Source organism: Aphis gossypii, chromosome 1 (assembly GCF_020184175.1).
Source record: "Aphis gossypii isolate Hap1 chromosome 1, ASM2018417v2, whole genome shotgun sequence".
Lineage (NCBI taxonomy): Eukaryota > Metazoa > Arthropoda > Insecta > Hemiptera > Aphididae > Aphis > Aphis gossypii.
In genome coordinates, this window is record NC_065530.1 from 15,533,399 (window position 1) to 15,763,203 (window position 229,805).

Sequence of the window (229,805 nt, forward strand, 5' to 3'; positions counted from 1 at the left end):
TGTCGTCCTTTAATTATGTTTAAATGTAACTTATTAATGTTTACTGTTTAGCATTAATAATATTATATGTTATATATATATATGCAAAAGAACAGAAATATTTGTGTAGAAAAAATTCAAACAAAATATGACAATATTGGTTTATGTATTGCTTGTGTCCATAATGTAACTATAATACTTGAAGAAAACCAAAAATTTAAAATAATAAAGCAGATTAAGTGTATAATATTTTACTAAAAAAATATAACTTATTAAAAAAAAAACTCAAATCAGTTATGCGATAGTATAATAATAAAATTGCCAATAGGTATTATAATTATTGAATGTCGGACATGGAGTATAGGTACTCGTATATATTATATTTTATGAAAATTTGATTTTTTTTATAAGAAGAACTTTTTTTTTTAAAAAAAGAACCTGTTGTTTTTATGTTTATACACAGTATTACTTTTGTCTGACACTCTGACAATACTACTCATTAAAGCTGAATGTATTTTGAATTTTGTTGTAATTTTGTAACTATCTGTGACATATAAATATAATAGATCCGAATAACCGTTGTTTCTGGCTGTTTGTCCACATATTATTTTTAAATATAACAATTTTGTGAATGCATGGGATTTTAATTTATGAAAATATTCATTATGATACGAAAAACAAAACAATAGATTATTAAATATATTTTGTAATAAAAAGTATTATCACTACCCAAACTATAATTAAAATAATAGTGTCAATGTTTTTTTTTTTTTTTTACTTTTTAAGTATGTGCCTAATATTCGCCAAACCAAGAACTGTTTATAATTACTAATTAAGATATTTTACGGCTATAGTCTACCAACCAATAAATTTGTTTTCAAGGATTCTTATTTCTTGCGATTAAATAACTATTTTATTATAATAAAATTCGATGAAGCGTGTTATTGTCGTGTTATGTTTTGGTAATATAATATCTTGTATTTTATACACTATTACCAAACACAAGAAAAAATGACTTATATTCATTTCATCGTTAACTTCACAAGTGGACTTGCTGCTAATTAGAAATTAACTTACTTAGTAAGTTTAATATTATGTTAAATTATACACTATTCGTAGATTATATAGTATTGAGCATAGTGGCGATGTTTGTCGTTGCTATTAATTTGAAATTTTTTGCACGTCCAATTTCGTTCAATCGTTCTCATTACTTTCACTATGCCCAAATAAATAGCGTTTGATCTGTCGAATTTGATTTCAAAATGTCAAGAAATATTTTTATCTAAGAACTTATTAATTGGTACCCAAGACGTTTTTGGTGTGCCTTCGAGCTTCGTGGGGAATCATTTGTCACATTTATAGTTTTCTCTTTTTATAAACAACATTTCGTTGGTTATTACTTATTAGTTAATAAATTATAGTATGTAGGTAGGTTCTATATAGGTACTTATAGAATGTATTTTTAAAGCGATTCCCAAACTCATTATAATTGGTGTAGCTATAAATTCATCTAATTTAATAATATTTTAAAGTGAATACGATAAATGGTTTCAATCGTTTTTTCTGTATAATATATGTGGCAATATCCCATTTTAATATTACATGAGTGATATACAAACTTGATCAATTTCTTTTTAATAATTGTACACTCTATACTTGTATTAAAAGTATATATATATTTTTTTGATATCTTAGCGTTATTATGTTATTCTATGTATTCAAACAGTATGTCAGTAAAACATAATATATGTATGTCTAGTTGAAATGAAGATTTTAATGTTTGTGATAAGTATAATATATAAATGCAGTTTTAATTTACTTCCGTCGAGTACCGTTCTTATTTGAAATGCATTTAATGAACGGGCAGACTGCCAGTATTAAATTATAGCTCGCTTTGAGTAGAAATCTAATCTAATCTAATCTAAATTTAGATAATTAAATACTCAAAAGTAAATGTACATCAATCGACCAATTTTTCATCTTACTTACATAATATGGTGTTAATATTTTGTTAGATGCGTTTATATCTAAATATGTATACACGCTAAGTCATACTTCACAAATAGTGTTTTTGTTTGACTAAAACTTTTGAATTTCAAATGATTAACTGAAGTCAATACGTACTACTGATGTCTATTATATAAAATTAAAATTTAATTTAATAATACTAATAGTTTTTAAGAGAAATTTTTCAATAATGATCAATATTTTTTTTCAACAGTCGCTTTACATTTGATTTTGTTTTAATATTTTATCAAAAATTACTGATGACTGATGAGACATTATAAAATAATTTCTCAAAAGTACAATCTGTGTATTACTTGTATTCCATATTATAAGGTGAAAATGTTCTTCTTGAAACTAATTCAGATTTTTTTATATACCTACCGCGACAATATTTTTACAACCCAAAACGGCCAAAACTCAGAGTTATTGTAAAACACTAAAACCGATGAGATGTTATACAGCCTTGCCCGTAGCAACATCCATGACGGTATCTATATAATTGTGTTATTAGAGTATTATGTGCTGTGTATAATTATTTACGTTTAATTTTATTCGAATATATTAGACAGATAGATAGAATCTCTTTTTTCGTGCTATGAAAGTTTTGCACAGACTGCTACAACATGACGAGTGGGTAGTTAATATTTCATTATGTCATACATGCTAAATGATTGGATAATTTCTAATTAACGTAGCGGTAAAACTATATAATAATACAATTCAGTGTGATTATATTAATTATAAACGAGTATTTCGTGTGGAATACGTATATAACTGCACTTGGTGTGTAGTATAATAATGTCATATATTATACTCGATACTCGTGTTTGTAAATTGGAGGCGACGTGTGATTCGACATGAGGTAGGCGTCTATCGGTATATATTACAGACGATAGTATAACGAGGAAAACGTCCGGAAATCGTCTACATATGTGAAATCTGTTTTTATCCATTTTTTTTAAATAACACACCTGCAGCTGTGTGTACTTAATGTACGATAATAATACACATTATCATTGTAGTATCAATAAGCCTATGCGTGTTGAGCAGTATTGCAGCACAGTGGCCATCAATGCATCTATACGCATAATGTTCGGCAATAATATTAAAATTTAAAATACTTATGTCTTATATAGTATGTATAGTAGTTAAACGCTTAGTGGCTAGTGGCTACCGATTAAACGACGAAACGAGTGACGGAAGCGGAGTCGTGTTCATCGTTGTAGTATAATAATCATTCATCACGTGGAGCAGCGCAGCATCAGGTCAAAAGTCAATAAGCACAGGTATACAAAGACAAATAGAAACAAAAAAATAAATAAATAAAAAAGAGCAGGTGATTCTGTTATTTAGAACCCCAACCTCTTTCAGTCAATGACACGGTGGCTCATATTATGGGTAGGAGAAAGTAGTGGTAATGGCGGTGTTGTCGGTGGAGAGGTGGTGGACATACAGAGCGTTTGTGGTGTAGTGAGTAATGATAATAGAAAAAAATATTAAAACATTGGTCGAAAACCAGTGGTAGTGGGGGGATGATAACACCGCAGGTAAAGTGTGTCCGGCGGCGACCGTTCATTCCGTTGTGCGGTCGCGTTACGAGTGTTGTCTGTTGTGCGCGTTCAGTGAGTTCCTTTTCTATACACACATCCCGAACCCCATGGACATGTGCGACTCGGATGACTGCTTAAACTGTGGTGAGTACCTACCTTATTTTTAAATAAATATAATAGTATTTTTTTTGGTTCACACGGTACAAGTGTATTATACACCTGTAGTAGAAATATATTGTATACTAAGAGTATACGGATCGCCGATTTTGGGGGTGTTATAATCAAATTTTTCCCGGAAATTGTTTTTCCTTTTGTATGTGTGTAATAATATAGATTCCACCGAATCAAAAATATTACCTATACTCCAGTTTTTAAGCAGGTTTTAAAAGCGTAACTTACCGTAGATTTATAAAATTTTATATGCGATCGTCTTACGTAGACCGTACTTTATTACTTTAACATTGGGTTACTGTCTGTCGTATAATACTTGTTGGAAATTCGAATTTAACTCTCACAAAAATTAGTATTAAATAATAACAAACGAGCCCCTCTTTACTGCATACCACCCTGGATTTATTTATGTCTGAACTCACTAATCACGATGACTACGGGGCGTTCAAATCTCTACAGGGGGTTAGTGTTTTTGTAATAATTGTTCAATGTTGTAGGACCGTTGTCAGTAAAAATAATAAATAGTGTTTTTAATAATAATTTCTCGGCCTTCGTCATCGTGTACTGTAAGTCGCATGTCTCAATGTTAAATATGCGTAGTATATATAATAACAATATAACGATCTTCTTACGGTACACACATTCAGGAAGTCGTTTCGCCTGAAAGTCACAAGTGGAGGCCGGTTCTATAAACATTATATGAACGTATTTTATTACATTATAATATTATAGTAAAGTCATCGACGTTCTACTGAATCTATACCTAGTATGCAACGAAAACATAATATAAATACTCCAAATATTTATTCTAACAATCGCAAATGAAAGGTATGTTGTTACTTTGTTAGTCTAAAATATTACAAACATTTAATTTGTTCTGAAGATTACATTTTATATTTCCCTAACTAATAAGTCAGCTCATCGAAATCGAAATTTATCGCCCAAATTGTATGTGTTTATATAATTTACGAGTATACGATATTTCAATATTATTACTACTTCCTTCATAATGGATATGAGTCTTTTTGCGGTAATTTATTATTTTATAGCATTTTTAAAGGACGATTCGCTTGGGATTACAACCTATTGTTAGAGCTCTACAGTGTTCCAATTGAAAACAAGATTTTATAATATAATAGCAAACATCTTTCTTTATTCGTTTCACATTGGTCATAAATTTCAATGTAAAATTGCATACGCTACATAGAATAAATTGCACCTGTTCTGCGTTAGTTTGCTTTGTAATAAACCTAAAAATATATATAGAATTAAAATATATCGATTTTGTATTGGTCTACATTTATATGTAAAAATATAAAATATGAATCTAGAAATTATTAATTTTTTTTCCGTAAATACAGTAGACAGCCTATATTTTAAGTCTAAATTAATATTATTGAATAATTAAAATTTAAAAAGCAAAACACCGTTTGTTTTAAGTTTATAACAGTTAGGTAACGAAAAAATAAAAATAAAAATATCTACATTGAAACGAAGTATCATTCACGAGTAACATCACGTTTTAAGTATATTAATATTGTAACAAGAAACGAGTAAAACAATATACATTTCAAATATTAATCAATATATCAATTACGTATTTGATTGATATAAAGGTAGGTGTAAATGATGTATGAAGTTATGTCTAGAGTATCTAATTCTTACATAAAAGTGAGAAAAAGTTTCAATTTCTAAAGGAATTCTTATATGATGAGCACCATACTCATGAAACAAATATTAGAAATTTGTATAGAATATACACCAAATTTTCTAAACAGTGTAATTAGATCCATATCAAATTAGAAAACAAAATCACAATATTAGTTTTTAAATAATGGCGTATATTATGTTTCATTCATCCGAAGGCTGTAGTTATTTTTCAATAAGTAATAACGGTATTGGAGGTACTATATTAGTAGGTAAAATAATTTATGAGACGTTCACAAAAATTAACATATATTACACGTCATATCATTAATATATTACTGTCGATTTCCGGTTTTTACGAGTATATAATATAGGACTATAGTAGGTACATAATTAAGTATGAGTGGTTTTAGAGTGACCTAAAACGAACACAATTCTGCATTCTGCAGCACAATCGAATCGTATGTCACGGCGATATATTTCGGAGTCGCACATCACTCGTGCTCGAAACGCAGTTTTTTCCATAGGTTCATACACCGGTACCTATAATATTCTATTATTACAGTATGAGGAGTTTTTTTGTTATACAAACAATTCAATAATTAATTATTATTAGACAGTACGTATAATAATACAACATCGTGCGAACTCTCTCGTAAATTTTTATACAGATTATAGTTATGTATAATATATATAATACGAAAACCCGTCTATTTAAATTTTGCGTTGAATCGTTTTCGATACGATGACCCTTATTGCTGTGCTATGGTAGAATCGTTACTCCCCAGCTACTCATCCACGGCAAGTGCAATGCAGTATTTCAATACGCGTCGAACAGTATTCTATACTAAATGAATATCTAATTAATGAGTTTCTCTGGCATATAGACGAAACGACGAAACCAGGTTTGACGACCTTCATTATGCAGCTCGCGCAACACTCACAGCAAGATGCCTCATCGGCTCATAAATTCCTATATATATATATGGGTATATATATTATTACATTATTTCGACGTGCATAAGGTTGAGATGATACGGTTGTGTATCTATTGTGGGTACAGCATCACAGTCTCGAGGCGCATGTGGTGACTCGATTTCTGGCGAAATTCCTAGCGCATAAGTCGTATACGACTTATGGACCACTATCGTTTTTACGCAACGCTCTATAACGACATTTAAGTGTTTTATGGTATACAGAAAGGTGGGTAAAGGTTAACCGCTGCAGCAGCCATTTATAACGTCAGATCACTCAACAGTGTCCATTATCACGTGATATAGTATATTAGCCAATATTATGCGATTTTTGGCGCGCGATTTATCACATACATACTTAGGTATATCGAAATACGCACAAATTCCGCCGTCCGTTGCTACAGACAACGTATTTATGTATTATATCGTTGTGATAGTATCATTTAGAGAGGTGTATAACGCTATATTGAGCAACTTGTGATTTGTGGTTTTACTATTTTTGCACTCGAGATCCCGTCGTCATCAGCTAATTGGCCAATTCTCACGATTTAAATATTTGACTATTATTAATTATTATAATAAACAATTAATAATTTTGTATTTTTGTGTGCGCTGCAGTAAAAAACGTCTTATACCAACAGAAGTTGTCGTCGTCTCTGTCTCCGTTGTATATCGAATAATAATAATAATTATTATAATTAATTATTATTGTTATTACATTTTGGTCGCGAGTCGCTTTTTCGGTCAGGTTCCGCGCTTAGTTAGTTTCATTTAGCAACTCTTAACTATATAATATACGATACATATCTATCTGCGTGCTTTACGTACTTATAAATCACAGTTCGTCACGCGCCGAAAACGATTACGAGTGCACCTACTCTATAACACGCTGTGACCGTATCAGAGCGTTAATATATACGTATATAATATCATTTACTATTATATATTTTTAAGTTATACAAGAATCCAACATATGCGGTGGCGATGTATTTCGCTTGCCAAAACGCGATTTCGCTGAGATTAGTAGAACAAAACAATGTTTACGTAATCACAATACACAATTGACTATTTCAAGTTCTTTCTATATTTTCCTAAAGATCGAACGAAAGGAACATCCACACGTGGTAACGAAAACGATGCACATTTGATTTATTACCTACGGAGCTGACTAAGGTTCTTTGTCAGACGAATGAAAACGACTATTTAAACCCAAAACAACCGTCATCATATTTTTAGGTTAGTGAAAAAAATACGCATTATACCGACTAAACTCGAGCATTGGGTTTTCAATAAAAGGTTTATCGTCAGCTACATATTCGTTTTGTACAGATAAAATCTCATTGTTATATAATATATTTTACATAAATATTAAGTTGATGATCCTCAAATTTTGAAATCGTGTCCTATTTATTATAATTCAATTTAAATAATGTTGAAATATTAATTTATTAATTACAATTATATTTATAAGTTAATATCGTTAATTCTCTTATCTCGTTATCTCTTAAATATAATATCATAAAACCCATAATCGTCAATCACAGTATCTACCAAACAAATGTTTTACAAGTCGAAACAAATTTAAATATTAAAAAACTAAACAAAAACTCATCGAAAGTTTTAATTTTACAATTTTTTATGTTAAACATAGAAAAATAAAATACACCAGATGGTTACCTACTTCTGATAGAACAATATCGGAAGTGAAAACATATTATTTCATATTATCTGTACATACCTAACTACCTATTATTAACTGCACAGTAAACGTGCCATATTCGATATATCCAATGAAAAATGTAATGGAACAGCGTCATATTTTATTAATTGTTTGTGGTTAACTTGTTTTTATATTACCTATTATAATAATTGACGTTTTATATACTACAACAACAACGGATCACACATTGTTTTGATTGTTTCTTTTATTTTTATAATGGATCGCCAACTGTCCCAAACTTTCACGATTACATTTATACTTTTCGGTCCTGGACAACAATACAATTAAATGCGTATTGCAGACATATCTAATGATACATAGTCCAATAATCAGCAATAAATTATGTATACGGACGAGGTATGAAATATACGGAAGATATAATCATATATTATTATGTATTTTAAACGGGAAAACTGCAACTGTTAATACTAAGATAGCATATTATATTAGAATATATATATATGACAATTTAATATGTACGCGTGCACTTTACGTAGCTATTACTCAGTTCAAGAGAGGATGCACTCGCTGTATTAACTTACTATTAAAGACGTCACCGGACCGTATCACCATAACGGTCAAATTATTTCCTATTATTGTTTTTTATTTTTATTTTTTATTTACCTTTGGGTCATACGACTATGCGATGAGGATGTTTATAAGAGGTCTTTCTAATAATAATTCAATCCTATAGAAAAACCACATTATTATATCTGGTAATTTTCTGGTTTAAAATTCTTGAAATTTTTTACTCAATAAGACGAATTGAACAAGGTAAACCGCGTAATAATGTCTAATCTGGCCTTAAAACCACAACTAGGATTTCTCATATGGACCAATATAAGCCATTGGGCTTATTAATATATTTTTCTAATTGCGAATTTGATCTACTTTCAATAAAACTTTTGCTTTTCTAAATCATGGCACTATAGCATGATAAACTTAACGAAAATAACGACGAAACATATTATTATTGATGTATATTAGTCGCAATATTATTATAGTTACCTACCTAATAATATAATTATAGATAAATATTAAAAAATATAATTAATAGTTTTAATAGTATTAGTATAATAGTCATTCATAAGACTTTTGCTTGAAGTATTATTCTTTAGAAAAGCCACGATTAAAATTTTATAAAAATTATGATGACTAAAAAACACTTAATTTAATTAATTAATTAATTAATTTTTACATAATATATGAAATTAAGTGTATTTAAGAATTACTTATTATATTTAAATTAAAGCTTTTTAAAAATGTATATACAACATAATTTTGCATTAAAACATTATCTCTTTAAGTGTATACATCTCTTATATAAAATAATTTATAATTATAAGTGTATCTAATTAACATAATATGGCAATGGTGATGCGAATAGCAATAACCTATTAGTCATAACTCATAAAGTACGTAATATATTCGCCATAATACCGTATTCTAAATAATATATTACAACAATTTCATTTCAATTATTTCGAAATTGTTACTGGAGCAACATTCGATGCTCGTGATTTTTAATCCTATATATTCCTATGTACAGTTGCGCATTAATTTACAAATACAAGTATCAGATGACGATATTGGAAATAGCCATAAAACACGCAATATTGTTATTATAAATTATAAATTAATAATATTATTTTACTATGGCATACTGTAGTTGAAAACGTTAAGGTAGAATAACTTTCGATCTATTTCTAAACGCATGTTTTTACTTGTTGTTAGTCATACGCCCTTTTTTAACAATTTGCGATAATATTTTCAAATTTTAAAAACATTTTGGAGTAGGAAATTATACAATAAATTATTTGTATAACACTATATTACGTTCTGTGTAAGGCGTAAAACGAATTTAGAATGTTTATCACGGAAATCGTCAAGTGGCTATAATTTTTTCTAGATGCTATAATAGGTACTCTCTTGGACGTACCCAATTTTACCACAAGATATATAAATACTTAGACCACATTTGGTACGTTTATACATTTAACATTTATACCACTCACTTTTCATACATTACATAGCCACATAGGTATAGCTATATGATTATTATGTACGCAATAGCGTAAAATTATGCATGTGTGTAAAACACTATATCTACCTGTTTGTTGTGTATATACTACAATTGGCAATGTAAAGTCTGATTTGTGGTTAAAAATCGAAATACTCCATATAGTTTCTAAGCACCAAAACCTCAAGTATTGTTGTTGAAAAATTGTTAGCTGGTGACTAAAAATTATGTAAAACGCGCTTGCTTTCGATCCTCAAAATGCGTTGTACACAGTCGAACGGATTCAATATCGTAGGTCATCTGAAACTTTCTGTTTTGTTTTGAAAGTCATTATACCTATAAATATATACAGAAACAACTGCGGGTCACCGCGGGTGCATCGGAGTACGGCACGTATATGTAAATACAAATGAAAAATGGGGTGCACGGTGCATATAAGGACTTCCTGATGTCCTACAAAATAATAATATATTATAATAAAATAATATACATGAACGCGCTCGTGTGTTAAAAAAAAATCATTGTATTGAATGACACCCTTATGATACCGCGTTATCAGTAATCTCCGCTGACATTGAAAAAAAAATGAATAATAAAAAACGAAACACAACTATATATGTAGACCCGGAATTAGGGTACCTATAGCTCAATGATTCAATATATACTTTATATAGTCGACCTGTAACAATGGCTCTGAATATACTGTATGCGCCTATATACTTCAACTATAACTACGACGAACTTATTATAATATCATATACAGTAAATACAACGTATCTACTACTACAATACAAATTATTAGCGAGTGTCAACACTTCAGCAGATTCGGAAGTTTATGAGAAAAGAATACCAAAAAACACAGTGTAATTTCCGTCGATTGCTGCGCAGTACATAAATATATTGTATATAATAGTAATATTATGTATTCGGGATTTCAATGGGACGCAAAACTCGTGTTATGTTATATTATTTTTCTCCGTGGACAGGGTGCGTGCCCGTTGTCACGACCTTATAATGAGTAATAGAAATAATATACTCACGCGCGCTCAGGTTTCACGACGAAAAACTTGTGACGGAAACGCAAACACAACCGAGAATTTCACATGGCCGTTTTCGGCGATCGCAATTATTATTATTATTGTGATTATTGTTACGATTGAATACCAAACCAATCGTCATCGTTGCACGTGTCCGGTTGTTTATACAGTAGACACAATTATAATATATCATAATATATTTAATAATAATGTATAATATAATATAGGTACGTACGTACAAAGCACACTGTCGTCGTCTTAGATATTATGTGTATAGCTAGGGATCTTTTATGTGCCGAGGACCTAATATAATATATATTTCGAAAACGAATCTGCACACGACGTCGAATCGTGATGGGCAAACAGTGCGATGGGCGGCGAAAATAGTGAAATTGTTTTGTATTTTTTTTTTTTACGACTCGACACAATACGCGAGCGGAGGCGATTCCTCATCCGCAAAGAAAATGGTTTATTATAATATTATAAATTATAATAATATTATGTACGTCCCGATGGCAATACGAATCGGTCGAGAGTTTAAAACATTACGTACATTTATAATACGTGTGTGTGTATGTGCGTATTTAACTCTGTTCGTAATATATAACTAATAATAATACACCGACAACAGAACAATATAGCATTTATCGGGTGAAATGTGTGAGCGTGTATGTAGCTCAAGGAAAATATTTATAATAATACATACGCGAAACGCCCAATTCGTTATCCGGCCGAATCATTAGTATTTAGAACCGATGCAGAAAAAAAACACGGGGTATTATCGGCGTACGTTTTTCTCTTCTCTTTCTATTTCCGGTACCGTCACCGCTATCAACGCGGTTGTCCTTTGACCGCGAATATTATTATTATTATTTAATTTCGACGTTTTAATCGAACGATCGTGCGCCGAAAAAAGCGTTCATTTTATACGGTTGCGACGTGCTCCTGCTGCATTATAGGTAATAATACAATAATATATAAGTATATAACATAACGTACAATGACATTCATAACAAGCACGGTGGTTGTTTCGACCAGACAATCACTAAAAAAAAAAAAAAAACAATATAATAATATGATACTATAATCAACCAGGGATGAATATTTAGGTATGTGGTGGCCCGTGGGCGGTATGCATAGTGGGTGCCCCTTGTACATATAAACAAAAAACTATATTTTTCTACTTATTAAAATATCATAAAAATGAGAGGAACCATGGTGATTCTTCCCCTAAATCCGGCCCTGATATCAACAATAATCGCAAACGTACAAGATTAAAACGACGTTTATCATCAAATGCATAAAGGTAGTCGCATTGTAAAACAAGAAAAGTGTCTTGTTTAAATGTGATGTGATTTTCGTCACATTTTCAATTTTTTCCGTAGGCGACAGTCACAATGTTGTGATCGGAGCCCACTCGCGTTGTGTCCATCAGGAAAGATATAAAAAAGTTAAATCCTTAATTTAAAATACCATTTGTGTACGTATAGATGATTGGATAAGACAATATAAATATAATGCATAACGTCATGATTTTATGATTATCCGCACCACGCACAGATGCGTTCAAATCCCGTTCCGAAGTCTTCCAGTAAAATTAGACTACACAGTACATCAGTCGACTACAATATAATATTATATGATTATACTCGTACTGTCGTACAATGTTCAACAAGTCAATAACATATTATGTTATTATGTTATTATTTATTTCGGCAAACAGAAACGGTATAATCTGCAATATTTTCCGCCGTTCTGATTAAAAATAAAGATAAAACCGAGTAATAATAACAGTAATCAATTTGGCAGTGCATTAACTATACACTCTGATCTGATCGCGGTAACGCCGGTAACTATATAATATATCAAATGGTACCCATACGCGTATATTCTGCGGATGCTGCGGTCGTCTAGCGCGCGCCCCGAGATTTCTCACGTTTTCGTCGATCTCGCGATCGTGCGCCGGTCGATCTACAAATGGGTATCTCCGCATACTATTATTATAATATGTACCCTATACCCACCCATATAACTATCCGTATAATGTGTACGAGTAACGCACACCTGTACGTTGCGCGCACGGCCAATACTCGATCACCGATCGACGACACGATATCCGGTGTGCCACTGTACATATACCTACTTAAGGCGGCGACGACGGCGGCGACACAATCACACGATTCTCCGTTGTGCGGATAGTTTCACTTGGACGGATCACGCGAGCCCGTTACGCGTTGTATATTATATATGTATTATTCCATCTGTGGGTAACGTACATTAGAAATGCCAAAAAAATATTCATTTTCACTATATATATATATATGTACAACAACTGTACACTGCAAAGAGGGGAAAATCCATAAAGATCATCACGAACTGCATTGTGCACTATACCTATATAGTTGCTTGTGTTATGCGGTACGGCGCGTGAATGGGCATCATGCTGCAGTCTGTACACAACATACTGATGAAGTCTGAACTGTTACGTATTATACTACCTATTATTGTACGAACGAAAATTATTGTTTTCCAAAAAACAAACAGAATATTTCAATTATTTTTCTCAGCCTCCGGCGCCGGCGAATGCTTATAGGTATTATTCATTGACATGCTTATTATTATAGATATTATAATATTTGAGCTGAATAACTTGACTCCGTCCGCGTGCAGTTTTGAACTTAAATGCAAAATTATTTACATAATACTACGGTTTTTATAACTATTCAACAACTATGTGAAAAAAAATCGTAAAAAAGTTCAATACTGTTGTTAGAAATTGTATACATAGAAATGGCCTAGTCATATTTATACGCATACATAATTTATATATATATATGTATTATATATAAGGATAATGATATCGCATTATGGTTTGCTTCGTATAGTAGCGATACGCCGCCGTGGACGTTTGAGTTGTGTGCACATAAAACGGTCGTGGCGATGGTCACACCCTTTTCTCTCGTTATTAAAGAACTCGAGTTTTTTCCTCGACAGAATCGCCAGCGGAATATTATTACACGCGCGCATAACAGTCGTATAGGTACCTACATATCTGTGTACGCTGTTTATGTATTGTATATCGTATTATAAGTACCTCCACGTATTAACTGCATATTGCGATTTACGAGTAATTGCACGATTTTTATTGTTTGACCCTATTATCTACCGCACCGGTGTATAATAGGTTTGTTATAAGATTATATTATAGTCGGGGGTACGGCCGATATATTTGCGCTATGGACCGCCGGTGCAGCTATTATTGGCGAAACGTAATTCGATATAAGATTATAATTGTTCGCAGATAGCCGTTCCTTCAAATTATATATACATTAAACGTATACGAGAAACACGATAGGTTAAGTATAATTATTAAGTTTAAAATAATATAAAATATCAACATACATTATATATTATTATATATGTACTCAGTTGTTTATCGTACGCCCACTCGAATGTTACCAATATTTATAATCAATCTTTCCCACGTAACGAGGATGTCGTTTCAGACACATCATTTAGGTATAAAATTAAAAATTAAATTTTGATAAATTTGAAAAATTCACCAGTTAGATATCTCCGAGTGTTTGGTTTTTAGCTGATGAATTAAGATTTTTATAACGTGATATATGGCTCACATATTTTTAAATAACATTTTTTTATATTGTGATCTAGTAACTATAGTAGTAGAAGAAATAAATAGATCTATAATTATGTTGTTTTTTAATTAGAATAACAGTCTTATAAAATAAACTGTATTTACACTTATTGAATTTACAGATCAGTATTTTAATCAAATGTTATAGATTCTGACTACAATTACATTTAATTATTAATATTAAATAGAAATTAATGTAATAGTAATATATTATATTCTTAACAAATTATTCACCAAAACGCGTTACTCTGTGTTTAAATTTGTTTAAAATACAACTTGTTAAAACCTAACCGATCAAGTTTAGTGTGTCGCTCCAGGACTTACTAATCAAAGTAATATGTCTGTAATGATAGGGATCGTATTATTCACATCACTTAAAATATTATAATATTATATTCACTAGGTAGGTACCGTAGATTGAGATGTAAAAATATATAATCTTCGATTATCTAAGATGTAATATATTAATAATACATAATATGTGACTGTGCCTGGTAACTTACAATAGAAACATAATTATTCAGGAGGTTGACTTTTTATTTAAATTTTGTTTTTTAGAATCTTGAATTATACTTAAAGACCATATTTATAAATAACAGTAAAATATCTGGTCAGAGAGATGCAGGTTAAAGAGAGTTTGTATCGCCCACTTCTTAAATGATATAATTAAATTTAATTTGAGCATACATTATGGAAAATCACCCTGTATATCCTATACACGCAACTATGCAATAAAATATAATATATTAACATATTACCTGCTGACGTCAGAACTTAACAATTAACACCCGACACCATTTAATTTTCGCTGAACCTTCATGTTTCATTTTTCCCACTAAACCTATGAAATACAATAATTCGTGGATTATTAATTGTACGGTCCATTGAACATAATATATAATAGACCGTCATATCGCTAAAAAGCAAAGGTAGACAATTCAATATAAACTGTTTGTCAAATATATATATATATATTTTTTTTTTATTGATTTAATATTTATACGCGTAATTTTTACTGACAAATCCTAGAATGTCGCGTATACAAGCGGTAGTGTGTTCTATTAAATGTTTTCAAAATATTTTTCTCTATATAGGTACCTAATACTAACACACAAGTACACAATCGTATAAAATATTCTATTTAATAGGTTGAGAGGCCAGTCGATCTATGAGTTTTATTTTATAAATTACTTAGCTGGAGTATAAAAGCACTCTTTTTTGCATAATTAGGAAATTCGCAATATCCATGAAATATGTAGGTATTTATAATTATGTATAAATTACGTATAATTACGAACTATTTAATGTATAGGTAGTTATAGATATACCAAAATACTGAAAATAACATATTTGTTAGGCACTTGTAAGAAGCATTTGTTTCTTGTTATTATTGTCATTTTTTTTTTAACCTAACCGAATTAAAAACGAAATCAATCATCATAGTTACAGATTACACTCGTATACGTACTATTAGGTACGTTCCTAGAAATCTATGAAAAAACCAGTACTGAAATTAAAATTGAACCATCGTGTGCGTTCATAAACCTAATATATGTAATTATATAATGCCAAACGCCCAAAAATTTCTAATGTAAGTTAATTAAGTTAAAATAAATGCGACGAATATTATTGATTCACAAGTACATTTTATTTGGATCTATTTAACTACATCAATACGTATATAGGTAACATTTTTTTTTTTTAAACTTTCTTTACCTCTATAATATTTACATTGCTCCCTACAATCAAAATATCGCAATATTTTTTGCCACATTAATTACAATAATTATACTTAGTTTACAAATATAAAATAACAGTAAAACCAGAAATAACGAAACGCTAATAAAAACAAATATAATAATAACAAAAAAAAATAAAAATAGTATTACATAGAAGAAGAAAATATTAAAATAATGATTTATATATTATGTTGTCTGAAAGTATTTTTTAAATGAGAAACTTAACTAACAACGTAGGTACCTAAAGGACAATCACTTGAGATTAGGTCGAAATACACTTTAATAAAACTAATTGTTTATACTAGTATTTTTAAACCAAATGAGTTAACTTTTACTATCGTATGAACATTTCCACGGTTGTCAGAACAATAAAAATATTTTTATTTTATTTGCAATTTAGTTTATCTATTAAATGTTTTTTTTTTTTTTATAACATACTTTCATAAAGGAAATGCACGTGTATTACAAATATTGTTATTCATACCTTTTTTTCATTATTAAATAATTTTATACTAAAAAAATATAAATTGGAAAAAAATGATTTAACAAATTTATGTACATTGTACAGTGTACACATTGAAAAGGGGTTATTTTTTTTTTTAATTTTAATAAAATTTGTATTATTTAAATATGCACCTTATAATAAATATTACTTAATTACTTTTATTTGCATTATATAAACATAAAATATATGGCAAGGACTTCAGTTAAGCTTATAAGAGACTCGCATTATAGACTCCGAAACGTTATGATTCGAAGCGGTTTCGATGAAGGCCATGGAAAAAGAAATGATTAAAAAAAAGTAATAATAACACTAAATATTTCAAACTCACGAAATGGACCTTGGGACGGTTCTCTCTGTATAGTTACTTTCGTAATTTGTAATAATGACGTGTTTTATTTTGATAAATTTTTTCGAGCATACCAATAGCATACTAATTACTGTCGGTATCGTATCTATGAATACATCGCACGGGGCTATTACCAAATAATTTTCAGATATATTATTATTATATTAATTCATTAGGAGCAATGATTGTGCCGGATCGTCTCGGAGATAATTCGCGTAATGTGATTCCGGTACGTGTATGGCACACGGAAAACCGACAATGTTCCTTGTTATGTATTATAATAACGCCACTGACGTAATTCGTGTACCTGTTGAGTAATTGACGCACCGAGTCCATCTGTATTATGCATGTACCTAACTATTTACGATCTACCTATCTCGTTACTACATTATCGGGTACAAGTAAGAGGGTTCGAAATGGGTGAAAATATGGTAATTCGTAATTATTGTCATGGAACTGGTGGAAATCGCAAAATCTAAACAAATCTTAAAATTAAATTAGTACCGAGGACACGCCATGACTATTTCACGACATCGTTTATAAAATCGTTTTTTTTGTGTGTCGTAATAATTCTAATTTAAGAGCATAAAAAAAAAGAAAGAAAAAACTACAAAAAACTACAAAAAACGAAGAAAATACTAAGTAGCTCATTATAAATATAATATAAACTATAAATGTATACAATATATCGTTAAACGTGTTAAAAGCGTGTGTATTTGTTTATTTTATCGTTTCGCTATGGACATAATTCTTTAAAATTTAAGCCGTTAGATTGACGTAAAATGATAGTCTAGAGCCACGGTCGTATTTTACAATTTACATTATATATACATATAGATGTATAGATAGTAGATATGCGTAGGTATATGATGATTGTACCTAACCACGTAATAGTCAAACTCTTTTTTCATGGTCTACGTTAAACAAATAAAACAATGGTTAATTGCTTATATTTTTTCAGTATCCGGTTGCAATAGTTAAAATCACGTTATCAAAACATTTTTTTGTATAATATGTATATGAATTGACGAGTTTAAAACGTTCGAATGATTCAACACAGCAGAAAACCGCAATAATATTGCTTCGATTTTTAGCGTACGACAACGTTTAAAGTTCATGCGCAATTGCGACGTTTTAGAAAACTACTTTTTAAATCCATCTCAACAGTCAACACGCGATATCTTATTATTCTTGCCCTTTGGAAAATGTTATTATTAGGATTTCGTCACGGTCGCCGCGGTTCGTTGACATTCTTAAACGAGTTTTCTGTTTTTACCAAATCTAGATATAAAGTCAATAATTTTGGTCATACGTTTAGTAATCGAGTTTGATTGGTTTGATTCGTCGTTTGTTCGACGATTCATTGAAATCGGTAGTAAAGCTGTACTCAGCACACTCGCCGAGATCGATCGTGCTAGGTATATGTTTAAAAACAATTTTTATAAAAAATTTTATCACAGTACAATTTTTGAGCTTATCGAATATTAATTTAATTGCACAAACTATAAAGACGACGACCGTGATGATACCCAACACCAATGTTCAAACTCCTTGGCCTGTTTTATTATCTATTTTCTTCTTATGGCCACATACTAGTATTTATCCAAAGAATACGCCTTACATCTTGTAAATTACTATCACTAAATAGTAATTAATGATATAGTATATACACGTACCTATTAGGTATATTAAGTAAATATCGCGTACATATTATTCCTTTTACGTGCATCATATGATTTCAAAATATAATTTGTACTTAGTTTTCGAGGTGTTATTTTAATATGTATTCATAATATATATATATACTTACGATGATGGAGTGCGACATTATGGTTTCTCAAACTTCTCTCGACTTTTAAGGCCACAGATATGATGTTATCATAATACTATAGATTTATGTATAATATTATAATATGAGTATATTATTATGATTATACAGTCTCATCGCGCGTGTATGTTTATGTAGACGAGCCATTTCGTCGGCACCACAGTACACCCATATGTCTATAATAGTATAATAAGTCTTCATATAGTTATGTACGGCTTCTTGTTATAATATAATATTATCCGAATAAATATTCGGCGAATAAAATAGAGCTCGTTTCGAAAGTTCTTCACACGCGTTCATTACAGATGTTCTTGTTCTAAACGTTCGTTTTTGGCGTTTGTTATTATATTATTATTATTATTATAAGACCGTCATCAGTCATCGTAGCTGCGGGCCCATCATGGGAAGACGTCGGATCGAAGTGAAAAGTCTCGTGGACGGTCGCTTCGGACGGAAATTTTCACTTTTTTAAACGCGCGCTCGCGCGCACATTATAACAGTCATGAGATCCTCGGCTCAAAACAATGGACGTCATGCGATTCGCTTAATTATACTTGAATGTGTACATAGTACATGCGTAGTTTACAATATATCATACTATACATACAAGTAATACTTACATGCATACTTCAATTCAGTAGATGTATATTATATTGATGTACCTATCATTTGCATGTATGTATGCATGTATAGTACATAATATACAATATACACGTGCACATATGCGAAGTACACACTGAAAGGTAAAAATAAAAAAAGTTCTTTCATTTTTTAAGACCATATTTTCATAATTCGTATTATACCATGCCTATATTATAAGAACGATGGCGTGTCGGGTATAATATGACAGCGATCACGTGCAATCTCGATTTCCTTGATCTTGAACGCCGCATCCTACGGCCAATTCAGCTCTCGTCTGACCTATAGAACACTAAACAATACTAACTGTCTTCTACGCCCACATAAAATTTTGATAAATTATAATTATAATAATTATTTTTATCGTAAAATTCGACTGTAATGTGTGTCGAAAATCGGTCTGTCTTGGTAATTGCATTTAAACGTGTGAACGCCTCTCACGTCCCTTTTCCCTTGAACTTATATAGTCATACGGAAGTTAAGCTGATTTCATATTTTTACACTATTTTGGGTTACTATTAAAATATTTTCCAGTGTCAAATTTGTTTACAAATACTATTAATAATAATTGTACAGTTTTTAATATTGCGAATACTTATGGCATATTTATATCGATTATAGTGGTTCTCCCATAGACAGCATGGCGTACTATATATATACATCCATGTGCCATTCATTGACACAATAACTTCAAAGAACAAGTTTTATGGTATTTACTAAATTTGGCATAGATATATCGAACAAGTCAATATAAAAGTCTAATTGAATGATATATTCTCAATCGAGTAGTTAAACAAGTATTTACATCATTCATGCGTAATATAGACCACACATCTCGGGGAGATTGATAAATGTTTATTGTTTACTATTTATTTGTGTATAATCAATCAAAATATCAATAAATAATAAATATACTAATATAAGTACCTAATAACCAAAAAATTATTGTAAAAAATTACTCGAATATAATAATTAATGGCGTACTCGATATGATTTTATAGAATTCAAGGTGGGCTTATATTCTATAGAGTACCGTTTATTGGTCAAATATGTTGTACGTAAAAACGGTATAATAAGTTTACTAAATTTTATGAATGTTAACGTACCTCTTCGTATAATTTTCCACATACCATATGCATGATTATAAATACGTTTACTCTGTGTCAAATATTTTTCTTGGGTCCTTCATATAGACAACCATGTCAGTGTATGCCAGTTATTCGCTATATTATTATGATTTAAGATACCTCCTACACTACTTATTTGTTTAACAAAAAGTAATTTTTGTCAAAATATTGGCAAAGAGCATTTAAAATTTCTTTCCACTAAACACTACAAATATTTCAAAACTTAAAAATACAATACACGTTTATATTTTTTGTGTTTTAATAAAACAATGCATCTAAAATTAAGTTGATGCTTAGGTACGTAGGTATATTGTACATATAATAATATAATATTAGGTATATACTTATGTATAATTCCCCTGTTATATCAATATATCGACCTTGAGCAATCAATTATAGAAATGTTTTACGCTTTACTATTTTAAAGGATTGGCCTCAAGTATAAATCTTTTGTTGTAATAATTTGATTTTTTTAAGTGTTGTACGATTACGAAGTTGTGTTACTATAGGTAGTTATACACTTATAGATAAAACAATTTGTATACTTAAATGTGAGTATTTTATGGATATTATATTAATGTACGATGATTAAGTCGTCACGAATCACGACATCGATATACGCGTTTACAGAGAATTTGCAGAATATAATATTCAGTGATTAATTATTCTCGTTTAAATAAAAATTTTCCAAGCTGCTATATAACACGATATTATTATATACCGATATGTTCGCAGATACTTGTATATAGATAACATGCCAAAAAAAAAAATGTCAGGGATAAATGTCGATCGTGACGAAACCCCGCGGTTGCGTAAAACTGCGCACTGTCGAATAATATATTATAATGTATATAAAACCAACTCGGTTCGCAGCACGATTTTGTTTTTGCACGTATAGACAAGACGTCTTATAGACGTTACAATTGCGAGAACCTATAATGTAGGTTCTATACGTGTTGCATTTGTACATGACAAATAATTTAGTTTATCATTTTATTTAAAAATATAATCTCTAATAACATATATACGCGCGGGCAACCGTGTTTATTAGAATGTACCTTGTCGCTTTTTAAAAAGTAAATATTAGCTATAATTTTATATGGCATGATATCCGCTGTACGCGTAGGTGTACTCAATACAACTCTCGGAACTATCATCGTCGTGTACGCGTTAACGTGTGGAAGCAACGTGTCATTATATATATTATAATAATATCATATCGCATGTACGGATGTAAGCCTTCCGAGTTTTTACTTTCCACTGACCATTCCCGGACTAGGTATATCATTATAATGTAGGTATGTTATATTAAGTTCCGATAGGTATACGTACAACTGCGGCTGCAATGTTGTGTTTTTTGCCAAACGATCTGTTTACAGTATTTTGAACGCCTGCGATCCCGCGGCTATACGCGCCGACGCGACGTCTATATTGATAAAAATATATAACCATACATATACTTCACATAATATTATGGTAAATAACTTTATGACAGTGTTTAATATTTATTTTGACGGTAAGTCATTATATCGTAAGAAACTGACAAGTCTCTAGAGCTATGTACCTACATTTACGTAAATGGGTAGGTACCAATAGGACGTACGTAGGAGTTCGCTGTGCATAATATTTAAAAAAAAATACACGCGTCTCGTGTCTAACTGCTAAAGCTGTTGTATTTGCGTTCCATTCGTCCGTTGTATTTGTGTATTACCTACCTATTATTTATAATACATCGATCTATCGACCTATTAGGTACAGGAATGAAGTCATCATTTGTTAATATTTATGCAAATAGGTACATCGATTTGATTATATTTTTCTACTTTTTCCTTACAGAAACACGTTTGATGATATCAAGAGATTTAAAATACATTTGACGTCGTTGGTTTTGTCCTTTATGATTTATTTTCCACGGTTTTATTTTCCAAGTATCTTACGTGGGAAGCGTGTAAATCATTTCAAAGTTACTTCGTTGCACTCGAATGTAATACGGTAATATCATGTTAACTTTCAACTAAATCGTTTGACCGGAAATTTCTTCACTCATTTAGACATAAACAATACTGTTTATTATTTTTTAAATTATAAATGTTTAAATTTAAATAACTAAGCCATAAGATGCTGTAAATTAATTTACTTTTCTATTTTAAATTTGTATAGATATAGTACCTAATTATTAGTTACCTGTGCTTATGTTTATCTAATTGTAAATTATATAAAAAATAATAACAAATAATTGAAATAACTTATAAGATTAGATAGGTGTTAATGCCCGGTTTTTATATTTCACATATAAACAGAATTTAATTAAATATAATTTAAACATATTTTCAAGTTCTATGCAGACAGTGATGATACTATTTAATACAATTTTACAACAAGCAGCATCCCGTGTAATGTTATTAGACTTATCGTTAACTTCTCAGCTCTTCCATGTGGCATTATGGCGTGATAATGCACACTGTAATTGTTATAATACAAGTGTTTGACGAGGTGTATATAGAATACGCTATAATGTTAAAATAATGGATATTAGATAATTTTTGTTCACTCTCTAATAATAGTAGTTATGTTTTCATTGCCATATGGTTAGAAAATACATTATAATTTCATATAATATGATTCACTTCAAACGATATTAGTCGATTGTGCTTGTCCCAGCATGGCATACTTAATACTTATAGTGGTTTATTTGTACATCATCGCACTTTCTACCGAAAATTGAATATACAATTTTTTTCTACTGTCGGCTGATAATAGTGACCTGAGCTGAAAATCGTTCGGACTTGACCCAATCCACTCTCACTCGATCCTGCTGTCATTCTTTGATTTTCCAGAGGTCAATTTGTAAAATTTGTAATAACGATCACCACGTGCAATCGCCACACCTCGCTGAAACAACGTAACGTGACTTCTGAGTGTTCATAATTTAAATACGAACGAAAATGATCTCGATATATTTTATACGTTATATTATAACAATGTAGGTTATTATACTGCAGTATACGTCTTCATACTGCAGAGTAAATGTCGTATGTAGTGTGATATATTACCTATACGTTTTTTGAATGTGGTAATAATTAAAAAACATATATTCATTCGTGATTGTCAATTAAATAGTATTTATTTACTTGTATGTACCTATACACAATATTCCTTTTGTGGGCGCACGTTAGTTTGAACTCGACATATATTCTGCCGTTTGGTAGATTTAAGGTTTTAACAGAAAATCGTAGTTTTCGTCAAAATAACAAAGAATGGCATGTTAGATTTTCTATTTAAAACCCTAAAATGACCCTTCCCCCAAGTAGGCTCGTATTTTCACCCCAAAACGGGCAGATGTTTATGTCTAGCGGGGTAAAAGTGGGTGGGTTTGTTCGTTGAAGGTTAGTCTTATATTAGTATTTATTTTAAGCGCAGTTATTCTCGATACTCCGTCAGTTACAAATCTTTAACGTCTCTATTTTAAAGTGATCACAAAATACATTAATTTTTTTAATTTATTCGACAAACTGAAAGTGTGTTTATTTAAAAAAATATTATTTTCTTATTTCGTTTGATTATTTTAAGACCATGTGTAATTTATCAACTTATACATTTTCAGTATGCTTTGTTTTATTTTAAATTATTTTGGTATTATTAAATCTACGTATTTATAAGTATTTAATTCACTCATAGATTCAATTTATAATGGTAAGTTATATAATATACATTCATTTTAAATATCACATACTATTTATTTTCCTATACCATTTTTTCCTTATGGACCCCTCTTGGCTCGCCTGATATTCAACTTCTTCTAAATTTTAGTTCTTTTTCCGAGATCACCTACATTATTTTCTTAATTTAATCATCTGGAATTTATATTCAACCTATTTTACAAATTCAAAACTATATTTTTACTGTTAATTGGTTTTAAAAGGTTTTAATTATAAAAGCAATAATTTAAAAAATAAAAAAAATTATAAAAATCAGCTTACATATTTTGTTCAGTTACATCAGTTTAAACTCATTATTAATAATATACAAGTATAAGAATAAGGTTTATAGACGTAATTTTATCATTTTATCATAGGTATATTCAATTAATACATAGTAGATTAAATTGTAAATATTATGAATCCTATTTAGAATTTGATCATTTAACCTCATTTTCATTTATCATATGATTCTAACTTTAAAGTAATATATATTTAACGGAGTTTAAAACAAATTATTCATAGTTTAAGATAAATACGTGAAATTTTAGCTTACATAAAGGTATGTTAGAATTAGTGGCCAACAATTTAAAAACTCTCACCAACTGTAAAGAATCGTGTATAAATGTATGTATAATAATGTTACTTTTTAAATGTACATTGTATAACAAAATGATAAGCTAGTTCCATGTAAAATACGAAAATATTATGCAATTTTCCTTTTGTTGTATTAGGTACACACATACATTGGAATTTAAACAAGTTTATTGTTTTGGAAATTTGAATAATACATATAATTTAAATTGTCTTGGTGAGTCAATCGTCAGAATTATAAATTGCACTACCATTTATATATTATAATACATGTCAATACATTACCTCAAGTAGAATATAATCAAAAAACACAACAATAACAAACGTTTTGTCATTAATTTTGTTCGACTAAAGTAATTGTTTCGAATAATGCAATATTATATTTTTATTTCTTTTCATAAACCTGTCTTATAAATCATAATTTATATCCTTGGTAGGTATTATTTATATGGTTGTAATTAAATATTATACTCGAAGACCGAAGTACGTTTTTTTCACAGAATAATATTTAAGTATTTATTGAGTGTAATATTGTACATTTATAATTCAGTAAAATTAATGTATTTTATCCTATAAGTAATTCTTATCCTCGGGAAAATATAGAACTCGATCATTTTAATCACACATTTAACCTTAAATTGAATTATAAATATTCATAAAATGCGTTACGCTCTTCACTCTGCATACTTTCAAATTGTCCATAGAATAAAAATTCGACCACGTTATATATTATATTATATTATATTATAATTTTACTCGTAATACGATCGTGTGTTAATATTATATAACACAATTAACTGTAATTAAATTATCGCGGTTATGTTGTATACGCCACACAAATATAAAAAACATTGTAAATTCATAATAATATAATATAATAGTTGGGTACTTTATATTATATATGTGTGTATGCGCTTGACTACAATTATTTGATTGTTTCAAGCGCGCGTTTCGTGTTTCTCGCGTTAGTCGTCGTGTGTGATAAACAAAAAAAATTATGTTACTTAAACGTGTCACATAATATTTTAGACCAGCACACGACGCGTTTTAAAACAAAATTTTCATCTCTTACAATCTTATGTGTATACAAACACACACACACACTTATTATATAAGTTATCGCACGCTATCTCAATACATTATACATTTATACTTATACTTGATAGTTGATACATGTATAATGCATATAATAATAATAATAATAATAAAAATATATAATATGATCGTCGTCGCCTCGCACTTTCGCGTTGTACGTATTATACGATCTCACGGAGATACTGTCGACGACTCCTCGTACCTACACATAATGCGTGCTTTAAACTATACATATATTATAGCAAGTTACTCTTTACCTATATCATGTTATTATTATTACTAGATATATTACTATATTGATATCGTGAAGTGCACTAGAGACCGCGTGTACGTGTGCAATGTATACCTATATCGGTACACCTGCAGCTGTATAAACTGTAAAAGAATCAGCTAGTAAATATATAATATACCTATATATATAAATACAATATACATATTATAAATTATAACTACACTATATTATATACAACGTCGCGTGTGTCATGCGTAGGTATTAAACCTAATAATATTACATTAAACAAGACGATGGTCGATGACCCCGCCCAGGGTGCGCTCACTTATTGCAGGGTACCCCACCGCGCGATACGCAACTCAAGACATATTATTATACTTATCAAACGCACGGAAATTAATCAATTCATCATCATTTGCATATTACTGTAAATGCAATGTGCATACACAGTATATAGACACCTGTTATAATCGATGTTACGTCTGCAGTAATGTAGACGTCGTTGCATAGGCACATTACTGCGTTAATGTGGTAATTGATTAATTGAGCGAGATTTAGTGTAACACCAGTGATCACTATTTTACAATAATTTTCATCGATATTTTTTAATTTATTAACTGAATATACTCGGGTATGTAATTAAATTATTTTATTACGTGTTATAAGAAATTTTCTTTATGCACAGTGCACACACACACACACACACATAGCTATAAGGGATGATCTGCAGGTTGTTCCACTGTACCATACGTAATATTTTTGTTTAAATCCTCAAGGCTCAGGCGAAATACCGATTGGGGTGAGGTGAGGAGGAGTTATGTTCCTGCATCTATACGTCGGCGATAACGCACACAAAAAAAACCCCGAGGTTCATTACCTATATATAAATATATATATATATATATATGTATTACATTAACAAAGTGGTTTTGCTAATAAATAAACTATTTGCGGGCGAAAAAAAAAACCAATAAAAGACGACTCTTGAATAACGATTTGAAAAACATAACGAATCGCATCGTCTGTCAGCTCCATATGATATATATTATTATTATAATCCTTGTTCGCGTGTAATGGTACCCGGGCCCATTATTATTATTGTTATTAGCGTTGTTGTTATTATGTGTGTGCGGTGTGTGCCGAGACGAGACGCGATTGCCGCAGCCGCCGCCACCGATACGAGATAGGTTTTTACACCACGCCGGGCGAGGCCAACGCGTTTGTGTCGGCGGACCGTGAATGCCACCGCCAGTTGAAAAACCACATCCATAAACAGATAGCGAACAGCGCCGCCGCCAGTAACCGTATCCCTGTCTGGGGCACAACTCTGTTGCAGTCGTCGTCACTTACATCGCGCACCGTATACCTAATATTAATATTAAATCATGAACAATATTTTACTATAATCCACGCCATTATTTATTATTTTATTAAAAGCAAAAATGTTTATGAGTTATAACCGACTGCGACGATATATCTCTAGCGGGTACCTACGCACGAGGGGTGAAGATTTTTCCTATGACGACAAAACGATAATATTATTATAATATAAGTCGAGCTGTTCATGTTGCGCGGGTGCTCGTTGTAGTATACACGGTTCATTTATAGTGGCTTAGGCACACTGCAAGGTGATTCTTTTTCAAAGGTTAAACCTATCATTTTATCGAAAACAAAAATAAATAATAAACGTTTTTGGAAATAATTTTTATACACACAATCTGAAAAGACGTTACAAAGCAGCAGTTTTAAAAAAATTACATTTTTATTGTCAGTTTTTTTTTTCAATTTTTTTTACTTTTTTGAACGATGGCGTACGTTTTCGATTTTATACTCCAATAATATGCATAATAATGTAGTATTCTGGAAATTTCAATGTATAGGCACGCTATTTAAGAAAATAAAATTTCAAACCAATATCTATACTATTATATCCTAATAATTGATTTAAGTCATTTGATATATTATGTTCGAATGAGCTGAGAACAGTATAACATTAAAATGTGGACCAGACACATTATTTCGCGGTCTGCCGATGCCATCACACACAACTAATATAATCCACCCAAGTTGCTCGCGCCACTCCACTCCGATCGTCTAAACTTTAGACGCTTATAAGTCATGACCGATTGACTATAACCGTTCGAAATTTCACTTCGTATACCTTATTGTTTTACGCACGCTGTATACATATAGCACATCGAGCGTAGCCGTAGCGAACCGCCAATACAGCTCGCGTATTATTTGTTGTGCGCATTATTTACTGGCGTCTTTGATCGGCAGCGGACAATGGCGGCGGGTTTGTTTTCGTACGCGACCTTGTCGGCGGCGGCAACAGCGTTTCCGCCGACAGGCACGTCCGAAATATACGCACACGGCGTTTACCGTTTCCCCATAAAGGGTTATGCACGCCGCGGCCGCCGTCGTCGTCGTTGTCCAGTCATGACCGTTGTACGTAATATCGCGACGACGACGACGACGATGGTTGTGGTTGTCTGTTGACAAGTCTCTGAACAAAAACGGTAAACACTATATAATAATAATATATATATTTTTATATTGTATCGCAGAGTGCAGACTGCGAGTGAGGGACTGCACGGCGAGTATATAGGTCCGAGTATACAGATTATTATTATTTTAGGTACCTACCTATAATCACCCTTCTACAACCCCACTAAAATGCGAATTTCGAGACATGTTTTGTGTTATGTATGCATAATATCGTAGATATACATTACTATCATACGAAAAATAAAATAATAAACTAGAGTAGAAATGCTCATTTATTTGACATGGTTCGAGTGTACAACGTCTATACTACTATACATACATTATGATTCACCGCTGTAAACGTCGTCAAGTGCCTCAATGGATTGGTATACGAATATTATTTTATATTACTGCAGCACTATACAGCTAGGCTTGATCGGCGGATTATAAAAATAGTAAACATGTCACGTGTATTCCATACGTATAAAATACGTCCATTGTCCGGCCTTAACGGGAGTTTCGAATTGTAAATGTTATGACAGATTTTGCAGTTTTCTAAAATGTACCTATTTATTTTATACGTTTATTTAATTTTTACATTTTATCCACAATGCGTTGTAATTTGTAAATACTTGTTAAACATATGATGTTTTATATTAATTAGTATATATAGATATAACAAAATAAAAAGATGAAAATGTTTTGTTCGCATAATTCTTTGTTGTCGATTTTGCAAAGTTAAATATTAAAAACTAAAAAGTCGTCTCGGAACATATTATTTCTTAAAAAACTCTTCATATATAGGTGTTATCCAACCTATTTTTATATATAATATATATATTTAATGATGATTACCAATAATAAATGTGAGTTTGTTTAAAATTAAAGTTAAACATAATTATTTCAATATCCTATAGGTACCTACGTTATTCTTTGTTAAAGCTGTTATCGGAGTATATAGCGCGTATAGAAAAATAAAACGTAATATTTTGAGATTTATGTCGCCGGTATACCTTATTACAGACAATATTTCAGTCGTAAAATTAATAATATGCAGAAAATGTATAGTGCCGATGACCCTTAATCCGAAACGTCATTTAAAGTCTAGTTTTCTTAGAAAGCTTAACGCTGCATTGGATGACATGACACTCCAATTTCTGAGTATCTATTTAAAAACGATAGCACAGACATAATTATATTTTTATCGGAACGGATCAGGTCGTGGTGTCGGGCGAACCGCGAACCACGCGTCCTGGCCGAGAGCTGCGCGTTGATGAAAGTGCCTTCGGATCTCGCGTTACGACTATACACGACGACGAGTGTGTAGTTCAAATCGGACACGTACTTACAGTACAATGTATGTATGTATGTATGTATATACGCGTATTGTGCTGACGCCGTGCTATAAACGGCACGAGATCAGTCTAATCGGACCGTCGCGTCGTGTACGATTAAACGCGCGCTCGACGAACATAAAATTGAAAAAAAAAAACCCGTTGCGGATTTTCGATTGAATAGTTAAGGATTTTTGTGTGGTGAAACACGATTCTTCGGGTGGACAGTGCAGGACGGATGTCGAATTCGATGCCGTTTACGATTCGGCGATGATAAACAAAAACAAAAATAATGTAATATTATATTATATACCTATATGTACTTAACTTGTACAATATTTTATTACATAAAGAAATAGGCTTTGCATTGTTATCGTTTGCGTGCCGCACAGCTCGGACAGTAAAGGTACATATTATTTTATATTGTGTGTAAATTCGTTCGGCGGCCTCCGCGTATATAATAATAGTCAATATATTATATATGTAACGAGATTCAAGTTCAGCTATATTATGTACAAATAATTTGTGATTGTTATGTAAACATGATTTATTACACAGCCACGCTCTAAATCTAATTTTATTTTAATTGAACGAACTAATCAATTTTAATCGACAATTGTCTCGAAACTCGGTGTAAGGATTTTTCCAATTAAATCCGCGCACGCGGTTGGACTCGAGTCATGCTTTGTATCGTAATGCTGAGCTCTAATTTTCTTATCACTTTCGTGTCGATATAAAACTCTTCTCGGGGCTTAGTATTATCTATTATTTTATTATTTTTCATTCAACTTATCATATTATGAGTTTATGTACATAGGCAAACTTTAAACATTGAACACAGACGACCTCTGCTGTTAAGTAGTGTTTACGATCTCAACTCTATTGTTTTTTTTTTATTTGCGTCTATATAGACACATTATATAATTTAATATATAAAATCCGTCAACCACCTAACCTAACTAGCTATAATGTATCAATGTCATACGAAATCACTACTAGATAAAGAAAATACTTTTTTCTTTTTCTATTAATTACCTATATAGCTACATACTATCACAAGAACAATATTTTAAATTCGACGTAATACCTATATTATGCGTCTGTTATAATTATATATATATTGTACTTTGATTTTGATTTTTGACATTATACTAATGCCGTTTTTCAAAAGTCTGTCGCGAATATTAATATACTTTCATCCGCCTGCTGTAATTACACTGTATAAACGATTGCGATCGGTCCGTGGATCTTTCGATCCGTCCGATACGAAATCGATCACACACGCAGAGAGAGAAAGATTTGAAAATGGAGTTTCGCGACAGTCGTGTGACATATATGTTTTCCGTCTGTCCAGGGTCGACGCAGCTGTTTATAAGCATAATATAAATTAAAAGTATACATAGGTACTATATAATAATATATGGTCCGCTCGTTTCGTAAGAGCATTTTTCACGATATACGTATAGCGTTAATCTGTAGCGTAATCTGGCTTCACGAATCGTATTTTAATGTGTGTGTGTGTGTGTGTGTGTGTGTATATATGTATTCACTGTGACTATGTATTAAAGCATGTTTATACTTATATGTGTTGATATACTATAATATCGTACCGATCACGGTCGTTCGATCAGAACAGAAAACAATACATAATAATAAAGTCTTATCGCAGTATATTCAAGGTCGACGTTTGCATATAGGTACGCAAATATAATACCATTTAGCTGCTGTACATAACATAATATTATATAGGTATTATTATTGCAATGACGACTGATGACATTGCGCGGTTGCTGCGTCGGCCGTACACATTCAAAGAGGAAATAGGATATCTCTGAGGGTTTCGTATACACGATACATATGACGGGGAGGGGGTCGCGTTTCTTCCTGCGCGCGTGTCCTGACCGTGTCGGGCACACACGACACTGCAGAGGTTTTATGTACATGGCACGCGTTCACCCCCGACAGCTGTGGTTTTTTCCGAAAACTTATACTGCATAACGCGCGCGCAGGGGTATTGTGTATAGGTACTATAGTCATTCACTGGAAATCGTGGTTTTATTTCAAGCTGCAGTTTCGGCACGAGGGATGGTTATCAAAATACAAGACATAGGTATTGGTATATGTATTGTGTTATTGTACAAATATAATGCTGTTATACCGACTATCGTGCGAGGGAATTATATTTTATCGTATATATAACACTCATCACGTGTGTTATGCTCGTTTAAGTTCGAAATTAAAAAAAAAAAGATATTTTAATAGTTATAACGTACATTTACAGTATAAAAATAGTGTAATATTTTTGTATATACGAATAAAAGGTATACGATATTATATAGATGTATTTTGATCGTATATACATTATTGTACCTATACACGTGTTTTGTCAAGAAATGCACAAATCAACACGCAACGTAAATAACAATATATACATGCATTATCGAAAATAAAATTACTTTTACTTAAAGTCCATTAGTCTACTGCATTAACACGGCCCCGAAAACCTTCGACGAAATATGATTTCGATAATTCAAATCGGTAAACAAACGAAACTATAATATGATTATCTGACACGTTAACCGCAACGTTAATAAGTACCTATCCGTCACGTTTTCTTTTAAAAATAAAAGTTCACCTTTTTGTATTTGAAAACAAAATATAATATGAATAATAATAATTTATTTTCGTAGTATAGTATACAGTATTGTTCATTAATTTATATTAATATATATGTAATTAAATAATTACAATGGGCTTGATAACCCATTTACGTTATTTGCGTTGTTGATGAAATATTAGATACCTATTTCAATTATTATGAAAAATATTTGTATGATCCATTTTAACTTTTACTGATAAGTTTTGAATATTAAAAGAATTTTAAAAAAACACCGTATGATAATATTATGCGAAAATGAATAAAAAATATATCATATTATAATATTATTATTATGATTTCTTCCAGATTGAATAATTGTAGTGGGTTAGAAACTAATATAATATTATGAAACATTAACATATCTTATTGTGTTTTATATAATATGTTAAGCTTTATTACCTAAAATCAAGTTCTCGATTTTTTTCATACTCATCGTTGCCTGTATAACAATCGTTAATGTTTAAAATCCTTATTTATCATCCTATATAAGTGAAAAATCCATTGAAATGCAGAATACCTACCTACCTATAATATGTGAATTGTGAATGTTACGAAACAGATTTTTGTTTCCAGTTGAAACATTGGAAAAAGACAAAATGACGTTAAGTACACATTATGAGACGCGGTCCTGATGAATAGCACATATATATATGACCTAAATTCATCCAAGCAGATGGTTTAAAGTTTTATAAACGAACACCGCCGATCACCTCCATATATATCATAATAAAAAGTATGCTATGATATTTGAACAGCTGTGCTAAACATATGTATTATACATACGCTCCCCCGTTCAATAGTTTTCTATAAAATAATATATGATGAGCAACAATACATGGATAGGGTTTTTTAGCATGTGTTCGAGCCACTCTGTGTTTTCAAATAAAACCAACGTCTAACCGAGAGTAAATAATTATACTTAAATACTTTTATAAATGCATACTGATGATTGCAGTAATAGGTACATGTGATCAGTGTCGGCCTGGCCCAGGCGGCTAGGAGGCGATCGCCTCCGAGGCCCTTACCCGTATTTTTCAAGAAATTAATGAAATTATTTACCAAAATGTACCTACTATATATAGCCCAGTGGTATGCGAAAAAATTGATTGACAATGCTGCTCACTCATCAAATTTATTAAGAGGATTACTAATATAAAATGTACTATACAAAAATCTAGTTTTGTTCAATTATACAGTTTTTAATTTTTTATACATATTACATTTTGTGGTTACATATTGTATTAATATAGATGTTTTTAATCTTAACATTCAATTTTTTTTTTATTAAAATAAAAGCTGTTAATAAAAACTATTTTTTTGAGAGGCCCTTTGAATAATTTGTCTCCTGGGCCCTTTAGATCCCAGGCCGACACTGCATGTGATGTTATGTTTCTTAATAATAATTATTTCCTAGTGAGAGGTTATTAAAAATTATAAAATACAGTGATTTGCAGAGATTGCCACTTATGATTGTTCGAGTCTATGCATTTGTCTAATAAATTAAATCATCATAAGATATACGATTAATCAATAATATTAAAACGTTTGAAATAGCTCTATTATTAAATAAAAATTATAAATTCTTATTAATATACCTAACTTTAATCATAATTTATTCCGAATATATATATAAATTAAATTCGTCATGCATATTACACATACTTTTAATGTTATCTGTTATATAATGAATTAATACGTGTTTTTTTTTTTGGTATATCGTCCCTGTATGGATTATACTACGTCCATTGCTAAATTTGTAAAGTTATTCATTATCATTACATTTGATGATTTTTTTTTCTACTTAACAGTAGGTATATACCTGCTACAGATACCATAATATGGCTATAGGTATATTATTATATTTTGCAAAAACCTAAAAATTGACTATGAATACAAATACAATAATAATATACTGCAGAATAAAATAACTACGCGTTATAATATGTATAGGTACTTTAGTACTTAGGTATGTGATACATCTGACTTTCCAAGTTGTATTAATACAATCACAGTCGTGAGTGACCATACATGTACGATTCATACAATATGTTATAATGGTTAATGGTGGGCAGGGGTTGGACACATGTATAATAATATGATGTCGCATGATGCAAATCCTGATGCAGGTAAAATATGTGCACGGAACAACTTATAAATTCAATGTTTATGGTCCACGAATCGAAAACAAATCTACCTATATAGAATTGTTATTCCATTGCCTGTATATAGAAATTGTTTGTACAATTTTTATTTTTTATATACACGCGTTTCCAAGTGAAATTTGTGTCACAACGCGTACCGTGTACATCATGGATACATGTACGTTCCGCAAAAATAATTACAAGGTATAGCTAAATAAATAAATAATAATAATGATAAAATAAGCCATAATAGATTTATAGTTATGAAAAAAAAAATACGAAACCTATATAATTTAACCTACCATTTCAGTAGTCTATATAGCACGAGTTGCTCATAAAAAAAAAACGATATACCTACGACACGAGTAGACGTCATATAAATTATAATATTTAATTTAAATTTTGTATTTCATGAAATTTGACGTTCATTTTAGTCGTTTTCGTAACCGTGGTATATTATTTTATTATTTTTCATGTCGTAACCGTAAGGAAACTCGTGTTGCGTTCTCATGAGCAAGCAAATGTTACACTTCTGCACAGAATTGTACTGTATCTATATTACTTACTAAACGTGAATAATGCTGATAGTGTGAATCCAACAGAATCGGCTATCATCGCATTCGTCGTATCCAGTTTCACGTGTCGTTCTCGCATCATATAGTGGAGTAACAGAAACTCGCCGACTTGTGAAAGTCAAACACTACTCTTATATTATAGTTTGTTTTCTTTAAATATATATATAACAATAATAATAATAATAACGTAACGCGTCGCGCTAATTGAGTTAATATAGGATTATTATTATTTTAATCATATTTTATATTGGATATTGATACATATTTATAACATAATATACATACCTATATTTTATATATGTATACATAAAACGCACGTCGCACATGCATCTCAAACCTACGTGGTACGTGCGTTGTTATCACGGCGGTATTTAAAAAGAAAAAACACGATCGATACGAGCGCATAAGTATGTGTGTGTACAATGTAATATATATTTGTGCGAAATGTGAAAGTTATATGTACCTATATATATATATAGATATATAGCCAGCCATATAGGTATTAGGTATATGTATATGCCAGTGCGTGAGTTTTTTATTTTGATATTTCGCATCAATGGGGGAAACGAGGGTATATATTATATATACTGCAGGACGACGAAAGAACGCAAGTAAAACCAGTTTGTTTATAAAACTTGTCTCTAGGCAAAATGTTATATTGGCTACCTAAATATATATATTATATTAATATAGCATATATGTGTTTAATATGTGTGTAAAAATACATGCATACACGGGCTATACGCATGTAATATATATAATAGTATAATACATTTTATGCACTATGCGATACGCCAAATTTATTCGTAAACCTTTTGCGGCTATAGCTGTTAAAATTATAATATTATGCGCAGAGACTTTAACGACCGCGTAAACCGCTGTGCTTTAAACTATACTCGTACATAGCTAATAATAATAATGAATATAATATATGTAACATGGGCGTTATTGTTGACAGATCGGTGTTATCGGTGTAATTGGTGAACGATGAGCGCTCGCAGCAATAGCAGGATCAAAAGTCCCGTGGGATGCAGATGCCATTACATACTGAAACGATGTATGGCCATCCATCTTCAGAAACAGTCGCTTGTTCGGTACGTCCCGCAACAAGCGGAAACTTCTCCGTACTGGATGTACGACAACGGGTACCTAATATTCCAGGCGAGTACACTTAATTATAAAAAAATATATATACCATATCACACATAATAATATATAATATTAAAATTTATCGCACATTATTGATTCAATTTTATTAACAGTATTCGGAAATTTAACTTTAATCTATTTAGGTATATAATGTGAGCAATAATTTAAATATTATACTATAATTTTCTTAGATGCATTTTTGTTTTCAATTTCTTACAACTATATTTTACAGTACCTATAGTAAATTATCGTGTGACCGATTCAGTTGTGCCTACTAAGTTTTATAGGTTATCGCTATCATTATACACAACACATAAACTGACATCAGCTCGCATTCAAGCGCTTCTCATTTGAATATTATATTATTATAATAATTATTTTACACTCTTCTTTTTTTGGGTTTTTATTATCATTGTTATTGCGTTTTTAAATCCGTAGATACTATAATAGTGCTTAAAAGTATAAGTACAACCAATTAAAAATGTTTACCATCTTTCTATAGCAGTATATTAAGTATAGAAAGATTATAAAACACAATATGTTTTTGGTCAAACGAATACCGCATAGTATAAATACAAAATATTGTTCTCAATAGATTGCATCTATATATTTTATAGCTCACAGGCATTGATATTGGTCGTTATATATACGGTCAAGCTCCATTATACATAATTTAATATAACTTAATTTACATCTTATAGGCGACGTATAAATATATATTTATCAATAATTTTTAATCTGAATTTTATCTTCAAATTATTCGCCTATCCAAGAAGAAAATTAAAATGAAATAAGTACATGCGGTACATGTATGTTCAAGTATTGACTACTATATTATAGATTCTACATGTTCTACAGTTATAATGAGATTCATTTAACGGACGCGCGCAATCAATATCTATAGAGTACCTATAATAATGCCTACTCATTTATTATTTATTATATTATTTACATTGTTCTATTCTATTCTTTTCGTAATGACTAACAATCATTAAAATACAACTACTGTCTAATTGTGCATGCTATTTTCTATAATACTACACATGTCATGACGGAATTCTTAAATAGTTAAATAGATTATTATTATAAATTATAACGTATATTGTCTACTGTGCGTATCTATTGTATGTGTATAATATAAAAGTAGCTTCCTTGTTATTTTATTCTATCTATAAATTATATATTTATAGGTACACAAATGTGTAAGGATTATAATATTATCGGTGGTATATACGAGAATCCGAGATTCAAATTAATTTTACGAGAAATGTTTCATTTTAGAGCTTTTTGGAGTCGAATCTAAAATGTGTCTGGAATCGAAGTCTCGTAGAAGCGATGCAAGTGGTCAAATACGAGGGATACGTCTCGCCGGGAGTGTTGTTGCTCACCGGTGATCCATGTTCTATGGAGGTAATAAGAGGCGCCTGGTGTCGTAATGTGCTCAGGCCACCGAACAGTTACGTTATCACTAAAATTGGTAAGACTATTCGTACCAATAATTATATATTATATTATTATATTAGCATTACGTCTGCACACTTGTATACTTATATACCTAATGTAAATATATAGGTATGTGGTTATACGTATAATATGAAATTGTATGTACCTAAACTTACGAATTATTGCATACATAAAACGATAATATGTAATTTATTATAAATATTATTACATATTATACTTGGTATGTTTGTTTTTTTCAGGCGACGTTGAAGATTGCGTGGTGGAAGACTTAAACCAAGGACAATTTACGCCGTTATCCGAAGCCTTATGCCTAGTCATACTGGAGCTGACTAGTGCAAACCAAAATGCCACAATTGACACTGTGCGTTCAGCCCTAAAAATATTTTTCTCTAACATACAACCGCCGTCCGAACACATTATCTACGATACGATGGTCAATCTCATGTCTGATAATAAGGTATAATATATTTAAAAACACCGCGTAACACGATTATAACCTGATTAGATTTAATATGACCGTATTAAATTTGATGCCTATAATCAGTATAATCTATATACTGAAAACTTTTCATTTTCATTTTTTTAGTCACAACATTCAATGTTTATACTATTAATTTTTTACACGTTTATCGTGTAATTTATATACTTTATAATAAACATTATTATCAAAGATACATTTTATTTATATGTGACTTTATAAAAAAATAGATTTTAATTATACCGCAGTTTTAATGAGATAAAAGTAAAAAACAGTTTTATTTCGTCAGTAATGTGATTTATGATGAAGAGTATATAAAATTAAAACAAATAAGTACCTATATAATATTATATAATATACAATTTGCAAATCGATAGGAAATTATATTTTTAACTTCATGCATTATCGGCCTTGAATGAAATAAATAGTATCTGATATTGCTTCATGGGATATAATATTATATACTTAACATATTATCCTCGGCTATAAGAAAATTCTCTCATAAACCGGTTTCATCTGAATTATTGTTCGGGTAACGCAGTGTAATATAATGGAATTTTATACAGATATACCAGACCTCCAGGGGTTACTTTGTTGTGACGCCGGAGGTGCAGCGACTTGTCGGTTCAGCGACCGCTAGCCCTGCACACAGCTTGCGGTTGGGAGGAAGTAGCCGGTACAGTCCAAGCAAAAAAGGGTTCTTGATGTCTACAGAAGAAGCGTACATGAAGGTGCACGGTGACATAGAGACCTTAAGAGACGGTGACCAAACTCACCAAAATATACAGACCAATTTGGCAGACATCATATCTGGCGGTGAGTTTAAACATCATCTGATTTTAAAAGGCTAAATTACGAGATTATAAACATCTAATTCCCTGATGTATATACTATATTATATCAATCACTGCAAAATTGCATATTAAGGTATACAATACATTTAGATATTTAGGTATATTTTTAAGATGTGCATAAGTATTAAGTATAGACAGAAAATGTTAGTGTACTGGAACGTCTTAAAGTAATATATATACATTTTTTTAATCCTGATATCTACTCGATCAACAGAATACAATAGTCTTTCATATATAGAATGGAAATTTATGATCGGATTAAACTTTTTTTAATAATATTTCAAAAAGTGCGATAGCTGATAGGCAACTATAATCCAGTGGATCGTAAACGTACTGCGAGTATACAACTATGTATTATTAGTAATGCTGGGTGTTGTCTTGTGCTAACAAAATGGTGAATTTTGGATGCCAAACGTATCAACAACATTCATCAAGTACCCTTAATACGTGATAAAAAGATCGAAAAAACGTGCCGTTACTCACACACACATAAACCATGTATTATTATTCCGACACACGGAGCACCGCCGACATTGGGACGTTTTTGTTGCTAAACAGGTGAAAGGACTAGATTTTATTTAAAACTATACAATATGTATAATACTGGTACGTTTATAATATGTGACACACGAATTACCGTTGTAGAAACATATTTTTCTCACTATCATTAATCTGCAATCAAGCTTAACCCATATAATAATATAATTATATAGTGTCATTTGTTTGTTTCAATGTATACATATTTTTTTTAAAAGCCAGCGCAGCGGCTGACAAACATGAATACATAGGCGAAGTGGCAGGACAAAGCATAGGGACCAAACCATTCGACGTTAAATCCTTACGAGAGTATCGATCCATTCGATCCTCTGCTTTGAACTATATTACCTACTTTTTAGTGTATTCAAAGTGTACAAGTTACAAACTTAAATCTGAATCCCTGTATCTATACATAAACGTAGTATAGTTATATTATACCTATTTATTTGGATCAAACACTGGTGTTTTTTGTTTTATATCTTTATTTTTCCAGAGCATCTACAACAAAAATACTGTATGTTATTTTATATTTTATATAGTTAATTTAATACAAGAACTAAAATTGGAGATACATAATCCCTCAATGCACTGTTTATCTCGAGTTTCAAGCAGCGCATATACACCGTATATTTGAACTCCCGCCATTCACATCTATAGTAGTCTTTACCCAATACATCGTAATATAAGTAATTCTTTTAAAGACAATGTTATGTTATTTTATAAAACATTAAAAAAGTATAATTTTCAGGTATTCGACTAAATTTTAAACTATACCGTTTTTAAAACGTTAATACTTTTCGAAACAATGTGTGCTCGCCTTTAAAATAATAACCTATATATTTTATACAAACCATATTGTGAGTCTATATATAACGCTTGTACCTATACTTAAAGAAATGTCTGCAATATTTTACAGCTTATATACAAATTATTAGTATATTATGTACAACATAATATTATAATATAATATTGTAAATGCTAGTTACGTACTTATGTATACAAACCATAAGACGTTTGATCGTTTGCGCAGGTAATTCGGACGATAAAACGTTGTCACCCAGGCGGGATGCGTCCGGCGAGAGGCTGGGCAGACGTAACTCGCTCAGGACCAACTCGGCGTCCCGTCGCTTTCAGGCCACGCTACAGCGGAGCGGTTCGATGAGACAGATATCGAATAAAAACAAAACAGACGAATGCTACGGTGGCGTGTCCGCGGAGCCTAGTAAGTATGCCTGCACTATAGCTGCAGATGATTCTATATACTAGTATAATAATAATACGTATATAACATCGTCTACTAATTTTATGGTAATTATATAGTGAGAAATACCTATATATTATATAGTATGGGCGCATTTAAAAATAATAACAATAATAATAATACCTAATTATACGGCGCAGTGAGTATATAATATAATATTCGTTGGTGTGTTATTTGCAGAAAAGTCACCGGGTATTTTTTCGAGACTGTTTGGCAGCCGCAGATCGAGTTCCAAATCCCGAAAATCGAACAACTACTGTTGTGCCACTCAGTTCCCTCCGGACGAGTGGTTCAACAAGAGTGTACAACCACAACATTCGATCTCCACTCAAACGGAGAAGGTATCTATACTATAAAATTATATACGGTAGTAATGTACTAATGAAATATTTATTATAAGCCGATTGTTTTAAAAACGTCATTTGATCAACCCGAATAATTTAATAAATACTGAAAAACTAAAATAAACATCACACCGATGTCGTATTTTTATCGTTGAGAGTATGTTATAAATAAACATACGTTGTATGTTAAGTTAAGTAAAATAGTAGACATTTTTAATTTTTATTCAAAAGGACAGCAAAAAATAATTCCTCGTGTTTGTCACTATAATATAATATAATAACTATTATAATATGTACTTGAAAACTATCCTCGACTGGTTTTGATAAAAATTTCAGGAATTGTTCTCAGAAATATCAGGAATATTTAAAGAATAGTTTGAACCACGTTTGAAAATTATCAAGTGTTATATCCAAATCCACCACAAATGGATCTGTCAAATAAGTTTATTAAACGAGGTACAATATAGGAAGTTCATCGTTGCCGATTTTCCGGTAACTGAGGTACACTAAAACGTAGTTACGCTGAGCGTCAAATTGTATGCACATTAATTTTTCCAGAGACAAAGTTGAGTTATATTAAAAAGTATAGGTACATTCGTATTAATGCGTGTACATGTAGTACAACGTTATTATTAATCGCAATTTGGACTCTTATAAATTTTAATGAATATTATAATTTATAAATTAATATAATAATAATGATTTGCTCTTTTTATAGTATTATGGTCACATGATTTCATAATATCTACAATTTGTTTCATTTAGAATTTTAATATTACGTAGAAGGCGATGTTGAAACATGTTAAAGCTGTTGTACAACAGTCGGCTCTTTTCCAGCCACTGATGACTGATCATTTGTTTTTGAAAATTTGAAACGTCATATATTATAGCTAGTAAATATGAAATGTGTTATTTAACAAAATTCAATTTATTATTCAATATTAATTGTATGATATACCTACTTATATACTTAATAAATAATAGTATCTGTATAATATCATAAATAATTCAGTATACGCCTGCGACACTGTAAAGATAAACGAGTCAAAATCTATGTTTTTTTATGCGTATTTGATAAATATTTAACTTTATAATATGAATCTAAGCCTCCGACTAGCCTCAATAACATCATAATTATATTAATTACCTACATCACGGTAGTAACCGTTACAAAACGTACATTAAGATTTCAGTTAGTTCATGCCGAGTATCACACGCAATTATTCCATTTTTATACTTATAAGTAGGTAGGTATTTTACCAGTATTTGTTTGTGTTTGGTTCAATGACATGTCAATGGCACCCTATAATACATGAAGACATGAAATAACAACCAAACAATATTTTTATAGTGTACGAGTAGGTAGGTACGTAAAAATAATTCGTTTTTCGTTTGTTGTCGTAAATACCCATTAGTCATCCATCCAAGATTTAAAAACCTTTGACGGTATTCGTATATAAGACCACTGAGACCAACCTCCATTCATTACTTGTTACTTATCGGCATTTTGAAATTCTCAGATCCAGTAATTCCAGTTTTATGTGCTTATAACACGTCCTATTATATGTTATATAAAATATTCTAATACTTTATTTTACGTCCTCCTCGGTAAACCCAACTAAAACTAAGTATAATAATTTATTTTTTATTTATGATTATATTGCTTTATGTTATAGGGTAAAATATATTCTAAACAACTTACAAAAAATCCATAACTGTTGGGAAATAAGTCGTCGTTAAAATAATCGTTACGATCTCGAAACGACTTTTTCTATATTATGCATATTACTACGTATTTACGTAATTATATCAAATATTAATCCATAAAGGTTTTAAATAACATTGAAATATATATATATACCAAGCTATCTACTCATGAATGAATAATAATAATAATATAATTATCTTTAATAAGGCGTTCAATAATGAGTATACAATTATGATTAATTGTATGGCAGGGTTGGACGATTTTGATATCTCATTGAATTGTTGAATCATTCACTGCTTAAAATACGAGTCACGATTTATTGACATTAGACTTCTACTATCTATACCTACTAATCCCGTTTTAGCGACTTTCATCACCGAAATCTCCAGTAGTTTTCCGTGAAAGTGTTTAATCATTTCTATTAGATAGTAATTATTGTCATCGGGCGCAATGAACATTTTCGTATTTATTTTTATTTGATAGTAAAATTCAAAAGTTACATTATAACGCTGATCCGGTAAATATCAGAGTAGTGTAAGCAATTATTATAGTATAGGTACACTGTAATACTGTATACTATAATACAGGGCCAAAAGATATTTTCGATGTAAATGTTATTGTTATAATTTTTAATTGTAGTAATTGTAACTGCAATTTATTTAGAATTTAACATCTACAATCTATATATTGCGTTAGTGTATCACTAAGTATATAAATGTATACCTATATAAAATTGTTCTGTTAGCAATTAATAAGAAAATAGTCTTTAAATTTAATTATATTTTGAATGGCGCATAAAAAAAACAGAATAATACAAATAGTATTCCCGTTATTATTTACGATTAAAATATCATCGTAGAATAGATAAGTTAGGCAGTGGCATTAGGTTTTGTTGTCAGAACTAAGAATTGTCAGAGGGAGAGGCCGTGTTCTTGGATGTAATAATATTTTTTTTTATGGCATGCAAGTCATTCCTCATTTAAAATTTTACCTGCTATACAGTGACATATAGTACGTCATAAATATATGTATATGTGTACTAATATGTATATATTATAGTGAGTAGGTAGTGACGTTGGAACAAATGTACAATGGTGCATGCCTATATCAACACAACGGAATATTACAACATAATATAATAATTAATGTATCAAAATTTATGGAAGCCGAATACTGTCTTAAGCATGCATACAGGGTGTTTTGCTAGAATTAATTCATTTAAAATTCTTATGTCACTGACGTAGTGACGTGTAAGAAAATATATGATTTTGACGATATATGTATATTATTAAATCATAATACATCTTTTCCAAACTTTTAGCTCATGGCACTCTTTTTAAACTAATAAGATTTTCTCAGGGAGCTCTTCCCCGAGTCTTAACATAGCTAATTATAAGAAATAATAACTATAAAATAAATAAAAACCAGAAAACATTTGTAATGGATAGTTTAAAAATATTTATTTAATTCTAATTATACATAATTTACACAGTTTTCTTTAGTTATTAAAATTTAGATATACATTTATTTGTACATATTAAATTCATCCGATTTTCAAATAGGTACCTATATTTTTAAACCGTAAAAAATTCTTCGCAGAGCGGCGTCTCTATAAAAATACCGCGAAATCCTGACACACTCTATGAAAACCGCTACCATATATAATATATATTAATGGAATAATCTATCTCGCATATTTTAATAAACTTAAATAAGACAAAAATATCGTAAAATAGATACTACTTTTCTTAAACTTTGTTTTTTCTAACTACGTTAATAGTTTTTGAAACAATGTGGGACTATTATACGTTAACAGTGTTATGATGGTACCGTATTACAGTAAATTATAAGAGTGAGAAGGCTAGTAAATATAGCTATATGTATAATAAGATCGCGAAGACCGCCGCACGGTATCTTTATTTGGACATTTTTAATATACTGCAATAAATATTATAACATTAACACGTTAAAAATGTGTAAAATTTTGTTCACAGGACGAGGATCTGCAGTCGAAACAACAGTGGCCGGTCCCGAGGTTGACGAGGAGCGCGACGTTGCCGAGGAAATCACGAACCGTCCCGGCGGGTCCGTCGTCGGTGGCCTGCAGCAGCACAGCTGACGGTTGCGGCGGTTGCCATTCGAACAAGACGCCGGCCGCCGCCAAGAAGGCATACCCGTCCAGCGGTTCGTCCGGATACAACTCGCTGCCCCGCATGAACGGCGGCCGGAAGTCGTCGAGCAGCGTGAAAAACTCGCCGTCGTCGGAACTATCGTACAAGATCGCCGCGGGCGCGGCCAAAGCGGAAGACGCGAAGCCGGACACGCCGACCGGACGCGGCAGCAACTTCGATTCGAGTTACAGCTGCGACGAGATATCCGTCAACGACTCGTCCATCACGCTCACGGTGCCCGCGACGCCTTCCTCCAAGCCCAAGACGGCCGCGGACTTGCGCCGGGAATACTTCCGGGGCCTGAGCAAGTACGGTCAGGCGGCCACCAGCGGAAGCTGCGGCACGGGCGGCGGCGGCGTCCGCGGTAAAGACCATCATCACCAGCAGCAGCAGCAGCAACAGCAACAGCAACTCAAGTACTTCAACCACAGTGCCAACGGCGGGCGCGATAAACAGGCGATCGCCGCGAGTCTGCACAAGTATCTGGACAACGCTTGTAAAATCAAATAACGCCACCGCGCCATAGCGTCATTTTTTTCTTTTCCTTTTATAACAACAACATCGAACAGTATATACGTATAATATTTTCCGTTATTATAACATAAAATAACATATAATATTTAGCAGGCATATACCACGTCTTCTCGGACGTACGCGTAATTGCATCGTATATGTATATAATATAATAAACCTTACGTCCTTACCTATCTACTTATTCTACTTATTACATATTATATTATACAGCAAACGACTTTTAATACCAACACGACGTTTGGCGTATATTAACGACGATCATACGATGATAATAATATATAATTTATACAACCTAACGGTTAGGGTTCAAACCCATTCCGACGCCATATCTCTGTCCCGGAAAATGTTGACGAGGAAACTGCGACTCGATTTATTATAATTATCTTTTTTAGTCATAATATAATAAGGTTTTAATATTGTTGTTGAAATACAATTTAATTATCGGATGCAATTTTTTTTGTATTATTATTATGTCGAAAGTCATTATTAGTGTTGACGTGACGCTATATAAAGAATAGATGAAGGCGAGAAAAACGTTTCTCGTTATTTTAGAAAAAACGTTTTATTCATTTTTAATTACATATAGGTATTTAAAATGAACGATGGATCATTTCAAATCGACGACAATGAGATAAAATTATAATATTGTTACTAATATCAGTAAAATCAATAAATAATAACCACAAAAAGTTATTTTTTTTTTGAAATCGAAGGAATCCATTAATTATTAATTAATGGTAATCCGTCTTGTTGCAGTTTTTTTTTTGTCTCCACTTGATTTCCACCAAATTTTGTCATTAATAAATTTGTCGCAAGCAGATGGATTCAAATCGTGCTTATTAATCGTTTTTTCGATGGAAAAAAAACAGGTCCGAATTTACAATAAAATTTTTTATGCCCTCCTATTACATCAGGACCGAGTACCTATACATTTTCCTGTGATTTACTCACGTGTGTGCGAGTACTTATATTATATAAATATAAAAATATTTTACATTGTACGTATATACCTGCCTATATTTATAATACAACCCGCTGCGTCCAAATCATATAATACCTATTATGATATATTATGAGCTTTTGATATTGTTAAAGGAATGCCATATAACATTTTTTATTTATAATTATTATTATATACAAACTAATCAAACAGTACTTTATATTATTCTATTTTTTATTATATACGATTATAATATTATGTTATTACTTATATAGTACACTTTTAATTTTTCAATATTTAAATGTATACTTCGTCCATATTTTCTTTTTATACCAATGTGATGTTTATACACACAGCTGGTAATATAATATACTCAATGCGACATTCTGTATATAACTGTATTCGATATACCAATATCATTATAATATTATTGTTTACGACTTGTATAATAGTTGAATGTGACAAAGAAGAGTATACTTTGTAAACTTTCCGGGCTTATATAATATATTGGTAATATTATATTTATTTTATACCTAGATATAATATCACTTGTTATAAGATATATAATAATTATTATTTATATTATACTTAACTGAATAAAATACATAATATTATTATATTTATCTATCATATTATATAATTATAACTACATATAATAACTGCAGATATGGAAAAGAATAAAAAATCTATAAAAAAAGATGATAGCTGATAGGTACCGATATTAATTAATACATATACATACGGCTGAGCGGATGAATTAACGCATCCGAAATAGTGTATCTACATTGTAGATTCTACAATAGTTGTTTTACCTTACCAGAAAATTAAATTATTTGTTTTATGACTTAAAATAAGTAAACATTCTGAAAATACTCTACTAATGGTAGTTCTATGGACTGAAAAAAATGTACCAAGGGCTGAATATGTAAGACACTAAGACCTAGTTCAACTTTCATCAACATAATTAAAAGGGTATCTTCTGTACTAATAATGGTACGATTTGTTTGTGGTAATAATGACAAAAGAAAATTAAATATTTTGAAAGTTACACCTGTTATGTCTTTCAATGCATTTTCAGATTGTATAGAATTACATCCACGAAAAGATAGGCAAGACAAACAAGAACTTGTGTTTGAAGAATCTACTCCACAAAATTTTTATGCACTTTTTGGTTTAGTAAAATTTGAATTTATATTAACTGAAGCTTGAGTACCAACATTATTATTACCTTCATAAACACAATAAAAAATAAAACTTTCCTTAGACACCTCAAAAGCTACTTGAGTACTAATATTAATAGTTGTTATATTGTTTAATTCTAATTCTGTAGAAGGTATTATTTCATTATTTATTTGTTGGAATTCTGTGGATTGATTTTGACGGTTGATGGAACGCTCATATATAGCAATATTTTGTAGTACATTGGTAGTTTTTTTTATTGTATACTTTTAGAAATATTGAAGGTATGTATGACGAGCTTTTGGGATCAAGTGACCTATTATTTAAGTAGTAAAATTATTTATAGTTTTGATTTAAATTAGGTAATAAAATATAAGATAAAGAAATAAAAAATACAAAAGAATTGCTATTTTTTCTATATCTCACCTATTGGAATTATTTATATGTTTAATAAATAATAAAACTTAATTATGACCTTTTGTTATTAATAAAATGGGCACTACAAACGACACTATGAACACTAGGACGCCAAGATTTTCTATTTTCTCTAAAAAATATATATATTAAGTACCTAGGTAATCATAATAATAATATGGGTGCTATTTAATTTGAGCATTTTTTTTTTTTATAATAGAGGGATTACATAAAACAGGATCTTACATGATTCTATTAATTGCTTTTATCCACTTTTCTTTTGCCTCCTTCTCATAATCACGGTTTGGAGATCGATAAAATGATAAAATATAATATTAGTAGTATTCTTATATGAATTATTACTATTAACTACACAGCAACAATTTTTTTTCGATTTTATAGTACTCATTATAATTTATAATAATATTTAATACAGACTATACTACTACAGTATTTGACACTACTACTTACTAGTAGTTAGTATTAGTAATGATTACAAAAAACTAATAGCAATATTATTCTGCATTCATTATCTTTAATAAAACATATATATAAAACTTTTAAAACTATATGAAAACTATATATAGTCAGTGTTAAAACATGCGTTGCCTCTGCACTAATATAATTGTTGTCTCCCTAGAGCGCTTGTGGTACCACCACACGCAGTCTATAACATACATTATAAGATCAAAACATTCACCACCTCTCTCAGAATCTAAAAATGTTGAGAAGTGACATTTTTTCAAATTTATATTTTAATAACAATTATGTTGGTTCATTTTATTTTGGAGTTCAAACATCTACCTTCTACAATTAATATTAAGTTATAATACTTGTATATCATTTAACATTTTTAATGTGATTAACAGTTAATTAGTATTATTCAAGAAACTCTTGTTTACAAATTAAAAGTGTAATAGGTAAACAACAACAGATAAAATCAATTAAAAATTGTATAAACTTGAAATTTAATACAAATGTTAAAAATGTAGTTAAAATAGAAGTTAGTTATGTTTTGATGATACTTTGATCAGGATGCTTCAATTGGTTTTTAATTTTTTTGGAAAACAATGTCAAGTCTTTAGCTCTGAAAATTAATTATAATGATTAAATCAAGGTGATTAAATATTATGTACTCATGTTATTTACAATTGGGCGTTTTGTTTTTTTTGGAATCCTTTTCTATGTTTCTTAACAGGGGCAATTCGTGTATCACTATTATTTGTTTTTTCAACAGGCCAATTTAGTACTTTTTGATTACTCATTTCAATATCACCACAATCATCACTGTCACTGTCATCATCGTTATTAGACTTTTTCTTCCTCTTTTTCAATTTTTTTTGTGTCACTCCAAGCTCTATTAATAAAAAAAAGTTATAGTTAATAAATTAAATAACTTAAATAACTTAAATATATTAAAATATAAATAATTCAAGTTTTGAACTCGAAATAACAAACTTTTTATCAGGAATGCGTGTTTTAAACACCGTTTTGCATCTTTTTTCAGTTTTAGAGATTCACCGCCACCACAAGATTTGACACTCTTCATCACAGAACAGACGCTCATCTTGTCGTCATCTTTTTTAATTTTCATTAGCTCTTCAGCCAATGACAAATAATTTGTTTGTTCACTTCCATTGCCATCGTTCGTCGTCCCTTCAGCGGCTTTGGCTAATTTTTTCTTGTACCTACGTACTTTTCCCATCTTAAATTTCGTGACAACAATATTTAAATCACGAAAGAACGTTGAGAATCGAGTGTAATGCAAAAACACCGGAAGTCTCGATTCCGTTTGGTGTTCACAACAAGGTTTTAAATTTCAAATTAAAATATTAAAACAGATTACAGAAGTAGAAATGTCAAAATATTATGTGTACTTTAGTTTTATCGGATGGTACTATTATCTCAACGACTCAACAGAAGATTAGCACAGTCGGTATATTTATGATAAGCACGTGTTTTCAACTGATAAACGTTGGTCGTGATAATTTCACGCGCCAACATTTAAGCATACAAGACTGAAGATACAAACCACTCAAAAATGTTGTGGATTTAAGCTTACATAGTATAATATTATAGTAAATTTTTATACGTATAGAATAACTGTATGATATTTAATACAAGCACGGTTGTAGATAGATGTGTACGATACTGTTGTATCTCAAGTAATTCATCATACAGGTTCTATGTTTTCATCTACAGCCGTGAAGCTACTTTAGTGATTATTTGCTTGATCGGCATCATTTTGTTCAGTCATCTTGGTTCGATATTAATTGTTACCTGTTGGACAATGTCCAATTGACATGTAAATATGTTTACAACAATTAGTGAATAGTTACATCTTAATAATATTATGCATACCTACATTATGCACATTAATAATATATTGTGTTAAATTATCTTATAAAAATAAACAATTTTTATTGATTATAATTTATGTTCCAATTTAATTTACTAACACATTTTCAGCTACCATGACTATTTGTTCAACACCTCTTTAGATTTTCTAAAAATTGAAAAATATGATATATAAGTCACTCTTTTAGTTAATTTTACATTATATTACATATAAAATAGGTACTCAATGTCTAAAAAAGTTTCACTTACTTAGATATTTTGTAGGTATATAAGTACTTATATTACGTATGGCTTATAAACTGAAATTTTAATGTAATGTAGGTACATTTTTTTAAAAAGATCACAGTAAAATAGTAAATTTAAAATTACTTGAGGATTTAAATCTTAAGCATGGATAATTCATTTTTCTATATAATGTATACGTATTATCAGTGGCGGATCCAAGAGAGGAGTAATAGGGTAAATACCCCCCTTCCTTGGAACTTTTTATATTAAAATTTAATTATTTCTGGGGTAACTCATCTGTAAAATGAGTGTGATTTTTTTAAGAACAAAAATGTTGTCATTGATACCAGTTTATAAGAATTAACTAAAAATGGTGATATTAAAAAGCATGAATAGTATCTAATGGGTACATTTTAATTACCCTCTTCATGAATTTCTGATTCCTCTCCTGACTATTATACTATAATACAATTATGATAATTTACAACAAATTTTTATCTGACTCAACTTTTATTATTGTACAATGAAACTTTCATATTATAACAAACTTTAATTTAACAACTTTTTTTGTTCAACAAATTATTTTTGAGAACCATGACCTTCATTGTTAATTATATATAAACAATTCATTAAATGAAAGTTTCATAATATTTAAAAAATAATGTGATAATGCAATAAACCTTGGAATATTATATTATTCATAAGTTCATAGTTCATAAAATATTTTATCACTATTCAGTGTACTTTAGAATCTCAGCTTTTACTGCAACATATTGTTTCAATCTACTACCAATAAAATTTGATAAATTAAATTACACGTTAAACTTAATTTCTTACAAGACACATACAAATTTCAAATAACCAAGATATAATATTATCATAGATATTATAGAGTTAAGTCAATCTGGGAGTCAATCATATTATTTTAAAATAATTATAAAATTAAATAATTTATTATTCATAAAAATTTATAACAATGTACCACAAATCAATTTTTAGGTGTAATTTTTACCAACAGTTCTCCTTTTCTGACACTGTCACCTTCTTTACGTAAAATCTTTTCTATTTTTCCTTCAATTTGAGCTTTAACTACATACTGAAATAATGTTTATATTAAATTAAAAATTACGTATAAATATATCTTATTTAAATCATATTTTACTTACTTCCATTTTCATAGCTGTTAAAACCACTATTGGATCACCAATACAAACATTATCACCAAGATTTACATTTACTCTTTCCACAGTAGCTTGGGTAGGAGCTAAAATAATTTCATTGCTTTCTGTATCATGTTCGTTACTATCAATAGTTTTTTCATCAAAAGGTAAAATAACAGTAAATTCATTTCCACCATCCTATACATAAATATGTATATATAACTTCAAAATCTATTTTATTAATTTAAAATAAGTGTTGACAACAATACCTTATTAAATAAATGTACCGAGTTTTCTATAAATGCAATATTGGATCTATACAATGTACCATCTACTATACATGTTAAATGGAATTTATTGGATGATGATGTATCTAAACTACCCCTAACATTTGATTCAATTTCAGTATCTTTATTTTTGAAACATATATTAAATCTACTGTCACTAGATCCTACTCCGCAGTACTCAATTCTAACATCATACAGTTCTGAAATCAAATACAAATAAAATAACTGTAATACCTAATTATACAATTGTAACTTTAATTTGTAATTATTTTACCTCCACAAAGATTATGTTTGAGTTTAATTTTTTGTACATAATTATGATTTACCCGGAAGCCAGTTTGAGTAGCAAAAGGTGAATATGGATCATTGGTATTAATATTTGTACTAATAGTTTTATTTTCATTATATAATATTAAAGCAATAACTGCCTAAAACAATAAAATAAAATTAGCTTTTTATAAAAAATAATACAATTAATTAAGTTATAGTTAAAATATAAATAATATTTACCTGAGGAATTAATTCAGGATTAGGTAGATTTTTTGATAGAAGAACATTTTTATGTTGTTCTATAAATCCTGTGTGAACATTACCTTTTAATAGTTCATGATGTGCACACAGAGACATTAAAAACTGAACATTTGTCGACAAACCTGCAATCTACAACCATTACTTATCATTATACTTAAATATTTGGTAATGTAGAAAATTCAAAATAATAATTCTTACATTAAATGCTGATAAGTTGTTTTTTAGCTTAGCAAATGCATCTGATCTTGTTTCACTCCATACTACTAATTTTGCAATCATAGGATCATAATGCACAGATACATCATCTCCTTGTCTTACTCCGGTTTCTACACGTACATCATCAGACACAGTAGGATAGTCTAAATACTGTAAATTTCCAGCAGCAGGTAAGAAATTATTATAAGGGTCTTCAGCATAAATGCGTGCTTGAACTGAGTGTCCTCGAAATTTGATTTCATTCTGTTTTAAAGGCAATTGTTCTCCTTCAGCTACCTGCAATACCACTGTTTATTTTTTTTTATGTTCATATTCAAGACTAAATTTATTTAAAGTACTTTAATTTGCCATTCTACTAAATCCACTCCTGTGATCATCTCAGTAATAGGATGTTCTACTTGTAATCTAGTGTTCATTTCCATAAAATAAAACTTATTGGTTGCATTGTCAAATATGAATTCCACAGTACCAGCACCTTCATATCCAACAGCTTTTGCCGCACGGACTGCAGTTTCTCCAAGATGTTGTCTTAGACTCTCACTTAATCCAGGCTATAAATTATTATGTCAATTAAAATTTGATAACTAATCAATGTCTAAATTACTTGAAGAATCTTACGGCAGGTGCTTCTTCCATGACTTTTTGGTGTCGTCTTTGTATACTACAATCTCGTTCAAACAAATAGACACAATTTTTATGCTGGTCAGCAAACACCTGTACTTCAACGTGTCTAGGCTGTTGAATGTATTTTTCAATCAAGACCGAATCATCACCAAATGAACTTAATGATTCTCTTTTTGCTGACATTAGATTTTCAAAAAATTCAGATTCTTTGGAAACAATTTTCATGCCCTAAGAATATTCAAATCATAATATATAAATTTTATTTCACAATAACAATAATAAATATGAAATTTTAAAATATAATCTTACTTTACCCCCTCCACCTTTAATGGCTTTGATCATAACAGGGTAACCAATTTTATTGGCTTGGTGTTGAAGGAAATCTGAATTTTGATCTTTACCATGGTATCCTTCAACTACTGGCACACCAGCTTCAGACATTATTTCTTTTGACTTACTACCATTATTTAAAATATTTATTTTCAGATGATAATAGTATTTAAATTCTAATGAACATTTACCTTTTGATTCCCATACTTTCAATAGCATTAGGCGGAGGACCAATGAATATTATGTTATTAGTTTGGCAATATTGAGCAAATGAAGTGTTTTCTGATAGGAAACCATAGCCGGGATGTATGGCTTGACTATTGGTTTTAATTGCAGCGTTAACAATACGGTCTTTAAGCAAGTAACTGTGTGCGCTTTGAGCTGGACCAACATGTACTGCTTGATCAGCCTTTAAAACACATTTATAAGTAAGTTAATATATACCTAATAATTTTATTATTAAATAAAAGTATAAGACAGTAATTTTTATACCATAGCCACATGCATTGAATCTTTGTCAACATCGCTGTAAACAGCAACAGTTTCAATTTGTAAGCGACGTGCTGTTCTAATAATACGACAAGCTATTTCTCCTCGATTGGCTATTAAAAGTTTGGTGATCCGTTTTGTTGGGCCATTGTGAATATTTCTCACACTGTAATAATACACAAATATTATTAAACTTTTGCAAATACAATTATCTGTTAATATAAATTTATATAAATTATATAGTATACTCAACCTTAAATGCATCTTTATAGATTATATAAAAAAAAAAAAAAAAATTTAAATACGTTTAATTAATAAATGCCTGTACCTTTTGTATAGTATACATAATGATTGGTAAAATGGTAAATATTAATTTATCACTTTTTTCAGAGTTAACTACCTAGGTATAATATATTCCATTACTTATATGAATATAAATATAAAAACCTATATAATAGTAATTCTAATAAAACAATTAACATTTAACATGTTTACAATATGTAATAAATAATTGACTAGGTAATAGGTTTCAGGTAGGTATTAATTATAATATACTGTATTACTACAGCATAGGATAGATAAAACGAGTTTGTTAGGACTCGCCAACATACAGAGAACAGGAGATTCGTACTTATCTTATCTTCACAGGCCATATAAAGATGAACTCGTAATAACTAATAAATAAACATTTTATACTTTGTGTAGGTTCTTGAGAAATTGTGATATGGTATAAATTATTTGTGATTTGTATAGTTACATATATTTTTTATTTCTTATAACAAATATAACGTATATAGGTTACCTATGTCTGAGGTTAAAATAGTCTTAGCGGTTGTTAACCTTTCGTGACGTAATGTGAATAGAAATTAACGATGTTCAAACAACAGAATATTAGAACAACAATAATATACACAATTTAGATCATAAATTGATAGATCCAATTATTATTATAATACCTTCTTAGACTCTTGGTAAAAAACATTATTATAAATTACACATTATATCAGGGGCGCAAATTCAATGAAAAATCTGGGGGCGATGAAGCATTGAAGCCCGTCTATTTTTTTCATGATATTATTAATTTATGGTTATGGAATGTGGATACCTGTTTCCATTAAAATCGAAATTAACATGAAATAATTTTGGGGTTCTAAGCACATGGCACATCCAAGTCCTTCCCCTGAATTGCATCTATGTATATCACGGACTAAAATAGTAAAATATACCTTAGTATATAATATATATGCATATTATGCGTTATTATTTATTGTCTGAGTGAATATAAAGGTAGGTATAAATAAATATAAGTTACAGTTATATAATTAAATTTTTTTTTTTAGTATCAAAACGTCCTTAATAATCGAACTCTTTTAATAGCAATTACCATTAAAATATAAAAACTATACAAGTAATACAACCTATTATTTTTTTTAATGTTATTTAATAGGTGTTTATTATTATATGAATCTACAAAATCTCATGGAACGGTTAAATGGTGACGATCATCATTTTTTACCAACACCGTTTGGAGTTTTGTACTGTTTTTATTTTGTTGGAATTGTCGGCGATGACAGTGTTTTGTTTTTAATTCTCAACAGAAGCTAAAAAGGTGAGCGATCGGCCAACGGGCAATTTTAAAACGACCAAACGACGGGTTCGGCGTATTCGGTTGGCGGACAAATCGACGGGGATTAGGTTTACTGTCGTGTCGTTTTGGTTACCAGAGTTACCAATGCCGCAAATGTATAATATTTTGTTTACTATTTAGTATCTACCGTCGAGTGTGGCCTGTGTGAAGTGTCGTGAAATGTGAATCGTGATATTAACTATTATGCTCAGTTAGTGTTACTCGTGTTAGTTTAAAGTTTTAGTCATTTCTTACTGCGGAGTGAGTGTGAATGTCACTAAATCGCACTTGTCGCAACTCGCAGTCCCTCAATCATTGATCTCTTGTTCTCTACGTTATTCCGGCATTATACCTTTTGAGATCGACAATCAAGTTTAAATTTGGTCATACTCGTTATCTTGTAATTCAAGTTTTTAACGTATCTCATATCCAATTTGTATAAATTTGTATTCTCAATTCTAATGCCGACAGTTAGTTCAACGTAGAACTACAACCGAAACAAAAAAGTGTATTATAACAACGTAAGTATTTGTTTGGGAATATCCAACCAACATTTGGTAATATTATTATTTCAGTACTGTAACGTTTCTTATTGTTTATATTGTTGTTTGCTAAAGGTTTTCGTTATTGACTATCTAAAAATAACCTAATCATAGTGAGTTATATACCAATTGGTTATAATATTACGATGAATTAATTTTCTTATGGAATCACCACTTCAAAATCAAAAACGTGAATGTAAAAATATAAACGGCAAGCTGGCTCAGCTTAAAATAGCTAAAAGACATACTAACAAATATTTAAAACAGCTAAGATATACGTGTTTAGTGATAAATTATAGGCATAGCCTTTCAAATAATTAGGTAATAATATTTCTATTCGTATATTGTTTTTGAATTTATAAAATTCTTATTACAGTAGGTACCTATCTTGAAATTTTTTATATATTTTTTTATTGGATTTTGTCCTCTTATGTACTGCTATCTACTTTCATTTCTGTGTTAGTCTATTCTTGTTTGAACCCTTCTATGAGTTTCCAAAATGTTGGATGACATAATCCAAGTGATTAAAACCATAATTCCAACCTTGTAATATGCAAAAATCTATTAAATATACATTTAACATACACTGTCACTGTTGAGTATTGTGGTAGTATCTAATCCACTTATATTATTATGTTTAGTCCTGAATATTGGATAACCCAGCTATAAAACTGATAGTGATTATCTGTATCCTTATAACTTATAAGTAGAGCACGGATTTTTATGTACTTAAAAGTATTGAAATATGCCATATAATATGCAGTAAAAATCATGAAAATATGCAAAAAAAATGCAGTCAAGTCATGAAAATATGTAAAAAATATGCAAGAATTTTTTTTTTATTTAAAATGTACAATAAAACTTATGATAATTAATTACTTAAATACTTAATAAAAAAAAATTTAAGGAATTTTCTGAATTTAATTTATTTTTAAAATTTAATTTATTATTAAAATGCATAATCATATGCATTTCAAGTTTTTCTTCTCTTGAAGCTGTGTCGTTTATCGGTTAACATGTTTTTAAAGACTGAGAACGAACGTTCGACGTCAACCGAAGTTATTGGGGCATATTTGAAGCAACTTAGTATTGGCATATTTACAATTTATGGACAACAACAAGCGACAAAACTCAGTTTACTGGTATGTCAATAACTAATACAGCAAGAGCAATTAAGTTTACGTCGTAATCGATTATTTATCTTATAACTAAATATGTATATAAATTATTATTTAGTGACTATGAAATTTAATTTTAATTTTTCTACTTGACAAAATATTATTTCATACATTTTTTTTTAATTTTTTTAAATTTTCGCTTCCATATGCTATACATTTTGAATTTTGCCAAAATATGCAATAATCCTTAAATATGCAGAAATATGCAAAAAACAATTTCACCAATGGCTTCAAATTATGATGATTTGTGGAGATAACTGACAAAAATCCAAAAATATTAAAAGGAAAAAAAATATGCAATTGCATAGAAATCCGCGCTCTACTTATAAGTAATACCTAATATTACTACAGATAAATAATAAGCATAATAATTTAAAAATAATATACTTCAGCTATTTTGAACATTCACTGTTGTCTTTTAGCTATTTTGACATTCACTTTTTTGTATTAGAGGTCAAGATTTAATATTAATATTTAGTTGTGCGCTAGGTATTTATAAATTTATAAATATTGATATGTGTTAAATAAATTTAAATCTTTTGATCATCTTTTATAGGTAGGTATTATAAGTCTAATGGTTTGTATTTTTCAATAGTATTGAACAATGTGTACTTAAAAACTTAAAGGTAAAATTATTAATATTAAGTTGCTTTTAGGAGCAGAGGACTTCACAGTGGTGTGTTTGAAGAAAATTCAAGATTAACATGCAAATGTTACAAAATTCTCAGTTTAAATGAAGAAATTAAAATAATTATTTAAAGAGGTATTTTAACAAGTTATTTATATTGTTTATTATTACATCTTTACATTCCACAAAATTGCTCTCCATTTTTAATTAACAATTACATCTTTTTTATCGAATACCTAAGTTTATTAGCTTTGTCCAACTCTTAAAACACTAAGCTTGGATTAGTAAGAATGCAACATGATTAGGGTTGCTAACTTTTATAATTTCAAAAACTAAACACCTACTGAAAACCTTTTTATTTTTAGTCATTATAAGCTATTAGTATAATTTTTAATGTTTCACAAATCATCAGTTTAATATGAATTAATCATGATAGGTAATAAATAAATATAATAGATAACTCATAAATGTTTAATTTTATATTTCTGATCTTTTATAATTTTTATTACTCCGATTGTTTATTGAGATATGTATAGTAGGTATATACTTGTACACCTATATTATCCAAAAAGTTAATACCTAATTGTTGCTAGGAAAACCCTGGACATTTAATAATTTGTGGTGTTCCGTTGAAAGGTATAATTGTAAACTGGACAGTAACCAGAAAATCTAAATTGTCCTGGTGAAACCTGGAGGGTTGGCAACCCTAAACATAATAATATGTATATTGTATTGTAAATATCAAATAGCCATAGTTAATAATTATAGGCCATAATATAAAAAAAGTGAAAAAATAAAAGAGCAAAGTTTACATTTTTATAAAATCCAAAAAAAAAACAAATAAATATTATTATAAATATAAACGTATAAAAAAAAAATACTAAAGAATCATAATAGGTATTACATTATTGTAGGGTTAAGTATAAGCTATACTTTTAAATAATTATTAGGCATTGTAAGATAAGTTTAGGTTATGTGTTTTTTCTAAACAATATTTGTATTATATGAATACCTATATATATTTTTATATTTGATTGTTTTTTTGTACTAGCAATGAACTGTTCCTATTTAATGTTTTCTAAATGTCGCTGATCTTTTAACACATCAATAAATATCCATAATGTAAGATGATGAATAGTTAACATTACATTCTAAATTTTATAGAATTAATATTAAAATTTAATGAAATATTTTAAAAAACTAACCAAGTAATGAACTGAAACCTCCTTGTTAACCCTCTATTGCATTGTTAGTCTTTTTAGACTAATTGAATTTTTTGGTAATTTACAACTTTTTTTCGACCTATTGTGCTTCAGGTGTCTAAAGTAGTCAATAAGTGGTTGTTAAATTTTTTTCATTATTTGTATAGTATTTTAAATCTATTTATTCTTCAAACAAATCTATCGCATGATTTTCTGGTACATATTATTATGCTACTTAATAAAAGTCGTATCTGTAATGAAAATGTGAATTTGATATCTATTTTTGGATTAAATATTTAATTTATTGTATTTTAGACCAAATGCATTGGAAAAAATGGAATTAGCATCATTTTTGTTTTAAATTTGAAAATACTTCATTAATTGAATTACTAACATTACTTGATGCCATTTCGAAATCTATTATAATTAATTTTAGTGATAAAGTTGATTTAACTTTGATTAAGGAGTTCTACATATTATGTTTTTTTGTGATAAAGCATAAACAATAGGTATCAACAAATTACTTGTCAGTACGTGTATTGTGTAAATTTGAATGAAAAGTATCGGAGAACACTTAAATGTATCATCAAAAAACCAATTATTACATTTTCCCGTCAATTCTAGATTTTATGTTATAAAACATATTAAAATATGATCATCTGTTGAACTGCTATTGTACTAAATGAATTGCCTTCTATTTTTAGTTAAAGTATACTTTTCCGTTATTTCTCCTAAACATTCTATATTTTACATTATTCTCTATGTATATAGAAAATATGTATGTATAATTGTATAAGTATTTTATTATAAACAAATTTTGATATCCATGAACTCCGTATACTAGATACGAGCTTATAGCTCAGTTGGTATACATATTGGCTATTATGAATGTAATTTATTGTAACTATGTGACTGTAATTGATTAGGCTGAATAAATAAATAAATAAATATTATTTTTTGCTATTATTTAGTTTCAATATTTTTCGATTCCCAATTTTTTTTCGCTTTTTTAACCAGTTACTATAATTAATTTTTGTAGTAATTAAATATTTCAAATGTTTAATTCTATTTTTTTATTTTTCAGATAAATTATTTATTAAAACCACTCTTGAGTCTTACCATGCCTCCAACACCTTTAGAAGGCAATCAGCCCAATATGAGTAATGGGTTACCTCCAGATGGATCTCTTTCTTTATCTGTTCTAATTGACTTTATTGTACAACGTACTTATCATGAGCTTACTGTGCTTGCTGAATTATTACCTCGTAAACCAGATATGGAGCGTAAAATTGAAATCTATAAATTTTCTAATCGAACACGACAGCTATTTGTACGGTTATTAGCCCTAGTAAAATGGGCGAATAGTGCTTCAAAAGTAGATAAGTCAACTCAAATAATGGGATTTCTTGATAAGCAGTCGTTGTTGTTTATAGACACTGCTGATATGTTATCTCGAGTTGCTCGTGAAACTGTTGTTTCTGCTCGATTGCCCAATTTTCATATACCATCAGCAGTTGAAGTCTTAACCACGGGTACTTTTTCACGTTTACCGGCTTGTATTCGTGAACGTATTGTTCCTCCCGATAAAATCACACCAGCGGAAAAACGTGAAACATTGCTCCAACTTAATAGAGTTATTCAGCACCGAATGGTTTGTAGTAATTTGATTAATGAAATGAGCTGCAAGAAAGTAGCCAATGGCCGTGTGACATTTCGAGTGGAAAACGAGTTTCAAGTATCTTTAACATTGATGGGAGATAATCCAAATATACCATGGAGATTATTAGACATTGAGATACTGGTTGAAGACAAAGAGACTGGAGAAGGAAAACCTTTAGTACATCCACGTCAAGTTCAATATATTCACCAAGTTGTTCAAGCAAGATTATTGGAATGTTGTAGTACAGGAGGTGAACCATTGACTCAAGTGTATATGGTATTACATTATTTTTGTCAATCTTTGCAACTAGAAGTTCTGTTTTCACAAACCAGAGCTTTATATAAAGATAGACTTGAAGGGCATATACATATAACTGAGTATACAGCGGGCAAGTGTCTAGTTGTTTCTTATTGGAGAGAACTTTCACGTAGTGTATCTGAACAATTTGGATATTCGTTAACAATCTATGTAGATGATAAAGAGCCTAACAAGCCATTAGGTATTTTACATTCGCCTTCTCTTGGTACAAAAGATGCAGAGATAACAGAAAAATCAATTGGTACAGATTCGTTATCGATGGAAAGACTATTAGTGCATACGATTCATGTACGTACAAAAATTCGTCTCTCTGAACTTAAAGTTGAATTAGAAAATTTGTTAAAAGATGTAGAATGTACTTTGCAAGGTTCTCCATCAATTTTATCAGTCGCAATACTTAATCCTTGTTTACGTGCTGAACAGTTATTAATAACAGTTGACACACATACGGGTATGCTTCAATGCCATGTTCCTGAATTTAGTCCTCCAAGTATGGTTGCATTACAACAAGCACTTAATAATGAGCATAGTAAAGTACCTTTACTTATAAGTGATTTAAGATTTTGGATTACTCAACGTCGGTGTGAAACAACTTTGCAACATCTTCCTGGAACAGCTTATGAAAGATTACCATTATTGCATCATGCGGATCACCCTATGTCAAAAATAAGTCGCCATCGAATGTATATAAAGCTTCATAAAATTTCAAATATGATATTGATTATTGAGTTTGCTGAAAATGAAAAATCTCCTTGTAGAATTGAGTATAAATTTTATCTAGCTAATGTGAAAAAATCATCAATTGAAGATAATCCTAATGATGAATCTATTGAAGTAGACATACCAAAAATGTACTTAAAAGTTATGACACTGTTGACAATTGAAAAATTTGTAGCTACACATGGTCCATTTACAGCTGTTATTGAAGAAGACCAAGAAAAGATGGATCCAAATAGTCGTAAAAGAGTAATAGTACGTCCAGATAAACCAAGGAAATTACTTAAACATCCTGCTTATTTTATACCAGAACTCGCCCATATTGTAGCCTTATGCGACGAAAGACTACCATTTACTGTACTAGCTCAAGAGTTGACAAAATGTGGCATCAGTAATCAAGGTGTTCAAGTTGAAGCAAATGCTACAACTTTTGTTTTAAAAATTTTATCATTACCACCTCCATCTGGTATTGAAGCAACAAATCCTAAATGGATGTCATTATGCAAGCGAGTTTTGTCTATATCTATACGTGTATATGGTAAAGGCACAACTCGATGTTGGACAACTGAATATGTATTTTATGGAAGTCCGTTACCTAGTAGGCATAGTAGAGAACAAGGAGCTAGACGACCAGTTTACATTAATTATGATGTCAGTGTTGCCGAAAACATGTCAAAAACAGTTGAAACCATTTTGAATGACTGGGCTCAGATTGTTCATTTATACTTTTTAGTGGAAGACTTGTCACCTTACTTACAATCTGAAAAGAATAATTTGGCATCAATGATTAGTATAAAAAGTTATAATTATTTAAAACTCGTTATAGGATATGGTACTCATAGACGGTCAACAGCTACTATTCAATGGAATTCAATAAACAGTAAATTTAACATAGTTTTTGGCTCACTTAATAGCAGCATTAATCCTCATAACTTAATTAAAGAACAATTTGAAGGTTATTTAAACAACAATAAAAAGCTATCATTGCTTATACATGAAATGCTTGATACACTAAATCCCCTTACTGCTATTTGTAAGTTACCGTCAATACCACAACTTTGTGTTTTACAAGTCAGACCACAAGTACCAGTGATTACATTTGGAGTAGTCGCTAATTCTACAAATTTACTTAAAGTTATTTATGAAGGACAATATTGCTTGGAAATTACATTACGTTGGGGAAATTTAGTCAGCATTAGAGATGGTGCTTATAGTAGATATGATAGAACATCTGTCATTTCTGAGTATACACCAACACCTGGATTAAAAGCATTTTTATCCAAATATGTAGACGAGACAAATGTATTTAGACGACGATCTCAATCTGAAGATGACAACCCTCCTTCACCTATCACTATGGATAATGTAGAAGGTAACTTTTTAAGTTCTTCGCATAGAGGTCCTCAGTCACCTGCACAAGGTTTACGATTTCATTCTACTGGTAATACAACACCAGGAAGTAATCCGCACACACCAGCAAGTCCACATCCTGCAGTCGGAGTAGCTAGTATGTCTCAAAATACACAACAGCAGTTTAATAATAGCCCAGTGACGTCCTTTAACTTAGCATCTCCACCATCAGCTATTAACCCTTCCCCTTCAATGTTACCACATCCTTCACCAGGTTCAAGTTTATTAGCTAGTTCTCCTTCCAATCCACTACATGTACCTAGCCCAGCAGGAATGTTACCAAACTCGTCACCAGGTCCAGGTTCAGGATTTGGATTGAGTTCTAGTACACATCCACCGGAAGTAAGTCCATTTCAATCTCAAAGCATGACCTCACCTGCTGCATCTAATTGGCCTGGTTCTCCTGGTTTACCTCGGTTATCTCCAGCCAGAGCTCAGGGACAATCACCTGCAGGACATTCTTTACAAAGTCCTGATCATAAGAGTGGATATGGTCATACTTCTAGAGTGCTTCCTCAGAAGTCTTGGGCTGGAGCAGTTCCTACTATTATTACTCATGAAGCATTGAACGCATTATGCACACCAACTGCACATCCACAAGGGCTTCCTGCTCCCAAACAGTGCCCTCTGGAGAGATTTTTAGGTTGTGTTTATATGAGAAGAAATCTACAAAGATTTGTTCAAACTGAAGAAAATCTAATTGCTTTGAGTTCCTCTGAGCCTGGTGTTGTAAATTTTAAAGTTGAAACATTGCAATGTCGAGCTTTTATTAATATGCAACATTTCCAGTCATTACATTTAAAAATATCATGTAATCCAGAACAAAAAGATCCATGGAATGTTGAAGAATTAAATATTTTAGAAAAATTTTTTGAAACTAAAGTAGCAATACCACCATGTAAGCCAAATACATTACTTGGGTTCACTAGAATGTTGAATTGCCCATATACAGTACTTAAGGACTTTATTCAAATAATCAAATTAGAAATGATTCCTGGTCTTATTCAACAACAACAAATGAAATGGACAGTTCAATGGTGTCTAAGAATACCACCATCAGCAACTCCAATAGTACCAGTTGGTAAAGAAGCCCTTTTGATTTGTAGAAATAAAATTTTATTTTTCTTACAAATCACTAGAATTGGAATAGCATACAACAGCAATGAAGTTCCTTCATTAGTCTTGCCCCTGGTTTATGATACTGCTACTAATCTTACACAACTGGCTGAAAAGAGAGATGCTGGTCCAGCATCAGCCATATCTGCTGCTAGTCTTCATATGAAGAGGTTTGCTGAATTCGCTCTTAATCATAGTGAATGTTCTATTTTCCCAGCCATTCGAGATTTAATGACAAATTTTGTACTACCATCTGAACCTCAACCTCAAATGTCACCTGCGTCCATGAACATGCACCCACAAATGACTCCTGGAGGTCCAGTCCCTTCACCGTTAATGGGACAACACATGATGAATCAAAATCCTAATATGGTTGGTCCAAATCCTAATATGGGAGGTCCAAATCCTAATATGGTTGGTCCAAATCCTAATATGGTAGTACAAAATCCAAATATGGTTGGGCCAAATCCTAATATGGTTGGACAAAACCCTAATATGGTTGGACAAAACCCTAATATGGTTGGACAAAATCCAAATATGGTTGGACAAAATCCAAATATGGTCGGACAAAATCCAAATATGGTTGGACCTGGATGTAATAACTATGGTAATGTACCAATGTCAGCTATGGGACCACAACATGGTATGATGCCAAATCATCAGTGACATAAAGCTTATTATTTGACGTAGTTTAACTTATTTATAAAAAAAAGTTAAATTATGTTACTTTGTAAAAGTATTATAACATTATTGGCAATTAGTTATTATATGTACCTACTATAAAGTTCTGTAACAAAGATTTAATGTTTTTTAATTGTTCCCAAGCAAATTTTGAAATTTTTTTTAAGATAATTATAGATGTATTGAAATTTATTCAAATGGTAGAAATAAATGTAACTATTGTACAGCTATTTGAACACTACAAAATATTTATTATGTGTTTATATATCTATTTGTAAGTATTAGGAAATGATTATTATATTTTTTAACTTAATCTTCAATACTCATAATAATTATTATGAGAAATGGTTCCAAAACCAATACTATAGAATTCATTTTAATCTTTTTTTTTTTTTTTTTTGTTAAATTATGGCGAGGAAATTTGGCATCTATCTTTAATTTTTAAAGTTAAATACTTTGAACTATTAATATATTGTGGTAGTATTTTACTTATAATAATTTATAAACATTTTGTAATTTAAATTAAGTCATGAGAAAACAATTTTTATTTATAATAATAATTACTGGGTTATTTAAAAAATATATGATTTATCAATATTTATAAGTACTTGTTTTTGTTTTTATTTAATTTAACTATTGATTGTTATTAGCATTTTAAATTGTTATAAAGAAATGATGTTTTTTTTTTTTTTAATTGTAGAATTGAAATTGTTTTATCTGAAACAGTGAAATTTTGGAGTATTAATAAATAAATTGTAATAGGTAGTAAAATGTAACAATTTACACTTAGACATAAGTTACCTTTATCAATTTATTTGTCATTATTATTTATGTATAGTTAAAGACAGAATGTCAAGAAAGACGAGAACGATTAGTAGGTAGTTAATAATTTAAACTGTACCAAATGTTTTTTTTGTATTAAATTAAAAACGGAACTTTAAGAGTGATTTTAGTTTATGATTAAGATACAATATTCTATATTCCTGAAAAAAATCTCTGATAACTGTAGTATAAATAATGTTTTTATTAACTATTATGAAATAAGTAAAATAAATATATATATAATTAAACAATATATGGTTGTAGGGCACTTAGTACGGCTACCCAGAAAAACTTGGATACTGTGGATAGTTATTAGTTTGTATTATTTCAGGTAGAAAAATGGATACATATCACTATATCAGTATATCACATAATCTGTTATACAAAACAGGTAGTTAAAAGACATAAATAATAATAATAATATTTATGATAATAATTTGTGCTATATAAATGAATTATAAGTCATAATATATAAATTAAAAAATTAAAAGTAAGGCAAATTATTTTTGTGTGTTTGTTATTATTTTATTTTCGTGGTGTGTACATGCTTCGTGAATTGTTTTTTGTGTATTTTAGTTTTTTTTTTTACATTTTTGTTGGATGACTAGCATATTTATCCAATTGCAAAGATCGCAAAACACTCCAGAAATTTTAATTAGCCGACCCATCTAATTTATTGAATGAACTGTTCCATCCAGGACCGCATTTAAGATTTTGGCGCCCGGTACAATTGTACCCGTTATACCCCCCTAAATGCGGCCCTGGTTCCATCCTTCGCTAAAATTATTTGTCCTATGTGAATTATTAATCGTTTGGTGTTTGACATTCCAAAGTTGAAGAGAGAATCTAGTCAATCTAGGTACCTATACTATTCTTTCCATTAATATTAATATTAATACATTATTTTTAATTACATTTTTAATATTAAATACATTAATATTGAATCAAAATAAGATATTATATTTCCTGGGTTATTACGGTATAAAGTTCCACGATCACTTTTTTATCAATTTATTTTCACCGAACTAAGTGATTTCGATTCCGCGGTACTTATGCAACTCAAATAATAGATAGTACAAAATATAGTGTCCGTTTACCTGAATAATATATATATTGTATATTGGTATATTATTAGCGAGGTAGGATACCTTATATTTGCCTAATCGTCAGGTAAATTCAGAAGGTAACTAGATGAAATCACCTTATATATATATATATATATATATTATATTAAAATCGGCAAAGCCCCCACTACCCCCAGAACTTTCCTCTGGAATTACTTCAGGGGAAGATGAAATTACCTACTCACGATTAATCACTATTGTATTAACATTTAACGCTCAATTAAAATTGTATTCACACGAAAGTTTGCAGCATACCACTGAGTTTATATAATTTTTTGAAAATTATCTACTATCAATACCTATTAAATATCAATGAATTGAATAACATCAATAAATGAATGTATCTTTGTCACAATTTATACTGTTTAATATAAAAATATATTGTGTATATAAATAGTAATCTTATAGGTGTAACTGGTGTTACCAAAAACCTAACCTATTATGATAAGAATTAATCAAAAAAAAAAAAAAGAAAATGGATAAATTTTTTTTAAAGATATTGCAGGTTGTATTGTATAGCGTCGCGGGACGTCAAGATTATCGTGCGATTCGGTGTACCGTACACTTGTTGTATCGGTGGACGGTGAAGGTTAAAATTATCGCGTGCAAGCAGTATTTAGGTACTGATCTACTGATGTTGTAGATCGACCTTCAAGTACCTATAGATAATATAAGTATACAGTATACTCATATAATTTTTTTTTTGTTAAACCCTTTCCCAGCCACATTCGTCATTTTGCACTCCAATGCGTTTATAATATAATGTTATGATGTCATGATGATAATATTATGACGTATACTATTACTGTAATACTGTTTAGGTGTTTTATTTGATGTAGTTACCTATCTATTAATGCGTTTTGCAACCAGTGACGGATAGTCGTGTCATGGGGACATGGCGATTTTCCCCGTGGGCACCGAGTGTTGAGTGACGACGGTGTTCATACATATTTTGGTACACACATTCGAACAATAACGGCGGGTCCGCTGTGAATTCCCATATTTTTAATTGTTTATGTAAATTCCAGCACGGGTATAATTTTATATACATAGGTACGCAAATTGCGACCCGGGATATATTTTATATAATATATGCAAATTGTGGCATAAATATTTTTTATTCATAGGTGGGTACGTAAATTAAGTCAGGAATATTTTTATTTTCACAAAATAAATATTTTCCTTCCCATATTTCAGACTTAGGACTGCCAATATAATATTGCAGTATGGTACGGTCAGAAATATTTGTTTTGCTGTTTAATGTTTATGTTGTACAATATGATGTGCCTACCTAATTATTTAATATATTTTATATTTTAATTGCAATTTGTTCATTTTTTTTTGTGTATAATTTATGAATCTTATTGTACCTACTTTTTTTTTCTAACTTTTCAAACTAATATACCTATCTAATATCTAATATGTACCACTTTGCATGTTTTTTTTCTGGGACATGATTTAAGTATATTATATTTAGAAAATATCCAGATCGCAATTTATTATGATAGTGTTTGTTATCTACCTACTGAAGTTTTTTTGAGTTTTTTAACATTCGCGACTGTTGCTCAATTTGATCACTAGTTAGCGTGGTCACATACGGTTTTTTTTCTATTAAATATTAATCTATTATAGGTATAGGGTAGATACTTTTATAATTTTATTATTATCTTTATCGATATCATCATTATTTATAGAATCATTCTCATAATTTTGTATACCTACTGTTATTAAATAAATCGTTTTATTTTTTTTATAAATAGGTAATAGTTTAAAACTCTGCTACCTCTTCAAGTGTACGTAATTATCTAATAATAAAAATGTTTAGCTAAATAAAAACATTATTTATTTCATAAAATACATATAGATACCTAATTATGTTCTAAATTCAAATAGTGTTTTAAAATAGAAATATAACTTAAAAAGTGCTATAATATAGTTACGTATCAGAAATTTTCTAACTTTGAAACATATTATTAAACTAATTTATGTCATTTATAATAAGTTGTAAACTATTTTTGTACGAGTAGGTACCTACCTATGTAACAAACGATCAAAGCTGCTTTTTATAAAACAAAAATTACTCGAAACTATGAAAATAGTTTTCACAAGAATAATATTTTACGATTATGATTTTGAGAGTTTTCGTCTTTTCAAGGACAATAAACTTTTTGTTTTTAGTTCGTTATGATTTTGTATAATTATTAATTGTTTCATGTATTTAGCTACACATTATAAAAGTTCATAATTTATTGTAGTATGATTCGATCATTACATTTTGATGTATCTACCTTTATAGATTAGTAATAAATTAGACCTATATTCAATAGTACCTAATCATTAATGTTATGTCATGTGTATTGATAAAATAATAATATAGGTGATAGTGTGGTACCCGCTACTATTACAATATAGGTCCATTTAATCCAAAAATGTTAAATTTTTAAATAATTAAAACCGTAATTTTAAAATAATTTATTATTATACTATTACTTAATTTTTGAAAAGTATTTTTAATGTTTACCTATTGATTATTATAATAATATTCGAGTTGTTTTATCTTTTGTATTTTCATAATTTAATGAATTATTCCTCGATATTTGGTTAATGGTTATACAAATTTGAAATATTAATTATTATATTTTATTGTTATATAGGTATATGTATAGGTATCTAACACAAAGAATCAATAAATAAGTATACAATACAACAGGAAAAAGTTCACATATATTGTTTTGCCAATAATATTTGCTATGGAATATAAATTAGTAATAGTTAAATGTGCGCATCTGTAGATATTTACATATTAATAATATAATGCGACACCTACGCATGAATATTAAAATGTAAAAAAATAATTATGTTCCTTTTCAAAAAAAAATTGTTATTAACAATTTTATATGATAAGACAGTGAATAAATAAATATTAATAAGGGTTTTAGTGTTAAGTCCAAGTATCAAAATAATTATCTAAATAAAGATACAAAATGTAATTTTTATCTAAATCAATATAAACAAAATATAGTTCTTAATTTCTTATCTAGAAAATAAAAAGGGTAAATTTTATTGTTTACATACCGATAACAATTTAAATTTAATATACAGGTACTAATATTAATATACCTACCTATATACAAGTTAGGAGAATCCGTCTATAGTAAAAAAATGATAAATCCAACCGATTTTTCGCTTCAAACGGAATTTAAGATAATAAAAAAAAAACAATAAAATATAATATACATACCTAATAATAAGTTTTGTATGGAAATAGTCATTATACGCACCATCGTGCAAAATAGATTGTGGAGTGTGTTTTTGTTTAGTTTCTACCTATTTGATAAAATGAAATCGATTATTAGATTTTGAAAGAATAGAGAGGAAACTTTATTGAGTTTACAATGATATGTACCTACTTTTTATTTTTATTTTACACAATCCTTATTAAGTTTAGATTTTTTAGAAAAGTAAAAGCGTTCAAAAACTTTCATGCTAAACTATTTATGATACATTTTATAAATACCTTAGTATTAAACATAATCAAATAATTTATCGACCGACAACCACTACCACAAGTCCACGAACAATAAACATTATATTAAAGCAAATGAATAGGTAATTTACTCAGGCGTGTAATATTTGTACGAGTAATGTACCTATACCTATGTATAACCACATCAATGTTGTACATATTTATAATAAATATACAATAAGTAGGTAATATGTATTAATAAGCAGCAATAACTTATAAAGTAAGAAGTATGTTTACTATGTTATATGGTAATCTGTGTATTCGTGTATAGGTATGTTGGCATATCAACTACTATTGATTACACATACATGTAAATCTATAATCACAATTATTATAATCCATTTACCCATTGCGTAGCCAGAATTTTGTTTTAATGTTGTTTTTTTTTAAAGAAAGCTCATTGTCTTACAATTATCACAGTTGTCATACTCGTTTTATTTATTCCGTACATGTGTAAGACGGAGTACGAAATATGTCGAAATCGCGAAAATTTTTAATTCTAATTATTGTGAATTTAAACCTTCCAGGGATCCACTAAAACACAAATAAAATAATTTCATCAAAATCGGTCCAACCGTTAAGGAGGAGTTCAGTGACATTGACATACACTCACAAACTGAAAATTATTCAAAGATTAGTAGATTTTGTTTCTCTAATATATTTTTTCATTTTAAATAATTCAGTAATAGTCAATAATAAATTATAAATTTTTAATAATGTAATAATAATAATTACATATTTTTATTATTTTATAGTTATTTTCTATATTATAGTTTTAGAAATTGGCAACTGTTTTTCCATAGTTATAACGCATAATTTTTGTTTTTATAGAGTATCTATATTGCAATCAAAGTTTTTTTTTTAATCTAAATTTTTGGATTGTTGGGGTATTGTTAATATCTACTATTGATTTTAAAACAAACATCTATTGAATTTATATTTGATAAACATTTCTAAAAATTTAAAAATATTAAGATGCAATTCATACATTTTTTTATTGAAACGAGCATGTAAAAATTCATAGTTATTGGTGATTTTCGTTAAATTTTTATTATAAATATAAAAATTTTAAAAATAAAAATTTATTTAATTGATTATTATTGTCATATACGATCACTTTACAACGTATGTAAATTTGGTTTAAATGTGCAGTCGGAAAAGTACCTTTTTATTTTGATACAGATGGTGTTTACTACAAAATTAATTAACTTTTTTTAGCCACAAATGCATAATGTTCGAACAGTGAGTTTTTTTTAATTTTCCTGGAATCTCGGAGATGGCTGGTCTTTACACTACCCCAATTTCGAGGTACAGTTATCGCCCTGTCTGTGTATTACCTATATATAGAGTTCAATGTCCCTGGAATGTTTGTAATATATTATTATACAAATCGTTTTAAAATATTACGCTTTGCATCAAATTGTACAAATAATAATACCACTATAATCATTATATTGTTTCGTTAAAACTTAAAATAAAAATACATTAAATGTATACATTTTAATATTTAAGGATTGTATACGTATATATTATAATTGTAGCATGTGCATTATCACTCGCGTACTGAAGATTAAAAAATGTTTAATTATGTAATTCTAAATAGGCATGAAGCATAAACCTCGCGGAAAATAATAAAAAAGCATACGATTTTCATACAAAATAATACGAGTGCTACGATAAGAAAAATAATTGGACTAAAAGGTATTCCCTTTTTCAAAAAAAGAGTAGTAAAAATTCAAAGTATAAAGATAATAGTATATAGATTTTAAAATAATACATACAATAGTAATGTATTTTGTTGAACATTAGGTATGTATTATAATATTACTATCAACAGTATCAACTTCAATTATTTAGTTTCACATGTTACCTAACTGAAAACTCGTTATTACGTAAATACAACTTTTGTTCTATGTACACACGACGCACTGTTATATACATAAATAAAAGTTGGTAAAATATTTCAAATTATTACGAGAGAAAATTAATCACGCAGAAAAATAAAATTCATTAATGTATATCTATGTATACAATTAAACATAAAATATCAGTCCAAAAATGTAGGTATTATTCTTATAACATTTTTGTTTTAATATCTACCTATATGTATGTATTGCACATAAATAAAGCTAGAGCAACTATAAGGCCTACAAGAGGAAGACCAAAAAAAAATGACGCATGAATGGCATACACAATAGTAGTACTTAAAGAAATTAAAAATAAGATATACATAATGGGAGGAGACTGATAGTAGTGGCTATACTTTTACAGAGTTTTGATAAGTCATACGATGAAGGTGATATATCTTAAAAATAGTTGTATATTAATAAAACTATAATGGTGTGTCATAACTCATAATTTTACAATATTGAGATCTAATTAATATTATATATTTTTTTTTTATACTGCTCAATACATTTTATCATTCGTTGAACATTTTTTTAGGAAATGTGTTCTTAAAGTATATTAGACTCATTTACCTATATAATTTAATAAATGATATAGACTGAAATAGTTATGCCCACTATAGAAATAAAAATATTTAATGCACAATTTACTATGTCTATTCTTTATGCTACTTTTTCCTTTGGGAAAAATTTACAATCGTTCATTCATATAGTATTACAATGGCGTGACTAGGGTGTGATTAGGTTAGGTTAGGTTAGATTGGGCTATTGGTTTTATAGCCTAAACGAAATCCTTATTAGGTTTGAATAGTTAAGTATATTGTGCTATATTATTCTGCATAATAAAATGTAAATGTTATTTTTAGTCATTGAAAAAAGTTTTTTTTCAAAGGTAAAGTTACTGTTGTCGCTAGCCGCAAGTTTAAAGGGGTGAAGACATTAACTGACAAAGCATATTTTATGTTTTTACCCAAAAAAAAAAAACTCAAGATAAAACTTAAATATGTCATCATCTCGTTTTTAAGCAAGAAATAATATTATGTATAATGTATATAGTATTATGTACCTATTATTATCATTAAAATACTATAGGTTAGGTATTATTATTAAAATAAAATATAATTTGAATTCATAGTAGAATTGACCATTTTATTAGAAAAAAAACTATGGTAAATTATCAATTTTGAAGGTATAATTGGAAATACTACTTTTTGTGATTTTTTTAGTCAAGCATTAAACTTTTTAACGATGACGGAAGAGTAGTTACAATTTTTAAGAGAGGATGATGCGGCAAAAGTCTAAATACGAACGGAAGGTAAAATACCATCACAATATCCCTGGTACATTTTTTATAATAATATCTTGTATTTTTGTTTGTTGTAGTCCATACATTTACACAAGTTACTATTTTACAATAATAAGTGTCGTTTTCTACGTGATGCTTATTACTTTGATTACTATGCCAATTTTTCGGTACACACATATACATGCATTACGTTGAGGTTTAAAAGTTAAGACTAAAATATTTAATTTGATATTCAAGAAAAACCATAATTTTATCATGATACAAATGTTTAGGTACATAAAAATATTACTTAGCTTTGACATCGGAGTTCGTGTTTCAACTAGTTAACTACGATAAAATGAAATAGAAATAGAAATAGAATCGCTTATCATAAGTTTTAATTTAATTGCAGTAGGTACATAATATTATACTAATTCCCTTAGGCGTTTATGGGAAAATGTTTATATAATGTTACAATGTTTACATGTTTACAATAAAACGATTTTATTCTCTTTTACCCTTTCTGAGACCTGAGTATGACAGCACTCTACAGCTACGTATCATAATTGGATATTCTCAAACAAAACAACGAAGGCGTTATTACTTAATAAGTTTTACTTTTTTAGTTTTGAAATTTTGACGCATTTCGAATTGTGGCACAGAAGATATGTTTATCGTGACGCTTAACAGTAAACAATGTTATATAATGAATGTGTAAAAAACTAATTCTTTATTACTTTGATAGGTACGTACTTTGAGAATAAAAATAACAACGATGTATTTTTAAGAGGATCTCAGAGGCTAGCGCATTATATTTGGTATTATTTCTTTGATCCACCCGCAACATGATAAATTTGCGTTCAGTTGAACGACTATTGTGTTGCTTTAACTTAAAACTATTTACGAAGAGTACATATAAATCTGAGAAATATTCAAATGGTACCGTAATTTTCAATGAAATAATTGTTTGGAGAATAATTAATTTAAAAAAATATGATAATTAAAAAGAATTATAGTTTAATAACGTATACTATTTTTACGGAATAATATGATTTTGAATGTTGTTTTTTAATATAATTTACGTCTTGGGAAAGCATAAAACCATAACATAATGTTTCACTAGCTTAATGATCCATTCATCTATTAAACAATAATATGGTATATAACCGCTTAATGTTTAGATTAAAGACATCTTATACTCTTATATTATTATAGCAACAAAGTCTTAATAGTTTACATATATATATTATTTTAATTTGTATTCAATGTGAAAATTGTTTTGTAAAAGATAATGAAGAAAAATATTCATTAAAATACGACTGTAGACTTCATTCGAAGAATTATGTGTTTACACATACACACACACACACACACGCACACATACAGAAACAAATACCTGTATATATTATATATTGATTTTATTTTTAAATTAAAAAAGACCTTCGTCAAGAATAAAGTGTCCGTTTTAATTTACGTAAAAAGCGGCAGTCCGTCTAATAAAAAGTAATAATAACAATAAAAAAAAAAAAACTAAAGGGTTGGAAATTTCTTGGTTCTATTTTTCGTTATAAACTATGTCTATTGTATATAAGACGACGATTTGATTATCACAAGAAAGATTTTCGCATCTCTGCTAGTTAATTTTTAGTGGACACCATATAATATTATATTTATATGATTCAAATAATACCTAATTGTATTAATATTTAATGTATAAGTGCGTCTATACTGATATATCATATGGCGTCAAAACGACGACGAAGATTTAATTAAATTAAATTGTAAATGATTAATTTAATGTATCTTTACAAGTATATGCATAAACCATATATATATATTTTAGGACGTGATGCGATTTGCTTTTTTGCTATTTCCTTAATTGTTTCACGCACGTTGCTTCAAACTACGAATCAAGAGTCTCCAAACTTTCTACTTCCAAACAGTAGAGTATGACGTATTTTATGTTCATCGTCATAATATAAACGTAATCAAAACATGTAAGAATATGCAAATTAGGCAAGGAATGATATATCGTGTAAACGGAAAGGTAGGTACACTTAAATTTTAAATTTAATAAAAAAGTTTTTAACTCGTACAGTTTGAACACTGAAGTATTTATATTGCTAAGTCACTACAGAAGTAAAATCCGAGTTTCATTTTATTTTTTGATAGAATAACTTGCATGCAGGTTTTTAATTTTTTTTCAAACGAAATATACAACAATAATATGCAACTTTAACGCAGAACATATGTGTAGAAATAGATGTCTGGTTTTTATCATCATGACATTAAATGTCTGTAAAAACTAAAAACGTCAATAAAAAAAAATTTTGCGCAACTTTGCCGGTTTAATTATATAACAATTATATTATTAATATATTATACAACTGTCGTTGTGCGCAGAGCGTCGTAGCGTCTAACATGCGGGGGTGATATTTTGACAAAATTTGCATAATATTATTATAATATACATAATATAATACCCACGTACCACGCACTAGCGCGTGAACTCGTAGTGAAGGATTTCCGTTCTATTTTTATACACGCCAACAACATCAGCATCATCTTAATAGGTATACGCACCCGCGGTATACACACAACACAGGCGTATTATATATATGATATTTAGTCGTGTTTTCAGACGTGTCGATATACATTTTGGCGATCGACCGAAGTGATTATGATATTATTATCGTAGAATTATAGTGTATTATTGTATGTGTTTATAAAAATATTAATAAAACTATTATACACGCATTGGCCGTGAGATTATATAAATATTATAATAATATTATATAAAATAATATTAAGCCGTCCTGCGTTCTTAGACGTATAACGAGATATTACATAAATTAAATGACAGTATTACTCACGTCCCTTAGCCTGCTGCCAGCTTGTTGTGCCGCACACTTCGGTAGTACGAGTAGATGCTATACGCAGTGACTATATAATATAAATTAATATATATACCTATACCTATACTTGCTCGCCACTGTGCGTAATATATTGGTGGCACCACCACTTTAAGGATCTCAAATTCCTAACACGAAATAACACGGCGGCGACCGTGATGAATACGATTAATCAATAATCGTCTCAAATTATTTTCGCAACAGCGGTTCGGTTATAATATTTCTGAAGTAGGTACGTAATGATATTAGTATGTACAATATTATGATACTTATTATACTTGTCGACGTCGTATCTGATTTAATATCTATAGTAATAAATAATATAGCAGAATCAATCAGTAGGTACCTACTCATGTCGTTTAATCGAAAAGTTGCAGCGCTGTACGCAGACTGCAGGTAAAATAATTATGAATTAACGGAATTTGGTCCGAGTACAATATAATATTATTTAAAACGTAAATTTCTTTGGTTCTAAGTTTTATTCGGAAGTAGGTATTATTCACGATGTCATCTCATCTGCACCACTGTATTCCGAACCGGAATTTAAAAACTTTTATACTATGTAATCGTATAACTTTATTATTATTTATTTATAAATAATAGAATAGGTTGATCGTTTAATTCATTTATTATATTATACCTATCTATTATTTACATAGCTAGTTACTATTAAACATGTAGAGGGCAATTTTTTTTTAACCGCCGACCATCATTATTTCGAAACTTATTACTGTTTTTTTACCCATCAAATGATTATACATTGCATTTTCAAATTCATATTTTAAAGTAAAATTATACTCTGAGAGTCTCGATGTTTAAAAATAGAATAATCAAATAATAAGTCAATTATCTCTACGTGTTTTAATAATTATTGACGGGTGTACCATTGTCCATTTGCATACAAAATGTATAATTTTTACTTTGATCATCATTGCAACACTTATTTAACCGTTAATTAATAATTTGTTTCACCATTTAATACATCTGATCGTCGATACATCCGAACACTATGCCTTTTATCAAGGTTATAATTAGATATCGTAGCATAGATATCTAACTAATTATTGTTTTTAAATTCGATTTTCATACTACTTGTATATTTTTGTAAAGTAATTAACTTAATGTTAATAATAACACGTGAGACATAGTTGACGTAATAGACACTTCAGATATAGTTGTTATATATATAAATATATATAAAAGAACAGGCCTTTTATAGTTTTATGTACCCATTTTGTGACGACGCTATTTAACTTTTTTCCTGTTTATTTTCACAGAATTGTTCCAAATACCTTCTTTTTTCAAAGGGTTGAAAGCGGTTAGAAGAAATCATTAAAAAAGAAATGAAATAAAAGTAAATTAAAAAAAAAAAAAAAAAAATGAATAAAATAAGTCAGGTTGTTATATCAACTATATAAAAACCACGAGATGACACGTTATTGTATCTTATCTACCACAGTAAAAAAAAATGATATAATTTTAAAACGTTTGGGTTAGAAATTATACACTTACGTACCTACATCTCACTGCTAGCATCATCATAAGAATGTCTCATGGGTAACGCCAATAGCTTAATAGTTATAATATAACCTGACTAACTCACTGACTGATAAACGTAGAGACTGAACAATGATAGACCGAGCTTTGAAATTTATACAGTATATTTGCAGGTACCACAAATTTAGTGAGAAATAAGAAAACATTTTACAAATTTCGCATTTTAAAGTGATGCTTGCACAAGTTTTTTGAGATTCAAAATGGTTAAGAAAATGTACATTTTGAACACCGTTAAACCGAATATTAAATAACAAATTAAACAAAGTTTGAATCATATTATAGAATTGTCATTTTTAATGAGCAACGAAGTGCACGGGGTCAGCTAACATAATTTAAATGACATTTTTTAAAAAATCTTGTTGTCTTATTACATTAGATTATAGAGAAATAAAAGTTCTTCAAACCTCACTGCAAATTTACAGGGAAAATAGCTGTATAGTGAATAGTAATGCAACTCGTATGGTATGAATATGACATTCGCGGACTTCTGAAGGGATGAATCTCTAATTCGATCTCTATAATATTATAATATTGTTATTATTATCGTCATCGACAAAAGTTACAACTGAATACGAAATTTTGTTTACTTAATCCGATGCTGCAGCATAAGCTTCGTGCCCTTATTCGAACGGGGATTCGCGTCATATAGGTCCGGCTTGACAAACTTTGCACGCGTCGCAATGTTATTTCTTTTGTTTTTGTTTTTTTTTTTTTTACAAGTTATAATATATCATCATAAACTTTTTGTAGCTACCTTTAAAACATATAAATGCACATTTGCATATTTAAAGGTATTCATCACCTTCGTATGTACACATTATATTTACATGATATATTGAATTGATATACGTGATACGCAGAATACGTTGAAACATATAATTATTGTTGCTACATTAACGCATACTATAATAATATCATTTACTTTACGTTCAATGGCTTTTCGAGTAGATACTATGTAATTTTCTTGGTTATGAGAACAATAAAAGTGTATGACATGTATGCATAATCTATAAATATATTTGAATTTGAATTCGGATCGTGTTGTAAATGGGCAATTTTCAATCACCAAAGTAATATTCACACAACAGCGGAATACACGGGGAAGTTCGATAAGTAATAGCGATATATTATACTATAATATAGCCTTATTGTGTTCATAAATACGCCCGTTTTGGCGTGATCATATATTATATTTGTGTAAAACTGTGAGTGCAACTTCGCTGTACACTGAGAATAGTATTTCCATACCAAATATTTTCTATCGTTTTCAGATACTAAGATAATAGTACAATATTGGTTTTTTTGTAGATGTGATCAAAGCAAGCGATGCCTATATGTGGCCATTATTATTTGGTCCATATATTTTTTTAAATGTTTGACTTTTAGCTGTCGAAATTAAAGTGCAATCATTTGATTGTTTTGATTTATTTATTTATAAATATTTCTGATATTGGTATTTGATAACATTTATTTATAATTTTACAATGCAATTTTTAATTCATATTTTGGAACACAAGCAACTTTCTGTAAGACAATGTCATAATAAATTGTTTTTGTATTTGTTATTTGAATTATAACCAATATTGATAAAAAATTTTATTAAACGTACTGATTTTATTTCAATGAAGAAAAACAATATGGGAATACGTGATAATTTAATGTAAATAATAAATATTGTTGTAATAATTGAGTTTGAGGTTGTTTACATTAATACAAAGATAGGATATTAAGTTTTTAATGGAAAAAGCGATACAACAAATATTTTTTGGTTTAAATATTTTAAATGCGTAGATAAAAATATCACTGACGATCATGGTGGAAAAGGGAACAATAACCGAAACATTTTTATTTCAAATTATATTGTATTATTTCTAACAATTATGTAAATCGATTAGGTTTTTGGTATTTTGTAATTTTAAACTTAACATATTTTGTAGTAGGTTTAACTTATAAATTTAACTGATCATAACTTCCATTAGATTAGTTTTTCTTTAGAACATAATTTAGACAATAGACGTCGTCTTACAGTTTAATTTCTTTACGTTATAAACGATTATTTTATTTTCCGCTTCAAAGGGTTTTTCGTAATGAATCATCGTAGTCTTTATTGTATTGATGACTTAATCATTTTTATTGTTAAAAGACGTTCACACTTATTTTATCCACTGATCTGTAAATACTATTTTCCATTAATTAGTTCAACGCAAACATACAATACTAAATATTATTTATTTTAAAGGTACCAATAACACGTTCCTATATAGTAAAGATATTATATCCTCGACTTTCTTATTGTACGCTATTTATTATTGTTGGATGTCAATCCTTTACACACAAAGATGGGAATTAAATTTTCTTCGGACAGATATATAGGGAAAAACGCCATTAAAAATGAATTCCTCTATAGTGCAATAGTCTATTAATATATTGGCAATAAATATTTGTATGACAAATTATTTAGAAAATTGCCAATTCAACTTACAATAAAGGCGTAGAAGTATTATAATATTATACTGTTTATTAATATATTATACGGAAAATCAGTTGTGAGATGAAACAAACACCTTTTGGACTGTTCATAGTATTCAACCTCTCCACTACAAATACCTGTCCGGTTATGTATATAGTACATAAATATTATAGTTTTCACTGTATTGTAAGTGTATATTTGCCATTTACTGTCAGGCTATAAATGTAAATTTGTATTGTTAGATATTCAAAAAAACGCGGTTTGCATACAGAATACGACTATTAGATAATTATAATATATTATAAGATACGATTTGTCATCTCACAAACTTGGTTTGTGACACAGTATATTATAATACAGATGTATATTACCTACTCGTCTATAAATATAGTAATTGCATACCTACTAATTGTGTGAATGATTAAATTTAATAAGTGACAACACGTCATATAGGTATAATATTGTATGAGTAGTGAAGGTATTTACCAGCTATTACATAGAGAGCTTATTAAATTTTTATTTTTCATTTAACGAACTAACATCGTTTAAGGTTACACATCGGATATTATTTTTTCAGTATATATATGTATATATAACCTATACCAGTGCCGAAGATAGTTTTATGTACTATAAATATGTCTTAACTGCACCTGGACAGCCGCTCTCTCGTATTCTGTCATTACGCTGCAACTTGATTACGCACAATCTACAGTAAATTCTTCTTATGTCAAACGTCGCAATCACGAATCTTGAACTACATTGAAATTCTCTTGAAACTATTATTAAAACTCGATATAAAGTTAATCGTTTTTCGTTATCTTGAGTACACAAATAACATTTTTATTACGTTATTATGACCTGAAAATTGTGCAATACGTTCAGTATAATGATGGTGTACACGTTCATACTATACAGTAAAATTAAAAAATAATAAGCGCAAAGTAAATGTCTTTACAGTTTAAAACAAAGTTCGTTTGGTACTTTAAGTTGAATAAAGAATATGAAATCGGTAAAGAATTCAAGAATTCAATACTTCACTGAATACATTTAGACAGAAAAATAGAATGTTGATGTTTGATAATGAAAGTATAAAAAAAGTGATGATGGCTTCTACTTTGGACATTGATTAATGGATTATTTAGTGCCAAAATAAACACATAGCAGTACATAGAAAGATTTTACTTGAAAAAACAAAGGAATATGCTCAACAAGTAGGACACACTAATTTTAAAACTAGTAATGGTTCGCTCACAAATTGTAAGAGAGGATATAATATTCTAACAATTTATAGAGAAAGCACTTCTTTAGTAAGCCACAATAGTTGTTCAAATTAGTTAAAAAATATTTTTTGAAATTTTAGTATTCTTTTTACTTAATTGTATTTTTAACGAACGTCAATAAAATGAGCTTATTGTTGTTTAAATAGAAAATACGGTAAAAAGTGCATTAGTATTATGTTAGAAACAAATAAGTAGGTAAATGAAAAACTAAAATAACTTGTCATTAGGAAAGTAATGATACCCTAATATTCTAAAGGAATTAAATCTTTAATATTTGACCATTGGTCAAATAAAACGTTTAGATTATTTCAACATTACTTTAGTGAGTGACTCTAAATGTTGATAGAAAAATGAAACTAGAAATTCAAGTTTTTACAAAAATATAGTATTAATTATTTATTAAAATTTGTTGAAAATGCACAAATATTGTGTCTTTTTGTTGTTTATGTGCAAATCAGGTTCGATCCATTGTACGCAGTGTTGTAAAGTTGTAAATAATTTTGCTTTATTTTCAAAATGAAAAAAGAGATACGTATTTGTCGATAATTGTATGTTTAGATAGTTAACGAGTAGAATGGTAAATATTTAAAAAAAATTATTCAAAACACTTTTCGGCTTAATTGATCCATTAATATTAATATAATAAATTATTGTTCATGTGAAACCTATCAAACTAGGTTAAGGTGAAAAAGTATGAATAAAAATCTTCCACAAATATTACAGTTTTGTATAGTACGCGGAAACAGTAAAAATAATTCATTTTACCTAAAAAAATTGCATATATAAAATATTATGATGATTGTATACTGTTTATAAGGGTAAACAAAAATATTTTTTCAAAATGTACTTGTTTACTTGAATTTAAATTATTCAAACATAAAAACAAAAAAATATATTATTTTACATATTTTACATAGCCTAACACATCTATTGAATGTTAAGAACTCATATTGATAATAATTTTAATTTTAATTAGATTAATATTAAACCGTCATAATGATAAATTACAACATACTCGTCTATTTGACAAATGCAATAACTCTTTCCCTATTTTTATTTTTATTTTTTTTTATGATTTATAGAGAACTGTGATATTATAATTTTCATATGTTATATATTAGATATATATATATATATTTTTACAACTATAAATAAAAAAATAAAAATTGTTATTCAAATTTTTTTTTTACAATCCAAGATAGCTATTCCAAGAAATAATTTTTTATCATTAATAGGTAATCAACAAAATAATACATTTTATCATAATTTAACATGACCATGTGATATACGCCCGATGCCCGATACACAACAAATTATTGTCATAACGTGGTTATTGATTACTGATTATTATTTTTATGTATATTATATATTATTTATTATTAATAAAAAAATATTTGTAATTTAATAACAGTTTATCAATAATGTAAAAAATATTCAGTTTTAATGATTGCATCATTTTTTTTCAACTTATAGGTGGACCAAAAAGCTTGATATTTGTTTGAAACTTTTTATTTTTTATCTTTAAAAAATATAACATTAAAATATGGAATGTTTTTGTCAAATAACAAATAATGCATTATCGAAATTCCGATTATTATATTTTATTTGAATAATTATAATTTTATAGAGGTTTTTCTGATTTTAAAACTATTGCGTTTGATAGTTTAAATGAATAGTGTTTAGAATATTTACTGATTTTTTTAAATAATATGTTAATCATACAAATTAGTACAATAATTAATAATAATATACTTATACAGTTAAAAATATGATATAAATATATACTCGTTTACTCGTATTATATATAAAGGAAAAAGAGAGATAAAGGAAATCGAAATAGAAAGATAATGATTTATTATTAGCCATTCAAAACATTTTTAATTTTATAGATATATTATACCTATATGTATTATAGAACAGGAGAATGCTTTTCAGAGTTATTTTTCCGTTATATCCGTTACGATTGTTACTGTAAATTGTGATGACTATGAAACGGCTGCCAATAATTGATACCTACTATTGTTGATTTTTTAAAGTGTACAAAGAATATCTACTCAAGACCAATAATTGTAAATCCTGAACGTAATATTTAATATTTTATTTTATTTATCGTTTTATTTGTATAATTTATTAAAGTAATGAACTCAGAATCTGTCTTGCAGCTTATAGAAATCGCTATTTAAAACAGTATATTATTATAATAAATAATTATTACTATCAATAAACGTTAATGTTAGATAATATATTCAGTTCAGTTATTAAGTTATAATATAATATGTACAATTTCTTAATTAAATAGTAACAATACGGGTCAAATATCAAATTCTTTGTATAAGTATAAATGTATAATTATTATTTTTTAAATTAATATTCTAAAAATAAAATATAGTATTAATATGACACGGCGTCTTGAATAGGCTATTTAGCTACATTGCAGTCTATTTTTTACATATTTCATTATGAATTCGTATTTTATGTCCACAAAAACTTTAATATTATAAAACAATATTTAGTAAATATAATATTTAACTATTGATTATAATAACTTGGCTCCGGTTACAAATTATCATACATATATATATATATATATATATTTATTTTTATTCCTTATAATGATACTTTGAAAGCTAAAAAAACAGTTAGGTATTAACCAAATACCGATCTTGTTTATATAGTTATAAACTTATAAACCTCTGCCAAGTCCACATCATTATGTAGAATGTAGATGATATAACATAATAACTATTAATATTTGTCAAATAATACAACCACTTATATAATATTTTATTTGTTTTTGCGTCGGTCTTTGTTCAATTGTTTTAAACAGATGAAGTTTTTCTTATAATTACTATAAAAATTATACAGTGTATAGTTTTTTTTTTTACAAAATAAATATTATAATTTGTTGCCCTCTAAGAATGCTTCCTTTTACATCAGTTAAAAATAACCCGTATAATGATTTATTCTCTCAAAGCCTAGAATTGGAATTTATGAATATTTTTGTGCATAGCTTTCGTTAAACACGGCAGGGTTAGTCGTTGGGAACTTATCTCGATTTATTCATATTATGTAGTACGTATTTTAGTGGTGTATGTCGAGTTTTACGAGTAGTATTGCTATTCTGCTGTAAAAAATGTTACGTATTATAATTATAATTTTATATTACAAACTATTTTTTAAAATGTAAATGTTCGATAAAAGTATATCTAACATTAATAGATTTAATAAATAATTAATAAATCTATATATATTGCAATTTTGAAAAAAATATTTCCAGTATGTGTCGTGAGATTATATTTTTTCAGCAGTTTTCCATAGTTTTTTATTCCTGTATCTTAGATTTTTTCAATTTGTATAAATACAATTCATATTCTTGATATTTTAAAATAAAATAAAGTAAGTATGAAAATTATAATTTTAAATAAGTAAGCAAAAATGTATTTTATTAATATTTTAATATCTTATATTATAAATAAATTATCTTCTTTATTGGTATTTGCTGTTATTATAAGTAAGTTTTATTTTTATCTAGGTTAAATATTTATTTAAAATGTTGAATAGAATGAACGCCTATTTTATAACAAGTGCATTTTTATTTGTGTTGTATTAACAAATTTCTTTAGGTAAATATTTTCACTTGGCGTCCTTTATGTTTCATTTTATATTTGAAAAGTTAATATTTTTCTAAAAAGGGTCATGGCTTAATATTAGATTAAGTAGTTAATTTATTTTAATAATGTTATTTAAATAAGGTTACTAGTGAAGTAGTTGATATAATATTAATTGCTTAGAACAATAATAAGAGTGTAAAACATTGTTCTTTCGCACTAGATATTAAGCTTTTTAAACGCATAAGTTATACTAAATTATGAATTGTCAACTGTATGGCACTTTATTTTCAAAAGTATAGCGTTTTCTAAATTTAAAATTAAATACACTGTTTATTAAATAATATTAATATTTGTTGAAATGAATAATGATTTAATAAATAATGAACAAAAATGTAGTTAATTAAGTTGGTAATATTATTATTTGAATGATAATATAATGTTCAGGATGTCAAGGGTATTGTCAGTATTGTTAGTTTCCTTTGATATAATCAATATTAATAAAACTGCTCTGCTGTATATTAAATATAGTGTGTATTTATCGTCATTAATATATTATTTCAACAGATGTGTTAAGTTATTGAGTTCAATGATAAATCATTTTATAAAAAATGTAAAAAATGTGTATAATATATGATAATATCATAGTCAGCTTTAAAATTTTTATTTGTCAAAAAAAAAAAAAAAATAATAAAATAATAATATTATTATACATATAAAACGAAAAGAAAAAACTAAAAAACTAAAATAGACAATTTAAAATGTCTATAGATTACTCAAAAAGAGTCAAAACACATTTTGAAAGTTTTACGGTTATTAGAAAATGCACTAATATAAACATTTGATATACATTTTCATAGTATAGATTTTAATGGGAAAATAATTTCAATCTATTGAGCATATCAAGTATACTAAAAACATAACATTCTCTTAAGCTCACTTTATGCTGTTTAGTTTAAGAACATTGGATTAAATTGGTTTTCAGTTTAAAGTTCGGGACTCTGACGTCGGCCGCGCGATGACTTCATAGTTATTCGTTGATTATCGTTATTTGGTCAAAGTTGGTGTTATATAAGAGGTGAGGATAAAACACAGATAACAAATGCAAATTCGAATGTACAATTTATGGATATTAGATTTTATTTGAACGAAACACTAATATGAATTAATATTGATTGCATTACGTAACTCGAAATAGTCGTTGGTCGTTATTACTGACTATAATATTATTTGTAGAATATATCATCAAAAAATTCAGTACGCCTACAGCATGATCAGCTGTCCCATGTTTCATTTCTACCGTAATCTCGTAAGGCGTGTGGCAGTCGACCGATTTACGGTGTTGGTGTCTCCAATGGATAAGAACGAGCGTTAGTGGTACAAATCAGTGTTTGTACTTTGTACTTACGACTTACGACTGCTGAGGCCGCGTAAATTCATTCAGCAGTAAAACTTTAATTAAATGGCAATGTATATAAAATCAATATAAATTCTTTTAAACTTTGAGTTCCATAAATCAGAGATAAAAGCGCTGGATACGCACCAGTGATCGATCGTATTTAGTCAGTACAGAGTCTACCATTATAATAGAGCACTATAGTAGCACTAATGTCAATAATTAAGCGGAATAAATAGCATAATAATAAATTATAGTAAATATTTTCAATCTAATATCTAAACCTGCTGCAGTTATTTTTATAAACCTCAATAGTTTTAAATATTTTCTCAGTATTTATACATATCAGATTCAAGACTAGAAATTGTAAAGCTGTATTAGTGGGGAATTCAAACGTATTCAAGTGATCAGAAAGATACGGTTTGAATCTAAACCTTAAATTAAATATCAAAGACCAAAGGATTTCGATAAACACGATGAAATGACATAAATTTTCGTTCATCAGTAAAAGTCCAAATGGTATACATTCTGCCCAACAATTCAATTCGTTTCATAAAATATGGATATTGTCATTTACTAATAATTATTATAAAATTGAAAAAAGAAAATGTCATGTCATCCACAAACAATAGGCTGAATTGTATATACGTCACAAAACTGAATGAATATTATCAATAACAAAGAAAACAATAGTCAAGACAAATTACCATATTGTGAATTTTACACTAGTGATAACTTCAATAATAAATTATTTAATACTAAAACTCATTGGGGTCTATAGATTAAATAAAATAAAATATTTTAAAATATTGTATCAGCTATTAAGTTTTCTTAAAATTCATTGATTTTCCTATTACCTTGGTAATGAATACTTTCAGATTATATCTATTTAATAATAACAATTTGACGTGGAAAAAAAACTTAATTTTTATACCAATATAAATTGTCTTAATATTACATTGTTGGAGAATTAAAATTTCATTGTAGCCAAAAAAAAAAAAATGTTAGCTTTCATAAAATACAGATTACGATGATATAATTATGAAACATTTTTATAACAGTTATTATTTATTATATACTCGTATTATATTATGTACTTAAAATAATAAAATAGTTTTGAATTTTAATATTTCTACATTCCAGTATAATATAACCGTCTATTATTATCTAACTATAGGTACTATATAGGTATTATATTATATTCGAATGACGTCATATTAGTTTTTTTGAATTTAACACTATAAATTGTGCGAGTGTTGAAATTTAACTATTTACATAATATTATACTGTCGCAATATTAATAATAATTATATTTTGCATTATTAAAAATTGATTTTAAATACTAGTGAAATATGTATTGGATCAAAATAGTATAATCATAATTGTAAATAAACATATACATATTAAATTTAAAAATAACAATTGGATTTTTCATTTTTTTAACTTAATGATCGCATACATTATTTTTTCATATGGATTTTTTTAATTGTAGAGGTATTTTATTCACCTAAATGAGTGTATTTATAACTTTATTAGGAAGATTATTACATTGATGTTTATTTTTTTTTTAATACTTTACATAAAACAATATTTTTATTTGTTATTTGTGTTGGCGTGTTGTTTGTTAAATAAAAATAAAAATAATATTCATAAAAAATATTTGATAATAAAAATACAAGATAATTAATATAAATACATAGTAACAAATTATATTATATTATATAAGATGTATTATTTCAACATTAAAAATATTTTTAGTCTTTTTATAGAAAAATGTGCGCGGTAATTTAACATTTTTTTTTTACTAAACAAATGAAGACTCTGGTTGGAGTAATGCTAATAAGTAATAACCATAGAAAAATATGAACCTAAAGGCTACATTTATAGTTACCTGAATTTAAATTAAACATTTTTAGCGTGATAAGAGATCAAGTTGAATTTATAAAATTAATTTCTATTTAACATACCGTGAATTATTCTGATTCACTTAAGTGTCGTTTGTTTTTATTATGAATACAAAATATTAGTATACTACGGCAAAAGGATGAGATATGATATCCCACAATGTACCTACTTTATTTAGTCTACAGCTATATCCGTCCTGAATGACAAAAAAATGTTCTTTTTCTTATTTTTACAGCTAACAAGAAATAATGTACCTATATAGGTATGTATAATATTTCTATACATTATAACTAACAATTGTTTTTTTATGGGTTGTATAAGATAGTATAATTTATCATTGACGCAATATTTCAAACAATACTTTAATCTTCATTTATATTTTACACTGACTTGGAATTGAACATTTATTGCAGGATGTCATTGTTGTTCAATAACGTTTAAGTAAACAACGGCTGTTAAGCAGTAGGATTACGCTTAACTGTAGTTTTAGGTCAGCCGAACACGCATTTGTTAATTAACAACAGAGGAGGGTATACAATCAATGTCTGTGTGGTATTGGTAACGCACGGCAACACGTTTTAATGGTTTGGAAGTTTATCGTAGTTACTTATGGAAAGAAGTTAAAGACATACATACAAGGTAAGTCCTAACAAGTATATCCACATAATTATACAAAACGCATACTAATTTATCGGTACTGATCATAATAGGTATTCATAATGTATATTTAGAAGTCTATAGTTGGGACAGTATAAATCAAAAACGGTTTAAAATATATTTTTTTAACGTCATGATAACATGTACATTGCACATATTATTGAACATGTAATACATATTGACTTTTTTTTATTTTTCATTTTGAATATTAACATAATTAAAAATTAAAAATTAACTATTGACTAATCAACAGATAAATCATTAAAATTGAAATGGAATTTGGCTAATTCAATTAGGTAGAATTTAACATAAATATCAAAGAAATATTATTTTCAGAAATATTTAATTATATGATTAGAGTTTCTTTGATTAAGTTATTTTAGTTTCATATAAATATACAATAATACTTATGTATATTTTCAATAATGCGTCAATTAGTGATATAAATGTCTATTATGCATTCAATTTAAATACACTATTAGTTTTTATTTTTTACTTGAAAGAATTTTTATCAAAACCTAGCTAATTAAGAAAAATATTATATTTTACTTTAATTACAGAGTTTAACTGAAATACACAAATAAATAAAAAGATTATGTACGTTTAAATATTGTTGAAGAGATTAAATTCAAAAGTTTGTTTATTCTGAAAATACGCGTATATGATTTATATACTTTAATTTTGTTTTTTTTTCAGTTTAACTACGTGCCAATTATACAAATAAATTATTAAAATTCCGCCTAAATTAATATATTTTTTTTAAATCTAAGTTTTTCCTTTTTTATTTTTAGCATTTATAATAATTAATAATAAATAATAAAAAGCGCTTTTGACAAAAATAAAAAAAATCTTTTGCAGTTAAATCCTTTTTTGATCAATTACACATGTATATGATAGAAAATTGTACATAATATCATAACATATTTTTATGCACGTATTGTTTTCCTTACGTTTAAAATTTTCCTTGAACATATACCATTAAATGGAAATTTAAGTTTTTCAAAAAAAAAAATTCGTTCACACGGCATAGAATATAGATAATTTGTTGTAAAATGCATTTTTAGTGTACCTACTTATTGTTCACTATAGTAAATGTGTCAAATATTTACTTGAATTAAATGATAATTATTGCATATGAAAAGCAATTCTGAACCATAATGATATGTTTTTTTTTATACTTCTAAGGATATTTTATAATTTATTTTTGTTTTTGTAGGTAATTTATTTTTCTATAATGACCTAATTTTTAATATAAATGGCAAAAAACAAATTTATTTGTCTAAAAACTTAACTCTAAAATTGATAAGATATTCTTAAACATGAACCTATAGGATAGAAATATGAAGGTTAAAATTATTTCAAGTATTTCAAAATTTAATACTACGCAAAATAACAAACACACCATTCTTTGACTTTAATTTAATTCTACACATTTTCACTTTACTATTTAATCAATTTAAAAAAACTATTATTACAATTTGACTAGAAAAAAACTGAATCAATTCACTCATAAATTAACTTTTTACTATTTTATTTCTTAGAAATTTTCAACGCAGACTTAAAAGAAAATGGAGTTGTTATTTTTTTTTTTGTATTGATTATAATTATAAGCTAAGTGCCTTTAATGGGTATATTCTTTACATGTAATTTTCATGTATGTTTTTTTCTCCCTTTTGACATGAACTTATTATATAGGTATAATATATAAATATTAAAATATGTATAAGTTGTATAATAATTTTGTCAACATTTAATTCTTCAGATTATTAAATTTCTTTAAATATATGTTTAGTAGAAAACGTTAATGTTAATATTTTTTAAAAATTCTAAGTATCTATGACTTTTCATTACAACTTACTGGTCTTGACTAAATATTTCTATTTTACATTTTCTATTTATTTTTCAAATATTTTTAAAATCACTTGAGACTTTTACTTTTTACCATTCAAAACACACATTAAATTTTATTTTATTAATTATCTCGACAGAAAATTGAAGTCCCACGTACTTTTTTTATAATATAATTATTTTTTTCCGAACTTAATTGTGATCATTTTCATACTATTTTACGTTTTTAATTTTCCACGCTTTCGTTTGAATAAAAAACAAATTATAATAAATAGCTGGAACATTATTGTTCTTACTACTCGAACAATGAAATAATGGTCATTGTATTTGATCTATACTTTGTTTTATCATCTTGAAAGCCCCATTCAAAAGTTGTGTGGATGGTGTATCTACATTACTACGTTTCACTGATAGCCTGTAGGTTAAACAATCGGGGATTTGAGTACGTACGATTCAGATTATGTAACAGTTGGATGTAGTGAAATTGCATATTATTCAGAGTGCCGCGTGATAAATGTCTTCAGTTAAACCTTGTGAACGTTTCGATTTACAAATGCGATAGCTCTATCAACGTTATTCTTGTCCACAGTTCTACAGTTCTTCAGTTCTTTGAAATCTTAGCAAGTGTTATCCCTCTTGTTATATTTTCAGTAGGTATTGTTACTAAGAAATTTAGCTACAATAATAATTCATCACCATTTTCCATTGATATCAAAATGTCCGGTTATAAGTAATATTATGTTTGATAACTTTTAGTTACAAATTCGTGTAGCGTTAGAATTATTCAAATTTAACACTGTAATAAGGTAGGTTATTTCGACCCATGGTAATATTATATAAATTAAAGCTATCACATATGAATTTAAAATGATATTCATTAATATTTTTAAGTAGATTAACCAATATAATATTGTTTAAAAAAAATTATTATAAATATCTAATTGAAGTACCTACCTATGTATTTAATGTATTTGCATAGTATATTATTATTATCCAAATTTGAATAAATTAGTCTAACTAAATAAATAAGTAATGTGATCAATAATTTACAATGATGAAATATTGTTTAAATAATTAGATTTTAAATGGGTTGTTTATTTTTTAGGAAAATCAATAATATTGTAAATCCGACGATAAATTATTATTCCTAACAGTGGTATACACATACGTCACACGTTGTTTTTATACGTTCACGGGATTTCATATATTCGGCGTCGGAACTCGGAGTAACAAATTGTCGGCGTGTCGACCGACTGTCATGAAATCACACGAACTTTTTTGGACCCATGATTGCCAATAATAATTACCACCGTGATTTGACGAACGTGAGTAATTATTATAAATATCCATTATCCATCGGTTGCCATTATCTGAATTTTTAAAATTCAGTCCCGTCCCACACCAATATAAACTTATATATAAATATATTATAGGTGAGTTTCCATACACTTACCTTATATACATATAAGATTTATAGATACATTTGGTGTTCGTGGTGCCGAATTATCGTTTGTATTATCGCCCGCTAAGGTTGTCGTTGATTACGGTATAGCGTGAATGCCGCCGTCGTTCGGTGTTCCGCGATACGCGCGCCTCCCGTCTGGGAATACACGGTACCTAATGGTTTTCGAACACGTGAAACGGATTTTTTTTTAGCTTTTTAATTCTTTTTCACGCACAAGGAGTCTATCACTTTACACAGCACTACCTCGTGGCGCGCATACCTTACTTACATGTGACTGTCGAAAAACAGAATACCCATCGTACGGATAGCTTGAAAAAATTATCATATTAAATATTAGAATATAATATTATTATTATATTGCTACAGCGCAGTCTGAAATGCCACTGGGTGCACGTGCCGGAAATGCCAGCGATGATTTTTACAATGGTCGTAATCGACAAATGGACTCGGCGGCTGGAAACCACAGTAAAGGCGTCGGTGCCAGTGGTGGCAGGCCCGTGAAGAAACTGGGAGTCGTGGCTAAAGCGGTTGCAGTTACCATGTCTGCTGACAGGCTGCAAGGGATGTCCCGTACGCAGAAAGACGTGAAAAACGGTAAGGCTTCCAATTTTTCTGCGTAAAAATACCGTGTCGTTTTCAAATAAGACGGCAAAGCACGATTTTGAGACACATAAAATAATGTTTTCTATCCATTATATAATTGCAGTTCAGTTATATGTTATTATTATTTTATAATTATAATGTACTTATATGCACACAATTATACAATATAATATATTATTCATACTATTTGGTATTGAAATTGAACAGTGAAAAGTACTTGAAACAAGAGTCTCTATAGGGCACATTTTTGCCGGGTGTAAGCATGTCTAGTTCCTAAGTGACATTTGTATTTATAATAATTAAAAGATATAAAAATAACAAGATGTTGTATAAAATAAAGCTAAAAAATGAGCATTTCATTTTATTTATTCTAAAAATGTAGTATGTTGGATTTTAGAATACACAATTCAGTTTAAGTGCGGGCTGCACAAAATTTGTTAAAATGTCGTATGCGAGCCGTGTAGCGGGGATCGCTGCTATAAATTACTTATATTACAGACGTGCCCAACCTTTTTTTTGAGTTCGGACTACATTTGAAGTTTATATTTATACGGTTTATATTTCCAATAATATTTTTTTAATGTTTATTCTGATATGTGCTCACTACAATAAATATAATACTGTCTACAATATATTATATCAAAGTTAATTTTACTTAAGTTAAGTTAATGCGGATTATTGTGTAAATACTCGTATTTTGTAATTTTTAAATTTTGAATAAATGTGATGTATTTTATTTAATTTTTTAATTTATAACTTAAAATTTTATGGGAGAGGTGGTTTGGAATAATTCTGTAGGTTGTGCACGCCTGACCTACATAATGCATATAGTATTAATGTATTATACTCTGGTAGCAGATCAATATATTGTGATCTACCAATAGTTGATCGGTTCAATATGAGCAGATTAACAAAATATACTATAACGATCTGTATTAATCTAATTTTTATGAATATTTCTTGCTATTAGTTATATAGTAAAATTCATGTTTTTATATCTACTTAAAAATGGCTAGAAGATTTTATTGTTTTATTACAAAAATATATTTTAAAATTGATTCAAAAACAAAATGAGAAGACTTTGAGCCAAAAATCCAAAAAAAATTGCCTGCTTTACGTTGCTTCAACAACCGTCACTATCTGTAGTTCATATTCATTTTGGTACATCATACACGCGTATTTTTGAAATTTCTATTTTGTATTATTGTCGCGTAAATAAAAATATTTACTTTCGTATGGCTATACCGGAACAAATAAAATGTCAACGGTTTATGACGTTACGCAAAATTCAATAACCTCCGGCGACTTTATATATATATTGTTTACAATATTCAGGTCGCTTTTTAGAAAATAAATTAGATCTTCTCCCCCTATACTTATAGTATGAGCGGCGTAAGGTGTATTTGGATAAGGTTAAAATTGTATTCAGAGTCATCTCGAACGTGCGTTAAGATTCAAATACCAAAGCACCTACCCACTGTGGTATGACGTTCGTAATTTCGTATATATATTTATATATATTATGACTGTTGCACGTCAATGCGTCCAACGACATGGAAGCTTTTGTATCGACAATAGGAGTTTTCAAGCCACGTCCATGCCATACAATATAAACCGTTTAAATGGTACGTGATTTTCAAAATTATAACGCTGCGCTGTATTTACACCTACGTCATATTATCTTCATTTAATTTAATATCCTCCCGATTTTTTCACAATATTCGTTATATACAAGTGTGTACAGTGTACACTATATATAACAATAGATTAAGTAGATATATTTATTGCAATACATTCGAATAAGAGTTTTGCTCTAATTTTTCAGGAAAATCTCGATTTGTATTGTATTCGTACACTGCAACAATGCGTCTGATGGCGTTTGTCCTTGCTAGACATTTTGTTTCCATCCAATTGTTTTTAAATTTTTACAATTGAATATATGAATTCGAACAATTAAAATATATATATATATATATATATTTTGCAAGGTGAAATATCTATGTGAATTTCACATTCTTGTTTCATACAATCAAATTAGAGAATTCAGAATACTACTAAGTATAGAAAAAAAATCTATATTTTTTGAAAATCAAGTAAATTTAACTCCCTATCATTTAGAATAGAAAGATATTTCAATATTCTTTAATAAAACCTCAAACACGTTAGTTTAAATCACATTAAAAAATATATCTATTGCTATATCGAATCAATGAAAAGCTACAGTCACACCTCACAAATCGAGTATACAGATGCTATTTTCTCACGAATTGAGTACATTAGGTCTCAGATACACTTATATTTTTATATTTTATTTTCTGAGGTTAAGCTGGAGGATTTAGTTATTAGAATAAAACAACAATTTCAAATTTAAATACATTAAATGCAATATCTTAAAGATTTATTAGGATAACTGAATAAATATAAAATAAAATATATTTATATCTAGATAAATAAAAGAAAACATTAAATTATTAGATTAGTGATTCAAGACATATAACTTGAATAATCATTATAAAATACCTACATAAAAATTGTAATTGAATACAAATCAGATATTATGTACCATTATTGCTTAAAATATAATACACTTTAATACAATTATATTGGTATTATCCTTGAAACCAAGACTATTAATTTAATATTTTAGTTTCATAGTAGTTTTAATAAATTTAAGTGTTTTTGAACATTCATGTATCCGTAGTATATTTCGTCATAGTTTAAACTTTAAAAACACATTATTTTATTTATAATAATGCATGTAATAAATTTAATAATATATTATAAGATAACTCTCATAATTTTTAGCTATAAATTATCGAGTAAAATGGTTTTTGAGAACATTTAATTTATTGAATTATTAATCTAAAAGTTGTTCTATATATTAAAGAATAAATAATCGGTTATTATAGAACTAATACAAGTTAAATATTAAATATTTGTATTTAATCGAAATTTGTGACCCATAAAATAACCATTATACAAAATAGATGCCATATTTTTACGTAGAATGATCATTATAACATTTTAATTTTACTTAAAATATGTAGGTAGTTAAAATTTATATGCTACACTTATACACACACCACGATAACAAGACAAAACCATTACTTTGTTACACGTACTTATGTGATATATTTAATATTTATAAATGATTATAGTTGTATTGAGAAATAACAATGTATTATAATTATGCGTCGAACAGTGATTTGGGTATTGCAGTTTGGCCCTTCGTTTACCGACTTAACAAGTTAATATAATATACTTGGTTTGGTCAATGGTGTTTCGCTATTCAATACCTTTTGGGTTTCTATAATATATACAGTAAAATATTAAGCATAACCCAACCCCACATTCCATATATCTGTAAGCTGTTATGTATTATGCAAATAATTGTCATCGTCACCAAGGCATTAAAAAAATGCAAATTTTATGTTATTTTTCGATTATTTCGTATACGAGACATAATATAAAATTATATAGTATACAGTATACATGTTATAGTTGATGCATTCTATTTTTGTTGTTGTTTTTAGACAAACAAAAACTATTTACTCACCATTTATGTTTATAATGTTTAAATCTGTAACGTTTGTACAATACCTTCTTTTATCATTTAAAATTTGTCTTTGATTATAGTACGGATTCTTTTTTTTTTTATTGTGTAATAATTAGTAGAATATTTTTTTTATTGCAAATTTTTGAAATGTATTTTTATGTTTAAGTGACATAATTTTTAATAGTTCAAATATTATTGACTTTAATGTTTGAATATAAAATGTGATATTTTGAAAACTAGCATTGTTTAAAATTTAAACCTATGTCCAAGTTGAATTAGTTTTTTTTTTGAGCTCAAACTATCTATAAATTATATTTCAGTAGTCAACTGTTGTACTTACCATTAGGTATTTATATTCATAAATTAATTTTCCAACGAAAAATATAATTTCAGTATAAACATATTGAAAACATTATGATATATCACTGAGTAATCATACCGTATTATAATATAATGTGTTATTCGTAATCAATAATTTTTTCCATTTATTACGTTAATTAATATATATATATTTGTGAGTTTTGATTTCTATATTCATCAGTGAAACGTGTTCAACTATAAAAGTTTTTTAATATTGGTATTATGTATATTTTTTATTTACAATCATATAATATGCTACACTCGTATACAGTGTTAGCACAAGTCAATTTTAATGCAGTTTTCAAATTACCATTCAGACGAAGTGACTTATCCACTAATTGTTTTATAATTTATTTTTTTACATTTGATTTAAACTCGTGCAACAAGTAGGGTAGAATAACCATAGACAATAAATTGTATTCTACAATTAAAATTTATTTATATGCACGTGTGATTTTACTTTTAGATGTATTAGTGTCGTCACTTTTCATAAAAAGTACACATCATTGTACCATTAAATTTGTGTACTATATAATCGATATTATGTAGAAGAACAATTATTATGTAGAGTGGACACTAACTAAAGTGACTCGCAGAAAATGTAGATTTAAATTTATTATTTATTATTATTTTTACTGCTAACCTATTATTAGTTATTATTATTCTTATACGTATTTATTATCAATAAATAAATGAAAATATATGAATTTAAATTCGTAGTCCTCTTAAATATATTTTATATGTTTCACAATAATGAATGGTTTAATTTTGTTGTTTGACAGTATTATAAAACAATCTTAAGAGCAGTGTGTATAAAACTCGCCCACTTCTTTTATTTATTTATTTATTTATTACAAGCTCGCTATACTTTTTCGAAAGTTAAACTTTAATGTAAGATCTTCATGATTCATTAAAAAATATATATTATTTTCAAGCTATTAATAATTGAATATTTAAAGGAAGGCTGGAGCATAAATTTTAGTCCAATAAAATACAGTTAACTTTTCTCGGTTAAATTCCTGTGGTTTTTTTTAAATCATACTGATTTTCAAAGTAAACTTATAAATTCTAAGAATAAACACATCAAGAAAAATCTTATTTGAAGGTTTGTGTCTAATAATAATTAATAATTAATTCGTTTTAGTTTAATAAGACAGTGACACGATGTCTAGACATTTTTCAGTCGTTCCCTATATTTTAATGTAGCAAGTCACTGTCAGCTTTCATTAATTGTCCATTTGTAATCATTTTAATTTTTCATTTATATTATATTCTTAAAGATTGCTGTAATATAATCGGTAATAGCTTGGTATTTATTATTTGATAAAGTATCAAGTTCACCTTTATTTATAGAATTGTTCAAGTGTCTAAAACTAATATTGATAATTTAAACACACCAATTTCTTATTGTAATTACAATTCAGTTTAGTTTAAACAGATTAATTATCATCATTAAGTAGAAACAAATCGTCTAGGTGAAATTGTTGTTCTGTGTCAGGTTATTAAGTTGATAAAGTGTTATAATTATCCAAGCCATTATTTCGAGGTTAAAAGTATCATTTGTTCATATTATTTTTCCATTTTTTTATTCTCTCTGTAGATATTTAATATGCAATTTTATCGTATGCTTAAGAATATTATTTATACAGTTTAATAAAGTGTCTTTAAAAATATAAATATTAGTCAAACATATATTTAACAACTTATGTAGATAGAAAATATATTATTGTATATCTCTAAGTGTATAAAATTGTTATAGGAAATAAAATAAAGACAAATTTAATAATATTTTTATTTCATATAATTTTAGCGACGAAATAATACGTATTAAACATTTAATATTATTTTTAAATACCTTAACTTAATGACAGTTTTGAATAAAAAAAAAAAAAAACTTTATAGCAACTGATTATTAAAGTGTATAAGAATGTAGAGTGTATAATGCCAAGGTTGATCTTAAAATATTATTGTTTTAGTTGTTAAATTTGGTTAATTTTAATATTTTAATTGATAATGATATTATGACTATTTAAACTTATGTATACTCGTATTAAAATTTTTAGATTTACCTAGTTATCAAATATTTTCCTCATAAATATTCCTTATTATAATTTTCCATTGATAGTCAATAAAAAGTGAATCAACTCATACATGCATACTTCTTCATTTCTCCGGAATTAATTCACCTGTTTTGATTTAGGTAGATAGATACTTGGGAAAAAACGTATACATAGCCTATTGATTTCACAAAACTAGTTTTTTTTTACTCAAATTTTTTTTATATTAATACCAATATTGATAAATTCAATGGATATATATTTAAATTTTTGTAATTTGAAATCATAAATATAGTATGTTTAAACTCTAATTATCTATTGTGCATGATTTTCTCCAACACTGTTAGTTGAAGAAGGTCATTTATTTGTACCCGTGAAACTAGAGAGAAATAATTACTTTTAGTAAATATTATATGATCAAAAATTAACTCTAGTGTTGTATTAATATTTTAAAGGAAATAAAAAGTCTTAAAAGTTTACGATAGTCAGTAGTTATTATAATAATCATTGTTTTTGTTTTAAAGAAATAACAACAACAAAAAAATAATAATAATAATACGAGATGTAAGAAAAAAATATTCAAGATAAAAAAAATAAATTTTTTTTAATAATTTTATGGAACCGTTGGAATCCATTATAATATATTATCAGGAATAGCAAATCCTGATAAATGTATATATATATACATATTTATTTATATTCAATACTATAAAAATACCTGTAGTACTCAACATTTGTTTTGTTCAATTATTTTTCATGGTTTTGAAAGTCGTAAATGATGATGAATATAGTTACGTAGGCAAACAATAATCGCGCGATGCACAACTTTGCGACTTAATATTTTATGCGTACAATTATAATATATTAAATAATAGTCGTTAATAATAATTTAACAAGTGCTGCAAATCGAATAACAGACAAAGGTAATTTTATTTTTTGTTTTCATTATTTATATTTAATATTTATTATTTTTACTGTCGTTTTGTTTTGTTTGGATCTCGTCAACCGGTACTACTCAACACTGATTATGTTGAGTGACTTTTTTTTTTATTCTTTTCTTCACCGAGACCTTCAAATAGTACAAACCTAAATTATATACAGTTGCGTTTCCGTGAGCCGACAATTGTCGATCGATCAAATAATAATAAAATTTCCCTATACATTTTTTTTCTTTCTTTTAACGACGTCTACTATACATCATAATACATGATAATATAATAATATTTCTTATTCTATACATCGTTCGACGGGCTGCCGCGCGTGCGCAAACATAAACACACACACACACACACACACACATACATAGGTTATCCCTTTTGCAGTTTTTGACGATAATTATTCATTCTGTCACAGACACACACACACACACACGAACCCACGATGCACATCGAAGTCGAAGGCCAATAACTCCGATTTGAACTTGGGTTTGGCCATACATTGTTCGGGGAGCTATAGGTACCTATACTACATTATAATATACGCACAACATTTATACGGGTTATCACCCCTCATGCGTATAGTCTTTGCGCGATAGGCTGAGATATATTACACCATTGTACGTTGTATAATATTATACATATAATTATTATATACCGACGACGCGAAAGGGCGAACGGAGAGGTTGGTGTGGTGTCGTCGTACCATAATGATGGAGGTCGGTGACGCGCGTTCGTTTTCACGTCCGATTTAAATTTTTCCGCCGCTTACCCAATACGCGTTTTATTATCGAAAAAGAAAAAAAAACACACAACAATCACACGTCTCTGCCGTTCGGTGTGATTACGAAGGCGACGACTACCACTCCGTTTCATACCGACGATGGCAATTATCGCGTGTGCGTGTCGGTAGCGTGCTCGTAAAACAATATTCTATCGGTGTGTCTAATATATAATATTATGCGGTATATAGGTATATTATATACGTACATATCGTTTTATTAAATATATATTTCATTATCGAGACACGGCGGCGGCGGCGGCGGTGGTTACACACGATTAGCGATCAAGGAGCCATATTATTATTGTTATATTATTGTACCGATAAGTATAATAGTTAGTGTTACACCTATAATAGACGCGGAATCGCCGCCGGCGGACGGGCCGCGACCGTACTTATTATACGAAAATACAACGACGCTATACGGAGGTCCCGTGGAGATCCTGTGCTAATCGGACGCGTTCAAAGACGATCGTAATGTGTCACGTAGTTATTGTCACGACGTTATCATAGTTATACACAGTATAATAATAGTATAATAATCGTCCGAGACAAAATACTGATAAACCGTGAGTTGTCGTCGTCGCTCATTGTGTCGGTGATAACATTTTTGCTATTATTATGTCAAGTTCGTCAGTGATAAGATGATGCGGGAATGCCGTTCGAACGTTTCGCCGCTAAATGCCAACATGTATACGGCACACAGGCGGACAGGTAATATTATAAAAACACGATTCTCTAATCTCAAAAGTTTCCGACGTGGCTGATACGCTTTCCGATATTATCTGTTATTGAATTAAAATAAAATAACCACGATTTAATGAAACGCAGTCACACGGCTATAGTACCTATGTATATTATGTAATAATAACGATTGGTAATCGAACGCAAACAACATATAAAATATTTACACACCGTCATCGGGTTTCGACCATCCAATTACATCGATTCCTGGAACGACTGGTGTAGGCACGGGGAGTGGGATATGGGGATGGATCCCTCCATGAGCTTTTTTTTTTTAAATTTTTAGGGTAATAAACCCCCTTCCACCTCAATGAAAATTCCTGTTTACGCCACTGAGTGGAACCGTAATGATTTTTTATATTTACAAATGTAAGTACAATCTAGATATTATAAATATTTTTATTTTTATATAATATTTTGGATCCACAACGCGGATAATCTGGAATATATTGTAAAGATTTGTTGGGTAACGTATCTTGTACAAAAGGTGTATCCATTTACAGGTAAAAAAGGTAAATATTCGCTCAAATCTGAAATAACTAGTGTCCATGATAGCGAACTCGGCCCATATTGTATAATTAAGTAGCAGATATAAAGCACACTGTACATTATAAGTTACGAGTTATAAGTTGTAACAATACACCTACTTAATAATGTACATGAATAAAGTTAGTTAACAACAACCATCAACTAAGACTAGAATATATATATATATATATAATAATAAATAATAAAATATAAAAACTGAAATAAAAACATTTTGTTATGAAACAATAATACATTGGTACCATACTATATTAATTGAGTCAAACTTCGTAAAGGCGTATGATCGTAGAGATAGTTTGATTATAATATATATTTTAGTCATTTTACAACGATTATCAATTATAACATAATGCAGATTATAGTATTTACTTTTTCGTTGTTTATTAAATCAATAGTTACCAACCGTATAATAACATTTATTTAATAAACATTACGAAATCATATCTGTATACTTATTGCGAGTTAGGACAGTTAGGTATAGAAGTATAGCCTACAGGTATCATCTCTAAATAGTTCACTTATTAGTTATTAATCGTTATATTATTAAACTACAGTCTGCAACAAAGATAAAGTTAATAACACGTATTATGCCACAAAGAAATCAATATTGTAATAGCATAAAAATAAAATAATAAATTATTTTATACGATATAATTTAAATATCTCGTATTTATATTCATTCGTTATAAATAATTCAAAATTTGCATGACATAATTTAAATAATTGCGTGTAAATGACTATTACAATCACGTCAGTGCCATTAAAATGACTACCTACTAACTAAAGCAAGTACAATAAAACTGCCAATTTCAATTTTAACTATACAATTGAACAACTGGTTAATTTGTTTTAACTGTGATAATGTTCATTACTACCTATTCAACATAATGAAGGGTAATTTTATTGAAAGTTGAAAATTGTGTGGTACAATTTTAGTTGAACTACATAGAATTTTAATGGTTATCTTTGCCTACAATAATAATATTGTTTCATTGTAATATATGAAATAAGGTATAATATATATTATAATATAATGAGCTGTAAACGAGATATAAATGATTGTTCCCAGTCTAAAGAAGAAGTATTTTTTCTTAAGTATTTAAAGTTAAGGTTGTATAAATAAAATATAATTTCGACACTTATTTTGTTGAATATTTTATAATTAAAAAATTTTTAAATTTTTATTTGCAATTTAAATATATTTATTTTATAATAATTTGTTGAAATAAAATATTTGAAGTACAGAACTGATTGGTTCTTTGGAAATTAAAAAGTATAAAATTCGTAATATTATTAAATAATCGGAGGAAACTAAATAATAATATGTAATTACAAAAATATTTTCGCAAAACAATTTTTCAAAAAATTAAATGTTTTATCTTGAAGTAATTTAAAAATGAAAACTATTAAATGTTTGACAATTTCTGACAACATTCGTCAAAATCATGAAAATTTACAAATTATTATGAAATTTAAAGTACATACAATATTTGATTTTAATACCTAAGTTTTGAAAATTAAATACACGATTCCTCATTCTTACTGTAATTTAAGCGACATACATTTTTTATGAATATTTGAAGTTCAATATTGTTGACGATGTTATAATAATATATTCAAACGTTTAATGATTACAAAAAGTATTTGAGCGTAACTATTTCTTTTATTTATTAATTATATTATCAATAGGTATGTACTATACTTCGTATGATAAATACAAAAATTAAAAAATGTTTAATTAGTTTTTATACTGTATATTACCTGTATGTATCGATAATACATATTTTTTTCATGTTTTCTAACACTATTAAAATTTGATTTTTATCAAATATTTGTTAACATTAATATATAGATTACATAATGTAAAATCTATTCTTAATTCCTTTTTTTAAAGATAATAATAGTTACAAAAGTTTGTTTATTCTCTGGAAGTTTATTTTTTAAATTTATATGCATATTTTGTTATTCCAATAAAATAAAATTACCTATGTAAAAACATTAACAAAAGAATTTATTTTAAGAACAAAATAAAATGAAAATCAATCGATAAAACAATTTTTGTTTGGTAAATATTAATAATTCTATCACGTAGGTATATTATGTTTGAAATCAGACCTGTCTTAAAACATTCCTTAGCAATAGAGCGAAAGCAATAATAAATATAATGTATTCCTCATACAATTTATATTATTTTCGTTTCTTAGAATTTATTATTGATACAGTCTCTAGGTCATTGAGTCACAAATTATAAGGGACTTTATTAAACTTAAGTGCATGTTAGTAGTGGTATAAAATATGCAGATATTATTTATACATGGAACTGGATTTTATTTGTCATTTTTTTATTTCTATATTATATTTATATTAAAAATTAGACGATAATATTATGAGTTATGACTCGCAATACATCCTTATATACTAACATACACTAATATACGTATAATGTCACGGGCAATGTTAACATTTGGATAATGTCTTAACAACTATAAAACTGTATCATATGCAAGAGATACAACCATTTTAAAATATTAACAATGTTAAATATATTTGAGATACAATTAGTAATTACCATAAAATGTATACTAATATTATGATATGAGCTTATTTTTCATTTTTAATAACCTAACCCTACTAATGATACAATATTAAATCTTATTTTATATTTTATAATATTTCTTGAAATATTAATTTAAGTATAGAAATAAAGTGTTAATATGTTATCCTTAATTATTACATGCCATATTTTCATGATATTTTGAATTGTAGAAAATGTTAGATGATTTACATTTACATCGACTGGTGTCACATTTCCCTTTACATGAATACTTTTTATATCTTTGACCCCCAACGTCTGATATTATAGAATTGCAATTTCCCTCAATGATTTTTCTACTTGTACCACCTCATAAAGAGGTATTTAAGATAACAGACTAACACCAAACTGATTTCTAGTGTATAACTATGGCAAATTACTATATTTATTGCCAAGTTTTTAATATTGCCCATCCTTAATAGACGCGATTGCAAATATAATGTTTCTTGGGTCTACTTATCCTCTATCAAAATCCGTTAAATAGACTTTCACACTATCTCAAATGTTAGCTGGGAGAAACTTATGGATAAACCTAAATATTATACTCTGGCTGCCCGATGCTTTATTATTGTATAGAGTTCTAACAAAAACTCTATAGTCTATTTAATATATAACTTTTAACATTATCCAAATGTTAAAATTAAAAGTAACATAAATATATGTTATTATATTTTTAAAAATAAAAATATAATGTTATATTAAATAATAAATAAAATAATATTATTAAACAGTAAACTTAAAAAAAAAATGAGAAAAATGTCAGCATTAAAAATATATCTGAAAGAAAATGTCCATTTACCATATTACTTAATAACCATTTTTATATACACTATGGTTTTAAATGCAACGTTAACTAAAAGAAAACATGTATTTATAACTATACGAGTTTAAACAAATGTTATATTATTATTGCTGCAACGTATACAATTTACTGTCTCATGCAATTACGACTCTGTCGTTCTGAAAAGAAGACTTGGAAATACTAGAGTTTGATCTATCCTTTACACACTGTTCTACTTATCTATTGTGATTAATAAATAGATCGAGACAATTTTAATTATAAATTCTTAGCATTTTTATTTATAATATATATCGTTATACAACGAAGTAAAATCAAAAAGATATTTAAATTTTTTAAACAACACAATTTATTATTGTAAAAATTAAATTTGACTATGAAGGAACTATATAATTTGTTTATTGTAATGCGTTTAGTGCTTATTTAACAAATACGATAAGTGGTTTGAATAATATTTTAGTATCGTTAAGCTGGATTTAATATTCATAAAGAATGTGCCTCTTGGGTAGGTATTATATGTTTTAATTTGTAATTTTAAAACTGATGTAGTATATATTCGTTTTTTAAAACCATTTGGGGATAGTTTACAATTCATATTGATAGATTAATCACACATCATTCACTGCATAAAAGCTTAAAATATTTTAGAAATATTTTATCTTTGGTTAGACTTGAAGTTTGTTAAAATATTGCTAAAATTTACAAATTTTAAATTCAATTTGCGTGACGTTCACTGCACGTATCTCTTTGTTTAGTATTCTAACGTGTGTATGAAAAAAAAATACTCTGAATATACTAAAAAAAGAGAAATATTAGTATTACAATTAATGTATTAAAGTTTTTAGATATATATTTATATTGTTTAATATTTAAAGTACTTGAAAAGTAATATAAATAGTTGTATAAGTAATAAGTATATTTAATATATATTTTTGGTAAACTTCATCTAACTTAAAACTGAAATTCAATTAACCATGATAATATTAGTAAAAAATGTTATTGAGTGTAATAAAAAGTATAAAGTACTACAAATTATATTAATATTATATAATACGCATTTAGGTTTAAAATTAATATTCTTAGAGTCTAATAAAAATATTAAGTTTAGAAATATATAATTGCTTTTAAAATAGTATTTTTTTAAAATTATTTTTAATGTTGAAGTTGTGGTTAAAAATATCCTTCAGTATAATTACATTAATAGTGAACCTTTGTAAGAAAATATTACAAATGGCTGTTGAATAATTAAAAATAAATCCATTTTAAGAAAGTATAATTTATTTTAATGTGTACCTAAATAATAGTTTTATATATAATATAAAATATTAGAATTATAAAAGCAAACAACACTAATGAATAATGATAAGGATCAACATACTATTAATAAAAATATTGGCTTGCTATTGATTGTTCTAACTATACATTTTGATATTCAATTGGATTAGTTAATTTTAATTGAACATTATAGAAAATCAGTTTCTGTGAATTTCAAGATTTGAAGTAAGGGCTCTATAGTAGAAAACTTTGTCAAAATAAAATGGCATTATATTATACGAAGCTGTTTCGCTAAATATTTCATTTTTTGAAAGTATTAACTATTATATTTAATTATTTATATAATAATTAATATTTTATATATTTCTTTAGATTTTATAGTTTTAGTATTAATAACTTACTAAAATTTTTATAACAAAATCATTTTTTTAAAAATAGGATAACTGTAAACATTTTCGCTATTCCTAAGTTCTTGTTTTTTTATCTGATTAATTTGAAAAATATAGGGAATTTACTTCTCTAAAGTAAACGTTATATACTAAATTCAATTATTTATTCAAAACAAACCTTACTCAAAGACAAAAATCAAAGCATTTTATTGACTACTTATCATGTACACATGCATACAAAAATAAAATCAACACATTCATTACTTTGCTCAGAATTTAAAAAAAAATTGTAAAATAATATAGTTAAGTCTAACCTTACCAATATAATTCCATAACTAGAGGTATCAAAGTATTTTTTATAGTTTAAAAAACAAGGATATAATACAATTTTTGTTATTTGAAATTAATGTAAGTAAACAGTATATTTTATTTATTATTACTTATTTTTAAACAAGGTTATTCATTTTTTTTCATGTTAGTTTATTATTTTATATCTATAATACACTTTATATCAATAATATTTATAAAATAATAAATAATTAATATTTTTTGTTAAAATTTAGAATTGTTTTTAATAATATTACAAATAATATTGTAATTTATCATTTTTATTATTGAAATAACTTATATAATACATTAATAGGTCATTTTATTAATTATATTTTTTTATTTAAAATAGGATAAACAACTATGGCTTAACTCTAAAAAGTTATTAAACATATTTTTTATATTTTAATAATATTTTGGAGATATCAGCCATAGTCCATTAACACAGGTGTGTTAATGCCATTGTTGAAAATGATAAAGATTGTACGCATTCATAATCAGAATAAATTGCACTGTGTAATACTTACTTATAATATGTTTTATGCTTATCTGATAATAAATACCGCTGACAACAACTATTATTTATGACTTTGGTTTCAATTTCAACTAAAAAAATATTTTTTTGTATTTATTTGGTATAAAGGTTTTTTTCTTCTGAGTTTTAATTAAGTTATATAGAGATAATTGGATTAAAACTATTGACATCTTCTATAAACTGAAGAAAAACCGTCTGTTTCTATTTTTTCGAAGTTTATTGAGAACATATGTTTATCTGGACGTATAAAGCTGTTAGGGCCGTGATATTTGTTAGAAAATCTAAAATAATGGCTATACGACACTTTTATACAATCTATTTTCAGGTACGAAGAGAACAGTATTAAGCAAATGTGAAAAACCAAAAATAATAAACGTATCTTGGAAAAGACAAAATCTACTATTTCATATATTAAAAAAAAAAAAAAAAATCGACAGTTAAAGACCCCTCAGAGACTTAGAGTACCAAAATGTAGGTTAGAAGAAGTGGCCAAATAGATTTATTAATTCCGTACCTAAATTGATTATATTATAATATAACAAGTGGCCTGGATACCTTGATAGTTATGATTTTAAAATAGTCTATAAACATTTTGGCACTTACAATTAAAAAACTGAAGATGTACCTGGCGCAAAGTAAATATCAACAGTTAAAGCTACAAAGGTCACTCGGCCATATAATACAGATGAGGATTCAAATGTTCCTCGTCAGTTATCATTGATTAAGTCACTGTAAAATGTAATTAATTAACAACGATGTATTGCATTCGAATTCAATGATAAATACGAAAAAAGACAAATTCATTTTTCTATTTTAAGTACGGCATGTTTAACTTAATTTAGCAAAATATATCGCATATATTATATTGTTATTAAAAAAACTTGACTTGTCATTAAGTCTATTTGATATCGACTCTCTCAAATTTTAGATATTCCCCCCCAAATCCTAAAAACGATATACCTATTAAAAAATAGACGTATTTCAATATTATTTGGAGAAACTTAATTCAAAAAATCAAAAATGTGGTAAATCGATCTCAATAATAAGAATTGACGAAAAATTCAACTCAGTTTTTCAGAGTTTTTATCGCTTCATTATATCAATCGATACCTTGGAAATAGAACACGTCTATAATCCTATGTTGCGCATGTGTTAGACAAATACAGAAAATCGCTTCTTCCCATCCCCTTAAGTATAGGAAATAATAATTGAGGTAATAGTAGAATGTCTTAAGTATCTAAGATCAATAATTTTTGTTTTACAACGAAATAATCACAATTACTTGAAAACAAATAATTGTTATTTTCCATTAGAATATTAGGTATTCGATTTATTTAAAATTGGAATTTAAAATCATGATAAATATGATTGCATTATAAATGTACACTATACTCAGAGTTTCTTTTTGCAATAATAAAATTCTGTTATTTTCTTGAAAGTGTCGAATTTTATATTTGAGCATTGTGCATGATATGTCAAACTCAAATGGACACCACTATAAAAATCGAAAAATGTTAGTCTTATTGAACAAAATATGGTTGTTGCGTGTGAGAACACCCTCGACCTGTTAATAATGTGTATTTTAACTTTTAAGGAAACCAAGATATCGATCATGCAACATTCCGGACGAAACTTTAGTTATGTATGCGGTTTAACCGTAGTCCGCAGTGCACTGTATAGATACAGTCTATAGATGTCCTCTGTAAAACTGTATCCGTTGTTTGACGTATACCTAATAATAACGCCAGCAATGACTGGACCGTGCATGTTAGGATATGTCGCTAACCAAGATAGACACCACCGCTAAACAATTTTAACCGTACTTAACTAAATGGTGGTCTTGAGTTAAACACTCTGGATCTTGTTATGCATATTAACTTGAAAATTGAAAAACTGATCAACCGAAAACGTGGACATGCAGAAACTTTATGGTTGACTCCAGGATTAAGTATTCACAAATCGATCTATTATGTCGTATCCATATGAGATATTGCAGTTCAGTTATTACGTATTTATTGTAAACTGTGGTTACGGTTACTATATTTGATGTGAAAACTTTTTAAATGATGTCTGCTGTGAAAAGCGTCACAGGGGATGGTCTGCTGGTATTTAAATTACTGAGGTAGTCGGCACTACAAAAACTGAACAGTTCTAATTCTATAGAGAAAATGACGATCGTTCCATGTTTGATATTCTCGACCTTGCTGTATACAATAACTATCATAGAATTCAAAATACTAATCGACCAAAATCGTGGACATTATGTAGCAAATTTGCGGTCGACGCCTGAACTAAGTATTCATTTATTGAAGTACAACGGTCAACGTAGATATATTTTCAGAAATGTTAGAAGTCCAACATTTCTATCTAATAGTTGAATATCTATTTGAAAATGATAAAAGAGATTTCATTAAAAATGGACTGTATATGCTGCACACGTAATTTATTTAAAAAATTCAATTCGTGATTTAACAAAACTCTAAGTGATGAATATTTTTTTTTTTACGAAGAAGCTAAAATGGTAAAATTATATCTTCTAATAAAAATAAAATATAGAATAAAAATAAAAATACGTCTTAATGATTTAAAATTATACCTATTATCCTTGTAGATCTGTCATCTGTGTAGCATACCCAATATTTTTGAGGAAAAAAAGAATTTAATAAAAGTCACTAATCATAATAATGAACAAACATAGTAAAAATTCAAATACAATGCCTGTGGAAAAAACTTATTATTATCAATTAATAGTGTATAAATAAATATATACGTTTAAAAAATAGAAACAAATAATAAAAATAACTAATTTTACTGAAACAATTTTCGTTGAAAGTTTAAATATTATATAAATTATATCTTATACTTGTTCTAAATGTACCAGCATAATATGCAGTTTTTTAGGAATTTTTGTAATTTAATATGAAGAACGTACTCAAATTGTACATTTATTCTAAAAAATGTCTATTTAGTATTTAATATATTTATAATACATTATAAAAATAATCATCCATAATTATCCATTATTCAGAATGGATTCAATTCATATAAAATAATTTAAGGTTTATTTTTTAGGAACTTACATCAAAAATTTAGAATAAGGTTTTAACTACTTATTATATTATTATAATAATTTAAATTATTGAAAACATCAAAGATTTTATGCTATTCATAAAACAAAACTGAACTTAAAATTATAGATATTTATATAATATTATATGTACCTATGTCTTTAATTAAAATGTAGTAGAATCAGTAGTAAAATAGCCAATAGTCAGTCAGTTAAAAAAAAAAATTAGAGTTTAAAAATATAATGTATTATATAAAATATAAAATGTGTCGAAAATTACTATTAACATATTTAATTATTCGATGAAAATTAAAAAAATACTCGTATGTTTCAATGTATAAATAAATATTATCATTAAGAGTATAAAATAAACTATTTATATATATTATGATTGTAATAAATTGGTTTTAAAGTTTACTAAAGAAAATAAGTATGGTATATTATGTAGTATTATACGTAGGTATATTTATGAGTAGGTAATTAATTAATTTGTTTGCTTTAAAACTTAATTACGTAATAAAAAAAAGTATATATATATACAATGAAATACAACATTTAATTTTATACAAACTTTAATAATTGGTTTCGTGTACCAAAAGTTTTTACTAATAGTATTGCATGCATGCATGCAAAAAATCTCATTCTACCCCGAGAAAAACTATCTGTATGTACTGCGTGTATTAATTTTTAACGAGTCTCGTGACGGAATATTGTTTTTCGAAAATAAAACTTTTACACCTCTAAACACGCACTTTCGATAAAACTGTTTTTATTTTATTTTTCTTGGCGACAGTTAATCGTTTTTATGTAGGTATACTGAAATCCAAAAATTGCACTTGTTCAACAAATAAAACAATCGAATCCCATTTTAGTTGAGCTATAGAAGCGGTATTACTGCAGTCATGAGTGAAAACGATGAAGTAGGTAAGCCAAGTTAATCATACAGACTATACACGTACATTTTCCTTAGTGGATGAACGAATGACCTAAAATTCATTTTTAAATTATAAATATGTATTTATAACTACTTATAGGTTGATTGACGTGACGTAAAGTTTTTAAATTTTTAATTATTATAGAAAATTAATAAATTTAAGTGTTTTAAATCATTTAAAACATTATAATAATATTATGTAAATAATTTTTAAAATCATCGAATTCGAAGAAATCGTAAGTTTTATTTTCAGTTAAAGACTGACTAAGATTTTGAAAAATTTGAACTACTTTTTGTTTTTAATAATACATTTTCAAACATCGTATACATTTTTTTTACAAAATTGATATTATGGTATAAAAATCAGTGATAATAATATATTTTTCATATTTTTATACATCATTATAGACCAATATAGCAACATTTGATTTTATGGTGTGTCAATTGGTTTATCTCAAAACATAACGTTGTGTAATGTTGTTAATTTATTATAATATATCATAGGATATAAAACATGCAATATTGAATTCAGTAAATAATGTTGTTAAGTTAATCAATTAGTTTATTTCAACATCACTGACAGTAAAATATTTTAACCTGTAATATTGTTATTTTTTTCGTTTTTTATTGATCTTTATAATATCAGTATTTAACTACGCTATTAGTTCAAATAGTATTTACCTAATATTTACAATTGGTTTAGCTTAATTAAGTTAATGATAATAATATTTGTTTGGTGGTCGGTTTGTAGTTCTTTTCCTAATTGTTATGATGTGGTGTTTATTTCTCGAGTTTTAGAATTTTGCGTTCAGTTAAGATGTGCTTTATGGTACTCGTATAATTCACTCCACATGATTCACATGTGAGTATGTTATTTTTGGCCTGGAGATGGTTATCTGAAAGCAATTTTTATAAATTTTATATTTACGTCTTGTTAAAAAAAAGATTTAAATTTAGTGTTTTCCAATTTGGAAGTGCTCATTGCTGGGGACACGCAAGCTGTCATCATTATGCAAAATGTATAATATATATTTAATTATTTTTATTCTATAAATTAGAGAAAAAATAAAAAATTAAGTACGACCAGTTATCGGCTATCGATAAAGATACGATTATTTAATCGCTAAGCATTCATAATCTTAGGTATGAGACTTAATCGTTTAATGTTTTATCACTTATCAGCATTCGCATAAATTTTTAATTTTATTATACAATATTATTAATTATTATCGTATATAATATTATTTACTAATATTATTAATAACAAAAAGTGTTCATTCCGAATAGTGTATAGTTAATTCATGAAGGATACAAAACAAGGTAATCAATTTTTCAATTTATAAGAGGGAGACGTGAGACTTTTGAAAATCTTCAAGGGTTAAGGGGGTGTGGGGGGTATGGAATAGAAGAGGTTAGGAACTATTGGTTTAAATGAAAGAAAAACATTGAAAATTAAATTATACAGATTATTTTTAATTTTTAATATACTGATTCAATTTTAAATATAATTTAATTAATGCTGCGTCTTTCCTGTCAAGTAATAACTACTTTCATCTAAATTAGTAAATATAGCTAAACTTCACAATTTATTTTAATTTTATAGTAACATTCAAAAATTATTTATTTAAATTTTACTTTATTATATATAATTATGTTAACAACTACTCATTATTATAAAGTATCAGTTGTATTATAACTGTTGTCACCCGTAAATCCTTTTTTTTGTACTAGTTGAATTTCCGAATAACCCGTATAGTTGAGTCCAAAAAATGTATCTAAAATAGTATTTTTTTCTCATTTCTACAGATTTGGGACTGTAATAACTACCTTTTTACTTGACATAGTAAATTATGAAGTTAAAAATAGGTTGATTAATGATTATTACTAATTTAAATTAATATAAGGTATAAAATTATGTTTTTATTTTTAATATTCATTCACAAAAATGTATAAGAAACTTCCCTGACAAACTTTTTTATATATTTGCTCGTATTGAAATTATTAAAGTACACCAATAAAGGTATGTAATATTTATATTTGGACGATTTGAGTAAAAATATGGATTTGACTTTAAGTGAAATAATTCACAATTATGTATAATATTGTGGTTGTTTAAAATTAATATTCTCCTCAAATTTTTAGATGGTTAAGTGTGTCTATGGTTACATAATTGTCTAAAATATACATCACAAATTCTTCAACCAATTTAACTAGAAATCAATTTTAAAACAATCTGTCTGGATTTAAAAATGGGAATCCAAATAAAAATTCTTAAAAACACTGCTTTCTTAATTTTTATAAATAAGATATAATTGCATTAACTGATTAGATTACATTGTCACGAAAACAAAAGATTCTTTAAAACAAGATTTACTACTACTATGTAGTCCGACTTAATTCGACCATACAATTAGGGATCCAACTATAAAGCTGCCTATACAATTATGACATAGTAGCCCACAGATTATTTATACGGTTTTTTACGTCGGAAAATTATGTCCACTTTAGTGTCATATGATTATATGAACCTTACTAATTTTGTTATTTATGATATTCATTCACAGCACACATATTGTGTTACATGCATTTAAATAAAGTGATTAATCTAGTACATATATTTCATTTTTTCTTTTATAATATATTTATAAAATTTTGATTTTTTAATTTTTATGTATACTACCAAGTGTTTAGAATATAAGGTTTTTTTCAAACAATATCCAATTTCTTTAAAAAAATTGAGTTTGGGATTTTTTTAAAAGGAGTAGGTACTAAATTAAAATATATGAAATTTAATTTTCATTAATTATTTATTAGATTTTTTTTTAGGTACATTATATTTTATTTAGAAATTATAAACTACTCGTTTGAATTTAAATTTCAATAAAATGAAAAAATTTGAAAAAATAATCCAATTAAAAATTTTACAACAAAAAAGAGTGTTTATTATATCATTTGAAAAAATTAGTTTATATCAGCATAAAATAATAAAACAATCTTTACATAGTATAGAATAATCGAAACAACCAAAATATGATGCTTAAATATTAAAACAGCGAAGATTTAAAAATCTGATTTTGAATTAATTCATTATTATAATGGATAAAAGTCAAAATGTATGGTAGCTAACACGCTTGGTGAATCATCCAGTATAATATATTATATAAATATATAAATTTGTACATATAAATTGTTGTAAGATTAATGTAAGTTACAAGATTTAGGCAACGGGAGTTTATCGCTCGCTGTGGTGAAATATATATTATAGTATACTGGAGTGCTGTTTTTTTACATATAGTAAAGCGACTAAGCTAAGATAAAATATGCAAACAATAATCACTGATACAGTGATATTATAGTGTTTTTAGAATAAATCACACGAATAAACTTTAATAGTTTTCGTACATTTAAATTTGATATATTATTGTGTACAGAGGGTATATCACTTCCGGGTATATTGAAATCGAAATTACTTACCATATATTTTATCCATAATTCTTGGTGCAGCGTAAATATGTACTCAAATGCGTTCTAAAAATAATGTTTTACTATTGATAATTATTAAAATCATACACGTACATAAAAAATACAAGTATAATATAGTTATAAGTAGTAACTATGTAGTAGAAATAGTAATTGACCATGATGTGTAAGTGTATAAAAGAGATCGATTTTACTATATATAACGTGCAAATAATAAGCAAACAGTAAATAATATTTTTAAAATGCTCATTGACATAATATATATTATAAAATTAAGTTGGAAGGATAAAAATGTTGACTAATCAATTTATTAAGTGCCACACAATGGTGGCTACTTTACGTTAATCGAGTCATACATCATTATAACATTATTGAATATAGTATATAATTTTGCTCGTAAAATCAGAATATATTTTTCCAGTTTTTGGCTTATTAGTATCATAGCTTGTATTTAGGAACAATTATTTCTAGGTATATATTTTTAATCAATTATTAAAATAAAGATCAGAATACAAATTAATGGTATGTATACATTATTGACCACGAATGTTTAAGTATATCTGTACCTACCAATAAATGTATTTAATTATCTAAATTTACATGAATTATATAGGCATTTATTTATGTTTATGATATAAATATTTACCAATTTAAAATGTGTTTAAAAATTCTTAATGGTAGATTTAGTTCGTGACAATCTGGTATTTTTAATGGTTTAATCTAAATTAATTTCATATTACACTAACCCAGCAGAAACTTTTTAGATCTCTGTGTGTTTAAAACTGAGATTAAATTAATCCTCTATATTGAACAAATTTCTGCCTCTAATAAAAACAAACTTTAATAATATTTCAAAATTAATTTTATATTTTGTAAGAAAAAGAAATATATTGGTTTTAAAATATGTTTCGACCAATCATTTTTAGATTGGTTTAAAAGCTTGAATAGGTACATATATACATTGACACATTGTATGGTACTGTACTAAACTTAATTATTGTATATTATAACAAATGTGTTAATTATAATGACTAATAATAATTGTTATACTCGTAAATTTCATTTAAAATCAATTTAAAAGAACATCATTTTTTACTTTCTGGGTTAAAAACTAAAGGCCCACTTAAGTTTTTATTTCTAGTTTAGGTGTATAAAATCTGAAAAATCCTCATTTATTAATTTTATTATTCGTAAAATAGAAATTTTTCGTAAATATTTCACAGAAAAAAAAGTGATTTAAAAAGAAAAGACACTACGTGAATTAAAAACTGGGATTATAAAATTAAGCTTGTTTAATGGGTCAGGTGAGTCAATTTAATGAATTTTAACAAAAAATCATAGATATTTATAATTGGGTATTATTAACATGTTGTATTAACTTATTCATAGCATCTAATGTTTAAATAGCTATATATAATTCTAGTTAAATTATTATTCTAATATTTTCATTCAAATATTGTAGTTTAGATTTAAAATTTAAAAATATGGGTTATCATGTGGAATTTGTAAGTTGTATCATTATATGATTTTTCTCGTCATATATGTATGTAAAAAAAAAAAATAAATAAAAATTGTATGATTATGTAAAAATGTAAAATACTTAAATTTACATATAAACTAGAAAAAAATAATGACTTCGAGATGTATCACCATTTACTATGTAATTTTATGTATTGCACCTCTAAAATATATTCTTATTATAATAAACATCACCAGAAAATACCAGAAAATTACTCAAATTTATTGATGAATAATATAAATTATATACTTTGGCACCCTATGCAAATAAAAATTCTCGTATCGATAAATGATGTAATTTACATAACATTATACTATAATAAATGACTATTTGCTATTCACTAATGGAGTAGATTTTTTAAAAGTTTTGTACATAATAATATACTACTTCCATGTGATATACATGCATTAATCATTATTAGTAATTACTATTGATTTTTTTTATTTAGAGTCCTTATAATGTAAGTTAGAGGGATGTACTATAGTTTGTTCTTCCAAATATTTTGAATTATGTGTTGAAATAAAAAAAAAAAATGTTTGTTGATAATTTTTTTTTAAATTATAATAGTTTCACATGTAAAATAATATGTACCAATACAGTAATGAGAATATACAATCGATATATTTACCTATCAATATTATTTATCGAATTTCAATTCAATATAAATTTCTATAATATTGATGACAGTATAATATTAGTGAAATAAATCACGTCCCTTTATTTTAAATTTCCCTAGTTATATTTTAAGAATATTTTTATGGAAAAAGAGTTTTAAAGAAATACATATTAATAAACATAATTCACATTTTATTGTTTTTAGATCGTGTTATGTATGCGAGAAATCAACAATACAAATACAGTAAAGAACCAGTTACGGGTGGACAACCGATAACAGTTGAACAAGCAAAAGTAAGTTGACGTACAATTAAATAATATTAAGTTGTAGATAAAGATTAAAAATGAATTAAAAATAATAACATCTATATCTAATATATTATTGTTTGTATAGGAATAATAATGTAATATAAATGTAAAGTAAAGTTGTAATCATTGCAGTACAAATGCGTGCTAGATTGTGAACTATAGAAAAACGCTTAACGTTTATTTGTTTCAACCTTTATCTTTTAAATTTATTGTGTGATAAATATTATATTTCCCAGCTTATTAATTGACAATTATTGTCCAGACATTGAAACGAATATGTTAATTTTGATTTTTTCATCATAGATACGAATGATAATCATCTAAAATTATTATTTTATATTTTTGATTGTCTATGTGTTATTCATTTTTCAATTTTCTATATTTTCCATAATTTTATCTCCGTATACTATATAATATATGAATAAAATGTTATTTATGTTATTATTTAACAAGCCATTCATTAGCATTTCAATCATTTATAATCTAACGTACCAACTCATTGTCAACATGGGAGTTATCTAGATCACTATTTGTTACTTTAATATGTAATTTAATTTACTAATGTTTATTATGCTAAAATAAAATATATAATTATTCTATAATTATGTGAGTTCTTATTTTTATTTCTAACTTAATTGTGCAGAACAATACATCTATAGTGCAATACAATTATCAGATATTTAATTTTTGAATATGTTAAATTAACAAAATACTGCTAAACAAGAGCGCTAAAACATAAGTAGTTCATCCTAATATATATTTCAAAAATAGGGTTGTATTATTTAAACGTATTCCTAAATAACACAATCTATTTTTAATTTTATATATTTGTCTTTAAAATAAAAATATGAAATAAAATAAAATTAACAATTTACGTTATTTGCTTGTACATCAAACTTTATATCGAACTGTATTGTAATCATGTTTAATTTACGAAATTCACTTAAAATTTAGTGAACCTAAATGGTACTTATTTTAGTAGTACACTACCATAAATATAATGGTAATAAATTCTAATACTATTATCGTACAATATTCTTCTATTCAATGTATTAATTACAGTGAAATAATCTACAACAAAGCAAATCTGATAATAACGCAAATCAAAATAGAAAATAAATAGGTAAACGGTAACTGCTGTAAAATATAGACAAATAATGAAATAATCATTTTATATTAAAATTAAATTATATAAATTTCTTCAGTTTACACTAACACATTTTTTTTTACATGGCTTGCCCTTAAAGAAAATAAAAAACAGAATAGTAATCTGAATAACCAAACATAAAATATTAAGATTAATTCGTTTAAATTAATAAGTGCTAAAATATGAATTTTGTTAATACGAGAATCAATAAATAAGAAACTATTAGTGTAATATATATATATATATGTATAAAAAATGTTTTATTCTAAAAAACTTGTGGAGTATAAAAACAAGGTTTAACATGTGACATAGTCGGTAGAACCACTAATGATTCTTTACATCAATATGAATTCCAAAATAGGTATTTATTTGAAATCTTTATTTTATTTTTATTTTTTATGTTTTAAGGCATTACGATTGACTGTATTTGGTGCGTGTGACACACCACCTAGAGGCGAATGGTTGCGTACTGGGTTTGTTTTTAGAGATCCTGAGAAAGAGCTATCATATGGCTTACGAGCACGAAGAAATGGCACCAGAGGAATGCAAACTGCAATACAAGGATATATACTCAAAAATTTACTATTCACAAATACCAACAACTCGTAAATATATTTAATATAGCGAAAAATTAAATTTAAAAAAATATTTTAAGTCTAAAGCTCTATCGTCAAATTATTTAATCGATGTCAAGATTATTTAAAGCGCTTCAATAAAATTACCTATTCATATAAATGTATTTATTACTAGGTATATTTTTCATAACATGTGTGGTAACTTCTTAAACTAAAAAATTATAGCTTACAAATAATAAAAAACTAAAAAATAATCTAAAATGTATTCAAATTCAATTCTGTATTATTATATTTTATTATTATATGATTATACTAAGCATATTTAATCAATTTTTTTTAATTTGAAATTGTAATTCATTTATATGTATATAAGTAGATGCATAACAATGATTTTGTATTTATCATACAATTATAAAATTAAATTTGTAATTTAAATATGACAATGATTGATTTTTTCGAATTATTTTTTTATTAGATGTACAATGAGACCATCTAAACAGCAGCAACTAGAAGCTCTTTGTAAATCAATTACCGAAATCCTGTGGAAGATTGGAGAAAACGAAAAAGTTATAGTATGTTTACCACAAGAGAAGAGTTACGTACCACACTCGTTAAACTATTTCCAAGATAATGTTACCGAAAAAGTAAGGAGATTACATTGTTTTATACCTATTATTAAAATTAACTCAAAATATGTAATCTGGTCATAGTTTAGTTTAGAAACGCGAAAAATACATCCTTCAAACAAAATTTAACAACATGTCGTGCTAAAAATATTAAATAATTTAGAAAAGTACTCGTGAAAGTTAACAACAATAACTATTGTAACTATATTATATATATTATATTTATACGGTATACATTATAAACTAATTGGTTAATGGCTTTTCGACTTCTGAATAAAAAGTGGTGTCTGTTCTTTTGCCTCAGATGAGATGGGTTTTAAATATTGAGGATCACAGTTAGGTGTAATAATTAATAACAGTTTAAGTAATATTCTAGAAGTTAATAAAAATAATTTAAAAATAAAAAAGGAAAGTAATAAAATAATTAAAAGAAATCTAGATAATTCAAAGAAATATTAAAAGAAATATTAAATATATTCAGAATTTATTATAAAATATTTTCTATTTATCACTTTAGCGTTTAACTAAAAATATTAGTAATAGTCATTAGAAGTGATCCACAGAAATTTATTTACACATCGGTTACACGTATATTATATGATTTTATGTTTATAATATTTTAGTCTGTACCTAATAAGCTTAAACATCTTTTTAATTGTTATTAATCTTAACAACACTCTTATAAATAAATAGCACATTTGTCTATCAATATGAAGTATAAATGATAAACCAATATCCATTTTATTTCTTAAAAATTAATGGAAATAAATATAAAATGTTCAATATTTAATTTAAATATATAAAAACATATCAAATTATTTTTTAGTTATTTATTAGGTATACTATATAGTAATATAACTATATTATATTTAATTACAGCTCCATTTATTTGAATTAACTAATATTCAGGACTTAGAAATTTTCCTCAAAAGATATTTGCATTTGGTAAGTTTTTGTTCTTTTATTTTTATTTTTTTGTTTTGTTATATCTGTAAAAAAAAATGATCACCGCCGTTTAAATTTTAAAGATTTTCTTTTTTTATATATTTGAATAATTAAGTTTACTGTAATTTTTGAAAAAAATAATATTCTTAATTATGTTTAGTTTCAAGATGATCCTGGACCTGGGTCGCTTTTATTGCTTTACAGTTCAGTATTAACAAGAGGACTATCCAAGTAATTTACTTTTGTTACTTATTATTTAATTTATGATAACATCATAATCAGATAATCTATATTATAAATAATATTTTATGGCGAAAAAAGCTTATACTTAATAACCGAAAAGATAGTAAGCAAAATCATGAACATTAAATGAACGTATCTATATAGAATGTAAATCACCAAAAATGTTTAGATACGTATGATGAAGTCTAAATACTTTAAAATTAATTAGCTTTTGAATAAAAAACTATCTATCTTTTATTTAAAACTAATAAAAATTCTCAGAAGAAAAACGTTTAGATTATTTTAAATAATATATATTTACTTTCGGAAAATAAACATTGTTCAATTAATGTATTATCATTTGAAGTTAATAATTCTTTGTATTATAATCGATAATTAATAGGGACGTTGTAACATCAACGGTTATATTATCTTGATTGTAATTTACTAAACGAATAGGTAAATGATGTTTGTCGTTTCTGATGCTTCTTCATTATCTAATATCTTTAATGTAATAATAATATTATTTCGAGTATCACAGTGTGTTAAGTAGATTAATTTTTTGTGAAAACAAATTGTTATCCCTCGAATCATTTTAATAAAAAAATTAGTCTGTCTGGGCACAGACGGAGAATAAATCTTTATTTATTTTTTGACATGTATATGTCTCATGGCTGGGGCCATTCTGTTAATTTGTGTGACACTGAGAATGTTACCAGTCAAGACGGTGATTGGTTATAGCTATTGTTTATTGGTTGCTATGTAAAAATGTATAAAAAAAATTATAACAAAAAAGGCTATGTCACGCCTTTGAGACGGTAGAAAATTTCATGTCAGTTGGATTCTTGCATTTTCACACCTCTGGTTTACGTTTTAGTAATGTAGAGATATAGTATCGCATACAATGTTAATAAAAATAAATATAAAGATTTATCAAAAAAAAAAAGTACAATTTACACTATTATGCTATAAATATATAATAATTTGACACAAAACTACATATTTTAAATATTATATCAATTAATTAAGTGTTTATTTTTACGAGAATTATAAATAATTTAGTTATAATAATTAATAAATTTTAATAATGATAATAATAATAATATTAACACCAAATCTATAAATATAAGAAAAAAAATAGGAAAAGTAGTTAATATTTTTAATATTTTAAAATTATTGTGATAACAACATGTTATACTCGTAAATGATCCGTTATACATTTTTGAGGTTTTTGATCGTGCAGAAATTAACATTTTTAGAATTAAAAATAGATTGTGAATTTTATATTTACTTATTTATTATTTATAAAGAATGATGATTTATTCATTACTAGGAATATTCAATAGGAGTATTGATAAACTGTAGTTAATTGCAATGAGTCCACTTAAATATGGAGCATTTAGTCATTAGTCAATTTTTAATAAATAATGGAATGTATACCTTAGTTAGTCCATACAGTATTTTTAGAATGTTTACGGAAATTTAATCTGCCTAATAATTACAAAAACAAGAAAAATATAGGCTTTATCACGATATGAATTTGCAATAAAATAAACAACAAAAACACTTAATTGTAAAACTTAAGTGTACAACATTGATCATTAGTCTATTCTCAGAACATAGAGTATACCTACATTATTATTAGTTCATACGATAGTTTTTTATGTCAATGAAATTGAAGCAATTAAATAAAAATCTAATAGGACATTTCCGGATAATAATGTGTAAAAAAAAATTATATAACTTTTTGTAAAACTAATATATTCCTAGATATGATGAGAATCTAAAATACAATTTATGGAAACTTCCTTATCGGGAAATTATAATATTTAAATTTTAAAATACGATATTTAATAAAATAAGTATAAAAACGCAATACCAAAGAATACCGCAAGAACGTACAGACCGGATGCATAACGTAGTCTAAACTACATCATTTTTAAATACAAATTGGGAGAAATTATAACAATTTAATTAAAAAATATTATATAATTATTATTATCTTAATTTTCATGTTTGAATGATCTAAGTATAAAGCATTGTTATCTGTAAAGTAAACACAACTTAATAATTACTGACATATTGAAAATTAAGATATTTTTATGCTTTAATATGTTTAATTTGACCCTTGACCGTAATATTTTATCAATAGAATACAAAGTTATGAAATAACGTGCATTATATCACATATATTATAACTAGTAATTTTTATATGTACACATTTACTAATATTTGATATTATAATAAGTACATTTTGTTATATTAAACATTTAAGTTTTTATATACTGAACGGTATGTTTAAAATATGAAACTCTTGTAGTAACTGAACACATTTTATCATTTTATATAAATAAACTAAAAATTAAAATTACAATATTTTTATAGGAATTAGGTAGGCACCTAAATACAATAGATGAAAAATGAATTACAAACACATATGTTTGATTTCAGCTGTATCTCATCAGTTTATTCCAATATATTTTTTTTTATTATATAATATATGTGATTAAATTGTTGACATTTAAAACGAATTTTATTGATATTATACTATATTTTAAAAACCTCAACTGTAAAATAAAATATAAACTTTGGAAATTTAAGAAAAACCAAATGTAGAAATCTATATTGTAATAAAATGAATCCCTTGTCACTTTAATATTATTTTATGGGGTCAAAAAGGTCTCTTTTGACACCCGGTTACTCTATAATACTGCCTACCTCTTTTTTTTTTTAATGCAAAGTTAATGATATTTTAACATTTCAGAATTCACATCAAATGTCGCAACATAGTTTTGCTTTATTTATTTTAAATAAGAATTTAATGCCAGTTGTCTTTTTCGACTGAACAATACGATATAATTTCAGTTTAAGGTACACTTTTTACATCGATTTTTTTTTAATGTATCTGTATACGAGAAAGGGAGTTTCTAAGATGATCAAGTTAAAATCACAAAAACGTATAAAAAATTAATTTTAAGGTATCATTATCACTATAAAACCAATGCCATATTGTATTTATTATAATAAAAATAAAAATAAAAAAAAAAATAAAAAAATAAAATAAATAAACAAAAAGTATAAATATATAATAAATATACAATTATAATTGATTAAAACATAAATTATATTATACAACTCATAAAACACTAATATCGCTTTCATTCATTACCTACTCCACTTAAAATTTATAGTTTTACTTTTTTTTATAAATTTAAAATTTTTATTTTTAAATTTTGGTTCATATTTTTTTCATAAATATGCTTAGTTTTAACTTTTAAACATGATTTATAAAAATGTTATCAACAACCTATAAGATGAGTAAAATATTGATTCTTTAATCAATAAATAACTATTTATGATATTTATTGTTATAGATGGAAGATTAATACTTTATGGCAAGTCCATATATTACTAACTCAACACATGTAAATTTTGAATGTTTTTTTCAGCTTATTATATATTATGGGTTCCTTAGATTTGTATAATAATATAGCTATAATACTTTTTCATCTCTTGGACAGGACTAAATATAAAATACAGTAAAATACGTATTTTTCATATATTATAATATTATTTTTAAATGCTTCAATAAATTATTATTATTTTTTGTAAACACTCATATGAAATGATTTTAATTAACTTAAATGAGTATTTATATTTGATTTAATTTAAATACTAAATTTTTACTTATTTTTTTTTATCAATTTTGATAATTTTTTAAGAGTAGATTACCTATGCTAGTAAATACATACATTTGCATTTTGTTTAAAAATCTTTATGGATTTTACTATCATATAGTTGCCATAATGGTGATGATTATAAAAATAAGACTTTAAATTAAAAATAAGTTTTTTAAATGTTGTTGTACTAAGGCTGTATAATCTCTAAAAGATAATAACTTTAATCTTTAAGATATTATTTCTTAATGTAACTAAAAAAATTTAAATATTATGGTTCGTACATTTTTTAAACCTTTTTAAAGTGTATTTAACCTTCGGAATTATAGGAGAATACTAATTAATAATTTATTTTCGATGTCTTAATAATTGTTATACAGATACTTCTAACTTAGTATTTTTCAATCATTGATTTACATCCTATACTCTTTATATTAGAATCGTATCAGATTTAATGGATGAAAAAGTTTATCTTATATCAAGTGCTGAAGAAGGATCTATATGCATCGTAACACTGATGCTTACTGGTAGAGCTACTCCTAATTTGCATAACGGTATTGTGAATATCGGAGACGAACAACATTATGTGAGTTATTGTTTGGTTCATATAATTAGACCATCTTTGTCTATAAAGTTGAATTATTTAAACCAGCAGTTCTCAAACTTTTTTTTGCGTACTACTTAGGTATTATTAATCAGTCACGTACCACTATACTTTTTAGTTAAATACATTTATTTTAAATGATAAGACAGTAAAATACTACAATTTAATTGTTTTTATTCATTAGTTTTTTAAAATAAAATATAAATTAAATACCAAATTTTCAATGAGATCAGAATCGAATATTTTTTTTTAATTTTCCGTTTTACCACCATGTAGTCTTTCGCGTACCACAGTTTGAGAACCACTGATTTAAACAAAAATTTATTTATTTTCAGGCTATACCACACTACGGAATATTGGCCAGAAGTGAAGTGGGACTATTGGTTCATTATGAAGAAACCTCTACACCAGTACAAGTCACACAGATACCGGGCTCTCGGTTAAAAACTCCGTCCTATCCAATTTGGATAACTTGCGCTAAAGGTCATTACGGTATACTCTTCAATACCAACAGGGAATTGTTGAGAAATCATTTAGCTGAACGAAGGTATAGAGCAATCCATATTTTATAATTACTTATACAAATATTTCTTTTGTAATTTTACTATACTAATATCAATATACTTATAATTTAAATACTTAATATTATATGAAAATATTAGTTATATCAATATATAAATGTTTATAAAGTGCAATATTCGTATATATAAACGTATATGTATACCCTTATATAATTTATAATATAAATTGTATGCAACAATATATGAGCATAATCCTTATTCGTGAATTATTTAAGTTGGAAAAAAATCGAATATAACATACGCAGTACAACAGCATAGCTATAAAAAGTATAAACAATAATGAGTCACTTATTCACTCGATATACATATTTGAATTGTCTTTTAGTTTTATCTTTGATTATTTATTTACAATAACTTTCTTAAAACTCGATCGTATTAAACAAAATAAACAATAATGTGAAAACAAATTAATTACAAAATACTTTAGAGTTTAGTTAATGGTATAAGGTTTATTGTAAAAAAAAAAAATAATAATAAATAACGATCCCTTTAAAGATATAAACAGATTATTAAAATATGTTATAAAAAGTTGTAAATACCGAAACCAATAAATATTTAAATAATTGTTAGATTCTTTATTGTATTTCTATATGCCATTTTCAATGTTATAAGAAAATAAACATCTGAAGACTGAAGTGCATCAGCGAAAAAACATGAAAACACAATTAGATAAAACATTATTTCATCTTTTTGTATAGAATATATGTCCTAATAAACATACCAATAAGATTTAAAAAAATCTATCATTCAATAAAAATAACAATGAATTATATCGTCTATTTTAAATTTATTATAGTAAATAAAACAATAAGCTTTGCACATTTTTAATTTTTACTCATCGAAATATTAATTTTTATAAATTTTTGTATGCATCTACTCGTTTATCTACACTTGTCTACTATAATTGGAGCACTGCGGTAGTGTTCTCTTGAGCACGGAACAACCCATGAAATAAATATAAAATATCAATACATTCGCCCGTATTATATAATATATGAATACAGTTTATTTTTATTGATATTTTATTTTTGACTACACCATATATTATATTATAAACGTACTCGTATATTAATTTATACTTGTAATTTGTAAATAACAATTTTCTATCTATGTTACTTTTATCTTTTTATTTGAATTAGTTTATAACATTTAATACTTGATAACTGACTAGGTGTACAACTGTAACTTTAATTATTTTAATTAAATGTTTAGTATAATCATTTGAATTTTAATGTAATACCACAAGGCCCAGTTTAAATTACTTCAAAAATAAAAATGTAATTCAGAATTTATTTAGAACAATTTTTTATTTTTGAAATTTACAAACTACCTACTATAGTGAAGCGTAATATGCAAACATGATGACGTAATAATATATACAATAGTATTTCAATAAATGATATAATGAGAGAGGCCATTTAGTGATGGAACCCTACATAATTATTATTTTAAGGACATATATTTGAGTAAGTCTCTACATCCAGACGTTTCAAACGGCACATTAGATTTTCGGAGAGAAATTATGATGCAAATGAGGGAATTATAAGGTTTGTATGTGTATATAACTTTGAGTGGAATCTGGAGTAATGTTTGATAACTAATTGTAGAACTATTTTTATATTTAAATCGTCATGGAGCAGTGAGTAAACCTTGGATATGTACGACAGTGTAGAAGTGACAAGTTGAAGGAATATTTATTGGAATATCTATATGGTGTAGTACAATTTTATCATGAATTAATTTTTTATAAATTAATTTTAATTATTTTCCATTGTACTATTAATTGAAACAATATATGAACTTTTATGCATATATATTTTAATTATAATTATGGTATAGAACATTTTGTACTTTGATTTTTGAACCAACGTGTACACAATATATACATATATATCTACTAAATAATCATATAACCTACCTATTTATCGAATAATTAAAAATAGTAGGTGTACAAATAATATGAGGAATGAATATCACCAAAAATATGATCGCTTATTAATTGTTTATTATATATTAATACTCTGGTCTTTGAAACATATAAAATTAATCTTTTCTCAGAGACCATATTAATGGGTAATATGTACAGTCAGTAGGTATAGATAAATTTTTATCCAAAATAAATATAATAATAATATTTAATATATTATTAAATATTATGTAATTAAAATATATGAGTTATGTAATTTGTATTTAATTTATTTTTTCTTAAGTTTTTAAATTACCTTACGCATTTACGGAAAAACATAAAACAAAACAAAAACATAAACATAAATCCGTCATATTAACATAAAGTAATAAATTAGTTAAAAAATAACTTTACGATGAGAATACAGTAGTGTTGATTAGAAAATCTTAGTATATGCTAAGAGTGATAAATATATTATATTATACTTTTAAAAAGGTAGTGCTATTACTTGATTGAGGTAACTGTTTATCTTCTCACATTTTTCATATTATTATTCTTGTAGGACATAAGTATTCTTATTATACCTTACGTACGGCATAGATTCTATATTTTCAAATAAAAATTATAAATAATAAAAATATTTCACAAATAAAAAAACTTATCAAATATTTATATTGACGCAATGGCGCCTAAAAAATATTTACCTAAGTACCTGATTTCCGATTAACTATCAAATTATGCACTAAAACATTAAACTTAGGGTATAAAACAATAATATCTTCTAAAAATCTAAATTATGCAAATAGGTATAAAGTATAAACACAAAATATAATTTCGGTCGTATCATTAAAAACGTTATAAATAGTATTTTATATTTACTTACCTATCATAAAATAAGATTAATCTGAAAAATATGCAAATGTATGAATAATAGATTTAATAAAATCTTTATCTGCCACTAACATAGTTCTGTCTATATAAATATAATTCTGCAATTATTATAAGTTATCACACATAATAACTTTGCACTATAATATTATAATAAATCTTCAAGACATATGTTTTGTAATAATAAAAAAGATGTTTCTTAAAACAAAACCACTCATTATCAACTGTCTTTTTATTATTATTGTTTTTTATTTAATTTAAAGTTATTATAAAACAATGTGGTGTTATAGTCATACTTATTTAAGTTTTTACTTTTAAGAATGACTACTTATATTCATAATATTCCAAGTCAAAAATTGTTATGTTAATTTCAATAGATAAAAATCAAATTTTGAAAGAGCTTTTAATTAATTATAAGTATTTATAGTTTTTTTAAAACTAGTTTATGTGTTTTAAGGATTTCCCACAGTATGTTGTCCACTTCTCCATTCATTATAACTTTATAAACTACGTTAAATAACCATCCTAATACAGTATTTTATTTTCAGTTGCCAAAAAAGTCATAAATACTTGATTTGTTTTCCAATTATTATTTTATTTTATCGAATTAGTTAGTTTAAAAACATTGAAAAATTATGAATTTATTTCCCTCGCACTTTTCATTTTTCTATAGTGTACAATATTATAGAAATCGTAAAGTCCAGCAAAAAATGTGAACACTTTTGAGTATCACGGATATTCGCAAGTAGGCAATGTAATAACTAATAACTATAGTATAGTTACTATAAATTATACACTCAATGACTACTTGAATGATAATAGGCTTTTATAAAAAAAACTAATTCAGTAATAATGAATTTTACTACTCAATTTTACTACAAAAGTTAGGTTATTCGTATATCATATGTAACTTACTCCCTTGATATTTAATAATAACAGTTAAAACTAAAATAAAATCCATTTTTGAAATTATCAAGGAATTAAGACAAAATAAAAGTAATAAAAGTATCCTTTTATATTACACATTAAGTAGTAGTTACACATTTATAAATAGTTTTTTTTTTTTGTTTTGAAAAATCTAATGTTGCAAGGAGTAATAAACAAATTATGAAATAAAAAAGAAATAACAATATACTATATATATTAGAAAAAGAGGTTATCCAGTGATAAAGCCCAATGTAAATTTATTTATTTTGTAATTAAAAAAAAAAAAAAAAAATGATAAATTATACCTAGTAGTTACTTAACAGTAAGCTAATCATTCAATAAAAATCGACACCATTTTCTCTGAAGACAGAATGTGGAATATTAAGGTTATTTCAAAGCTAGTTGGGAAAGATACAAATTCAGTAGGTAATTAAAGGGTATATTACGCCATGACAGAAAATGAAATGGAATACCTATGTAACTTGCCCCACACTTTTAACCTAAATTGATGAAATTTATAGCTAATAAATTTACTAATATCACATCAGTTATACGATAACACATGCCTTATCAAGACTAATATAATCTAGTAAAAAAATATATCAAACAATATTGAATATAAATATACATGAATATACATAAAGTATAAATACTTATATATATTTATTTATAATTATAATATGACCATTTGTTATTATTTTTTTTTTTTTTAATTTACCTTTTTAGTACTCTTTACAATCTTTGAAGGTACAAGAAGGAACAGATTACATAATGCTCTTTTATTTAGTTTTAACATTTTATGTAGCATAAGCTATAACCTTAAAAAGTGGCGTAAATTATCAAAATCAATTTTTAGATGTGACGCAAATTAGATAATTTTTTTTTTAAGGGAGGGAGGGGGGTTGTTTTTGGTGCAAATAACATACGAAAATTTTATTAACACCAAGGTATTTTATTTCTGTGAATAATATTCCTTGAAAATGGAGAGGAAAAATATGGATATTTGTTAGCGTTAATGATACATAAATTGATTTATCTAAGTTACCTACTCTTAATTTTCCGATTGGATAACTGCTTATCAATAAATATAGGTGTGTTTGTAAAAAATTTACTGTTTCTACAGAATCATTTCTAGGTAGAAATATTATGGTGTCATCTGCATAGGTAGCCATTATAGTTTTTAATATTTTATAAATGTTAGCTGTATAAACATTGAATAAATCGAGAGAAAGGTCGCTTCCTTGGGGAACTTCAGCTTTTATTTGTTAGTATAACGATACTAAATTCTCATATCAGGTTATGAAAGTACGGTCAGGTTAGGTTTGAACGAATCATTAAATATGTTTATTAATATAAACGTATAAAAATAAATATTAAACAATATACCTAGTGCTGGTAAGAACAATTTAAACTTAAAAAGTAGATGTCATACTCTATAAAATACCTAGAATACTAAAATTAGTATTGTGTAGTAGTATTGTTTTTTTTCAAATATAGATGATATTGGATCAGTTAGTCTGTGAATTTTATGTATAGTCAAATAATTAGTTCCAAAGCAGAAATAGTTTTAAGTATTTAATAATAATATAGTACATTAGTACGTATATTATTAAATAATAGTAAAAAAGAAAAAATAGTATAAAAAAGAAACTAATGAGTCGTATCAAATTCAACTTTTATATTATTAAAGTTTAAGAAAATTATCCTGCATCGGAATATAAAATTAAAAATATGCAAATAATTAAACAATTGTAAACAGCGTTCACATAAATGAATACTCCACGCTATAAGTTTTATACATAGTAGGCAATAATTTAGGTACCTCCTATTATGATTTATAATGAATGACAAAATATTATAAAATACTTACGAGTTAATTTTCACTATCGATTTGAGTAAACCAACTAGCTATTATAATTACTTCATATCAAAACAATATATGTTACTCTTTCAATCGATAAAACGATTTTTATTGCGATAATACTAGTTATGTTCCTAATTTTTATATTTAATATATAATATGTATATTATATGTAATGTAAATTGTAAACAATATTTTGACAAAGTCTTCAATAGATCAATAGTTTTCATTATATTAATTCATATATTTTCAAATTTGCTCTAAAAGATTTAAGTTCTAAGATTCTGAACTCGTGAGTTTTCGCTCAGGGACAAAACCTATTATAATTACGCCCACTAGCTTGACTTATTAATACAATTTTATTTTAAATTTAATATTATGCATTATGTATAAAATAATATCCGAGTGTAAAAATGAAATTGGAAACTGGAAATTATTACATATTTAATATTTAATACAACACACGACAATAAATCTACATCGAGTTGTACAGTGTTTATTTGGAACGAGGAAGAAATAAAATAACTGGTAGTTGATTGTCGATATACCTACTGTATTATTGCTGTTTCAAATATTATTATGACGGTTTATTATTTAAAGGTTTTCAGTATTCGTCTGTTTACTTTTCATAGTACAGCCAAATACGTATAGAGTAGAACAGACGACGTATTGTATAAATAATTTCTTCTGGTTTTTTTCCTTTTTTTTTGGGTCATATCGATTTTGTTGAAATTATTATTCTTAAAGTTATTACGTATTACATATTAATGTTACAAAATTTTTGCAGATTCCCATTGACTCACTATTCGTGTAGCGGTAGCGAGAACCACGCGACGGTGGACACGCGATCACATCAGAACGAACAAACACGGATGATGAAGGCCACGGACGATATTAATAACACCACGTCGCTTCTACTATTGGTCGAATGTCTTATACATACAAAGTGAATATATTGTTTATCCTTATTCGTAACATATTAAACCAACAGCTATATAACTACCAACACGTTCTGATCATAGCCGTCATGGGTTTTATAAATTCCTCGAAATTTGAAGGATATACTAACCTTATTTTCTGAACTCCTAAAGGTTGCTTTGGGGAGGAATTTAGTTTTGGTTCAGGAAAACCAAATATTTTTTTTTATTTAAATAATTCACATTAGTTACAAATTATATTACTATGGATATTTGTAGAAATATGTCATAATGCCATTATATGTACGATTTCTTACAAATATATTTAAAAAAATAAATGAATTTTAAAATAAAATACTTATAAATATAGTTATTACGATAATTAGTTTTATAATTTTCAAATCGAGATTTTTTACTATCTTAATATTTATTGGACACATTTTTTATGAAAACATATAAAGACGAATAATCAAATCTTAATGAAATTGAATTAACGTTAGATTTTAAGAGGACGCCACACCTATATAATATGTTATCTACGTCTTATATACATACAACATAGAAAATTTTAGTTCAACAGAAATTATTTCGGGTTATTACCTTTAGAATAAAATAAATAAATTTACCTATCCTTGAATGTATGTAAGACAGAGATATTACATACAGAAGTTACGTTCTCTTAAGAATTTGTTGAACCTGTCACTAATTGTTTGTGTTTACATAAAAAGTAAATCCATAATAAGTGGAAAATTATAAAATTAATCATTATAATTATGTTTGTATTATATATTTCAACTGGAGTAAAATGGAAATCAATAAAATGATAAATGAATTTTAACCCGGGCGATGTAGGTAATACAGCTAACTTATAATAAATATTTCATGATTCGATGACTATGATAGATGATATTAATTGTCAAGAGGAGAGGAAATCTACTGATCACATCCCACCCCCGCAAACATGAAAACCACCACTGACTGATGACGATTAGTAATATTATTTTGTTTCTCTTCACCAGGTGGGAAGGAGCTTCGGTGCAGTGGACGGGCGTTACAAATGCGGTGAATTAATACAGCATATAATATAGTTATGTTATTATTTAGTAGCAGTATACAGTTGCTTATTATCCAACAACAATTATTAAAATCGGTTGTTGTGCGTGGTTACTAAAACACCAACAATTTATCAGCAAATATACCATAGTATATGGCGTATAACATATTAATTATTAATAAAATATTATTTATATTCAATATATATATAAAAAAAAAATGAATACGATGCATCCTGTATAGTATAATAATATATTTTTATTAAAAAATAACAGGTATTAAATCACTTTACGATGCTCTAATTAATTTTTTAATTATTTAAAAATTAAAAATAATAATAATAAAAAATAAAAAATACAAAGAAACTAAATTTAAATATAGAATACTGAAAGTTGATTTTTGGGAACAAGTATGTATAATAATATTATGGTGAATAATGCCCGTGGATTGAGTTTTTTGAAATGTATAATATATACGACATAATATATTTATACTAGATATATTTTTTATATACTGGAAATACATGTTATAATATATAAATTGAAAATAAAATAACAATGATTTGGCTGTCTACGATATTAGGTAAAGTAAACAAATAAAATAATTATATTGCATTTTAAATAAAATATTCATAAATAATAACGCTGTTAAATCATCGAATTCCAAATAGTTTCCTTTAAAACCTGTAAAAAAATGTAATTATTAAGTAAGACAATTCCTAAATTCGTAGGTATAAAATAAAATGTGTATTATGTTTATTATATTCAAATAAAACCCTAATAAAATGCAGGAAAACAATATAGACTCTTGAATTTAGAAATCCACATTTATACAGATATTTTTAAAATTCTATAAGCCACAGTCATGTTTAAAAATGTATTTAAATAAATTAAATAAACAATGAAAAACTTAGTAGCATACTCCAATAAGTCTGTTTCAAAAAAAAAAAAATAATAATAATAATAACAATAACTTGATGTGTTATTATATACGTAATATGTTATACCTCCGTGGTACTTCGAGAAAAGGAAACAATGACCGCTTTCCAAGGTTCTTCAGTATCTGGTGATTTTGTGATAGCACTTTTTGGTTCTCATCTACGTGTCGCCGTGCCACCTCATACATTAATTTTTGTCGGAGCACATCTAGAGAGTTGACGATGGACAAACTAGGACGACTTCTCGGTGACTCGCCTTGCATTGCACCGTTCTTCTTTTCGATCGAAGCCATATCAAAAAAGTTTTTCTATTAAAAAAAAAACGAAAAAAAATATAAAGTATTATATTATTTAATTTATAATCACTAAATATAGTATGCATTACAAATTTTAATATTATATTTAACGATTTTGTTCATCAAAGCATTATATAATATATTGAATGTGTCCGTCATTTAACGAAATATAGAAAAAATAAAATAAACACAGATGTGCGTCAATTGAAATCTTTTTTTTTTTGTTAATTTGCTTGGGTTGAGGATTTACTACGTTTATTGTTTTTATCAAAATTTCCTGCAGGTAAGATTAAGTTATCCTGACCGCAAAATGTCTGAAAAAAATAACTTTCTTCTACGAACTAAAACCTTTGAATCGAAAACAAATCGAAAATATTAACGGAATAACAAATTTTGAAAAAAAGGATAATCAAAATATTGTACGAATGCTATTGACTACTGAATAATCATTTTATGCTACATTATGTTATAAATTAAATACGCTAAACTTATACAACTGTTTAACTCTAATTGGTTTGGGTATGATTACCCAATAATTTAAATTATAAAATAGTATTTGAAAACATCATATAATAATCTTTGGGTGTTCATTTAAAAATTTAATAAACTATGTTTTTTATTTAAACAATCTATTTTTACTTTTGACCTATGGATATAACTTTATAAATTTGTAACATAAATTATCATAATATTAATATACTATCATTATGTAAGAAAATATAATAGAAATACGGTTCACATTCAAATATTCAATGTTCATTAATTTTATCAACACATTCAAATTATTGCCTTATGATTTATAAAAGAACTTAGTATAGGTACCATAAAACACATTAAATATTATTTAACAACAAAAAATAGCACTTTCAGACACCTAGCTATTATGTTGTATGTTATTACAATGAATTGTTACAGTATGTTGTTTTTTATTGTTTGAATCAGTTAATTTACATAATTAAATACAATTACAAAATTATAAATAATAAAGTGTATGTATATAAAAAAGAGCAATACTTAGATAATTGGCCGAAAAAAAAACCAATACTTCATAATTTTGTTTCACATGAAATATTTCAAACTTCAAACACTATAATATAGGTATTTACAAGTCGAGTACTTTAGTTTTAACGGACGATATAGTTTTATAGATTATTATCCAGACTGATGTGCACAAATTACGCGTTTCCGTACACGTATAATACAGATAGGTTCTAGTTTAAACACGTCATTGAACACTGGCCAAATACATTTTAACCCCCCTGAGTGTTAAAGTGCTTTAACATTAATATTTTTAGTTTAGTTTTGCGCGAGCACTATATAAAATATTACAACATCTAGCCCTGCTCGCTTGTAAATCATCAAAATTAGAGTTTCATTTTGGACTATGTATATTAATACAGATATAAATATTATAAAATAAATATAAAATTACAACATGGCGTAGCGTATAATATTTTATCTCGGCCGTTCATTATTTACGGTCTAAATAAGAGGGGCGTATCGTACGTACGTCATAGTGCATCGAGTATTTCGAATCGAAGTGTCGTACTAAACAATAACAAAAAAAAAAGTGATGCACACCTACCTATATCTATATCGAATTCCAATAAACCAACAATTTGTCGTCCAATGGTTGTATATTATATATAGCAGCGCAGTATACGTAGTACGTACCCAAGTCAAAGAGATATTATCACCGTGTGTTTATACTGCCATTGTTCAACACGTCGTTTAGAAAAAAAAGGTGTAGATACCTACATATTATGACGGCGCTTTAAAAATAGTGCTTTTTGGATGTCCCGTGTTAGTTTTTTGTTCCAAGACTATATATAAGTGATATACGTAGATATATTAGGTACCTACTACGTTTATATCTGACGTTGTCTTTTATACTACATCTGTGCAATAAATGTACTATTTCTACTTTATATTTTACACGGCTGCAAAGAAGTTTTCAAACCCATTCTTGTTTGAAGGTAATTATTATAGTTCTCGCGTTCCCAACATATATATTTATATTTAATACGGTGGCGTACACTAGTTTTACAGTTGTCTCGGTCGAATTACCTTCGTAAACTATTGAGGACATTCGTCTTAATCTCGCGGTCTGCGCGCAGTTCCGGTATAGGTACAAAAGAAAAAGTCACTATTTTATATATCCCGAGAGCCAAACGCTACCGCTGTAGTGAAGTTTATTATAATGAGTGTAAAGCATATACACCGTTTATTATTCCAAGCAGATCTTTATTGGATATATTATTGTATGTACAATAATTGCCGTGACTTTTAGCACTAGCAATAATCGCATTCGGAGAGATAATTATACGCTGGACAAAATACGTGTTTCTACAGGTTTTCTTTTAATTAACTTCCTTGGAAGTAAACGTCGGTTAAGACGCTAAAAAAGCAAATGATTCTTAAAATTTTTCATTTTTTTAGTATTTTGGATTTTATCATAGATTTTTTTACAACAGTAAAATAAGACAAAATATTGGTAAACACTATACGCATATTAAATTCATAAATTCATAGTACCTATAAAAAAAAACAATTCTTCATAAATATTCTTTTCACCGTTTTTATATAAATTTCACACAAAGGATAATTACCTATTATTAGTATAATTTGTAGATTAATAAAAATCTATTTTCGTACACATTTATAACGGACTGTAATCCCAATCCGTTATCATGTCATCAAAACCAATCGTCGCGTGTCATTTGTCAATATAAACTTAAAAATAGAAAATTTATCTACTTTATCTTAAAAAAATGTTTTTCAAATACTATACAATGATTAAATTAGGTACTAAAGAATTTTAAAATATAAAATAAATAAAAAAATCATAGTAATGTACTCGTACATTGCATTTTTTTCTCATGCATATTAAAATAATAAAAAATTAATCCTTTCTGCCTTTTCATGTTTATGAGAGACCTCTTTGAAAAGTTAGGATTCATAACTTCATAATTGCATTTCGGACTTACATAGAAAACACGTTTTATGTTAAGATTGATCAAATAGATAGTAATTTTTGTATCAAACAATTAGTAAAATTATACAATATACAAATATTAATACGATTTTTTTTTAAACTCGATATTACCGTTTTTTTTTAATTCATTCTTCTGTTATACACAATATCTATTAACAAAGAATAAATCGGACTATTATTGTTTATCACAAAGAATAAAAATTGCAATTAAATTACAATTTAGAAGTAGCTGCGTAGTTATACGACGATATATGCAAGACATGATCAATGACAAAAGTGCATTTGTACGTGTAGATCAACCATATTATGTTATCACAAACAGTTTAAATGGAAGATATTGAATTCAACTGCTCGATCATAACAACGTTAATTAATTCAAGTGACCGTAGAAACCAATAGAATTAGTTGAATAAAGAGCCCTGGATAGTTTTAATTAAAAAAAGCATAGTACCTATATATTGTATAAGTCGATTTGTAGTTATCTGGGAATCTGACTTTACGATTTACACTGAGAGTGGGTTTTATTTAGAATGTACCTTTTACATAGAAATCGAAAATTTTCTTATTTTTATCAAATTACTGAAGAAAAAAATGTATTTTTATTCAAATCCAAATTAAATATGATCATCTAGGTATTCAAAGAAAATATTATAGGTATAATGATTTATAGTAGAAAATGAACGTATAACTTAAGAATACTAGAGAACTATTTAATCTTAAGTTTTCATTTGTAATTTAAAGTTCCGTAAATATATTATTTTATTTATTTTTAATCTGAAAATAACGCTGTACCTATTTTGAGTTATCCCTAAATACATAATTAAAAAACCATACTATGATATTATATAATTTACAAGTCTCTATATAGATGTTTAATAAACTGCATTGTAATAAAGTCAATTTATTTTGTTTCTTTAATACTGCTGTAAAATGTATTTGTTTTTAAGAATTTTATAATTGGATGGACCCCAAAAATAAAAAGTGTTTTATATACATCAATTTAATTTACCAACAGGTTACGCGTTAAGTTACAATTTGTGTAAAACTATCTACACAAATTAATTATTTATTAAATTGCTGTGAGCCATAGAATGATATTAAAGAATATTTAAAAAAGTTAATTATAAATGTAAATTTTACCTAGTGTGTATAATAGTAATAAATAAATAATGGGCACTAGGTACTTGCAAAATAAGTTTAACATTTATATAATAAATATATTGACTAAGTACCTTTTTTATTGAAAAAAAATATTTAAATAGACAATTTATGACCTACTAAACAATAGTATATGACACGTTATTCACGTATTATTATACTTTCAATAATTTAATGTGCACTTGGTTGAATAATTAAATACTAAGTATGTATAGGTACCGTATATTCATATATATATTTCCTATATATATTCAACTATGTGAACATTTATTTTTAATTTAATAATGATTTGACTGATATTATTTCAATATTCATTAGTAAACTTGGTAAACTTTTCAAGACACATTTCCATTGTTATAGAAATATATTAAATTTTATTAATTCCGATTAAATACAAAGTGCCAATATTTATAACAATTAAAGAAGAAAATCAAAATGAACTCAGATGTGTATTTCTAATGAACTCGACCAGTTCTTGGATACATCTTTCGTTAGCACTTAGAGTCAAACTTTGCTCCTTTGGGATTTAAGTATAAATTTAAGTATAGGTATATCTTGTTTTTTCCATGTATCTAATATGACCAGGCTTAAAAACTTATATGTTGAACCACACCAGACTTAGTGACTGAAGCGAGTATACCCATTTCGAAGTGTTGTTTTTAAGTCAGATAACTTTTCTCTTTGGTTTATTATTGGATGTACTGAAGAATAGATTCCATTCTTTGTACACACTACGCAATAAATAAAAAAAGCAAAAGCACTATAGATTTTTCTAAGAAAAACACAGTATTGGTAGATAATCCTTATCAATGTAGAAAGGTAAATCATTTTAAATCCAAATGGTGAAAATCAAGAAACTTAATGATGGATTTACAAGGGTTATACTCGTATTTAAAAAATTGATCGTTACCTCAGTTGAAAACCAACTCGCTTAAGATATTAGAAAATAATATGTTATTCTATATTTTATGACAAGTATTGGTACCCCATATGCGTTAATAAGTAAGTATGCCTAATGATATTACCTGGTACACTCATGTACCTATTTTAACCAATTTCTACTGCTATAGAGAATTTGTCAGAAATAATATTAAGAATAACTGCAGCCGTCATGCGAATAATAAAATACGAAAGTGGACTTACGTCGAGAAGCTCCAAATCCTGAATTCTAGGCTCGTAGTATCGGGTGTTTTGAACCATTGGTTCGTAGATAACGGCGCTGTCGCAGCACCACGTGACCACCACCAAAATCCAGGCGATAGTCAAAATCCTCATTGTGTATTTACGATTTTTGGCTTATCACTGACGATGGCTTCTGCAAAACAAATAAAGCAAAAAATTTGTCTTAGAGCGAAACTCATATTTTTATAGATATTATAGAGCTACTACGATATCAATAAAGTTGCTCGCGAGCTGCTTTTAGTAAATTACAATTTTGAGAGTTTTTGTCGACAGTAGATTTTTGCTCCGCGGATTCTGTGATGTATTGTATTTAATTTCGTTAAAGAGTATGTATGTGTATGTGGATGTTATTTTATATTTTTTTGTTTGTTTGTTTGTGAATAATTGTTGTCTCTGACGCCCAGTTTTTCACGAAACCCCGGACGACTTTATTTAATTTCCAACACTAGTAACATGATTGTTACACCATTAGAGGACAGATAGTCCGCTACGATGACAGACGGTCTCATGATGTACTTGTACAGGTTAACTAATACAACGATGTTAATACGCGAAAAAACAACGATATTATTATTAATGCGGTTTTCGAATAACGCGCACTAGTCGAGACGACGACCACCAACAACCGCACGACCAGAGTGAATGATTTGTTTGCCATTACCGTGAATCCGTATTAATATATATATATATATATATATATATATATATATACTATATTAAAACACGTCCGACCTTTGTGTTAACTCCCACAACCTTAATTTAGACATTCTTATCGGGAAATGGCCTATTATTTTTTTCAAGTTCTTATATTATCTAATCGTTTTAGTTCCCATGCATAGTATAAATATACTTTGAAGACAGATTGTAGTAATATACTATATTCATTACTCTCTTGTATTCACAAAAACTGACTAATGGACAAAAATGAATATTTTAATAGACCTAATTATTGATACGATAATAAGCAAACAATAAAAGATTTACCAACGTATTATTAATGTAATATTATTATTATTACTATCTATAGAGGTTTGACAATATTAAATTAGATAATTGAATTGAAATAATGCATACATTTTATTTAGTGTTCACAAAAATTGAGTTATTATTTGATTGTGTTATTAATAAACTTATTTAAAATAAGATCACGTTACAATCACAAAATGTTTATGAACTATTATATGTAGGTATAATATTATATATTTATTATTATTAAATGATTTAAATTCAATATTTTCATAGTGATTATTTTGAAGAAAATGTTCCAAAATTAAAATCTGCGTAAAATACATAGTATTTTAATAAAATGACCTATAGCTAGGGATGTATTAAAATATCAATTTTGTGTCCAATCTATACGATATGATTGGAGTTTTTTTTAACAAAACAATCAAATAGATGAAACTGACCTAGTTGACGGAACCTAGAAATTAACATTAATTGATTTACTGAAATCAAACGTTGGGATATTTTAGGCTTGTGCTTTACCGTATTATATACTATATATTTTTCGTTAAGCAAATGAAACCCTGCATGAGTCCCTTTTTAAAATATAAAATTTAAAAGTTAGTTTTGAGGTACACATCTTCAGACATTATCTATGTAGACAAATTTCAGAACTATGAGTTTGATATAGGTACTACTTATACTAATAATATGTTGTTATTGATTACACATAAACAAATATTACTTTTTATTAATATGGTGTTTTATTGATTAAATTATCATAAGAAATTTATTAATATCCGTAATAGGTTAAACTAATAGTTTTTAAAAAATTGTATATACTAATTACTATTGAAAAATCTTGAATTAAATTGATAAAACTGAGTATACAATTGGAAATTGTATTTGAATTTAAAATAGTTGTAAAGGAATTATACATTTCTACCCAAATGTTCTAAATGTTTTTAGAATGATACATGAATAAATTATACGAAATATATATTTTTTTTAACCTATTAAAGTTGAAAACAAATACTAATTATTGTTAGATATTTTTGTTTTTCATAAAATGTGTTAAAATTTAAAATTTAACTAGGTACTTAAAAAAAATTTTGTTTTGCATTTTTTTTTTTGAAAGTTTTTTTTGTCTGTATAAAGAACCTATGATGAGTATTTACTACTATTCTTTAAATTTCAAAAAGTTTTTTCAAGACTCTATCAACATAAATAGAAACAAAAGTAAAAATGCTCATAATTTCATGTCTATAAATCTTTTAAAATTGGCTGAAATATTTTAAAAATTAATCATAGAATATTGTAGAAAAAGCTTCTATAAATAATTCTTGTCATAAAATTTAAAATTTCTACGCTCATACTTTTTTGATTAGGTACTACACATTTGATTTTTTAAAAACTAATGTTGCATAAATATTTTAATTTTCCTCTGTTTTTTGTTAATTGTTCTCAATTATTTAAAGCACTGACAACTATTTCTTTTTTTTAACTAATGCAAAAGAGCAGAACGAAAATTCCAATTTGATAATCGAAAAACAATCCACAAAATTTAAAATTGAATGATGCTCGAAAATCTAATGGCAGACACAAAAATAAATAAATATATTTTTCCATATATTATTGTTAAACTAATACATTCATTTAAGTAATCAGAATTTATCGATAAAACTTCTTTTTTATTTGACTTATATTTATTAAGAATTCTTAATTTATTGATTAAATGTCACTGACCGGGTTAATAATTATATTTGGTTTTTTTTTCATTTATCAAGCTACTTTTAAAATTAACTGAGTATTGAGTAGTATAGGTAATCAAACCACATCTTAAACCAACTTTGACAGTAAATACGGTGATTAATTGTACTACCTCACTTCCTGTTTATAACTAGTGAAAATGATCGAAAGTTTATTATTAACGATACAAAACAAAGAGAAACATCAAATCGTCGATAATGCGTTAATTTTTATGGTTAAATTTAGAGCAGACATAATAAGCTGATTTTGAAGAAATCTAAAGCATATTATTTTATCTTACAAAGACAGAACTAAAAAATTGTATTATAACATATAGTTAATACAAATATTAAAACAATGCCTTACGAATAATAAATACATGTTTATAATTTTATTCAATTATTAAGTGATTATTCGTAGTCAACTCATTGAAAAACATTTACAAAAACGTCGTGTTAGGAACTTATATTATATACACAATATAATGTATTGATGTAAAACTGCGTGATAATGATAAACATTAGACAAACCCTAGTATTTCGTACTTTTGTTTACATAGTTTTCATGTTGTAGAATTATAGGAATTTCAAAGCGTCCGTCGGAACACAAAATATCAAATAACCGCTCAAAATTTTTGTTTTGATGTATCTACATAGAACATAGTATGGAAACTATTCACACTACAATAAAGTATTCAAATGTTTTAAGATTATAAAGACAATTTTAAGAATGTGTCAGGCATTCATTTTAACTTTCTTCTATGTAGTTTGTTGACTTTTAAAATAGGTTTGTAGAAAAAAAGCATTCATTTATATCACTCAATAATTAAAAAAAATTAAAATATCCATTGTTGAAATTGATGAATCATTATAAACACCTCCATTGAATGTATCATTTGAAAAGTTTTATTGCATTTTGTAAAGTTGTTTTTGACATGTATACAGAACATAATAATATTTACCTAAATAAATATCTTATTGAATATATATATATTGTTGTGTGGTGTACAAACAATAATGTAAATTTTCCATATTATTTTAAACATAAGTATTATAATAATAAACATTAAAAAATATTAATTTGGAATCGAAATATTACTAAGCCTTCCTTAAATAACGATATTGTCAAAATAATAAGAATTATGTAGGCTGAAACTAATTGCTTATAAAATGTTAGTTTTAAATTAATAAAATACCAAAAAAATGTGTTCCTTCTTTTTATAGAGAAAAATTGTATAGACAAATATATAGGTAACGTAAATATATACCTAAGTATGTAGTGAATTTCGTGGATTATTTTAGTACATATATTATATACCTATATACGATATAATTTATATATTTTTTTATGAATAATACAATTATACAATCAATGATATTATTTTGTTTCAATAAAACAGACTATTTTATTAATAGTTATTAAGCTTAATTCCATACGTAGTTTCACAAATAGTTTTCATATTTTGATAAAGACTTATGTTTAAGCTACTCTATGGTTTAAACACGACCACACGAATGAAAATCTATATTTAATATGAAGCATATTATGATAAACTTACGAATAATTTCTTATCTTTAAAACAATTGACATTTTTTCAGTTAATTTCTATATTTTCTGTTATTATTGTTAATTCTGTATTTATTATGTATGTATGTACTATAGTTTTTTTTTATAATTATTAATTAGTGAAACTTGGTGAAAAGATATTTTTTCTTTATAAAAATTAGTATTATGAGTTTTATTTATAACAATAATAACCGTATACACATATTATATATTTTATTATGACTAATAATTATTATTGCTACCTAATCAAACTAATTAAAGTATTACCATAAAATAAATAAAAACATAATAAATTATTCATTTTTTTTTTTATGTATTATAACTATGTTTAAAACAAAAATTCTATTCAGGTATGTCATATGTACTTGTTAAAACATTTTTAATGGACAATGCTCTGATAATATCCTATTAAAATGTAGACATAATCTAAGCTCCATATATAACCGACGATCACGTTCTTTTATAATCGGTTTTGTATACAAAGATTTTAAATCCAATTTTTATAAACATACTTATATTTTAATCGGGTTAGTATACAGTTTTATTTCTAAACTGATGTATTATTTAATATAGTAGGTGCCTAAGTGGCTAAGTATATTTTTATTCAATCAATTGAATCTTTCAAATACTGATGAAAACTGGTATTTTTATTTATATTTTATATAGTTACATTAATTTTCAACAAAATTGAGTTAACTATTTTGTTGTTATTCAAAAACATATGAAACTTAAAATTTTCCACAAATATTTACATAATAATTTTCTTGGCAAAATACAATTTTCAAATCATTTTCCCTCTTTTTCAATTATTTGTCAACATTTTAAAGTTTCTTCTTTTTCTTAAATTATTGATAATAATTTTTATTCTTAACCACAAAGCTTAAAAATATACATATACAAGTAAATAATTGAAAAGTTTTCACATAATTAATTCTTACTAAAGTTTAAAAAAAAATTAAAAACCACATTACTTTATCGTGAGTCTTAAAAAATTATGATGAAATTTAATACTCACTTGATTTTTTTCTCAAGTGATCCTTGTTACATTATGGTAATTAAAAATATAGAATCTATTGAAACATGAAACTCTTTTCTATCATATATATATTATTATTAACTATATAAAATTATATTTTAAAAATGAGTTCATCATAACGTATCTATTACTTATTGAAAAATTTACTAATAGTAAAATAAATATATATAAAAAAAGTACCATTAGAAATGTATGCTGTATTTTCAGTTCATTGTTTATAAACAGTGTGTAAGTAAAAAACTATAATCATTTTATTAAGCATATTTATTTTTATAATTTTGTTTAATATTATATAATATTAATTATACCTAGGTGCATGTTATTATGTACTACATACTATTTGTAGGTTATATACTACTGCAGAAAATGCGAGTAAAATATTTAATAAAATAAAAATATCTAATAGTCTAGTATTAAAATAACACAAAGTTAATTTAATATATTAATTATTGTTTTGATCTAATACCTGTATATTAATATACTTATACAAACCGTCTTACGACAATCTTTTTAGATAAGATAATCCGTTGCACGTTTTCGTAATTAACCTGATAGCAACACATGAAGCAAGGGATAAAACAAAACTATTTCAGTCCACTTAAGTATATAAAACATACTAAAGAATTATTATTATAAATTTCGAAAAGTTATCAAAAACTGTTAAGTACATATTTAGAGGGAAGGGGTGAATGTTGGTGAAACATAAAACCTAACAAATATATAAATATAATATATACAAGATGATACAGATAATAAGGGATGTATTATTTATTTATTGTACATAATAATAATAATAATAAAATATAAATACAATGTCTAAATATTATAAGCTCATTTTAATATAATATTTCACATTCCAAAATTAAAAAAAATATATTGTTGAATAATATATTATTATACTGATTAATGAAATTTGTTTTTAACAATATTTAGTTGTATAAACTAAAAAGACCTAAATTAATAAAACATTTATTTATTTTTTTTAAAAAAACTATTTTTATTTTGTATAGTATTTGTATTAATTTCATTTTTTCATTCAGTATAATTTGTTTTGCATGTCGCTTCAATTTCATTAACATATCCCGTTGAAATAACACCGTCCACAAGTATCAACATTATTAATCTCGAATGAATAGTTTGTTATTGCGCCTGAGATAAACTTAAGAGACATATTTGCATAAACCATCAAATCGCGTCTTATACTAGTATACTATGTTTGTAAAACTGATATATTATAACACTTGGGTTTAATGATAATAAAACATCACGTTTTTTTTTTCAAATAGTAGTGTATGATGGTGTATATGTTTGTGAATATGACCAATTTCTTTTATTTTGAATTATTGATTTAAATAATTACAATAATATCTAAACCAAGAATCCAACCACCATTACTATTACAATCGATTTAGAAAGGTTGTTCGTCTGACTCAGACAACTATGCATAATATACATTCACAAACATCTACAGCACGATATGAAAGTGATATGTTTCACGGGTAGTAGTAATAGTAGCAGGTATAATAATAATATAGTATTGTATAATATCGTACAAAGCGTAATATTATGTATCAACAATACAACTAACATTGAAGTGATGTGACTGAATATTTTGCATACGAGAACAAATACATTTATAAATATTTTTTTTTTAATAATAACCACGCGTGGGTACCGTAACATATGATTTTGAACCCAAGTGTTGGGTAGAAAAATAATGTGCACACGTCGCGGAACAATATAATAATATATACCTAATGGAAAGAAAGACGAACGGTACTGACAAACACCGTTCAAAAATTATTGTGGTGTCTGTCAACGACATACGAGCGTGGTGTATTTGTTGGATATCGAAAAGGAAAAGAATATACAAAAAAGGTTGTCGACCGATATACGGATGGCGATTGTTGCTCAGTGAAAGGACCGAATTAATGTTTTTACTCGAACGGCGGCATTATGCACACAATGTATATCACTATAATATTGCATGACGTATGTGTGTCTACATCGAGAAAGGGGTTTTCCACTTGTATTATTCAGACATCATGCGGTGTAAGCACCGCGATTTGTCAAAAAAAAATCCATAGACGATTTATTTTATTTTTATCATGTATACAGGTACTATATAATAATAATTTGCTATACGTGGATTACAACGAGATAAAAAACTGATCTGTAAAAAAAATTAAACACAGCATTTTTATTTAACTCCTCGAAGAATTAAATCAGTTAAGTATATTATATAAAAAATGTACATCCGAAATAATTATTCAAACGAGAATTAACATACATGCACGGAATACAATAAAATAAACTCTATTCTCTTTACTACGATCAATTGTATCGACTATCGTTGTGTTTGTTGTTCGGTTACTAACGTTTTATCCAACGCAAATGTGTTTTATACAATCTTTGTAAAACGTCGTATTGTATTGAATGATCATATTTGTATTATTATTACTGTTGTTTAAAAACTGATAAAATCAGTATTTGTAAGCCTAAATTCTCTTGAAATAAATATGAAATTAAATTATCAGGTAATTAAATAGTAGGTACTCATAACTCATAACAATATTATGGAATTTCAAATCATCTACGATATGCCCATATTTTATTTTACACGTTTAAGACAAATAACTAAATTTTTAGAGAAATTAATTTTGTTTATAAACAGCCGTATCGCTACTTCACCTCTTAGCAACTATAACATAATATGTGCATGTTACATCAGATTTCAACCTACGCGTTTTAACTTTTGAGGATCCAATTTGGTTACGATTTTGTTCAATTAAATTTACTTTTAAAATTTCATTCAATATTTTAGAATTTATATTTATTTTTTGTACTTTATGTACAATGTATAACATTACAATAATACAATGTACATGTTTTTGTCTAGTATTGTTATTTTTTATTTTGTAAAATAAATTCTTAAAACAAATTTTGTTATAGACTTTCGATATCTTAATGTTTATAGATTATAAATTAAAAGGTCTACGAGTAATGAAATCATTCTTTGATTTCCAAATAAATATTTGAAAAAACAACAATTTAAAAAAAAAAACTCTGTAACTATGTTACAAAAAGAACAACAATATTGCATTTTACACGCTGAAAAATAAATTTTTTATCTAAAATATTTATAATAATATGATCAATATTACGAGTGTAGTATTAGTTGATTAATTAATTATATCGATCTGTTTGCTTTTATTAATTTTTAACTTGCACTTGTCAATAATATATTATGGGATAAATTGTATTCCATTAGACTAGTCAAATATACTCAATGACCGAGTTCACCTCATCTAAACAGTTTAGTATGAATTGAGTTCTTGTTTGTTTAACTAAAATAACGAAAGTACTTCGTTCAATGTAACTACCACCAAACAAAGGCTTAAGTATTGTACCTATACCTAATATCTACACATGTGCTATTAATTTGTGATAGGTATATTTTGTTTTGAAACTAGTCAAAGTGCGAATACACACTCAATATTTGAGAGTTTGAAACATGTTAATTATTTAATAAAATGTTTAGATAACACAATAACATACAACTACATTTTACTTAAAACTTACGTAAATATTTAGTTGTAACAATTGTTAGGTACATTTTAATTTAAGGATTTATCGGATGGTTTTAAAACTAGGTTTTTTTAGATTCCAAGTGAAGTGACGATTGTATTAGTTTTACAGTGGTTTTTTTTTGCTGTGATCACTTTTTGGACAATAAAATAACTCAAAAGGTTGTTTATATGCATGTAGCATCTTAATAGACCGGAAATTTTAGGTAGGTAGTACATTTTAGTGATTGTTTTTTTTCGATTCTATCTGTTTAGTTCCTGAAAACGTAATGGTAAACTACTGAAAATCTGTGAAAAACATTGGATAGATCTTAGCTAGCGTGATTTTCACCGTGTTGTGCTTAAAATCATTTTCAAAATTCAATGATCGATTTATTTTTTATGAAATTACTTATTATACAACAAAACTGTCAATATAATCAAGTAATGCATTAGTTAAGTAGGATTGGGTGGATGTGGAGTAACTTTGTAATAATTACAATTTATGTATCATGTTTAAGTGTATAACTAAAAATATAGACTCTGCATATGTCCCATAAGAAATCCTAACAACAAAATCAAACATTTGTATCCGTAAAATACCATACCAAAAAACAAATAACAGCTAAAATAACACTTAACCAAATTATATTATCAAATCATTTTATGTTTTATTTATTTTGTCTAAGAAAACTTGGAGTTACATTTTCTTATAATTACACGATACTTACTTATTTATATTGTGAATTTATTTTTACATATACCATGCAAATCAGTCACATTGATTAATTTCTTACTTAACAAGAGTATTAATTCTGATGAAAAAATATTTATATTATTTTTAACATAATGTTGGTGATGCATTAACCTTCTATATCAAACAGATATTAAAAAATATAAAATATAATTTCATTTGATAATTTATTATTTGTTATTTTACACTAAGAAAAAAACTAATTTTAATAATTTATTTTTTCATACTTATTTAATATAATAGTGGAAAAATCAAAAAATAAGTAAATATTATCAGTAATAAATAAAAGTGTGTATTGTTTTATGTATAATATAGTAATTATTTGTGAATTTTACACTTAAATATGTATAATGTTATAAATTATAAACACGTAGGTATATATAATATTAAGTTAAAAGCACGCTGTGTCTAGTATTTTTAATGATAATAATATGATATTTATTTTATTTTTTAATAGTAAACATTGAAGATAATAAAACTTGGTCAATTGAACAAATACGTATAGGTTAAAGTAATAAAAAACATAGATTAAATAAAAGCATTTTACCGAGACGTGAGATTTTACGATATTTGATAAAATGACGTGAACAGATTGACAATGTCTAAGACTGAAGCGATTACAAATTCAGATCAAGTATAATATTCTAAAGAATAAATCTGTGAAATATATTTGTATATAACACATTTTAAGGTTGATCCCTAAAGAATTTTGAGAGCCGACCATCTATTTTACGTAGACACGTAATATACAGATACCTATCGTAAATTTAGAACTCGTATTTGCAATATTTATAGATCGATTTTAAATTACAAAACGTTAACGTACGTTGTATATTATGATTAATACTATAGTTTTTACTAGAAATTCTAAAATAAAACAAAATTTATACTTAAACTTTTTTTAAAAAAATAAAAAATAAATGTATACAAATTAATTATTAATTAAAAACATAATTTGTTTATCTTTAACTCAAACAACTAGATTGAAATGTTTAAAAGTACAATTTTGCGTTTCGTGTTTAATGAAAAAAAATTACTTCAATCTTATTTTACTAAAAATTTAATGTATTTATTAATATAACTAGTTATAATAATGAATATTATAATTTAAAAAACACCTAATGATTATGCAAAAAGAGAATAGTTACTATATGTATTTATATTTATAGATATATAATTATAAATTGAATAATTAATATCTTAAAACAATGTTTTGCCGATAAGTGTAGTTGATTCAGTCTTCTTTTGTAAAATAATATGAATTGCTATTCATAAGATTAAACATATTTTAATGTATGCGTCAAACGTACTAATACATTGCGTATAAATACACAACAAAGCCATTATCAATAAACATAATATTTTCACAATGCGTTATACCTTCGCTTGTTATAATAATTTATAGTCAACTATTGATAAGTTTATTAAAAAAACTAATATTTAGCGGACTCTTTTGGTTATCATCTAAAAAAATTACAAACCATGAATTAAACCAATATAAGTACGTTTAGCCGTATAGGCAACTTCGGTCGAGGCAAGTATGTAATAGGCATACAGACAAAAAATTTAATTTTTATGCAATTTCACTAAATCCTTATTTTAAGTCAGGCAAATAATAAAAATAAAACATGTTGTATTATTTTAAAAATGTAACTATATTTTCTACTAATTATTTATTGTTATTTTATATACACAAAAATAACTATATATTATGTATCTATTAATATGTAACACACGTAGGTATATGAAATATGTTTAATTTCATGTCCATTTGCACTATTGTTTTAAAACTTAAATCATAAATAATAAATATTCATAGGTAATTAGGTGTTAGATAATAGTACGAGTATAATATATACAATATATACCCAGCTATAATTTATAGTAGGTACGAGTACCTAGTACTAGTATATTTATTCTTATTGAATAAAAATAAAAGTCCCTTTGGTTTTTACCTTGGAAAATATTTTTTGGTATGAAAACTTTGACTATATTGAGTTGTGAGTAATGTTTAAAAAATAATGTTTAATGTTTCAGCTAATGCCATCAAATAATAACATGTAACAATAAGTAGTAACTAAAAATTAACAAAAATTTATAATTTAAATATAACCTTTTTATTTATTTTTTATACTCGTACTATCATATTTAATTAGTAACTACCTGTATATATTTATGTTTTAAATTTTAAAACAATAGTACCGATGGACACGAAATTAAGCATATTTCATATAATATGTACCCATTGTACCCTACATGTTTTACATATAAATAAATAACACATAGTTTTTTTTTATATATATATAAAATGATAATAAATAATTACATATATGCATATGTATTTAGTAAAATTCTTGACTTCACTATATGTCTGTGACAACTGACAAGTATATCTACATGTTAATTAAATATAACATTAACATACTAACTGTATATAGTTTATCTAAATTTTAAAGTAATTGTTTTTTAAATTTTAGAATATAATTTAAATTTATATAAATATCTAAATAAATTCTAATACCTACTATTTTCAGATAATATAGATAGTAAGTGTACCAGGTACACTTCAGTTTGTTTATTTTGGGTAAAACAGAAAAAATTTGGAATTATTTACTTAAATTTTTACTTTTTAATACTGTATTAAAAAAAACAAACACGGCATAGGTACTGCAATATATTGTACTGGTAGTCAATAATATAGTGAAAAAATAAGATTTCTAAAAGTATTTTGATAATTAAAGGTAAATTAAATAAATCTGATATCTTCAATACTCATATATAATCAAAAGTCTTCTTTTACATACCCAACGTGATAATTTGTTTTTGCATTTATACAAATCTATTAAGTATATTATTTTAAAGATTTTAAAACCAATATTATCAATAATTATAACTATTATTTTAAATGCAATTTGTTCTAAACAGATTCATAGTTAACAAAGTTAACAATGAGATTTGTTATAATTTAAAGAATTGTATCAATTTCTAATAAAAAATTATGACGATGAACTTAACGATAAATTGAATTATGGTTTAACCAATGTGAATATCAATTCTAATGTGTCAGAATTTCATTCAAATAAAAATTTAAATTTTCAAATTTTTTCGAATTTTTTTTTGTTATATTGATTTATAAACATTAAACAAAATTCAAAATTGTCTAGAACTATACTTTTCTAGCCTAAAATTTTGATAAATAAAAACAATACATTTTATATTAATGTATACACGTTTCAGCAAAACTATTCTTGAAAATATTGCTGTTATAGTTGTAGGTATCTATTTTATTTCTTGCTGTAAGTCATGTCGTGTAGAAACATAATTTGTGTGTGTGCAAGGTAGTACGAGTATTTGTACAGCGAAGGAAGTAACATATATTTCAGCTATTATAGTTATAGACTGTAGTTACCTATTCTATGTTTAAACAATTGATTTCTATATGAACTGAATATATTTTATGAAACAGATATATTAGTGGTAAGAAAATGGTTATAACTAATAATACATGTCACGTTTAAATTGGGTCCTTAAAGTAGTGCTTATTCTGCACGTTCGCCGGAGTGACACGTATTTTGTTGTATCCTTAACTTATACTGAAAACTTCCAAGACCGGAATAACGTAACTATACCTACAAGATATGTTGACGTTCCAAAAGATGGAATTATTTTTAGCAAAATAAGTTACGTAAAATATCAAAAAAACGGAAAACTCCAAAATAGTATAATATAGTAATTTTATAATAATGGTAATGCATTAATATAGTTTTGTTTAAAAAAACCATCACTCATTTCACCCTCTTTACACCACTCATTTTTCAAATTAATATATTTAAATATCTGAACCTATCATATAAATATATATATATTAATTATTTTTATCCACTTATAAAAGTAATTTATTTTAAAGGATAAGAGTACAACTAACAATATTAAAGGCACATAGTTAAACAGTTATTATTTAATTATTAACAATAGCTCGTAAAACCCATTCTTAAAATATAATTTACCAAAAATTATTGTACATTAGCTTTTTTTAATTATATCTAAATATCCAAAATAATTTTTTAATATTCTTTTATCGACAATTAACGTATAATCTCACAACTAATAAGTTTTAAAAAAGCAATTACTATGTACATTAATAATACATTTTATAAAATAATAAATAATTAAAAAAAATTTTAGGAACAATTGTCTTAAAAAAATCATTTGTTCAAACTATGATAGGGGATATAAAAACCATATGGTAATATGCTTAGTTCATTATTATAAAATATCTATCATATTATATATATAAAATAATGAATACCTATAAATAACATATACGTAAATGTAAAAATTTTGAAAAAATGTGAAGATACTCTCCCTCAAATAATCTTCAGTTTAGATCATATTGCTACAATTAAACTAGGTATTCAAATTCATCAAAATTACCAATATCTACCAAGAAGTATAAAAAAATTTTCAATTATAACTATAACTATTTTAAGTACACCTCTATTAATTTTATATTATTTCAAATTTCCGTTGCTGCCTATATTTAATAAAAAAAAAAAAAACAAAGCTTTTAAAATAACTAGACTATACTTGAAATTATTAAGCAAAAATTATGATAGTTATGTTAAAGAAATCAAATTAGAAGATCCGAATAAAATATTAAGTTCGAAAAGCGAGCATTCGTATCTATTCGCACACCTCACTAGATCGATGATATAACTTCGTTTCCATTTTAAAATAGTAGTAATAAACTTAAGCCTGTATTAAAGATATTTCTTTATAATAATTGGTAGTTATATTAAAGATCATAAGAAATTGAACGGTTTGCATTATTAAGAAACCTAAGTCAAAATAGAATAAACCGAAAGTAACTTATTTTTAATTTAAGAAATAAGAGTACTATCAAAATTAATATATTTAAATAAGTAACTTTTTTATGGTTTAATCGAGTTTTTTAATGAAATCATATTTTTAAGCTAGCTTAGAGTATATAGTAACAGTAATTTATCTATTTATTTTTTTTAAACGTGTATAACTTAATATGTTATGACAAGTTTTAACTATGTAACTTAAATTGTTTTTATACCATGTGAAAATGGTTAACATTTCATAATACTTTTAGGTATAGCTTTGATTAAGTTTAGTCACCCGAAAAATTAGAGTTTTGTTTTAACAAAAACAATATTCAATTCCACGTGAAAAGTTTTAATACTAACAATAGATATCAAGTAATTGATCTTATGTAATACTTATTAAATATAAAATGTTGAAATTTATATCATATTTTACGCAAAAACTTACACTACCTATATTATATTTTATAAAAACGAAAACTGGAAATTAAATAATGAAATTTTTCAGTTAGGTACTAAGTTCTAAAATATTGCTATCTAATGGGTGGCTTCTTTTTATCTTTTTTCAAGACTATCATAACTGTGATTTCCATCATAAGGCACCATTAATTGATAAAAATATATTCTTATTGTATATGTATTATGAATAAAATATAAAATATTTCATAATTTAAAAACACATAATATTATCAGTAAAATTGGTTTAATATAATAATTGGCTAAATATTGTTTATTAAAACTTTAGAAATTTCGTATTTTATTTTTGTGCTTATCATCATATTTTGGAGTAGTAAAACTATTTAATGTTCTAAATACTCTGTTTTTAAGGGTTTGAAACGTATCACGACCATGTATATTAATATTTATAATACTTATATATAATTACAATTTCGTATGTTTTTAATTTTTCACTAATTTAGATTAGTTTATATAAGTTATTTAAATATATAATGAACCTATTTACACTTTTCTACGGTACCTATTAATTTATAATATTATTAGTAAACTACATCTAGTAATAATAGTAATAATCATACGAGTAATTATCATATAATTTATGTGATGAGTTATTGGCAAATACTAAATCAATCTACCTTATTACTTGTATTATAATTTATAAAATGCCTATACTTGTAATGAAATATCCTTAGGAATATAGGCCAACAGACAATCTATGCTCAGAATTGTTTTTTTTTTTCATATATTGAAACTAAATATAAAAATATGTTTATAGAACAAAAACAATAGTTATTGTTAAAAAATGATATTTACAAAACTCTATAAATAGAATACATTATTGAAATTCCACATATTTTATTGTTATCAACAAAGTCATACACTAGAATATATGAATTATAGGTGGGTGTATTTTGTATTATAATCGTTTAAATGAAGAGATACCAATACATTTTTCTACAAATAATATGTCTTACTCATTATTTTTTTTTTATATTAAATAGGAAATATAATATACCGTGCAAATATTTGGAATTAAAATAACGGAACAAATCTTATGTTAAAATATCGGTTTATTAAAATTTACTTTTTGTTACTATTTTTATTCAGAATTGGTTTATGTATTTTAAAAATGCATAGAATATAGTTTATTTTTTATTATATTTAGTAAATAGCTCAGAATAAAAAATAATAAATTTTATAATGCAATTCATTTCACTTTAAATAAATAATAAAAGAAACAAAATTTTATTTTATTTTCTTATTAAGAATATAAACTCTATATTTATTAAATTTGATAAAATATAAGAATAAAAAAAATAATAATAGTACAAAACATATAAAACTATTCAAGATTGTATTTACATTGGATACTATTACAATAAATTCATTTTGAAGGCCATGAATCTCAATATAAAATGACGCAATAAAAAAGATACTATGCATAGTTGAATCGAAAATGCATTGGATATACATACATTATACAATCATTTTGAATGTATCAATAATATGTATATTTTTAGTTAGATTTAAAGATGAGTGATCTTCAATCAGCTTTCAAATACATTTAGGAAGTAATAATGGAAAAATATAATACAATTGTCAATTTCTAGTAAACTATCAATAACAAAAAGATGAATACAACGTATTGATTACGTGAAAAGTTTGCATAAATATTCAGCATCTACAAATATTTTATGCAGACCAATCGAAAATGATTAATAGATAATTGTCCTGTCATTCAAAATCAGAAAATGTTACTATACTGAATTGTATTTATAATTTATATTTACTAATGAATAAAATACATAACATTTTATACATTTAAATATAAATTAAATAAACACTTACAAATGTCAAAGTTCTTATAAACCACCAGGTAGGTTAAATTGCAATTTTGCAAGGTTCAAAACTAGTTTTTATTAAATATATAATATATTAATTAAATATAAAAACAGTTCGTAACAGATTTATTTGATTTGTAAGTTAATTTAAAAACAGAAATGTTTTCACATTTTTTTTTTTTTTTTTAAGACATGTTAAAGAAGTCTTAATTAATAATTACTCTATGCCAGTTAGTTTTTAAAGCTGTTTAAAAGTTTATAAACTAACTATTTATCTCAATAGCTCAACTAAATATGTATGAGTTAAGTTAAAATAAAGTGAATACTTAAATTAATTTTAATCTGTCTTCGTTTTTTGCAGTTAAAATAGAATATATTTAACTGTATTACCAATAGTCTGAAATTTAATTTTTACCTCTGCTTTATTCCAACCAATATAAATAAAACTATGCACTTATTTTAATCAATTATCACTTAATCACATTTAAAATGTTACAAAAAAAGAATAAATACGATTTATAACAGTTATTCTACAACATTACTTTATTTTAAGATTAATGATTTCTGTTTTTTTTTTGTTCTATTAGCACACAACTTTCAACAGTTAAAACTTAACGCTTTATTTAAAAAACGAAAATACAAATGGTTTTTCATGTTTTGATTCCTTTTAATTTAAAACTAAGGTTAAATTACTTCAACAATACGTTTAAAAAATTAGCCAAATAAATACAGGACATAAGAAGAATAGGTAAGCGTTTACATTCTTTCTGTCGTCACTAGGTGTACTTATGTATTATACATCATTCGTTTGTATTAATTTACAAAATGTTTTTTTATAAATATGATTTGGTTACTAAATTTACATAGTAAAATTACACGCTTAAACACTATAAAAGTTATTTATAATTTATAAAAGAAAATAAACTTACTATAGCTATTATATTAAAGCTTACCTATAGCTTATTTCAGTTTTAAATGATTATAGAAAAATATAAGTAGATACGTACTTATTTATTTTTGAAATAGATGTATAGATTTTAAAGTATAGATGAGACAACATTGGGGAGTATTATATATTAATATTGTACATTGACGTCTTGTATTAAATATATTATTATGTTTTAAAAATGAATTGAAATATTTAAATATACATTGGAAAAAATGTTGTATAGGTATTATATATACATTTATAATAGAATAAAATAGTTTAATTATATTAATAGATTAAAAAATAAGGATTAACGGAAACTCTGCACATTGTGTCAACTTAACATTGTTAAATCATTTATAACTTTTATTGATCAACTATTTTCATCAACCTGGGAACCAATTTGAACGTTTCGAAACCAATTTGGATATTTCAGAATAAAATATAAATTAGTTTTATTTAATTAAATGCATGTTAAAGCCATTTAAGAACTTAAGACATTTTACGTGCTAAAACACGTAGGTACACTCTAAAATAATTTCAAAGGAAATGATCTAAAGACTTAATCTAAAAGGTAACGACCCTAGTGTTTAAGAATTCAAAGAAAGATTCTAGTATACTCATAACATTGAACTTTTAGTAACAATAATGAGTTAAGAATTTACATATACATATATTATAATAGGCACATATTTAGCTAGTAGGATAGGGCGTGTATATGTACATTATTCACAAACCAACTTCTTGAATTATACGCTTGTCCGGAAATAATTTATAATTCAGTCAAGGTTTTAGACATACGTAAAACTATTATAGAATATAATAAGGCAAGTATATCATTCCAGTATGTACAAGACACTAAGATATCCAGTAACAGTAAATAATAATTATACAGTAAATTCCTATTATTTTTTTTTCAAATACATTGTATAGTTGTTTAAATTAAAAAAAGTTTATTTCATCTGTTTGAATTTGAATACAACACGCAACTCTAAAATATCATAAATTGTATTAAAAATGCAATACAAAGTCCCGGAAAATAATATGTTTGTTTTATTTTTACTGTTATAATATAGACACGTTTATATAGAAACATTATGTCTCAAAATTATATCAAAAACTATCTTCAGATCTATTGGAAGTAGAATATTATTATATTGTTTTATACATAGGTAGTATTTTAGTATTTTATGAGAAATAAAACATAGGATACCTAATACTAGGTACTAAAATGTATTTCAAATCTTTTTAGAACAAAACACAATTAAACAATTATGAAAATAATAAATCAGTTGAGTATCTAAAATTTATAACGTGATTTCATTACCATAATTCATAAATACTACGGTTTTTAATCTGATATAAAACAAACACGTCAACACGTCATTCAAAATAAACAACTTAAACAAATAAGTAAAATACATCGATATAATGATGTATTTTGGTTTTTTAAACTGTTATATTCAAATAAGAGAATTAGGAATGTTATCATAACTATATTTTTTTCTTTTTTTCTTACGACCACACATCCAAACATGACTGTTTCCATCCGTCACGACTTAATGCCAACATATTAATATGGCGATTTTCATCCGGATAGAAGTCTTTTACATCTCTCTTGACGCAATACTCCCATGATATTTAGGTTCTTCCCAAAGGTCTTTCCCTATTGGGTTCTCTTGTAGAATCGTCTTTGTCATGGCTTCAGGTTTCATCCACACGTGACTTGTCCATTCCAACATTTTATTTTTTATCTCATTTACTATATCCGATCTGTAATACAGGTCACATAGTTCATTGTGTTTTTTACTCTATTGAGCTGTTCTCCCATTTGTGGGTCACGTAAGGTTCATAATATTATTCTTCAAATTTTTCTCTCAAGAATCCTCAATTTTCACTTTTTCTTACAGTCCAACACTGTGTTCTATACTATAGCATAAATTTTATTAATCTAATATAAAGTTGGATTTTGATAGCTTCTTTGAGAGTGTTCTTGACTTGAATAAATTGCCCAAGGCGTAATGATTCTAAATATATTAGAATAGATTATCATAAATACTACTGATATGCATATAATATGAATAGTCACTCACGTGCTTGTAAATATTTTGGTAAACAACAATATTGTAATTTCAATATTATTTGTTTTGATTCTTTCTCATCTTTATTTTGCTAATCACAAAACCACCAGGCGTTTGAATACGATTGATTGATTGCACAATAATATGTGTACTAAAATTGAAACTGGGAATTATATGTATAGAAATGATCAGCTGTTGTAACCTCATTCAACCGTGGTATTTTGTCAATAATTAAAAATTGAGATTAATCACCAACGTACTCGTTTTCGAAAAGCAAATATAATAATTCAAATCAATAATTTAATATGTTCCAATTACCTCAATAATAATATGTATTTATAGGATAAACTTTTTTTCGTGTTAATCTAAATAGTAAAAAAGGAAAATTTTATAAATTATGGTATTATTTAAAACCAAATTTAATCAGGATATAAATTATTTCAAGAAACTATATTAAAAATTCTCATCGTAACATAAATTCAATATAAATAAGATAAAATAAAATTGTCTTTATCGACTCCAATAGATAAAATATTCTAAATAGGCTATAAAGCAATATTTTACAACTGCAGGTGGCAGGTCACCCTTTTTACAATACAATACGTTTATATTATTATGGTTTCAAAGGAATCATTTATAAACATTTCTCAATTTATATTATATTTCATTATTAAATATTCAATACTTCATCTTTGAGGTGGTAAAACTATAAAAGTGTTCTAAAAATATTTTATATAAAGAAAATTCAAAATGTTATAACCTAGTTATAACCTATGGTTCTAATATCTGATAACAAATACATAAATTATATTATTTAGTTAACATATTATTATGTATTATTACTGATGATAGAAATCATCATATAACAGATTTTGGGTTTTCGAAATTATATAACTTTAAGAGACATAATATTGTAATTACAATATTTAAAAAAACAATTATTTTTGTATTACTAAATAGTAAATTGTATAACAATAGGTAAGCTATAAACACAGAGAGATAAAAAAATATTGATTAATAAAAATAAATAGCCATAATAATAATAAATTATTCGTTTGACAGACAAATTTAAATCATAAAAAAAGTTTTTTTTCTGAATTGTTCAAATAAATAATATCATTTCTTGCAATTAAAAGTTGCATATTTTTAATAAGCACCTTTCTAAAATTGTTCACTAAAATTACATAAATTACAAGTTATAAGTCACCTTATTTACATTACTATTTCAGTATTGCAAACATAAATTATAGCATTAGTTGATAGTAGCTAGGGTATAAATTCTAAAGAGTAATAAACGCATTTAAATTATTAATTAACACATAATACATGTTAAGTATTTAAACATAATAAGAGAACTAGAACTATAATAAATAATCATGTATTTGCAGATTTATTTATTTTATAGGTACTATTTGGAATCAACAACTCGTGTGAGGATAAAATATGTCTTCTACTCGCTTATTCTCGTTAACGGTTTAATTGTAAAATGTACTCACACAACCAGTGTCGACTTAAACTATACTTTACTATAACAAATCGGCTTAAACATATCACACACATCCAGAGAATATAATAAAAAAACTATGTTTTCAAATTATATGCTCTATCAATATCAAACAGAAACTAATACTTAATAATTTCAGAAGTACATAGAATGAGCTATATGAATTTCTCGTATGTATTAAAAATTAATATATAGTTTTGTGGTAGACATAAATATGTTTTGATATAAATTAATAAAAATTACATTATTTCTAGTAAATATTTAAAAAAAAACATATAAAATGTAATTCTTGTAATTCTTTTAATAGCAGGTTCGAATAACATGCATTCATACAATATAATGTGTGTATGCGTGGCAACAGGAGAAGAAATGAGGGAATGCTATTTGTAAACCTTTTGTAAGTTAAAGATTTTGCGCAATAGAGAAACGTTGGTTAATAAAGTTGTCGGTGAAAGGGCGGATGAAGGTTTTTCACTGAACGAGCTAATCTTTCAGATCAGTCTCCTTTCATTCCCTTATTACATCACTAAAAACTCAAATAGGGCTATGTATAATTTCATTAAAAATTAGTGATAGGAGAATATAAATTATAATATATATATATATATATATCTACTAGCATTTTGTAAATTGCAAAATATTTAAAGTTTTGTACATATACAATAATTATAATTGCGAATATATAAATTTGTTTATGATATTTTCATAAATTTTAATTTATGGTAAACTCGTTTCTAAAATTTGAATATAAGCTAACTCTTAAAGTTTTCAAACCTTTTTATTATTCCAAATGCAGCAAAACATATCACTATGCCAAAAGTAATGCCAAAAACTTCATTATAGCACTCGTATACGTCTACTATATGGGAAAAAAAATATTTTCCATTCCAATATTCAAAAATTATTATTTTTAACAAATTTATTAATAATAATTACTTATTTTCAAATCGTATTAATGATGTAATATGCATACTACATTTTAATAAATATACTTAATGCATACCTACTTAATAATTATTATATGTACATTACAATGATTTTAGCAAATAATAAAGCATACCTACAATTCAATATTATGTCTAAAACATAATCAAAAATGTTGTTCTATATAACTATAATATTCAGAAATTAATTATACATATGGATATTATATAGTTATATGTTTTAAATTTCTAATCAAAATTTTTATAAACGATGGTAAAAAATTTCAAATTATGTAATTAAATTACAAAAAAAAAAGTCATGAGTAAAATTTTATTTTCCAATTACGAAATGTCTTGTTTAAATAGTTTTAAAATATAATACATAAAGTGTAAGGTAAAACTAATATATTTTCACTAGATAACTTTGCAAAAGATTAATACTTTTATCATATAGTTACTAAATCAGGCGTATTAAATAGAGTTTTTTAAGTTCAATTCTTATAAAAAAAAATCATTTTTATTCTAAGTACTTGATAGCTAATTATATCCTTATTCCTCCCACTGCGAGTATTTTGTATATTATATAGTCATAAAAAAGCTGAAACTTAAAATACACTTTCATGGCTTATTGTAACAATTTCTATAAAAAAAAAAAAATAATGACTTAATACAAACTTATATTAAAGTCTATTTGATTGGTAAGTTACAGTTGTTAAAATAATAATAATCTTATAGAATAATAAAATTATTTTGTCACATATATACGATTTTATCATTTTATTACATTTATTACTAATTTTAAAATAAAAGTATCATTTAAAGCATTAGATATTAATTATTATTATTATCTTTAATATTAATCATGAATAAATTCACTCTAATAATAAAGTCTTTTGTTTCTACTAAACGCAAATATTTAATATGTTGTATGACTGTATGATGAAAGAACATTATGTCGGTTCGGTATTCTTTTAACACTGGCTAGTAGAGAAACAATTCTCAACCTATGGTAGTCGGAAATCTCGAAAAAAAGCAAAATATTTCTTTTTTGATAAGCAAAAAAAAAAAAGATTTTTTAGGTCAAGTGATACGTGAAAATGTTCAAAATGAGTAGCTGGTACTCGGATATAAAATGGTTGAGAACCACTGCGTTAAAGAATTGATATGAGTTTTAAAAATAAAATAAAAAATGAAAAAAAATTTTATATTTTAGTTAAAAGTAAATTATATTAATCATAAAACATTATAATTAGGAACGCACAAGTTGTAAAGTTACATACAATGAAAACGATAATAATTCATAATTATAAAACATTAAGGCATGACGTAGTCACTAGTCATGTATCAAAATCCTTAAACATTATATAGTCATAGATCACAATACATTCATAAATTATAATTCAAATTAAATTACACATATAATATTAATATATTACCGTAAAAAAAAACTAAAAATTTATCTGAACGATGTAAGCAATTCATTATACAAAGTTATTTGAAATTATATTTTTCGTAATTTTTTTAACATTCTGTACGAATGTTTTCTTTTAATGGAAAAATTCACAATTTTCATAATACTGGCGACCCTAACCACCATATTATATTTCATCTGTTTTTGAGGTTTAGGCACTTTCCAAATTAAAGTTAACGTTTTAATCTCACCATATGAAAAAAAAATGCTGAAATTTGCACATATTTGAGATTTTTATTTTTGTTTTTATGCTTTTCATTATGTTTACATAATATTTATCGAGATTTACAATGATCTCTGAAGCCTTTTTTTTATAAACATTCTTAACACATGTAAACGTAATCATCATATTAAACTGTTATATAATATACACCTATTACTAAAATAAAATAAAATTATTAAGATTAAAATTATCATACATCTAGTGTTAATGACCCTGAAGCTATTCTGAAGTGTATCGGGAGAAATTATTACGACATAATTCATACACGCGAAAACATGTTATAATATTATAATAGTATTAATATAATCTTCATATTTAATAATTTTATATACGCTTATCTATATATCGTTCATAAAGGTAAACAATATTGTGATCAAAATATTATAGAAATTCTATGAAATGGTATTCCTAATTAAAATAAGTACTCTATAAATCAAACTAAGCAAATATGAAAAATGTTAATTAAAAATAAATACAACTGACAAGTTTATCTTAAGTGTAGGTGTGATAGTTAATACGTATAAATAAAATACTATAATTTTTTAACCATATTAAGAACTCAGAAACAATAATAATCACATATCACAATAATAATATGTATAATAATTACTATAATTTTGTATTATTTCAACGAATCGAAACAACTGCATTATTATATAAAACATGGACTTTGGTAAGTTATATAACCTTAAATAAATTTGTAGTTTAATTATATTTATTATTAGTTATAAATCTAAAAATAACATTATAAATATATAAATACATTTCAAATTATGTATTCAAATGAATTGTATTTTTCCAGGTAATTACAATATTGTGAACGACTGGCACACATAATAAGTATATAATTAATTTTTTTACTGATGTTTGTTTTCATTTAGTAAATATAATATACAAATGTAAAACGTGTAATTTAACTACATTTTGCTAAATAATGTTAAAAAACTTACAAAAAACTTTTAAAAATTATTAAATGATTACTATCTTTAATCATTTTGAATTCATTCTTTTATAGATCTAAAATTATAGAAATTATCAAAGTTAATTAAAAATATATATTTGCATAATTTTTTATTTATTAATTTTCATTCGAATTGAAAAAAAAATCTCATGATTTTGTGAATCTGATTATTATGAGTTTGTGATTTTTGTAATAATAATTTCATAATTTTATTAATAGGTACGAGGTACCTACTTATATTTTGGTAAAATTATATAATATATTATATACTAATTTAAGAGTATAGCATTATACTATTCATTACTTTAATCTGAACGGCGTGTCAGTATAATATTTTTTTCCATTTTCAGCATTAATACATTATTTTTAGATTACATTGAATTTATCTATTATCAAATTAATTGTCTAGACTTATAACAATATTATTTATGTTTATACGTTGAATTTTTACGATATTTTAATATTCATGTAAATTATAATATTAAATATATTTGATTAATATTTTTAATCATTATAGTTCATGACACTGATTTTTATAAAAATAATTGATCCTATTTACACTTTGAAAAAATTTTAGAATATAATATGAAAAAAAATTAATTTTATTGATGAATACAATCTGATCACCGATTAGTAAGAAATTAATCGCTTTTATATAACTGAAACTTTTACTTTAATTTACTGAGTGGATCTTTAATTCTTATACGTTTGAAATGTTTTTTATATCTATCGATGGCTATAAATTTCTACACTCCAGGTGTTATAAAAGTATTGTATTGGTATTGCATTTCATCGGTGTCGCTTTTCACGTGATAAGTACGGCAATGTATAATAGTGAGCATTTTTGAGAAGATTTTTTTTTAAATAGGTGTTATATGTATTTTCAATTGGTCTATAATATATGATCGATATTCATTATAAAATTTGAAATTAAATAATCACAACCCTAATATAATAATATAATAATATGTTATACAATAAATGAAACTACTAAAAAAATTAAAGATTACAAATGTAGTTAAATGTATATTTAGTCATAAATAACGTTCATATTATCCATTGTTCTTCGTCAGTTTAATCATTCACTATTAGCGATTCTATTGATTTCGAATCATATTTCATTTTTTCTATAACTGAAGTTTTTGATGACCATTAACTATCAAGGTGTCTTATATACAGTAACAGAACCTAATATAATATCAGAAATAATTGTCTACAGATCTTGGCTCATATTGTATAACGCTAACTCATCCAATTATACACTATTTATTTGGTCTTTTTGATCACCCATTTAAAAAAATAGTTTTATATGTTCAATGATAAAATTTAGTCATTTTCATTTTATCAATAATTATATGGTCTCCTGCAAATAAAAACCTGAATAATTGACACCTTATAAGTGGTCCATTGGTAAAATATATTATTATTATTTTTTATATTTGGTAAAATACTTCAACTGCAGTATAATATTATGTAAACTATAATACTGAATTGATTTAAAATGAACAAATTGAACTCAGCGTAAGGAAATTGAATATTAATTTGAACCAAGTATATTTTACTATAGAACGTGCGTATTTTTTTTTTTATACTACAAAATTATCTATTATGCAAATTATGGGTTAAAGCTAAAATGTATACAATACTTTATTACAAATGAAAAACTAAAACTGACAATCACTTAAAATAAATTTTTTTTTTGGACCCCAAACGTATAATTAGTGTGAACAGAAAAACATAGATTATTCATTTTACTGAAATTTATTTGAAAAAAACAAGATAAGGATATGTTTCTATACAGTCATTAATCTAAATAAACATAGTTCAAATAATATCATTAAAAAAAAGTAATAAACATCATACAAAAAATATGATTCATATTAATGTAACTTGAGTTAATATGAAAACCTCTATATTTTAATTAAATTAAATAACAGCTGTATCATAGCAGAACTTAAATTTTCAAAGCATAATGCATTATGTTGTAATGTTCAAAACAGCAAACCAAAAGGAAATTAACAAAAAACATAAAAATGTAATAAAAAATTAATCAGTTGTATACTATGAAAATAATGTATATTATATTGTGGCAACGTAATATGTTTTATACCTATAGGATATAATATAATCTACCTTTCTTAAACTGTATAAATTATAAATTTTATTTTATTCGTACCAATTTTGCCAGACATTTTTAGAATTCCTTGTATAATCCTTTAAAATTGTTTTAGGTATTAATAGGTATTGTATATTATATAATATCATTAAAATTCATAATATAGCTTAATAAATTGTTATACGCTTAATAAAATTATCACACACTTAGCGAAATCAATGTAAGTAGGGGTAATCCAGACATAATGAATACGTTAATTAATGTCGTCAAAATAATATGACACTGAAATGTTACACAAACACCTATTATTTACATATTAACTTTAAAATTATATTTTGAAAATTACATGCTTTGGACTTTTATAAAATAAAATAAGAATACTTAAATGCCAAAATAAATATTTAGTATAATATGCATCAAATTATTCACTTTTTTCGAGTAACTGAACATAGTACTTTTTTTTTTAACTTAAAACTTTAACAAGTTCAAATTTTTACATTTATGTTCATAATCTAAGACCTGATATAGTTTATAATTAAATATTTAAAACTATATTAAGTATATTTAAAAAATGAAATCATGATAAATAACAAAATAAATACTTTACGTTTTGATAAATAAAAATAATAAATATATTTAAATCTTATCAATTTATATTTAAATATATTATGTTATTTATACATTAATTTTTCTTAAATGAACATATTTTTTTTTATTATTTGGCCATAACTTAGCTGTTAAGTAACAAAAATAAGGTTAAGCAAATTAAATTTTTTTCAAAACTATTATTTATTAATGATAAAAATATAAATGTATTCTTACCTTATAGATTTAAAAGACAAATGGAATAAAAACAATATTTTGATATTTGTATAATATCAAACTGTTTAACTTATGAGTCAATGTTGATGATTATTATGTTACAATTATTTACTTATAATATAATTTTTAATCATTATTATTTAAAATGTTATAGGCATTATTCACTTTGACTGGGTTTCTCCTACACATGTGTCAATAACACAAAAAGGTAGGTACTTGAAGTGTCAGGTTTAATTTTAGAACCTATAAGTTAACTACGAAAAACGATAACATTTTACTTTAATTCGTCATATCTCAAACAAGTATTTCCTAGAATAAAAGCAAAATGTTTTTATTATCAAAGCTAATATTAATAATATAGCGCATATTGGAATAATCTTAATATCAAAATACAAAATTATTTTGGGTATAACTTTTTATTTTCAAATAATTTAATGACACATTTAATTATTGATTTATTTTTTTAAATAAATATTTATTTAAATAACAGTTAAAATAATATTTTTATATTCCTTTTAATAAATTTATCGTTGTTTTTGTAAACTGGCCCTAAAATAATTAAGTAAACTTAAAATAATCAACTGGAATACAAATTTTATCATAATGAATATTTACATGAGTAGCTTCGTAAAAATATTAGAACTCGTCCATAGTCCAACCAATACATTTGTTAACAAAATAATTTATTCATTGCTTTTAAGAAATGTGTTTATTGACACAACTTAAATAAGTTTCAATGTTATATCTATAAAATATTCAATGATACATCAACGCTTCCTAATATAGATGATTTTTATTAGTTTTCTGATCTACATTTCTAATGCATCATATTATATTATAATTTACAGTAGGTAAGTAAATAAAATGTTCACATACCAATACCACTTTGAACATAAAATTTGTTATAAGTGTCAAAAATATATTCATATTTACTTTTATGTAAGCCGGGAAAAACTCAAATGATTATCTCTATAGCCTATATTTTAGGGGATTTCTACTGTACTTTGACTATTTAATATATCTAACATATCATATAGCATGCAAAAAAAGAATAAACTATTATTATTATAGAGATAAATGTTTAAGGAACATAATTCCATCAAAAGTTTCGATTTTACATCATTCATGTATTATTTATTTTTATTTTCCATTTAGAATTGCATTTACTTCACTAAACACTAAATACTTTATAATAATTTATAGCATATTATGTATAAATACATTCTTGAATATGTAATATTGTAAATTTAACTAGGTATTATTTATTATAAATTTCAATTATACAAATATAATATTTTATCACTTAATAGAAATTAAATTAAATTATACGATTATAATATTTACTCCGTTATACAAGATATAATATAATGTAGTGTAAAAAAAAATATATGTATCCAATTTTAAATTAATATTATTGTTATATCAAAAAATTTAATTTATCAGTTCTCGTGCATTGTAGTGAACTTCATATAAGTACATTTATCATGTAGAAGAAGAAAAGTCATTTCTCGAGATTTATTGAAGTCAAAATTACATTTCTAACGATTATTATGAAAATGTAGATGATGATATTAAATTAATTTGTATTGTATTAAGTCTCAATGAAGTATTTAACAGTAAATGAGGGAAATTTCAATTGATTCGGCCTCTTTTCCTGACGTTAAGAAGATTTAGAACAATTTGAATTTAAGTACGATAAAGCAAATTTCCATGCTGTCTAATTGCTTATATCATAATGTTCGCATGAAACTTTGTAACAATTCAAATCAGAGTGGGTGAAACTATTACCATAAACAAAGTAAAAGGAAGTAATGATGATTTAAGGATATTGGAAACATATTAATAAGTAGTTACTACTAGAGTTTTATATAAATAAATTCACAACAAAGTAAATTTTAGTTAATTGTATCAATAATTCTCAATAAAAAGAGTCTCGGTAGTTACACTGTTAATATTTTCTATAAAAATAAAATTAAAGAGTTCTATAAAACGAATTATATTATATATCTATTAGTTTTACATGTTATCTTTATTATATGGCTCGGTAGAGTTTAAACAGACTAAATTATTAATGCTTAAAATATGGTTAAAGTTAAGTTAAATTTTCACTATTACAAAAGACTACAGCAAAAGTTGATTATAGCTTGATGATTAGAAAAAAATAGATACTTATACCTTATATAAAACAAAATATTTAAATACAAATTTTAAACTTCTTTAAATTAAAGACCAAATATAATATAATATAATATAATATAATAATATAATTATTACAGATTCAATATTCTCAGTTAATTTTTGACAGAAAAATATTTAATAACTCTAAATAATAGATCTGTAGAGAATAATACAACGATTTGAATCATTATTATGATTATTAAAGAGGACAATAATATAATATATTCCTTTTATTATAACTTGAGAAAAATATATTACGAGAATTATAAAACTTTATCTTAATTATTTATTTCATCGTGTGTTTTATTAATATTGGACAACTTTTATTTTATTTTAACAAACAAATAGTAAAAAAAAGTAACTATTCCAACTTTTCTGTGATATTCAATATCTATCTTAATTTACAGGATAACTAAAATAATGTTGCTTAAAATTAAAATTGAATATTCAAAATTAATTTTAAAACAAAAACACCTGTAATAATTCAACAAAATAATCATTGAAAAATGTTTTCTCAAATAAATATTATTTAAAAATCAATAAAAACGATATCTATACCTATTACTTACACAATTTGTATCTAAGCAAATGTATGCCGACTGTTATAATATTTAATATGAAATAAATATTAAAATAAATGTAATATGTATAAGAAAAAAAATGTTTTCTCAATATTTTTATAATAGGTACAATAGGTACATAATGTTACGAAATTATTTTTCAATTGTTGTTTTACAAGAAGAAAATTTGTTCATGGTAATAGATATTTTATACGTGCAACATAGATTTAAAAAAAAAATAGTCGCTGGTCTTTTTACAATGAATTAATTTTTATTTACAATATAGTAGATAATTACTATAGTTATATGATGTATTTTAGTACCTATATCATTGTTATAGCTATAAAATAGTTTGTTTCGTATCCTTGAGTTCGGTTATAATCAAAACACTCAAACTATTTTTATATTACATTTAAAAATAATTGTTGAGTGTTATTAATATTTATGATTGAACACTTTCAGCGTTTCTATTTTCTGTAATCATAAATAATCTGATCAAAGAGTTAGAGGTATTTTTGATATAGATAGAAAGAAACTTTTTACAAAAATGTCAATACTTCAAAGTAAAAAAACTATATAAGATAACAAATTGTATTTAAAGAAATGTGAGATAAAAAAATCCAAACAAATACATTCCTTCCCCTGCTCAAAGTTTAAAATATTTTAAATAACATGTACGATGTGTATGTGATTGAAATTATACACCCACTGCAACACTACACTCGATAGTTAAAAGCTTATATAATATATATTATATATATCATATATGTATCCTAGCCAAATTATAAACAAAATTTAAAGAAGCCATAAAAAAATGCATGCAAATTTATTAATTTTAGATTTATAGTTAAAAATGCCCAACTGTATGATATAAAAATTAAAATTGATTAACTTTATAAAAATTGTAACTGCCTAGTTCTAGAGTTCTTAAATAAATAAGGTTTATAATTATTATTTTACATAATTTTTGTTAGTAATAAATGTACTACAGATTTGAGCTTAAATTTAATAAATTAAAAAATAAATATGGGGATCTATAATCTGCAAAAATATACTGAATACCTACTAATTAAAAGTGTTTCATGGTATAAAAATACTATTCGTAACTAAAAAGTATGCAATTTTGAATTTAAAATTTGAATACTGTAATATTTTTCAATCATAAAATGACTTGAGGTAATTTTTTGATAATTTTATCAATTTTAATGTGCATACTAGTATAGTTCTAAAAGTGATTATTAATATTTTTATTCTTAGTACATGATTATAAATTTCGTAACGGTAAACAAATATATTGTTTAAATAAGGTTTAAAAATTATAAATAGTATCTAAGTGTTATTTTGATATTTTAGTTAAATAAATACTCTATAAGATTATTACAGTAATACTGGATAATTAAGTAAGAACCATTGTAAAAATAAATAATATTAAACCTTGTATATATTTATTTAATAAGTAAAATACAGAGATATTTAATATTGTGTAAATTTAAGTAATTTATTTTAATTTCATGTCGAATCTTATATATATATATATATATATATATATATAAGTATTATGGAATATGTTGCATGAAAAAAAAAAATTAAAAATCCTTGTTTTATTAAATGTTTCAAAATAATCAACGCCGATATTATATTTTAATATAAATATCACTATGGACTTTTACGATGATTTAAACTCTACCCATATTTTAGTCAAAAACCAAATAATTGTATACCACGTCATATTACATAAATACATTTTAAACGCCGTATTTAATGCTATAATTATGATAGATAAAAAATTACCATCCATATTTTGTAAAACAAATATTAATATGGTTGAATAAAAGATTTAAATCCCATCATCGTTTTTTTTTTTTTTTTTTTGGAAAAAAGAAAAACACTTACTCGTTGTATGATAAAATATTGTGTTAAAAAAAATTGACCACCTCTTGACGTTCAAAATAAATATTCAGTCCAATGACAGTTATTTTATTTTAATATATAACTCATATGAAACAATATACTACTCAATATAGTTATTGAGATTTATAAATTTAATATAATATAATAATTATTGTTAGTTATTATAATATGACAATTTTACGCATATTATATTATCATTATGTACCACCTACCTATGATAAATTACAAATACGATACAGGAAGACGACTGCGGCGTGTCTCGGCGTCAACGGAGGTGATGGCGGTGACGATGACTTGTGCAATCTGAAGACTTGTTGCTGCGCCCCAAAGACGGCGAAGACACGAACTTGTTGCGGCGCAGATAAACGAGAATAATAACTTGAAAATAAAATGAAAATATCTATATATATATATATATATACGTGCGTATATATAAGTATGCGTCCCCGTCGGAATCAACAGCCCCTACCGTGTGCGCAAGGGTACAAACACGCTCGACAACGACGCCGCCGACGACGACTACAACGACGACGACGGCGCACCGGACAACCGCCGTGCCCTCTCGCCGATCGGTTGCACACAAAACACCAAAATAATAAATATATTATACATAACACAATATATAACGGCATATAAGCCTATAGAATATGATAATTATTGTCGATGAATGTTTTTTTGTTTTTTTTTTTTTTTTGCACCATTTCGATTTGAACGATTTCCGAGCCACTCGTCTATACCCATTACCCGCCCTCCAGCGATTTACACGATTTATGATAAATATTATACACTGTATATTGTTTTGCCTGTCTTCAACATTGCGATGATGACGAACAAACTTTCAATATAATTATATCCTAAAAAGAAAATATTATGATATAATTTATAAGGAGTAATAAGAGATAAACAGAATATTAAAATATGTATTTAATGTATTTTTAGTAAAAACTTTTTGATTGTTGAGAGAAAAGCATTTACAATTATTTTGTAATGTAAGTGAAAAACGCTTTAATTCAAATTTAAAGTACGTTTCAAAACTTTTAAAACAAATTTTATTATTATACCAATAAAAACAACTTTATTATTAATTACCTCAACTATTAACTACAACCGAAAAGGCAAAAAGTTTAACATAATAAAATTGTAATTAGATACCCTTTCAATTTTAAAAATTTTAACACAATCAATCATAATTACTTTAGTATTTTTAGATTCTTCTCAATATCTAATTTTAATATGATAAGGATTACAATAAATCTAGTACAATTATACCTAGTTGTAAATTTTTATCGAAAAAAAAAATTAATTTCAGCTTTACTACAGAATATCAAAGTATTAGTGTACTACTTTATAAACTATTAAAAATATTTTTTTGTTTTCAATATTTTTGGTTTTATAAGAACAACTTACTACGGTTATTAGCTATAGTTAAAATGTACTTGAAACCAACCTTAAATAAGTTATTTTTCTCTAAAGCAATATTTTTTAATTTAATTTAATTATTAAATGACAAAGAAATAAAATCCTTATTATTCGTTTGTTTAATTAATGGTTCTTATAGATATTTTTAATATTTTTTAAAACATAGTTCATGTTTCATAATCACCAACGGATTAATGATGTCAAACGGAGTATACAACGTAACATTTACAAGAATAATATGATTAAAGTAATAATTTAATTATACATAATACATATTATACTTAATAACTAGAAATAAATTGCATACACATATTAAACAATAAAAAGAGGTGGTCAAGTGGGTAACCCTCTGCTGTACAGTAGACATTAAGTGGACCTCGGACATACAGTAGGTCACTCTAATAAGTGTATTAAATTTAAATTCAATGATAGGTACCTATCATTATATACGAAAAACGATTCTGAACGGAGATGATTTGTCAGCCTAGGATATATATTTTCCACTATTAGTGAAAAATATGGTTTTTGTTTTATTGATCTGAATACCTCAACACTAAATCATATAATATAGAGAATGGCAATTTAAACAACTGGGTATGCTTCAAGTTTATACGACTAGTCATTTTTAACTATAACAAAATTCTAAAATTATTTAATTGTAAATAATTTTGTTAACACGTGAATAATTGATTTCGTAAATATTGAAACTTAAGTTAAACTCTTTTAATTGGCTAACAATCGACTTTTTTTATAGTTATTGTAAACCAAATTTATAGAAAATCTTGTATTAAATTTTCAACACTAAGCATCTTATACTAAACTGTTTATAAATTTTTAAGTAAACTTATTTGAAAATATTCATGATTTTAACGAATTTTGTCAATATTTGAACTTTGAAAGTTAATAAAAAAAAATTGTGCCTATGTATTCTTATATGATGTAGTTTATAAATAGAACTAATATAAATATTTGATGAAAATTACATGTATTTAAAGTGATTTTTTCGATTCTGATTTTGCGTAAAAATTCCCATTTTTTCGTCATTTGTTTTAAGTTTTTCCTGATTTTTTGAAAACTACGAAAATTTCTTAATTTTTAACCTATATAATGCACCAAAAATATTCACTTTGCCATCGGAAACCACCCCTGAAGTTTTAAATTGAAGCATTATTTCGACAAGTTATGGTGTACACAGGCACAAAAACAAAAAAAAAAAAGAACACACAATATTGTAAAATCAATACATTCATTACTTCGTTCAGAATCTAAAATAGTATAGATTAACTTATTTAAAGTTTCAAGAACTGTAAATTTACACACAAATATAGGCTAGTTCCCATGATATGAACCTACCGAGCTTGATTATATTTCTATCCGTCTGCAAATAATTATGATTATTATAATATTTAGAAGATAAACAAGCTAGTTTTTTTCATTTAAACCTAAACAATTTTCTAAGTGATAGCAAGATAGCATATATTAATACATTAAAATCAGAAACATCAAAATGTATTCTAATACAGTCGAGAAATTAGTAATAATTTTAATAAATCATTATTCGGATGGCTAAATATTTGAAGGTGCAGTTTCTTCATCATTGCTCTATCTCAAATCACAAATTTTACTCCGAAGACCATATTACATTATCGCCTTGTTCATAACACACTAACATTATCTCTTCTGATTATTTAGAAAACACGTACACAAAGAGATCCAATAATTAATAACAATTTTTTAACAAGTAAAACTTAACTGACCTTTATAAATCATATATAAACATTAAACGCTAATAATAATAGGTACACTATAGAATACGCGACCCACAAAATAAAATTTGTTGTATTCGTATACAATCTAAGATCTCTCTCCTAACAGTTGTAACTACTGTTGCTAATTACCATATATTATCAAATATTTATCTCCTTAAAAATAGCTTATATATATATATATATATATATATCAATTATACTTATTTCTTTGGAGTATAAAAGGTATTTATCAATTAAAAATACACTAAAAAAAACATTATATGAGAGATATATGAGCATTGAAATCATAAATGAATCACAACAAACTAAAAATAATACTTTCGTTATTCCTTAGCTTACAACATACATATTATCTAATAGTTTGGATGGTACAGTTTATGTAAGTTCAACCATACTAACAATAACAAACATGTGCACTATATTTTTTCACAACGACAATTTGATTAACTACTTTCAACAAATTGTTCTATCAAAATAAAACATATCCCGAATTTAAAATAACATCAATATATTTACATCTAAAATATAATCATAGGAGTGCGCAGACTTCTGAGTGAGGTATGGCTAAATTTAATCTGACAACATCCCCCCGGCATGGTGACCCAAGAAAATAATTATAGAAATTTCCAACACAAAATTCGAAGTGACCCTTTTGTTGGTGATTGGAAAATGTAAACAATCATTTTTTATTGTTTCACACACAATATACAACTCATCAATATTGATTTAAAATTTTAACATATCAATAGACAATCAGTATATCTTAAATTGTGTAAATATCTATGATTTTTATTTATTTTTTTATCAATTTTTTAAGGCTATAACGCCTTATTACCAAGTATCCATCCACATATAAAAAAAGGCCTCAAGTGGAGTTAAAGCCCAAACAGCCCTACCTATGTGCAAACCTATATGAATATAATAAATAGATACCAATCAAAATATGATATTAACTCACCAATAATATTCAAAATTAATTTATTAGTTTACAAATACATACATAACAGAGGTGACTTTAATATCTAACATTCTTTATGGGATTCATTAATAACTAATACAAGAGACAGAATACTGCATAAAATAACGAATGATAAAATACTTAATACATCTCAAATTAAAATTCAAAATATATTCATTCGCCTAACCATACTCCAATACTTTTAATAATAAACCGTAATGAAATTTCATCAAAAAAAATATACTACCTACTGTAACACATTACCCTAAAAACTAAATTTAATTTCAAAATAAACTGCTATTCATATTCATTAAAACATACAAGTCAACATTTTTTGGAAAAGTACAAAAAATTTGAGTGAAAAAAATACTCAATGAATTATTTAACATAATTCAAAATGCACAAACAAATACATAGGTAAATTAAATAAATATGAACCTTTTATTATAGAGACTCTCTCGAATTAAAAGCTCAAACTAAATACAATTAAAAACATTTTTTATCATTGTTAAACTATGCCTCTATTAAGAAATACACAAATAATTCCCATGCCATCCAAAAACCAAAAAGTTAATCTTATAAGTATAGTTCTCTTTTAGATACAAGAGAAAACTTCCAACCTCATACGGACATAAATAACAATGAAAATACTCATACAACAGAAAACTTAACAAACCAATCTTTTCCAATGTTCTTCCTAGCTAAGCATACAATACCTACAAAAATAATAGTTTTAATTAAAAAAAATTCTTACAGAAAAACAATCAAACGTGACATAATAAATAGTATCTTATCTTAAAAAAAAGGAATCAAAAGAGTGATATTATTTTTAATGCATATTTGCAAGACTATTTGAAGACTCTTATTTCTCCTGATTTTGAAAGAAATAATCTAACATAATTCAAATATTCAAATCAAACAAACCTCCTAAATATTATACATCATATCACCCCATAAACCTACTCTAAACATTAAAATATTGAAAAAGTTAAAAAAAGGTACCCTATTCAGTATAGTCAAATCCACAATTTGGCTTCAAATTTAAATGAGACACTATATCATACACCAAACACAGCGTTTTGTTGATTTGTCGATATTAATTATTAACACATATTATGCTCAAAAAAAACCATTAATGGTATTATTTTATTCAATTTGTTGTTATTGGGAAATATATATTTATTTCAATCCTATAGCCCATAAAATAGGTATGTCCGATTAGTAGGACTATTATTATACTTTATAGTTATAGTAGTATTAGTTATAGATATATCGTTAAATCAATAAAAAATTTTGTTTTGACTTCTAGTTTTTACTTTTGGGTTTGATAGATTGCCCAGTATATCAGAAAATTGATAATGATTCTTTAAACTTTCATAAGTCGCAAACCGATTACTCAAAATTAAGTACTGTAAACGTTAAAATTATTTTTTTCAAAATGTTTATAGATTTTTTTTATCGAAAAAAGATATTACTATTCAAAAATCAAAAGTTGATAATATTTAATCTAATAAGTTAAGAGGTAGTTAAAATTATAAAAATTTAACACAGTGTAAACCAGTAAAACCTAAAAAGTTTAAAAAAAAATGTTTTCAATTCCTAATACTTACTGAGATATTGACTGGTTCATGTTAAAAAAAACACCATTAGGTTAGGTAATCTAACTTAACTTTTTAAAAATTTTGAAAAATGCTCAATCTTTTTTACATGCAAACAAACATTTTATCAAACATTAGGTGAATAAAAATTAAAAGAAGTCGAAGATTTTTAAAATGTCAATAAATATCTAAAATATCATACCTTGAAAATTAAATTACAGATATTTGTTAAATATTTTAAATCTTTACAGTTATTCATATTAATTATTGTATTATAACAGAAAAAACAAACTGATTTAGTCGTGAATTATGCAGAATTAAATTACATTATCATCATTATTACAACTTTTATCGTAGATAATAGTTTATAAAAATATTATAATATTATATCTATATAACTAATAATAGCAATAAGGATGGTCAATTCTTTTTTTTTATTAAAGATATCATCAATCACTTTTTACAGTGCTATTTTTTTTTTTTTTTTTTTTTACTCTATTAGTTTTTTACAACACTGAGTGTGTTATTTATGAGCATTTAGTACAATTTATCTACAGTTAAATACTGTAATTCTGAAATTTCAAATAGTTAAATTTTAATCAAGTACCTAATAATAAAATTATTGTTCATAAATTATAAAATTTAAAAATTCGAAATTTACCAACCAGTGAAACCGAGTTCCTCAGTTTTTTTTTATTCCTATAAAAAGTAGGTAAGTTCCTATAATAGTATGACTCAATTTAATAACTATATCTGAATGAAATATAATTAATACCATAAATAAACCATTGTATTTATATTATTTTAGCTATTTTTCTGTAGTACGTATGATATATAATATATATTAAACCATGAAGAATAACCATTAAACATAAAATAACTTCAATAATATTCTATAAAAAAAAGCTATATGACATATATTCTGATTCTTTTAATACATCCACTATATACAAAGTACAATAATTAAATATCATGAAACTCAAAATGCATTTGGTGAAATATGAAGAAACTTTGAAAAATTGTTATTGTTTCAATGTTAAAATCAATTTATATTGCGTAAATGAGATTTAGTATTTACTTACCTTCAAACTTCGTCAATTAAAAAATTTAACAACTAAATATAATTGATAAACATAGTATACAACATTTTAATACATTTAAATGATTAATTCTAATTTAAATTAGTATATGTATTTAGGCATACCTACCCAATTCTGATCTTAAAGGTATTATTAAAATTTATTAAATAAATATTATTATCCAAAATAGTTCAATGATTTTAAGCAAATACAATTTCAAGTTCAAAAATTGAAATATTTCTTATAAATAAATAAATAATTAAACCTTTTTTTTTTTTTTTGAAACTAATGTTACTAGGATAAAGGTATTTTCAGTGTTCAAATAATTTTTTACATTAATTTAAATCATATTGTTAAAAATGACAGTAACACTAACAAATTTTAAAAAATTGAGCAAATAAATTTTGAAACGAAGTATCAAATATAAATGTAGGTATTTATGTATATTTCTTAGATGTGCAATAATCACATGTTATTTTCATTAAAAAAATTTAAATAAAAACACATCAAACATTTTGTATTTATCATTTTGAGTGTTCAAAATAATACTTAATATTTTAATTAAATTAACGGAAAGAGAAAATAATAATTTTTTCGAACTACTAATACAATGCAACTAATACTAAATTAAACATTCAATTTAATTTTGAATTCAAAAGGTCAATTTTAAAAATAAATAAATTAATAATTAAATTAATTTTTTAAAACTTAAGAAATGAGTAATAAATATTTAATAAAGCTATAGATTAAAAATGTTTGAATAAAATTAATTTTGAATGGTTATAATATATTTTTTTTAATCTATTTCGTTGGGTATGAAAAACCGATATTCATATAACGAAAAATTTCAAATAATTTAATAAATAACACCGTAGGTAATATTAGTCTTATAGAAATAAAATTTAATTTTCTTGTGATAAAATAAAAATATAAATACTAAAAACCACTAATAACTCAAAACGATATTGATATATATGGCTAAAATTTTAATTGAATTGTATGTAAACAAATAATTCTAATTAAAAAAAGATTTCAATTAAATATGAAAACTTATAAATTGTATTTTTCTTGAATTGAATTAACTTTAATCTTATAATAACTAAAAATAAATACACCTGAAAATGTATATTTTAATTTTTTTTAAATATAAATAATCTCGTTTACAAAAATCATTAAAAAAAAAATTAAATAATATAATAACTTCTAACTAATCAAATTATAATTTGACTTATTAAAGTAAATTTTGTAATTTTATAATATTAATAATAGTATCAATATTATAATATATATTTATAACGAAATGTCTAACTTATATCACTATTCAATAATCGTCAATAATTTTTTTTTGATCGTCCTACCAAAGGTTTTTAATAAAAACAAATAAATAATCAAAAAAAATTTCAAAATAAATCATATTATGCACTCTAATATAGCTTCTAAGCCTAGAAAACCAAAACCAAAATTACTTTTAAATATTCTATTTTATAAAAATTCAACAATTCGCTATCGAGCAAATTATCTTTATTCAAATTCTATATGTTAATAATGTACAACTATATTTTGTAACTTGAATTGTACACAAATGTAGATAAAACAAACAATGTTATACTATACAAAGTCAAAATAAGTTTTCGTGATACCTGTACAATGTTTATATATTATATTATAAGACTATAAATAACATTTACCACATCATACATAATTATATATTATGATACTACAGTATTGCAATTTATTTCAACCATATTTCGTAATGACTAATAATATAGAATCAACCGAGAAATAAGAATGACTTTATAGTTTATATGTCTTATATATATATATATTTATATATTGTATAAATATATACATATATAGTTTAAACATTGTATACTATACAGATACAATTTGATTAGAGTAAATGATAGTCGGGGATTGACGTCGGAAATTTCCTATCCATGTATAACGAAAATACCGACAAGTCTCGTTTCACGCATGGCCACATACGCCGGACATAAAGCAAACATTTATATTGCTCGTGTAATTTCGTTTTTCTACAAAAGAAACTTTCACGAGGTGCGGCAGCTGGACGTTCTGAAATTAACTAGTGGACCGTGGAAAAAAGTTAACGTCAAATTTCATGGGAGGAAAAACAATTATTACAATATTTTTCAAGTAGACGTGTCTCTGTGCAATGATGATCAATGACAGACAATTCAAAGATCCCACTCACAATACTAAGATATATAATAGTTATTAACGGGTGCTGTTCAAAATCAATACAATAGACACATTGCTCATTTTTAATTACATTATGAAATTATTTCAAGTGTAAAAATGCAATTTCTTTATGACAACCATTTGATTTTTTTTAATTAATTTTTTTCCGACCCAATAGCACTGTAAGTGAAATTCTATTTATTATTATTATTGAAATATTTGCATAGTTAAAAATAAAAATATAGAATCTTTATGTATATATTATATTATATATATATATATATATATATGCATATAAACATATCTTTCGACGTAAAGATCAGCTCCATAGTGTGCACAACAGTATAGAATTGTTGGAAAATTCTTACTTTTATCCTTTATAATGCACCAAGGATATTCATTTTTCCATCAGAAACCACGCCCTCGAAGTTTAAAATTGAAACATTATTTTGACAAGTTATTAAAAAAAAAAAAATATTGACCATTGTAAAATCAATACACTCATCACTTCGTTCAGAATCTAAAATATGCCAACAGTGAATACTACAATGGCCCACCTTAAGCCCTACATGATCTCTAGCCAAACGATTGTACACCGAAACACCACAATAATGTTTGTTATACAAAATACGATAGACAATGACACGTCATAAACTCCACGAATCTGATGCTGTCACAAGACTATTGATGAAAATTTTAGATAGATATTATTTTTTATTTATTATGATCTACAAAATCTCCTTCAAATCCCACCATCCCATTCACGAATTGCATTAGAAAACCACATTATCATATATTTTGTATCTCGACGTGTCACATAATTGCATTTTTACGACCATCATCCCTTCAATCAAATTGTATTCTAGAAATATTAAGATATCATAAAACGAAATAAATATACATAATAATGTAGGAATAGCGAGTTTAAAATATTTTAAATTAATTTTTAATATCTGTTGAGCAAACTAATCTAAAATTATTCTATAATATAAGTGGAAATCACTTTGATCCTATCTAAAAATATACTTCAAAATTATCTTATTATTTATACGATAGCCTAACCTTGGTTTGTAAATTTTTAATGTATTTCCTTTTAAGAATTATAGCACCCTAAAAGAGAATAAGGCTAACATAATAAAATCGCTTGCATTCTTTTAAATTTCTTATTAAATGTTAAAATCAACTATCATAATATAAATAATATGATTAAATACATTTGAAAATGTTTTATATTACAACATTTAATATAAAAACGTGTAGAATAAAAATTGTCTCTTAACAATTCATTTGTCAATTAGAAAATAATTTTACCGTAGCTATTTATTGTGTGTTAATATATTATTACATATTATCACTGAAAAATCTTTTTTGATTTATTTTAAAAACTTAAACATAATATTTATATAAAATTATGTTTAAAAAAATAAATAAAACTATAAAATACTTATGTGATAATTATTTTGCAATAATTTATACAATTGATAGTAATTACTAATAACAAATATAATATATTATATTGTTGTAAATGCACTAATAATATATACTTAATTTATTTCAATTGTCTTCAAATCAAATGCATAGGAAACACAACTATTTTAGGTTCTTATTTTATATGTACTTCTAGAGGGAAGTAAAATATATTGATTTAACAATGTAATGTTACTTTCTAACGTCACCTACTATAAAAAAGGTGAAAAAACTTCAATCTTCAACTTACGGCGTGATTTCTAAAAATATAATTGAGAAAAATAAGTAATTTAAGGGATTAATAATTTATTAATTTTTTTAATTTTTTTTTTTTTTTACACTACATGGTATTATAATGGTATAATATATATTTTAATTTTAAGTTGATAACGATTAGATTAGGGAAAAAAAATTTTACAATATATCGTATTATACTATACTTACTGTATTACTTATGAAAATAAATTATATAAATCCTTAGAAATAAAGTTGAACACTTGCTAAGCTCAAAATCAATTTTTGAGTTTAATAATATATTACTATCATGGTAGTTAGTTTAAAACACACAATTTTCTTAATATTGGTTAGTGTTTATTTTAAATCGTTATCATTTATTTGATATTTCTATTAATTAATAAAGACATTTGTTGTGAAATAGTTTTACATGTGCAATAATAATTCTGTAAACGATTTATAGAAGTACAATATTTAAAACCATCAAAGGTCAGTATTTTATATACTCGTATTACTCAAAGATTATATTTAGTAAACCCACTATTATTATAAGATGTATAACACGATATAAAGTCAATAAAAAATTTTTGTTTTCTTGTAGGTTATACTGAGAATTATAATAGTTAAACATGGATTTTTATCCTATACAATGAATTTCAACATACGATTATCAGAAATAATATTAATAATATAGTAGTATGGTTATTTAAATACTCTTGAAAAAAATTATATAAATTCATTATTATATAATTCATAAGTGTACATATTCCACTTATAATAGAATAGATGATGGTTATCATTAGAAGTTTAAAAATTTAAGTTACATTGAAAAAAACCTAAAGCTCATTCTTTTTTATTTTATAATTTTATCACTAATATTTTTTTTATATAAGTTTATCCGACTAATCCTAAAAAGTTTCATAAGTTTTATTCAACATTATCAGTAAAAACCAGTAACGTATTTAAGATTTTACTTCTTCAGGGTTTTATGGTTCTTTCTAGTAGTAAAAATTCATAAAACTTTGAAAAATTCCTATGAAAAACATGCTTATGACTACATCGTTGATATTGTCTAGGTATCGTTGATAAGTAAACAGTGATATAATATATATTTATTGGTTAATAACACTCAAATCGAAACAAGCTCCCTAAAAAACGTGTACCTATAAAAAGAGTTATAAAAATCGGCGTCTGCGATTATTAATTTTTGTTTATGTTATCAATTATAACTTGTATAAGGTACCTACTCGATTAAATATAAAATTAAAGATATTTTTTGTATACTTTTATTTGAAAAAATGTGTATTTATATATTTTATATTATTGTTTCTATAAAATAGATCATTTTTTTCTCTTGGTCCGTAAAGTCCATAAACGTATGAAATTAAAAAACTAACATTCTATTCTACTTTAAAAATGTTATTGTGTTATAAATGATTATAAATCACATAAATTAATAATAAAATTATTGCTAATAGTGATACAATACCCATTTGAACCGTGAATTCTTATCTAGGATTTTCAAAAACAATTTTATCAGAAGACTGGAAAATGTGGTTATTCATGTCTATAATATTTTTTATTATTGTATTTTTAAAATATACTCAAAAACTATATATAGGAAATATAACTATACATGAATTAATATAATACAAAAATATGAAAAATAAAAATTTTTTATATTCATTATTAAAATTTGATTGAAGAAAAACAGTTTCAGCATTTAATTGCTTGTAAAAATAAGTACATGCGCTATGACCTATTATAATAGTATGTAAAATCTAGTCTTTAGTTGTTATGAGAATATTATAATATAATAATATAATGGATAAATGCACCTATGACAGTGGTGTAGCGAAATAACCTACCCAGGACGCCGTGTGATTGAAATATTATTAAAAAAAAAAAAATTATTAAGAGTAGTCGAAAAAATTATCACAATGGTGATATGCTAATAACTAGATGTCTAAATCTAGTTAAATCAATTATCATTAATTTAAAATTGTTATTGTATACAAAGTAAAAAACATAACATGAAATGGTTGAACGACTTTTACGTAATAATAATTTAAAAAATAATAGTATAATATAATATATACTATCTATAATAGTATACTAAACAGTAAATTCAATGCAGAGGTATGAAACAGAAGAATAACATAATAAGAAAATTAATACTAAAATAGAACAGATTATACGTCACTTATAATAATTATAAATTCAGCAGTAGTTTATAATTTGGAGAAAATAGAGGAGTCGTTGGATATAAATAATGAGTATAAAAAATTAGGGTGTGTAATGGAAATTTAAATTTATTAAAATCGTCAAACCGTTTATTAACGGTTATATTATAATAAATATTTTTCCTAACATCTATCTAAATTAATATAATTTAAATACATATATTATAAAAATTATAAATACACTTTTCCAAACGTTGTTTAATAATTTAAGACATACTATAATAACAATAACTAATAAGTTTTTACATTTTATTACCATTATAGTTACCAATATGCAGGCTATATGTATATTGCAGATGAAAAGTTAACTTTCCAGGATGAATAAAAAACTATTTATGTAATTTACTAATTGAACCCTTCTGCAACAAAAAAAGATCTACAAAATATCTACAAGACCAAACACATTGATGTTAGTAACAATTCAAATTATATACGCAATATATTATTGTTTTTGAAGCAAAAACAGTAGATTATATATTTTCACATCAATAACGCAAACACTTCACCTTGATATATTCGAAAATATAAGAGGGTATAATTTAAACGATGATCATATTAATTAAACGATACGGTATAATATTGATGATGCCAAAACTGTACATGATACGTATATACACTTATTTGAATGAAAATGGTAATATAGTAAGCTATATTCTTATTTATATACAAACATAATATCTAGGGTGACTGAAAAATCGTGGATCACATATAAAATAAGCTTCTACTTTATATTTTATTTTAGAACGTGTCAATTTGTCAATATATGATAACTTTATGCTTTGTCAGTCGAAAAAAATTAAGAACTCAAATATACGTCTAGACAAGATAATAACTTATAAAATGTTAAGTTACGCCGATATGGTTGTATTTCTTATTCATGAGCCTAGACTTTTGATAGTTATATATAAATATATACATAAAATATACATCAGCAGTTCTCAAACCGTACACTAGGGGAATCGCTAGCACTTTCTAAGGCACCGTAGTCTACGGCTCATAATAAATAATTTTAAATATATAGAATTTTTTTTCCTATATTTTATAGTAGGTATTTACAGCTAGGCACTTGGCTGAATTTTGTTCAAAAAAAAGCACCTAGGAAAAAAGTTTGGGAATTTCTAATATACATTAAGTAATTATATATTTATACATATTTTTTTTTATATTTATATATTATGTATTCATTACTAAAAGTTAAATAAAATTTTAATTAATTTTTGTTATTAAAACAATAATTAAGGATTCATAAAAAAATAGTAAATAATAATTAAAATATTCAGTGACCATCATAACATTATTATTAAAGTGATAAAATGTATATATATATATTGATATTTACAAAGATGTATTCAAAATTTGCCATCCCACCGATCCCCTCCCCCACACGACCAGGATTAATAAATCTTAAATGTTGTGCATATTATGCTATACTGAATAATTTTATTAAAACAAAGAAAAATAAACGCATATTTATGTATTTATAAATAAATTATTATATTATTATTTATTATTATATATATTATTAATATATTTATGTATAAAAATATCATTACAATCCTCAGGACACGGAGTTTTCAGTTCGTTATTTCATGATTGATACATAGTAATGAGACGAATAAGAAGAAGAGTTTTCAAACAAAGTTCCATGATTTGTAATAGAAAAAATTTAAAGTTAAATATCTCTATAAAATGATTTAATATACGAAAAAAATTTCCTATGATCACCTAAACACATACCTGATTCCCATAAGTGTATAAAACGTAAATAAGATGAATTTTTAAACATTCGGTGATTGCCTTCAAATTGGCGCATCACTATAAATAGTAAAGGTACATAGATTTTATAGACACTTGTGGTGCATACATTGATATAATGAGCAATAATGTAGCTTGATCGACTCAAGCCATTGATCACTTAATGCCAACACTATATGTGACAAATGATCCTGTCTAAAAGAATCATGTACAACTGACTTCATTAGTACTAACACACATAATTGTAGGTACGAAAGTGCTCTATTATAATTTAAAAATACAGATTTGTATGAATAAATGTACAAAATTTAACATTAGAAAAACTAAAAAATACAATTCAATATGACACAAAACTGGATATCAATTATCAATGGATAATAATATTATAAATTATTTATTTATAAATAAGTAAGACATTTTATCGCTACATATCAAAAGTTGATATCATCGTATTCACGTTTTAAAAACACAGTTACTGTAAGAATATTGGTTGAAGAATTCCACAAAGCCTTCGACATCTGTTTATGCACATTATGTGGAAAAGGCACGTGTAATCTATATTTAGGACTGCGGATATCAACCGCGTCGTCCGTTATATCTGTACAAATGCCGGGCATACGGTCTCCAGGCATTTTCACTTCAATCACCATCGCTTCACAACTGGAAGTCAATGGAGTCTTTAGACCCATCTAAAAAAATTACAAATGTTTTATTTAATATAACATGGTTTTAGTAAAATAAGCAAAACATGAAATTATCAAGCTATAAGACATTTAAAATTTAATTCGTATTCATAACGCATTAATATAATATATATATATATTAAATTTTACACATTTAGTTTTAAATTTCAAATATTATTAGCATAGAAAATATTAATTTATCAACACGTAATTCACATATTATTTAGTTACAATAAATTATATTATATTATGACTTTATGTTTAAAATATGATTGCCTTTACTTTTATTACAATTTTAAAATTAAAACATTAGCTAGGTATATAGATGGTTTGTAATAAAATACAAATACAGATACAATCGATCTAGATGTTTTAAAATATAAATGATTATATTTTATATTTTAATAGTGTATTATTTATGTTAAATCATACGACCAGAGGAATAACAGAAACGAATACTCAGAAGAATTGAGAAAAAACTGTATAGTTATAGAAAAATATCAACAGAAAAATATAGAGAATGAAAAAAAACAAAAAATAATTCTACAAGTTAAATAATAGAATTGACAAAAGAAAATGTAACTAATGTCGCATTTAATTACACCAATTAAATAACTCGTAGATTTCAAAAATTAATTTTAAACTAATTAAACATTAAAATATACAATATTTTATTCTACAGTCGTGATCTTGCATAATAAATATTAATAAAAACATAATACCATGATGAAGATAATTTAAATATACCACCATTTATCCACATTGTCAAATACCATACACAATATAAAAACATAATTCTAGACTATTAATTATAATTAGAAACTTAACATGGATTGACATAATAATAAAAACAAATAGGAAAATAGTCATATTATGATAAACATGATTAAACGTAAGTAAACATAAGTAGTAAAAACTGTGAATAAATTCATTATTAATTATTACGTTAATTTGCTTGTATTTTCTATCTTAACGTTTCAAATAAACAATTTGATAAATTAAAAACGTAATTAAATAAACATTAATATTATATTTAATTAATATTTTAGTTAACAAACTTGAACCTACAATGGTTGTAGGATTATAAAAATGTACATCAAATATAACATTTAACCAAAGTTTTTTAAATATACTTAAGATATTTTACTAAATACTTAAGTGAATGTAAAATCTACTTATATTAATATATTTTTTTAAACTTAAAACAAAATAACTCTATTTTTGCACTCATTTTTTATTTGCATAATAATATTATACTATACTTAGTATAAAAACAATAGATTTAGTTATCTTTTGGAGAGACATATTCATTCAATTAGAACATTCATAATTTTGATTAAAAAATGTTAAATAATAATTAGATTAAAATAATAACAAAATCAATCAAATTCTATAATTATTTATAAGCTATAATAATAAAATTAAATCAAACATAAGCATTCAATTATTAATATTTAATTAGTTTTTTGCCAAAATAATGTTAGATATAAGATAATAAAATTTTTATTTTATGGTTTATTTTTTTTATTTTCTAATTATATTAAAAAATGTAATTCTATATATAAATTCTTTACATATAATTTTAATTCTAAATATATCAAAATAAAATAACATTTTTTTTATAGGTGTTTTTTTAAAAAGATTTTTTACAGTTTTTTGCTATTTACTTTACTTCAAAATCCCATCAATACAAAATACTTGCAAATATTATTATAATTATAAATATTAAATTAATATAAAAATGTCATTTATATATATTTATATAATACGTATAACGTATGATGTATAACTTAAATAGCGTTTACCTCAAATTATTTTTCTTTTTTTTTAAAGTAATTTTGAGGTGATATTATTATATAAATTATTTTAGTTATGTTTAACTAATAATATTAATAATATATTAAAATATAAGCCTAAAATACGCAAAACCTATTTTAAAAGCACAGGTTACATTAAATAAATATATATATAAATTTATAAATATTTTATTAGTCATGATACAATAAACAATAGGTACGCAAGTATACTATTATTTTTATCTTGTTTCATTATTGAAGAATAACTATTGCTTACATAATTTTTAAAATATATTTATTTTGATGGACTTTATAATAATGTATTATTATATCTATTACGCATATCAGCAAATGTGACTTATTCCATATTTCCAAAATATTATGTATTGTTAAAAACAAATTTACAATAAAACATTATTATAAAATCAACTATTATAAACACATACAAGTTTAAAGTAAGGGATAATATGGTTGATATTACCTATACTATGAAATATAAATAGGCTATAATAATATAAAATATACTATAATATGATATTACATATTATGAATGTGATTTAGCTCCTACCAACCAAGCCTCTAAAACCATCCCTGATTATCAACACTCTGCTTATGATAAAAATTGGCTGGAAAATTATACGAACAATCGAAGCAAAGAATATATGATTAATCTGAAATAGGTTATATACTATTTTTAAATTGTTAATTGTTAGGTATTTATTATATTAACAAGCATAATCTAGGTTCAATGAAAAAAATATTATATTTAGAACTCTTTTTATATAGAACCATCATTACAGCTACAGCCACCAAATGTAATTAGTAATTGTTTATTTCTCTATAGTACCTATATATCCATAGTATTAACAATATATTATTAATTATATGCATAACGTCATGCTATATGGGTCGAATAAAAATAAATGGATGTTACATCGTTAGATTATATTTAAACAATGGTCATAGTATTCCGTAGATTGGAATAAATATTAAAAAGAATAGACGTCCTGACCTCAAAAAACAATTAATTAATGGTCACCTCTAGGACCTAATGTAAATCTCTGGAACTGCGAAGTTGCGACGTTAATAAAGTTAGCCCCACCAATTCGTTCAATCGACTCCAAACAGGTTTCAATGTTTTGCAAATTAATTACAAATAATTTCAAATTGGATTTTGGAATTTGCAAACCACTACTAAAACCGCAAATCAAAATTTTAATTTTATATGGCTAATTTCACGCAGCATCCCTACCTAAAGAAATCAACTTCAAAGTAATGCCCACTTTTTGCCACTATATACGAATAGATGAAATATAATCCAAATGCTTAGAAAATTAAATTGGGTAAACTAAATAATGAAAAACGTTATATCAATAAAAATTTCAAGTGTCTTAGAATAATAACATATTTTGAATTACAAAGAATACTAAAATTGAAATTTTTTTGTTTTAAAATAACATAGCCACATAAGTACAATATCGTCAACATTTGAACTTGAAATATCTATAAAAAAATTGTAAATATTTTTTTTTAATATTCGTTAGAGGTTTCTTATATAAAAAAATATGTAACGAATTTATTTTTTAGTGTTGTGAATTATTATAAATTATAATTGGTACTAGTTAGGTTTTATTTTTTTTTTTTTTTTTTTTGTCAAAATTTAAATATGTATTTGGTAGTTTGAAGACGTCAGCATAGAACATAATAATGGCTAGTGGCGGAATCAGGAATTTTTCTTGGGATCGATATACATATTTTAAGCAATTTTAAACATTTATATGTACGAGTATATAATTATGAAGGCTCTAAGATGATCTGTCTCCTCGTCACTCCTTAAATATGCCACTAAGAGTGAAGGGAGCTTCACTCTTAGGTGGGATGAAATAAAAATTTCAAAATTTGTTATTGTAGTTTGTTACAAATCAATTACAAAAGGTAGGCACTAGTTTGAAGTAAATATCTTTAAGTGGGGATGCTGCGTGAAGTTGGCACCCCCAACAAGAAAATGGGGTTTCCGGGAAATTGGTGATGTAGCAAATTGTTACAAACTAGTTGCAAAATATTGGAACTGGCTGGAGTCGATAGCACAATGTGGGTGTGCTTACTCAGAGGAGTGAAATTAGCCCCATCAAACTAAAAATTTGATTTTCAGTCTCTGTAGTGATTTGTAAATTCCGAAACCCAATTTGCAATTATTATTTGCAATTAATATGCAAAACATTAAGACCTGTTTGGAGTCGATCGAACGTGTGGGTGGGACTAACTTCAGTGATGTTAATATAATTAAATAAATAAGTAACGTTATATTTAATTTAGTTTACTTGTAAAAATGCATCTTCTGTTCCGACATATTGTTGATACTTGACATCATATTCAGGTCTAACTCTAGTATCTGAGATGACGTCAATCGCTTCTGGAGCAGCTACGATCTCTTCTTCTTGCCATATGTTTTTAGCTTTTTCTTCTTCCGACTCTATAAATTCTATTTTTTTTTTATTTTCATTCTCAGTCTTTTTTATAGATTCGTTTGTTAAGATTTTTGTGTCTTTTCCTGTTTTTGACTTACCTATTTAAATTATAAAACATAGTTAAAATATAACAGAAAAATAAAAATAAACTACAATAAGAACAACTAAAAAGAAAACTTGTATTAAATTTTCAAGTTTTTTTGTCAACATTTTTTTATCGACATTTCAAAAAATATACTTCGAAAAATCGAAATGTTCAGTGGTTTATAATAACCCAACATTTTTAAAATCTAATTGTGTATACACTATACACTATAGATAAAGCTAACATAAATATTTTGTGAAAATTTCAAGTATTTATAATTATTCATTTTTGTTAAGTGTTACAACTATGTAAAAAAATTGATTTTGTCAAAAACTGGTTTTGCGTAAATATTGCCGTTTTTCTGTTACTTTGTTGTTGTTTTTCCTTATTTTTTTGAAAATGTTTTAAGCTTTATAACGCACCAAGAATATTCAATTTTTCACCGGAAACAACCCCAAAGTTGAAACATTGTTGCGACAAGTTATGGGGAACACAGACACCAAAACAAAAAAAAAACACAAATCATTGTAAAATCAATACATTCATCACTCCGTTCAGAATCTAAAACATGAAACATTATTTGATCTAATATTTTCGAAAATTTAAAAAACACCTAGAGCAGGTTACTGCAAAATTCAAATTTACTGACATGTAACTATTACTGTTTTAAATGTTTTAATAAGAAGAAAGTAATCTATTCATATAACAATAAAATATTTCCAATAACCTTATCATAATAATGCTTATTGTACATTTTAATTTGTATACATGAAGGAAAATTTTACAGGGCTAACATTTTCATTATACACATTGCACACGCATATTATATAATATGTATTTGAAATAGTTACTACTAGTATTCTGTTAAAATTAATTGTGTTTTAAACCAAATTATCTAACTAATAGTATTTTACTAATGGTAATAATATTTAAGAATTTAATATGAAACGATTCCGTCAGTGTCATATAACAAAATAGACCTACCTATCTAATACCAATTACCTATATCAAATATTCTATTTATCAGATTAAACTTCTAAAAATATATTTGAATTTGTTAAGTTTGTGACCGAGTTTTCCACTTTATTAAAATTAAATTATTAAACCCATCAAAATGATATTTTAAAATCTCGATAATGTGAAAAAATTTAATGTAAGAATGAAGAATTCAAACACTTTTCAGAAATTTAACCGAATAAAATCTTAGTTAATATAATTGGCAAAGCATTAGTACTTTTAATAAAATAATTTATTTTCATGTAATTCATTAAAATATGTGTGTAACACGGTAATCCGCTATTTCGAGAGAAATGTAGATAACACAATATGTCACTCATAAACGATTATACTTACTACATATGACATATCTATACGGCTACTTACACGTTACACACACACGTTTAGAAAATTGCCTACTGAAGTCATAACGATAAACAATATATTGATTTTATATTGATATGTTTTTTTATTTATTTATTTTTTGTCCAGATACTTTTTTTAGTAAAAAAAAAAAATGCTTATTTAATCCCGTAGATAAATTGAAAATTATTATAACTAACCTATTAAAATAATCGAAAAATACAAAAGTGTGTTTAAACTATAATATTATTAACGGTATTAAAGGTAAGCATTAAAATAACTATTTGGTACTTAACCTTGGACTTAGGTTACAAAACAGTAGACCATAATATTATTTGCTCAAAATCGTTTTTCATGGTACTCAGTGATTTCTCATTGAATTACAATTTAACTATCCATTACATCGTCCACTCATTTATGAAATAAACTCGACTCTTACTATAAAGTAAAGCGATTATCTAATTTCTCTAATTTAATATTGAAATAAGTTATGCAGTTATTAACAAATAAAAATGCATGTGCGCCAATAATAGATTCATGAACATACGGATGAATCATTAGACGCGTCAATATATGCCAATGCACCAGACTAAGTGCTAAGCTACCTCCCTTCCCTCCACAAAAAAAAATTAAGTTTTATTTATCGATCTTAGCCACCTTAGCCATAACAAAATATAAGTATTATCTAGATGTCTAATAATTGTCACAATTATAAAAAATACTTTTTATAACTTTTAAATTGAAATGCATAACAAAAATAATATTTTATGCTAAAAACTAAATTTGTACAATTATTTACAAACTTATCATCAAATATCAGATATAATATCATAAATATTAATGCGCAGTGTTTGTTTATCAGCCGTAATCCGTGACATACCATCCCGGTTTCAATAAAATTATGTACCTAATGAAGTACAAATCTTAACTCATTATATAAGATATTTTTTTTTATGGGAACATTTATAAATGCAGATTATTCATTAAAATGTATAGATATTATATAAAATATTTTTAATTAATTGATTTATTATTTCTGAAAATAATTTTAAAAAGTTTACAGTTACTATTCCAAAATTTTATTTTGACTAATTTCGCACATAAGAAATATTTCACATAGTACAACGATGATATTATATAGCAAATATGGGCAATTCAAAGTAACTAGAGGACCAATTTTTAAAAAATTAAAATTTAGCAGTCCAGAGCATAAAAAGCAAAAAAAAAAAAGGTCATTCAAAATATACATCATTTTAATTAGCATTTATTTTGTTAATAATAAATAAATAGTCATTCTCCCATTAGGAATTAAAACTTCTATTTTCATCATCAATTTTAAGTTTTTTTTGCGGACATTATTAAGCACTACAAAGACACAAAAATAATAAATTCAACGACAGCACGACACGAATGATACGAAGAAACTTAGTAACTGATATAGATCGGTACAAACAGTTATGGTTAAAAGTTATATGTATATAATATATATACACGGGCGAGCATTTTCCCGTATACCTATATATACGTGTATATGTACTTTATTATGGAATTTAGACATTTAATGATGTTCAATACCAGATAACAATTATTATATCAATAAGATAGAGTATATATGATAAACTTTAAAATTTTATAATATAATTTGGAAATATAGCACGAGCCACCAGTTACCCATCCTGAGTCTAGACAATAAAGCAGGGGCAGCCAAACGGTCGATCACGGACAATTTCAAATTCGATCAAATTAGAATTTATTTTTAGGCCCACACGCCCTATATGTTTTTAATAATTATAGTTATTCAATAATAAAAAATTTTTTTATGAAAATCGATCCTCAAATGTGAAGTATGAATTTAGTAAAAAAATGTTAGAGTTTTTAAAAAAAAAAACATAAAGATATGTGTCACAAATTAAATTTACTGCTCCGAATACTACAAAAAAAACCTGCTATGAAAACATTGACAGATGAGATTGATAAGTGCTTATAATTGGTTGTCACTTCAAAAAAAGATTCTTAGACCAACAAAAGTAATATCTTTCTTGATTTTTACAAAAACTTTTTATCGACTGATTGCTGTATCTACAATGACAGATTATTAGAAAAGGCAACTTAGAAAGAACACTTGAAACTAGTGTTTGAAATGTTGATGATTGGTCTACACAGACCACTAGATATTTCATATGTTCAACAATCCTTTTCCAGTTGCTCCAGAAATTTTTATTCGCACAGAGTTCTGAACCACCTGGAACATTGCATCAGTTGGGTAATATGCATTTAGAAGATAGATTTCGCACGAATTAATAATAATCCGACAGCAGTACAGTATTAACTTCATAGTGAACAGTCTGTAAATTCATTTTAATTAAAATGAATATAATCATTTTATTATTACCTAAGAGTTATTAATAATTTTTTATTTTGCTTTTATAATCTCGCTCTATAATATTGATATCTTGTTTTGTAATAGGTACTCGATTCAATTAAATTCAAAAGTTTTTTTAAAAGTAGGTACCTGGGCTATTTTTATAACAGCTTTTGAACCTCCCACTATGAAGAATAAATTCATCTGCGTACCTATACATTTGCACCATATTTCACATTTAAACATCACTGGGTTAATATTAATCCAATATTTTTGTTTTTTTATTTTTCTTCGTAAATGCTATTAAAACAAGTAAACGTCATCGATATCTTTATCAGATGATGACATGATCGCTACACTAAATTATAGTAACTTTTATTTAAGTTTTTAAACAACGACCATTGAAGAATTCTATAATAAATTCTACAAGTAACATGGCGTTATTTCCATTTGAGAGCTAGTAGCAATACTGAATTTGTTTGTAGAATATTATTAGTTGACAGTAGCTCTAATAGGTCTAATAGAGTCACCTAATAGGTTCCTATTTTTAAATATAATTTATTGAATTATCTACCTATACATCTACAAATACTTAATAATTTATAACTAAATACCTACCTTTTAATACAAGAAAAAATATTTTGTGATTTGATAATTAATACTTAATGAATATAGCCTACAAATTATTAATTTTAACATCATAACACAAAAAACAAGTTTGTTTAGATTTAAAGTATGCCATTATCTAAGAAATATGACCAGGATTTCACACTTAAATAAGTACTAATTATTCAACGAGATACAGGAGTTTGAAAATTTGCACATGACGTCATAGAGCCAAAGTCGGAATAGTGGCGTATGTTTTACGTGCAAAAGTGTCAAGATTAACGAAACGATTTTAATCGTTAAATATAATATTTTATATTACCTATATTATAATATATTTTATTTTATAATGTTTTTATTGTATATATGACACTGGTGTGATTATAATTTTGTTATTATATTTTTTAGTTTTTTCATAGTAGATAAAACTAATATCGTAAATTCCGTAAAATTTGGTTTGTGTGGCAATACGACGCGGGTTGTGAATTAATAAATTTACTAAATTACAATTCATAATATGTATGCAACAGCCAACAAGATATATTCAATTTTAAAGCACATAAATATACTTTAGGCTTATGAAAAAAAAAATTGAGAAATACTGTTTTAAGTTATTAAAATCATTGTGTAAATCAAACTACTTTTACACATAAAACATAGGCGGCTGCTCAGTCGTCGGCTAAATGACGTCATGCGGCTCATTAACTTTCATTACTTATCTCATTGAATAATCTATTTTTTACTTCATATTTTTACCATAACGTTTTTCATTGTATTGACTACAATAATACACCAATAATCTTAAAATTGAAAAAAAAAAAGTAAGTGTTGTGAATTTGTGATGTGCTTTAATTCTTAATCATATGATCACAAATATAAAATTTAATCTATACTTACTTAGTCCAGCGAGAGAACACACCGATTCTGCGCATCACCCGGCTATCGAAACCAGTTCCCCATTGGCAGGGTGTCGTTTAAGGATGTGCAAAAAAACCGATTTTGGTCGGCTCACGGTGCATTCTATTGCTAGATAGATAATAGAACCTAACCTATAATTTATCTTATAAAATATTTATAGGAAAAAAAGTATAAAAATTACATTGATAAGACTTTGGAAATATAACTTATCCCCTTTATTTTTTTGAATTTCCAGCCAAACTGAAAATAATTTATGTAGATGTTTATATGGTTGTATTTATATTGGTACCTCTAAGTCACAATAGGTAGCAGGTACCTTGGTTACCTACCTATCAGAGTGAACTTATATTCTTTAATTTTTACGAAAATTTAGATAATAGGAGCTGTTAATGTAAGTGTCTACACATATGACGTAAATGAGATACTATAATGTGTTATATACATACGCAAAGATAGGTAATTAAAAAAAATTAAAATAATAAGTAGATAGGTATAATATAAAAGAACTTACAAATCTGCACTAAAGATGATTTTGGAAGATCGTCTTCGCTGTCCGAAGAATTTGCAGTTGGTGGATTCAACATTTCACTCAATTTTTTTAAATCAATATAATCCATTTTAGCTTAATATGATCTTAGAATCAATACACTAATAAATACAATTATTTAATAAGGTAATTTACAATGGTATTAATACAACTTATGATTTTACATGAGCAGATATCTACTAAAAAGTTGTTTATTGTTTAATAATCGTTGCCATGGTTTAAAATTTAAATGCATGCGTATTCAAACACAAAAATGATAGTACCTAAGTTAATAACCCTAAAGCTATTAAGATTATAATCAATACTTACCTAAATACCCAGTAATCCATGCATCCAAAAATGGGCAAAAGTAAGAAAAAACGAAATTCATTTAGATTTCAGGGCCACAACTACGTGTTTGAAGGCCCTAGTGCAAGAGTTCTGTTTATTAACAGGTTGTAACGAGGCTTACAATTTATACGGTACAATTTAGTCTGCAATAAAAAAGCATTTTACAAAATTCGTATTTTAAAGTGGTGTAGCATTTATTTAAGAATGGTCAATGAAAATTTCAGTTTAGAACACCGTTAAACCGAATATTAAATAACAAACAAATCAGGTAGAATCATACAATAGAATTGGTATTTTATACGGACAACGAAGTGCACCAGTACACGAGGTTAGCAAGTGTAATTAAAAAATCAACTTCTTAACTATAATATATTATTTATAGTACAGATCTGATTATTTTTTACTAAAATGTAGAAAATGACTAAAATATTTTAAAGTCACTTTTTTTTTTATTTAATAATGAAGAAAACGCACATTTTTTAAGTTATATTAAACACACGTACCTTTAATTCATAAAATGAAAATCCTTGATTACAGCAATTAATAATAATTACAAATCAAATTTTATGTATTTGGCCTTTCTTAAAATAAATAGATGGTTTAGCAACAGTAATCATAATATTTAAATTAATTGCAGTTAGTGGTTAAAATTTTAATTATGATAAACTCGTCAAAATCATGAATATTTGCAAAAGTTGGTATAATTCATAATTTTTTTTGTATAAATAGCTTACGAGTTGAAAATTTAATACAAGATTTCCCACAAGTTTGGCTTACAATAGTTATAAAAGAATTTAAATTCTAGTATATTCAGGCCATTAAAACATAAACCACCTTTTCCATCAACCATTCAAAATTATATTCTATGCTGACAAATCATCTGTTCAGAATCATTTTTCATACACAATAATACCAATCATTGGATTCAAATTTAATACATACATTATGGTGACCTACTATACAGCAGAATGTTACACTCAACCACTCTTTTTTCATTTTAAATATATTAGTTTGTAATAATTGTAAAAAGACACATTATATGTTTTTCATCAAGGAGTTAAAATATGTTATAGACAAAAAGGTAACCAAATCAAATTATAAATCATTAAACTATACAAGGAAAAAATCAATAAACCACTTTGTTGGTTTTGTTTTTTTTTATTTGTAAAATTAAATACAAACACGACAATGAACAGATTAATCATCACCCTTCTTGGTGACCACTTTACCTCCACGAATTCTACCAGTTCTCCTAGCGGCAATGAGACCAACCTAAAATTTGGATGGAAAATAATTAGTAATTATAGAAAAAAAAACAAAACACAATCATTTCATTTACCTTTCTTCCGGCACTGGTTCCTCTCTTAACTGTGGAAGCTTTACCAATATGTTGATGATTACCACCTCCATGAGGATGCTCAACAGGGTTCATAGCAACACCACGCACTTTAGGCCAGCAATTACGCTTAGCCTTATATTTGTGGTATGCACGTCCAGCCTTCAACATGGGCTTGTCAATACGTCCACCACCAGAAACCAGACCTTTAAAATATAAATTATAGTTATTGATATATATTTTTTTTTAACTCAATTTATCTATAATTATACATTATATATTAAATATCAGTCAATTTTCATGTTTAAATTAATTAATTGAATCTCAGTTACAATATTACTTCATTAAAAGAAAATCAGGTTTCAAATGTCTATTAATTTCAACATCATAGATTCATGTCAGTAGTCTTAATAATTTTAAAACAAAATAATCTCAGTACATAATGTTGACTTCACTGAATATTTTCAGGTTTCAAATGTCTAAAACATCATAGATTTTAATAAATGTACCAAAAAAAAAAAAAAAAAAATACCAATCTAATAATTTAATATACATGAAACTATTTAGAATTCATTTAAGTGAACTGCTCTTGCACATTAGCTTAATACTATTGGCCCTCCAAAATGACTACCAGATCATATTGGTAAGTTAAATAAGCGATAAATTATTCTTTGCATGTTCAGATTATATAGTACAGTAAAAAACATGTATTAACAGTAAGTTGTAAATTGAGATTGTAGTAATAAAGCAAATATATAATTATTATAATAGATTGTATTATTAATGTAACGATACTTAATCTCAGTGGAAAAAGTCAATTAAAATATTGTTTATATAACAAATTCAATAATACATACCAATCATGGCACGGTTGTTGGATGGAATAACTTTTTTGGCACCAGATGGTAACTTAACCCTTGTCCTTTTGGAATCTGGATTGTGAGCAACAACAGTAGCATAATTACCAGAAGCACGAGCTAAACGACCACGGTCACCAGTTTTTTCTTCCAAATTACAGATAATGGTACCTTCAGGCATTACTCCAATAGGCATAACATTACCAATGTTCAATTTAGCTAAAAAAAAAATTAAAGAATGTCAAAGAAACATATAAACAATGTTTATTTAGATTTACAATATTGTACCTTTCTTTCCACAGTACAAAAATTGACCAGTGTATACACCTTCAGGAGCAATGAATAATTCTTTTCTCGTCTTATATTTGTATGGATCTCTGAAGTGAACAACAGCTAAAGGAGCTCCACGACCAGGATCGTGAATAATATCCTACAACACAAAAATCATAAACCAAACATTATACTTTAATATTAAATAAAAACATGATCAAGTTTAAGTAAATTTAAGATAAGATATAAATATTACTTATTTATATCCTTTAAAGCAAGCATATAATTATATATTTCATGGATGAATGTTATAATATAATAGAGACACAAATTAATTAGGTATATTTATAATTTAAGTATTGTTTGAAATAACGATGGAAGAACTTTATAAATATTTAACTGCATTATAATAATAATAATAAAATTAGCTTAAAAATAGTTACCTTAACAACACCTTTGATGTAACCATATTTTTCTGAGTAGTCCAAATTCCTGAGTTTAGGGGCTCCTTTGCGGTGTTTAGTGTGGGAACGGAAAACGCTTCCAGCACCTTTCCTCTGAGCACGAATAACCCTACCCATTATGATATCTGGAATATAAATGTACAAATATAATCTTTTCTGTTGTTCAAAAATTATAAGTAGAATCCACAATCCAGACAGTCAGCTTAGGTATGAAAACAAAATAGGAAAATACGTGAAGTTTAATTGTCAAAAAAAACTTACAATTTAAAATTAAAGCACGACACTTAACATAGGACTATGAATGTTAAAAAACCTGGGAAGGTACCACTTCACACCAAATACGAACACCGGTTGATGTGTTTTAACGCTAGGGACATCAATATACTTAAATCACAGTAAGAACTAAAAACGAACCTAAGAAGAATATCTGTCTGTCAAATTGGGATTGGTTAGATAATTAAGGATAAAAATTTTACTTACGATTTACAAGATGAACTACTCAAGGAACTGTTTCACGTAGGAAAGACTCGTGAAATCAAAAAAACATTGTAATCAGTGCGGACGCACACGGACGTGATGCGTACCACAAGATGCAGAGTAGCCAACCGTTGACCGTTTAGAAAAATCTATTAAATTTATAACTAATTAAATTAAAACCTTAATTTTAACTGATTAAAATTTAAATCTTAAGACAAACGTCTAATTTAAGTGAACAAAATAATTAAAATACAAATATGCTTTAAAGAATTAGCAAATTTATTTTGGTTATAACCAGTAAGATGGTAACGTCGCATTCAAGGTTATCAGCTGTCTGTCTCCTTTCAATCTAGTCGGCCATTATTGGCATTTGCCATAATACATTTTTCATTACAGCGATTTAATTTTTGTACGTTCGTTTTGTTGATTTACACTCGCAAGTGCAGCAACGTATTCATCGTCGCCGATTTGTAATAATATGAGTAATGTACCCAATCAAAATGGATCAGGTCTAGAGCAGCAGGTAAGAATTTCATTTGCCTGTTTCAATGTTCATCAACTGACCATCAACTAGGTTAAGAGACGTGCGAATTTTCATTGTCTAGGTTACCGCTGTCTTAGAATAATGCCGCTAATTTACGTTTACTGATTATAATTAAATATTTTATATATGTATAATGATTTTTATGGTTTTTTTGGTTTATTCTTATAGTTTGCTGGTCTGGACTTGCAGGGCAAATCACAGCCCAGTTCGGCTCCAAGCAAGTACGTTCCACCTCATCTGAGGAACAGACCGGATAATTCCGAAGCAGTAGAACCAGGTAATTTATGTTTATCAAATATATAACAAATAAATAGACATATTACCTATTTTTTTACAATTTAGTTCAATTTAACACCTACAACAATGCATCATTGTTTTCTTTGTTCTGTTCTTTGTCATAATAATATTAACACTTTATTGATTAAAAGTGTGATTTGATTATTATCTTAACTATTCATTAAAACCAAATACAATTTTACAACTACATTATTGTTTGTTTAATTAAGTAGAAATATTTATTTATTATCATTCAGTTTTATACAAATTTATAGTTAAAATCTGGGTTAAAACAAAGCAATTAGTTTTTTTGTTTAATTTTTTTTAGTTTATAACTATAATATTGCAGGATCTTACTATACATCATTAACCTATTTATGTGTCTTGTTAATATCTATTGCTTATTATTAAATACATTAAATATTAAACTATTATAATGAGTAACATATTTAAAATTAAATAAAACAGCTATCTAATTTAATATTGTTTTGATTATAACATATAAGTATCTACTACTATTTATTAATGTAGTTTTAATTTTACAATATTTTTTTTTATTAAAATTGAAATATAGGTAGGTAGTTGTCACAAATCTTAAAAACTGAAATTGTTTTCTCTATTATAAACATTGTTTGACAAAATAATCAAAAAAAAAACGTTTAAATTTACTATTTAATTTTAGTATTAATGGTAGACTAAAATCTAAATTCAGTAATTAATGTTATCATATACATAATATAATAATTAAAACTATCAAAGTTTCCATGTTTGTTTATTTATACACCTTTATTTATTATATTATATTAAGCTTGTTACACAATATTTTATCAAAATGAAAAGAGTATGGAAGTTATTATTTTCATTTTTGAATTTATTCAATTATGAACAAATCACATTTATATTTTTTTATATGTGTATATAAATTAACCTTCCTATATTAATTATAATGATGGTATCTGAGTGTTTTTCTGGTATTTTGAATATTCACCTCGTTCCCCATCACACAAATTAATAATTTAAAATTTAAATTACCTATAGCATTTTTTTGTTTTTATATATATATATTTATAGTATGATTATTGATCATTACTAGGTATAAACGTTAAGCTATAATATAGTTATATAATAAATATGTAGTACTTCTTATTACAAACATATACAAAATTAAATGCAATATTGAATTTACGAAATATATAACTAAGTGACAGCAAGTTGAACAAAATAGAAATATTAGAATATAACATCCACTTAAAAAAAAACTATTCGTAACAAGATAATAACAACATTAAAATTTATGAAAAAAGTGCAAAAACCAAATAGAGTTACTATTTTATAAAAAAAATAATTAATAGGGAATTTTATTCAAGTATGTAACTAATGGAAAAATGAGTTATATTTAATAAATTGGACTAGTAATATGAGAATTAGCTTTAACAATTTTAAGATTTAATAAATAAGAATCGTCAATTTTAGTATTTAATATTTAAAAAAAATAATAATCCAAGAATTTTTTCTTAGTTTATTAAAAACATTGATACTGAGTGTAAATAAATCCATTTTCAAAAACAATTATTTCTATGATTACCTATATAAGTAGTTATAATTTAGATTAAGGTTGACGTTTATATTATTAATATTTACAATATTTGATCATAATTATATAAAGTATGGAAGTTGATACTTTTATTTTTGTATTTATTCAGTTCTGAATCAAATACATTTATATGTATGTATGTGTGTATACATATATATGAATTAATCTTCCTATATCATAAAGGTGGTATCTGAGTGTTTATCTATTTATATTGGGTATTCACCTCGTTCCCCATCAAACAAAATAATAATATTTTTATGTTATTATATTTTGAAATGTTGATAATAACCTTAAAAAGGTGTTAGGAAAATTACCTTAGTAAAAATGTTAACTATTTATATAATATAAAAGCAACATTATTGATAGTTAAACAATATCTTGAAATCCATTGAATTTATGTATTGCGTTTAAATTGTGTATATAAATGATAATTTTTTTTGTTTTAATAGAGCAATTAAAAACCTCAACATTTACACTTCTAAGTTTATTTTTATTCCATAATTTATTCATTTATAAAAATTAATGCTTTAGTAATTGAATTACAAAATCATATTTTAAAGATTTTCTTTTGAAAACCAGAAGTTAAATCTAATAAATCTATAATAATATAAATTTTGAATAATTAAAAAAGTATTACCATTTTTGTTAGAATATAGGCATCTGTTATAACTTATTGGGTTATTTCTCCCCCCCCCTCTAAATAAAACTGATTTATTTCATGGAATATTACATTAATAACATTTTATATATAAATGATTTTTATTAAAATAAGGCAAGCAAGTTTATCATAAACAGATAATCCACTATAAATCAAATATAGCTGGGTACTTCTAGTCTTCCATATCACATTGAATTATATAAATACATCAAATAATTAATCATTTTAAGAAACAATATAATCTATATTCCTTGTATTTTAATTTAATTAGGTACATAATTAATTATTTTGTTTTTATTATTTTACAGAAAGTGTTAATAACGACAGAGATTTCAACGCACCTCGCCAAACATCAGGTTTTTTTATTTACAGATTACCTATTTTTTTTCTAAGTTTTTTTTTAAATTTCAACTAATAAGGATAACAATTTTGTAGGAAACGATCGTCGTGGTGGCCGTAGAGATGATTATGAAGATCGTTCCTACAATGGATCGAGCTCCGGTTATGGTGGCGGACGAGGCGGAGGTGGTTATAGAGGCAATTACCGCAATGATAGAGATGGCGGCGATTGGTCGCGTTTCAATCAAGGCGGTGGAGGTGGTAGTAGGTGGCAAGAAGGAGGTGGTGGAAGAAGGTAGATACATTATATTTATTTAAAATTATTTTCTCAAAAATCTATATCAGCAATAATAATTATAGATCTGGAGAAAACCGAAGAGGTCGTTGGGATGAATCAAGCGCTTCTAACCAAGATTGGACAAAACCACTTGCCCCTGATGAACGTTTGGAGGAAGAACTTTTTGGAAATCGTAGTACGGGTATTAACTTCAATAAATATGAAGATATTCCAGTTGAAGCAACTGGTGAAGATATACCCTCCCATATTAATACAGTAAGCTTAATATAATTAACTTTACGAATAATATTTAAAATTTTAACTAACTTTTTTTCATATTTTTGTAGTTTGACGACATTAAGCTGACAGATATTATACGCATGAATATTGCTTTGACTCGTTATGATACTCCAACTCCAGTTCAAAAGTATGCTATACCAATTATTATTGGTCGTCGTGATGTAATGGCCTGTGCCCAAACTGGATCAGGCAAAACTGCTGCATTCCTGGTTCCCATACTTAATCAGATTTATGAAAAAGGACCAGCTGCATATAATGCTGGACCTAAGGTTTGATAATAATCAATAATTTTTGTAGAGTTATTTTAATATTTTCTTTAAACAAATGTTTAACAGCTCCAATCAAGACGTAAATATCCTCTTGGCTTAATATTAGCTCCTACTCGTGAATTAGCAACCCAAATATATGATGAAGCAAAAAAGTTTGCTTATCGTTCTAGAGTACGTCCTTGTGTTGTGTAAGTACATTAATATACATAAAAATTATTTATTGAATATAAATTAATTCTGATCATTACAGCTATGGTGGTTCACATGTTATGGACCAAATCCGTGATTTAGAACAGGGGTGTCACTTATTAGTGGCTACTCCTGGTCGTTTGGTAGACATGTTGGAGAGAGGTAAAATTGGGTTAGACTTCTGTCGATACTTAGTTTTAGATGAAGCTGATAGAATGTTAGACATGGGTTTTGAAACTCAAATAAGGCGTATTGTTGAGAAAGATTCTATGCCTCCTCCAGGTGATAGACAAACTCTGATGTTCTCAGCAACATTCCCTAAAGAAATTCAAGTAAATGGAATAACTCAAATAAAGATTATATGTGTATTTTTACTTATACATTTTTTCAATATTCTCACAGATGTTGGCTAGAGATTTTCTTGACAACTATATTTTCTTAGCTATTGGTCGAGTTGGATCAACATCTGAAAATATAACACAAAAAATTGTTTGGGTGGAAGACCGAAACAAAAGATCCTATTTATTAGATTTACTAAATGCTACTCCAATTAGATCACGTTAGTAATTTTAAATATATACCTATTTATTTTCATTTTAATAATATTCTTATTCTTGATTATAGAACCAGCTGAGTCTTTGATATTGGTGTTTGTTGAAACTAAAAAAGGCGCCGATTCATTGGAAGAATTTTTGTATTCCAATGGTTATCCAGTCACCTCAATTCATGGTGACCGAACACAGCGAGAACGTGAGGATGCGTTAAAAAGTTTCCGTTCTGGGAACACACCAGTACTAGTTGCTACAGCTGTTGCAGCTAGAGGCTTAGATATACCTCATGTGACACATGTAATTAATTATGATTTACCATCTGATGTTGAGGAGTATGTGCATCGTATTGGACGTACTGGCCGTATGGGAAACTTAGGTAAATTATGAACTAAATAATTTAAAATATGGTGGTTATAATATTATTATGGTTTTTAAAAGGTTTGGCTACTTCATTTTTCAATGACAAAAATCGCAATTTAACTAGAGACCTAATGGAATTGATAACTGAATCAAAACAGGAACTACCTGGATGGTTGGAAAGTATGGCTACTGACTTCCGAATGAGCAGTGGAAGAAGAAGTAATACATCGAAAGGGTATGTTTTAAAATTGTTGCAATAATTATTAATTCACATTATTTATCTAAATAATATTTTAAACTTCTTTTATTTATTTTTATCTTAAACATTTACAGAAGTCGTTTTGGAGGTGCTGGTTTTGGTTCTCGAGATTATCGTACTACAAGCAGCATACCACCACGTGGAAGTTCTGGTCCACCCCGTAGGGACTATGGAGGTGGCAGTAACAATGGTAATTAAATTAATTTATGTTTATTTCTTACTTAATTTTATTTTACTTGTGTTAAGTAATATTTTTTCTAATTATTTTTTTTTACTCTTTAGGAGGTGGATTTTATGGTGGAGGTAATTATGGAGGATCATACTCTAGTGGTGGTTCTGCTCCCAATGGAAATTCTTCAACTCAAGATTGGTGGTCTCAGTCATAAATATGCGGTTATTAAAAGTATAAATCATAACTGAAACATAAAAAAATATATATATTATAAAGTTTAGAAAAAAAGTGAATTAAAGTTTTTTATGAATTGATATGCCTCGTATATTTAGGTTGAATGTCATTACACTATAGTTTAAATTCATTATTTATGTAAAATGTATTAATGAATTTTGATTTCAAACAAAGTATGTTTTTATTTTTTTTTATTTTTATTCTAAGCTTTGTTTTTTTTTTTTTTTTTTAGATTATAAATCATCTAATATTTATGTTGAGATATAGTTCTAAATCTTCATTTAAAAATGAGTATTTAAAGGGAAAAAGAATATTAAGCATTATATGTAATTTCTATTCATAGTGTAATATTACAAATTTGTTACATTAAATAATTATGACAAAATGCTGTACATTTATATTAATTTATTTATAGCTGATGAATTTGAGTAAGACAAATAAAATTCATAATCACTTTTGTATTTCATCTTAGTTTTAAATTATTACCTATCAATTTAGTTACCTTTTGCTTATAGGCTAGCATTATAAATCTAAAAGATCAAAGAGTATTATTTATTTATTTATTCAATGGGTATTGTGTAAGTGATATTTCTTTACCCAGAATGGCATATTGATAGTTAGGTGTTTGTTATTCAATTGCTTATTGAGTACTTAAAAATTATATAATACCTCTGTTGTTTATTTAGCTATTTTGTATTGTTTTATAATGCTGTTTTTTACATTTTTGATTTAATGTACACTAAAGTTGAGACCCGAGGATTTTGTCCTTGTATTTTCATTATTCTTGATGTCAATAAATACAATTAATTTCTGATTACCAATAATTTTAATTAAAACCTTAAATTGTATTTTATAAAAAATTCAAACAACTTAATATATTTCATACACACGGTTGTTTTCACAAAAATACTTAAAGTATAAAAAAGTATTTTCACATTCATACTTGTCAACCACACAATTAATTAGTTTAATATATTTATTTTTCTAGTATAATGTAAAACTATATTTAAATATATTAGATAACAATTATGTATATTTACTTATACAATAATATAAGAAGTAAAAAATAAAAACAATATTTTAAATTCATCTGATATATAATTTAGAATAGTTCAATACTCATTGATTATTATTTTATAGAATATCAAATGTAACTTGTAAACTAAACAAATAACACAAAATATTGTGTTATATTATGTTAATCATTTTTGTGTAACCTATCAGTATGTATTTGTCAAATAAAAACTTGTTGATATTTCTTTGTTTCACATTCAAATTTTCTCATGTTTAAATTAATCTTTCTTTTAACATTTTATGATTATTTTCAATTAATATTATTTATGGTTAACAATTCCTACTCTTTATTAGTTTAGACTTAAATATTTTGATATTTACATAACAAAATTATGTGATCATTTATTCAGGTATATCTTATATATAAAAATGAATCGCAAAATGTGTTGGTAAGCGCATAACTCAACAACCCCTGGACCGAATTGGCTGAATTTTTTTTTTCAACTGTTCGGAATTGCCAGGAGAAGGTTTTTATGAACGAACATTTTTAAAAATTCTACTGAATAAGTAGAAAAAGTGCAAAAACTATTTATTGATGTCTGGGATTTGAACCCGATACCGTCAAAATATAAAAAATAAATTAAAACTATAATATTTTTTGTTGCCATGGAAATGTTATAGACAATATTTATTCAATTTAATTGTTTGAATAAAATATAATAAAAAATTCCTGGGATGACCTTAAAAACATAATAATTTATATTTGATATAAAGAGTTATATTGGCTGTTAAAAACATTGATGTAAATGAATTAAATTTAAAAATTCAAGAACAAATTACAGGTGAATCGAGGATATATAAATCAGTTGATTCGGCAACTAACCAAGATGATGTAGTCAACTATCCACCTGAATTTTTAAACTCGCTTGATTTACCAGGATTGCCACCTCACAATCTTCAACTAAAGGTTGGATCGGTAGTTATAATGTTGCGAAATATCAACCAACCGCGTCTGTGCAACGGCACACGGTTAGCGATAAAAAAATTACTGAACAACGTGATAGAAGCAACTATACTGAAAGGAAAGTATAAAGGAGAGGATGTTCACATACCGTGCATCCCAATGATTCCGACTGATGTGCCATTTGAGTTTAAACGACTACAGTTTCCATTGCGGCTTGCTTTTGCTATGACCATAAAAAAGTCCCAGGGGCAATCATTAAGTGTTTGTGGTATTAATTTGGAAAACCCATGTTTCTCACATGGTCAATTATATGTTGCCTGTTCCTGGGAAACCATCAGATTTGTTTGTCTATGCGCCAGGCGATCGAACAAAAAACATCGTATACCACAAAGCACTACAATGAAAATATAACTGATTTTTGTTAATAATTATAATTGAAATGATTAACAATAAAGCAATTACTTACTTATAAATGCTTATATATGTTTTATTTAATTATTTTTTGTTCACACCGCCCTAACACCAGGGTGACGGTTCTGTTCAGGAGAATTTTTCGCCTCGAATATAACATGGGTAGGAAAAAAAAATTGCCTTAGTAAAAATGTTAACTATTTATATAATATAAAAGCAACATTATTGATAGTTAAACAATATCTTGAAATCCATTGAATTTATGTATTGCGTTTAAATTGTGTATATAAGTGATAATTTTTTTTGTTTTAATAGAGCAATTAAAAACCTCAACATTTACACTTCTTAGTTTATTTTTATTCCATAATTTATTCATTTATAAAAATTAATGCTTTAGTAATTGAATTACAAAATCATATTTTAAAGATTTTCTTTTGAACACCAAAAGTTAAACCTAATAAATCTATAATAATATAAATTTTGAATGATTAAAAAAGTATTACCATTTTTGTTAGAATATAGACATCTGTTATAACTTATTGGGTTATTTCTCCCCCCCCCCCTCTAAGTAAAACTGATTTATTTCATGGAATATTACATTAATAACATTTTATATATAAATGATTTTTATTAAAATAAGGCAAGCAAGTTTATCATAAACAGATAATCCACTATAAATCAAATATAGCTGGGTACTTCTAGTCTTCCATATCACATTGAATTATATAAATACATCAAATAATTAATCATTTTAAGAAACAATATAATCTATATTCCTTGTATTTTAATTTAATTAGGTACATAATTAATTATTTTGTTTTTATTATTTTACAGAAAGTGTTAATAACGACAGAGATTTCAACGCACCTCGCCAAACATCAGGTTTTTTTATTTACAAATTACCTATTTTTTTTCTAAGTTTTCTTTAAATTTCAACTAATAAGGATAACAATTTTGTAGGAAACGATCGTCGTGGTGGCCGTAGAGATGATTATGAAGATCGTTCCTACAATGGATCGAGCTCCGGTTATGGTGGCGGACGAGGCGGAGGTGGTTATAGAGGCAATTACCGCAATGATAGAGATGGCGGCGATTGGTCGCGTTTCAATCAAGGCGGTGGAGGTGGTAGTAGGTGGCAAGAAGGAGGTGGTGGAAGAAGGTAGATACATTATATTTATTTAAAATTATTTTCTCAAAAATCTATATCAGCAATAATAATTATAGATCTGGAGAAAACCGAAGAGGTCGTTGGGATGAATCAAGCGCTTCTAACCAAGATTGGACAAAACCACTTGCCCCTGATGAACGTTTGGAGGAAGAACTTTTTGGAAATCGTAGTACGGGTATTAACTTCAATAAATATGAAGATATTCCAGTTGAAGCAACTGGTGAAGATATACCCTCCCATATTAATACAGTAAGCTTAATATAATTAACTTTACGAATAATATTTAAAATGTTAACTAATTTTTTTCATATCTTTGTAGTTTGACGACATTAAGCTGACACATATTATACGCATGAATATTGCTTTGACTCGTTATGATACTCCAACTCCAGTTCAAAAGTATGCTCCTCATAAAGGAGAGGATGTTCACATACCGTGCATCCCAATGATTCCGACTGATGTGCCATTTGAGTTTAAACGACTACAGTTTCCATTGCGGCTTGCTTTTGCTATGACCATAAAAAAGTCCCAGGGGCAATCATTAAGTGTTTGTGGTATTAATTTGGAAAACCCATGTTTCTCACATGGTCAATTATATGTTTCCTGTTCCTGGGAAACCATCAGATTTGTTTGTCTATGCGCCAGGCGATCAAACAAAAAACATCGTATACCACAAAGCACTACAATGAAAATATAACTGATTTTTGTTAATAATTATAATTGAAATGATTAACAATAAAGCAATTACTTACTTATAAATGCTTATATATGTTTTATTTAATTATTTTTTGTTCACACCGCCCTAACACCAGGGTGACGGTTCTGTTCAGGAGAATTTTTCGCCTCGAATATAACATGGGTAGGAAAAAAAAAATTGCAAAATTAAAAATCTAGAGTACGGTGACGGGGAGGTGATACACAAATATTTAATTATAGTTGGTATTTTTTCTCATTGAAGAGGTACGATTTTTAACGGGCAACGAAAGTGGAATCAACGTACAGCCAAAACTACTGATTTTTTTTGAATTTCGCAAGGAGCATAAAATCGACTGACATTTTGAGATTTACGATGGAAATTTTTATTTATAGATGGTTGCTATTAGTTTCAATAATAATATGTCTGTCTGTCCTTTGTTTGTTGCCATGAAAAAAATCATGCCTAACCATCTATAGACAAAACTTTCCACCGTAAATTTCAAAATTTCTATTTGAGCACCTCCCGGGGTTGGGCCAATTACTTTTTAATTTAGCTTATCTTCTGCCCATAAATCTAATACATCTCTGTACCAAATTTCGTCGCAATTTGTCCTATTGTTTAGGAATACATAAAGAACAAACTAATAGACATACAGAAATCCAACGAATTTAACACACAGTTTGAGACATATAAAAGGTAGGATTTTTAACGGGCTACGAAGTGCACGGGTTCAGCTAGTTAAATTATAAATATCAAAGACTAGTTTACAATAGGTACATCCATTGGCTTATCAAATTTTAAATTTTCCAGAGACTAATCAAATAGTACACTTAATTACACAAAACTTATAACAGACATAAAAATATAATTCTAAAAAAACGTAGCTTTCCTTAGTGGATAGAATTTCTTGTAGATATTTTATATCACTACTAAGCTCTTGCATATACCGTGGTGTTTGAAATCCAACTATAGTTAATAATATAGCTGGTACATCAATTGATCTAAAATCATTTAAAAATGTCATATTCGTTCGTTATAAACAGTTGTAAATATTTTGGATATTATCATAACAGTTTTCACTTTAATGTTAATTTGATATCTAACTAGTACATATACCTACTAAATAATTATAAAAAGTAAGGTAAAGAATAACACAATAACAATAACATTTTCAAAATATCATTCGATTTTTGATTTTATTAATTCTAATTATAACATTCAACAATTATAACACATTAAATTTTTCTATTTTCCATCAATTCTATGAAAATAATGTATACAAAACATTTTGTTTATAAAAAGCTGCTTTTTAAAAATAATCACATTAATAAAAATTCAATAGTTTGTTAATAATTGTAATCCAATATCATAGTTTATAAATAAATATTTCAAAATGCACACACACACACACACACATTTGTAAACCTTAAGTAGTTAATAGCAATAACATTTCCAGATTTATTTTTATTTTATCTCTTTGTACATTTTAAAAATATCTAAAAGATCAAGCGTTTTGCTTGTGAGCAGAATGAATACAACATTATCATTCCACTGTTATTTTTTTGTATTTAATTGAAATCTGTGCTTAATAAAAATAGTCTCATTATGATTGCCTAAAAGTAATGTAGCAATATAGGATAATGTTTATAGGTATAGAAAGATGAGCCTCAATATAACAATAATACACAATAATACAATGTAAAATATCATTTAAATGTAATTCCATACTGTATTTTTAAATTTAAAATCTATTATTAAACACTGAGCAACATAATATAATAATATACGGTTACTCGAAACATTTCTGTAAATATATATTATAATATATATACTTACAAAATAATGAATATTATGTATTAGATTGTTTAGTATTCTAACTAAAAAAAAGCATTTTATGTGAAATATTATTATATTTTTTTTTAATGCATTCTATAACAATTCATTACTAAGATGAACTGATGAGCATTTTATAGCAAATAATATATTATACGATACACTTCAATTCAATTATACAACATGTCAATATTCGAAAATCTAAAAAAACTTAACAAAGTGATTTATTTAAAATGTTTGAATATATTTGATTTAACTGGTAATCACACAATCTAAAATAACAAATTACTTATCAAAAAAAATTATTTATTAATTTAAACAACAATAATTAAGTGACACCAGTAAACTTGTTTTATGTATAAGTATTATCAAAAACCGTTAAATATAATTTTTAAACGCTCAGCGCTAGTATTTTAAGAGTAAGTCATCAGTTTGTAAAAACATATTAAATGTTAAATTTAAAAACAAAGTATTGCCGCCAACAACTTGTACATAAGAGATATTAATTTGTTGCGATTGTCTTGCATTTAACTGATCAACTTTATATGCATGGCATCAATAAAAAGTAAAATAAGGTAAGTACTTATATTTACTTTCTAAACACATCAAATATTCAGTTATTTATTGTAAATATAATTAATATTTTTAATCTTTTAATATAATGATTTAGTTTGGTGTACACAATATAGTACTAGATTTACAATTATTTTTACTTGATTAGTGTAAATATCAAAATGCTTACTTTAATTGAATGATTCAACTTGAATCATTAACATTAAATCTCATAGGTAATTCGTTGATATTTAGTAAGACCTTACATTCGTTTCGAAAATTGCGCGATAGCCAGACATTTGGTAAAATAAAAAATATCGTTCATTTTCTTTATTTTGTACGAATTCAATAATTATTTAGGAACATAATTTTTTTTCTGAATTTCAGAAATACGAAAATAAAAACCATTGACTTCATAATGATACAAAAAGTTTGTTGATTATTAAAAAAAAAGTACCTATGTTTTTAATTTGGGCATATAATTTAATTACAACAGTAAAATAAATAAATAATTTTTTTTTGTTTTAACCATTACTATTTACAAGTTACTGCTCTCCACTCGTAAATTGCAGTATTGTAGTATTATTTTAAATTAAGTTATATTATATAATATTATGTTTCCATAATTATTTAATAATGTATTAGCCTTAGTAACTGGTATTAAACTATTAATATTATTAATTAGTATTTAGTAACTTTATATTTTGTAAATAGCGTAACTTAACTTAAGTTACTTAAGATGGATCACATTATTCTCAAACTTAACGTACATTTTATAAAATTACATTGATATTATAAAACAGCAATCGTCATATCAATGTATTGTAAGTACATAAGTGTAGTTTATAAGGCTCGGGAAATTATAATAATTTAAAATTTATTTTATTTTTATTTATATATTATATTTGTCTTCGAGGCAATAAGGGGCATCACGGTTATTTCCATTATTACTTTATAATTCAAAACGAAACTGATAATAGTTCTATTACACAATAACATGAAAAATAAAATAAACTATTTTAAAACATAATGACGATTGAGCTTTGAAGAACTCTAAATAGTATAAACGCAATGTCTTTTTCAATTAATTATACTGTTAGAGAGTAGGTAATTACTAATTAGCTAGTTATTTATGTATTCACTGCAAAAATCTTATGTTTCATAACATTGATGACTGCCAAGTGCTGATTGAAATACCAGATAATAAATAATCATTGATCTGTATATTTTATAGTTGATACTTGATAAGTATTTAATAGTATTTATAAATATTATAGTATTTTGTGAAAATAGTTATATTTCTTATATCGTATTATATTTGTTATAAATTATAATAAATAAAAAAGCTTAAGTTTGATAATAATTACTTCATATTTGGATATCTATCGTGGTGGCTATAAAATGATATCAAACAAAATTTACCGCTTTTGCCTTTTATTCAATTTCACTAATCAATATCTTTATTAATAAATTAGTTGTATAATTATGATTTAAAATTAGTTATTACCAAAGTAGAAACATTACATTTAAACTTACTGATTTTTAAATTTATTCATACTAAAAAAAAACATGAAACTAAGATAGAAATTTGGAAAATTTCAGAAATCAACTTATTCATATTTAAATTTGATTAGTGTATAATATACTTTTATAAAACTATATAAATATACGTTAAAAAAAATGATTAATTAACTGGTTATTTGTGATTATTTTGTATCCATTCTAAAGAAAATTAAGACCACGAAGATAGAGACACGTTTATATAGGTATGAATAAATAAATTCATAAATTATGGAACATCATATATTATTGTTATATAGATAATACTATTAGATTGAGATTAATTATCTAGGTACCGTGTTTTTAGATTTTATTTTTTTTTATCATAATTCATAAATGTATTAATAATTAATGATCTCTGTTGTAACGTCTAGGTATGACCATAATAATAAATCCTTAAAATCGCATAGGTATTATTTTTAAAAAAAAAAAAAAAACCACGAATTAATTCTTATTGCGCCGTAAAACAAATTTGTAGCCATTATTTAACAACAAATTGGACAGAGAGAAAAACCATATACAAATGCACTTAATCCCCGAGCCTTACAATGACGACTCGTATATAGGTACGCCGCCGTTTAAAGTACCGTCTCGTCGAATATCACTTCACCGTTGATGATGTTGCTGTTTTGTCGCCGCAACGAGCCGGGCCGCCGTGGTCGCTGCTGTGCGGCATCGACGTTTAGCTCCAGGCCGATCGCCTCTGCCACAATCGTCGGTATCGAAGCCAACGCGGCGGCCGACTGGTGTTGCCCGTCCAACCGGTACAGCGGTATGTCGTCCGACTGTTGGTCCCTGCATGGCAACATCGGTTCGCGTTCTTCGTCCGCCGAAGACGATTGCCCGTCCATACTGACGTACGCCGTGGTGCTGTCCGAAAGCTGAGTGGTCAACACCGGTATCCAACACCTCCGCGGACCATGTACCGGACCTACGAAAACGTGTAGCATTATTTGTATTATGCCTAATTCAGTCGATCTCAAGCTTTAAAAATACACGCAGTTCTGCATTAAGTCGTCTGCATACTGTTTTATCAGACCTTTAAAAATCCATAATCGTATTTAATGTACCTATAGGTATGAGCTAAAAATGACTAAATATATGCCGAGTGCAAAACCTGGACTGCGTGTAGAAGCAAAAGTGAGTAAAAATATCCCGTTCGAAGGAAATGAAAAACTTTTAGTTAAGTCCTGGTCTGTCACCTCATATACTCATACGCACCACATTTTCCAAACCCTTCATCAGATCTCCATTAGATGGAATATCGCCACCCACCTCACCAACAGACCGGATTGCTGGGACATAGATCATTACTTTTTTTTTTACTAAACTCGAGAAGATTTTAGATGGAAAACGTTTTTTGAGAAGTGGCTGATGGAGATTAAGTGTTTTTTAGCATTTTCTTCGATTTGAACAGTTGTTTAGTCGACAAATATCTATCCACCTGATTGTGACGTAAGCCTTGCATAATTAGATAATTCGTGAGCTATAGACCTAAATTTATGTGTAAACCTTCGTGCTCAATGAATCTATTGATATAAAGTTTATTGGAAACGATTCAGTAATTTTAATATGCATAGAAGATACATTCATGTTTATATTAATATATACCTATAGAATATATATATAAGATGTATGGTGATTGGTGACAATTTTCTTTTAATTTATAAATGTCAGCTGTGGTCTCCATAAAATGTTTATGGACGTGGCTTATCAAACTATTACCCATAATATAGTAATGATGAAAATTTAGAGAAATAGATATTTATTTTTAAGTAAGAATAAATAATAGTTTGGATTTACCTATGATGCTAGTAAGTACAGCGTGCAATTGAGTTCGGTGTTTAAATATTCGATTGAGCTTCGAAAGTTGCCAACACAAGTAAACACAATCTTCAGCAGCTGTTATCGTTACCTAAAAATTGACATAAATTCAAATAAATGTGCACAACTAATTAACAATACATTAATACGATATCATAATAGACGTACTTGAAACATAGTTTCTCCATGCATTAGAGCTGAAGCCATCCATTCAGGTGAATCGATAAATTGATACGAACTGATATTGTGCAACTGTGTACCTTCGCAAGTAACACTACACCTAAACATATAAAATAAATTTCAATACTGTGTACCCACCTAAGTCCTAAATAGAAAGATTAATACCGTCGTAATAAGGTATTCGTTTTTATTGCTAGGTTGATTTGATTTGATTTTACTTATATATTTATATTATACATAGGTAATAAAAATATGATTAATATTGTGATATTTATTATATTTTATATAGGTATGTATATAAAATGAACTTCTACTTTTTTATAATTGTTATTTGTTCGTATTGAGACAAACAATTGATGATTAATAATTTATTAAATAGGTAACGTGTTTAACTCAACTTTACTGAAAACGAATAAATATTTAGGTGCCTATAATACTATTAGTAAATTAAATATGTATATCGATGTATAGATTAATACGTATACTATCTATTAAGTTATATTTAAATTACATATGTATACATTTTTTTTTAATTTAGAAATATTTTGTATTTTGTTTTTATAATAACTAAAAGCGTAATTTTTGATTATTTTTTAATAAACCTTACTAAGCCTATAACATAATTATGGTTCCAGTCTTAGCAGGATTATGTTTGTCACTCACCTGCCTCTGAGTAGAATGGACAGTCGTTGATCGCAGGCTGTCACCGCCTCGACTGCGTAACACTCTCCGGGCGACAATTCCTCGATAACCGCCTCTCGTGTGAGCTCCCGGAAGTGTTTCTGGCTGACTTTGAGCGGCTTGAACACCCGCAAATACAGTTCCATTAATTTGACCGATAGTGTAATACTGTTTCCCATTGCATGCCTTGTCTTTTTGTATATAAAAAAATGTATTTAGCGAAAATGGTAGTTGAGTGTCTAGCTATTAATCATCACATCACGTAACTAAATCTGTATCCTAAATCTATATCTGACAATACAATCCACCTGCGCCTCCGACGTCGAAAGTCTAATGTTGTATTATAGGATAATAAGTATAAAGTCGAATAACATATTTTGAGCATTCGAGTCGAGTTGTCAGGTATCATTGGGAAAAATCGAATTAAACGCCATTAAACCCACCCACCACGTAGGCAATCCTACTGCGTCGGATCGCGGACAATGTGTGAATAGTAGGTTATGTTACCAATATATATAATATATATGTATATGAACAATCTCATACCGTGTCCCGTCGCATGCCTGGTTTTTATATTATAAAATTTATTTAGTGAAAATGGTAATTGAATGTCTAGCTATCAGTCAGCATAATATGATGTAAATCGATGTCCGAAAGTTAAATCCATAATTGTCATACTTCCTAATGTCAAAGTTCATGTTGTTTTTGATATAAAAAACTATAAACATATCAGTTGTCATAAAAATTGAAAACATAACAATTCAAAATGTACTCCCTTAACGCGTTATATAGTAATACACTTAATAATATGTATATATACTTATAATAATAGCGGCCGGTGTGCCTCGCTCTGCTGTGAAATTCGGTCTAAGTGAATACCCTAGGTCGGAGTCGGGACTGTAAAGAAAATATCGTAAAAAGTATAGTAGTCACAATTTTAGTTAATCTAACCTCCGGTGGTTTGGAAGAAGCCGAGGGGGTCCTAACTTAACCTTCGAGGGGGTCGGTGTGCCTCGATTTCTGGACTGGTGGAAGCCGCCTTCGGCGCCTTCGAGGGGGTTGTGTAAAAATCGTGTTATCAGGAATTCGATGGAAAATTGTAATCGGGTGTCTAGAAAGAAATCATACACTAAAAAAGTAAGAAAAGTATTGAAGTCGAGTAAATAAATACGAAAAATGGTAATTGAGTGTCTAGCTATCAGTCCTAAACTGGTGTAATACCATTTTCCATTGCATGCCCTGTTATTTTTGTATATAAAAAAATGTATTTAGCGAAAATGATAGTCGAGTGTCTAACTATCAATCATCACATCACGTACTTAAATCTATGTCTGACAATGCAATCCGCCTGCGCCTCCGACGTCGAAAGTCTAATGTTGTATTGTAGGATAATAAGTATAAAGTCGAATTACATGCGAGCATTCAAGTCGAGTTGTCAGTTATTATTGGGAAAAATCGAATTAAACGGCATTAAACCCACCACGTAGGCAATCTGACTGCGTCGGATCGCGGACAATGTGTGAATAGTAGGTTATGATACCAATATAGTATAATGTGAACAATCTCATACCGTGTCCCGTCGCATGCCTGGTTCTTTTTTTTATATTATAAAATTTATTTAGTGAAAATGGTAATTGAATGTCTAGCTATCAGTCATCATAATATGATGTAAATCAATGTCCGAAAGTTAAATCCATAATTTTCATACCTCCTAATGTCAAAATTCAGATATTGTTTTTGATATGTAAGTGTAAGAAACTATAAAATATATATCATTTTTTTAAGTATTAAGTAAAAGATAAATATTTTTAATTTATAAAACATAATATCAATTCAAAATGTACTCCCTAAACGCGTTGTAGCGTACTACACGTCTACACTTTATATGTATATATACTTATAATAATCGTAATAATATGGTATTGAAAAAAATCGTAGACGTATGTATTTATCGTATAAGAGAAAGCAATAGCTTTAATTTTCAAAATTCAAATTAAAAAATCAAAAAACTAACTCGAAAAAAAATGCAAAAAATTGTTGGATACGGGCGGAAGAGACGTTAATTAAGCGTCGCCGTAAAAATGCGCCAAAGGCACAGCCAGAGAGGGAATCTTACCCGCTACCTCCTATCCTATACCTACCACGGGGAACTTACGCCTTATCCTATCGACTACAGTTTAAGCTAGATACTAATGCCGAATCTCGAGCACTTAAACCGTTTCTGTGTTGCAACGAATTTTTCGTTCAGCTCAGTTTTAATTCGTATAATTCGTGTGTAATAAAGCTTAATTATTCTTATTAATTATCTATTTAATGTATATCTGTAACACTACCTACTTAAATACCTTAATCATACATCTATTAACGTATTTAATAATAAATCTACACAATAAGCCGTTAACGTTTCTCAAAGCAACGTACAGTTGAAATACTCATATCTATAGGTATTTTTATAACATATTATAATCATGTACCTACACGAACATTGTATTGTTTGGTGAAATGTCGTCTAGAAACACACAGCAAAAAAAAACAACCAACGGTTGAATATAAAACAACATCATTTTGTATTATAATATACAAATTATCAGACAGATCGGAAAAAACAGTCGAATAAAAAAAAAATCGAAGGAAAACGTCGTCGTACTCGGAAGACTCCAAAACGCACGGAACGGAAAGGAAAACGTTCGGAAAAGTATGAAAATCGTAATAAAAAGCGAACATTTTTCGAAAAACCACATAATAATCGAGCGGAAATCGAAAATGCGTTATATACTATACATATATATAAAATACTATAACAAAAGTGTCATAAACATTTCCTACAGAAACTCTTAGGTATGATTAAGAATATTTGCAATTACAACTTTGACTTACTTAACTATACCTGTACCTAACTCTTTCAGGGGCTTTTATTAATGAAACATATCAATTTTATATGTATGTGTGTGTGTAAAAAATGAAGAGTATGCCATCATATATACCTGTATAATTCCGTATAATTCGTGTGTAATAAAGCTTATATTAATATTAATTGTCTATTAAATATAACGTTTCCCAAAGCAACGTACACTTGAAAGTTGAAACCCTCATACCTATAGGTATTTACGTAAAACGGGTTGAAAATACAACAACATATTATAATATAACAAACAGCCGATAAAAAAAAAAAAAAACGTTAAAATCGTCGAAAACCCGCGTAATAATCGAACCTAAAGTAAGAAAAACGCGTTATCAAGACGGCGGCGTTGGAGAACCGTCCGTTTTCGATAACGACGGCGGCGGGCCATGGAGCATCAAAACGGCGACCGAGGCGCATTCTTTTTATAAGGAAACGAACTTCTTCACGCTTTATTATATAAGGAGATAAGGAGAAGATTATGTATATGGCACCATAGATATTAAAGAATGGATAGGCCATCGCTATATTAATCGTATAGAGGGAAGTGTGCCGGAATGGGGAAGAGAGAAAGACAGATTTTATTAATGCCTCTCACTCTAGCAGAGGTCTTATCATAAATTATATTTTGTGATTATTATCATTGATGGATGTATAGATAATTAATAGATATTGGAATTTATAAATTATTAAAATATTATTATTATAAAATGTAATATGTTTATTGTATACTAATATAAATAATTTTTAAATAATTAATCCTAATTCTGTTAAGACCTCTATAACCTCAAAATTATTTCTAATTCATGCCCGTATGATAAGCACAAATGGCCTATCCATTCTTTAATATCTATGTATGGCACCAGTGTAATATGGGTAATTCGAACCGCCTCCGGTGGGACAAGAAACCTTATGTCAACCTTAGCTTAAAATAAAACTGATTAAAATTTAAATCTTAAGGCAAATGTCTAATTTAAGTGAACAAAATAATTAAAATACAAATATGCTTTAAAGAATTAGCAAATTTATTTTGGTTATAACCAGTAAGATGGTAACGTCGCATTCAAGGTTATCAGCTGTCTGTCTCCTTTCAATCTAGTCGGCCATTATTGGCATTTGCCATAATACATTTTTCATTACAGCGATTTAATTTTTGTACGTTCGTTTTGTTGATTTACACTCGCAAGTGCAGCAACGTATTCATCGTCGCCGATTTGTAATAATATGAGTAATGTACTGTTGTAACGTGTCCGCTTCAGCACTCGAAATAGAATTAGATGTATAATAAAAATACACAACTGTTTTTAATATTCAAAGTATTTATTTAGTAAAACATAACAAACGTCTGTTCTGGATTTAGAAGTACATACTCTCGTCGTCTCTCGTATTCGACTCCCCGAGTTTGTCTAACACTTTCCTATTTATGCTATTCGGAGTCACCTTGTTATGATGACGTCCGTACGATCTCAAGATGTACTCTATTTCTAGTCAACACCTTTGACCTACACACAGGTTTTCCTATAATATGGACTTTTAACAAAGTCAACGAATGTCAGTACAAACATACTTATACATATTACTTATATACTAATAATGAGGTTTATTACATTCCTCCATCCCTAGAATGAAATTATATTTTGATACAATTTATATGGGTCAATATTATCAATATCGATCGGTAACGATGTACCTTTAGGTAATGATAATTTAATTTCTTTCATGCTTTCATGTAATGCCTCGATAGATAAAACTCCCGCATGTATTTGACCTGCCCTGGCTAAATTAATCATTTCCGATATATAATTGGTCTCGAATGCATACTGACCTAATAATAAATTTAATAACAAATATGAATCTTGTATTCGTGTTTTATGATCTACCTCAATTGTTTTATTTATTACCTGATCCGATAAATTTCTTATATCTGCCATAAACTCATTATTTTATCTCGTAAAAATGTAGTGTCCCTATAACTTTGATCTGTTTGTTTCATTACCGTTTTAATAACTCGCGTTTGTGATTTCATTATATTTAACGTACTTTTTTCGGATTGTTGTAATTGTAATACATTATTTGTATTCGTTTCTACGCACTTATTATCGCATATTCCAAATAGTAAATTTGCTAAATTACCTATACCATCAATTAATCCTCTCCTTCCCCTTTTTGAAGGATGTCCTAACGTTTTCAAAATGTTTGCCCTTTTGTTTAAAATTTCATTAGTAAAATCCGTAAATACAGTTTTAAAATTTTGACAAATGATGTTAGATCTCGATGGTATTAATTCGTTTTCCAAGCAATATTGTTTTGTACTATCTAAATATGTATCAAAAATTTTCTCGCGTTCGTTATAAATTGTTAAATTTACATATGTCAAAAGTGTCCATTGTGTGTTTATGATCCTGACGGATCCTTTATTTTCAAAATAAAGTCCTGAGTGATTGCTCACGTGTGTAATGTTGTAAAGTGCATGTTGTGTTCCGTGTGTTATTGTGTGTAAAATGGACAGACATAAAATAAACCTATAACAATTTTAACTAGATTAGTGTCTATAATTCCGTTATCTAACAATTTATAAATTTTTTTTTTTTTTTATATATAATATAAATATACTAATATACTTTATATACTACTATTTTATACATACTATGTTTGTATATATTTCCCTAATTATTATTTACTATCTCTTTAAATAGTTGTAAATGGTTCATATGAACTCTTACTATTTTGTTATTCTTCCTAACTGATACATTTACGGGTTCATGGATCTCCACGATTTCGTATGGGCCTATCCAATTAGGTTCTAACTTCACCCAGAGAAATATCTTGGGTACTTTTAACAAACTAGGTTTGTTAGTTATCGATAAACCAATAATTGTAGAAATTAAAATCATGTTATTGTTTTAAAAAACTGTTTGTTGTAATGATTATATATTTGACTATTATAATAAACCAAATTTGTTGATTTGATAAAATTATTCAAAATCTTTCCTCGTAAAAATTATAAATATTTTATAATTTTTACTAACAACTTTTGTTAATTTAATTAACCTTCTAATTAATTTAATAAACCTTGTTAATAGATTGTAAAAATATATTACCTAATATTGTTGCTGTGATTTTTTACCGACCATTCGAATTGAAACTACAAACCATTTTATTGTTTTGACCGTTTATAATTATAAATTTTATACATTACTTAATATATTAGTTATAAATAACTTTTTATGAATAGGATTTTTTTAAATGTTATCTAAAATTTAAAAAATATAATAAAAATGGACGTCTGACGAAAATGCCTCTATGTCTCTTGTCTATGGTCCCGTGTCTTGCACACACACTACGCTACTATTTTATTACAATTGTTATAAAACTGTTATATACTTTTTATTTGCGTCGCGTCATCTTAGTGAAATCGTTAATTTACAAGATATTGTTATTCTACATGTTATTAACGGTTTTTTAATTTATTTTAAGTGGTTAATTTGTACAATATTGTTGGTTTTTGAACTGTTATTTAGTTAACTTATATTCAAAGGCGTAAAGTGATTAATAAGTAATAGGTAAGTACAATAAGTCATTTATTCATTATAACGTTGTTTAGTAAAGTTGCTAACGCGGATGTCACCATCATTTTTGTAAGGTATGGTACAACACTTAAAACTCGCTTAAAACTAACTAATGTCTAATATATCTACAGCTGTGTATGAGTTGATTCCCAATTTTCCAAGTATTAAAGACTGAATTACTCAGGGGCTAGGGCCCGTCCACACTGCGGTAATTTTCGTAGTTTTTCCGCCGGCTGCCGAGGTTTTTACGTTGCCATCTAAATAGATATATTTAAATACTACGCGACGTTACCTCAGTATGGTTCAGTCGATTATAAAATGTTATTTAGATGGTAACATTTTCTATAACATTCTACATTTATTTTAAAAAAGCTGAAAAATTATTTTAATTACATGACCCTACATTTTAATATTATGTCTTAGTGTAACTTTTAACTAAATTCATTTTTAAATAGATTGCATGTGTCAACACTCAACATAACTTAATTTTATTTTTATATTATAATGAGTATACACTTATTATATAGGAGGTACCTATAGTAGTTTATATATTTTTTCAACAAACAGGTAGATAGGCTTTAGGTAGATAACCTAACCATCATATTTAAATTTTTACCTATATATTTAACCTTATTATTTAGTTGAAAATTCTAGGAGGGTAAATTAATTTAAAAAAATTTGTTTTATCTGTAAATCTAAATTTTCATCATTATCAACATTGGTAGTCCATTTCAAAGTAATACATATGTTAAAGCCATCTAGTACATATGAATGTACAGAAAATCAATGTTTCCAGGTTTTTTCTACTTTAGATAGTTTTAAAAGGCACATACAAAAACATACTAATAATGTTACAAAGAAAATAAAAATTAACCATAAAGAAAAAGAAATAGATGATAATACTGTAATACCTGAAAATATAAATAAAGATGTGAATGTGCGAAGGTAAATAAATTTAAAAGCGCAACAAAATATTTAAAATGTGATTATCTGATTTTAATTTTATTCAGGGTAATTCACCAAATATGCTCACTTCATTTTTCTCTTTAATAATGAATTTATTTAAATTCTAATTTTCGAATAAATTTAAAAACCATACTTTTAAATTCTTGTAGTTTTTTGTATTTCTTAAACAATTTTAAGGTGATATACACTTTTTTTTTCAAATAAAAACCCCCTGTTAGGTCAACTATTTAATTTTTAATTTTGGTGTAAGTATCTAGCTTAAAATTTAAACTAGTAGTTTTTCAATTATTAAATTATTAATAATAATAATAATAGTCATTAGAATTGCAGGATAAAACAAAAAATATAAAACTAATGTAACATTGGATCTAGTATTTATTATACTTGAGCCATTTTTACAAATTATACACGCTGATAGAAATATAATAATCACTAAAATGTATAAATCACCATATTTTATAACCATATAAATTAAAAACTACACGTTCGAATTTTTATGTTGATACTTCAACATTTTTAGAAAATTTACTGCTTAATAATTTACAGTAGTAAAGAGAGTTCTCATTTGAAAAATAAAGGTTAGTATCTTCACGATAAACTCCTTTAAACAGTAAATTGAATCACAATAATTTTAAAACTGGTCTAAGGTCTTTAAGACTGTATACTTTTTTAAAAATTTCAAAAATTTGATTTTAAATAACCACATTATTGAAAAAAAAAGGGATTTGCATATTGGTAAATCATCCTGTATATAGAAAACAGATACTTGTGCATAGTAAAACTATATATATGAAACAGAAAATCATAGTAAACCAGATTATTAAAAGTGGAAAATGATAAAATAGTATATTTTTCCGTAATTTACAAATAAACGAAGAAGTAAAGAAACAGTCACATATACGTATTACATACCCACAAAAATTACACGTAAAAAACGCATCATTAATTATTTTAAAACTGAGTAATTATTCAATAAATCTAATTGATGTAAATTTAATAAAAATTCAAAATGGAAAGTTCAAATATTACACTTAGATTCGGCCAGTAGACTTAGTATAAGCATTGCTTATAAATTATAATTTATAAAATATCATATAATATGCAGGTAGTGTATTCATTTTATTGCATATACAATAAATATACTTTATGTTTATAATAAATGGTATTAGTAGTTAGATTAAACATTTATAATATCGAATAATGTGACATTTATAAATTATTACTATATTACTGTACCAATTTACCTATAAGAGTTATTGTAAAGTTAATACTCATTATTATTAAATCGATATTTCAAACGGTTGAGTCAGAAGAAAGCATTTTATGTAGATACATTAATGCATTTATTTTTAAAAATTACCACCACCTAATTATACTACATGACTAATAAAAATCTACAAATATGCGTTTTATGTTATAAGATATCCATAATTTAAAAAAAAACTACGATGACTTAAAAAAATCCAAGAATAATATGAAATAATTATAACGATACCACTACTATTATATAAATTAAATTTATGACTTACAGAGAACACGGAGATCTATGTAGTCATAAGTTGAACCGTACGGACTATCAACTTTACATAAATAACGATCAGTGTCATTTAAACGTAAGTTTCGTAAGCTTAATACGTCTCCGCGTATTTGACTATCATGTGGAAGTGGTGATCGGTTACGACTCCATTTCACGGTGTATTGCTATTGAAAGTGTTTAAATATCGATGTGTACAAAGATCTATTTTATTATGAATTATAACTAATAATATTACTACCACTTCGCTTGATCTGGGAAGCACACACGGAGATTAGTGTTTCCACCTTCGAATACTTCTTGGTTGCGATCAATAGCTCTGATGATTGGAGCAGGACGATCTCGTGAGTTATCTAAACAGTATAGGTAGGTACGTAATTTATTAACTATATTATATGTATATAGGTACCTAAAATTAAACTATTTATAAATGT

General features: G+C 26.5%; 11 protein-coding genes and 1 long non-coding RNA gene across 23 annotated transcripts; 6 read left to right on the forward strand and 6 right to left on the reverse strand.

Moving 5' to 3' along the window:
* Positions 1-3,537: 3,537 nt before the first annotated feature.
* Positions 3,538-47,818, forward strand: LOC114126262 (storkhead-box protein 2). 3 transcript variants are annotated; one of them, XM_050197984.1, is made up of 8 exons: positions 3,538-3,680; positions 36,718-36,920; positions 38,190-38,385; positions 38,612-38,829; positions 39,417-39,666; positions 41,272-41,463; positions 41,683-41,843; positions 45,549-47,818. In XM_050197984.1, the coding sequence occupies exons 2-8, from the start codon at positions 36,747-36,749 to the stop codon at positions 46,233-46,235; spliced, it is 1,878 nt and encodes a 625-aa protein (XP_050053941.1). In that variant the 5' UTR covers positions 3,538-3,680; positions 36,718-36,746; the 3' UTR covers positions 46,236-47,818. The 3 variants fall into 3 exon arrangements, with proteins under 3 accessions (XP_050053941.1, XP_050053942.1, XP_050053943.1); XM_050197985.1 differs by lacking the exon at positions 3,538-3,680 and adding an exon at positions 24,495-24,637; XM_050197986.1 differs by lacking the exon at positions 3,538-3,680 and adding an exon at positions 30,531-30,678.
* Positions 47,819-49,557: 1,739 nt separating this feature from the next.
* Positions 49,558-50,839, reverse strand: LOC114126254 (uncharacterized). The gene is made up of 3 exons (XM_027990150.2): positions 50,251-50,839; positions 49,942-50,149; positions 49,558-49,879 (listed from the first exon to the last, which is right to left on the reverse strand). The coding sequence occupies exons 1-3, from the start codon at positions 50,495-50,497 to the stop codon at positions 49,801-49,803; spliced, it is 534 nt and encodes a 177-aa protein (XP_027845951.2). The 5' UTR covers positions 50,498-50,839; the 3' UTR covers positions 49,558-49,800.
* A 1,470-nt stretch (positions 50,840-52,309) lies between these two features.
* LOC114126259 (methylcrotonoyl-CoA carboxylase subunit alpha, mitochondrial) lies at positions 52,310-55,787 on the reverse strand. Of its 3 annotated transcripts, none has more exons than XM_027990155.2 (12): positions 55,644-55,787; positions 55,016-55,178; positions 54,715-54,932; positions 54,503-54,650; positions 54,188-54,421; positions 53,908-54,120; positions 53,552-53,845; positions 53,333-53,482; positions 53,097-53,250; positions 52,805-53,022; positions 52,542-52,733; positions 52,310-52,471 (listed from the first exon to the last, which is right to left on the reverse strand). In XM_027990155.2, exons 2-12 carry the CDS (start codon positions 55,028-55,030, stop codon positions 52,364-52,366), a joined length of 1,944 nt encoding a protein of 647 aa, XP_027845956.2. In that variant the 5' UTR covers positions 55,031-55,178; positions 55,644-55,787; the 3' UTR covers positions 52,310-52,363. The 3 variants fall into 3 exon arrangements, with proteins under 3 accessions (XP_027845956.2, XP_027845955.2, XP_027845957.2); XM_027990154.2 differs by lacking the exon at positions 55,644-55,787 and adding an exon at positions 55,266-55,574; XM_027990156.2 differs by lacking the exon at positions 55,644-55,787 and adding an exon at positions 55,341-55,573.
* A 992-nt stretch (positions 55,788-56,779) lies between these two features.
* LOC114126253 (mediator of RNA polymerase II transcription subunit 14) lies at positions 56,780-67,038 on the forward strand. Its single transcript, XM_027990148.2, has 3 exons — positions 56,780-57,160; positions 59,016-59,122; positions 61,274-67,038. The coding sequence occupies exon 3, from the start codon at positions 61,310-61,312 to the stop codon at positions 66,074-66,076; it is 4,767 nt and encodes a 1,588-aa protein (XP_027845949.1). The 5' UTR covers positions 56,780-57,160; positions 59,016-59,122; positions 61,274-61,309; the 3' UTR covers positions 66,077-67,038.
* Positions 67,039-94,049: 27,011 nt separating this feature from the next.
* LOC114126260 (inactive ubiquitin carboxyl-terminal hydrolase MINDY-4B) lies at positions 94,050-135,436 on the forward strand. 5 transcript variants are annotated; one of them, XM_027990158.2, is made up of 11 exons: positions 94,050-94,151; positions 94,220-94,447; positions 119,174-119,262; positions 120,833-121,029; positions 121,475-121,643; positions 122,505-122,570; positions 122,731-122,801; positions 126,908-127,055; positions 127,409-127,620; positions 134,024-134,182; positions 135,173-135,436. In XM_027990158.2, exons 2-11 carry the CDS (start codon positions 94,231-94,233, stop codon positions 135,222-135,224), a joined length of 1,380 nt encoding a protein of 459 aa, XP_027845959.1. In that variant the 5' UTR covers positions 94,050-94,151; positions 94,220-94,230; the 3' UTR covers positions 135,225-135,436. The 5 variants fall into 5 exon arrangements, with proteins under 5 accessions (XP_027845959.1, XP_027845960.1, XP_027845961.1 ...); XM_027990159.2 differs by having other exon boundaries at positions 94,090-94,151; positions 94,225-94,447; XM_027990160.2 differs by lacking the exons at positions 94,050-94,151; positions 94,220-94,447 and adding an exon at positions 102,129-102,859.
* Positions 135,437-135,439: 3 nt separating this feature from the next.
* LOC114126261 (uncharacterized) lies at positions 135,440-174,719 on the reverse strand. Of its 3 annotated transcripts, XM_027990165.2 has the most exons (4): positions 174,431-174,714; positions 141,736-141,907; positions 136,213-136,451; positions 135,440-135,889 (listed from the first exon to the last, which is right to left on the reverse strand). In XM_027990165.2, exons 2-4 carry the CDS (start codon positions 141,865-141,867, stop codon positions 135,883-135,885), a joined length of 378 nt encoding a protein of 125 aa, XP_027845966.1. In that variant the 5' UTR covers positions 141,868-141,907; positions 174,431-174,714; the 3' UTR covers positions 135,440-135,882. The 3 variants fall into 3 exon arrangements, with proteins under 3 accessions (XP_027845966.1, XP_027845963.1, XP_027845964.1); XM_027990162.2 differs by lacking the exons at positions 135,440-135,889; positions 174,431-174,714 and adding an exon at positions 142,024-142,420 and having other exon boundaries at positions 135,944-136,451; XM_027990163.2 differs by lacking the exon at positions 135,440-135,889 and having other exon boundaries at positions 135,948-136,451; positions 174,431-174,719.
* Positions 166,243-169,781, forward strand: LOC126549010 (uncharacterized). Its single transcript, XR_007603155.1, has 3 exons — positions 166,243-166,343; positions 166,473-166,510; positions 169,724-169,781. It is a non-coding gene; the product is annotated as an uncharacterized LOC126549010 (long non-coding RNA).
* Positions 174,720-189,303: 14,584 nt separating the features above from the next.
* On the reverse strand, positions 189,304-199,954 carry LOC114126258 (dynein axonemal assembly factor 6). Its single transcript, XM_027990153.2, has 3 exons — positions 199,728-199,954; positions 193,740-193,984; positions 189,304-189,628 (listed from the first exon to the last, which is right to left on the reverse strand). Exons 1-3 carry the CDS (start codon positions 199,831-199,833, stop codon positions 189,371-189,373), a joined length of 609 nt encoding a protein of 202 aa, XP_027845954.2. The 5' UTR covers positions 199,834-199,954; the 3' UTR covers positions 189,304-189,370.
* Positions 199,955-201,231: 1,277 nt separating this feature from the next.
* Positions 201,232-203,659, reverse strand: LOC126549876 (60S ribosomal protein L8). Of its 2 annotated transcripts, none has more exons than XM_050200271.1 (6): positions 203,501-203,659; positions 203,000-203,145; positions 202,575-202,716; positions 202,287-202,505; positions 201,433-201,635; positions 201,232-201,365 (listed from the first exon to the last, which is right to left on the reverse strand). In XM_050200271.1, the coding sequence occupies exons 2-6, from the start codon at positions 203,135-203,137 to the stop codon at positions 201,291-201,293; spliced, it is 777 nt and encodes a 258-aa protein (XP_050056228.1). In that variant the 5' UTR covers positions 203,138-203,145; positions 203,501-203,659; the 3' UTR covers positions 201,232-201,290. The 2 variants fall into 2 exon arrangements, with proteins under 2 accessions (XP_050056228.1, XP_050056232.1); XM_050200275.1 differs by lacking the exon at positions 203,501-203,659 and adding an exon at positions 203,282-203,300.
* A 186-nt stretch (positions 203,660-203,845) lies between these two features.
* LOC126549868 (putative ATP-dependent RNA helicase Pl10) lies at positions 203,846-209,980 on the forward strand. Its single transcript, XM_050200264.1, has 13 exons — positions 203,846-204,020; positions 204,210-204,318; positions 206,878-206,925; positions 207,005-207,203; positions 207,269-207,461; positions 207,533-207,754; positions 207,821-207,942; positions 208,005-208,275; positions 208,346-208,502; positions 208,568-208,870; positions 208,933-209,089; positions 209,188-209,303; positions 209,396-209,980. Exons 1-13 carry the CDS (start codon positions 203,976-203,978, stop codon positions 209,497-209,499), a joined length of 2,046 nt encoding a protein of 681 aa, XP_050056221.1. The 5' UTR covers positions 203,846-203,975; the 3' UTR covers positions 209,500-209,980.
* Positions 209,981-212,991: 3,011 nt separating this feature from the next.
* On the forward strand, positions 212,992-213,340 carry LOC126549341 (ATP-dependent RNA helicase DDX3Y-like). The gene is made up of 2 exons (XM_050198195.1): positions 212,992-213,067; positions 213,141-213,340. Exons 1-2 carry the CDS (start codon positions 212,992-212,994, stop codon positions 213,338-213,340), a joined length of 276 nt encoding a protein of 91 aa, XP_050054152.1.
* Positions 213,341-219,474: 6,134 nt separating this feature from the next.
* Positions 219,475-221,036, reverse strand: LOC126555939 (blood vessel epicardial substance-A-like). Its single transcript, XM_050211078.1, has 3 exons — positions 220,386-221,036; positions 219,711-219,822; positions 219,475-219,633 (listed from the first exon to the last, which is right to left on the reverse strand). The coding sequence occupies exons 1-3, from the start codon at positions 220,580-220,582 to the stop codon at positions 219,490-219,492; spliced, it is 453 nt and encodes a 150-aa protein (XP_050067035.1). The 5' UTR covers positions 220,583-221,036; the 3' UTR covers positions 219,475-219,489.
* Between the last annotated feature and the right edge of the window lie 8,769 nt (positions 221,037-229,805).

Coding starts and splice junctions, on each gene's coding strand:
- LOC114126262 (XM_050197984.1), top strand. CDS start 36,747: ATGAGCGCTCGCAGCAATAGCAGGATCAAAAGTCCCGTGGGATGCAGA. Junction 38,386..38,611: donor TTACGTTATCACTAAAATTG/GTAAGACTATTC, acceptor TGTTTTTTTCAG/GCGACGTTGAAGATTGCGTG. Junction 38,830..39,416: donor ATCTCATGTCTGATAATAAG/GTATAATATATT, acceptor AATTTTATACAG/ATATACCAGACCTCCAGGGG.
- LOC114126254 (XM_027990150.2), bottom strand. CDS start 50,497: ATGGGAAAAGTACGTAGGTACAAGAAAAAATTAGCCAAAGCCGCTGAA. Junction 50,150..50,250: donor ACACGCATTCCTGATAAAAA/GTTTGTTATTTC, acceptor TTTTATTAATAG/AGCTTGGAGTGACACAAAAA. Junction 49,880..49,941: donor AAAAAACAAAACGCCCAATT/GTAAATAACATG, acceptor ATTAATTTTCAG/AGCTAAAGACTTGACATTGT.
- LOC114126259 (XM_027990154.2), bottom strand. Junction 53,251..53,332: donor ATCCTGAATTAATTCCTCAG/GTAAATATTATT, acceptor TTATTGTTTTAG/GCAGTTATTGCTTTAATATT. Junction 52,472..52,541: donor TAACAGCTATGAAAATGGAA/GTAAGTAAAATA, acceptor ACATTATTTCAG/TATGTAGTTAAAGCTCAAAT.
- LOC114126253 (XM_027990148.2), top strand. CDS start 61,310: ATGCCTCCAACACCTTTAGAAGGCAATCAGCCCAATATGAGTAATGGG.
- LOC114126260 (XM_027990158.2), top strand. CDS start 94,231: ATGCCACTGGGTGCACGTGCCGGAAATGCCAGCGATGATTTTTACAAT. Junction 94,448..119,173: donor GCAGAAAGACGTGAAAAACG/GTAAGGCTTCCA, acceptor TATTGTTTTTAG/ATCGTGTTATGTATGCGAGA. Junction 134,183..135,172: donor GAATGTCTTATACATACAAA/GTGAATATATTG, acceptor TCTCTTCACCAG/GTGGGAAGGAGCTTCGGTGC.
- LOC114126261 (XM_027990162.2), bottom strand. CDS start 141,867: ATGAGGATTTTGACTATCGCCTGGATTTTGGTGGTGGTCACGTGGTGC. Junction 136,452..141,735: donor AGGATTTGGAGCTTCTCGAC/GTAAGTCCACTT, acceptor TTTTTTTAATAG/AAAAACTTTTTTGATATGGC.
- LOC114126258 (XM_027990153.2), bottom strand. CDS start 199,833: ATGGATTATATTGATTTAAAAAAATTGAGTGAAATGTTGAATCCACCA. Junction 193,985..199,727: donor ATCATCTTTAGTGCAGATTT/GTAAGTTCTTTT, acceptor TAATTTAAATAG/GTAAGTCAAAAACAGGAAAA. Junction 189,629..193,739: donor CAGAAGATGCATTTTTACAA/GTAAACTAAATT, acceptor TAATTTTTTTAG/ATGGGTCTAAAGACTCCATT.
- LOC126549876 (XM_050200271.1), bottom strand. CDS start 203,137: ATGGGTAGGGTTATTCGTGCTCAGAGGAAAGGTGCTGGAAGCGTTTTC. Junction 202,717..202,999: donor ACATCAAAGGTGTTGTTAAG/GTAACTATTTTT, acceptor TTTGTGTTGTAG/GATATTATTCACGATCCTGG. Junction 202,506..202,574: donor TTTGTACTGTGGAAAGAAAG/GTACAATATTGT, acceptor TTTTTTTTTTAG/CTAAATTGAACATTGGTAAT.
- LOC126549868 (XM_050200264.1), top strand. CDS start 203,976: ATGAGTAATGTACCCAATCAAAATGGATCAGGTCTAGAGCAGCAG. Junction 207,755..207,820: donor CATATAATGCTGGACCTAAG/GTTTGATAATAA, acceptor AATGTTTAACAG/CTCCAATCAAGACGTAAATA. Junction 208,871..208,932: donor TGGCCGTATGGGAAACTTAG/GTAAATTATGAA, acceptor GGTTTTTAAAAG/GTTTGGCTACTTCATTTTTC.
- LOC126549341 (XM_050198195.1), top strand. CDS start 212,992: ATGGCGGCGATTGGTCGCGTTTCAATCAAGGCGGTGGAGGTGGTAGTA. Junction 213,068..213,140: donor GAAGGAGGTGGTGGAAGAAG/GTAGATACATTA, acceptor ATAGATCTGGAG/AAAACCGAAGAGGTCGTTGG.
- LOC126555939 (XM_050211078.1), bottom strand. CDS start 220,582: ATGGGAAACAGTATTACACTATCGGTCAAATTAATGGAACTGTATTTG. Junction 219,823..220,385: donor TCCATTCTACTCAGAGGCAG/GTGAGTGACAAA, acceptor TTATATGTTTAG/GTGTAGTGTTACTTGCGAAG. Junction 219,634..219,710: donor ATGGAGAAACTATGTTTCAA/GTACGTCTATTA, acceptor GTCAATTTTTAG/GTAACGATAACAGCTGCTGA.